We start from the raw sequence: 284,653 nt of genomic DNA on the forward strand, positions 1-284,653 counted from the left end.
GCTCCAAGGAGGATTCATGAGGCTCCCCAGTAGAGCGATTCTCTAACCTCAGCATCGCTGTCACTAAAGGCCACAGTATCAACGACAAGGCATGAGGAGGGGGAGGAAGGCACTGCAGGATTTGAGAGACCTCTGTGTGAAGCAGATTAACCTGTAATCTGGTGTTTTCAGCCAGGGAAATTTTATCCTGTCATCCGAGGATGACTCATCCATGAGTTATTGGTGTATTGTCTATGTGTGCATTGTTGCTTCCACCATCTCAGATTAAACCCTGGCCTCAGCAGAGGACTATAAAAGACAGGAAATGCTCCCATGGAAAAGATGAACAAGCTGAGAGGAGCTTTATGTCTGGGTGCTGCTGTTAATCAAGCTAGTTCACATAAGCAAGCCATTCAAGTGATACTAGGCCCAGCAAGACTAAAGAAAATTAATTAAGGCTTTAGAGAATAAAGATTCCTTGAAATACAGGCCAGATTTCTGATGGCTGCTGTGGGCACATGAGGAGCCAAAAATCCGGAGGAACTGAGGTCCTGGAAGCCCAGGACACACTTGTGGGTCAGAGCATGGAGGATTTGGTGACCACAACAAGCAAGAAAGACCCTTAAGTGGCTGGACCCGGGAAAAAAAGTTTGATGCAATGGTGCATTGAAATGAAGTGGTTCAGCAGGAGACTTCTAAGCACCCTTTTTGTGGTCACTGAAAATTCGCTTGCCTGCATCTGAGGTCAGACAACAGGAATAATTAGGATTCACCATCTTTGTAAGAACCTCCCCTGCAGCCAGCACTGCCACCGCCACCTGGGGCCCCTCCCAGGCATCATCCCCCAGATGTGGGTGCAGAGAGGAGCCACAGTTTCAGACCCTTTCCTCGCTGCTTTTGGGGTGAAAAAACACTCGGTAGATCTTTTGTATCACCCCCCACCAGGGTTAGATGATTGGAGATGAAGCCGAGGGAAAGCAAAGTACAAGAAGTGCTGCTTGAGCCATCTTTGTGACCTCCCTCTGCGCTCTTTGTGTCTTGAAGTGGTGTTTTGTAGAGGTGGAAAAAATAGGAATTACCTCCCCCAGCCACCAAGAGAAGAATTCCCTGCGTGGGCTCCCCATCCTTCATGCAAGGCAGCCTGGCTTCTCCCTGCACTGCTGGGAAGCCTTGACCTCAGCCTTTGACGGGATGAAAACATCCCAGCTGAAGGCAGATGAAGGGAGATATTGAAACCAGCATCAAAACAGCTCATGGCAATGGTGAGCTGAGCAAAGCCTTCCAAAACCTGCGTTTTAAGCTTGATCTGCTCCAAAAGCTGGCTTTACAAAGGCCTGCAGAACTGCATCCCCCCCCCGCCTCTGCACTGCATGCTTCCAGCTTTGAGCAAAAGGCTGTTCTGCTGTTTTCTTACGCTTCTGATAACATTTTGCAGACCACCTCTCCCGTGTTCTGTTTCCAGGTGAGCTTCCCGAGGTCGATAAAAAAATAAGTTATTATCAGGCTAAAAAACAACATCCAGTGGAGCAAATCTGAAGTGCAGATGGGAGAAACACAGATGTGGCCACACATGGGGAAGAGCCCCAGCAGCAGCATCTACACAGGATGTGGAGGAAGGGAGTCACAGAGATAGTGAAATTTCTCACCTTCTCCTGTGTCCCATTTCTTCCCCACTTCTGGGCACAAGCACCTCAAAGCCCTAGTGAACCATTACCAGGAAAAGTGTCCAAACATGCAGAAAAACCCAGAATCACAGAAAATCCAGGTCCTGTGTGCTCAGATAAGGACCCAAATCAAACAGTGCAAACCACTGGTAACTGAACAACGCCGGTGGAAGATTCACTCTCAGCGTAGTGTCCTTGACCACGAGTTAGGTTTGTAATGCTTGGTCCTACAAATGGGGCCACCAAATCCCACGGAGCAAAGTGAGAAGGTAGATTCCTGACAACTTCTGCCAGCAGCATCCCTGTCTGAGGAGACAAGGCAAGGAGAAGAAGGAGAAAAGTGGGGCCTGAGCTCGCACTAAGCAGCCTCCAAGGCCAGGCATTAGGGCAAGAGGTTTTTCTCATCCATGGCTGGATTTAAGCTGGATATTGGGGGAGGTTTTCCTTCTGTTAAGGCGGAAACATCGGGAATTCCTAAGTTGAAGGGGCAAAGGTGAAGCTGAGTGGTTTTAATGTGGAGCTTGACAAGTCAATGAGCAAAAAGCATCACTCCTTGGAAAGGGATTTGCCAGGTGAAAGCTCGGGGGACCATGGGAAGGTGGCAGACAGGGATGAAGCACTTTGTGCTGCAGTCTTAACCATCAGCTCGCAGTGTGGCTGTAGGAGGTACTTCAATGCCCTGACAACTCATCTTTCTTCTGTACAATAGGGATAATACTACTAAGCCATGCTTAGGAACCGCTCCAAACATTATCATTAAGGCATAACCACAAGAGAACCCCTCCTTGTTCACGTTGCAGCACAAAATATTGATAACTTAAGTCAACTGTGGCAATTTGGGGGTGGGAAACGCTGAGGGTCTCGTGCAGGTGCTTGGCAGGGAGCTCAGCTCATCCCAAAGCAGGTAGAAGCCCCATGAGCATGTCACAGGTGATGCAGCAGCCAAAGCATCTCAAAACCTCCAAACCCATCCCAAGGAGGGAAGGAGAGCCACGGAGCCAGGCAGGGATGGAGGAGCCTCGGAGCTGGGTGCCCACCAGCACAGACATCCCTTCAATACTCTTATATTTTATTCATACACCCGGGTCCCACCGCACAGGCTCACTCCTCGCATGGGAGGCTGTTTAAATTTTAATTGGCACGTGCATGTAGGTTCATACCCAACCAGCTCCTGCCTGAGACGTTGCCATGGCACCTCCCAGCCTCTGCCCCAAAGCACCAGCGTTCAGCCCTGCCCGTGGAGCGTGGGGGGGGTTCACAGCTGGGATTCACCAGCTTGGGGCGAAACAGGCTGTTTTTATGTTCATCAGCTTCTAAAGAATCAGTGAAATCGCTGCAGTTCTGCCTAATTACCCACTTCATTATCAGCGGGGGAAAGGAACGGTGAAACTCCAGCCGTTTCCAAATTTCCCAGTTGCCTGGAGGGAAGAAGTGAGGAGCTCAAGTGGAGCTGGTTCACCAGGAGAGCGCTGGCGCTGGGTTTGGGATGTATCCTGTGACAAGACCTTCCAGCAATTCACTGCGGGGTTAACACTTCTGCAGCTGCTCATATACATATTCCCACATCCCATCCTCCTGGGTGCAGCCTCTGGGCAGGTCCGGGGGCTGTTTCCCAGTGGGAAGCAATCCTGAGCCTTTGTCTCCTTAAGCAAACTGAGCGACAACCAGAAGGAAACGCTGCTGCAAATAATAAACACAAAAAAATCAACACATTCCCAGCTTGTAAGAGTCAGCATATTATTTAATTAAAAAACCCTATTAAGATCAATGTGATTTCCCAGAGGGAAAAGATATTTAAATTATTTCAGCAGCTGATGCTCGCTGCTGTTACTGAAAGGCAGGGAGGCAGCTCTGCCCCCAACACCCCCTGCACTTGACAGCAATGAGAAGAGGAATATTTTAATGCCAATTCCCTGTGCAGTCAGGTTACAGGGCCACCTTCACCTTGATGAGTCTTCCCAAGAGGCAGCACAGGCTGAGAATTCACAACCAATTTATTCAGACATGCTTAAACATCGAGCCTTTGCAACCTAAGGTTTTTTGGGTTTAAAAGCTTTCTGACTCCTAGGATATTGCAGGAATACATTACTGGGCACTGCTGAAGAGCTAGAAAATGTAATTTTGATTTAAGCTCATCTGGAGGCAGATAACTACATCATCTGGAAGAGCAGTTTTCCTTACAAGGCACCTGACCCGTGAGGACACACCATCACAAATTATGTATTTTAATAAAATAGACCTGGCTTGTCCACAGTGGGTGTCATCAAATGGTGTGGGTCTTGGGCAAAGTATTACTTAGAAATTAGAAGCTCTCATGGCAGCAGCAGGGAACGAAGGGTCCCATTAGCCTTTTAATTGCATTTATTCCCTCACTCTTTTGCAAGGGTGCAGGATGGGCCCGTCAGGCCCCCGTCCGATCCAGGCTGCCAAGACGACCGGCATAACCACACTCTTCCCAGATGGAAGCAGACAAGAGACAAGCAACAAACCTGCTCTTAATTAAACATTTGTCTCGCAATTACATACTTCTGTGTAATTATCGCCATCAAGGCAAACACCAACTGGATCACACCGAGAAGAGGCAGACGGTAAAGGTTAATGGGTCCTTCTCTCCCTTCGCAATTATTCCCGAGATCTCGCAGAGGGAAGGGCAGGACGTCCAGAATGCTGCTGCCACTACAAAGGAGGAACAAGCCCATTCAAGGAACAATCAGCCTGAACTAGCAGACTCTGAGATCACATGTCTGAGAGGATGGATGATGGCTTCTTCGAGGTCTCGCTCCAGGCTCGAGCACACCCAACTCCAGTGGTTGTGCATCATTCCCAAGCTCCCACGAGGATAAACCTGAACTCACCATTAACAGTTCCACATCTCCTTCTACATTAAGTAACCCAAATTCCTTACTTTTCCCTTTCATCACACCTTTGAAGCCACCCTCACTTCCAGCTTCTGGCTTCTCTTTAATCAGCCCTAACAGGCAACCAGGACCTCACAGAGAAAGGCTCCAAGCTGAGTCCACACGTGGTGTTTGGAGGTTGACTGACTGCTTTCCATTTCTAGGGTAAGAGCTTGGTAAACTCAGTGTTTATATATATTTATTGGCTTACTTTGCAATAGCTTCAAGAATGTATTTCTACTTTAATCTGTGCTTTGCTGTGACCAGCAGGTCTTCTATGACCTGCCACTGCTGGCCAGCTCATTCCCAACCTTCCCCAGTGTCTGCTTCCATGGATATCTCTGCCTGTCATCATCCCAGGACTGGCACGAGGAGAAGGGGAGGCAGCGTTTGGATGCATGAGGTGGGGAAGCAGGGACATCTGGAAATTGGATTTGAACAAAATTCACCAACACAGCATCCTGAACTTCTGGATAATTCATCACATCCAGCTGTAACTGCGAAGAAAGGGACACCCAGATATCATCCATGAGCAACTAGACAGGGATTTAACGCCCTTACGCTGCCATGGTGGGTATTGTAGCAACTCTGTCAGTATTCCTGGCATCCTCACACAGCTGTGCCGTGGCTGAAGGTATCACAAAAGAGCCAGACTATTAAAACAAATAGGAAAATATGGATTATTAAATCAAACATTTGAATAGTTTGAATAAATCTCAGCCTTGCACAACAACCAAGCCACGCTAAGTCACCGCCGTCGCCCCAGAATTAACTCTCCAGAAGCAAGGTTATTCTCTGAATTAATAATTTTGGTGCTTTAAAATCAAAGGTTGCAGGGAGCAGCAACCTCAGAGTGTTCCCAAAGGTTAATCTGACGTGCTGAGCCACAGCTGAATTATTGATGATTAGTGGGGCAGGTTCTATCGAGGAATGAGCCCACAGGTAGGGACCACTATGCCAGAAAAATCCTTCAAGCCAGCACAGCTCACATCTGTGAAGAAGCTCATCCAACTCCTGGCCTGCTCGGGCCACAGGGAAATTTAATAATTTAGGTTTCTCAGCTGCTGCATAAATATCAAACGTAAAACATTAGTTCATAATTGAACAGGGCAAGAGAAGCTGCATCAGCAGGGGGGAGTGAGTTGAGGCTGGCCAGCACAAAGAGGTAGGTGGGAACAAATTCCCCCTGAAATCTGGGAAAAAGGAAAGTGAAAAAGGCAAACCTCGGAACGGATCAATCCACAAAACTTCTACTGATCGTGAAACAGCCTGAAATTAATGCCAGGGGAGCCCATGCAGCTTCAGTTCACAAAGTGACGTAAAGGCCTGGACTCATCATCACTTATTAATCTCACATCAATTAAATAAGATGCACTACTGAACTGGGATAGAAAAAAAATTAAAGCCATTGTGTTGCTATTCCGCCCTATGATATTCCACTGGTTTGTCTCTGTCGAGTAAATCCACGAAGAATTGAGGAAATGCGAAAACCAGTTTTCTAGTGCAGTTCTCCATCTGAGGAAGCTGAGGCTACCACCTGATATATCAAAGTGCAAACACAATTATCTGGTTTCAACCAAATCTTTCCAAAATGCTGAGTTTCGTTCAGCTTTGAAAGCAACACATGTAGGGATAAACTTGTTCCACGTTTCTGTCTGTACATATAAAATGCTTAATTGCCTCTGCCTATAAACAAACCCAACCATTTTTAAAGCTGTTCTGTTGAAACAAGTTTTCCTGCATTTTAATTGCATCCCAATTCCCAGAAAATTCTGTGACAGAAAAAAAAAAATTAAAAAATCAACCTTTTAATTAGCAAGCACCATTGTTTCTGTACTTTGCCATGGAAAAGGGTTAGCATTTAAAGCTAATTATGAGGATATTAAGCTGCTTAAATATATATCATCTTGTTTGTGATACACAAAGACTCCAGATTTCACAGGCTAGGGAAGGCAAGCAGACCTGTGACTGCAATCCCTGCGGTTTGTCTGGATTGTGGATTGTTCAGTCCCATGAGGCACAGCAAGCACCATCCTAGAAAAAAGGTTCTAAGATTTTTAAATTAAGAGAACAATTCAGATGGTCATCTGATAAAATCATGTATGGGAGAGAAACCTTTCTCAGCTGGGAGACTCCTCTGTCAAAGACCTTGACATCAATCACTTTCTTTACCACCCAGTTCCCTTACACAGTTACTCTACAGCCCTGCTCAGTATCAGCTCCCTGTAAGAAAAGACTCGTGAATGACAGGAAATTCTCCTTTTCTCTTCCTCCTCATGGCTACTATGAAAGGGAACATGTGCTCTCACAGATGGAAATCACTGCCTCCTGAAACAACAGCAGCGCTAAATACTCAGGGGTGCCAGCGCTCTGAGCACTGATTTCAACAGATAATTATTTCCATTAGTGCCTCTTCAAAAGAAGAATTAAGGAGAACAAAAAAAATGCCTTTTTCTTTTTGTTTTAATTTTTAACCAACAAACCAGCAAAGCAGGAACAGGAACAAAGAGCATTTTAAAAAAGCAGCTTGGTTTTGGCTCAGTTTTGCAGAGGCGTGGGTCTCTGACAGGCACAGAACCCAGCTCCCCTGGGATGTGTGAGGCCTTTCCTCTCCCAAGCAGCACAGTCCGGTGGCTCATCAGTCCTGCTGCTGCCAGGCTTGTGCAACGTTGCTTTCTCACTGTCAAACAGCATCTCCCCCACTCTCTGACCTCCACACAGTGCACACAAGGCAACAGGAGTCAGTTTGATTTCTGACCACCAAGGCCAAACTTAACAGACACTTCTTTCATCTCTGCCCAAGGCATTTACCACATCAAATTATTGCCGGCATTGGGTTCCCTGTTTCATCTAGACCAGGCCAGGAGGTAACCTTGCTCACTAGATACATATTCATCAACCACTCCTCCTGTTCTTCACAGCTCCTGCTGTCCAGGGGGTGGAGAGCAACAGGGGTGAAATCATGAACTGAGCTGTGTCTCAAGGAGAGTAGATTAAGGCTGTGGGAAGACAATCCCTTTCTTGTGTATGGCATCAGTTCTGTCTCATTTCCAGAAGCCGAAATAGCAGCAAAGATGATGGTTGGCAGAGCTGCCCCAAACACCTACAGGCACCCAGTGGCATTGCCCACTGTCTGATGGTGAACGACACGGGGAGCACTGGCCAGAGAGAAGTGAGTAAACATACATCAGAAAACAGCCCTATTTTGAGGCAACTCCTGGAAGAGAATGTTTTCTCCCCCAGACGCTTTGGAAACACCAAAAAACACATTTCAAGAGAGGAGACAGGAGCTCACTGAGCCCCTGGGATGGCTGGGAATGGCTCTTTCCCAGCTCGCAAGTCAGCACGAACTTTTGGAGGAAGAAAGGTGGAAAGGCACAGTAAGTGACCACAGTCCAGACTTCCTTGGGAGAAGTAAAACAAAAAGAAAACGCACTGTTAGGGTAGGGAATTAAAAATAACGAGCACATTTGCGAGAATATGCCTGAGGGAAAATAGTTTAGAAAATTAAAAACTCCATAGTAACAGACTGAAGGCTGTTAACCAACACCTAGTTAAGCACAAACTGCAATCCCCGCAACAAAACATATGAAGGAGGTAAAAAAAAAGGTCATGCAGCAATTCAGATTACCCAGACCAAAACAAGTACTAGGAAAATAAAACTTAAAAAAAGAAAAAAAACTGTTCAAGCTTACCCAGACCAAAACAAGTACTAGGAAAACAAAAATTAAAAAAAGAAAAAACTGTTCAGAAAAAAAACTTTTGATGAAACTCTCAGGACTTTATCACGAATAGGCAAAACCAAGGTTATGTTGTATACTATAAGGTTTTGGTTTTTAATATCCAACAGAAGGAAAAGGCAATCCCAAGGATCCCAGCCTCCACCTAAGTATAAAAAACCACTGTCAGCGGCAACCACCCATTGGGTGAACACCATCATATAATTTCATCTTGTTTCAGCAAGGAAACAAATGTTTTGAGAACAGCAAGTTTTAATCATTAAGAATAGGTCTCACAGAATCCCAGAATGGCTTGGGTTGGAAGGGACCTTAAAGCCCATCTCATTTCACCCCCTGCCATGGACAGGAACACCTTCCACTAGACCAGGTTGCTCCGAGCCCCGTCCAACATGGCCTTGATCATCTTCCCCAATTATACTACTAATTAAAACATTAGACACCTGTCTCTCAGTCTTGTTTGCCCATCAAGTTCCTTTTCAAGGCTGCCATAACTGTTCCACATGTGGGACCTCTCCTTACAAAGTGCTCACTTTTCACTTGGACGTGGTTCCTCTGGGCCTGGCCGAGGCCCTTCTTGCTTCTTCCCTACAACTTTCAAAGTTAAACCTACATAATCACAAAGTAAATGGCACAGGAAGAAAAGTCAACCTGCTGACGCAGAAAACTCCAAAACATACAGTTAGAATAATAAGAAGAAATATTAAAAAAAGGAAATCTGGAAATTGGTTAGAGGCATTAAGAAAAAAAAACACAAATGCTTCCTTTGAGTAGCCCCAGAGTCTTTATTACAATCTCCAACTCATAAACACAAAAAGAAAATTATTAACATGCAGAGCATTTAACTTTCATGTGCTGACGTGAAAATGTGATTAAAAGCTGCCTGTAACCAGTTGCCTTTCTGGTTTGAATTTGTAACTTACCAAAAGAGAGTAGTTCCCCTCAACTTTTCGAAACAAAACTCAAATAACCTCAAGGCCGTTTGATACGGCCTCTCTTTCCTCACTCCTGCCTTTCAGGAAACAAGAGAGCTGGAAAGGAGTGCACACAGACAGACTGTCTCTCTCTTGGGCCCATGGGAAGCTCGTTAGCAGATGATGTAGCGGACCAGGTTTGAGCCACGAACTTCTCTCACTCTGTGGCAGTGCCTGAGGATGCTCAGGATGCTGTGGAAGCGCTTGTCCAGCTTCAGCTGGGTGAACGTCTTGATATCAGCCTCCACAATAAAAAATTCACCTGGAAAACAAATAATGATTTTGCCAGAGAAAGGACAGGATGCACTTTTAACGTTTCACAAGTTGAGAACGCCACCTTTTCCTAACAATTCCACACCCTGACGGAAAAGCTACCATCAGCAGCAGGAAGGCCTCACGCTATCTCAGGAACTTCGTTCTACTTTATACATTTGTCATCAGAAAGAGAATTACCAGCCTTCCCATGAAGTTCAGACACCCTGTGTCATCCTCAGGCCCCACTCAGTGAGCTCTGTCTCCTGGCAGGAACTCAAGTTCTGGAATTGGCTCCTTGCAAAAAGGAGGACAGAGCCCTGCATACATCAGAGCCATGCAGCCCACCATTCCTTTGACCTCCATCCGATTTGGAAAAGAGCAGTTCTTCATTACTTAAGGAAATGCAAGAAAAAGACTAACCACAGAAACAGCATCCTCCCTGCAGCCTCTAAGAAAATGGCACAGGAGGGTCCTGCATCAGACAGAGCTGGCAGCTCATGCCTTCTTGTAGCTGATTAACTAATTCCATAAGGAAATTCTCATTACAATTCAGGCTGCCCAGGGCAGTGGTGGAGTCACCATCCCTGGAAGTGTTCAAAAAATGTGAGGATGTGGCACTTGAGGACATGTTTTAGTGGTGAACATGGTGCTGGGATGGTGGTTGGAATTTGTGATCTTTTAGAGGCCTGTTCCAGCCTAAATGACTCCACAATTTTAAGCACTCCGTAGCTATATTCCATGGCTGTGATTTCATATTCAGTCTTTTTCTACCGCTCAGATAGGAGATAATTATAGACCTAGTAAAAAGACTGTATATTTAATGCTTCCTGTAACATGGCACAAGGTTTTAACCATGTATCTCCACAAAACTGTAAGAAAGAAAAGCAATCTGAAACCAGGGATGTGCTAATTGAGGTATAAGAAGGAAATGTCCAATTATCTTCAAGGAGGGGAGGTAGAAGGAAGCGACTCCAAGTTTAATGAGAAGGAAGACACAGGAGTAGGGGCGTTTCAGCTTGGAAAAATAAGATAGCATTCTCCCTCCTCAATTTATCCTTTAAGGCAGAGGCAGTGACATCTAAGACAACAGAAAGAAGAGGTGCTCCATTAAAGTTATTACCATTCAAGTTATTAGAAGGTCCTTCTAGTTTAACTGGAGAGAATATAGCTGATCCAAGCTGGAAAGCTGAAGCTGCCAGTAAAGGACTAAGGTCCCAGAGTATTTATAGGCATAATGTTCCCCAAAATATTCTTTAGCCAGAGCAGAAGAATAACAGGTAGTGTTTTCTCACAGACTGGTCCACTTTGAGAGTTGGTGACACATGTCTAATAGAAAGCAGAATCTTTCAGAGACAATAACTGTCCAAATCTAGATCTCTCCCAAACAGGAAACTATGCTGTAATCTCTGAGCTTGTAACACCACTGAATTCCCATACAGATAAGAAGTGTGAAGTTTGTTTACCAGGAAAAGAAGAAAACCTGCATAACTGCTTAAAATACAAGTACCATTGGATAGAGACCATTTACAAGTTCTGGTAATAGGGCATTAAACCCAAAGTGTTAGGAGCCCAGGGATAACCTGCATACTGGTTAGTCTGTTATATCAGGGGAACACCAGAATGTCCTGAATTTCAGCAAGATTTCTTCTTATATTTGCCCAGAATTCAGGGCTGTAACATTCAGCATAGCAGGATCTTTTTAATGAAGAAACCAGAGCTGGATGAAGGGTGGTGGTTTGCTCCATGCACTAAACAACCAGCTAAACTCCCTGAATCAACTTACAGGCTGGAATTTACCCTGACAAATCAGGCAGCATCTTTTCTCATCTTGAAATCAGAGAACAGGTCAGCTGGCAATCAGCCCAGGATGGGAAACTCTGGGAATTCTAAGTAGAGGGTCACTCACAGTAGAGATTTAAGCAAACAAATCAATGAATGCACAACTCATCCTGAAAAATGCAATGGATAAAGACATTTAATCATTTTGTGCTGGCCAGATAAGAACTGCCTGACAGCCTGCCAGACCTTTTCTCTAGACTTTCTGGATGATTAGTCACAAAAAAAAACCTAAACAAAACAACCTACCACACAAACACACACATTCTATCAGATGCTGAATGTCCAACTTTCTAACACAAACAAGAAAATAAGGCTGTCTCTCGGGTGCTTGAAGAAACAAAATACCTCAATCTTTCAGATTTAAAACCTTCAAATTTCTGGCAGAAATTTCTCTCTGACTACCTGTAGCTTTGTCAAGTTGCTAGAAAGGTTTCTTCACTGCTGTCAACGCTCCTGTGGATCATGGAGCAGCATCCCAGGCCTAGGAGGGCCTTCCTAGAGTTTAGCCTGTCCCAGTAACCATGGGCTCAAACTCCTTACTATAGGTCTAAGGACAGAAACAATTAAACAAAAAAAATGCTGTAAATTAAGAGTGATGAAGCAAGTATTTTAAGAAATTCCAGATTAATATAAGCTATTGTTAGACTGAGGCAAAACATGTCTAGAGAAACCAAACCATTGGAGCCCAAATCAGAAGCTAGTCACATGAAGTTATCCAGCTGCATGTGTTTAGTATGATTTCAATAAAGTCCTTTAAACACTGACCTCTGTATGACACGTGAGACCCCACTGGAGTCCTGTGTCCAGCCCATTGGGACCCCAATGTAAGAAAGATACAGAGCTGCTGGAGCAAGTCCAGAGGAGGCCATGGAGATGCTCCGAGGGTTGGAGCCCCTCTGCTCTGGAGCCAGGCTGGGAGAGCTGGAAGGGTTCACCTGGAGAAGAGAAGGATCCAGGGAGAGCTGAGAGCCCCTTCCAGTGCCTAAAGGGGCTCCAAGAGAGCTGGAGGACAAGCTAACAACTTTGGACAAGGGATGGAGGGACAGGGCAAGGGGGAATGGTTTCCTACTGCCAGGGGGCAGGGTTAGATGGGATATTGGGAAGGAATTCCTGAGTGTGAGGGTGGTAAGTCCCTGGCACAGGTTTCCCAGAGAAGCTGTGTCTGCCCCTGGACCCTTGGAAGTGTCCAAGGCCAGGTTGGACGTGGTTTGGAGCAACCTGGTCTAGTGGAAGGTGTCCCTGCCCATGGCAGGGGGGTGGAATGAGACGATCTTGAAGGTCCCTTCCAACCCAAACTAATCCATGATCCTATGCTTATCCTATAGGTCTCAAAATAAAGTGACAGGCAGGTCCATCAGATCACAGTCCTTCCTACAGAAAGGCTGCATTTAGAATCCAGAAGTGAGTGATGTAATCACCATACTGTAACACTGAGAGTCTTGAACAGCAACAAAATCAAAGCAAGAACAAGTTGCAGTTTGTCATAAAGTTCCTCCTGAGTACACAGTGAATGCTCAGGGCAGAATGTTCTCACATTCTGTCCAGGCCAAAAACAGGGAGGTGGGTGCCAAGGTGTTGTCAGAGAAAGTTCTTTTTCTGTGAGACAGAACAGAGTTTGCTCCACTCTTTATGTCTGAAATTGGAAGCATGAGGGCATTCTAAGGACATGGCCAAGCTTGACATGTGCAGTACACCCCTCCAGGAATAATTACATACTTGTTCTCAGAAGGAAAGGAATGTCAAAAAGGGGATTTTAATATCAGAGATTTACCATGCCACATATTTTTTGGAAAAACTAACCTGCAAGCAAAACTTTCTTTTCAATCGAGGGAAAGGTATTTTGGCTGATTTTCACTCCCTCTATGCTTTTAAGAGAAGAAAACTTCTTAAGATTGTCAGATGGACCTGTCTTTCCCACAAAGCCACTGCAGGACAACTGAATTTTAAGTCAGTCAGACTTCCCAGCTTCAGAACAAATTTTCAATGGTGTATGTCCATTCTAGCTTAAAGATTGAAAACACAGTTTATATGTTTTGTTTATCAAACTGGGAGTTTCCAGAACTTGTAGCGATTCCAAACTTAAATCTTTGTGCACTCAAAGTTTCTGCCACGACACGCCATGGAAATGACATGTGAAAACATACAAAAAGTGACCAAATCAGATGTGGGATAATCTTCAGTCACAAATACTGGAAAAAAAGTCCAGTATTATTATACTTGTGCTGCAACGTCCAAGTGTTACGAATTAGGTACTAAAAAAGGGAAAAAAAAAGAAATACCTTTAGTATCTTTAGTTTCTTCTTGTATGAACCTGTTGTAGAGATTTCTGACTGTAGAACACATAGATTTCAAAGGCCGATGCCTGATCTTGTACTTCTCCACGACAGCCTTGTTAATCTCTTGAACAACTGCATTAATCTGATCATACGCTAAACGACCTTTCAGATACCTACAAATAGAAATAAAAATAAAAATCAGTAACCAGAAAGTCGCAAAGTTCCTTGTTTATTTTTCTCTTTCATCAGCCTTAACTGAACAAGCCATTCCCAGTCAGAGGCAGTTTCCTCCGCTTTGTGTTAATGAATAAATGTAGTAGTTAATTCTGTTCATTTCCTTGATTGTTTAACAGTCTTGAAGGTAAAAAAGCCACGACAAATTCTAAACCAGAAAAACGAAATACTAGAAATCTAAATGAAGTAAAATATATCCAGTGTTTAAGCTGTAAAAAGTCTTTCAAAATGGAATAAAAGTTGCTTTTATAGCATGCCACTTAAACTACAAACACAGAAAAATCAAGTGACTTCACAGAAAACATCGCATGAAATGAAATCTGTTTGCCTAAGAGCACAGCTTGGTTCATATCATCACCACAAATAACCTGTGTTTGATCTCACATTCTTTTATTTGGTGGGGTTTTTTGAAGAACTACCAGTTCTGTGTTGTCTTCTATATTTCATTGTGCAGCCTACTGGGCTGTGCAGGCACCGTTCTGCACCAGTAAGGTCCACTTTTGAACTTTCAGAGCATTTCATAAAACCAGTACTAGAAGAATAAGATCTGTTGATAACAGCCTAGAGGTACAGGAAGCACAGAAGATAAAACCAAAGTGATGTGGAAAAACTAGAACACTGGGATAATTTGCAAGTAAGGCTATTCAGTATTTATAGATGTAAAGGCATGCCTTTAAGGAAAAGGAACAGTGCTGCAAACTGAGAAGCCGTTATATAAAAATGAAATCTGAAACTGAAATAACAACACGACCCCCCAGAAAACATGGCAGTAAGAGCCAGGCCAACCTGAATTATCCTGTGACCATCATTCAGTTGCTACAGCAAACCAAAGGTCTTTGGAAAACATACAGAGAATTTAAAGCGGAAGTGGCTAATCAACTACAAGTTCAATACTCCAAACCAGAATGTGGGCAGGGTTTTTTTTTTTACCACTGCCAACTAAAAGTAAGTGTTTGCTGTAGATTTCAATAACAGCCAGTCCCCGCTGCCAGGTCCAAACGAGGTGTGTAAAACCTCCCGAATTCAAAGTAACTGCTCTTAGTTCTGACTGAGTTTGAAACTTAGTGGCCACGAAGTTACTCGCAGCCAGCTTTCAACTTTATTGATACTTCTTCGATTAATCCAAAGTTGGATGTGCAGCCGCTTTGTAATTATAAAAACGATCTGCTTCACACAGAAATAAAAGCAGCACTACCACCCCTGAGATGCAGCCACAGCATAAACAACACATCCTACAACCACGGGAAGGCTTTGCCTGTATGCATTAACTGCTATTTATTGCTCTGTCTGCCTCCCTTAGGCACAGGGGAACGTGCAGAGCTATGAAGGCTAAGCCCAGAGGTATAAAATACCTGAATCTAAATTCCTGTGCTCCCACTATCCATAGACACTCGGTGAACACACTTAATAAAGCCAAGGGAGCACCTCAACCCATTCTGAGGTTGAAACGGACAAGCAGGATTGGGTTGCCTAAACCTAAGAAACAAGGGCTCTGAGAAGGCCCTTGGGCATCCAAGATGCTTTAGTCTGAAATTAAACTCTGTCAAAACCAAGCGGAATTTTTATTCTGTGCATAACTAAGGATCATAAAAACTCCAGCTGTTTCATGGTCCTCTCATTTTGCTACCCAACCATGGCTGGAAAACCTGTAAATGCTGACATTTATTTCAGTCCATACATACACTAACATAAAAATACAAGGTTGAGAAGTTCCAAATCCAGCCATTTAATTTAGATTTAAAAGAACTTTAAAATCTGCATCGCTATTCCAAAACCAGCAAAACTCAGAAATCTTCCTTTAAAAAAAAAAACCAAAACAAAACAAGTGACCCGATTTCTTTTTTTAATCCACAGAAGCCCTTTTTCGAAGTATTTTTTTTTCCATAGGTATGAAAACCAAAGCACAGTGATGTCCTCCTCAGAGAAAAGAAGAGCATCAGTGCATCACATATATACCACACTAAAAGAGATAAACCTCTTAATGGCCACCACCTGCTCCCTTAAAAAATGCTTAGGCTAAGAGAAACATATTCCCTCAAGTTACCATCTTCTGAAACTCAAGAGTTATAATGAATGTGCAGATGCTAAAATATTTTAAGCGGTAAACATTTTAGAAAGCAGCAAGAATTTTAGACACAGAATAAAGAAAGATTCTTCCTTTGCCTTGAACTCAATGTTAACTGAGACTGATACCAAGAAATTTCCTTTCTCTTCCTCAAAAAAATGCCTTTCTGGAACAGATTTGAAGGGTAAGATAATTTGCAAGTCTCTGACCACAGAATAGAATCACACAATTGTTTGGGTTGGAAAGAACCTTTATGATCATCGAGTCCAACCGTGATCCTAGGTCAGAACCAGTGCCGATCTGGAGAACTGGGATCTGAACCCAATCCTTGTTCATCCAAGGGAATATGTTTGGTGCAAGAAAATTTGGGTCACAAATATTTGCTGCTTAGATTTGATCAAACAGTATGTGAAATCACAAGTACTCCCTCAATCTTGTACTACAACATTGCCAGGCAACAGTAATACTGGTAGATTAATAGATCTATGTAAATTCATGTAAATCTTCCTCCACAGAACAAACATGCTTTTCCCAGCTGAATAAAATTATTCCTAGAGCTCCACCAGCACAGTCTAAGATGTAACCTCTCTATAAGCCTGCAATGAGCAGGAAAAGGATCCATCTGGCCTCTGTCCCCATCCTCTCTGTCTGTGAACAGCAGAGGAAAACCTTCTATTCTCAAGGATGATCACAGAATCCTGTAGGCTGGAAAAGCCCTCTGAGAACATCAAGTCCAACCCTTTCCCCACTGCTAAGGCCACCACTAACCCACGTCCCCCAAGTGCCACAACCACCTGTCCTGTGATGTGGAAGACCATAGCTTTAACTGGAAGTTAAAATAATATCTACTGGGAGTGGTCTGTGTCTACTTCTCTTGCCAGAGCAGAGATAAACACCAAAGACTCCCATGCCCCGGCTTTACGCCCCAATAATTTTATCAGGAGAGAACTACCTAAGGGAGTAAATACAAAAAGTACTAGAGGTGATCTGCAGAATAAAAAGTACCAGGTGCATGCTCTTTTAAGAGGTAACCAGAAGTCCTTTATCATTAGCTCAACATTCAGGATAAGAAAGAAAATGGACACGACTCACCTGAAAATTTTGAAAGCTGCAGGAAAAATTACTGGAAAGCCTCAAGCAAAATACAGACTCAAAAACATATTTCATATTGAAACGGGTATTGTCAGGGAACACACTGAATCTAGAGCCTCAATAACAGTTTAGCCTTAGAGAAATTTCTCCTTTTTTGCAGAAATATTTATCCTTGCCCCCAAAAAGCCATTTAAAAAAAAGTTATTCCTACATGACAGACTTCAGACAAGGATATCCATTAATCAGGTCCTGATGTTAGGGAAAAATACCCACAGCTTTCTATTGAAGAAATTTGGGAATTTCAGTGCAAAGCTTTTTCTCCTTGAAACAAGTTTGATTTCCTTTGCTATCTGAAAACAGATTGATAAATCAAGAATTGTGAAGTTCCAGAAACCAATAACTGGGTCAAATAAAACCAGCATTTATGATTATTTTTCCTTCTAGCTATAAACAAACCTTTCATCTTATGAGATCATGGCTCTTTTTTTTTTTCCTGTAAGTTCTCAAAACAAGGAGAGAATTCACCTGTTAGCTAATAAATTTCTGTTCATACAATGACAGTGACTTTTGCAATAAGAAGTTTGGGTTTTAACTGATTAGTTCTGATCTTCCCAATAAAAAGGAAGACTCTATTAATTTCATTTTCAGGCTTGCCAGTGCTGCATTTCAACTATTTGGAGCTATTATCATGATGTTTCACCCTGTGGAATATTTAAAGTTTCAAGCCATCTCTGTCAGTCCCAGTTCTGCAAGAGGTCACTTTCCCAAACCTGTGTTTGCCACCCGAATTGTTGTGGCAGGGTGTAAGGAAAGCCACGCTTACTTACGCAGGAACAGCTTCAAATTCTTCTGCCATTATTAACGGTATTTCTTTAATGACTCTTTTCTCTCTTGCAGGTTTCTTAGCAGGTTCAGGTTCTGCCACTTTTGTTTGTTCTTCGTGTTTCACAGTTGGCACAGTGACGCTGTGAAATGAATGAATATTAAGTGTATAAATAGCAGATAAGTAGTAAGGAGAATTCCATTACATTATGGAGTCTGCTTACTCACAGATGCAAATCCTAATCCATCTGTTAAGCTGGATGAACAGAATTAATGATATTCCGCAAAACAGAAATAAATAAAGCAAGCCTACTCCCATTTCAAACTGCATCCTTCAGGTGACTGCAATACAGCTCTTGGTTTCTCTGCTACAAAGACTGCTAGCAGGTGAGTTGGAAGCAGTCCAAACACAGCACAGCGCAGCTCAGAATTTAATGTACCGTTACATTTCAGAGAACACCAGGCCTGGCTTTTTATCAGATGAACCACAGCACAGAGCTGCAGATTTGAAATACTTCAGAGCTCTCTGAAACAAGTTCAAATCTTGGAAAGCCTGACTCATCCATTAGTCTTTTGAAGTAAAGAAATTCAACAACATCCAGCAGACTGTGATTTTTTTAATATTTTCTTTTTTTTTTTTTTTTTTGCAAGATCCCCAAAGTCAAAGAATTTCCTGCTCTGAGTGGTTAGTAGAGCATTATTTTTCCTCTAAAGGCTTAGCTTAGAGCCTCAAACCCAGAGTGATTTCCCAGCCACCCACCTAGAGGCTCCTTGGCATGAGGACAGCAAAGAGGATGCATCTGGCCGGTGGAGCATATGGACATTATTGGGATGTGCAACAAAACTAACTAAAGCAGTACAGAGCTGACCTGGCACAAGAAACTGATCCTCGACTTTGATCTGACCTTCCCATAAGAGATTCTATTTTGACGTGGGGCCCCACAGCCAGCGAACGGCACAGCAGTGCCCCATCTGCTGACCCGGGGCCGGGATTCCAGGTGTCACTTGATGTGACACACCCAAGCTCAGTGTCCCAATCCCAGGAAAGGCAAGTGCCACGGAGAGGACAGGGAGTGCCACCTGCTGGACTCTCAAACGGCCTGGCCAGTGACAGGGACGGGAGCAGCCCGACACAACCCAGAGCCCCTCTGAAACCCCTGGCACCAACAGCTAAACCTACTCCGATGTAAACATCTGAAAAACATCTGTTTACATCAGAACAACAACAACAAAATGAATCCTGGCATCCTTGGAGGTAGCAGGGAATGTCAACAAAGACGAGGGAAAGGGAAGCAGGGGGGATTCTGGGTGGTATTGGAGGTGGGTTTGGAATGGAAGGATAAAAACAAGGACAAAGGGAAGAGAGTTCACATCTTGAAACTTCATTCCTCCCACGCTCCAGTCTCCTGGCATCCATCCTACTGCAACAATGGTTCTACACGGTTCCTCATCCCCAGGTGCCTTTGCTTTGTGTTTCCACCCAATCCCTTGACCCTGTACTGCTGCAGTGACGTGGTATAGACACAGTTCACCATGACCTGGAGGACGAGAAGAAAGAACTGACGCTTGTTTACAAAATCTAGCCTTGGCACAGTGATAAACTGCTCTCAGTAAACACCTGGGATACAAGGGCTTTGAGAGACTTTGAAGTTGGTTTTTATTTCAGTGAGATTCCTCTGGTAAACAAGAAAAGAAAACCCTGAGAACGCAGGAGTGAAACAGTAGCTAAAGCCATGAATCGTTCAATTCATCTGCGTGGGTGTTTTCATTCTCCTGGGGATTTCAAGGCCTGTCTCACCAGCCTTCAAGTGCTGGCTCTGCTTTCTGCATTATCTCATGACAGTCACTCGACAGTCCATTAGTACCCCCATCTCCACACATGTGGGGACATAAATGAACAGAAATGGAGGAGGTCAGTGGAGGAAGGTTTGGAGAAGAGGACTGAAAACATATCAGCAGTGATATGGTGGATTCTGATCAATTATGTCCTGTCTTGCACTTCCTTGACCCTCCACTGCACAACACGGTGAACATCAAGAACTGACAAGATGAGGACAAAAGGAGAAAGCATGCTTTGACAAATGGCATTAACATAAAATGTGTTATTCCCCAGGAGAAACCAACAACAAACTGACACTGACGGAACAGCAGCTGTGAGCTGGCAGAGCACAGTCTGTAGAAAATTATCAGAAAAGCTTGGTTGGTTTTACATATGTGGTTCTGTCCAGAACAGGAAGGACCGGCTAAAGTCATATCACAATTAACTTCTTGACCACAAGCAGGACAAGACTGGAAGGGAAATCAACATCCCAAAAGAATTTTTTCGATATCAGAGGTGGCACAATCACTAAACAAGCCTCATTTGCATCTAAACAATTTCCAGGAGCTGATACAAACTTAGGACAAAGGGTTTCCTAAATTAAGAAAGCAGGTTATGACAAAAAAGGCAGAACCCCAGCGGTAATTTCTGAAGGACTTTGATTCTCTCACATACACACAAAAAGTAACATTTAAATTGAAAAGGAACAAGACAGCTCTAGACACATTTTGAGAGACTGTTTCCCAAACTGAGGGCTCATGTCTAAAGAACTGCAATCAGAAAAAGCTCCTGCAAAAGTCATCTCTCCACCAGCTAAGACTAATCTAAGTTTCAATAAAAGCAGTACCTACACCAATGAGAATACTGCTACATGCCAACTAAGATTACATCTAACTTTTCTCTTCTGGAACCCTATTTCCACACACTTAACCTTTTGCTTTGCTGAAATACACCTGAAGTTTTTTCAGCCTGAGGCTTGTCTGGTATCAGGAACCAGACCAAGGTACAAAGCTGAGATATTGAGGGCACATTTTGGAAGCACTGAATTCAAACATACTGATAAGGTCACTGAATTCAAACCTTCTGACAAGGTACAAGGCTAGAAACAAGTCCTGGGATCCCCAGATATTAAGACTTTGGAAGAAACCCCCACCTAGCATACACTAACATCGCTCATAAATAAAAAGCAATTCCAAGAGGCCAGAGAAAGAGCTGAGAAACTCAGTCAGAGTTACAATATCTTAGAAGCCTTCTGAATAACAGCTGCTGTCTCACGTACTTGTGTGCCATTCTCACACTTGAGCTACTTGATTCTGAACAGCTTCTTACCACAGCCCCCTCCAAGGCAGAGGATGTCATGGCCACCTGAAATCAATGCCAGGTTGCTGCAGGGAAAGGAGAATAAAAAACCCCTGATGATAATTCAAAGCCCCTCAGAAAGATGATCAAGTTAGAGGATTTTTTTTTAATTATGTTTGGAAGGCCAGTGGTGAACTTCAGTTCTAATGACCTAGCATTGGGATCATTTACCCGCCCTTCAATCCACAGGCACTACAGTTATAAAATCAGTGTGTCTGTGATTTTAAAGCAAGGATTGTTTACATCCATAGAAGCCCTTGCTTTCTACTGCATCACACCTGCCACTGGAAGCTTCCATTGGAACAACTTGCCATTTTATGGTCTTCACCTGGTGGATTTTTTAGGCTGGCAGCACGAGCCTGGACAAGAGCAAAATCCAGAATCGATAGATACAACCTTGGCTCCCAAAATTTCAGAGTCAATATAGAGTGAAAGGAGCAGAGCTCCACAATGCTGCACCTGGACACTGCCAGGAGCAGCCTGACACCCCCATGCTCATGTACCACATACCAGCTCTGAGTTGGCTTAGGCAGGTGGAGAGGAATGTGTTCAAGGAGGTGCTGTGCTTCATTCAGGTCTCTCTCGCCAGCCTGCTGGAGCTCCTGAAATTGATGTGAGACTTCATCAGTAATCTGAACCTACCGACGTCAAGCATGTAAAATTAGGGCAATTTAAGTTAATTTTCAGCTTTATTCAGAGGTGTCCTTTGCTCTCTCCCTGTCGTCTTGCCTCTTTACCCCATCATTTCCCAAAAGAAAGTAGTAAAGCTCAGAGAAACAGAGCAAGGGGTGTCTGCCCTTGCCCTCAAAGTGCCTGAGAAGTTTGAGCAGGCAAATGCAAATCTTTAACAATACACAACTAGCCAGGTCTGGGCAGGGGAATGGTGGTAGTGACGAAGAGATACCACAGCACACTCCCCTACATTCCCCAAAGACTTAACACATGAAGGCACTGCAGACACACACTAGAATAGATAAATATTCCAATTAAACAGTTTTTGTAGCTATTGGAAAGATTTATAAGTTGAACTGCTCTTTAGAACACGGTATCTATTATCATAAAAACATGTTCTCAAGGTCAGTGATAAAGACATGCTTCTAATGGCCTCCAACTGAAGGAGGGAAGGTTTAGATTAAATATTAGGAAGAAATTCCTCCCTGTGAGGGTGGTGAGGCCCTGGCACAGGTTGCCTAGAGCAGCTGTGGCTGCCCCTGGATCCCTGGAAGTATCCAAGGCCAGGTTTTGGATGGGGCTTGGAGCAACCTGGGACAGTAGAACGTGTCCCTGCCCCACGGCAAGGGGGTTGGAAAAAGATAAGCTTTAAGGTTTCTTCCAACCCAAACCATTCCGTGATTCTATGATTCCATGTATAAACCTTGAAAAATAAAATTATTAATGTTCATTAGCTGGAGAACTGCTTAATATGGCATCAGTAAGGCTGTTTCAAGCCCCAGTTTCTCTTCTAAGAACGTGCATCCAAACATATCACTGAGGATCTGGAAAAAACCCAACTACACACTTATCAAAGATTCCTTTGAATCTTTTAGTATTTTATGAACAACAACAAAAAAATATTACTTGTAGTAAATTCTTTAGTTTTTCTTGCTCATTAACTTCAGTTTCCATTTTATCCAGGAGATCATTCAAGAGCATCATGTCTTTTGCTATTTTACGAACATTAAGTTTGAGGCGTTTTTCTTCACCTGTCAAAGAGAGAATGTTAAGCTGCAAAATCTCCAACAAAAAAACCCCACCAAAATCCCATTTCCCTCCCCTCCACAAGCAGTATTACCTACAAACTCTACACTCCCCAGTCACCATATCCTCCCACCCAGGAGAAGCAGCAAGTCAAACTGTCGTGCTCCACACAGCCAACAGAGCTCATGGAATCATTTAATTTGGAAAAGCCCTCTAAGATCACAGAGCCCAAACATTCCCCAGCACTGCCAAGGCCACCACTAATCCATGCCCCAAAGTGCAATATCCACACAGCTTTTAACTCCCTCCTGGGATGGGGACTCCAACACTGCCCCAGCAGCCCGTGCCAGGGCTGGACAACCCTTTCCATGAAGCAATTTTTCCCAATATGCAACCTAAGACCCCCTGGCACAATCTGAGGCCATTTCCCCTTTCCCTGTCCCTTGTTCCCTGGCAGCAGAGCCCAACCCCCACCAGCTCCCCCATCCTGTCAGGGGGTTGCAGAGCCAGAAGGTCACCCCTGAGCCTCCTTTTCTCCAGGATGAGCCCCCCAGCTCCCTCAGCCCCTCCTGCTGCTCCAGCCCCTTCCCAGCTCCGTTCTGTTCTACAGCCCCTCAATGTTTTTCTTGAAGGAGGGTGCAAACCGAACCCCACTGTTAATCTCATTTACCTAATTTTTTTAATTGAAAGGCCTTTTTAATATTTGAAATCTTCGTGTTGATGTGTAAGCAGAGATCTTCCATCATTGCGGATGCCATATCCTCCACCATCACGCTGAAGGGGAACAAAAACAAAGGCAGTAATTTAAGACTACGCACAAAAGCAGAGTTTTCAGAAGGACTCCGATCTGCCAAAGAAGGAAAGGGAACTTCAGTGAAGCAGTAAATGCTGTAATTCCCTTATGTCTTATTGAATTTTGAAGGCAGGAGGGGAAGCACAAAGTGAGTGACATTAGACAATAATATTTCCCTGAACTCTGGAGATCAATGCAGTGTGTGATATCAGTGCTGCAGTTCCCCATAAAACCGGGAATTATATTGAAGTGTCCACTAATCAAGGAGTTGGAAATTTACTGAAATAAACAAGAAATATCTGCTTTATCCAAAGGACTTCTGTAAGTCTCTCTCAGGGAGATTACATCAGTGATTAATATTTAAAGATGTGTTTAAAAAAAAAAAAGTGTTAGCAGAGTATGGAGGCACAAAAAAGAGCATTATATATCGACTACAGTCTGTAGTAATAGAATTGTTAGCCCTATTACAGGCAATAATCAATAAAAAAAGGTTATAAAACGTGACAAAACCTCCGCATTTAAGGCCGCGGCCCTGCACCGAGCGCTCACACAGCTCCCTCCGGCGGCTCACTCAGGGAAACGAAGCTTTTACTTCTCTTTTCGCTTACAACGCTATCGAACCGCCGCGCTTTACTAAACCAGCTGTTAGACACACCCGCCGCTTTCACCACGCTCCATACCTGAGGGAAGCCGCTATACCGGGAAGGATCAAGGACACCCTGAGGGGGGACCGAGGTCAGCGGCAGCGCCCGTTTCTCCTCACGACGCGCGGGACCCAGCGCGAGTCTTCCGCCGGTGCCACCCCCGCTCCCGGCGCCGCGGGGGCCGGAGAGGGAGCAGGGGAGCGGCGGGACGCGGGGAGAGCGGCGGGACGCGGGGAGAGCGGCGGGACGCGGGGAGCGGATCCCGCCGGCGGCCCCGTTCGAATCCGCCCGCGCTCGGGCGGGCGTTGGGCGGGGCGGGGCGGGCGCGTGCGCGGCAGGAGGAGGGAGGAGCGTCCTCCCTGAGGAGGGAGGAGCGCGAAGGGAAGGGCGAGCGCTCTCGAGGGGGGGGAGCGCTTGTTAGGAGCTCTTTAAAGACGCAGTGTGGTTTGGAAAGGGCATAACTGTTTATTCTTGCGCGGGGTGCAAGGCTTCCACAAAAGCCGCCAAAGCGTAAAAAGTTACTTCTATATAGTAAAAAATACATGAACACGCCCTCCTAATACATAGTCTCCGCCTGCCTGATGCATATTTATTTGGATGATGTAATCCTACGCGCTGCTTGAAACACAGAAGTTCTTTCCTTCATTAAGCAACTGCTGTTGCAGAACTTATCTGACACCGTTAGTTACGTTTGCAAAAGGCGAGGAAATTCAGCCTGGGGACAAGACAACTCGATTGGAGCGGGAGGGGAGGGAAAGGGGGGAAGGCGGGAGCTCCGAGCAGGAAAGGGCGGGAGGGCGGGAAGGGATGGGCGGAAGGCTGGAGCGCTGAGGGAGCAGGGAGAGAAGGGCGGAAGGCGGGAGCGCTGAGGGGATCGGGAAAGGCAGGCGGGAGCTCCGAGAGGCGGAGGGAGGGGAGGCGAGATCCCTGAAGGGAGAGGGGAGGGAAGGCGGGAACTCTGAGGGAAGCGAGAAAGGAGGCGGGATCGCTGAGGGAGCAGGGAGAGAAGAGCGGGATCGCTGAGGGAAACGGAAAGGGAGGTGGGAGCTCTGAGAGGAGCAGGGAAGGGAGGCGGGATCGCGGAGGGAAGCAGAGAAGGGAAGCGGGAAGGGAGGCGAGAGGTCTGAGGGGAGCCGGGAGGGAGGCGGGGTCGCTGAAGGGACCAGGAAAGGGAGCGGGATCGCTGAGGGGAGCAGGAAAGGGAGGCGGGATCGCTGAGGGGAGCAGGGAAGGGAGCGGGATCGCTGAGGGGAGCAGGGAAGGGAGCGGGATCGCTGAGGGGAGCAGGGAAGGGAGCGGGATCGCTGAGGGGAGCAGGGAAGGGAGCGGGATCGCTGAGGGGAGCAGGGAAGGGAAGGCAGGATCGCTGAGGGGAACAGGGAAGGGAGGCGGGAGGTCTGAGGGGAGCGGGAAGGAAGGCAGGATCGCTGAGGGGAGCAGGAGGGGAAGGCGGGATCGCTGAGGGGAGCAGGGAAGGGAAGGCAGGATCGCTGAGGGGAACAGGGAAGGGAAGGCGGGATCGCTGAGGGGAGCGGGAAGGGAAGGCGGGATCGCTGAGGGGAGCAGGGAAGGGAAGGCAGGATCGCTGAGGGGAGCAGGAGGGGAAGGCCGGATCGCTGAGGGGAGCGGGAAGGGAAGGCAGGATCGCTGAGGGGAGCGGGAAGGGAAGGCGGGATCGCTGAGGGGAGCGGGAAGGGAAGGCAGGATCGCTGAGGGGAGCAGGGAAGGGAAGGCGGGATCGCTGAGGGGAGCGGGATCGCTGGAGGGGAGCAGGGAGCAGGGAAGGGAGCGGGATCGCTGAGGGGAGCGGGAAGGCAGGATCGCTGAGGGGAGCAGGGAAGGGAAGGCGGGATCGCTGAGGGGAGCAGGGAAGGGAAGGCGGGATCGCTGAGGGGAGCAGGGAAGGGAGGCGGCGTGGCTGAGGCAGCCGTGAGGGGCGCCCGCTCCTGTTGCACCCCAGAGACCTTCTCCCCCCGCCAGGAACCAACAAAAAGCCGCCACGTTTTCTACTTGATTACACAAATTCAGTTTATTTCGGCATTCAACAGAAGAGAGAGCCCTCAATAACAGTTAAGTCAGTTTTCAACATATACATGGTCTGTTTCCCATAGAACAACGTCACCCGTTGCTTTTTTTCTTTCTCGGGGTAGGGATGGAGATAACAGCTTAGACTTACCCCGAACTAATTTTTTCTAATTAGCTACAAATATAAAGGTTTATTGGTAAGGACAGGCTGCTTATCTCTCCAAGGGGAAAAAAAAAAAAGGCAAAAATTGTGTTGCTTTTCCACAATTCCCTGATACAGAACAGATGGTAATTCCCGCCCTCCCCAAATCCTGAAGATCTGATAAACAGATTAACACAGAAACAAGTTAAAGAACTAAAGCAAGGACCATGTTAAATCCACGCAGTGACCGCATCCAGCGGAGTTAAGGAAAAAGGAAAATGTGCGAATGCAGAGCTACAGCAGGTTATTGAAACTGCTCTGTAAAATAATGCATCATTTAAACATTTTCTAGTGGAGAAAGGTGGTCAGAGCTTCCATGGGACAGTGAAAGCAGCACTAACCCCTCCAGTGGTCCCATCTACACAACCACGTGGAGACAACATGTCCTGTAACTCCCATCTTCCGTGCTGGATTCATCCCCTAACTCTGGCAACTCCCACATTAAATGGACTGACACAGTCTGTCTTTGTGTAGGCAAACCATAACAGCATCAGTAAAAGGAGGTAAAAATTTTTTTTAATGTCAATAATTAAGAAATAGATAAAAAATAAGGCAAACAGAGATGTTCTGAGCCCAGAAGCTCAAAACACACATCCCCTCCTAACCTGGGGTTGTTCACATTTGACAGCTGCTTCAAAAAACAACCCAAATGTCTGTTCTAGACTTCAAACACAGGGTTGGTTGTCTTGCACTGACAGCCTCTGCAGGAAACAGCATTACAACAAATGACCATAAGAAAGAGGGGAAAAGAAAAACAAACTGCACAACTGTACAGATATAGAGAAAACACAAATCCCCATGTCTATGAAGCATATTTAAGCCTGGCGTTCTAAAGTTTCTTTTGCTGTTTAAACCTCGCCAGGGGAGTGATCTGAGGTTTGTGCAGATAACTGAAACCCCTCCTGCAGTCTCCACCAGTCTAGTGATTAAAATGTAAAGTTTCTGCTGCACGTTTCTGTTTTCAGGGCAGAGGGAAGAAGGGCAGAAGTACGTTTCTTTCTGGAGTCTGTAACACCATCTGGTGCTATCTGAAGTCACAAATCCAAGCTGTGGTATGGTCACGAGTCTATTTTGTCATCAGGAAGCAAAAGAAAAATTGATCTTTGCCGTTTATTAAGCAAACACCCCTGAGTAAAGAGGCTGGTATCCACTTTCTTCTTTCTTGCAAGTCAGCACACAGACACTCAGCATGCCAAAGAACTGGAAAGAGAGAGTGCCCAAGAGATTTAGTGCTGTGTTTGTTGTTTCAGTCACCAGACTCAACACCTGTATATTAGAGGACTCCATTGTACTGAAAAACCACTTAGAAATACATCTACAGAAAGCGGCATTTTTGCATATCAATTTCCAGTAACAGTTCCAGCTCAACATTTTCCTCCCTGGTTTCCCCCATTAATTTATACATCCACATTAATTCCTAGTTATCTTTCAGTGAAAGCCTGGGGTTATTCTGGACTTAAAAAGTGAGTTCTGCAAAGTATTTAAGCATGCATTTGGACAAGGGCACGGAGTGACAGCACAAAGAGGAATGGCTTCTCACTGCCAGAGGGCAGGGTTAGATGGGATATTGGGAAGGAATTCCTGGCTATGAGGGTGGTGAGGCCCTGGCACAGTTGTGTTGTGCTGCCCTGTCCCTGGAAGTGTTGAAGGCCAGGTTGGATGGGGCTTGGAGCAACCTGGGCTAGTGGAAGGTGTCCCTGACCATGGCAGGGGCTGGAACTGGAAGATCTTTAAGATCTTCCGACCCAAAGCATTCTATGATACTACGATGAAATGGATTCTCCATTGACTTGCCATCCCAAATCCCCTACTATCTTTTTGGATCCCTCCCCTCATTGTTAGGCAGATGGAATGGAGACAATTGGAAACACAAGTGAGGAACAGAGTCTTACTTCAGAGCCAGAAAAAAGGCTGATGGGACATGGCAGAAGAAAAAGCCCCAAGATCAAAGGGCAGGCAGTACTGTTTTCCATGAGGGAGGAGACAGAAACATTTACCTTCACAATGGCGAACCCCAGGATCACGAGCATGGCATAGCTGATAACGCTCTGCAGCCCAGACTCCAGCTCCTCTGCACAGCCCTGCCAGGAAAGAGAGAGGTGAAAACCTATTAAATGATGTTAATTCAGCTGGACTTTTTTTTCTTTTCCTCCCCAACCCCTTAAAGGAAGCAAGGCCTGCCTAATCAACCACTGCAGACCCGAGGGACTCTGTTCTTGTCTTCCAGACCTGATGGCCTGAGGAGAAGCACTGACAAATTGCAATCCACTGACATTTGCTGCTTCCCAATCTCCTCTAGCTCAGGTCACTTAAGGAAGTGCCCAAAACGCAAAGACAGGAAGAGCAGGAATGGTATCTATAAAACTCAACCTAGGGGCTTTTCTCCAGACTGAAAAACCTGCTGTGGAGTTCATGGAATCACAGAATGGTTTGGGTTGGAAGGGACCTTAAAGATCATCCTGTTCTAACCCCCTGCCATGGGCAGGGACACCTTCCACTATTCCAGGTTGCTCCAAGCCCCATCCAACCTGGCCTTGGACACTCCCAGGGATGGGGCAGCCACAGCTTCTCTGGACAAACCTGTGCCAGTGTTTCACCACCCTCATTGTAAAAAACTTCATCCTTATATCTAACCTAAATTGATCCTCTTTTAGTTTAAAACGATCACCCCTTGTCCTATCACAACAGGCCCTGCTAAAATGTTTGATCTCATCTTTACAGGTATTCTCTAGGCATGGGAAGAGGCTCCAAGGTCTCCCTGGAGCCTTCTCTTCTCCAGGCTGAACACCCCCTGCTCTCCCAGCCTGCCTCCACCACGGAAGTGCTCCAGCCCTTGGAGCATCTTCATCCTCCAGATTCAGCACGGTCAATCCTACACGAGTCTCCTCCCCTGGCCCAGACAGCTGTGGGCATATCCCTAAAGCGTGATGTGCTTTCCTCCGTGGCTCCTGCTGGCTGAGAGTGATCATGGCCCAGCAGTGACCCCGAGCCCCTCATCCTCACCCGAGTGTTGAGCTCCTGTGGCTGATCCAGATGCCCTGTGCAGTTCTTCACATCCTGCTGGCAGCAGCTCAGAGGGACACTGTTGTTCCCAGTGGAATTAAACCACTGTGTGGTCGTCCAGTCACTGTAGTTCTTCACCCCACAGCAGTGAAGCTGCCAAATACAGGGCAGTTACAGGGATGTATGAATATATGTATTACATTTATTCATATTGATTATATATATATATATATATATATATATATGAAGGTTCATGTTGAGTTAAGCCTCTCTTAGGCATAGTGGACCAGAGGTGCCCTTCGTATGCAGCAGATTTACAAGCAGCAGTGCTTCAGGAAAACAACCACAAATACAATAAATCAACCTCCTTTCATACATCATTACATCCTTCATGGTTTACTCTTTGTGAAAGCTCCAATATGAAAGCGACAAGTTGCAGGACAGAGTCTTCCGTCACCCTTCTGTTTTGTGGGGCAGTGTTCTCAGCAGCAGTTACTCATTTGTACTGCTTATTTGGTCTGATCCAAATGCCACTCTGTCAACGCAATCATTCACCACGTGAACTTCACACCAGGAGCCTGAAAACATCACCTCTGCAAAGTGGGGAGCACCCTCAGCTGCCTTGGAGAACCAGATGCTAAACACAGAGCCGAGTTCCAGGATACCTCCTTTTCCAGCCTAAATTCCTTCTTTAGGACCCAACTGTTCTTTTCCAAATAACTCCCAGGACAATTTAAATACTTTCTTACCTGTTCCTGCAAGTAATCCACAACTTTAGACTCTGGGTTTTTCCCATCATACTGCTCAAAGACTGAGCGCATCGTGCCTTGCACGTCAGTTTTTACCTATTTAAAGAAAGAAAAAAATATGCAGATGGTTTTAACATGAGCCATAAGAGTTTTATCTGGCAGAAAATGCAAAAGATCTTTGTCCCAACAAAAACAAATACCAAGCTATGTGGATAAAATTCAGGTAACACTGAACTAGAATCATATTTTGTCTCCCCTGCTGGTTCCACTTGCTACGCAGGTTGCAGGATAGGAGATGAAGTACCAGAAAACTGGATATATTAAAAATGATCCAACAATGCAAGATCTTTTCTTTACTTTTAGGTTGAGAGAGAGATGCTAATTCTTTGCTTACCTTTTCCCTGTAAACAAATCCCAGGACAAAAGCGGATACCTCTGCAATAAAGATAACCAGGATAATGGCCAAGAACTGCAAATACAAGAGAGAGACTGTAAGGAAGAATTCCACAGCATTTGAATTCAACTGCACATTACACTTCACATTAATTTATAGCAGTAAGTTATTGTTATCTGTTGTGGCCTCTACAACCAAAGTAGTTTACAGAAAATAATTTAGAACAGAAGAAGCTGTTGCTGCCCTATCCCTGGAAGTGTCCAGGGCCAGGTTGGACAGGGCTTGGAGCAACCCGGTCTAGTGGAAGGTGTCCCTGCCCATGGCAGGAGTGGTGGAACAGCATATTTAAGGTCCCTTCCAACTCAAACCTTCTCAAAACTCAGTGCTTTCCAGACTCCTCTTCATCAGAGGCAGAGCCATGAGACTGTCCACGGCAGGGGGCATTGGTGTCACTAATAATTCAGGCTGTGCCTCACTCACCATCAGCCAGTGTGTCACAGCAGTACACAACTCACGCAAACGAGCAGTGCTTCAGTGGTGTACGTCCCAATAACGTTTCACTTGCTGTTTCGTGCGTCCCAAGGTTTAGCCTAGCACCTCCCACACCGTGCAGCAGCATGAAGAAGAAGATGCTCAAGAACGTGCAACACTCACCAGCCCCAGACCAACTCGAGACTCCCGGAACGTGGCGCAGCAGCCGATGAGCCCAATGACAAACATCACCACAGCCACGCAGATGATGATCACGGCGGGCAGCACGGCGTACTTGTCCTGCAGGAAGTTGTCATAGCTCTTGTAGGTGTTAATGACGTACGCCCCAACATAGCTCAGACCCGCTGCTGCCGCCTGAAACGCAAGGGAAGAAAGTTATTAGCTGTTTTTCTGTTAGGCATCTGCCTAGGAAAGTAAACACACGTCGTTCTGTAATAGTGCAATTAATATTCCAACTCTAGAAGTAGTGACTGCAGCGTGCAGAGAAGAAGGAAAAAAAATGCTGTGTCTGAAACTACTAACCGAACTAGCTACCCATTCAAACTTGAACACAGAGAAGACAAAATTCACTGGATTGCTGCTCTACTTAATAAGGCACCTCTTTAGCCGAGCTGAAATGCTGGAGTCTATCAACATGTATCAGACAGTGTTTCTGCAGAAGGCCAAGCTCAAACTGCCTACCCAAGTGCGGCAAAGGTCCCTCACTCAGCACCCTTTTGGGCGAATGAATCCAGGCAGAGCTCTCTTGTAACTTTATTACTCCATTTTTATACAGAATGAGGGTCCGAGCTATCAAGCCAGGCCAGGTGTTACTTATCTGCACACATTCCACACAGACACTCCCGTGGCTGCCTTCAGCCACAACGAACAATCATGCTTCAAGCAGCTTTCCAGCTTGACCTTGCGATTCTTTTCACACATACACTAATCTTGGCTCTGGCTCACTCAGGACCACAATATTTTTGCTTTAATATTTTCTTCTTCTTCTTCTTCTATCATCCAGGTGGCTGGTGTTGCCTTGGTTAGCTGCTACTACACTCAAGGTCACCCACCCTATGCTGCATTTGCAGGAATCAACTTACAGGATCACAGAATCATTTTGGTTGGAAAAGCCTTCCAAGACCATCGAGTCCAACCTGTGCCCGATCCCCACCCTGTCACCTAGCCCCACTGAGTGCCACGTCCAGGCGTCCCTTGGACGCCTTCAGGGGAATGTGTTGTGGATTTTGGGCTTTTTTTTTTCCCCCCTGAGAAAAATTCATCCTTCTCACTCTGTCAACAGCATTAACCACTAAGGCAAACCACTGGTCTCAGCAAAACATGGTCCCTCCTTTTCCTGCAGGAAACAGATTTCTGCAGCTTCTAAATTAATCTCTCCCTCAGAAGGATGTTTTGCTGATTGAGGCCAATGCACACCAGTGACACCCTGGAGACTGAAGACTTTTATCCACAGTAGAGGCCTGGAAATAACACTGAAAGACTCAGCCATGCCCTGCCAAACCTCGTCAATGGCATAAAAAAAACCTCTCAAGAGTTAGGAAAGCTCATCTACCCTCTATAATCCTGCAGCACAAGTAAAATGAAGCACCATCCATATTCACATTCTGGAAACTTGAGGGAAACCAGTCTGTTTTCAACAGGCCACAGCACGATTTCATCATCTAGCTCTGGAACAGTTCATTACTTCCCCAGCACTGTACCTTTTAATTAAATCAAACACTCCTCATGCTGGAGCTAGGACTAATTCCCTTACCTTGTTTAGCTCTTTCCCCTCCAGCCTAGTCTCTTGCCTGCCCTTCAGTTAATGCCAAGTGCAGGAACATCCTTTGTTTCAGACAGCTCCCATCCCACACTGTCGCATTCCTGTGCGATGCCTGTACCTCAGAATTACTGGGATCATATGCACCAAGTGGTGAAAACAGGATCAAACTAACCCTTAGAGACATTTAGTACATGCCATGCAAGATCCTGCTGTGCTGGGGCTCATGCAGCAGGTCATCTACAAAGAGTATCAGGGAAAGGAATAGGATCACCAGTTCTCAGGGGGTTTTTGTTTTTCTTCTCCACATGCACTGGGTTTTCAAGTGGTGCTAAGGATTAAAAGCAGTTCCTAAAATTTCCTCTCATTTCCCTGTCTGCAGGTGTAGAACAACCCAGGCTTCTTCCTCCCACCCCTTTTCAGGGATGCAGGGAAAGGGTGAGACCACTTTACCTCAAAAGGCACCGCTGCCTTCTCGCTTCACCAGAGGAGCGAGTTGTCCAGGAGGAGCAGCCTCAGCTTCTCCTCCTCCAACACTGTGTTCCTGAACTCAAAAGTGGCAGCAGCACTAAAGTTGGGGGTGGGGACACAGCACCTCCATCCTGCTTGGCCTTAAATTGCACAAAAAGAGCAAAGTATATCCTGTATTTCTGGCCTGAAAGGCTGGATGCACATCCACCTATTCTCTGTTCTGAATTAGCACCGTCTGGGCAAGGACAGCCACAGAGAAGGAAGCAAAGTTGCTTCTCTGGGCAACCTGTGCCAGGGCTTCACCAGCCTCACAGACAACAATTCTTTCCCAATATCCCATCTAACCCTGCCCTCTGCCAGTGGGAAGTCATTCCCTGTGTCCTGTCCCTCCATCCCTTGCCCCAAGTCCCTCTCCAGCTCTCCTGGAGCCCCTTTAGGCACTGGAAGGGGCTCTCAGGTTTCCCTGGATCCTTCTCTTCTCCAGGCTGAACACCCCCAGCTGTCCCAGCCTGGCTCCAGAGCAGAGGGGCTCCAGCCCTGGGAGCATCTCCGTGGCCTCCTCTGGACTCTCTCCAGCAGCTTCACATCCTGGACCCCAGAGCTCCTCCACCATGATCACAGACACAACATGGTGATGCTTCCAGCCACTGTGCTTGTACCCCAAAATCACAGGAGAGGCAGCAAAGACTGAACAGCTACGGTACAAAATGGCATAAACAATGTCTTTGGCAAGTAAATCAGTCATCTGCATTTGGGAGCAATGTCATGTCAAAAGGTGCACAACTAAACTGCCTTGTGACTTAGTGAATGTGTAAACATTAGAGTGTTCATCTTCAGAGAATGGACAGCCCTGTTCTTCTGCAAACCTCTGGTCCCGGCCTCCACAAGTAGTTTTGTACTTATAAAGACAGTTTCCTCCATAATTTAATCTTCCTACAGGGTGTCTGACAGAAGATAATCCCCCAATATTTCCATTATCCATCTGCAATCGATTTAGACAACAGACACATTCTTCATCTCTCACTCATACTCCCCATTTTCTGCCCATTTCCAGGGTGCTCAACACGCAGTGCAAAGGAAGCAGCACAGGAAATACTAAACAGACCAACTGCGGGGAACTAAGAAAAACCGTGTTGCAAGTGAAGGGCTACCACAAATTAAAAAAAAAAAAAATAGATTGTGAAGCCAATTCACAGAAGTCCCCTAAAGCCAGGACTAGCAAAGCTCCATGACAGCAATCAGACATCATGGGGTCCCAGCGTTGAGTTCAAGGACATCAAAATAAAACACTTTCACAGCAGGTTTTTATTGCAGTACTCAGGACTGCCTGGTTTCTGTCCAGAGACAAAACACAGCCAGCAAGAGGTCTATTTTGCTTTCCAAACTTCTGCTTCCAAGCAGAAAAAGGAAATGGGCTCAGGTAAAACCAGAAGACTTTGAGTAAAGATCTGACTTACAGCAAGCTGCCATTTTGCCCCACAAACTGAGGTGTAGCCACGACTTCACCTATGGTTTTTAATTCAAAGTGAAGAACTCCGAAGAGCAGGGTCACTCAGGAGTGGAAGGTATCGCCAATAATGATCTGTTCCCTAACTTATTTTTGCAGATGAGTCCCACAGACAAACTTTGAAAGCAAAGATGAAAAATACATCGGAACGTTAAGTCAGAACTCTCTCCTCAAGCCTTCCCAGTACTTAAGGCAGGTTAAAAATCTGGTGGAGGGTTTTTTCACCTCAACATCACAAAACCTTCAGCCCAATCCTAGAACTAAGAGGAAGCTTCTTTAGAAGAGAAGTACAACAAGAAATGTCCATTGTGCTGCTGAACATAGACCTTGACTGAAAATTGTTAAGCATCTGCCCAGGAAAGTACACCAGAATAAACAGGTTTCTGTTGGATCTCAAGGAAAAAAAAAACCCAAAACAATCTCACAAACACAAAGGCCAGTTTGAGCAGCTACTTTTGAGGAGGAAGAGATCAAATACCTCCTCCTTCATGATTAGTCAAACACATTTTCAAACAAAATTATGTCCAAGGTTGCCATGATTACTCCAAGAAATTCACACTAGAAATTGTTATTGCTCTTCACAATTGTTGTTACTGTCCTGCTTGGAGGCTGTGTTTCGGAGGAGTTCAGTGCAGAGCAGGATCACACAGTGCAGGGCTGAGGCTCAGCCCAGGGCAGCCAAGGAGTGACGCAGGGCGGGTGTGGGAGAACCAGTTCCCCTGGTCCACCAACGGCCAGCAGGACACCCAGACCTGACCCCTTCCTCCCCAGACCGCCCCAGCTGACTCATCAGGGAGCCCGGAAATGCTGCTGGTGCTTGGTTACAACGCTGGCGACTCCCCTGAGACAAGATGAAGAGAGGGGGCGAGTGGAAATTTTGCAAGAAAGCCCCTTTCCACAGCTGAGCAGCAAAGCTGCGGCCGCCCCTGCTGCCTCACCCACCACAGCTCCCCCCCTTCAGCGACCTAATGCCAGAATTTCTGATACTCCATGCCCTTGACAGAAAGCAGAGAAACTATTTCGGTGTGAAAAACGGACTCCTTGGGGCTGAGTGAAAAGAAAGTAAAGCTGTAATGACCACATTTTCCCAGGCTGGCGTTTCGGCAGGACTTGGGCTGGCCACTCTGACTTCGCACACCTTTTCCATACTCAACCCAGCCAGCACACACAGGTATATATACAACAACCACCTAATGCACAAACAGCCCCGAGAATATTCAATCTCCCCCACAAAACAGAATGGGACAGGATGGTTATGAGAAGTCTGGGCTGTCTCACTGACACAGGACAGCCACTGGAAAACAGTAGATTTTATATATTTTTAAAGTACAGCAAGACTTTTACTTTGTGTTCCACTGTTTTTGCATGCTGATGACCATAAGCACCTGCCTTTCTACAGACTTATGGCCATGCAAATACTTCGCAACACCTTATCACTGTCAGAGCCATAGAAGGGCCCCCTTAAAATTCCCTCTGAAATAGAAAAGATATTTATATATATTTAGATATAAAATTTGCATCTCTCAGTCAGGCAGAACAGATACTTTTCCACTTTCCCTTATTTGTTTTAATAAGCCAAACATATGTGATGGTTGAGAACAGAGGTTTGTGTTTGTTTGCAGCTATCAACACAGGTCTCTTCGTCCCCTGCCAAACCCAGATAAAATAAAGCAAAGGGGCCAAACTACTAACCATGAAACTAAAATGCAGTGTCTGTTGGTTGGAGGTTTTGTGGGGTTTTTTTAAAGGTTTCTCCCACCATCTTCCTATTTCAGAGTGTTGATTCTACAACTTGGTCTGCTACTCTGGACCGGCATAAGACTTCCTTTTTAAAAGACTGGTCAGTTAAAAATGCAGAGTAACAAAGCTGTAAGGGTAAAAGGAGAAGCTTAAGAACGGCGTAAATTCCAAATTCACCCTGTGTGTCCAGCAAGATGCAGCCTCTGCACAGTAAAAAACTGAGGCCATGAGACTCTCCCCCAGACATCAAACGGGACTTTCCCAGGGCCAGCACTAGTGTCAGCCCCAGCACAAGACTCGGGCTGGTTTGACTTTGTCACATGTCATTAACTTTTTACAGGCAGAACCAGACAAGATAAATACTACTATTTATCCTGAAACAGTAATACCAGTTGCCTTCTGCCGCAGACTACTACACATACATACTGGGAGAGCTTACAAATATCCACAAAAACCCTTTCCAAACCACTCCCTTCTAATTCTTCACTCCACAGTCAGCTCATGGAGCTGTTTGAGGTAATTTTAAGGCTTGAAAACTGCTTTTTTCAGCAGTGTCTTTGCATAGCAGTGATTTGAGTACGGGCACCTCATCCAATGCAACAACTGATGCTGATGTTTTGCGTTCCCATCCAACACCTACGATGCTATCACCTTTTCAGCAGTTTTTATGTGCCACAGGACAGAATGGGATATCATCTCCAATTATTAGTTTGCCAAGTGTTTCCCTCTACTGTGCTGCTCCCATGCCTACCATATCAAGAACTGAATACCAGCAACACTGGTCCCAGTTACAGCTCCCCATCCCCTCCTTATTGCAGAAGACACTCCGTATCTCTGGGTTTGGGGTTTTCTTTCTGTGTACAGAAAGCGTTTTTTATTTACCTTGACAGGTAAATCCTCTGCTCGAAAGGGTTTGTACATTTCCTCCATAAATAATGTATTTTATTACCCAACAGCCAGGTTGCATGACAAGGGGGATTGCTTTCTGGCTCCCTTGCTGCTTTGTTGTGCTACAAGATTTATTCTCCCCATTCACCACCAGATTTTCAAGTCCTCCCTGGCTGCTGCACTACTCCATTCCCACGGAGGCAACAGGTTTTCTACAGACTGACTTCAGGGGAACACAAAGGTACTGGGCACTCCTGAGAAAACCTTGCTCACTTCAGCCACTTCACAGCTCCTGTTTGAAACTCCTCTTAGCCCATACAGACCATGCAGCTCCCCAGGCCTGGAGGTCTCCCTTGGCCCGAAACAAAGCTGTTTTCTCCCCAGCAATTAGGTCAACCCCAGCTCAGCACTGCCCATTCCACTGGCACAGATTCCTCTCCCTTCTCCCGTTCCGGATTTAACGCCCGGCCAGCTGGAATGCACCTCCTGGCCTCAGCTACCATTTCCTACCCTGCTTATGGTATTCATTTCTCCGAATGATCAATCAGCTATTGCCATACTTGTGTTCTCTGGCCTCACCCAGGACAGCGTCTGACCCTCCCTCCACCTGCACAAGGCAGGCTCTGCAGTGTGTCCATCAGACACTGCCCAGGAGGGGATGACCCACCCCTGCTGCAGCTCCTGGTCATACACCCCTCACGGACACTGCTTGACAGGCAGGACATGCACCAGTGCAGGGCAAGCTCACAGAAGAGCTGGAGTGGCAGAGACCACTGGTGATCAACTGGTCCAAGCCCCTGCTCCAGCAGGGCCATCCAGAGCTGGCTGCTGAGGACCAGGTCCAGATGGCTTCTGGCTATCTCCAAGGATGGAGACTCCACCACCTTTCAGGGCAGCCTGGGTCCCCTGCTCAGGTCACCCTCACAATGGAAAAGGGTTTGCTGATGTCCAGAGGGGTCCTCCCACACTCCAGTTTGTGCCCACTGCCTCTGGTCCTGTCACTGGGCATCAGAGAGAAGAGCTGAAACAGCATCATCTGGGCAAGGACAGCCGTGGAGGAAAGCTTCTCCGGGCAACCTGTGCCAGGGCCTCCCCACCCTCACAGACAGCAATTCCTTACCAATAGCCCATGTAACTCTGTCCTCTGGCAGTGGGAAGCCATTCCCCCTTGTCCTGTCACTCTAGCCCTTATCCCAAGTCCCTCTCCAGCTCTCCTGGAGCCCCTTTAGGCACTGGAAGGGGCTCTCAGGTCTCCCTGGATCCTTCTCTTCTACGGGTGAACCCCCCCAGCTCTTCCAGCCTGGCTCCAGAGCAGAGGGACTCCAGCCCTGGGAACACCTCCATGGCCTCCTCTGGACCTGCTCCAGCAGCTCCACGTTCTTGAGATGTTGGACCCCGGGGCTGGAGGCAGGATGGGGTCTCACAGTAGTACACACACTTGCTGTGTTCCCTCAGACCCCCCAGTTGTGAAAACACTGATTCACAAAACAATGAAAAATACTGCACTTGGCAAGTTGGCTTTGGATTGGAGCAAAGAGCACCAAAGCTACAAGCCCCTCCCAAGCCACCCTCAATCTCCAGCAGCACCAAGAGCCCCGGGAGAGACCTCCCACTGATCCTGCACCAGTCCTTACCCATCAGTTAAAACCTTCAAACCACGGTCTCCTCACATGACATACAGAGGTGGGACATAACCAAGGCAACTGTTCTGAGACACAAAGCCACGGGAGACTCTTCAAAGCATGTTATACCTAAATATTCATCATATGGGACATGTTTCAGCCTTTCTTCAAAACTCACCCCGGGGCTGCTCCGTGGGTTTGGTGGGAAGTGCTTGCTTTTCCCTTCTCTTCCTCAAATGAAAACAATGAGCAGCAGTCAAAATGTCCTGACAACCTGTATCTCCCTTTTCAGGAGAAAAAAACCTCCAAACTTAACCCAACGTTTACTTGCAGTTTTTTATATGCTGCAAACTCACACACTCAAGAGTGGACTTTGGGTTTAATGAGCTTGTTTGCAAGTTATATTAAATAAATGTTCTCCTTAAGAGTTGTCCTAGCACATCTTCCTCTGTTCCCCAAGCCTAATTTCAGGGTTATTTTCCCATCCCAAAAAGCCAGCATGTACCCTACAAAGCATAAAGGGTGGGATGTCCTCATGGAGACACTGCACACCACTACAAAGCAGGGAATCCTGCCCAAAATCCTCCAACTTCTAATGCTTAAATCCCTGCCTTGGGGTCAGGATACTGCTGCTGATCACTATCATGGAGCATCACACACCTCTGAGGACAATAAGACCACAACAAGGAGAAAGCAGCACCACCCTTTTTACCTGTATTCTCCCAAAACACAGTGGGCACAAGCTTGCTGTAACTCCAGTGGAGCATGGATGGATTTATCAGCCAGTGCCAGGCTGGTTTGGATTTGAGTAGCCTGTTTGGACACAGAACACCCTCTAGGTCAATATTTAACCCCAGAACCACCCTAGTTTCTCAACCAGCTGTTCCAGGCTCAGACACCAGATGACTAAACCAAAGGTGCACCTAAGTCACAGTGGAGCTAATCCTGAAGCCCGGGGAAACATCTAGGAGCTGGTGACAGGGAAGATGCCTCTAATCCACCCTGAAATAGTGCCTGTCATCCAGCTAGGAGGGAAGGGATGAGGACAGCAGGGCCATGTGGCTGCTGTGTGCCTCCTCCTGCAAGGACAAGTGCAGGCTGGGATTCTCCTGATGCAAAGGGACCCTGCCAGCTCCACAGTAAAGCTTGACAGTGCTTTCAGGGAAAAGGAAGGAAGTACTCCGTTCATATCATCTGCAGCAGAGCTGCCTTCTGTTCCCCCTCAACAAAGCGTCCTCCAGCAGGTCATTCCACAGCCTCAGGGACCACCGGGGACAGTCTCACTGAGCTTATTCCTCAGAATCCACATCCCCATCCCGACATTTGCCCCGTCCTGACCACACAGCACCAGCTCCTCGTTTTCATTTTCTCCGTGGGGCCCCTATGCGCACAGCAAAGCAGATTTTCCTGGAAGTCAGTGTACTTCCACTTCCTGATTTTGGGCAGAATAGTCTAAAACAAGGAGGAACTTTACCCTTTCAAGGCACACTCAAGAGGATGACCCCAAAGTGCCTAGACCCTGTAAGAAAGCTCTGACATCAGCCCTGTCCTGTGACCACTCTGGATCATGTGGCTGTTCTTTCACCACAGTTCAGCAACGAGGTAGAAATCAGAATGGTTTGTGTTGGAAGGGACCTTAAAGATCACCCTGTTCTAACCATCAATGCTTTCCCCCTCCTACCCAATACTCCTTGAGCTGGGTCAAAACATCCCCCTCAGCCCTGGGGGACTCAGAAGCTCCACCAGAGGAGCAGAAATAAGGAATCTAAAGGGGAAACTTGGTCCTGAGCCCTTTCAGAAGCCAATGAACAAACCAGTTTCACTCGCTGGATGTACTAAAAGGAAACAACCTCATCGCAGTTCTTGGTTAAGCAGCTTTTTCCACCACGGACGCTGCTCCCACAGCTCTCCCACCTCTCTACCAGTATCACAGGGAGTGTTAAAACCCAGCAGAGCTGCCTGTCCCCCACTGTCAGGTACAGAAGGCAGCTCCAGGCAGGATTAAGGATTTGCCTAAGAACAGATGGAAGAAAGGTGAGAAACAGGTCACAGACACCCAAGACCTCTAATGACTCCCTGGAGAACACCCCCACCTCTAACAATGAAGGTGGAGATTATTGGTGCAATAATCTCCAACACAACCTCTGCTTTTCACTACATTTTTCATCTCATTGAGGGATTAAACTTTCCCTTCCCCCTTTTTTTTTTTTTTTTTATTTTTTTTCCTCTCTCTGATTGGGGCTTCAGAGCAAGCATTTCCAAACCACCCATCAATGGCACGAAGTGATTTCAAACCATTTTTGTTATGGGTAAGCTTATCCCCCTCCCCATTACTAAAAATTACTTAAAAGTGATACCACAGCAATATTGCAATTGCTTGAGCAACCTGGTCTAGTGGAAGATGTTCCTACACATGGCAGGGGGGCGGAACTCGATGAGTTTAAGGTCCTTTCCAACCCAAACCATTCCGTGATTCTGTGACGCTACGGAGTCAAATCCCAGCCCAGAAATTGTAGTTCAGATCTCTTGGTGGCAAGGAGGCAAAACCCAGCTGCATCTTCTGAAGAGTCAATAAAGCTCCTGAAGGCCTGTAATCAGCTCAAATGCAACCTAAGGATGTGTGGGTGTGGAGGGAGCTCGAGATGAGCTGGGGAAACAAGAGTCTGGCTTCATTGCTCACAGGTGGAGAGAGCACACCCTGTACAGGATCCAGCTCCTGGGCTGCTTCTCCCTGGGGAGTCCTGTTGCTGTCAACAGACCAAATTCTGCTCTCTCCCCGGTCCTGCTAAACCCACCCAGGTAATAACTTATCTTTACCTTCCTCCCTGCTGCTGGGCAAGTGAAGCAGGACTGGGAATGTGCCCACCCTTGGTTAAAAGTGAATGGGAAACCCGGGCAAACAGGATTTTCACTGCAGGAACAGCTCATGTAGCCTTCTGGTGATGAATCATGGAATATCCTGAGTTGGAAGGGACCCAGAAGGATCATGGAAGTCCACATCCCAGTGCCCAGGACCTCCAGTGGATGCCAAACCCTCTGTGAAGGCAGAGAGGTCTGTTCAGTGACAATGAAGCTGAAGGTGAGCAGGGGCAGGTGCTGGGTTCAGCAGCACAGCTTTAGGGCTGAAGGAGGAGGGTTGAAGGAAAGCACCCTGGGATGGCGTTCAGTTCACATGATACAGAAATTTTGGACCATGAAACTTTCCATCTGGTTTCCAGATTCCCAGCTTGTTTTCTTGGACCAGCAAGCGAACGTCAGCATTTCACCTCTCTCCTTCAAAGAGCATCAACCCATCCCACCCAGCCAAATCCCCTCAAAAGACATTGCCAAGAACACCTGAGTCTCCTCTGGACCCTTCCTCTCCCTCTTTTAGCTAAACCAGCGTTGCCACTCTTCACCTAGGGGAGATAAACACACACCAAAACAACCATGCACTCGGGCCAAATTAGTAGGTGCTAAAAAGCGAAACTGGAGGTCGACAGAACTCCCACAGCTTGAAGCACCACAGTGGCAACTGTGTAGTTAACAAACCTTTCAGTCAATGCCTTGTTTGGGGGTTAGGCACATTTAAAGCCTCTCCACCAACGGAATGACCTGCAAATAGGATGCTGAGCCTCCTGTAAGAGAGAAGCTGATTTTTTCACCTCATTTAGGGAGCTTCTATTTGTCATTCTGGAAGATCTGACTTTCCTCACTCCTGCACAACAATAAAAATCAGAAAGCCAAAAGAGGATTTTTTGCCTTTTTAGGATATTCCTAAGTAATAACTTTTGCCAAAGAACAAGAGCTGCACCAGCTGCTGAATACGCAGGTGGTGAATTATTTTCCATAATCACTTCCAAGCCGGGCAAGATCTGCAGCATACAATGCCTGGACATGAATTACTCCTTAGAGAAGGGCTCCAAGTTCTTTGCAAATCTTGTGTTTTGATAATCATCTGGCGCCTTGTACTTACAGAACTCCAACTGCTAGAAATGTTCTGAAGGAGAATGAAAGAATCAGTCCTTCCCTCTCCACCCTCCTAAAACCTGAATTCCAGGTTCTGCTGTTCTGCTGCTGGAATGTGATTACCACATATAATGGTGGCAGCAGCATCTAAATGCCACAAGCTCTGGGGCTGCCTTGCTCTTCCTTGGATTAAAAAACAACCCAAAGGGCTGGTCTGGGTCACCCCAAGCTCAGATGCTACAGACATGCAGAAGGATAATTGTGATGGTCCAGGGATCCACATGACCTAATAGCTTCAATCATGATTTGAGAGTTCCCCTATAGCAGAAAAAAAAGTACCAGGGGCTTTCCTAGGAGGACATAAGGCTGTTGTTTCATTTTTAAGAAGGCAAACAACAATGCTAACCTGAGTTTCACCTGAGTTGAAGCTCAGGGGCTTTCCACATACAACGAGTGGGATGCTCCAATGTTTCTCCGCGGCTATTAGAAAAACAAAAACCCACACCACAAAACAAATATATGTGGTGAGATCACGTTCCCTGACGTGCAGCAGTAAACACAGCCTGCTATGCTTGTTCGTGTCAGTGGTACAAAAGTTACCTGGAGCACACAGAGCATTAAATGGTGCAGAGCTCCATAAAGGAGGCACAGGACCAAGGGACAAGCTCCTCATGACAGCCAGCACCAAGTCCCATATTTACAACACAGGGCACACCACACCCCATGAGACCTCACGCAGGGTTTCATTCAAGTAGTATTTCCTCTTTTGCCCTTTTTTCCCCCCTTCTTTTCCATGTAGCTTCTCTGTCTGGGAATACTCCGGTTCTTCTCTTTTTTTTTTTTTTTTCTTTAGAAAAAGCCCTCTGCCTTCCCCGTTTCACCCAGAGCCAGGGGGTGCTGCCATGCTGAGCAACTCCCGATCCCTCGCTCCCAGGCTACCACTGGAAGCATCCTTGGCAAAACACCGTTCGGAAAACAATCCGGCGGTACACAGCGGATGCGAACCCCCAAACCACGGCACTGACACGCACACGAGGTTCAACAGGGGTCCCCGCAACAGCAGCACTCAAGTCCCCGGCTGACGGCGGCGGTGGTGCGGGGACTTTCCCAAACTTCCCCACAGAGGGGAAAAGCACAAGGCTCATAACCAGAAAAAAACCCCTATTTTTCTGCACAGCCACCCACCCCAAGCCCCGCTGTCGCTGTCACGAGGTGGCCGCGCCCGGTGCCGAGACCCCCCTAAACCAGCGGGGATTAGGCTACAAAAGTACACAACTGCACCCTCGGTTTTTTAGCCCTGACTGTAAGTAATCATCGAGGAAGTGATTCGGAAAGCTGTAACTGCGCCAGGAACACAGTCGGAACAAAGTTCTCAGCCATTTTCCTGCCCCAAAACGCTCCTCGCTCCAAACGTGGAGCGCAGCCCCTGCATAAATCCCACTGCCCCACACGGTTCCACTTGCTCCCGATCACAAAACGAGCTTGAAGATTGCTTTAATTAAAAACACCAGCAGAAAAAACTACTACAATAAAAACATCTCACAAATAAAAGAAAAAAGAGAAAAAACCCTCCGACACTACTTTTTTTTTTTTTTTTTTTTTTTTTTTAGAAACTTCAACCTCTAAATTTTCCTGTTCTTTAAAAATATGTAAGCGGAGTTTCCTACGGAGAAGTACGAGTCACCTGCACACAGGTAAGCTAAACGCCCGGCTTACTCTGGAAACCCCGGGAACACGGACACGTCCCGCAGCGCCGTCTCCCTCTGGCAGAGCCGCCCCATCGCACCCCCCGCCCGGGACACCCCCGCATCACCCCCGCGGTACCCAGAAGGCGAGGCTGAGCAGCAGCAGCACGGTCTTGGAGGTGATGACTCCGCAGTCCATGTCGGGAGCAGGTCTGGGGCTGTGAGCGGCACCGGCCGTGGGTCCCCCGCGGGGCCGCCCCCAGCCCGTCCCACCGCCCGCCCCAGCCCTGCCCACCCACGGGACGCGTTTCCCCGTGGCCAACAGGGCACATTTCCAAGCAGGGGGTGGGGAGTGCCGGGAACAAATGTCAAAGCAAATTATTGTTGACTTTGGAGTGTTGTTGTCTTGTTTTGTTTGTTTGTTTGTTTAAACTTCTGCGACTTTTCAGCGTGGTTAAACTGAGCTTCGTGAAGCAGCGTGAAGGCTTCCATCAGATCTGCCCTCCAAGATAGCTAACCCACAGCGGAGTGTCTCCCTTCATCCAGCCCTTCCCAGCCTGTCTGGTTTGGCTCTGTTTGAAGCCCATCCTTTCAATCACATGCTCCAGGAACAGAGGGATAAGTGGATAAGTGGTGGGCTTGGCAGTGCTGGGTTAACGACTGGACTCATGCCCTGGGCTGATCTCACAACGTGGGCAGTAGGGGAGGGCAGATTCTGCCCCTCTGCCCCCTCAGGGGAGACCCCCCTGCAGAGCTGCCTCCAGCCCTGGGTAACAACAGCACAGGGACGTGGAGCTGCTGGAGAGAGTCCAGAGGAGGCCACAGAGATGCTCCAAGGGCTGGAGCCCCTCTGCTCTGGAGCCAGGCTGGGAGAGCTGGGGGGGTTCACCTGGAGAACAGAAGGATCCAGGGAGACCTGAGAGCCCCTTCCAGTGCCTAAAGGGGCTCCAGGAGAGCTGGAGAGGCACTGGGGACAAGGGATGGAGGGACAGGACAAGGGGGAATGGCTTCCCACTGCCAGAGGGCAGGGTTAGATGGGATATTGGGAAGAAATTGCTGTCTGTGAGGGTGGAGAGGCCCTGGCACAGGTTGCCCAGAGAAGCTGTGGCTGCCCCTGAATCCCTGGAAGTGTCCAAGGCCAGGTTGGATGGGGCTTGGAGTAACCTGGGTTAGTAGAAGGTGACCCTGCCCCTGGCAGGGGGGTGGAACTGCATGAGCTTTAAGGTCTCTTCCAACCCAAACCATTCTAGTATTCTGTCACTGTCCAGCACTGGTCTGGACACTCCACAGCACATCCCAGCCGCTGGAATGTGAGGATGAATAGCCACAGGGAAAAGGATTTTAATTTAGCGACTGCAGAGGTCTGCTAACGTCACTTTTTTTTCCTCATCAGCCAAGCCTTGTGCTTTTACAAACGAGCTGAAGGTGTAGGACTGGCAGCCAGGGGTTTGTTTTGCAGAGAAGACCTTTGTCAGTGTGAACCGAGCTGAACCCACCTCTCTGCTGGCCTGCAGGATGCCGTGATAACAAATTTCCTGTCATTGCCCCTTCCTGGCAAAAATAGCTGAGAGCCAGTTTCTTTCAGGAGGAGACAAATTTTGGAGGGGATGTGCTGAAGCAGCTCTCCAGCAGGAAATCATGGAAATGGAGATTATGGACAGCCTCTGCCAGCAGCCCATGAATTTAAGCTGCAGCTGATTCAAAAGGCACCAGAACAGCCCGTGTAGCTGCTGAAAACACAGAAATCCCCACACAGAAAATGGGGTGAAGTTGATCTCCAAAATTAAATTCCTTTAAGAGTAAAGATTAGCATAAAGTCAGACTTTAAGGACTGGCTGACATCTCCTCCTGTCCGCAAGCCTGTCTTTGCCATCATGATTTCCATTACAGCACTAAATATTAACAGAGTGTATAGTTGTGGAGTATTTCTTAATTTAAAAAAAAACCCCAGCATTTTCACTTTTCCTGGTGAGGTGTTAATGAAGAAAAAAATCTTCTCGAAACCACTTATCTTCCTAGTTTTGTAGGAGTGATTGGTATTTTGGGGAAAATACTTCGAATGAAAATGAAAGGGCAAATTCTGAGGTTCGATTTAAAATGAAAGGTTATTAAAAAAACCAAAACAAAACCAAACAAAAAACCCCCAAAAAACCCCCTTGCCAAACCCCACCTTTCTTTAATACCCAAATAATGTTTCCACTTTTGTCGCTTGTTAGTTCTCTATTTTAATTTAAAATAAAAGAGTGGCAGTTTCACAGTGAGAAGGAAATGGTGCTCTTTATCAAAATGTTACCACCTGTATGCTGCCTGTTGCAGAACAAAGTGTTATTAAAATCAACGATGGCTGATATTTTATTAAAGCTGATCTAGAAAGAAACTTGCCAGAACAAGGATGTGCCCGCAGACAGCCCTAGTTATGATATTCTGCACCATTCTCCACAAAATTAATATCAAGAGATTCCTGTTGAATGCGGGATTTTAAAACACCATTAAGCTGGAAGTTTCACAGTCAGCTTTGCAAAGATGGGAAATGGGAAAAAAAGGAAATTAAAACTATCTAACCCAATAACAAAGGGATAGCCTCAAGGGAGGCTCTGTTTCCAGAGTTGCTGTCTGCCAAAGGATGTCTTGCCCTGGATAAATTGGTTGGGTTTGCTGGGTTTCAGTCTGAAATCGGTTTAGGAAACACGGTGGAAAAACAACCAGTTTCCCACTGATTTTTTTTATTGCATATTTAGCAACATTTCCATTTATCCACCAGACGTCAACGACGTAAACATAAAATTGCCTTCTGCACATATGACCACGTATCTGAAAACATCTCTCTTTAGTGTTCTTCCTGCTGGACTAAACAACTTGTCAGCTCTGGTACTTTCCAGAACTCGTTCTCTCCCATTACCTTTAACTTTTCTAGAAGTGCCTGAAAACATGGAGCGTGTTCCCTGAGGATTGCTAAAGAGGCCACCACAGCTCTCTGGCTTCTCTGGCACCGCGGTGTTGCTGACTCACTGCCAGCTTGTGATCATCTATTTCTGCCATAGGAACCGCTTCCGAGTCTGCTGTTCCCCTTCTCCCGATTATTCCTGCCTGAGCGGGTGACCTTGCTGGTGTCATGGAATCACAGAACCCTGGAATGCTTTGGATTGGAAAGGGCCATAAAGACCATCTCATTCCAACCCCCCTGTCATGGGCAGGGACACCTTCCACTAGACCAGCTTGCTCCAAGCCCGGTCCAACCTGGCCTTGGACACTTCCAAGGATCCAGGGGCAGCCACAGCTTCTCTGGGCAACCTGTGCCAGGGCCTCTCCACCCTCACAGTGAAGAATTCCTTCCTAATATCCCATCTAACCCTGCCCTCTGGCAGTGGGAGGCCATTCCCCCTTGTCCAGTCACTTCCAAGCCCTTGTCCTTTCTGTGCCACATCCGATTTTTCAGCCCTTTCCTCCAAATCCTTAAGATCATTGGTAAACTCCATCCCTATCCCAGTCCTAGCCCTCACTACTGCCACATGCTCTCTGGATATAAATTCCCTATTGTCTCTTCCAGGTTACTGCTAAAGTTTAAACCCACAAGGGGTGGATGCTCCAGCGCAGGTGACACCAAACCATGGGTAGAGGATCCCGGCATGGGGATTGCTCTGGGAATGAAGCTGCTGTGGGGTGTTTTAAAAGCCTTATCATATGATATTTACTGTCTCTTTCCCCACAAGGCCTGTTACCCCCTACAGAAGGAAATGACATTAATGTGAAACCATTTGCCCTTGACAAATTTACGATGGCTGGTTTTCATCTCCGCATTTTCTTCTCCCTTCCTTACAAATGATTTCCCAGTTACATATTCCATGGTCCCTTTGATGTTGTTTATCAGGAACTGAAGTTAATTGGCTTGTAATTTCTAAGCCCTTCTTTTTTTTTTTTCCCCCCTTTTTTCTTTTCTTTTTTAGTTCTTTAAATGGACTCTGTGTTCCCTCTTTCTCAGCCTGCCCAAAACCTCTGCTGCAAACAGCTCTGAGATGGCTGGAAACACTTTTTTAAGTCCTCTGGGATAAAGCCCATCACACCAAGTTCATTTGAGAACCACCAGTTTATAAGACCTCGTTGTAATCTGTCCTTTCCTCACTCTCCCATTGACTCTAACCCTTTATCCCTGCTTTCTGCGGTGCCAGCTGCTGATTGTGCCGGACGTTTTGGTGACTGGTGCCGCAATGGGGACAGAAAGTCAGCCTCCTGTGATTGGCATATGAGGATGATGCACAGGCATCTTTATAGTACATGACCTTGCTTCTTGGAACCATTTCTGTTGAAAAGACTCACGTAAAAATAACAGGAAGGGAAACTTACAGTCGGCAGGGATAGCTTTCCAGCTAAAAACATCAAATAATCTCCTATTGACATCACAAAATTGGCAAACAGCGAAGTTTGTAAAACTCAAATACTTTCAGTTCCTCTTTAAACATTCCAGCTGGGTTACACGTTAAGTTCTTGTCCCAGGCGTGAAAAAATGTGTTTCCCAGCAACTAATACTCACATGCTCTCATTTTTACCGTAGGGAAATCGTTCCTGCCCGGAGCTGAACCAGGAAGGGAAGGACTCTGCATGGCTCTCTGTCCCACACCAGCAAAGAGCCCACCGCAGCAGCAGTATTCCCTGGAGCGCTCATGGGCAAGGATCTCCTTGCTGTGGCACTCCCACGGAGTTTTGATTTCTGCCACACCTCAGCACCGCGCTGCAGGTCATCCTGCACCGCCCCCCCAGCTGTGCCGGCAGGGATTTGGTGCCTGATGATCCACTCTGCTACACGGACCCTGATTTGCTGGGAGGGCAGTTTAGACCCCACCACTGGTCCCATCCACTCGGTGAGCTGGTGACTGAGAACAGCCAGGCAGGATGTAGGTGGTGAAACCCCAGAATGATACCTGGTGAGCTTTTCTGTGATATCCCCTTGTAGTTACAAGATACAGACAAAGCAACTCAAAGAGGGTTTGCTCTCCAGATCCCAGTGGCAGAAGAGATATATGTCAGCACTTAACATGAGATGAGGCTCTGGGGCTGAATCCAGCACAGGACTGAAACCAGCAGCTCTACAGGACAGCAGTGCTGACAGCACTGGGTACCAGCAAGCCCTGTCAGGTGGAGAGAGTCTTCCCAGAGAAACCTGGAGCACGCAGGGAAGATAAGGAGAAGTTTGCTGAGGAGAGCTGAGGCAGATCAGCTCTTGGGGCAGGAAGGTAGGGAAGGACCACAGGCAGCTTTACAGAAATAAATGCAGTTTTAGTGGCTGGACCCGTTGAACTTTGTAAATCCACCAGTGGGGCAGCCCTGAGATTCCCTGTCCATGATCTCCTCATGCTGGGATTATACACCCCTCCATCACACTGTTCCCTTTTTGTGGTTACTCTCTGTTCTTTCAAGGCAGAGGGAAGGAAGGAAGGATAAAAGCATCTTCTCTACTTGCCCATGGGTGTGGAGAGAGGAGAGCAGCTTATCCTCCCTCTCACCCCCTTCCATTGTGTGGATTTGGGGTATAAAAAGAGCATTTTCCCGGTGGTGCCTGGCTCAGACGTGGTCGGAGAAGGACTCTGACCTTTGCACTTGTACATCTGGACCATAAAAACCCAGCACAACCCGCGCATGCAGCTGACACCACTGCCAGCCCGGGCCAAAGGAGACCTGTCCCACCAGCTGCTGCCTTTATTCACTCTGAAAATCTGCAGAGCTCTTTTCAGCCTCTAACTCAAAATTATCTACCCCCCCGTGAAGCTCAGAGTTGAATAAACATTAGGAATTACCTGAATTTTATGGGCCAATGCTAGAAGTTTGCATTTTTCTGCCATTAAATTCCAAGGAGAGATACATGTGTGCAACAGAAACACGTGCAGTATCACAGACGCCCCAATGAGTGCTGAGAGCGAACGGTGCTTGAAGCTGCACGATAAGACATCTGTTGGACTCTTGGGCTGCGGAATTTAGTACCAGAATGAATTTAAATTAACCACAACAGTGAGAGAGACAAGGTGTGAGGCTGCTTTCTCAGGGGAAACTTCACGAGATGCACAAAAACTGCAGTTATGTTGGGGGCTCCCAGAATCAGAAGCACATGGAGCTGCTGAGCGAGTCCAGAGGAGGCCATGGAGATGCTCCGAGGGCTGGAGCCCCTCTGCTCTGGAGCCAGGCTGGGAGAGCTGGGAGTGTTCAGCCTGGAGAAGAGAAGGATCCAGGGAGACCTGAGAGCCCCTTCCAGTGCCTAAAGGGGCTCCAGGAGAGCTGGAGAGGCACTGGGGACAAGGGATGGAGGGACAGGACAAGGGGGAATGGCTTCCCACTGCCAGAGGGCAGGGTTAGATGGGATATTGGGAAGAAATTGCTGTCTGTGAGGGTGGGGAGGCCCTGGCACAGGTTGCCCAGAGAAGCTGTGTCTGCCCCTGGATCCCTGGGAGTGTCCAAGGCCAGGTTGGACAGGGCTTGGAGCAAGCTGGGCTAGTGGAAGGTGTCACTGCCCCTGGCAGGGGGGTGGAACTGCATGAGCTTTAAGGTCCCTTCCAACCCAAACCATTCCAGGGTTCTATGAGTCGTGCCACAGCTGGGCCTCTGTGGCTCTGCACCAGGACACGGTGCCAGCTGGCAGGTATTTGCTGTGACTCACAGCTGAAGGAAAGGACTTACATTTAACTTGTATTTTTAAAGCATGTTAGTAAAAGTTCTGAGCTCTGCTACTCATGCAAAGCACGTCACTGGAGGCGTACTCCTGTGACTCTCTGCTCCTGTTCCTGACTCAGCCAGTCATGTGGATCTGAGCAAACAGCAAATCCTTCAAAAAAACCTCTCAGAATAAAAGTACCCAAAAGACCTAAAAAACAAGAGTCGTGGTTTCCCTGAGCAAGTACTTTGAAGACTGCCTGGAGGAAGGGTCAGAAGAAAGCATGGCTGGAGGAACCCGACATGAGGGAGTGTGACCAGTGAGGAAACCCCAGGGGAATTCAGAACCGGAGAGGAACTGGCAACTTCTGAGAGCCCCAGCATGGGAAGCCCAGGGCATGTGGGGCAGGAGGATGTTTGATCCTGCAGAAGAAAGGGGCCTTGGTGTGACCAAGCAGACACCACAATCCCACATCAAAGGAATAGGCAGCCACTGCAGGAAAAAAAATGTTTTTTATGAGGGGCGGGAAGGACTTTGGTTCCCTTAAATCAAGTTAATTTTTCTTCTAGAAGAAGAAGTTAAAGGTTTCTTTTGTACAAAGAGTGAATTGTTCATTAGTTGATATCAATCAACTTCTCATACTTCCTTGAAGAGCAGAAAGGCCCTTCTGTCCTTGCAATGTTTTCCCACCACAGACCATATCCTAAATACATCCTATTCCCCCCCCCTCATATATCCTATATCCTATACATATCCCCAGTGAGGAAAGCCAGTGACCAGGATCCCTTCTGGCATCTAAGTTAAGGAGAATCTGAGTTATTTTACATTAATGTTATATGAAACAACAAAGTGACAAGTTGTCAAGTTTCAGAGGACTTGGCGGGAAGCCAGCTCGAAACTTGTACACAAGGCATCCTTAATGTCTTTGGACTAAAACCAGCTTTTTCAGGAGGAAATATTTTCAAAGCTGGTAGAGGGACTTCACAAAAAGCATTACTAGAGGGTTTAGAGGATCCACACAGCCCTGTTTATTTTTAGATTTCAAACAGATGGCAGTGCTGCACATTGGTACACATAAAACTGATCTCTGTTTTTGTATAGATGTTAAGACTAAGGCACCATTTCTCATTAAACATCCCATAAAATACTAGACAAATCAATAATATACCAAGAAAGTCATCCCTTCCTCCACTGAGATACGAGTTTTCAGTGGAAAACTGCTCAAAGTTGTTTCTCTCTCCAAAATCTCAAAGACTTAGTCACAATACAATGACAGCATAACTCTCTACTGAAATAAACTGAAGAGATTCCAGTTCAAGCACTACCGTGGTGGTGTAACACATACTGCAGTGTCTAAATCCCACCTCTCAAACTGCTTTGTTTGATCATACAAGGATCAAACTGACACCTGATGTAACTGCAGTGCAGTTTTCAGCTGGAAGAGAACAAGCTTTACAGCCACGTTAAACATTGACCTTTCCTCCCTGGCATCATTTTTTTCAACTTCTTATCAGCCGAGTCCTGATTATGTGCAAGAAAGCAAAGTTCCTGGGAGTGTGTGTGTGTTCCAGGGCTTCAAAGCTTCGGCAACGGCTTTTCCCTGTGACTTCTTCGTGTGCAATGGGCTTGAAGCAATCACTGATCTACAGCCAGTGTTTTAGTTCCCATTCTCCTCCAGCCCGGGCAGCTCTGGACTCTGTCCATCAGCAGGACATGAATTGCAGGAGGTCTCTGTGACAGCCCTGACCAGGAGCTAAAGCTATGGGTTTACACCCCTCCATCACCTGTCATTAAAATCAGTTTTCATTTAATTGAATCACAGAATGATCTGGGTTTGAAGGGACCTTCAAGACCATCTTGTTCCACCCTCCTGCCATGGGCAGGGACACCTTCCACTAGACCAGGTTGCTCCAAGCCCCATCCAACCTGGTCTTGGACACTTCCAGGAATCCAGGGGCAGCCACAGCTTCTCTGGGCAACCTGTGCCAGGGACTCGCCACCTTCACAGCCAGGTATAAAGCCCTGTCTGTCGGTCCACCCTCTGAGGTAACAACCCCCTTTGTGCCCCCTGGGGTAACAACCCCCTCTGGAACTCAAACACTGCCCAGGCACCAGGTCAGGCTGACAGGCCTGGAGTTTTCCAGGTCTTCCTTCCGGTCCTTCTTGTGGGTGGGCATCACATTGGCCACCTTCCAGTCATCCAGGACCTCTCCGGTGAGCCAGGACTGGTGATAAATGATGGAGAGTGGCTTGGCGAGCTCTTCTCTGCCAGCTCTTCTCTGCCAGCTCCCTCATCACCCCAGGATGGATCTCATCTGGTCCCACAGACTTGTGAGGATACAAGTGGCTCAGCAGGTCACCAGCTGCTTTCTCTTGGATTACAGAGGGGCTGCTCAGTTCCTTGTCCCTGTCCACCAGCTCAGGAAGCCAGTTGTCCTGAGGACAACCTGTCTGTTGTTGAAAACTGAGGCAAAGAAGGTGTTAAGTACCTCAGCCTTTTCCTTGTCTGTCGTAACTATGCTTCCCCCCCACCACCTGTGTCCAACAAAGAATGGAGGTTTTCCTTGCCCTTCCTTTTCCTATTTATATAAACACTTTTTGTTATCCTTAACACAAGTGGCCAGATTAAGTTCAAATTTGCTTTTGTCTCTCTAATTTTCTTTCTACATAACCTAGCAACATTCTTAAATGCTTGGTTAGTGGCCTGCCTTTTTTTCCAAAGGCAATAAACTCTCTTTTTTTCCCTGTAAGTTCTTGCAAAATCTCCCTGTTCAGCCAGGCTGGTCGTTTTCCCTGCTGGCTCACCTTTTGGCACATAGGTGCCAGCCTGCTCCTGGGCCTTCAAGATCTCTTTCTTGAAATATGTCCATCCTTCCTGGACCCCTTTGTTTCTAAGGGCTGTTTCCCAAGGTACTCTCTGAACCAGCCTCCTGAATAGGCTGAAGTCTGCCCTCCAAAAGTCCAGGGTAGAGGTTTTGTTGATACCCTTCCCAGACAGTCTCTGACCACCACATCTCTCACCAGCCCCTCTCTGTTTGTGAACAGCAAGTCTAGCGGGGCCCCACCCCTGGTAAGCTCATTTACCAGCTGGAGCAGGAAATTATCCTCTATACACTCTAGGAATCTCCTAGACTGCCTCTTCTCCGCTGTGTGGAGTTCCCAGCAGACGTCTGGCAGGTTAAAGTCACCCACAAGAACAAGGGCAGGTCTTCAGTTTCACCTTTCCTGCTGGCCCTAACACCTCTTTGCGCTTAAGCAATGAACGTAAGTTAACTTCCCTCCCCTTCTCCCTTGTGTCCACGAGGTCTTATGGCTGAAGCAAAACATTATTTCGTTTCTCACAGCATCATATTTCTCCTGTTTCTCCAACACTAACAAGAAATGGAAGCCAAAACAAGACTTTATCATAACCCAGTCCACAGCACCAGGAAGACTGACGTCCGTAGCGAGGAACACTCTATCTTATCCCTGCAGTGTTGTAATCGACTTATGTTGATGCATCCAGGTGTGGCATACCAGCATCCAGAGAGCCTTGCCATTTACATGAAGCACCGGGACATGGACAGGAATAAGTCCTAAACCCACATAGCTCCTCGTGGTCTGCTTTTTCCATGTGTGGCAAAGTTATCTCGCATCCGGAAGAGGTGTATTTACTTGGGAATAGTACAGAGTTGGCAACCTTCTCCATAGCCATATGTGAAATACTTACTTATCGATGAAACTGAGAGAGGACAAAGTCGCCGAAGCAAAACTATTTATTGATACAAATGAGTCAGCTGAGCTGTGTCCTGGGCCTGGTTGAGAACAAAGGCCGTGCTGCCCTCCGGGAATCCTGCGGGAATCCTGTGGGAAGCCGCCTGTCCCCTGAGCCCCTGGAGACATTGAGGGGCTGGAGAGTGCCCAGAGAAGGGCAACAAGGCTCGTGAAGGCCCTAGAAAACATGTTTTATGAGGGTTGGCAGAGGGAGCCGGGTTTGTTTAGCCTGGAGAAAAGGAAGCTCAGGGGGGACCTTCCCGTTCTCTGCAACTCCCTGACAGGAGGTTGTAGCAAGGTGGAGGTTGGTCCATTCTATTGTGCTAAACAAGCCCTGGACATTTTTGAACTATGCAACTAATCCTGAGAACGCTCACTCATGCAAATTGTTGCTTAGAATGGGAATAAAAGATTATTCTGTCAGGTTTCATATCTAGGATATGTAGGACTTCACATTTTAGATTACAGAAATGTCACTAATCGTCCAGGGGAATGAAACACACTTTAACCTTGCACAAGTACTTCTTTGCTGTCTGTAAGGCAAATAGAATGAATAATAATAGCAGTGTTTGGCCTGTTTAGGATGGAAGGCAGCGTCTGTACCAAAATGCAGCTCATTACACTGAAATTGGCCTACTTGGCTAAAAATCTTTTAAGTGTATTAACATCCCAAACGCTGTGAGGAAGTAATGGGATTTTTTAAAAAGGTATGAGGGTGAATCTTCCTCCAGCATGCAGTACGAGCACAGGAGGAAATGGCCTCAACCTGAGACGGGAGAAATTCAGAGTAGCTATTAGAAAAAGAAACATTTTTCACTGTTAGGGTGGCCATGCGTTATAACAGGCTGCGCAGGGAGGCGGTGGAGTCACCACCCCCCGGAGGCGCTCCAGAGGCGCCTGCACCCACCAGGGGTGACGCGGTTTGGTGTCAGGGGGTTACAGCGGTAGCGCAGGGTTAAAAGGTTGGGCTGGACGATCCCTGAGCTCCCTTCCACCCCCGGCAGTTCTGTGACCCCGCGGTTCCACGGCGCTGCCCTCCCTCCCCTCAGACCCCGCCGCCATGAGGCCACTTCCGCCGCCCGCGCGTCCCCTCGGCAACGGCTGTGGCGGCGCCTCCGTCCGTCCGTCCGTCCGTCCGTCCGTCCGTCCGCCATGGCGGCGCCGGCCCCGCCGCGCTCCCAGCCCTGTTCCCAGCCCCGCTCCCAGCCCTATGCCCAGCCCGCTCCCCAGCCCCAGCCCCGGTCGGATCTCCCGCGACGCCGGGATGTCACCGGCCCCATGCCTCACGTCGTGGCGGTGGTGAGGGGCCGCGCCGGGACCTGCGGGAACTGTGGAGCGGGAGCCCCAGACCGGTGTCGGGTGGGGCGGGACCGTTTGAGAGCAGCCGGGGGGGTCCCGGAGGAGCCCAGTGCAGTGTAGCGGGGTCCCCGGGAGCCCGGTTCTGTGTATGGGGGGACGAGGGAGCCCGATGTTGTGCGGGATGCGGGTCCCGGGGAGTCCGGTGCTGCCTGTGGGGTGTCCTGGGGGAGCCCAGTGCTGTGTGGGATGGGGGTCCCAGAGAGCCCAGTGCTGTGTGTGTGGTGGTCCCTGGGAGCCCAGTGTTGCGTAGGGGTGTCCTCGGGATCCTGGTGCAGTGTAGGGTCCCAGGGAGCCCTGATGTGCAGGATGGGGGTCCCGGGGAGCCTGGTGCTGTGGGGGCTCCTGGGGGATCCCAGTGTTGGGGGGGTGTCCCTGGGAGCCCGGTGCTGGGGGGATGGGGGGGTGTCCCCGGGAGCCTGGTGTTGTGTGGGATGGGGATCCCAGGGACCCTAGTGCTGTGGAGGGGTCCTGGAGGAGCCCAGTACTATGTGGGATGGGGGCCCTGGGGAGCCCGGTGCTGTGAATTCAACTGAAAAACCACTCAGAGTAACTGATTACATTTTCACCACTGACATTTCACAGAGCCATAAAATGCTAAGGATTGGATGGAACCTTTAAGCTGATCTCGTTCCACCCTCTTCCACTATCCCAGGTTGCTCCAAGCCCTGGCCATCCTGGCATTGGATGCTGCCGGGGATCCAGAGGCAGCCACAGCTTCTCTGGGCAACCTGTGCCAGGGCCTCACCACCCTCACAGCCAGGAATTTCTTCCCTGTATCTAGCCTAAATTTTCCCTCTTTCAGTTTGCATCCGTTAACCCTTGTCCTGCCATTGCAGTTCCTGTTGAAGAGTGTCCCCCCCCCCCCCCCCCGCTCCCCTGTAGGCCCCTTTGGATCCTGGAAGGTTGCTGTGAAGCCTCCAGGCTTTCTCTTTCTCCATTTTCTTCCTCTTACAGATATCCAAGCCTTATAAGAAAAACGCCCTTGAAGAGGAGATCTTGGCTGAGAGGGTGAGGGAGGGGGATCGGTGGGAATACGCTCGTGAGTTGCAGGTGTTCCAGCACTACCGAAACGTCTGCGACTGGCAGAAGAGCAGGGAGCACAAATGGGTGCACCGGGCGGCGGAGGAGAAGGCCCGGGCAAAAATGCGGGACTATCTGGAGGAGATCGATGTGAGAAGAGACAGGTAGCAAACAAGTAGCTAATACCAACTGGCTGCCTTGCTATTTTCAACTTCACCGTGTGCTCAGAGGGCGTGGGTGTGCCCCGGGGAGCCAGGCACCAGTGATAGGTGTTCAAACGCAGTAACTGGTGGTGTTTAGGTGGCATTTGGAGCCTCCTTGTCTGCCAAATGCAAGATGAAAGTAGTAGTATAGCACTTTTATTGCTTGATTTTTAGAGAGAATTAAGAGTACCTTGGTATAATCACAGAATGGTTTGAGTTGGAAGGGACCTTAAAGCTCATCTCATTCCACCCCCTGCCATGGGCAGGGACACCTTCCACTAGACCAAGTTGCTCCAAGCCCATCTGACATGGCCTTAAACACTTCCAGGGATGGGGAACAGAATCATAGAATCCCAGGATGGTTTGGGTTGGAAGGGACCTTAAAGATGATCTAGTTCCAACCTACCTGCCATGGACATCCACAGCTTCTCTAGGTAACAGAGAGTCAGAAATTCTATTTTTTGGGTTTAACTGAGGATTTTGTTGCAGTCTCATCAAGCTGATGTTTAGGTCCTACAAGTAACACTTTGCAGCACAGTCAACTGAAAAACTGAAATTTTTCAGAAGTCTTTCAAAAATATTAAAGGTGAGGCATATTACTGCCCTGTAAACAACAAAATTGTGCTGTACTGGTCGTAGGAAAAAATCATACGGTTTAATTTCTCAGTTACTATTTCATGTCAAGTTACTTTGGAGCCATGAAGGTCATCAGCTTGGTGTCCTGGTCTGATGTGTCCCCAGAGGAGTTGTACATGGATTCCACAGAACACTGAGGTTGGATGGAACCTTCTGAGATTATCTGGTCCACCTCCTGCTCAAATAGTCACCTAGAGCAGGTTGTCCAGGAGTGTGTGTCCCTTTGGGTTTTGCTTATCTTCACACATGGAGATTCCACCACCTCTGGGCAACCTGACAAGTATCTGACCACCCTCACAGTAAAAAGGAAAAAAAAAGTGTTTTCATGTGTTCATGTGGCATTCTGCATGTTTAATTCATTCCCCCTGCCTCATGTCCTGTCACTGGGCACTGCTGAGGAGAAGCTGTCTTTTCTGCATTCCCTCCCTTCAGGTATTTATGTACATGGATAAGATCGCCCTGAACCTTCTCTTCTCCAGGCTGAACAGTCGCAGCCCTCTCAGGAGAGAGAAAGAGATTCTCTTTTTAGGAGAGATTCTGCTGTCCCACAGTGTGCCTCCACTGGGCTCCATCCCCTCGGGCTGCGTGTTTCTGGTACTGGGCAGCCAGGACTGGACCCACGCTCCGGATTTGGTCTCAGCAGCACGGAGAGGAAGGATCCCCTCCCTGCTTGCAGAGCTCCTCCTCTCGGAGCCCAAGGTGCCAGTGGCTTTCTTTGCCACAAGGGTGCATTGCCGGCTTGTGCTCAGCTTGTCTGCCGGGACCCCCAAGTCCTTTTCTGTAGAGACACCGTGGCATTTGGGCTGGGATTTGTAATTTCTCGATTCTGTAGCCCCAGGTTTCTCACTGCTGGGTTTAATAGAGAGGTGAATGATGGCGTGTTTAAAAATCACCAGTTTGACATAATTTTCTCATGAAGGATATTTCAGGATGAAGCGGTTTATGGAGTGATGCTAAAATAACAAGAGGTAGTTTGAGAGAAGATACAATTATAGATGCATAGAAAAGGGAGGGATATCAGGAGAAGGCTCTTCCCCCAGAGGGTGGTGGGGCACTGAACAGACTCCCCAGGGCAGTGGGCACAGCCCCAAGGCTGCCAGAGCTCCAGGAGTGTTTGGACAACGCTCTGTGGGACAGGGTGGGATTGGTGGGGTGTCCTGTGCAGGGCCAGGGGTTGGACTTGGTGATCCTTGTGGGTCCCTTCCAACTCAGGAGATTCCATGATTCTGTGCTGAAGGATAACAGTGCTACAAAATCAAATTGTTATTGTAGTCTGAAAATGAGATTTATTTATTTAATGGGGGACTGAAGTTGTAAAGCAACAAAGTAGCTTTGTAAGATAAGGAGTTTAAACTGTGCCTGGACAGAATCCCTTGTGGTGTGCTGTAAGATTCCCTCCATGGACACAACTGGAATGATCCCCAACTTAAAATTTGATGTTCCCTTCTTTGGCATTTGCAAGAAGTGTTGAAAGGGGCCCAGTACCCATTTTTGTGCTAATAACAAATAAACTCAAACTTTATCCTTCAACAGCAGGATTTATTTAGCCTTCATTTAAATGTTTTCATTACAGGCTTCGTGAGCTTCTGGAGGAAGAGGAGATCAGGTACTTGGCTGAGATGGACACACTTGCAGCAATGGAGGCACAGGACAAAGAAGCAAAGATGAAGGAACAAACAAAATTACTGAGAGAGAAGAGGGAAAAAGAAAGACAACAACTGGTGGCTGAAAAACGAGAGCAGCAATTCAGGTATTACCATAAGAATATCTTATGAAAGAGAATTTGCCCAAAGTAAATGTGAAGGGACAATTTAACAAGAACGTGACAATAATAAATTGAGGAAGGGAAAGACGAATGTGATTAAAACAACAAGGCAGAAAAAAATTAAAGTAGTTAATTCTTGCAAGTCTAGTGTGTCCTCCTTGTCCTGTGTGAGCATCCCTGCACTTTCACCTGCCAAGTCAGCTGTTTTTGTAATTCCTATTCCAGCTTTATAGTGTTGGAGTGAACAGGGAGCATGGAAGGTTAATTTGGCCTAAATCACACTTCCTAAGCTAATAGTAGAGTCAAAGATCCTTGAAAAGATTGTCCAAAAAACAAATGTTTTTGTTTATTGCATACTTTTCAAGAGTAGCAGCTGCAGTTCAGGTTTTAGTGTAGCCTGAAATTCTGTGCCAAGTCTTCCTGACTGAAGGCAGCAAGACTTACAGGTGCTTATTAGGCTCTGAGGCCTTGGCATGAAATCTGAAATCTGTCTTGTTCCATTCTTGGAAATCTGGTTTTCCGAGGAAGGGATGAAAGAAATAATAATGTTATTTAATTGTAATCATTTGAAGTGTCTCTTCCCAGTCTCCCACAGTGCTGTGAAATCCACAACACCTGCTTCTCAGTGTGGAGAGGCTGGGGATAAAAGTCAACACTTGCTTTCACTTGTGCATAAACTCTAATTAATTTCACAGGTAAATATCTCTTTAAATGTGGGGTTTGTTGGCTGAGACAGGTGTTAGGCAGTGTATGCACTTCCAAGTTCACATGGTGGCTTGAAAACCTGGCCCTTACCATTTACAGTTCCTGGTTTGTTCTCTACCTATCAGACAAAGGGATTGAAACTCACTTTTAAAATGGTTTAGAGGGGATGCTGCTGGAGTGTCATTTATTTTGTCCTTGCCACTTGTCTTACACCCCAGGGAGATGTGACGTAGACACCTAAAGGTAGGTGGCTGAGTGTTGGTATCTTTATATTCCCTGGGAATCTGAATTCCTGTTCTACTTAAATCTTCACAGAGATCAGGACAGTTACAGGAACCTAATGTCACCCTCAAGGAGGTTTATCCTGCTCTGTCAGTTGAACTGCACCCTAGCCTGCACTGACTGGGATTAAGTTCCCATTGATCAGAGTGAGAATTTAGCACATATGTAGATCCGTGTTTAGATGTCTAATTTTAGATATTTTAATTGCAAAATGAATCCCACCACCACTGGGTTGCATCATTTGGTGTCACATACTTGGATTTTCATGCTGCAGCTGCCTGTCTTAATATCTCAGGTCCTTTGTCTTCCCAGTACAACCCTGTTGATCTATGGTTCACTCAGTCTCATGGGATTATTTTATCCTATTATTATCCCTTTACCTTTGCCATTCTACTCTTGGATCTAAGCAATATTCATACCAAGCAGCATCCCATTAAAAGGTGTTGCTGGAGGTTTACTGGTGGTGTTCTGCTGGCTGCAGTTTTTCAGAGGATTTGGAGGCAGTGAAATCCTCTCTCTTCACAGCTGTTTTGAGTGGCAGTCTTGCAGTATCTCTGCAAATGAATCTTCATCCTACAGGGCACAGAGTCCTTCTCTTTGACTGTCCTGATGTGATGGGAATATATTCCACAGTTAGTTTCTCTAGCTTTGTCCCTTTCTACTTTTAATTAAGGTTCCTATGATAGAGCAGAACTCAAATAAACACCAGCTAACAACAGTTCACTTTGTCTGTAACAGGTATCTCTCTTCATGTGTATTTTCTTAGTTATATTTTAAAGTCTTTTCTTCACTGAAAGGAAGTCTCTGCTGTGGTGATTTATTCTGATTATATTAGTAACTTCTGATATCTCAATCTGCATGTATTTTTCTTTAGGTAGCCCCAAATCTGTTTTTCCCTGGCTGTTAGCTGTTACTCTTCCTCCTAAATCATCCTGGTCCAGCCAGAGATGTGGGAGCAGGCTTTGCTGCTCAGGAGACCAACACTTACTGAAAACCACAAACAGGAATCTGTAATTGTGTCACACTTTGTCTTCTGGAGCAGTGGCCTCCAAACCTCTTTGACTGAACACCCCGAGCTGTAAAAAATTCTAGCACTACTACTACACTATTTACTTATCTATAAATTAAATACCTGTACTACTGTACTGGTATTCTGTGTGCACTATAAAACATATTCAAAAATAGAAATTAAAACAGGGTGGGGTAAAGAAGAAATAAACACTATTTTTTACTTTCTAATGTTATTTATTAGTGGTACAAAACATATTCTCTTCCTGCACGCCCCACTTTGGAGATCATTACTCTAGGGCACACCCAGAGGAGCTCTGGGAAGTCAGTCCAGTAGCAGGTGGATATACACATGATTTTCTGTTCCTCTTTGCCTGTGAATTTACAACTAGTTTGAATGTCTTTCTGAAAACTGATGCAGACTTGTTTGTATTTCCTTTAACTCTAATCAAGGCGCTTCCTCAGACCTGAGGTATAGGAGCACCTTTACTCCCATATGTTATTCCAGAGTCCTAAAAGGTAGCAATTTTAGCAGCCCTGTAGGCTGGTTTGGAGCTGTGGCCTGAGGGTACAGGTTTAGCAGCTTCTCAGCAGTGATGTTAGCCAGGAGGAGTCCTTTGCCATGAGGTGACAGAGGGGACAGTCCTTGGACCACCAGAGTCCTGCTGGAATTCATTTTCATGGAGGGCTACACCTTGTACGAGAGGATATCCAGCCAGTGCTAGCCTGAGGGCTTGTTCATCGCTGGTAACTTTCTTTAAAGTTGCAACAGCTTAAAATTTGCATAAAACACGTATCACATCCTCTTTCTTGTGGTAACATCAGAAGCATCCATATGGGAATGTTGTTATCCCAGGAACTTCATACTGCAGCCATAAAATGAATAAATAACTGGTGTGGGGGGGTTCTGTCTTTGGGAAGTAGCCACATACAGACACAGTTTTAATGTTAAGAAGCTTAGGATAGCAAAGTGAGGAGGAAAACCAGCCATCTGGGGGAGCAGATGTTTATAGGTTGCTGTAAAAGCTGCTTTGAAGGAATTATTTTGATGAAATCAAGCAGTTATGGGGTTATTTTATATTAAAATTCTAGCAATGCCGAACGTAAATAATTAACTTCTCCTCCCCTCTGAGATTCAATTAATATCAGATTATTTTATAATCACAGAAAAGAATAACTAATTCTTTCGTCCTTCACTGCTGAGAGAACTTTTGAACCCATTGCATTAAGGTAATACAGTTTTTGCTAATGGTGAAAGACTTCAAATCTTAATAATGGCATGTGTCCCTCACAACATTTGAGAAATGTGTTTCTCATGAATACTAATTAGTGCTGTAGACTTTAATGACCACTAATTCCTGCCCAGGAGATGGAAGATAGATTCCAGTGGTAAAACATACGAAAACTAGCAGTGCTGTAGTATGTTTGTTGACCTGTCCAACCTGGCCTTGGACACTTACAGGGATCCAGAGGCAGCCACAGCTGCTCTGGGAAACCTGTGCCAGGGCCTCCCTACCCTCACAGACAGCAATTCCTTCCCAATATCCCATCTAACCCTGCCCTCTGGCAGTGGGAAGCCATTCCCCCTTGTGCTGTCCCTTCATCCCTTGTCCCAAGTCCCTCTCCAGCTCTCCTGGAGCCCCTTTAGGCACTGGAAGGGGCTCTCAGGTCTCCCTGGAGCTTCTCTTCTCCAGGTGAACCCCCCCAGCTTACGGATATCAAGGAAAATGGCAATTTTACTTTCACAGCATTGCTCTCCCTATTATTGTTTGTGCATAGTGCCTTTCACCTTTCAGCACAGGCTCCATGGCATTGGGTGCTTTACAGATAGAGGATGAAGAGAGAAATGTCTTTGGCCCCAGAAAGTTACAGCTGAAATGTGAGGCAGCAAATGGTGAATGCCAACAGGGAGAAAATGTGGTGAGACCCCTGCTTCTTAGGCAATGGATTAATTCAGATTTTGTTTCATGAAAATTAAATAAATTCGCTAATATGGAGATTGGTAATAGCATGAGGTCGTTGCCTGATGAAGATTTAATATTTTTGCTACACAGGATTGTCACTAAATGTTGTATAGTATAATAGTATTTCACACTGTGCAGGTAACTACTGCTGCCATGCAGGGCTTCAAGATTCAGACAATGTCTGCCATGAATTCCTAAATAGCTTTGCAATAATCTGTAGAAGATGGTTTCATTCAGCATGAAGTTGTGAGATATCTTTTTACTTCAGAGCATTCATGTGTGTCTATCACACATCCTAAGAGCTTATATACCCTTCACACTTGTGGGTCTTCACCATTGTCTGCCAGTTTCACATTCTGACTTTATCAAAATCTATATCTCAGTTGTAGAACAGAATTAAAATGCTTGCAGATTGCTCAAATTAAATAATGTTTGATAGCACGTGTTGATCTCAATAGTGCTTTGTTTGCAAAAATAAAAGCAGAATCTGCAATTAGTTCAATCTTCAACTGAAGATAAATTACCTCTTTATGTGCAACTCAGTTGCAGAGGGTAATTGAAAATTGAAAACTGCATTACTTGTTGATTTTCTAGCTTCTTCAGGCTTTTATTGCAACTTGTCTGAATTATCCCACAAAACTTCACTTAAAAATTAATAAATTTCTAGTGGTTCCTGTTCAACCATGTAACCTACATTTCCATACTCACAGTATTTTCTGAATATGAATGAGCTTTCAGGTGACTTATAAACCTATTCTAAGTCTTCATTTGAATGAAAGAGCTACCCACATGTTTCCATAAGCATAGTGTGTGTGTATTTTATATGTAAAAAAAAAGGATATATACACAGAAACCTCCCAGAACACATATTCCAGCTACATATATAATACACACTGTATACATGGTGTGTGTATATATTGTGTGTTTAGAATCATAGAATATCCCAAGCTGGAAGGGACCCACAAGGATCATCAGTCCAACTCCTGGCCCTGCCCAGGACATCCCAACAATCCTGCCCTGTCCCTGAGAGTATAATCCAAACACTCCTTGAGCTCTGTCAGCCTTGGTGCTGTGCCCACTGCCCTGGGGAGCCTGGGCAGTGCCCAACCACCCTCTGGGGGAAGAACCTTTTCCTGAGATCCAACCTCACCCTGCCTTGACACAACTCCAGCCATTTCTTCAGCTCCTGTCACTGGTCATGGGAGTGGAAAGATCGGTGCCTGCCACTCCCCTTCCACTTTTGAAGTTGAGGGAGGGTTTTTTTACAAATGCAAATTCTTCAACTCCTTAATGTCAAAATCTCCATCAAGCCAGGCTCCCTGTGGTTCCTTAGGCCTCACCCTCAGATCAGGTGCAGAACTGGGCATTCTGAGTTGTAGTCCTTTGAGTAGTTATGAGCTGGGAGCCTCCATCCATCACACACCTCCAGACTTGCTTATTGTTTTGAGACTTTTTTTTTTTTAAACTTTTCGTGTTGCCTTTCAGAAACCGCTGTGACGAGTTCCGCACGCTGTGCATGAGGAGGAACAAGAAGGAATCGAGTGACAGCCAGCTGGCCCAGCAGGCTCTGAAGGAGGAGCTGAAAAAGGAAGAGAAGATGGAGGAGCGGAGGCTGGAGGAGATCTGTGAAAAGGAACTCTTGGCTAAGGATCACCAAGAGGAGCTGGAGAAGCAGAAAGCGTCGTGGCGGATTCAGGAGATGCTGAATGTGCTCAATGCCCAGGTGGCCCAGCTCAGCGCCCGCAAAGAGGAGGAGGAGCAGCTGAAGAAAGAGGAGGCTGAATGGCTGGTAATTTCCATATCATTCTGTATTCAGGGTTGTGTATAAGGCCCTCCTAATGATAGGCTTACTAGACATTTAGACTAATCCATACCTTATTTGTATCTTCACTGATTCCATTAGTATCTGAGCCTGTCCTATTATGCTAAGCCTCTTTTCCAGAGCTGTGTCAAAGGCATTCCTGTTTACAGAGGGAAATACATCTTTTCAAACCTGGCATTGTAAAGGATTTTGGCCTTCAAAGCCTCTCAGAGTTGTTGTGGGAAATGGAAACATTTTTAAGCTTTTGCCAGACGTCTTTGCAGTTTTCTGATTTCCAGTTTCCTGCAGGATGGCTGGAGAATCTTGTTTCCCAGCTGGTAGGTGTAACAGCAGATCTCAGACTACGATACATATGTTTAATCATCATGGTAAGTGCAGTGGAAGGAAGCAGCACAGAGGGGAAGGTGAGCCAGGAGCTGAAGGTGACGGCAGGGCAGGCAAGTAGTCTGTCCTCCTGTGCAGGAATCCCACAGCACCTGAAGGAACAGAACAGAGCAGGTCTGCTGACAGTAACTGGAGTCATCCAACAGTCCAAACTGCTTGGCAGGTCTGTAGTGATGGAGTCCAAGACAAAGCCAGCAAGTCAAGTCAGCGGGTGTGGATGAGGATTGACCTCAGGCAGAGGTGCACCTGCAGCACGGCTCACGTAGGCACCAAAGGCAAGAGACTGAGCCCAGCTGCAGCTCCTCAGCCCTTTCTCACATGCCCCCTCCCAGCACTGATCCCAGGCTGGTTGGGGCTGGCCGAGGGCACAGGCACCCAGGGCCTTGCAGGGAGGCTGCAGAGCCTGTTGGTGCACTCAGGACCCAGTTACACACACAAGGAGAAACATTTATGTGAAAAATCCCAACTGCTTATGCTCCAGCTGGCTGAATTTCAGCATCCATGTCCTTTTTTTATTTATTTTATTGTTTTTAAAAATTGGCAAGCAGCACCTAAGCTCTCTCACCTATTAATCCTGGCCACTGTTGGGTGTCACATCATGAGAGTCATTTGGCTACTTTGGCCCAGCTGTTTGGCCACTACCCTCTCTTTAGCTCATACTTCCCTGTAAGTCTTGCTGGAGTGGCTTTAGTGGGGCTTGATAGTTCAGTATTCTGTGTTGACTTCGAGCTATGGGAGACTGTTTAGCTCAGACTCAGTCTTCATTTTGCAGCTATTTACATGTAGAGATTGAATGATAACTCAGGATGCCTTTGTTAGACACTGGAAGCTGATGTTGGCAATATATATATATTTCACCGTTATTTAAAAAATGAAGACAATAATGAACCTAAAGCTCTGACAATCCCATCTGTGAAATGGTAGAGGCCTTATTCCAAGCTAGACTGTAATGTTTGGCTTATTTAAAAACATCCAGAATAGAGTTATTTCCTTGTAACGACTTCTAAGGCACTGCCAAACCTCCCAGGCAAAGAACACTGCTACTTAACTGGCCTTTTCAGAAAAATGCTATTAGAATAGAAGACTGTGTAGCCTCCCCTGAAGACAGCTGCTCTGGGCTCTGTCAAGGAGATACATTTCTGGTGAAGTGGTTTATTTTCTGGGAAAAAAGCTTTCTTCAAAGGAGAGTTTCTGTATGGACAATGGGATGTAATCCTTTCTCAGCAGAAGAGGGATGTGGCAGATGGCCTCATTACAAGCTCCTCAGTGCAGAGCTGGTAGCCCCTAGTGATCAGGGGTTTCATCTGGGTGAAGGACACACTGTGAACAGCTAAATGTCTCTGTGTATAAAGGTTTCTCCTGTTTTTTTGCAATGAAAATAGATTATTTAGTGAAGCAAAACTCGCAGCTTCACCATGATAGACCATATGTGTACATCAGGATATCTCAGAGAGGATGAGAAAACAGGGACAGCCATTTTTGCCTTAGCTACATTACCTACATTAGCTACCTTCCTCCTCCTCTGTCCTTCCTCTCCCTTAAAGAATTGTGATTTCTTGAGAAAGTGGTGAAATTCGTGTTATCCTGGCTGTAGTTTCCTGAGTTTCTGCCATAGCTCTTTGGTCCTGGCTTGCAGGTGGGTGCTTGGTAACCATTTCTGTGTATATTTGCAATGTTATGTTACCCCAGTGTGTAAACTTTCATGGCTCCCATCCTTGGCTGCTCTCATACAACTTCACTGAGATCAGAATGCAGCCCAAGACATGTGCCAACTTGCACAGCAGACTGCTGGCTGTTTCCACTTGCTTTCCACCTTTACTGTTCAAAGCTTTTTGGATTACTTATTCTGTTGCTCAAATTATATGTATTGAGTTTCAAAGCTGTTTTACCAGCTTCTGAAAGTGAATTTGACAGTTTGGGCAGATACAGAGTCAGCTTAGGCTCTGAAACGCTGCAAGAATCCGTGGGTGCTTTATGTCCAGCATAAAAAGGGATGCTCCTTAGGGAGTGCAGCTTCTGCTTCCTTATGGGGAAAATTAGCCATGCTGATTATGACAAGCCTGCTGATGCATTTTAGAAGACTTATTCACATTACAAAAGAGACATTTAATTTAAAGACAGGTTAACAAAAAACTGTGTGCCTTCAAGATAGCTGAAGCATGATTTCTGAGAGCTGTAAATAAGCTAATGATGCTTCAATACTGTTTTATAACTATGCTCAAGTGCAGTTGTGCTTGTAGACTTATTCAGATGCAAGAAGTCCAGAAAACATGCTTATAAATTACTTAATGATGCTACTCTGGAATTTTGTTGGGGGCTAAATAACCTTGAATATACAGGTACCTCTTTGATCTTGAATAGTCATTTGCTATTTTTCATTGTTTCTTTCTTATGAACTCAGTTTTACTGTACGTTTTTCTGTTCTTTTCAATATAAAGTGGAATGATTTCAAGCCATGGAAATCCACTAACTGCCCATCAGAACATAAGGATCCAATTACTGACTTGGTGCAACCTTATGTCCAGTAGAGATGCATCCAGTGCAGACACAGGACAGACAACATGCACAGAAACAGGAGGGACACATGGCCCTGTTATTTGTTAGTGCTTGTGGCTGTATGGGAAGACTTGGATGTAGATCACACGTGCTGCAATGATACTGATTTCCCTAAAGAGGCGACTCTGTCTGTCTGCCTGAAACGTTTGGAAAACATCAGGCACACCGGTGTTTTTGTGTTGAAGCACATGTGATAATTACAGAGAAAAATCCTAAGTTCTGGTGAATGATATCTTAAAATATTCATGTTCTAACACCTAGTGGATGACACTAGTTCTGTGTTGTCAGCAAGAAGGGCTTTGCTCTTCAATGCTTCGGTGAAACTAACCCTATAGCCATCATTTAGTCCCAAGTTATGCAGTGATTTTACAAGCTGGCTATTTCTGCCCTTGTAGGAAGAAGAGAAGCACCTGGTCAGGCAAGAGAAAGAAGAGCTTGAGAGGCAGAAACGACACAAACAGAAGGAATGCAGGGAGACGTTGCTCAAAGCAGCAAAGGACAGGAGGGATCGTCTGAATGAAGAAAAAGAAAGCCAACTTGCCCAGGAGAAGATGATCTTGGAGCAAGATTTTCAGGACCCCCAGAGGGACGCTGAGGAGAAAATGAAAAAGAAAGTAAGGGTTTTCATTGTGAAGCTGGGGGGCAATACCTCATCTGGACTACTTTTGAGGCCCTGTGGACTGCACAGAGTAACTGAGAAGAGACACAAGCCCTTTTCCCTAGATGAGCTGATTCTTTTGTTGCACAGCCTGTTGCCTCTCCTCCTGCCAGTGCTCTGCAGCTCTGCAGAAGCCCATTATCTGTTAAAACCACTTTAAAGCATGCTTTGCAATCAGCAAGGCTACCAAGCTGGACAAAAGAAGTGGGGCTCCCGGGAAATCCTGGAATTTTGTCCCTCCATGCTGATTTCATTGTGTATAAATGACCTGAGGCTTTGCATCCTTATGCTGCATGGACGTAATGGAGGTTGGAAGAATGTTTTTTGTTTCATGGACCTGATTTAGTAAACGTTTTTAACTGCAGAAGAAAGTAAATATTTAACTTATTCTAATTAATTAATACTAAGAGACTGTTTTAAATATTTTATATCTATATACGCAAACCCTCATGTTAGATTTCTCAGAGATGCCACGAAATGATGGATATGTCTGTCACTTCCTAAATCTTAAACAAATAGATTGTCCAACTTCAGGGTGCAAATGGGTCTCAATGTAACTTTAAGACAGAGCAGGGACTTGCGTCCATTCCTCTGCTCAAGGTGCTTGGAAGCTTATGTAGGTTAGGCATGTTGTATAAACTCAATGTTAGACCTTGGTGCAGAATTGGAGGAGGTGATATTTATTATTTTTATTGGATCCCACGGCTTCTAATGCAGGTGATGGTGAAGTAGCCTGGTCAGCTGTGGAAAATCTGTCCAGTGTCTTCTGTTGTAGGCAGCAGAGCTGCTATGGGAGAAGGGATCACTCTGTATTTGTTCTGCTCATATGCTGTTGTCTGGCCAGGAAAAAGATTCTGACCAGCTCTATCCCATGGTGGGCTTTGGAATGGAGCTCTAGGCTCCCAGCTCCAACACTGGCTGTTGGAGAACCTCCACTTCTCTTCAGACTTTGAAGGGCATTTTTGAACTAATTTACTCAGATCTGCAAATATCTGTGTGTTTGCAGCGAGAGCTGCTTAAGGACCAACTTACTTACCTGGCACACCTGGCTGAACAGCTGGAGAAGGACAAAGAGCAAGAAGAAATAGATGAGAAGCTTTTCAAGGAAGAGAATGATCAGGTTTGGGCCCAGAGGGTTGAGAAAATGAAACTAGAGAGGGAAGCTCGATTTCAGCTGCTGAGAGATGTCGTGAATACAAGACAAGAGCAGATGAAGGAGAAGTGTAAGTGGTAACACAGGTTGCCTCCTGTGCCCCAAACCTGAACATGTCTGTCCAGCACCTGGCCCAGCGTCCATGGGCTGTATGGTTGAGTGGACAACAGTGTGACCATCCCCAAACCTGCCTCCCAAACTTCACTCCGACCAGCATTCCTTACGCTAATTTCCCACTGTTGTCACCAGAGCAAAGCCTGGTAAAGTAAGGATTGCATGAGCAAGCAGTCATTATTATTAATTATATTATTATGTAGTTCTGAATGTGAAAACTTTCAGATGAAACACAAATAAGCTGAGAATACACTTGCTGTTGTTTGTGTGCCTCTTTGGAAGCAACAAAACTCAGGCTTGCTCTTTAGGCTACTTGGCCTGAATGCTGCCTCACTGTCCCTTCAAGCTTAGCAGAGCTGTTATCTTCTAAAAGTATTTTGGGTTTTGTTTTTCAGTGCAGAAAAAGGCAGAGAAGCAATTAGAAGTTGCTGAAGAGAGGAAGTTATTAGCTGAAACGTTCAGAGAATACAAACGTTTGGAAGAACTAAAACGTGCAAGGTATTTTTCTTTTATGCCATCGGTTCCTTTCATTGCAGATCACTCTTTTAAACTTCTGAGTAAGCTAATTCTTATTTTTTGATAACTCTAAGAGCACTGGGTGGGCTTTCTTCTGTTCAGAGGGGCTCTCCCACCATGCAGCTTATCAGTTCCAAACTGCTTCATACCAGACCTGTAATATTGCAGTTGGTATTAAACCACTAATTCTGATCTCAGCATGGAAATAATGGTACATAGCCTTGTTTTGGTCTTTTTGGATCATCATGTGACTTACATCAATTATGCTTATTAAATACATCCCCTCATACTCTGAGCTGTTGTTACAAGTACCAGAGGTTTGGGGAGGAGGTTTAATGCAGGGTTTGTTTGTTCCTTACCCAAGAGAACTAGTGTGTTCAGGCTTATTGCTAAACTCCACCCACACACATCCCTAAAACAATCATATATAATCAGCCCCCAAAATACCAGACTAGGCCATGTAACGCAGCTGCACAGGGCTCTCCTGCCTTACAGTTCCTCTGGATGAGGGCATCCTTACACGCAGTAGCTGAAATGTTCCTCTGGGTGTCATGCAAAGCCTTGGGCAAAGGGCCTTGTCTCAGTTAATTCCCCTTTTGTACTCCTCCTTCTCCCCTTTTGTCTGTGGGACTGTAACCGAGCAGCTCCTTCCCAAGCTCCTGTTGTGCTCTCTGATGGCTTTGTTGGGAGGAATCTCCTGGCTGTGGCAGAAATGTCACCCTTCTGAAGGAAAACACGCTGGGCTCCAGCTGGGATATGCTCCACTTGGCCAAGATGGCATTCAGCAGTGTCAGGAAGGGTTTGTGCCTCAACTCTTGTTGAGTTCCTGCACAAGTCCTGACTAGACTGTTGGCATTGTGTCTGTGTGACTCCTGCTCCAGAAGGCCTGATCACATGAGACTTCACTGCCTCTCCAGAGGGTAGTGAAAGGAATACATGAGTCCTGAGGAGGGATGGAGGAGTGATTATTCCTTGTGACAGCCGTTTCCAGGAACATCAGTGCAGCAGGAGCCTGGGCCCCACTGGCCCCATGGGCAGGGCCTTGTTCTCCTCAGCAGAGGAGTGGGGAGGGGGGTCAGGCTGCTCAGCACTGAGCCCGAGCCAGGAGAGGACTGAGACCAACACTGGTTGCAAGGAGTTGTCCTTGCTCTCGTGCTTGTCAAGCACCACTTTTTCAGTCTGCTTTATGAGATGCAACAGAACGCAATTAATTATCCGAAGAACGTAAGGTCAGCACGTGGCATTTGGTTAATAGTGGTAGTTATTCTTAACAGCTAAAACGAGTTTTGAATGGTTCTTTAGGCTAAACTCGAATGCTAACAGATATAACAATAACAATATCAATAATAATAATAATAATAATAATAATAATAATAATAATAATAATAATAATAGTAATAACGTTTATTCTTTTTACCCACACTTCTTAAATGACCTGTCCATCTGGCATTTTCAGAAAAGTACAGAAAGCCAACGAGTACCGGGATCAGCTCACGAGTCAGATTTCCTACCGACAGCACCTCCGTGAGGAAGAGGAAAAGGAGAGGAAACGGGAATATGAGGCAGGTCTGGAAGAACAGAGAGAGTATGAAGAAAGGGTGCAGTTCATTCTGTCAGCGCCCCGGGACTCCATACTAAAAACCCACCCTATGAGAAAAGCCCTAATGTCTGACTCATAGGGGGCATTACTCACTGTGGTATTTTAGCTCACTCAGTTGCCTTTGAAAACATTTTCCTAGAGTGTTTATACCTGACTAGAGTTAGCAGAAGTCTCTCCACTGTAATACTCAAAACATTTAATTGGAATTTATAAGAAAGGCAGTATTTTGAAGTTTATTTCTCCCCTGTGGATATTTTTGGGGAAAACGACTGATCCAATTCGAAGCGTTTGACATTTTAATTCAAGAATACTGTATGTTCTCTGCAGTGTAATAGTGTATTATTATGACACTTAAGACACACAGGCATTCTTTAAAATCTGCACGAAGAAAATTTGTGGAAGACTTTCAGCAAACTTTTATTAAAATGCCTTTCAAACTGAAAATATTTGCAGAATCTTTTTTTTCTTTATATCTAGATAAAACGTACTTGGTGACTCAATTTTAGCTGTTAAATATAAAACTATGAATCTCTTTTACTGTGGGATGGACAGTAAAAAGCTGATATTCTTTTCCATAAACTCTGATGGCTGTTGAATGATCTGTGGAATACCAGAGCCCAAAGCTAGTCTGTGAGTCCTCTGCTTGTGCAGAATTAATTGTGCAGGGCTGAAGTTGTTATTTTCTTGTTATTTTCTATCACTTTCATGGCAAGTCTGCCTCTTTGGGTTCCTTGGATTGTCACCAACACCACAGTCTGAACAGATGGAATGGGGGGCCAGAGCACCAACAACACTTTAGGATGGAGCAACAAAAGAAATGGCTGGATGTCAGCAGAGGAGGGTTGGGAGGGTTTTGGCAGTGGGGAGCAGGGACACCTCCTCTCTGCCTTCTCAGCTCCCCATGTCAAAGGCCAGATTGCCCTGTGTGCAGAGGAGCAGGGGGTGACACGAGGAGGATGGGTGGGAGCAATCCATCTTCTCCCCGAGCCATTGCCCTCAACCAGCTCCTTCCTGTGTATTCAATTAGTTTTCTCTCAGTCCTTTGCAGAGGAGGGAGGTGAAGAATCCATTTAAAACTTCATATCCTTTCTTGCTCGTAGACTTTGTGGCATCTGGAAATGTTTCATATTATTTCTTTCATTTTTCCCCTTGTGTCTTTGCTGCTGCTTATCTGCAGCTATTTTTCTCTCCTTCAGCTTTTTGTCTTCTCCTCTCTTTGCTCCAGCCCCTGCTTCTCCACCCTTTTCTTCTTCCATCCATCTCTAACCACTTTCTCTACCCTTTTTGTCCTCCCTACCTTGCTTTTCAGTGTTTGTTTCCCAGTTGGCAAATACCAGGACTTTTGTGTTTTTGTTTTGTGGGAGCATGAATGGTTGCACATTCATCAGAGGAGCTGATAAATGGCTCGGATCAGAGCCCAGGAGCCCCAGCTCCCAGATATCTCAGAACAAATCAGGGGTAAGCAGCCTGCAAAGTTGTCTCATCGTGGTTTAAGGCAGAAACCGAGTTCGCAAATGTTTTTTTTTTTTTTTCTGTGGAGAAAAAGGCCAGGTAGAGATGTATTAATCTGAAACAGTATCAGTGATCTTTGAACAACCCAGCTAATTCTGGGTGTAAATGGTGGAAGAACCTGGCCCTGCTGAGGGGAAAAGGAGTGTGGTGGGATTTTATCCTTGCTTACAGACAAAACATCTCAGAGAGGAGCATCCTGAGTCAGCAGATGGAAGAGGGACAAGTCCACTGGCTGTTACCATCCAGGCAGGTGACCAGACAGAGCAGAGCAAAGCCTCTTCATGTCTTATTCCTTGAATACAGATAGGGTTTGTGTCCTACAGATACTGAGAAAGGAAACCTCCAAGGAAGGGAAACGTTGCAGACTGGGAGAGGTGAGTTGTTAGTCGGGATGCTGAGCCCCTTCACGGTGCTTTTCAACAACCATTTCCAAAACCATACAGGGGATTTCAGAGCTGCTCCTCCTGTTTTGCTGATAGGAAAGGTCATCCCAGATAATGGAAATAGTTTCATCAGCCCAGAGAGCTGAGGTAGTCATAGGTCTGTCCTCTCACTGCTGGGTCAAACTGGCAGAATGATTAAGAGATTAATTTCCTGGTCTGCCGCAGACTCCAGGAGTGGCCCTATGCAAGCAATGTAGATTTTTCTTTACTACTGTGACCTCTCTTTGAAAAATGAAGATAATAGCACATTCAGAATTCCAGGATTAATTAAAGCATGTTATTAAAGGCTGTGACATTTGTTGGGGCCATATGCAATATGAGAGAGAAAAAAAAAATCATATTGTTGAGCTTGGTGAATTTGAACCATCCAGAACCGTAATAAATTTCTTTTTTTAATAAAATAATAACTCAGAAGAGGTGGTCAGAGCTATCAAACATTTATAAAGTGTCTGAGCTCCTGCTCCTGGAGGCAAAATTCCTCTGCAGCGAACATGAGGTCTGCACAAAATTAAAAGATCAGACTGGAAGAAGTTTGCCTTCAGCAGGAGTGAATTCCCATGGGATAACGGGCAGCTAAGCTCTTCTGAGAGAAAACTGGTGGTGGATGAACATGCTGCTGGGGCTGAATCCTTTGCTGCCAAGTGCTTTGTAGAATTCAGGTTGGTGCAGAAGAGCAGGTGAGGCTGGGTGGGTCAGCAGACTCCTTGAGAGGCACCTTCTCGCAGCCCCTGACAGCCAGATGAGCGATGCAGCAAGAATGGTATTCTCTGCCGAGACTGAAGAGTCTCCTCGATCCTATGGATTTCCCTCTTCTTCCAGTTCTTTTGATATCCCTGCAGTAAACTGGGCAAATAGGGCACTGAGTAGCACGTGCTTCAAAGCATGGTCGTGCCTTTGCCTCCCTCGGGCCAGCGCTCACGTTACATTTGTGACTTACAGATCATCGGGCAATAACTGAGCAAAACGGATCTGGAATTGTGGCTCGCAGGTCCCAGGAACCTCAGGAGCGTTACCTACTGCTCATGAATGTGGTATTTCCTGCCTGAGTGAGCAATCCCGAAGCCAAACCATCTATTAAACCGAGAGCGCAGGGACAGCGCTGGTGAGGGAAGCAGCCTGGACCACGGCTGGGTGAGCTCTCCCTCCACCAGGGCTCTGAGCCACGCAGAGACAAAACCACTGGCATTTAAAAACCTGGCAGTTACAGCCTTTTCATTTATGCAGGTACTAGAGCCTTGCAAAATATTCTTCCTTGTATTTTCTAATTAAAGTTTCGACACTGACAGAGGAAGAGCAGCGTGGGTGATTTGCCTGTCCCTGATCCATCATCCCAGACCCACTCCAAGGTCTGAACCTACAGCCCTTGCCAAGGCTGTCAGACTGAGCACCCTTCTGCTCACAAGGGCTTTTATCCTGACCCCAGGGCTCTCCATGGTGATGTTTTTTGCCATGCAGAGACACTGAGCTGTGGAGTGGTTCCTGGTGCCCCATGGCATGGTGCTGGCTTGGTCCCTGCTCCGGGGGCTGGGCTGCAGGGCTTTGGACAGAATCAGTTTTATTTGCAGGAAAATCCCTCCTTGTTAATTATTCATCGCTTTAACACCTGGAATAAGTTTTCATTACTTTCACTCAGGTAGGAGCAGTTGTTGTGGCCATGCCCAGGGTATGGTGACACTGCCAGACCCAGCTCTCTCACATGGTGACTTCTGTGTGGCCCAGGAGGAGGGAAGTCCAGATTTGAGGTCGTTGGGGCAGCTTTGCATGCAAAAATTCAGGACCTGGCATTGTCTTTAGGAACAGTCAACTCTGTCCTGGTGACATTTGGAGCTGTCAGAATTGATGCCCCTCACTGCCCTGTGCTGTCATCTGTCCGTCCATCCATCTGTCCCTGGGGTCTCCATGTGTCATTGCAACACAGAGACAAGGCTGGGACCTTAAAATAAAGTCCAACACCCATCCTGTACTTGCAAGGAACCCACTGGCTCTGCTTAGAGGGGAAAAAACCTAGTATTTGGTTCATTTTCACCTCTAAATGCCTTCAACGTAAATGCCAGAGGGGATACCATAAAATGCTATTTAAGAGCCAGTGCTTCTTAAATATGATCAACACAAGTTTTGATTCCCAAACAAAAATAATCTATCTCCTGGATAAGACAACATCCAGCAACTCAGCATTTAGGATGTACTTCGGGGATTTTGTATGTATTTTGGTGGGTTTAGTTTCTGGCTTTAATTAAAATTTTAGATTAATGGAGAATCACACACGGCACCAGCTGGTATTTCATGGGAACTGCTGTGCTTTGCCTCTGGGCTATCACTGCTACCCCAGCTTCACTGAGCTTCGCTTCTGCTTGCACTGGTGCTCCACGTTTTGTTTCCACAGCTGATTTAGTGAAAGGAGGGGAGCAAGTTTTGTTTGCCTGACAAAGCTCTCTTGGAGGCTTTACAGAGATTACACTGTCAAATTTTCCCAGAGTAATTTCCAGCAGTGGTGCAGCTTTTTCTCCCCCTCTTTCCTCCTTCCCAAACTTCCCCCAGAGCCACCTGCAGTTTATTTGGATTCATCAAAGACATCAGAGCTGGAAAAGAAAGGTATCTGCGATGCCGGCTATCCTCCCACCCAATCGGTGCTGTGCTCTGCCAGGCTCTGGGGTGGAAAAAAGAAAAGCTTCCGAAGGGGGGAATTTCACCCCCCAAGGGATGAGGAGCAGAGGGTAAGATGCCACCAGCAACGTCTTTAAAGAAAGGCTGAGGGTGCTCTGTGAGCAGCACAGCCCGAAACCGCGGGAGGACGGATCCCAGCGACGGAGCAAACAACTGTGACAGAGAACAGGACCCGCGGAGTGTGTTTTCTGCCTGCTTAGTTAATATGCAAAATGCCCTGAATGATAAAGAATGGCAATAGTGATTAATTAGGAACACTCTGCATTTGCATCATCCTTCCCGGGCTCTAAAAGTGCCTTATAAGCACGAACCGAAGCACAGGGTGCTCCCGCGGGATGGAGGGAGGCAGCATGGCCACGGATCGACAGGCTGGGATCAATTTTTGGCTGTTGCTGCCGAAGTAACAATTCCTTCAGCGTAGGAGTGTCACACAAGCAGTGTCCAGGAGCCACGTTGGTGGTGGGACCCCAAACCCACCTCCAGACAGAAGAAGGCAGAGAAAAACCTATATCTGGCACGTTTCTTGAGTGGATTTTCAGTGGGTTCATGAGGACAATGCTCTCCTCCCAGGGAACAGGTGTGTCCTGGCAAAGGACACCCCAGTAACGCCATTCCTCGCACCCCAAAATGTGGGTGATCCCCATGGTTGAGGATGGGAGACCTCCAAACCACCGAGGGGCACCGCACTGGGGCTCAGTTACTCTTCTTCTGTGAGAAAGGAAGATGAATAAAAGGGGGGAAAAAACCCCAAACCCAGCACCAACCCACGGTGCCGGGGGGGTCCCTACCCCTGGCGGGGGACCGGGCCGGGCGGGATGGTGGTGACCGCCAGGGAAAAAAAAAAATTATTAAAAAGGGCTTTAAAAAGATAAATAAATTAATAATAAAACCCGAGGCGAAGCGAACCGAAAGGAGCCGAGCCGAGCCGCCCCATACCTGAGCGGGGCGCGGCGGAGGCGGAGCGGTGCTGCCTCCTCCTTCCTCTCCCCCCCCTCCTACTCCTCCTCCTCCTCCTCCTGCCGCCGCTCCCTTCCCTTCCCGTCCCCGCACCCCGGCCGGCCGCGGCGGGTGTAAAGGTCGGTGCGTCCGTGTGTCCGTCTGTCCGGCTGTCGGTCCGCCCGCCCGCCCGCCGCCCCCATGCTCCGCGCTTAGCGCTGCCGGCCCCAGCCATGTCCACCGTGCAGCTCTACACCAAGGTGAGCGGGGAGGGGTCTCTGTGCACGCCTGTGTTTTCCCGGGATCCCGGGCCGGGGGCTGTTTACCCGGTCCTGGAGGGGCCCCGCAACTTTCCCCGCACCCGCCGGGACGGCGCCCGCACGTGCGCGGGATGCGGAGGGGGCACCCCCCGCACCCCCACGGGGGTCCTCGTCCCCTCCCGGTCCCCTCCCGGTCCCCTCCCGGTCCCCTCGCGGTGCCCTCGCGGTTTCACCCACCCGGGTTCTCTGCAGGAAAGGCTGAACTTCGCCCGTGGGTCGAGGTGGTGGCGGCGGCGGCCTCGCCCTCCGTGCGGTCCGTCACCTGCGCGGATAAAACACTCTCAGGCTCCCCAAATCCTCCTGCCCCTCCCGCCCCCCCAGCCCCCCGTACTCCTAACCACGGGGGGTGGAAGGAGAGGAAGACGCAGTCCGCAGAAGTGTCTTAACTCACCGAAGCGCTCCCGGGGCGCCGGGTTTCCAGAGTCCTTTTTTGTTCCGCAACTCCTGGATGTGATCCCTTGGCAGGGGTGTAAAGGGACGCACCCGCTTCCTCATGGCAGCCGGGGAAGGTGACATGGCCGGTGGCCTGGCTGGGCGCTGTGCTTCAGGGGGACACCCAGAATTGCTCCTAAAAAGCGATCGTTGTGGTTAATGGGAGGCTCAGGTGCTGCTTTTCAAGCAAAGCCTGGGATCTAGAAAAGATATCGCCGGGTTTTTCCGTATTTTTTTTTTTTTTAATTTTGTTTTTATTTTATGCCTGTGGGATACTTGGGTATTCCCTGTCCGTGGCCAAACTGGGCTGTGGATGCATCCCACGCAGTTCGGGGCTTTCCGCCCCTCTTCCCAGCGAGAGGTCTGTGTCTGGAGAGATCTTTGCTGATTGACTTGTCCCGATGAAAGAGCTCCTCGCACGCAGCGGGAGATCTGCCCGGTACGGAGCGAGAGCGGATACGGAGAGAGCCCTCTCCCTGTGCTCTGCATTTTCTCGAGGCTACCCGGGAGTGCTGCGGGCAGCCGGGATCCAGGGAATGTGCTCTGTAAAAGCCATCAATAACATTAGGCAGGGGCTCATCAGGAAAAGTGCTTGGCTTCAGAATGGGTTTTGCTGAAAGACTGTAGAGTGCCAGCATCATGTATTGTAATAATGAGAATTTTAGTGTTTTAAACTCTTCCTGTGACCGTGGTCAGCATGGAGATGCTGCCAGATTGCCACCAACCCTCTCAAGGAAGCACTTTTTGTCTCTGTGCTGGTCTCCTGGGCTTAACTTTGTTGCAGATTTCTGCTTCTCGTAACTCATTTTGCGAACAGCTTTTATGTAACATTGGGGGTTGCCACTTATTTTTTTTTTTTTGGCTGTTGCTATCAAATGGGTGGAGGACGAATTGTGGTTCTGGCGGCTCCTCCTTTGAACCTGTGGGAATCGCAGAAGCCCCGCTGGACTGAGCAGGGCTGTCCGTGAGTGGGCTGGCCTCCATCCTTCTTGGGAGCACTTTAAAAGCGGAGTCTCAGGTTTGGAAAAGCTTTTTCCCTTGGAAAATCCGAAAGGGAGCAGAAGTAAAGCTGTGGCTAAACTGCTCTGACCGCAGCATCTCTTTGGATGAGTGCATGGATGCGATAGAGCCAGCCTCCCTCCTCCCCAGGGATGCTTCCCGAGTGCTGTGGTATCCCTGGTCTGTGAGCTGATTAAAACTACCTGGTTAATTGATTCTTAACTTGATGATCAGCTAATTAACCAGTGTTGTCTTTTTATGCTGTCTTGGTTTGGTTTATATTCCTGTTGGTCTGTTGAACAAGGTGTAAGATGCCTCCTGGGGTATTACTTGGGATCCTCTTACTGTGTAGGGACTTTTCCCCTTGGGAAGTGGTGGGGATTTGGTGACCACCTCTGTGTGTTGTAAATTTTAGATTTATTTTTAACAAAAACAAAGATTCTCGGTGAGAGCAGGTGTTTCAGCACTGGCTGTTCTGCAGGTGCCTGTCTGTTTTGCAGCAACATTTTAGGGATGCAGCTGTTTTGGTAGGTGGTGGGGCCACGGGTGATGCCTTGAACCGACAAAGGGTCATCTGTGCAGCTGAGTCACGGTGAAATTTAGGACTGTCCTGCTGGGTTGTCTGCTGCATGGGGCCTCTGTGCCAGCTCGGGGCTTTGAAGCAGCAGGAAAATGTTTCCTGTGACTTTGAGAACACCGGGAAAAAAAAAAAAAGAGCAAAGAAGGCTTAAAAGTCACAACAAACCCAACAGCCTTGAGATACTGAGCCTGGTGGTGGTTGCTGCCAGAGGTCCCTGAAAAGAGAGGGATCATTAAGGAGGGTCCTGGTTCTTGCTTGCACATCACCTCTGTGCAGAAGGTGACTTTCCAAGTGCTTCAAGAGGTGGGGCCTCCTGGGTTGCCTTGTTGGCAGGGTGGGGATGTGGCGTTTTGAGGGAGGATGCAGAAGGAGGGGAAGGCGGATGCTGTGGCTGGAATCAATAGTATCTTGCTAAGAGCCGATCGATCCGACGTGTGGTGTTGCATTAGCACAGCCACAACACTACCTCCCTTGGAGTTCTTCCTCCTTGAGCTGGAACCAGGATGAGAGAAACTGCTGGAGAGCCACTTTGGAGTGTCCAAGTGGGACTTCTCCGGTTTTCCCACCGCTCCTTCTTACTGGACTGCAATGGGAGCTGATGTGTATTGAGTAGAGAGCCCTTAACTTCCACATGATGCTTGCAGAAGACTTTCTGGGACGTTGTGTGGACATGTAGCAGTGTCTTAGTGAATAAGTTCATCATCATCATGCTGGTGAATTTGGTGTGTCAGACTGGGCACTGCCCTGAGGAACATTTTAAACTGGAGAGCAACCCATCCTTGAAACACCAGCAGCTCCAAGTTGCTGGTGGAGGCCTTCTCCATGTGATATCTCCCCATGCCCCTTTAAGATCAGGGCTGACTGGTGTTTAATAGCCCCCATCAAACAAGATAATTAGTAGCTGTGCCTAATTATGAGCATGAGAGTAGTTCCAAAACTGCATCAACCTTAAAGCACGTAGGACTCCACTTGGGTAAATAGTTATGGAGAGACCATTCGAATACCCTTCTCACTCCCAGTGCTTTATCTGGGGACTTTGGGGTTTATCTGGCTGTGGATTTTGTTTTGTGGCAGAAGCAAACAGGAGTTTAGTGCATGTCCCAGCAGAAGAGGAGCTGTGTGGCAAAGGGTGTGGACCTGGTCCTGGAGCTGCTGGCACCAGCATGTGCAAGAGGAGTAGGGCAGGTAGTGGCATCAAGGATTCCAGCTGGCAAAAACCTGTTCCAGATGGAAAGTGCTGGAGCCTTGCCCAACCGGTGTATTGCCCAGTTCCCCCAAGAAACACCTTTCTAGGGCTGCCTGGGCTGGTCCTGCTCTGCCACATCCCCGAGGTGCCCAGCTGCAGCACTGCAGGCAGACGGTTTGTTTCTGGGCAGGGCAGTTTCTCAAACCCTATTTACCTGCAGCAGGAGGCACAGGCAGCTCCCTACATGCAGGGTTCTTTCCTTCCTCTCCAGCCAGGGCCCTCCAAAGAGACCTAAGCTACAGCCCAGGTAGCTGCAGTCAGTCCAGGTGAGCCTGTGCAGGTGCCAGCATTACCCTGTAATGAGGTAACGGGGATGCTCTGCTCCCTGGGCTGGGTGCTGGGCGGGATGGAGGAAGGACATCACCCAAGGAAGGTGCCATCCCCAGCAAAGGGTTGATTTGCAGCATTAAAGCAGAAATTAGAGTTGTTTGCATGGCTAGCCTTTGTTACATTGTAAGGCGAAGCTCTTCATGTGACTAAAACAACTATAATTGCTTTGGCTTCTGGGTGTTCTGCTCTCTTAAAGGTGCTTCTTAAAATATGTTAATGGTTCTTTTAAGTATAGCCTCTGAACCTCATGCAAAACAGTGCTTCTGCCAGGAGAGGGAATGAGCTGTGCCTTTCTGCTCCCGGGGTGTTGTGCAGCACAAGATACGCTCTTTGCAAGGTTTGCAAGCTGTGGGTAAATAAGAAACCAGGGTATTTATTTTTTATACTTTCTTTTTCCCTCCCATTGTGCAAAGTGGCTGTTACTTGCCAAGTATTTTCGCACAGAGGATAGAACTTAATGCATTAAAAAGTCCTCTTCTAATGGCTAGTGTTGAGTGTAGAAAATGCTCTGGTTTTCACTTAAAGTTGTATTAAATAAAGTAACTGGAATGAATTGGTGGTTTCTGACCCTGGGGAGAAACTTTTCAGAAGTGAATAAATGCTGCCAGTGTGATCACACACTGACTGAGTCAATGAATTGGCATAAACCTTCTGGCATAAAAGCTTCTGAAAATGATTTATCCTTCAAGGCTTGGGGAGGATTCATCCTTAGTGTGTGCCTGTGTGCTGGATTGGGGCTGAGCAGCGGCTGGGAAGTGAGAGATTTTCTGTGGATTGTGATGCCTAAAATCTTCGGGAGAAAAGACTCTCCAGGCAGTATTAGATAAAATAGAGAACAGCTCTTTTAATGAAGGCCTTCTGGCCACAGAGTATGAAAGGTGCTTACACTTTTGTATCTTTTGCTGATTCTCATATTAATTGGGACATCCAATGCTAAGACCCCTTTTGCTCTGGCACTACTCTCAGAACTGTCCCACTGGAGTCCCTCCAATGGTCTTGGGCCTTCTATCTTGTTTTTTCTACCATATCTCCCGCTATTCTGGTCCAGGTGCGCATCCCAGCAGAATCCAATGGAATGCTCTTGCTAAACATTTATTGCCTTGAAAAAAGCTGTTGAAAAGACGGTAAACAGATGGTTAAACGGGAGCTTCAGGAATGTGACACGCAAGCTGTGAGAAAGTGGTGGTCTGAAGTGAAAGAAAACTACAGCTACATGAAAATCTACAAAACCCCTCAAAGTTTTAAAAATTCTAAATTGTGTAGAGCAGACTTCTGGGAATAAGAGTGGGGAACAGGGCAAGTTTGGGGTTCAGCCCCCGCACATCAACAGGACCTCTGCTGCAGAGCTCCTGAACTCCTGCTGCTGCCATTTCAGCTGCTGTTAGGAAAAGCAGGTTATGCTTGAAGGTTTTTGGCTTTTTTTTCCCTCCTGTATTTTGGATTATGAGAACATGTCTGGGTCAGTCCACAAAGGGCAGGGACAGCTTGGAGGCCACACTGGGATTTTTATTTAAGGATGGGGCTGCCTCGCTGAAGGAGCTGAGTCTGTTGGCATCCCCGGGCTCCTCCTGATCCTGCCTCATTATGAGCTGCAGTCGCAGAGAGAAAATCATTGAAATGTAAAATATGATTGCTCCAGCCAGCTCTCTGCAGCTGGGGACCGTGCCAAGGGCACGGCCAGCGCCGCAGCAGCTCGGGGGCCTCCTCGGCTTCCCCGGGATGGCACGGGGGTGATGAAGGGAGAGCCAAACCTGGGGTTTAAAGACCCTCCAGTCCACTGTGTCTGAGGCCTTGAGCATAGGCAAGGAAGGTGGGAGATTGTGGCCTCGGGGGCATTTCCCCCCTTGGTGGGCATGGGATGGCCCGAGTTCACCCTGTGTCTGGCACTGTGTGGGTGCCCTCCTGGCACCACAGGGCACGCTGTTCCAGGGGCTTTGTGCTGCAAAAACAATCCCATTTTCTTTTCTGTTTGTGCAGTTTTTCATTTTGGTTGTGCAGTTAATAGCCCCTGTGCTTGGGTTAGATGAGAGCCACTGAGCCAAGGAACATGGAGCTCAGTGCAGGTGCTGGGGCACAGCCCCAGGAGTGACTCCGGAAGGGATTAATTAGCTTGATTCCAGCTGTATGCCCTCTTGCTGGTTGGTATTAATCAGCCTGCCTATTTAAAAAATTATTTTTAAGAATTCCTGCCCTGATACTGTTTTAATTGATGTGAAATTGGGGTGTGGAAATCCCAGTGCGTGCAAGTCTAAATGGCAGCGATTTGCTGGGTTAACTCCAGGGTGAAGTGTGGAAACCTGGGAGCATCCGTGGGGTCTGGAGCCTCAGGCTTATGCTGGTTCTTATGGGATGGGATGGGATGAATCATTCCTACCCTTTTCTGCACCGAGGAGGGAGTTTAACTGAGGTTATTTGTCACAGGCAGCCTGGCTGCTGTTGAGGAATGTATTTACAAGGGAGGATTTTTGCTTCGTTATTCTTTTCTGATGCCAGTTACCTAGGCATAAAAAATAATGGCCCTGAACATGAATTTATGCATGTCTTCTGGTGACCAGGAAAGAAGTCCATGTATGTTTGTGTCCGTACTTTTATACATTATATTTTTTGTTTTTCTTGAAGCTGATATTAGTTTGCTGTAATGTGGTGCAGTTCTGAGCAGGTTGGACTTCCAATTTACACACCACTTAATTTGTAGCTCTGTTCAGAAAAGGAGTCACATACTCTTTACTGAGACAGTTGTCCAGCAAGGAATCTACAGGAGTAGCCTAACTTGAGCATGAAGGTGGACTTTGGAGCTTCCAAGTTAGCCAGCAGTGCAATGGGTATCAGGTAGCACAGATGAAACCCTGAGTTGGGTGTTTTTGTGTGGTGCTGTTGTCTGATCTTTGACCCTCTGCAAACACAGACACTTTGTGGTGGTTAAAGGAATATCAGCATCAACTACAATTCGGGTCAGGAAGATGACCGCTGTTACTGCAGCAAAACCTCAAGCTGTGGCAGACACCTGAAGTGTTTGCAAAACACTTTAGTGAAGAATTTGCTCTTCAGCAAAGCTGAGAAAAATTCCCTGTGAGCTTTCTGCGTCTCGAGCTGGCTGTAAAGCAGTTGCCCTCATATTCCTCTGGCCTGCTGTAAGACACATCTTGTGGGGCTGGGTTGGGTTCTGGCTTAGCTTGATCCTTTAAATATGAGCAGGGACCTGTCCAGAGATGGTGGCAGGGCTGGGAAGGACTGGATTTGGTGGGTGATGGGCTTCATTTGGCCTTCCTCGTTGGAACACTCCTTAATGTGTTGCCTGGGTCACAGTAAACTCATCAGTTTTACTAATGAGACTTGTTAAGGGTTTGGTATTTCTGCTCTTTGCCCCTCCTGCGGTATCCAGAGGGTTTGGAAAAGAGTGTCCCTACAGGGAAGAGCCTGCATCTCCAGCTGTGCTCTCCTTTCTCCTTGGTTTGTCCATGTCCAAAATCTCTCCAGTTGACTGAAACCTGCGAGTCATGGGAATGGGTTAAACATGTCAAAGTCTGGACTGTAGGACAAGATACAAGCAATTGTAGTCTATAAACCCTTACTATGGGCAGTATAAACCCTTAATTGCAGGTTAGGACTCCAGACTTGTGGCATGATGCAGGATGACCCACATTGCCACTGTCCTCCACGACTTTTGACCAAATCCCATCTGATTTTTTTAAAATCTTATTACTTATTTTCTCCTCCACAAGCAGTTTTTTGTAGTACTGACTTTTAGTCTCCTGTGTTCGTCCATGTGAAGCCAGTGGTGGTGCTGGGACCTTCACACCCTGCTCTGGCACTTTCAGCAGATCAACCACAGCACATGTAAAAGCTTTTGTTGCTGCCCCAACTGTTCATGGTGCAGGGCAGGTTGTAGGATGCCCTGTCCATCTCCTCCTTAATGTACAGGCATTGCCTCTTTCCTTTCATGTTCCCTATGTTGGCATTGGGGGTGATACCAATGGGGTGACTTTGTGTTCTCTGGGTGCTCCAGGTGTTTGGTGCTTACATGGCACCTCAACAGGAGACATGTGCTGTGTCACAGAATCCCAGAATGGTTTGGGTTGGAAGGGACCTTCAAGCTCACCCAGTCCCACGCCCTGCCGTGGGCAGGGACACCTTCCACTAGAACAGGTTGCTCCAAGCCCTGTCCATCCTGGACTTGGACACTTCTAGGGATGGGTCAGCCATAGCTTCTCTGGGCAACTGACTTCTCCAGACAACCTTTGCCCACCTATCCATCCTGATTTTTTTGATGTTCCTCTTGGCTCTCATCCATGAATCTCCATTTGCCACATGCTTCCAGCTTAACTATTACTTGAGAACGTGCCTTTTCCAAGCTTGGGATTGACCAACCCTTTCAGCTCACGACCACTTCCCATCCTGCTGGACTACGGGCTGCCCCGTGGTGAGCGGATTTGTTTCCCTGGGTGACTCCACACCTCAGACCCAGCCAATCCATACCTTCACCCTTCCTGTGAGTCACTGCCCAAGCTCCTTGACGAAAGTGTCACCGAGGTGTGAGGTGCTGGTAGGATGTGCTAACCACCACTTACAGGCAGCAGAATGTGTTGTGGGTGAATCACGGCCACCACTTGTCAAAATGACACGTTGCATGTCGGGGATGTGGCTCAGAGAGTCACCGCTCTTCAAAGGAAAGAGACCCTTAATATATTTAAAGATGGGCTTTTTAAAAATCATGGGAATGTCCGGCTTCTTCTGAAAGCCCCACAGGGATGATGATTTTGGGTGGTTCAGGCAAACCTTCAGCTGCCAAATACCCAAGCGGGCTGGATGTGATCAGGCAGTGGGGGCTGCTGACATGTGTGTTACCAAATGAGGGTTGAAAATTAATTTTTCTGAAGAAATAAAAATAAAAATCTGATCCTTGTGCCTGCTGTGGAGCCAGTCCTTGGTGCAACACCCCAAGCAGAAAGTCGGTGTAAGCACATCCCAGGCAGTGAGTGGCTGCTGAGATGCTGAGATGATAGAAGCTATAATTTTCAATCTAATTAAGCTGAGTAACTCCTTGTGGATTTGTGCTTTTTAATTACTGTGAGCTCTGATAATGTGGCTGCTGTGGGCATTGCTGTTTTTTGGGCAGTGAGGGTGATGTCCCCCTGGGGTGGAGGAGTGGGTACCCACTTTGGGGGTGGTGTGGGGCTCAGCCACGGACACCCAATCTCCTGGTGGGGTGGGGCTGGAGAGCTGGAAGTGGCTTTCACATGGCAGTGCTGGACTACTGTGATCTTGGATTGGTTCCCCACCTCCTCGTGTCCTGTTTGGGGAACAAGTTGTTGGAGAAGGTTCTGCTCCAGAGCTACACAGACCTAGGTGGGAGGTAGATGTGGGAATACTGGTGTGGGAATACTGGTGTGGCTCTCACCAGCCTTTCTGTAGCTGGTGCCTGCTTTCACCACCACGTTTGGTGGTAAGAAATAAAATGCTGAAGGAAGTGGAAGACCAAGTGCCATCATCCAGTGCTTGTGTCACCGTGCTGTCCCCTTGCCTTCCTGCCTCACCTGGCCTGGGAATAAATCACTTCTTTGCTTGGATAGACTGTGGACACCTGCACTCCCATCTTGTAGCTAATGGTACCATTAAGGCATGTTTTGGCTGAAGCAAGACTTTCAACAGCACTAAAAAGCTCTTCTGGAAGCCAGGTTTGCATGAGGTGTGAACATCTCACCCGGGGGCAGGTGGAGAGCTGCCCTCAGGGGTGTCTGCAGGGACTCCCCTACTCTGAATACTGGGGTTTTCTCACGATGGCTTTCAGGGGACAGAGGTCCCACGGTGCTGGACCTGCCCTTGGCTCTCCCATAGCATGTGTTTTATGGCCCTGGGCATTATAAATACACTATCCAGAGAGATAAGAAGCTCGTGTTTTGCTCCTGTAAACCCTCGATATACCAGCTTTCAAATCTGTTGCTCTCCTTTCCTTTCTGCTTATTCTCATTTCTTGCTTTTTCTTTCTAAAACCTTTGTTTTTGTGTTCACCCTGCCTCAGCAAGGAGATAACTTGTTCCTCCCTGTGCAGGGTGGCGAGAGGAATGCTTCTGCTTGGTCTGCCCTGTCGTGGGGGATGGAGGCAGAACTCTTAAATAAAACGCTTCATTTAAAAATAAACAAAAAGGAAGAAGGAAGGAAGGAAGGAGAAAAATCTAGGCGTCTTAGACGTGCAAAATCTCAATTCTAGAAAATACTGATGATCAGTGTTAAAGGGCTGATGCTTTGGGTGCAACCGGTGGCAGGAACGGGGCTGTGGATTTCAGCCTCGGGGCAAGCCGGCCCTGCTCCTGCTCATCGGGAGCTGCTTTGAAGCCTCGTGTGCTCTTGCCATGCCAAAATAAACTCGAGAGTCAGGCTGCCAGGGCTAATCTTCGTCTTTCGCTCTGCCCTCCCTGCTGCTCTTCTGGGGAGCGGTGTCTGTGCTCGCACCCCTTGTTGCAGGAGGTCCCTCCCAGGCGTGGGGACCCTCCCCTGTGATGCCAGCTGGGCAGGGGTAGTGCTTTGAGAAGCCTGAGCTGCCCGTTTGCTTGACTGTCAGGGTGGGTCTGAATCATCTTTAGTCATGAAACCTGCTTGAATTTCCCTTTCAGCACGCAACGCTCCGTGCAGGAGAAGATGGGATGGCTGAGGCAACTCAGGCTGTGCAACTCTTGAGTCCCCAAAAAATGAGCTGCCAGCAGACTTTTCCTCCCCAGGCACTGCTCTGCCCAAAACAGAGGTTTGCATCCCAAAGAAGTCCAGCATCGGGCAGAAAAACCAGTGTTCTCACTCAGATGGAAACCTCCCTTTATCCAAAGGTAGAAAGAGTCTGGTGCAGAAATCCATATTTAAAAAAAAAAAAGGCTATTCATACAGAACAGGCTATTCGTACAGAACAGACTATTCTGTTTGGCAATGCCAGAAAGTCTGTAGACTCTCAAAAAATAATTTTTTTTTAAATGATTTTTTTTTTGTGTGATGCTGTTTCCTGCCAGTCTTTGCTCTGGTACAAAGTTTCAGCCCTGGAAGGTCGCGTGAGGTAAATCAGCAGAATGCAAACCCTGCTGTTACTGACTAAACTTTGTCCGGATCTCATCTAATCACCAACCTGACAAGTATTTAAGAGCTCCAGCTCTTTTCCTGTGAGAAGGGAGTTCAGTCCCAGCTCTAGTCCCTGGAGCAGCACTTGTCCCAGCTGAGCATCCTCACAGAGCCCTGGCATCCTTTTGCCAGGTTGATATGTTTGCCTGAGTGATTCCTTGCTGTTATATCCCAATTTTAAATGGTATTTTCTTTTTTTTTTTTTCAGTAACAGGTTTACTGTTTTTTCCCCTTTTTTAGTTTCAGATTATTCTGCTTTAATATTTAATAACTTACAACATATTACCCAGATTTAGGCTGTCATTAATCTGCAGCAGCGTGGTTTTTTGATTTCCCTGTGTGAAGAGAAGACTGGATGTTGTGGCTGATAGAAAATCCCTGTGATATTAGTGTGCAGAAGTGCTTTAACCATTGGACCACACAGCTCATAACTAGTGAGGTTTCACCCTTCTGGCTCCTCTGAAGGCAGTTTCTTGTTTCTCTGCATTCAGTACCAAAGGCTGAATGTTTCTAAAGGAAAAACCTTCCAACAAAACAATATAATTTTCCTCGGTAATACTTTGGGGACAATCTGTTGGCGGCTATTTTATCCAGCATGCCATCTCTCGGCTTATAACCCTCTTTGATGTGGCTCATTCAGGGGAAAAATGGCATTACACACTACCTCAATCACTCAGATGTCAGAGAGGATATCGCGTTTGACTAATCAGGGGAAATTTGGGAAGATTTAGTAATGCCAGGAGACATGACCCACTTCCAGTTAAACGCTTTTCAGACAATAGAGATTGTGCTAAGTGATGGGGGAGGGAGTAGCATTCACAGGGTAGGAATAATTAATAATTCTTCGTTATTTTACATTCATTGTGCTGACCCCTTCCCAGGTTTCGGATGGGCTTGCTTTCTTTTTCCGTTTCCCTTTTTTTAGAATAAGAAAATACTGGTGCTAACTGGTTTTCAGCAGATGTGTGTTACCTGGAGATGTCCGTCCCTGGGCTGCAAATACCTGTCCTCTTTGGGATGTGGCTGATGGATGCTGGGATGTGGCCTTTTTGGGTGGCTGTTGGGATGGAGGGTGTTGAGAGCTGTGGTGCAGCTGTTGGTGACCAATGTTGGCTGGGGATGGGGAACCTGGTGTGGGAGTTTGCCAGCTCAGAAGGTGCCCACCTGATGATGTGCATCTTAAGTACATAAAGACTAAAGAATATTAACCCATAAAGCCAGCTTTCAGTGCTTTCTTCATACCACAAACCACCTATGTAGCACATTCCTGTTCCTGTGAGCTTCTGGCCAAAACAGCAACAGAAATTGCAGAGGTGTAGCACTGTGATGTTGTAAAAGTGTGAGAAAGCCAAACCTTGATGCTTGAGTTTGTAGTATATAAACCTCTCCTTCAAAGACAACAAAAGAGAATGTTCCTTAAGAGGTAACTCCATAATTTTCAGCGGTGCAAGTTCTGTCAGGCAACTCGTGGCTGTTGCTTTGCGCAAGGTTTTATCTTTGCAGCCATGTGAGCTGAGCAAAAGCAACTTACTCTGCCTAAAGCTTATTAAACCCCTTATTAAAAATAGTTCTGTAATCCTTCCGGAGTACAGCAGCAACACTTCTGCCTTAATTTCATATTGCAGCTAAACTCTGGCAGTCTCTTGCAATTTGCTGTGCTGGTAAGGATGTCCAACGTGATGGGGCAATGTCAGAGCCCACCTGAAAGTGGGAAGGCATGGGCAGCCTTTTGGGGGAAAAACTCCTGTGCTGGAACTGCTCCTGGCTTCTGGAAGGGGGTCCAAGTTTTCAACCATTTGTTGTGATTTTTGAAATCAAGCTTTTGAGCGATCATTCAGGTTTAGGTGGTTTTTAATGCTCTGGTTTTGCCTGCGGCCGTTGGGCTCTGTTGCTCTTTTTCCACAGTATAAGATCAGCTCTTGTTTTCTAAGTAGTTCCCCAAATTCTGTCCTTTGAAGAGCCACGTTACAGTAAGCTTTTAGTATCTTTACCAAGGAAATTAGCACCTTCCTTGGGTTAAAGTCTCGTTTCTTCTGCCTTCGAGCTTGGAAGTCAGTAGGCTGACATTTTTGGCTGCATCTCTGTTGATAAATTCTGCTTTTACATGCAGTTACAGACACAGCTGGAAGATACGTAGCCCTGATGCTTGTCTAGATAGATTAATTTCCTTTGCACACCTCTGGGTGTTTGGTGAATTGGTCACTGGGGGCTCTGAACTCCAAATGGTCCTTGTGTCCCCAGAGTGACTCGAGAGGAGTTTCTGAAGCAGTAGCAGTGGATGTTGAAGCCCTGATGGATTGAAGTCATGTGTGATGCTGAGAGCATATGTGATCTTTGGGTGACTCAGGAGTGATGGTACCTGGCTGGGCAGGAAGGTGGTCTTGCTGACGCCTCTCTTCTCTCTCTCACGTGCTTGGGAAGAGTTAAAATATATCTGGGGTCTGGACAAACCTGTCCTGGAGTCAGGCTAAACTTCAGTGTAGTTAATTTATCTGGAAGGGGAAGGGGGTGTTTTGGAAGGACTTGGCTCCATTCCTCACACAAAACACATGTAATTTTTCAAGTCAGAGCAGAGCAAAATACAGAGGCCAAGGCCTGAGACAGCCAGCCCAGCAGCTCAATGTGCTGCAGATGTGTGCAGATTTGAACCAGGGCTCATAATTGGAAAGATGAAGAGCTTTTGAAGTACCCCAGGCGATGGAAGAGGCCCCGACTGCATCTGCCTCACCTGCTTTAACCCCGCAATGAGCACTGACCCTTGTCTCTCACAGGCTTTGTGCATAATTTATGTCTGATTTGAAAGCTGGCTGCTGTGTTAACACAGTTGTCCATGAGTGAGGCTTGGAGGAGTCCCTTGGGAGCTGCGGCGCCCATCCACAGGGTTCATGTTGGATCGCTGAGATGCATTAAAGATGTTTAAGTTGTTTTATGGAAGCAGACCAGTTAAAAATGGAGACATGGCTTTTTTCACCTTTTGTTTCAAGGCAGAACTTAAAGAAATCTGAAGCCACCAGAGAAGCATGTGTGGATCTTGTGCCCTGGTAATAAACCGGCATGAGGGGGTGGATGGGGCCTCCTTCATCCCACAAACCCTTGACTGCACTAAATGTGGGTGTGAAAATACAGTAGTGGCCTTTAGCCACTAAACAAACCAGCTGTTTGTGGGGCTGAAGTGACACCCGAAATCTAGATGGGTCTCTTCAGGATTCGTGTGTTGCTTCAGTAACCAAGCTGCTGGTGCTGGTGGTGATGCCCTGGAGCTGTGTCCTGTGTTGTCCTTCCCACGAGGCACGAACCTGTGAGGATGCTCTGAGTCCCCCCCAGACTGGAGAGGCCTGAGCTCCCCTGTACAGGGTGAGCAGCTGCTGAACTCTCTGCCTGTGTTGAACATCCCTTCCACATACTCACAAAACTCCCCATTTTGGGGGATTTAAGCCTTTTCTGGGGATGTCTCTCGCACTTTATTTTCTGCAGACTGAGCGTGTGACTCTGGGGATAAATTTACTGTGGTGATAAAGCACCCATTAGGAGGGATAATGATATTAACTGTGGCAGTCTGTCTCACTGCTGGAGCATCCTCTATATTTTTATGTCTTGTGATGAGGAGAGATTTGTGGCTTATTTCCCCCAGTGTCAGTGCAAAACGAGATGTGGGCTTTCTCCCGTGCATGCAAATCCTGGAGGGAGTTCAGAAGTGTTGGAGGGACAGGGAAATCCCAGCTCGTGAGCTTTCCCAGCTGGTGTTTCTGGCTGGAATCAGGCTGTGGGGATGCTGAGGTTTGCTGGCTTCCTTTCAAACAGAGCCCAGACTTTTGACAGTGCTTTGCTGGTAGCTGGACAGAGGGGAAACGTCCTCTGAGAACAGGATAAAATGCCCTTTAAACAGGTTAAACTGCTTTCCTGTGAGAAGGGCTGTTGTGAAAACCAGTCCCCTGGGGTTTCTCATCAGAGCTGGCAGTCTGAACGAGCTCACTTTGTGGACATGCTGTGCCCATCAGTGCTTCTCTAGGCAACCTGTGCCAGGGCCTCACCACCCTCACAGGCAAGAATTTCTTCCCTCTGTCAGTGGGAAGCCACTCCCCCTTGTCCTGTCACTCGAGGCCCTTGTCTGAAGTCCCTCTCTGGTGATTGAAGTGAATGACTTAAAGCATCAAGGAAAATCCAACAGGAGATGAGCGCTGGGCCAGGCTGGATTTGCTCTGCAGGGTTGCTTGGCATGTGGCTTTCCAGCATGATGCAGTCAGTGCTGGAGCCATCCTTTAGCTCTGCAGGTGGAAGTGAGGCTGTTTTGCAAACACAGCACGGGGAGGACAAGGGAGAGGAGCGGAAAGCAAATATTTGCCTTTCGGAGGTTGAACCCACCCCTCTGATGCTCTGATAGACCCTGCTCCTCTCACATTGGAGTCTCTGCCCTTACTAAAGCGGTTCCAAATGTACCATTTGTTTATAGAAAGTGGGTCTTATTCCACTGTGGCTGGGAACTGGGAGGCTGTGCTCTGACACTGCCTTTAATAATGCTCTGATAAGGGCTCCCTGCCGTTCTTGCAGGGAGAAAGAGGCTTATCAGGGAGCAGTGAGCAAGGTGATAGGTGCCACGGGGGGGAGGAGGGAAACTGGAATGATGGCAAAGACTGTTTGGAGTTTGGTAGCCTGCCTGGCTGGTGAGTGAAGAGGGTGGGCATGGTATTAGGTTGGAAGGCACCTGTGCACTGCTCATCCCCACACTCTGGGAGGAACAGAGGTTAGGGCATGACTTCTCTGATCAAGAATCAGCCCCCCAATATCAGAAGGACATGAAGCCAGAGGAGATGATCCAAGGGCTGGAGCCCCTCTGCTCTGGAGCCAGGCTGGGACAGCTGGGGGGGTTCACCTGGAGAAGAGAAGGATCCAGGGAGAGCTGAGAGCCCCTTCCAGTGGCTAAAGGGGCTCCAGGAGAGCTGGAGAGGGACTTTGAACAAGGGCCTGGAGGGACAAGACAAGGGGGAATGGCTTCCCACTGGCAGAGGGCAGGGTTAGATGGGATATGGGGAAGGAATTGCTGTCTGTGAGGATGGTGAGGCCCTGGCACAGGTTTCCCAGAGAAGCTGTAACTGTCCCTGGATCTCTGGAAGTGTCCAAGGCCAGGTTGGACAGGGCTTGGAGCAACCTGGGCTAGTGGAAGGCTTGGAGCAACCTGGGCTAGTTGCCCACTAGTAACCTGGGCTAGTGGATCATTCCAGTGCAGAGGCTGGAATGATCCATAAGGAGATAATCCTTAAGGTCTCTTGCAAACCAAACCATTTGGGGGTTTAGTGATTCTGTGATCATGGAGTGGGATGCTTCTAGAAGCAAGAGGTGCTTGTGGTTTTAGGTCTGAAAAGCTGTCTTTATTTGGGGCAGTAAGTTTGAAAGTGCCTTCAAATGTGCAAGTTGAAGGTTAAAATACCACAGTGTGTGGGCAGCCCCAACACAACCTTCAGTTTGGCATTTCCCAGGACTGACACATTGGTATGTTGTTCCCAGGTTGGAGGGCCATAAATGATGGCCAGATGCACTGATCCAAACAGGGATTTATTTTTTTTCCCTTAAGAAGGCACCTAAAAATACCCGTTTGAAAGTTTGCTGCTGCCCAGAGGCATCTGAAATAAAGAGCAGCTGTGAGGGGGCATGTTGCTTCAGCAACTCTCTGCTTTTTGTAGATCCATCCCCTTCAGAGACAGTCCTAAATCCCTGCTGCATCCATGGATATGTGCGACCCCTAATGCCTCTTCTGATGCATTTGGATTTTAGGGGAAATTTCTTCATGGAAAAGTGTTCTTAAGCCCTGGCAGTGGTGGAGTCCCCATCCCTGGAGGGATTGAAAAGCTGTGTGAGTGTGGCACTTGAGGACATGGGTTGTTGGTGGGCTTGGAGATGCTGTGGGAACACTTGGACTCAATGATCTAAGAGGGTTCTTCCAACCTAAATGATTCTGGGATTCTATGATTCGGAGGTTCTGTGGGACAAACCTATAATGTGAGTAATGCTGTGGGTTATTATGTGTGCTGGTTTGCCCATGGCAGTGGCTGAAAGCATCCACACAAGTTCAGGTGGCCCTATCCAACCACTGGCCCATGGATTTTGAAGGAACTCAGGCTATTGGGACTGACCATTTTGTTAGAAAGGGCAGAAAGAAACTTTGTTTTGGACATTCTGAGCTGGGAACTGGCAGCACAGTTTGCAAAAGCTTCGCTTTTATAACAGAATGAAGTGGGATAATGTAGTGTTTCTTCAATTTATTTTTCTTCCCCTTGTTTTATTCATCTGCCTAACAAAGCAATCCCTAGAGGAAAGTCACTGTGCAATGTTTGGTGGAGATGGATTTGAGTTAGTGTTGGGCTCTAACTTGAGTGAGATGCTCTACATCTCTCCTGAGTTGTCTTCATGCACTCCTAAACTGCTTTAACTTCAGGCTGTATTTTCATGTGTTTTGCTGCCTTTTATTTTATAATTAATAATAATTCCCACACACACACTTTGTGTGGTAAGAGTAGGCGTAACTAAACCTTGAAACAGGTTTAGTCCTCAGCCCGTGCTGATGGGGCTTCAAGGCAAGTGGCATCAGGTGCAGTGTGACCATAGATGCATGTCCTTCCCAAAGGGAAATGGATCCCTTGGATGGGAACTGCATTTCCTGGTCTTGGAGCAAAACTCCTGGGGCCTGAACTGGGGAACAGGTAGTGGGAATAGAAATCTTACAGCTGGAGTGTCCCTGGGATGATGTGGTGCTGGGATGAGCCAGAGCTGAGTCTTTCCTTGATGGAAACTCTGCAGCCACAGCCAATGCCCAGAGGTAGCCTGTAACTTGGGGAAAGGAAGAAATGCTCCTGTAACACAGGGAGGGATGTTTATGTGAGTAAATACATCTCCTGTTGGGATATGAACGTTGCCTTGTGCAAGAGAGGGGCTTTGTTGTGGGGATGGGGAAGGCAGAAGTAGCACCCAATGGCTGAGAGAGCTTTTCCCCCCCCCCCCCCTTTTTTTTTTTTTAAATCTATTTTTATTTTCCCTTTCTGATTGGGCTGTTTTGTTCTACGGACACTTCAGTATTTCATGAGAGCTTGTTGTTTGATCTGTGTGTTCGTGTGCAGCTGGGGCACCCGCCCTTCCGAGGGGAAGAGATAACCTTAGATTTGCCTAATGCACAGGGGATGTTGCCAAGTCAGGGGAGAAATTCAATCCTGAAGGTGAAGGCTAGAAAAGATGCATTTAGTGGTGTGGTAGTGTTTTTTGGTTGTTGTTTTGTGTTTTTTTGTTTGTTTGTTTGTTTGTTGTTTTGCTTTTTTGTTTGTTTTTTTTTTGGTTTTGTTTGTGTGTTTATTTTTATTTTAATTTTTATTTTAATTTTAATTTTTATTTTAATTTTAATTTTTAATTTTAATTTTAATTTTAATTTTAATTTTAATTTTAATTTTTATTTTTTTAAATTTTACTTTAATTTTATTTTAAGTGGGTGCCTGTGCCCTTCTTGCAACCCTTTTGCCACTTGGACAGTCTTCTGCACGTTGATCTCCTTCCCTGAGCCCTTCTTGCAGAACACAAATGCTGTTTTGCTAATGGCATCACCTCCTGAGACTCAGGATTCACCGGGTGATGGAGATGGTTTGTCCTGCATCCCTCCTTACTTAAGCTTTTTTCTCTCCTACATCTGTTAGAGGAGATTGGATGTGGGATTTAGGGGATGGTTTTCCAGGGGGTTGCTGTGTGGTGTAAACAAGAGGCTGCAGGATATCAATGCTGGTAGATCTGGAGAGCCAAAATCTCAGTATTTTAGCTGAACATCTAAAATTATAGGGAAAAAAAGAAAAAAAGTAGGTGACTGTCCAGCCATCCTGTACTTTCCATTTTACAAATTAAAAATATTTATATACTAAAACCTCCTTTCATTTGAGTTTCCTCAGTGATATGTTTTAAGCCAATTTCAGTTTAGTGATTGCAAGATCATACTTATTTTCAATGTCTCACTGGGGAGAAGAGACAAAATCTGTAAATTATTACAAAGTAACTCACCATCCAAGTGTGCATCTGAGGTCTGGCACATGGATGTCCTGGGAGAAGCAGAGCCAGGTACAAATCACATTCCCAAATACCCAGAAATTACTGCAATGAGATAAAAGAGATTGAGGAAGAAATTCTTGGCAGTGAGGGTGGTTCCAAACCAAACCATTCTATCATTGTATGAAAGTGCAGGAGCAGGTTTTCCCTCCAGGAGACCTTTTCTCTGCCCTCCCATTCTTAAGCAACTGGGGGTGTATGAGTGTTTGTTCACTGCTTCAGTTATTTTAATTAAACATATTTATTCCAGCTTTGTGTCTAGCTCACTGGTGCCGTTCTCCAGGTGTCTTAATGTCTCCTTGCTCACAGACCTTATTGCTGGAATTTTTTAATTATAACTGGTAAAATGTTGCCTGTTTAAATCCTCGGCAATCAATTTGTTTTCCTTCGGTTGCTTGGCAATGACAATGATGCAGAGGTGGCCCGGGGGTGTTTTCAGCACACCCCTCTGGTTGGAAAATGCTGGAAAAATGTCCTAGAACTTCAGTTCAACCCCCCTTTGAATTATGTATGCATGAGCGATGTCCCAAGAGGGTTTTTAACGCATGAGTCCTGGAGATGTGAGGGGTAACTACACAGGTTGATTAATCCAATTACTACTTTCTAATAAGGTTAAAAATCCAGTCTGGTGGAGAGCTTGCACTGCAATTAAAGGTGAATTTTGGTGGTGCTGTCTGGGCACAGTAGTGCCCAGTGGGGAGGACGGCTGAGAGTTTGATGTGCTGTGCACCCTGAATTTTGGGAGGTGCTTGTCACACTGTGAATGTCACTGGTGTCACCACAATTACAGCCAAAAATCAGACTCTGTTTTTAGTATTTTTAGCTGAAAGCTCTGGTGTCCCCCTGGCTGCATCCCTGCATCACCAAGCTGGGCTCCTCCCAGGACCATTTTCATATAAAATCATGTAACAGAGGGTGGTCACTGCACTGGGGAGTGAACATGATGATTGATTTCCCTAAAGCATCACAAGGCTGCGTTATAGATAGAGGACTGTGAAAACCCAGGGTGAAAGGCCATTTTGGACTGCTTAATTAAACTCAAAGGCCGTTTTTTAACTATTCATCAACAATCAGGTATACATGGTGTATATAGAGCATGTTTTGGATCCATCTTATGTTCATCAAGGAGCTTACTTGGAGTTTGGATGGAAAACAGGAAGACAAAGACAAGGTTAAACCACAACACTGCTCAAAGTTTTGATTAATTGAGAATTACATGAGAGAAGGGTAATTAATGCCAATCAACAGGGATTTGCAGAAAGTAGCCTGGAAGGATTTCACTTTTTCAATATGACAGGCTGTTTGGTGCAAGTCATGCTACGGAGACACTTGGCCCCTGTGTGGGGTTTTTAATTAAAAAAGAAGAAAAGTCTGTAAAACTCCAGTAACCATTACTGGAATGAAAAAAATTGGCTGCGTGGCTGAGTTAGGACCACGGGGCTCATCCTGGGTCAAGGATTTTTTCATGATCCTGTGCAATGTGCTGATTTTTTTAATCAGTGACTTGTAAGAGGAGGTAAGGAGCGCTGGAGGAGCTGGGTCAGCTGGGTGGTGCTAGAATGTGGCCATGAGCATCCTACGGGTTCTGGAACCAGGGGAGATGCTTGGGAAAGGGGTGTCGAGCCCCCTGCTCCAAATTGCTGCTGCCCTGATGCCCACAGTTCTTGCAGGAGGATCTGCAAGTCAAGTGCATCATTACCTGGGTCAGCTTTGTCACCGGGCTGTTTGTGCTCCTCCAGGGGCTCTGCAGTGATTTAGAGGGGTTTGCAGAGCATCCCTCTTTCTGTCAGTGTGACAGTGGATGGATGGTGATGGTAAGCATCTGGTAGAGCAAATGGTGAGTGCTTTGCAGGGCTGAGCCAGGCCTGATAGAGCTACTCAGTGCTGTCTGTGGGGTGGTGATCTCCTGCTTGAGGAACTTCAGGAACTGGGGAGAGGATTCCCACCAGCAGACTGGTGGCTGGCATCTCGTAGTGCTGCTCTAATACCGGTGAATATTAAGTTTTGCAGGGCCCTTTCCAGGGTTTGCTAAATTTTCCCATGGAGTACATGCATTAAATCCAGGCTTAAATACCCAGAGGAGCAGCCCTGCCTTGTACCCCGTGATTTCATCTGGCTCCTGGCTGTGTCCTCGCTGCCAGCCCTCAGCCTTCCCCAGTGCTGCTTCAGAGCCACCAAAGGCCAAGGGCTCCTGTGCTCAACCTCATCCAAGGCTGGAAAGGACCACAGAGAGACCCCAGGTGCTGCCAGCTCCAATTAACCGGGCACAGCTCTCCTCCTGGAACATCTTGGGCTGCTGTGGGATGATGGCAGTGCAGGTGACAATGCACAGCCCCTGCGGGTGAAGGCTTGCTGACCCTGGCAGAGGGGTTTGGTCTTGTTGTTTTTGAAAGGGTAGAGGGGCAAAGTGAAAATACAAGAGTTGTTGCACTGCCCAGAGCAAATCCCGGTCTTGCAGCCCACGAGTGAGTCGCTCCACAGCCCAGGAGGGACTGCTTTTTATACTCCAAATTAAGACCAAATTGTTTATTTGCACTGTCCCAAAGCACCTGGGTCTTTACCTAGTTTTGCAACATCTAATGACTTACTGCAAGAGGAATTTTGCAGTGAGAGACCAGGGCTGTGTGTGCACTCAAGACCTTGATGCTGAACTTGTCACTCTTAATTAAACCTGCAGTAACGAGCAATGCTGAGATGCCGTGGAAGAAGTGGCAGGGGAGAGGATGGGAATACACGAGCTGGCTGTTAGTTACATGTAAGACTATTGATTAGTCTTGGAAATCATCCTGAAAATCATGCTTAATTAAGTAAAGGGTTCAAGTGTACCCCCAGTATTCCTATCCTGGTGTCAGGGCTTGCCTGCAGCCCCACTCTGCTCAGTGCCAGTTTTCTGTCTGCCTTTGGTGACATGAAGTTTGTGCAGTGATGAACTGAAGCCCTTTAGTGCCCCTTCATTAGAAATGCTGCTAATGAGCCAGTGGATAAATGCTGCAGATGCTGCTTGTCCAAGTACTGCTCAGCTGCTGTGACACGTTATGCAAATCATCATCTGAGTTAATTTGGGCAGGGGAGTAAAATTCCGCAAGGAGAAATAGAGTGAACTTAGTGCTGGTGGGAGACTCGGAGCCATCCATCAGTGTGACATCTCTTCAGGGGCAGAGGATAATATTCCCTGTCCCCAGGAGGCATCAGCAAAGCACATGCTTTGTTAGCTCAAAGCCAGGCACCCGTGTAGCCGTCTGGGATGGGGAGATGCTCCCCAGGATTTGGGAGCCCTGCCCTAAACAGGGCGAGGTCTGAGTGTGCCTTTGTGTGCTTCTCCTGGGACCGTCTATCCAGGCTGATAGCAAGAGGATGGTGAAGAATGTGAGGGATGGTGTAGGTTATGCTCACCTCCCTTGGCTCAGCTGTTCGAGATTGTGTGTTTTTATCAGCCTGGGAAACACAAAGATTGCTCATTCTCATGCTGGAGAATTAGAGACTCTACTGCAGTGTGCACTCTCTTTCCCTTTGCACTGAACACTTTCAGCAGGTTAACACTTGCATTCTGTAGCTCAAAACGATGTTTTTTTGTGCTTTTTAAGAAGTAAAACCCTATTTTTTTTTGCCCTACCCCTTGAGCGTGGTGTTATTGTAGTGTACATCCCTTGTACATTGATTTACCAGTCGTAACCTCTCCTTTCAGTGTTTTCGGGTTTTTAGAGTGAGGAAGAAGTTGATCTTTTCCTAGCAGAGGTCCTTGTTGTGAGTAGATGCCCTCTGGGGTCGTCAGAGCTGCTGGGCTGGTGTGTGTCTTCCCAGCATTGAGTACCGGCACTGGGCAGTGGAGAGATGTGCAACACAGGGACATTCTTGCCCGCTCTGTACCAAGCAGTGAAAGCCTCTGCCATCCCCTCCTGCCCCTTGTGAGGGTTTGCCAGCTGGTGGTACCCAGCAGCAAGTGGAGAAGCCAGATCAGGGTGAGATACAGAGGTCAGGAGGTCCTGGAGTCATGGCACAGCTTAGGGAGCTCTGACCTAAATATGGGCTTTGCTTGTCTGTCAGGCAGGGGAGAAATCATTCCTGGGGTGAAAAATCTCATTCAGAGGATGGGAAAGGGAGGATTATGGCTTGCCATCTGCCTCTATATTCAATATTGTAAATAATAATAAAAAAGGTAATGATCCACAAGTCCCTTAATGGAGAGGTTTTTGCCCTGCTGCCAAAGCACTTCACCTGTGCCTCGCTGCGCCACAGGCAAAGCAGATTTTTCTCCTGAGTCACTGCCAAGTGGGGCAGAAGGGAATTTTAAGGCTGCAGGGCACCCGAGAGAGCCTTGGAGCTGGTGCCTTTCCATGGCCCCCTCCTTCCAGCACCCTTTAAGCAGCTCTTGCCAGCACTGACAGGCGCAGCGGTTTGCACAAACGCATTTACCACTCACCACAGCTACACAACTCCGTAAGCAACCACCTGTAACTTGTAGGGGACGTGGGATCCTGCTGCCTTGGGCATAATGCCAGTGGATGGGCAAAAACACGTGTGCTGGTGACTCCAATTCAGCCCAGGACTGCACCCCCAGTGCAAATTAATGCAGAGAAGTTTGTTTGATCTGGTGCAGAGCTGGAAGGGGATGCCGTAAGCAAGTAAAGTCCTCTGGGTTGGTTTTTTTTTATCTGCAAGATCCTCTTTAAATGATCTCTGTGGAGGGATCTTTAATACTAGTTTAAAGAAAAAGTAAGGGAAAGAAAAATTATATCCAGAGTGTGTGGTATGACAGCGTTTTAATTTAAAGTACAGCTTGTGCTTTCCTCTTACTTGGGAAGAGCACAGTTTGGGGAAACTTTGATCTTAGTAACAGATAGCCTGTGAGAGCTGGGGGGGAGTAGTTATGGGACTGTTTCAGTGTAAGCTGCTTAACCATTCACGTGCTGTATGTGTATTCTTGGGAAGCCAGGGCTGAAGCTCATGCTGGTTTTTCTTTTGTATGCATTTTTTTTTCTCCTCTTCAAAAGCATCCAGCAATACTTGGACCACTGAAACAATACAGAATGAGGTTGGCAATAAGACCACTACAAAGGGATAAAGGTGGAAGAGTGTTTGCTTTACAGAGAAAAATATACAGAGATTTGTCCCAATTTCCACCTCGTTCTAGTTGACATTTCTGTGTTCACCTTCGAGTTTCTGACAAATCACTATCTGTGGTTTCTACTAGAGTCCTTTCATAAGATTTGCTTAACCAGCGTGGAAGTCTTTGTAAGGAGATCCTGTATCTTAATCTGTGTTACTGAATTCCTAATTGTGAGGTGGTTGGTGCTGTTGTATTGCCAGTATTGTGGGTTTTCTGCTGTGCCCTCCCTCTGTCTGCAGCTTGTTGGAAGGATGTCCCCGGCAAAATGCCTTTGACTCAGGAGCAATGAAAACTTCCCAGGGTCAGCTGTGAGCATTGCCATTCCTGAAATAACTCAGGGGATTAAAACCCAATCATAATAAACATGGATTTTGCTGACTTCAAGCTTGCCATAAAGACTTGCAACCACCAAACAGCCCAGACTAAACCGAGATAGCTAATTTTTAATACTTATTGCATAATGAAAGATTATACAATTTTCTTAATGTGATGAAAATTATACTCTGTCCCCACAGTTGTAACTCCTTTTATGCAGACCAACATCCCTTCACGGAGCATCCTCCAAGCACATTGCCTGGAGCTTGCTGGGACTGCCTTTGGCCAGCACCAAGAGCTTCAAAACAGTAAAACAAGACCTGCCTCTTCTAATTTAATGTTGGTTTTAATCTGCATCCGCAGCGGCAGCCTGCTAAAATCTAAATCAAATCAAGAGGTGGGGATTGAATTTATTAAGCTGTTGCTTAAGCTGAGTAGAATAAGGCATGAGGCTTCAATAGCATTGAATGTCTTTAGTTTTATTGGGGATCTGGTTTAAAAAGACCCAAAGCGAACCAGAATTTTTGTTTTGTTTTGTTTTGTTTTGTTGTTGTTTTTCCTTGAGAGGCTGAACGTGCAGAGCTATTTCCAGTTAATTTTAACACATCATGTAAAGGCATCCTCGAAGATTGAAGAAAATATTTTTCTTTAAAGAAAAAGAAGAGAAAATGGATGGAGATACTGGAGTGTTGGGACGTTAAGTGGTTTGCCCAGGGTTGTGTCTGCTGAGCCTAAAGTCAATTAATCCTTTGTTCCCAGTGCTTTGAGATGGATCCACCTGCCTTTTTCCTTTATAACAAGCTCCAGCAGAAGACCAGGAGGCTGTTAAAGCTCACAAAGCCAGCACATGGCATATGGAGATACAGAGTGGTATAATTGTGTTAGAGGTGTGACTATGGAAGCAGGGGTTCACAGGGATGCTCTCCTCCTGCCTGGGTGGATAGCTGCCAGGGTTGCTGGTTTTGGTGACCTGGTGGCTCTCTCTCTATGGATTTAATTGGCAAATATGTGGTGTATATTTGGAGGGACCAGGTTAGAGGCAGGGAATGCAGGAGGGGGATGAGTGTGGTGCTCCAGGTGCCCCCACCATGGGCTGCCTCCAAGCCTCGTCAGGTTTTAATTAAAGCTCTCCTTTGAAAGATGTAACAATGACAAAGTGCTTTTATTCCAGCGCTGTGCTGGACGTATTTCGGATTTATGGGTCAAAGGGAAGGCTTGGGTGGGGGTTTGTAGAGCAGCCTGCCCTGCCTGGAGGGCTGAGCACTTGTGTCTCTGCTGGAGCACAGCAAGGAGGGGAGGACGGTGAAAAAGCACAACAAAACAAATGTAATAAGTCTTCCCCTTCTCGGACGTGTGTGTGTGCACGCGTGAGAGGACAGCATTATAGATGCTTGGGGAAATGCATTCATAGCAGCCTCTTCCAGCAGCCCCTGGCTGTTTAGCAGGATGGGAAGCACTCGGAGCATGAAGACCTTGATCACATTTGGAATCTCACAGCCAGGGACCAAGAGACCCCCGGGGCTCCTGAGACCTGGCAAACATCTCTGTCCTGTTGCCCCCCGTACTGTGTGAGCCATTGCACATGTGTGTATACACAAAGTCCTGGAAAATCAGTTTTTAAAATTCTGTGTTTTTTTTGGTCAGGGTGGCTGATGGGGTATGAGGTCTCCCACCACCAGGTTTTGGGCAGTGGATGCTGAGAGCTGCCACCCTCTACCAGCAGTTCAGAGCCTCCTGTCACACCTGAGTCTTGGGTGGCTCCTGGCCATGGCTGGTGATGAACTGCTGAGGATGACCACTGTGACCTCTTACTGCTGCTGGAGGTGCACCCAGATTTCATTTACCAAAACGTTCACAAGCACCACTGTGGTTTTTGGGTTGCTTTGGGGTCAGCATGTCTCTGTCTGCACCTGCCTGTCCAGGCAGGTCCATGGCTCAGCCCAGCCCTGTGTGCAGGTGGAGAATTTGCAAGGTTGGCAAGACCAGCAACATCTTGTCTTTGAAGCTGCCTTGAACTGGGTACATCCTGATCCTTGGCTATTCTGGGCATTTCTAGAGCATGTCTGAATCACTCTTCTGCCAGGAGAGAGCTGGCACTGGATGAATCCACAGTGGTGGGGATGAAAGAGCAGGCAAAGTGCTTTGCAGAGGGATGAGAGCTGCAGGAATGGTCTGTAAAGCACTTTCTGTAGTCTCGGAGTCTGGAGAAGCAGGTGAGGAAGGATGAGTGATGCATTGTCATCTTGCCAGCTGCACCTACTTCTTCTTTCAAGGGCCAGCCAAAGATGGGGTTCCTGGCCATGCTGCAGGGATGTGTCAGCTCTTTTTGTTTGCTGGAGGAGACAATGGAGATTGGGCTGGGGGTCCTGAACCAACCCCTTCCTGATTGCAGCCTCCCTTCCTCGTGGTGGGGAGAGCACTGAAGGCTCATGGGATCTAGAGGTGGTGTGATGAAGGGGGGGGAGGGAATTATTTATTTATTTATTAATTTGCTTCATGATAAAACTGCTGTTCTGGCAATACAATTGTGTAGCTCCAATAACATCTAAAGGTTCCTGCTGCTGTAGCTATTGAGCAGCTCTAAAAATAATTACAAGTGATACATATAAAAAAATCCATTGCTTTTCAGCTGCAGAGCGGACTGTCAGATGGTTCAGCTGCTGTTTTAGCTCGTGGGTTGCTACAAAATGTTACTTGGCCCTCATGTGCTTGGGTTTGGTTTTAAGATGAAGGCTGAAACTTACCTTTGATGCTCAGGTGCTTTGGATCTTCTGGAATCTCCCCCAACCCCTTGTGTTTGGAGTAAGAATAAGGTTATACGGTTCTTATTTCAATCAACAGGCAGGAGACATGCCCCCCAAATGCCAATAAATTAGTGACAATTGAGGTGTTCCCATTGCCTCCTGTGTTGGGCTGTCTGAGTCCAGCATCAGGCTGGCTTCGTGGGTCCATGGCCAGCAACCAAAGCCTGATTTGTGATGCAAAGACGAAGCAAATTGGGGTTCCTCGTTATCAGGACCTTGCCCTGGCAGCACTGTGTGCAGGAAAACTGCTCTGGCAAAAGAAAGGCGGGTGTAGAGGGTAAGGGGAGACCCGCGGGTGGAGGTGAATGTGTTTCTGGTTGGCCTGCAGGACTTTTGTCCCAGCTCCCAGAAGAAGTCCTGGAGGTCTCAGCACAGCAGTGGCTACTTGCTGAGCACGAGGGGATGTTTTTATGCAGCCTGGGCAGAATCTCTGCATCACAGAAGCAATTAAACCTCGTTAGCAGGAGGTGCGGTGGCCCGGAGTGTGCTGCTCACACTTGGGTTTTATCCCTTCACGCACACTTTGGCTGGGCTGTGCAGGTCTGCCTTGGGGATTTTGGTGGCAAAAGAGGTTAAATGTTGCATTTTCCTGGAGCCCTGAAGCCTGTTTGCAGGTTTGCCTCCAACTGAAGCAGCTGGCATTGGTGTCGTCTTTTGCCTGCTCCATGGCAGTGGGTTTGGGTGGGGGCTTGCTCTGTGGGAACCAAACTGTCCTGTTCTGTGCAAAATAAATACACCCTGGCGTATGGTCTGCTGGGGCTGAATTGTGTTATTTCATAAAAGCTTCTGGAAGGCTGGTTTTTTTCCCAGGGAAATTAAATTCCATGTTTGCCTCGAGGCTCTACCTTGCTTTGTCAGATTAGTAACAAGCCAGCATACACCTCATCCAGGAGAAGCTTGACTGAAAACCAGACTTTTAAGAACTGAAACTGGAATTTATGTGTTTTTTTTTTTACTGAAATCATTGGTTTAGCTGAACTGACTTTACAATGAATGTGGGATTGTATTAATAGAGAATTAATTTATTTCTCATTTAATTTCCTGAGGTTTCCTCATATTTAAACTTTTTCTTTCTTCCCCTCCCTCTACAGTACACTAGGGTTTGGATTCCTGACCCTGATGAAGTTTGGAGATCGGCAGAAATTGTCAAGGATTACAAAGAGGGAGATAAAAGCCTCCAGCTGAAACTTGAAGATGAAACTGTAAGCTTTTGAACGTCGTTATTCTTTTTAGTAATTTAAAGCTTCAAATTAATGTGTGAAGAAGCCTGATCCATCTCATAGTTTCTGTGAAGCAGTTTAAACTGTGTTTTATTGCCTCAACACTTCCAGCTCTTCCCTGCCCGCTCCCTCCCTAGACACTTGTGTTAAAGTAGGTTGTGAGAAAAGCCCTTGACCTCCATCATCTCTTTTCATCCCCTGGCAAACTTGTAATAGTCTGTGATATCAGAATGTATTCTTTTTTTTAGTAGTAGCAGTATGTTAGAAATACCAGTTTATGCTCTTTGCTGCTGAACAAACTGTGAAGAGCACGGCTGGTGGCATCTACTCAACCTTGGGTACCGATGAAAAAATCACACAGAGCACAGAGCTGACTGCTGTGCAACAGCTTTCTCCACGCCTTTGTTTTTCTCTTTAAGTATAATCTTGTGTAAAACTCTCTTTTTCCTCCGTTTTACTTTTAAACAAATGGGTTTTAAAAGGCAAGACCCACAAAACTCATTTAAATGTAGATGTTTTCTAGCAAGCGCTGCTTCCGAACGCACACGCATCCAGCAATAAATCATTCCCAAAGCAGGATGGAGGCTGGGGAAAAGCAGCTGCTTTCTGTTCTGCACAAAAAGCTCATGGAGTGGGACTTTGGGTGACAGCAAGGAATTGCAGATGAAGTTAACCATGGCATTTGCATCAGCTGCAGATTTGGGTGGTTTATGGAAAGGGGGCAGCCGTGCTATGTACCCACCACGAGGTGCCTGGTGTAGCAGGAAGAATAAATACATTTTTCATGAAGAATTTCACCCAAACCAGCTTTCTTCACCGAGCAGGTAGGGTTTACTCAGTAGTCTAGAAGATGATCTGCTCTGTTGCATAAAAGAGCACTTCAAATTGAACCTGCTCCAAGGAGGGCAAGTAATCCACATCCACTGCCAGCCAACCATTTCAACACTTTGGGGAATATCTTGACCATGTTGCTTAATGGGCAGATGGAGAACAGGAATGAGATGTGGTTGATGAGGCTGTTCATCAAAACAGCTTTTCTTTCACAGCAGGGCAAGCACAGGCTGTTGCCAGTGTGTGAATGTGCCAGGTTTGCAAAGAAAGTCAGTGATGCTGGAATCTGCGCCCAGGACTTGGTGCTGTGGCTTTTTCCTGGCTCAGCTGTGTCTGCTTTTGTTGTCCTCCACAGTTCACTCTTCCAGCATAGGGCAGCTTTCTGAGAAGAGTAAAGGATGGATGATCCTACTCTTGGAGGTGCTTTTTTTACCCTCCATGGTGATAAATCTGGATGAGGAGATGCACAGATGCCACCCCACTATTCCTTGGAAGCACCAGGCACCAAGTTGCAAGAGACCTTAAGGTTCAGCCAGTTCCACTGCCACGGGCAGGGACACCTTTCACTATCCCAGGTTGCTCAAAGCCCCGTCCAACCTGGCCTTGGACACTTCCAGGGATCCAGGGGCAGCCACAGCTTCTCTGGACAACCTTTGCCAGGGCCTCACCACCCTCACAGCCAAGAATTTCTTCCTAATATCTAATCTAAACCTACCATCCTTCATCTTAAGGCCATTCCCCCTTGTCCTGTCCCTCCATCCCCTGTCCCAAGTCCATGTCAATCTTTCCTGGAGCCCCTTTAGGCCCTGGAAGGGGCTCTCAGGTCTCCCTGGAACCTTCTCTTCTCCAGGTGAACACCTCCAGCTCTCCCAGCCTGGCTCCACAGCAGAGGGGCTCCAGCCCTCGGAGCATCTCTGTTGCCTCCTCTGTTATCATTCCAGTAGCTCCAGGACCTTCTGATGTTGGGAACCCCAGAGCTGGGCACAGATGGGTGTCTGGGTGCAGATGGGTGCCCATCTCATTCACAGCAGCTCCTTCCTACCACTTCTTGTGCTCAGGCTGCTGAAGTATGTCTGCTCATATTTCTGACTGCTACAGCCTCCATCCTTCTTTTCTGGTTGAGATCTCCAGCAGTTTTAGTGCTTGGGAGGGTTTTTTTTCCCTATTTTTGTTCTGGATATTTCCCTGGAAACCAAAGGGGCTAAGAAATCCTACAAGGTCTACTCAAGAGCTGAGTATCAGCAACATTAAAGTACAAAGAGACTACTAGGTGTTGTAGGTAGTAGCTTAATAAGCATGTCACTGTCATGGTGAGATGTGGAACATCTCATTTAGGGGTTGTGTAAGAGACCCAAGGTCTCTGGGAGCACCCTGTTTGATTCTCTTCTGTATGAAGCCCTGCCTGGATCTGAGTCATGTTGGACTGAAAAGCTTTAGGAAAGGGAGAGAGCACTCCTGTCCATCAGATTGGAGATACCCAGCATACATATCTTCAGGGGATTCAAAGCTGTTGAAAGCCTTTTGTTCCTGACAGCCAACATGCATTACCCAACAGTTTAATGCTTCTCTTTTGTCCTTGTGCTTTAAGTGAATTTTCATGGGTTTTGTGTTTTTCTGGCTCTGCTCTGTATGCAAGAGTACTCCCTCTGAATGAAGAGCTGACTTTTAAATATCACAAGGCATCCCTGGTGTGTTTGCCATTAAGATGTGAGACTGAGTGCAAACTCTTGAAAATTGGCATTGACAACATGGAATTGGAGAATAAAACCAGCCTGAGGTTGTCAGACGTGCTGAGAGACCCTGTCCTCGTGCACTTGGGCCAGCTTTCCTTGTGCTGTTTCCATGGGCAGTGTTCCAGTGCTCTTTTGCTTGCAAACTGGGGTTCTTCCCTTCTGCTGGGACCTGAGCATCAGGACCCCTTTGTGAGGCACCCTGTGGGAACTAACATCACAGGAAAAATTTTTTCCTCCACTGTAAAAAAAAAAAATAAATAAAAAATTACAGTTTTTCTTTAGTTGGTGGCTCTGCTGCTCACTTGGGGATGAGTCAAAAATAGCATAAGGCTGCCCATATGGTAACTTCAGCAGCGTAAACTGGCTCCTCAGACACCGAAGCAGCAGGGACTCCATGATTCTCCATGTCCTCTCTGCCTGAAGAGGTGTCAGGTTTTGGGTATGAAAGTAACTTGAATTAAAAATGAGTTGAGAAATCGTTCTGATGGTAAGAACGTGGTCTAGTTTGGAATGAGGCTGCTTTTCAAAGAGCATGAAGGTGCTTAGATCAGATGAAGCTGTGCTTGTCTGTGTGGTGCCTGTTACTGCTCAGAGCTGGCTAAAGGCTGTTTGCCCCAAGGTTGGCCTGAAAACAACTCAGATATGCTCAGGTTGGTGCTTGTGGAGCATCATGGTACTCCAGGACCTTGGCTGGCCACCTCAAAGCCATTTACCAGAAGGATGACCTGTCACCTGATAGTGCATCATCCAGGTCCCTATAGCATTTAGCATAAAGGGGCTTTTAATTTCATTTAGAGCAGGATGTGTAAGTATTTTATACTATCAGACTGGAGTTATGCTTGGATAAGTTATTAGATATTAAAGGAGCTGTTGTTTGTTGTGTTCTCATGTTCCTCATGTGTTTCTCTTCAGCTCTACGAATATCGTCTTGACCTCCAAGGAAATGAGCTGCCTCTCCTATGCAATCCAGATATCCTGGTCAGAGAGAATGACCTGACAGCCCTCAGCTACCTGCACGAGCCTGCAGTCCTGCACAACCTCAAAGTCAGGTTCCTGGAGAGCAACTTTGTCTACACGTACTGCGGTGAGTGTCCAGGCCACAGGTTCAGCTCCTGGAAAGCTGTGGGTCCACAGAGAAACCCCTTGAGACCACAAGCCAGAGGCTGCAGCACGAGGAAGGTCTGGGGACTGTGATTTTGGGGTGGGTGGGAGACACAAGTGTGTGCCAGCAGGCTTTAGTTTGTAAAACCACAGGTGGTTTTTGAGGGTTGGTGCACTGTGAACTTCCTGAGCTCATGGTCCAGCTGATCCAGTTCCACAGCAGCTGGTGTTTCCTCTAACTCTTGGTGGGAACATCTTGTCAGATGAGTTTGAGGCCAACTTTTTGTGTGGTTGGCAACCCCCCCAGGGAAAAAGTAGGATATAGCAAATCACCAAAGAACAGCAGCATGCCAGAAAGAGTGATCCAACTGAGAAATGTTCATAGACTGCAAAAAACCTTCTTGTGTTCTTATTTCCTTCCTTTTCTTAATGACTTTGGGAGTCATATAGGCCTTGAATTCAAGGTGGAAGGAGGGCAGGTGTGAACTTGGGTTTGTCCTTTTTGGGGCGGGTGGCTTGCCAAAGCTATTCAGGACTGCATTACCTGTGAATAAATAGCAACAAATTGCAACTTAAAAAAAAAAAAAAAAAAAGAAAGAAGGCAGTTCATAAAATCCCAGGATGGTTTGGGTTGGAAGGGACCTCAAAGCTCCTCTCGTTCCAACCCCCTGCCATTGGGGCAGGGACACCTTCCACCAGCCCATGTTGCTCCAAGCCCCATCCAACCTGGCCTTGGACACTTGCAGGGATCCAGGGGCAGCCACAGCTTCTCTGGGCAACCTATACCAGGGCCTCACCACCCTCACAGACAGCAATTCCTTCCCAAAATCCCATCTAACCCTGCTCTGTGTCAGTTTGAAGCTGTTCCCCCTTGTCCTGTGATGAGTTGCAGGATTTCAGCAAAATCCATGGGACCACTTGCATGGCAGGGCCAAGCCTGGTGTGTACAGCTGTGATGAAGTGTTTCAGTTTAGGGTTGTTGAGGAAATGCTTGGCAGGAGGAGGTGACTTTTTAAAATAGCTCCCTTGAAATATGTAGCCTCTGTGGCTGTTGTAGTGGTGACTTTCCTCCCAGTGTTTAATGATGTGTAATGTGGGACTGCTGGCATAACTTGCAGCCTTTTGCAGCTGCACTTGTGCCTTCAGTCAGCTGCAAACCTGCTCCCATCCAAAATCAGTGAGGTTTCATTTGTGCAGCTTCTCGTGAAGGTTTATGATAACCTTGAGCACAGCATCACGTTAATGAAGATAAAGGGGTTTGGGCTTAGCAAGTGTAGGTTTAGCTACAGAGCTCTGCGTGGGTACAAAGTACCCCGTGCTCTGGTTATAAAGTGGTTGAGAAGGGTGGAAAAGTGCTTATCTGGGGTAACAACAGCCCTTCAGCTTGGCTTGCGTGGTGTTTTTTGGTGACTAAGGGAAATTGGGGCACGCCCCCAACAGAACCAGGAAGCAAACAGGCAGGAGGAGGGCACAGGGAGGTGAAGCAGCTGGGTTAATGTCCTGCAGAGGCAGGTGATGTCGCTGACCTTTGCCTCCCACGGCGGGTGAAGTCACGTCTCCTGGTGTTCACTGCCAGCTGAGGGTTCCCGTGCTCCGCTGGGTGCCCAAGCCCTGAATTGGCTGGGGCCCACTCCCACCAGCCACCTGCTCCCCAGAGCCCCTCACAGTAGCAGTTTAAACCTGCAGAACCTGAAGGTGCTTCAGAGGTGGAACTTTGTCAGCGCTTACGTGCAGGGCAGCTCCCTCGAGCACACAGGGAGCGCCACAGGTGGCTCTGCCTCTCATTAATTCCAAGGCTCACTGCCTCCTCTGGGCAGGCACGGCATTCCTAGAGCTGGAGAGGAGGCAGACATTAAAGCTTTAATGCAGGCTCTGGCATTCCTTTCCTATGATTTATGCGTATCAGTTTGATTTCGGGTACATTCTTTGTTATGAGCTTTCACTTGAGATTTAAGCCAGGGGAACCCCCAGCATGTTTGTTTGGGTCTAGCAGAGCTTTGGTTGCTTTTCTGAAGTGATCGCTCAGGCTCTATTTAGCTTTCCTCACTCCTTCTGCAAAGCCTGGCTTCACACAATGTAAGTTATTATAAATTTTTGCTCTTATCACTAGTTTTGTAGGCCTCCTGTGCAGCTGTATGGGAGCTTATTGCCTTGCTATGAAAGCGTAGCCCTTAAAAGGAGATGCTGAGATAAGAATCAGGAGTCCTCCCCCATTCAATTCTCATCTTTTTTTTCCCTTCAAGCATCATATTTAAAAGAAAAAAATGATCAAAACAGCTAATGCACACCCTGAAAAGCCTGAAATATTAACTCCCTGCTTGGTTTGTGATATACCCGCCTATTTATCTGTTCTAAGGTATCGTGCTTGTGGCCATCAACCCATACGAGGAGCTGCCAATCTATGAAGAAGATGCCATCTATGCATACAGTGGCCAAAACATGGGGGACATGGATCCCCATATCTTCGCAGTGGCCGAGGAAGCCTACAAGCAGATGGCCAGGTGAGTGGGTGCTCAAAGTGGGAAAAGATGCAATTAAATGCGGGAATTGTGCAGTGAAAGGGAAGTTGTGGAATTCTGCTTGCTGGCTGGACCCCGTCGTTGCTTTCCAAGGCTGCTGGGCTCATGGGGATCCCTGTGGTCCTCAGGAACTCAGGGGTTTGGTGCAGCCGTGATTCTGATAGGGATCCTTCTCCTGCTGCTGCTTGGGTGAGCTTCCTGGATCAGGTTCAAACCACTCTGCAAATGTCATGTTTAATAGCTTGGAGGAAACCACATTTCAGATAATTTGGTGAGATAATCCAGCTAAACCCAGGAGCTAATGTTAGTTGTTTTTATGGAGACGTTGTGATTTTGAGTCAGGAGGTGACTGGCAGATATTTGGAGGTATTTATGGATCTTTCAAAGCAGTGTCTTCACCAGATGGATGTGGTGGGAGTTCTACTTCATTTGTTTCTGTGTTTGTTGTGTTGCTGAAGACAGATGTAGGATTTTGTTCTTAGCAGATAAGTCACGATCTAAAAGAGAATTTGGGAGGCAGCTGAAAGTTGTTGCACCAGGGATCATTTTATTATAGTCAGGACTCTCACAGTGTGTTTATGTTTGCTTGTGGATTAGCTGAGATTTTCGTACAGCCCCGGCTTTTAATAGCAAGAGGAAGCACTGAACCACTTTCCAAGGGTTGCAACCTGTTTTCTGGGCTTTAGTGGTGAGTTAGGATGCATTTCTAATCAATGGTGTGCCAGAGTTCAATCCAGAAATGCATCTGGAGGAGCAGTGCCATGAGTGGAGATCAGAGGGATTGTGTCCAAACTGAGTGCAGTTCACTCCCGTGAGTGCTTGTGCTTCGAAAGGATCTGCTTTGAGAAGAGTTCAGGAATTTGGGAAGCTGTCTAAAGGGAAGAGGAAGGCTTAGAATTTTGTCCTTGTGTGAGTCCAGGGTGAGCAGCGAGCTGCACGGGTTTTTTTAGAAGATATCAGAGCTTTGCTGACCAACGTGGACAGGACCCATGGATTTTCCTGGGCAGGTGTCTAAAATATAAGGCTTTTCTGAAACTGAAGTTTGTGTATTTTTGCAGGCAGTGGGCTAACAGTAAGCTCTAGCCAAAGATGCTTGACTCTGCTTTCCTTCTTGTCAGAATAAAGCTACTTTTGACAAGCAACTCATAATTGATAACTGCTGCCTCTGGGTGGTTAAGACTGCTCTGTTTTCAAGGGGACAGGAAAATAACCACCTTCAAAGCTCTTAAATAAGATCCTCACTGTTCAATGCTCCTCTAGTGCTTGCTGTTTGGGGCTGTTATTATGGTAATTGCGGGTTTGGGTACAAAAGAGTGTTTCAAACGGGGCTGAGAGGAGATTGGGATGTGGATTACAGGAATCTACCTGTTTATTTGAAATGTGCCTTAAAATGTAGCACACTGTATTTTAAATCTGAAAGCTTCTGGGTGGAAGTTGTGTTTTCCACAGTTTGATCCGAGCTTTTCCCTCTGCAGTGCTCCAGGGAGAGGGGGTGGAGCTGCTTGAACAGGGTGTGTGGATGGCACGGCTCATGAGTGATGGATGAAGTGCATTGAACAGGACTTCTTTTTGCCTTTTTTAAAACTGAAATACTGACTCTGTGGGATGCCTTCTGCCTGCAGCTCAGCTTTAGGCAATTGGGGTACACGTGAGGTGGGCCATGGGTGCTTGGGCAGCTCAGCCATCAGGGTGGAGGTTTGTGAGCATGTTAAACCTGAACTGGTGCAAAAACCTCACTTCCTTTGCAGTGTCTGAGCTTTTAGACAATTGGATTATATCTGGTGCATCCTATAGACCAGGAATAAAATTCAAACTCTCCATCTCAGAAGGTCAAACTTGCAATGTGATTGAGAGGAGAAGAAGAGTCTTCTGGATTCTTCTGAATATTTTAGCTTCATTAGTGGCCCAGAACACACTGGAAAGGCACAGTGGAGGTGACTGAATGGGATTGAGTAGATGGCAAGGGAAAAGGGCACAAAATCTAAGACTCTCTGTAAAATGAGAAAAATTGAGGTAATTAGATTATTAATTCTCTGAGCTTCTAGTATACCATGGCCATTTAGAGACAGGATGCCAGGGCAGAGCTTAAGATACTGGTGGTGCACAAGTGTTAGTGAAGTGGTCCTGTGCCTTCTCCCCTGCCTCAAGCCAATAGTGTCCATGAGATGGGACTGGGGACTCTGCTGGATCCTGTGTTTGGTTTTGTCCTGTCATGAGAAAATGCCAATTTAAAAGGAAACAAAAAAAAAAGGAAGGAAAAAAAGATGTGGGTGAGCGGGATAAAGGGGCTGCAGAGAGTGTACAGCAACATCTGATCCCTTTTTTGAGTCTAAGTAGTTTACAAAGCATCTGAACACTTACAGTTATTTCAGCACGTGTTAAAACTCCCCTTTAAATATGAGCTTTTCCCCGAGGGGGATGTTTTGTAGAGAGTTGCTTTGTAGCACCTGCATGTAAAACAGCTTAAACAAAAAGAAAGGCAAGTGATTAAAATTCATATGTGACAGCCTCTAATTTTTGCACTGACCAGCTCTTTAGAAACTCCCTGCATACCCAGCGTGAGACTAAATGCACTCAATTCACTGAAAGAATGTTGTTTTAAGCAAAATACACAGCACTGAGTTAATTTGCAGCAAGTCTGCTACTGGAGGTGGTGGAGTCAAGCGTTGGGAGGGTGGAGGGAGGGATCATTTGGTGATTTTTAATAGCTGAGGCTGTGAGTTCAGAGCAGTGAGTGCTTTGGGTCACACATTACCTGCAGGGCAACGCAGCCACCTCCTCCCCTGGTCACGATCTCTGTCCTGGTGAGGTGCAGTGGGTGTTGCTGCCTTTTACACCTTCGGGGGTGCCAGGGGTGTTTGCAGTCCTGAAAGCAGACTGAAAGCTCTGCCGTGGTCACAGGGAGAGCCAGCACAGCCGCTGGTGCCTTGGCTGATTGGTTCTTGCTTTTCTCACAGAGGAACAAAAGATCCCTTGTGTGCCCAAATCCTGGTGGCAGCTCTGGTTTCCTTGTGTGTCACTGTTCTGGGCAGAAGCAAAATTTCCCTTTGAAACTTTCCCTTTTGTCTGAAGTCAGCCTGACCAGCAGCTTTCCACACATGGGCAAGGGTTGTTCCACACTTCTCTGTGCTGGGCACTGGTGAGGCCACACCTCAAGTCCTTTGTCCAGTTCTGGGCCCCTCAATTCAGGAAGGACCTTGAGGGGCTGGAGCGTGTGCAGGGAAGGGAACGGAACTGGGGAAGGGTCTGGAGCAGCAGGAGCAGCTGAGGGAGCTGGGGGGGCTCATCCTGGAGAAAAGGAGGCTCAGGGGGGACCTTCTGGCTCTGCAACTCCCTGACGGGAGGGGTGAGCCAGGGCAGGGTCAGGCTCTGCTGCCAGAGATCAAGGGAGAGGAGGAGAGGAAACGGCCTCAAGCTGTGCCAGGAGAGGTTTAGGTTGGACATCAGGAGGAATTTCTTAGTGAAGAGGGTTGTTAAATGTTGAAATAGGCTGCTCAGGGAGGTAGTGGAGTCCCCATCCCTGGAGGTGTTCAAGGAGTGACTGGATGTGGCACTCAGTGCTCTGGGCTGGATGACAAGGTGAGGATCAGTCACAAGTTGGACTTGATGACCTTGGAGCTCTATTCCAACCTTAAAGATTCCATTATTCTCACCCTGACCTGTGTCCCTCTCCATGAAAATGTACCGTCAGTTATTTCCAGCTCCATGGAGGTGACCAAAGTTTGGATGGTGACGGTGCAACACCAACTTCCCCTTCCCAGCCTTTGGGAGCTTTAGTTAGATGTTTAGTTAGATATTCCCCTTTGTGTCTGCAGCTCCGTTTTTCTTCTTCCCAGCTTTTCTCAGCCAGCTTGAGTTGTTGGTGTGGTCACTATGTTGTCTCCTGATGCTGAGCTGAGTCTATTAGGAAAATCACTGCAGTGTGCTTCAGCAGTGAATATATTTGTGTGACTTTGCTCTCTTTGGCCCCTGTCCCTTCATTTTGTCCCACCTGGCTTCACTCTGGGCACTGGTTTGGGAGCTGCTAGTCCAAGTAAGGTTTCATAATGCTTTGGGGTTTGTGGTTGTTTGTTTTTTTTTTTTTTTTTTTTTTTTTTTTTTTTTTTGAGTGTGTGCTTTTTGTTTGTTTTTAAATAAAAATAATGCATTTTACTTAATAAAATACAGAATTGAACAGCACCAGGTGAGAGAGGTATGTGGTATGAATAGCGCTGCTGTGGGCAATGGAGCAGAAGAATGGGCCCTCCAAAGGTTGTCAAACGTCTTTCAAAAGCAGGGAGCAGGTAGTAAAGGCGATCTTTGCTCAAATCATAAATCAAATATTGGAGGTATTGTAACCCCCTTGCTGTATATTCTGTGTATTTTCCCGTTAGCACATCTGGATCTTGTGGTAATAGGAACATTACCTCAGTTTTGTGGGCCTCCTAACAGGTGTGACGTGGCAGCAGCCTGTGACAGATAATAACACAAAATAATTTCAGTGTTCAGGTCTTACCCTGGGAAAGACCTGGGGTACTTAAGGAGTTGTGAAAGCCTCCTAAGAGCATGGGCTGGGTGAAGTGCCATGGCCTTTATTCCCTTGTGCATCTATCAGGCTGATGCTTTCACAGATGCATGGTGTCTGCAGAGCTGTTTCATGTGGCCAGGCACAAATATCTTGATCTGATTCACATATAACTCTGCTAAACTGGAAATGTAGAATATTTTAATGTTTTTCCAGGGGTGTGAAAGGGCTTTGCAGAGCTTACCTGACCCTTGCAACGTCAGTGGGAAAGCAAGTGTTTTTGTAACCTGTTGGTTAGACTGGATCTTCCTCCCTCTCAGTGTGAGGATCCCCTCACGGTGTAGTGTTGTTGATAGTTCTTACAGAACAAATAAAAAAAAATAATTCAGGAGTGATTTGATGAGTGAGTTCAGCTTCTGCATATCTGGTCTAAACTGCAGCTCTCTGGGTACCAGATAATTAATCCCCTGTCTCTGCAGTTCAAATCAGGGTCAGCATCTACTGTGTGATTCCTAAATTAGAAGTTATATGGAAATAGAATGTCTCCCCTGTTCAGCCCCACTGCCCACATGCTGTTTCTGGCACTAACTGCCCAAACACTTGGACTGCAGACAGGTTACTCTGTTTAGTAGTGGCTTTCCATTTTTATTGGAAGTTAGTGTACCCAGGCTTTGCATTGCACTGTCAAAAGCATATGTCAAAGTGTGAGAATCACTGCTTGCCTGCAGCAACAGACAAAATACCTGTGTCTTGCAGAGATACAGGTGCCAGTGGGCTGTGTGTGTGGTGACAACTGCTCTCTTTCCTGCTGTGGGGTGCAATGCTGGAGCTGGAAAAGAGCAGGAATTGCAGCATCCACCCTGCACACAAGCAAACAGACTCAGGGAGGGATGTGGGCACGGTGGGGGATGTCCTTTGATAGCACTTCAAATGTCAAGCTTTACAGGAGGATTTAAAGCTGTACAATGAGAGAGCAGATAGGAGTTAAAAGAGAGATTAACCCCCAACGGAGATGCAAGAGGAATCAGACTGGCACAATAAATAAGGCTGAATCCTGCATTATATTAAAAGCAGGGAAGGGTTTAGGTCTCCTGATGAATGAGACTATGTTGGGGGTTTTCAGGGAGCTGTGGGGCTGAGCTGTGCTGGAGCTTAGCAGGGCCTTGTAGCAGGTACCATCTCAAAACTAAAGCTTTGGTCTAAGAAAGGGATCAGAGCAAAAAGCAATGTATAGCCTTGAATTTAGGAGTGAGTAAAACTGAGGGATTTCTCTTCTGTTTAGGTTTAAAAGTGGGGTAGGGATGAGGGGAGAAGGTTTTGGAAGAGTGTTGCCATAAACATGCTGGTGCTGGTGTTACACCTCAGGGTTTCCTTTTCTTCTCCAGAGGTGATATACAGAAGAAAAAAATTAAGCTGGGAGGGACTCCAGATGTTTCCAAAGGATTGGAGGAGTGACCCTCTGGTCTTTCTTGCCTAGTTATGGGAGAGCTCAGAGAGATGCTCTGAGGATAAGTAACCAACTATTTAGTCCATTATTTTATTTTATTTTATTTTATTTTATTTTATTTTATTTTATTTTATTTTATTTTATTTTATTTTATTTTATTTTATTTTATTTTATTTATTTTATTTTATTTTATTTTATTTTATTTTATTTTATTTTATTTTATTTTATTTTATTTTTATTTTATTTTATTTTATTTTATTTTATTTTATTTTATTTTATTTTATTTTATTTTATTTTATTTTATTTTATTTTATTTTATTTTTATTTTATTTTATTTTTATTTTATTTTATTTTATTATTTTATTATTATTTTATTATTTTATTTTATTTTATTTATTTTATTTTATTTATTTTATATTAATTTTATTTTATTTTATTTTATCCTATTTTATTTTTTATTTAATTTTAATTTTTATTCTATTTTTTCTTTTTTTTTTTTTCTTTTTGACAGTTCAGAATGAGAACTGTGCTACTTGCTAGCAGACTTAATAATGAATGAAACATCCCTTACAGAGAGATCATAAATACTCATAAATGGGACAGAACTGGCATGAGAGAGCTTAAGGTAGAGAAAGGTCAGTGCTTGAGTGAGAGTAATGATTGTGCGTATATGAAATATCACCATCTGGGAAGGAGTGATAATAACCTACATCAGATGTGTAATCGCTGCTGTGACGCAGGAGAACTGTTGGAGCTCTGAGGTGAGAAGTCTGTAACACCGAATACAATTAAACATTCAAAACAGTGTTTATGAGCATCATAATTACGTCAGAGCTCAAAGACTTGTGATTGGCCTCGCCCACCTCCCAGTCAGTGTTTGCCATCCCACATCCTCAGTTCTGGAGGCCTCAGGATGGAGAACCCAGAGCACACACCCAAAAGCCAACCGGTTTCTGAAAAAATCTCTTTCCGGAGTTTTCCCACTCTTTCCCGATTTAATTAATCAGATGGCAGTGTAGGATTTCTCCAGCCATGAGTGGGTGGCTGATGATAGTGGAGGCGATGAAGTCCATCAGAAGGACCATCTTTCTGGGACTGCCATGGGGTGGAAGAAAACTGACTTGCCCTCCTGGCGCCCCCAGGGCTGATCTGCTGGGGTAGCATCCCACATGATTCTTGCCCCTGTGTGGTTATTTTTGGGACGGTGCTGTACCAAACCTCCTCCCTCTGCAGTGCTCCACAGGGGCCAGCGGCTTGCAGGCTGTTGGGTCGGAGCCAGGGGTTCTCTGTGGTGCGATCCCAGCTCAGAAAAGAGCATCAGGGTGCCAGAGAGCTGAGAAAACCGGCCAGGTGTGTGTTTTGTGCTCTCCCTAGAGACAGCGCACAAAAGAGCTGCCGACCCCGTTTCCGTGTGGCCGAGGAGCTTGTGTTCTTCCCCGACGCGGTGTGCAAAGCGTAAATCCTGGGAGAAGGTCATCCCGCCTGCCCCCAGGAATTGGTGGGAAGACTGGAGACAGCTCAGCATCTTGCAGAAACTTGGAGCTCTTGGGATTTTCTTTGCCGTTGCAGGAGCATTTCCAGCCGGCTGCACAAAGAACTGGGGGGGAGAAAGTACCTTAATGAGCCGGGACCGGCGGGACTCCCGCGGCTCCCGCGGGAGGGGGGACTGGTCTGCTGGGGCGTCGCATGAAAGAGCTCTGACTTCTGCAAAGACATCTTAATTTGCACCGGGATGTTTGATCTCTGCGCTGGAAACGTCACATTGATGTGTGTTAAACAGCGTTGCACAGAGGGAGTAGCACTGCACAGCGGGGCTGGTGGTGACCACTGCAGAGGATGAGGTTAATTTGCACCGTACCTGCTCCTTGAGCATCGTGCTTTGTGCTCATCCTTTCCCATCCAGGGCCAGACTGGTACTTTTAGGCTTTTTCCCAGCAACTGAGAAATTCAAGTCCATATTTTCTCTCTACCTTTTTGCTAAAACCCAAGGGGCTGTGTGTGAGCAAATCTGCTCCAAAACTGCTCAGGACGGACCCTGGGGGATACAGTATCCGTGATGCACCTTCTTGAGTAAGACCTTGCATGATCTAACATCCCCCAGGGACACCTGCAGCAGATGAGTGATGTTACACCAGGCTTAGGCCTTGCCGAGGTGGGATATTGCTGTTTTCTTTCTCTGATTTCTCTGTGTTCCAGTGTAATGTTATCCTTACAGTTGTAATGGTACCAGGATGGGGAAGGGCTGCAGCAGTTCTGTGGCCAAAATGAATTTTGAAGCTCTGATGTGGCCCATGTGGGTGTAGGTTATTGGTGAAAACAGTATTATTTTCCCCCATCAGTATAAGCCACTGTATGAAAAGTTATCTCTATATAAAAGAAGTTATCAATATTTAAAAAATTATCTACATAAAGAAAGGACAAAAAAAAGCTTGTATAGGATAATCCATGCTGTTTGTGAAAGATACAGTGTAAAAAAAGACTCAAATGAATATATAACACTCAAAAATCTGTCCTTATGGTACTGCTGGCTCCAGCAGCTGCAGCATAAAATGTGCATTTGCAGCTGATGTTTGATAATGCAAACAGAAAACATGTCCTTAGGCACTCTTGTTCGACTGGATGCTGAATAACATCTTCTTGGGTTTCTCCGAGGGAAAAGTCTAACTACCCCAAAGTTGTGGGTTTTTATTTGCTTTGACTGACAATACCAAGTGTGGTACTCTAAAAACCCAAATTAAAGCAAACAAGTAAAACAAGTTCCTGCCACTCTTGACAGTGATGCTGCTCCAAATTCCAGTTATCCTGCTGAAATGGGAACAATTCCTGGCTTGGAAATTTCGGAGATGGCTTTTCTCTGTGTTACAATGCTGCAACACTCTGAGTTTTACCTTCACGGTGTGCAACTTTTGTTTATTAATTTGAAGGCAAAGTTAGACCATCTCGGTTTTTCACCACTTTTGGGATGCAGTGAGGGATGCACTTGAGGGATGCAGTCTAGCGGTAATTAAATTATTGCATTTTTTTGTATCACTAACAACACAATGCAGTATTTATGCTCATCTTTAGCCTGTGCAGCACTGTCAGTAGAGAAGTGTGTTAGAGCCTGTTGTGTGTCTGGGCTTTACGGGTGTTCTTGTTATGGTCAGGCTCAATTCAAACTGCAGTACTTAAAGGATTTTTAATCTTCAGATTGCTTTATGAACACTAATCCTCCCGGCATCCTGAAAGAAGTAGGTTAAATATGATTTCCATGGTGGAGAGACTTACTGACTCGTTCCACGACGTGGAGAATTAGTGTCAGATCTGGGATTAAAGCTGGAGTGACCCCTGACAATTGTTCACAGGGTCTGGCTATGCTGTCATTTGCATCAGATATTTTTCCCTCCTGGAAGAGCTGTGTTTTTAGTGCAACTGGTTTTGCTCCCACTACAGAAATCATCCCTGGAAGTGTCCAAGGCCAGGCTGGGCAGGCCTTGGAGCAACCTGGGATACTGGAAGGCCTGTGACCTTTAAAGGTTACTCCCAGCCCTGGCAATTCTGTGATTCCATGACATTTTTCATGTATTGTAAAAACACCAGTGACTCTCTACTTAGTTTTGCTGGGCTGGGCACCTCACCCATCTCTTACTCTGTGTGTGGGTTAGAGTCTTGATGTGTTTTGCTCCTAAGATGTCTGCAAAATTGACTGTATTACTCACCTCCATAGCACGTTTGGAGGTGCTGTTTCCTCTTGCTTTGAGGAAACAATTCTGGATTTTGTTCTGCTTGGAATTCTGCTCCCTGATGGTTTTGTTTGCATCTCTGATGGATGGAGGCTGTTGCACAGATCCTGGTGTTAGTTTTCCAGGCTTTGAATCAACTTGTAAAGCTGCTGTAAGTGAAGAAATGAAAGTACTGGAGACCTGTGGGGGTGAAGGTCGTCGTGGAGTTGCATCTTTAAGTGCCTCATACCTAGTTTTGAGCTGCAGCTGAGGTGTGTGGTGGGAACAGCATCTTTGGCCATCGTTGAAGCCTAATCCCAAAGGCAGTCCCTGAGTAGCCCCCCGCAGGAGATGTGACAGTATTGCCATGCTGCAGCAGAGACGGTATTCACCCTTAACATTTCACTTTATTCAGGCTTTTTTCCCCTAAAAATTTTCTTCCGTGCTGGTGCTGCTAAAATTGACTGTATTTCAAGCAGCTGTGTTGCACACTGTGCCTGCAAGGTGGCCAAACATTTCAGTATGTTTTATTCCATGCTGGATACAAACAACCCCCCGCCTGGTTTTAACCATTTCTTCTCTCTGAGCATCCTGTTTGCTACCAACTGCTCCGTGAGGTTCATCGATTTTTCCCTGCTGGCACCAGCAGTTGGTTAACTTTTACACTGAAGAAGGGAAAGTCTCTGTAGCCTTTGTTCCTGAAGGCTTTTATTCCTGAAGTTGGAAAAGAAATGTCTGAACATGCATTACATCCAACAACAAAAAAAAAAACAACAGAAGAGACACATTACTGCAAATGCAGGAGATGGAGTGGCCTGCTAAAAAGCATCTTTCTTTTTATTTTATGTTATTAATATAATCTGGAAGTTTTTTGTGCCATGGAGAGCCCACCTGGGCCATTTCACGTTGCAGCACATCAGCCATTAGGGCAAACTAATGAGAAACTCTGGGAAAATGTGACCTGTCAGAGTGGCTGCAACAGGAGCAAATGGTGTTGGCCACGGTTTTATCACTGTGTTCAGGGTCTTTTGGAGAATGATGGTTCTTTTAAAAAGAGACAAGGCAGAGGGAGGAATAACCACTCAGAATGCCACTTAAGGTAATTTTTTGGTGGGATCTGGACCCCGTGGGGACTGTGGGTCTGGGTTGCTCCTTGGCTGGGCTCCCACCTGGATTGGTCTCTGCCTTCTGCATCCAGGCGAAATCCATTAGCTGATAGGGGGAAGTTATGAGAGAGGTCAGATTTGGTATCAAGAAGTCTTGATGTGAATCTTAATGGTAAACAGAAAAAAGTAGGCTACCAAATATTACGTTGTAGCGGTGCTGTGTGCATGCCAAGTAATGAGATTTTGAGATTTTTGAGATTTTGGCTTCACTCCTTGAAGAACGGTGGAGTTTTCATCTTCAGGATTAAGGAGAAGAGTGGTAGGGAAATGCTTTTTGAAATGTGCTGCCAGGGCTGTACCTGTCACGGAGAGAAGGATAAGAAACAATAATTCTCAAGTAACTTTCAGGCAAGTGTGGCTCTAGGCCAGGCCAGCTGTGCATTTGCAGAGTTCCAGGGATTTTGGTTGTCACCTCTTTCTCCTGCTTCTCCCTTACCTCTGATGAAGGATAATCTGTTCATCCACCCTTGCAGCCCATGACAAAGCCTCTGTCTGCCACTTCCTTGTAGCTGATGTGAATTTTTTCCGTTGCATCCTACTGATGGCCAACATGGGAGCTAAGTGAGTGGTTGTCCATGAATCATAGAATCATGGAATCATTAAGGCTGGAAAAAGCCTCTAAGATCGACTACAACCATCAACCCAATACCACCACCGTGTCTACCATTAAACCATGTCCTCAGTTGCCATATCCACGTATTTATTTAATGCTTCCAGGGCTGGGGACTCCACCACTTCCCTGGGCAGCCTGTGCCAGGGCTGGACAGCCCTTTCCCTGAAGAAATTTTCCCTCATACCTATTGTAAAGCTTCCCTGGCACAACTTGAAGTTGTTTCCTCTTGTCCTTTCACTTGTTACCCGGGAGGAGAGACTGACAGGGCACCTCGCTGAAGATCATCAAAGCATGTGGGAGTTGATGACCACGAAAAAGAACAGTATCAGAGATGGAAGAAAGCATTACAAGAATCCATGGAGGAAGAAGAGGACCTTTAAACATAGTGGACTTTCATCGAAGACAATGGACTGTTGTATGAATGCGCGGGTTATAGTGTTTGTTACACTTTTCTATTTTGTACCCTTGTATTTCTATAGAAATCCCCCGAGGTTGTTTGTTCCTTCTACCCCTGTGTTCTGATTGGTTGTGTAGCTGCCACAGTGCAGATGTTCCACACAAGGTTATGCCTCTCCCCTTTATCCCTTACAGAGATGTAACCCCTCCTTGTTTTTCCTGTTAAGGCGAGTTCCCTCCTTCTCTTTCCCTATATGTCATGTTCACACTTCCAGTTCCAGAATGTTCCTTTCCTCCCCTATACAAAGGGGAAGCCATGTTAATAAAGTGCTTACTTGCTTACCTTTTCACTGACCTACAAACCTGTAACAAACCCTGAGTAAGCATCCCTTATTTCCCTGCTGGGCCATAACAAAAAGCAGAGGTGAAACTTGTCATCTACTTTAACCAGAGATAAACCATGCCAAATCACTGCCATCAGCTGTCCCAGGAAACCACTGCTATGGATGTTTTCCAGTGTACTTCTGGGTTTGGTGCTTAGTTTTCCTTTCTCACCATGAAGTTGGCCCTGGTTTTCCTCTGTTGGGTTCATGTGTCTGACGGCTCATGCTACAAAAAGAGTTTTATTGCACACCTGTGGAAGGCCAAAGGTGTGAGACTGCTGCATTGGCAGCCTTGTGCCTGGATCCTTCCAGCTGGCTGTGGGACAGTCGTGGTGGCTTTGCCAAGCCCTGGGGAGGGCACGACACCATGACTTAGCAAGACCAGGCTGTTCCCACCCAGGATGAGTCACCGGGAACACCGGCTCCAGGATGTTGAGTGCCTGGGTGAGGTTTTGCTCAACTCCCAGCCTCTATTTCTGCGTTAACTCCCTGATAGCTGGTGGTTCCTCTTGCCCTCCTGCCGGTCCATGCCCAAGACAACAGTGTAACTGGCCAGAGGATGGACTAAGATACACTTCACGAATCGGTGCTCTGAAAAATATAGAGCTGGAAATCATCTTGTCCTTCTTCTCCTGCTGAAAGTGTCACAAAGTTGTGGTTTGCACTAAAATGTTACGTGGGATTTGGCTGAGGTTTTTTTTCTCAAACCAATTACCTTGAGCCTGGAAGGAATTAAGATGTATGTGCCTGACAGTGAAGGACAGTAATGGTGTGATGTGTTTCGGTTGGAAGTGTAGAAGTGGTATATGGCAATCATTTAGCCTCTCTTCTCATCTCCTGCTGGTATAAACTTGAACTGAGTATCTTAAATTGAAATGTGTTTTTATGGTGTTTCCTGATGTCAAGAGAACTGCAAGGTTGTTGTAGTTGTATATAGGATTTTCTGTGCCTGCTTTCAGCTCTGATTCATGAAAGCCGGGCAGAGTCTGGGAAGATTAATTTGATCTTATTTAAAAACATACCCAATTACGTTCTTACAGATTACCCAATGGCTTGGGCATTTGGGGATCTTACAGCAAATCCTGCCGTGAAAACTCTCTCCTTCCCAAAATCCACGGCCAAGTTGCAGAGGTGCTGTTTTTGCAGTGTCCTGACAATACCCTGGGGAGTGAATCCCACTGCAGCAGAGCTACTTGGTCCTGGAGCCAGCAAATCTTTGCCTAGAGGGATGTAGTTCTGAAAATGAGCTCCTATTACTGTCTTGGCCCTTTCTGTGCCTTTCAGCTCAAGCACAATAAACTGATTAATTGTTGGGATGTATCTAGTGGCTACCATGCTGTGCACCCATGCTGGGAAGGGCTGGGTGTTTAATGATGACTTGTGCAGGGTTTTTTGATGTAAAGGATTGATTTTGAAAGTAGAGGAAAGCATTTGGGTGTCTGTGCTCTGTGCAAGGCTCAAAAGCTACATAAGATGATGCACCCGCCGCTTCCCCATGCAATGTCCTGTGCCTGGGGGTACCTGGTGGTTTGCCCTGGAGGTACCTGGTGATCTGTCTTGGAGGTACCTGGTGGTTTACCCTGGCTCTGAGGACATCAGAAGCCTGGAGGTTCAGAGCTGCTCCCACTACCCAGCACCAGCCCAGGGATGGGACAGTGGCATCTGCTCTCATCATGGCTGGAGAAGGGTATGCATCAGCCCCTCGGTGCCAGGATAACACTTCCACCCCTGCAAAGCATTTTCATATGTGCAGATCAAAAGTTCTGGTGTGTATTTGCTTGAATATTTTTATCCTGGAGCTGGGACACCTGTATCTTTTTGTAAGGAAACTTGTTCTGTGCTTGGAGAGTGTCAGGCTGCTTGATCCTTCTGTTAATGGGCTAGTCCTTCTAAAAAACTTTTCTGTTCTCCAGAGCTTCAGGAGCTGAACAAACTTGACTTAGTGATGTCTGCCATGGATTGTTTTTAGACTACTTATCCTCTTTTTGTTACCCCTTGGTCCTAGAAGTACCCCTGCACTTCAGATCAATGACTTAACATTGACAGGATTTAGAGATGAGTAGCTGCTGTGGGCCTGATGTCAGAGACATGCTTTGTATTATTGTTGTCAATGATTTAGCCAGATGTTGGGAGCTGTGTGAAAATATTGATATTCATGTAATTGCTTAGGGAATCAAATTATTTCTTCTGTGCCCTAATTGTGGGGTGCTATATTTTGCAACTTCAATATTTTTAACACGTTTTGAGCATAGAGGAAGCTTTTTGGGTATCTGTGTTTATAAGGCTACTTGAGCAAGATTCACAATGAATTGCTCATGTTTTATTGGGCAAAAATCTCAAATTCTTGAGTGAAGGTGTTGGAGGGAAAACTTAAATGTATGATATTAGAAGCTGATATTCAGCCAATGCCTGTTAATAGTTTTCCAGACAGATTTCAAGCAGCAGGGGTTTGGGATTGTGGCATGTAAGGAATGGGCTTCCCAGCACTGGGGTACTCGGTTTAGGTGTGAAGAAGGCAGCAGTGCTTCATACAGGGGTTCATCTCCCACTGTCTCTGCGGGCCTCTGGAGGTGTTCTGGAGATGTCCAGTGTCCTTTGTGTTTTTGGTGAGATATGTCACAGTTGTGTGTTATTCACTGCTGCTTCTGTAAACCCAGAGAAAATCCAGCGTCCGTAACGTAGGTGGCAACAAGGTGAGGGACCAACCACATGTGAAGGTGGAAGACTGTTGCGTGGTGCAAACAGTGAACAAGAAAATGGATTGGCTTACAAAGGTTTGACTCCTCTGCCTCAACAGGGATGAGAAGAACCAGTCCATCATTGTGAGCGGGGAGTCGGGCGCTGGGAAGACGGTCTCTGCCAAATACGCCATGCGCTTCTTCACCACCGTCGGGGGCTCTGCCAGCAAGACTAACATCGAGGCCAAAGTCCTCGCATCGAACCCAATTATGGAGGTAAAATCTACGCAACTTCCTTTGCCCTGCTTGCAGTGGTCACTGTGTGACTCCAGAAGTCACAAAACCGGTGAGAACCGTTGGGGGTTGTGAGCCAGATCTGATTTACGGCGTCACAGCATCCTTGAGCTGGATTGAAAACGCAGAAATACAGTGACAGTCTTGATTTAACCCACCCTGATTGCTCCTGTATTTGATGGTCTTAAAGCTGAGCCTGTGTAACCCCAGCACAGCTCCAGGAGCCGGGCTTTGATGGGCCTCCAGAGAGGGGAGCCTGAGCGGTGCTGCTGGCACCATTAGTATTTTGCCATCTTCCTCCTCCTTTTGTCACTGCATGGTACCTCCTAATCTTCTTTAATTGTGTAGACGTGGTATAGAAAAGAAAGGGATTAATCTATTTGAGATACTTTAATACGGTTTTATTTTTTGTTAATTTTCTGTTGCTATCAATCATATGGGGGAATGAAAAGTCCTATTATAGGGAAATCCCTGCTTTGAAGGAAAATAATTCCTTTTATAAATATAAATTAAAGGGAAAAAGCAGCTTTGTTTTCCTTGCACTGTGGCCAGCTGCTGAAAATAGATGTTTGGGTGCCTAAATCCTGTTTTCCAAACAGATTTTGGAGTCAGGGTGCAAAATTTTGGAGGCATTTGTAAAATACTCAAGTCAGTGTGAAGACAAGATTTGGGCTTTTCCAAAGTCAGCTGAGGACTTCAGACTCATGATTTTTTTTTTTTTTTTAAAGGCAGGAACTAGGGAGTACAGCATTGTCCTGCACTTAACCTTAGGCTTGGCTTAACCTTCAGGGAGGCTTCCCACTGAAAGTGGTGCCTGATGGCCAAACTGTCTCACAGACATGGAGGTTGTGGCTGATCCAGGATAAAAACCAAGCCTGAGAGGCAGCACGTGTGATCTAACACTGTGCTGCCTGAAGTGGGGTGTGAGCTGGAATGTTGAAAGAAGTGATGGTGCAGGTGATCAGTAAGAAAAGCCACACAGGTGTACAGCTGGCAGGGGACACGATGCTTTTCTGTAGTTAGTTTTCTTCATGCTGGTTTACTCCTTTCCTCACCCATCTCCTCTGCCTCTGTGAAAAGTAGCTGCAATACCAGGGGACACCTAAAACAATGCAGGGAAAAAAATTCACAGTGCATGCTATTCTTCTATATGACCCCAGAATTTTATTGCTCTAATTTTCTTGCCTGTGTTCTGTTCTGGCTGTAATTTCTAAGTGCTGGGGCCAAGCAATGTGCCTGTCTTTATTGGAAATTGATGAGAACATTGCCTATGCAGGAAAAAAACCATAAAAATAACCTGCTGGGTTTGCAGAAAAATCTGAAGTTAAATGGGCTTGGGGGAAAGAAGGTGCCTTAGCTAGAAGAGGAGTTGTGTGGGTGGATGGATAGGGCAGGTAGCAGGCAGGGCTTGCTCTGGGTGTGATGCTGAGGCCATCAGGCCATGGAGCCCTCAGCCCTGGATGGAAAGGTGGAGCAGCTGAGGGGTCAGGCAGCTTTGCACGTGCAACAGTCTCTTTGTTGGTTGTACTGCACAGAGTACAATCCCTGGGGATTTCCATCACGTGCAACTGGAGGCGTCAAGTCCTGTGATCAAAAGTTTTGGGTGGTGCTGTAGGTAGTGCTGTGATTCTTGGTGAGTGTGCATGCTTGCTGTGTTCCCCAGGAGCTGCATGCAGGTAAGGGTGATCGGCAAGGATTGCCTGGGAAAGGCAGACGGCCTTCTAGAGGGGCCTGAGGGATCTTCCCTGTACGTGTCCCTTCCCTTCCATCACTTTTTCTGTGCTTGCTTGAAGCTCATCATCTCAGGACAGGGGAATGTTGGTAAAAAGTAAGTTGCTGTATCCATGAAGGGGAATGTTGCCTTTCTCTGGCCGTCTTGCATCACCATGAGTCGCTCCTTCATGGATTTCCCTGTTTGCAGTGCTGCACCCCTGATGTTTGTACTTTGGGCTGGATTCTCTCCTCTCCCTTCTGCCCCAGTGTGGAAAACTGGGGAGGCACAGGGAGACTCTGTCATGTCATCAGATCCATGTGCCAGAGCCTGAACGTCTGGAAATGGACTGCATCTTGTTCCCTTCCTCTTGCAAGGCTTCATTGCTTATGACTCCTCCAGGAAAGCTGCCAGTGTTGACTATGGACAAAGGTGGGGGCATCCTGTAAAACAAAACAGGAGTGTTAAGGCTGTTGGGATGTAGGTGATTTAATTACTGTACAGACAGTCATTTCTGTTCATATGCATTTTTCTTCTATAAAAATCCTGGAGACACCACATTTTCAGTGAAGAGCCCTCCCCAAAGTCACATTGTTGCTCTGCCTTCTGCATCTGGGAAGGGGTTTTCCTTAAATCCCCCTGTGACTGTTTATATAACACCTGATTACAAATTTAAATGCTTAAAACATTTCAAAAATTAAATTAAAAATTAATGTTTGATTTACTTTTATGCAGGCCATTGGAAATGCTAGAACAACAAGGAATGACAACAGCAGTCGATTTGGGAAATACATTGAGATTGGTTTTGATAAAAGATACCACATCATTGGTGCCAACATGAGGACATATCTGTTGGAAAAATCTCGGGTTGTATTTCAGGTGAGCAGCTGCAGGGTTTTTTCCTTCTTTTGTTCCTTTTGGGCGCTGTACTCTGGGAATTCAATGCTCTGGGACTTTTCTATGAATTAAAAAGAATCTCTTCAAAAAGTGGAATCACAGAATCATTTAGGTTGGAAAAGACCCCTAAGATCATTGAGTCCAACTGTACCCCAGCACTGCCAAGGCCACCACTAACCCCATGTCCCCAGGTGCCACATCCACATGGCTTTTAAATCCCTCCAGGGATGGGGACTCCAGCACTGCCCTAGGAAGCTGTGCCAGGGCTGGACAACCTCTTTGGTGAAAATATCATTCCTAGTATCCAATCTAAATCTTCCTTGGCACAACCTGAGGTTGTTTCCTTTCGTCCATCGCTTTCCTGGTAGACACAGCTCCCAGACGTGTCTTTCAGACTCAATCTTTTGCAGTTGTTCTTCATGATCCCAACGTGATGACCCTCATTCTGAGATAATTTGTACTTGGGAGGCTCATTAGTTGGCCTTGGGTTGTTCCCTCTGAGCCTGAGGCTGGAGCCTGGAGGAGGGATCACTGCTGCTGGTGTGGCTGCTGGGCAGGGATGGAAAACCTTTCTCTGGGCAACTGCTTTGTTTTTGCTGAGCCTTTTAAAGAGCTAGGGAGCACAAATTGCAGGCAACTGTCTTCAGTTTTGAAGATGGAGGGGAGGCAGGAGAAGGGCTGAGGAGGCTGATGTCTCTGCTGTGACACATCCCTTGGGTTTTTTGTGCAGGGCTCAGGACAAGCTTTCTTGGTTCGTGCTCAGAAGCACCTGCAAAACTTTTGTCCTTAAACACAAAAAAAGAAAAAAAAAAAAAAAAGAAAAGGACCAAATACAAAAATCCTAAAAAAATTTACAACTTTGGGAAGCCATGAGAATAAGCCACTTTTTTTTTTATATTGCTATTGTTTTGCACCACAGTGCTTGCTGGCTAACTGAGCTGGGTTATCCCAGAGAGGGATAAGATGTGGAAGGTAATACAGAGCTATTTGTTTTCTTTGCAAGAGGGCCAGTGTGTGTTGGTCAGGGCAAACCTTGGCACCTCCTTTCTCTCTGGTGGCAAGAAAATGTCCCTGTCCTGGTGGCACTGAGGGGGTGTCAACAGTGGGAAGCAAGGAATGGGATCAGTGTAGCCCTGGGCTCAGTGGGCACCAGGCTAAGGGTGGGAGCACCACTGTAACCTCCTCGTGCCTCTGGTAACTCAGAACTTTCCCCATAGGCAGAGCATGAGCGCAACTACCACATCTTCTATCAGCTCTGTGCCTCCTCAAGCCTTCCAGAATTCAAAGATCTTGGACTCAGTAAGTACTGGAACCTCCCTGTGCGCTGGTGGCTGTTGCCTAGATCTGATGGCAACAGGACAACGTGGTGAGGTCAGAAATTCAGGTCGTTGGTGAGGTCACATGTGCCTGTTCAGTGGGAAGAGGTGAAGGGAGATGAGCTTGAAGGGCTTCTCCCCGTGGTGCACAGGTTTGCTTGTGCCATCACCAGGGATGTGGCACCTGGGATGAGGGTGGTGAGGCCCTGGCACAGGTTCCCCAGAGAAGCTGTGGCTGCCCCTGGATCCCTGGATGTGTCCAAGGCCAGGGTGGACAAGGCTTGGAGCAACCTGGGATAGTGGAAAGTGTCCTGACTGTGGCAGCGGTTGGAACAGGATGATCTTTAAGGTCCCTTCCAACCCAAACCATTCCAGGATTTTATAAAAATTTACAGCAGAGCTGCAGTGAAACTATGTGCCCTGGTAGATGCCAGCTGATGCAGGGAGATCACGTGTTAATATTGTACCAAGCTTGCATAAAGATGTGAGTAGGGGTTGATCTGGCCAAAGCCGTGGCAGGAGCGGTTGTGTGCTTTGAATTCATTGTTATTTTTTTCAATGGTTAACTCCTGAAATGGGTTAGAGTTCTTTTCCCAGAATTTGCGGCAAAACCTCTGTAGAACACCTGATTCAGAGGGTTTGCACTTGCAGCAGGGGGTGCAGAAATGTACTTTAGTTTATTCTTTTATCTTGGATATTTGCTATTGCTTAGAAAAAGTAGCAAGGCTTAAAATAGGCTTTTTCAGTATTTAAAACAGTGAGCAAGGCAGGCTGTGATCCCAACACAAAGGCTTGCAGAGGTTTTCATCCTGGCTACAGAGGAATGGCAGATCCAAGAGAGAGTTTTCAGTTTCTGGGTAATTCTGGGCTTGTCTTTCTGACTTTTTGTGTCACTGTAGGCATATTGCCCACACAGAGCACATCACTTTGAGCACTTTCAAGAGTTGCTGCCATGTGGTTATGTGCTTCATTTTTGCAAAGATACCCTGAGTAATAGCTGTGTCTGCTGGCATCTTAAAATTCAGACACAAATGCTTTCAGCTCAGACTGGGATATGAGCTGATGTGTGAGAGCTCCAGCTGTGCAACCACCCCCCTCATCCTGGGAACATGTGGATCAGAGGAAACACCAGTCTTACTCATCACAGCTCTCTAAAAGCATCATCTGTATTGGTGGTGACTGGTAACAGTGTAGGCTGAGAGGTCTCTGCTCTGCTGGTGGATCATCCAAGATGCAAAAATAGGCTTTTTGTGCTGTTGTGACTGTGGCTCTCAACTTCTCAATTCAATAGCAACAGCTGGTGGTGTAGGAGGCAGTGGGTGCCAGGGCAGCTAGCCTCCAAGGGAGCCTTCTTGGGTCATTTTTAATCAAAATTTGGTGTTGTCAATGCACATCAGTCTCCAGCTGCACTTTTCAGTGGTGCTTGTGCACAGGTATCCACCAGGTGAAACGCAAAACTGGAAAAGGAGGTAATTCTTTCCAAAGTTGAAGGTGTGTGTCCTTGGTGTTTCCTCCACTATCACCTTGCAATAGCTTAAAAATGACTCTTCAAAGTGTTTTGGTAGCTGGCAGATGTGGGGCTGCTCACACAGTCTGTGGGGACAGACATGTGGGTGCCGTGAGCTGCTCTTGTTGGCCCGATGGAGGCTCTGCCTTGACCTGTGGAATAGCTAGTGCTGGGCAGTGTTCTGTGAGTGCAGATGTGCACAGTTCACTTATTTTTCTTTCTCTTGAGTGATTTTTTTTTTCATTTCATTTTTTCCATTTTCCTCAGGTTCACTAGCCTGTATTTGAAGATGACTAGTCGAAACTCAAATTTGTTTCCTTGTGTGAGGTGTACTTACCTTACGTGTCAGCCTTTTCTCCCCAGGACTTATACAAAACAAGGGGTATCTTGCTGTGAAAATCCACCATTTATTAGACATGGAGGAGGATGTATATTTTTCCATATAAAAAATAAGAGCTTTTGCTTCTCCTTTGGCCCTTGCACGTACAAAGAGTTGTCGTTACTCTCTTGTATGTTGCAAAATGCTCAAAAACAGAAAGAGTCTCTAAACACAGGTGAGCCCAGCAGAGCAAACCAGTGTTGCTCAGTCAGAGTGATCCTAAAGGCTTAATCTGAAACTAGAAGGTAAATATTTGATTTAAAATGTCAGTGTGCAGTGCAAGTGTCTTTTGAGGTGTGGTGTCTAATTTTATGATGCCTCGGCAGTGGTGCAAAGCAGGAATGTGTTTTAGTTGTTTGCAGTGAATCAAAGGGTTTATGTGGTTGTTAAAATAATTATACATATATTGAAATGTAAAGATTGGAGTCAGTTATACCAGAGATGACTTGAGGCAGAAACAGATCTCAGTGTGGATGTTTAAAATTGGAAGCTGGTGTTGTGGTCCCATCAACCACCACCAGCCCTGGGTGCATCTTGCAAGGTGCAAGATGTGCAGAAACAGCAAGTTGTTAACGTGATGTGCTCCATCAGGGGCTGGGTGAGCTCCTGTTGTGCTGGGGGACCAGGATGGACATAGTCTGCCTGACCCCAATCAAGGTTTTCTGCCTCTTACTCCTGATGCTCCATCAATGAGCAGAATTACCAAAACCTCTGTGTCCCTGGGCTTTCTGTGTCAAAAAGACTTAAATGTTTTCTTTACAGCTTGAAAGTACTGCTAATGCAAAAGCCTACGGGAGGGCAGGGAAGGGATGGGGAGCTTCTGGTGGCAATTTGAGTCAAAAATTGCAGATTGCAGTGGTTTTAAAGGTTACCAGTAGGCTGATGTGGAACACACAGTAGGCTTTTTCTCTTTACATTCATGATGCTTGGGAAATACGTTTTAAGGTGGAGTGATTGCATGTGCAGCTTTTTAAAGTGGATATAAGCCCTGCGATCTCTTTTTGTTGTATTTGCATTTGAAATGCCTCTCTGTCTCCACTCAATTTACTGGTGTTGTCCTGAAATAGCTTTGGTAAAGCACAGATGTTTACATGGTGTAATGCTGGCACTGCAAGCCATTCTCCACTCCCTCTGCTCCCAAGGTTTAAGGCTTTATGTGGGAAAGGTGTTAAAAGTATCTCAATCAGTCATGGGTGTGTTAAACAGGATGAAAAATTATTGAAAGCAGTAACCTCAGTATCTGAAATAATCTTCACCGCTGTGATGGAGCAGTTGTTAGAATACCAAATATACCATAGCACTGGCCTGACTGAGCTTGTTTTGAATGGGGAAGAGGTTTCATCATTGCAAGAAGTAGTTACAGTCACCTATCAAGGTTCTACTTCATCCATTTCTGAGTAACTGGGGTTTGAAGGGGACAGGTGCCCTTTGGGGAGCATCCCAGTCCATGTTCCAGGGGGTGGCTGCGGGGGATGAGTACTGTTTGGTGATGTATTGCTCCTCTTCCTTCTTTCCTAGCCTGTGCAGAAGACTTTTTCTACATTTCTCAGGGAGGTGACACGTCCATCAGTGGTGTGGATGATGCTGATGACTTTGAGAAAACGAGGCATGCCTTCACCCTGCTTGGTAAGGGTTTGCTCTGCTTGGAGCCTGCCCAGCAGAAGTCTCTTGCAATTGTTTTCAGTGTTTTGCCTGAATTTTAATGTTCCTGTTGACCCAGTTGGCTTTACTTTGTTCTTCAGTATGAGCTGCAGAAGTGTTTCTTACAGCAGCCTGCAAAGCAGCAGTGAAATGGAGAAGGACACGGAATTTAAGAGCAACTTAAATAAACCATTCTGAAGGCAAAGCTGTGCTGCAGCTATTTTTTACACTTGTTTACAAGCAGGAAAAGAGCAATTACTCTGCAGTTCAATCTGTGCTGGGGCTGAGGGTGATGTCACTTCTCGGACCATCACAGTATTGTACCAAGTAGCTGATTTCCTGGAAATAATGAGCTGAGTACATCCCTGCTGTGCAGAGTCCATGTCTGCGTGGCAGCTGCAAAATCCGTGGCATGCTGCAGTGGAGCAGTGCTGCAGCCTGCCTGCAGCACTGGCTGTTGGAAAGGAAAAACAATTTTTGCTGGGAAAAACTTCCCTGGTTTATTAATATTTATCTGAAACCATGTTTTTAAATCCTGTTCAGTCTCGGTGCCTCTCAGATGCATTTCATATGTTGTGAGAGGAGTTCATGATGTTCACAGTTGGCTGTGAAATTCCCTGACCAGCTGTGCCAACAATGAGCATGGGCACTCATTTCAAGTGTTGGAACTGCAAGCGTTTCCCAAAAATTTGCCCTATTTGTGTTCAGATAGGCTCAATCTCTTTTTTTTGGGGGGGATAGTGGGGTCTTGTCATCACCTTCTTCTTGTACAGCTTGTGTGACTTCTAACTGTTAACTACTCAAAAAATAAGGCTTCTGTTTGCTCCAGATTTGCCCACAGGACTGTAATACTCAGGAAACTCTCTTTCCATCCCCTTGGCATGTCTCTTTGTTCCCCTTCTCCACCTCCCCAAGCAGCCCCCCTGTCTCCTTGCTGATCCCTGGGAAGAACTGTGAGAGCATCTTCCTCTGCTGCCAGTTTGATGATGTTTTCCTTCTCTTCACATGCTTCCTCTGGCTCTGCCTTTCCTCATTTTTCCTTCAGTGTTTCTCAGCTCTGTTTCTGTTCAGGGCCTGGTGATACTGCTACTACACTTTTCAGCCTTTCCTTTCTGTGTGTAACTAGAAGAAGTCAGATTTATCTGCAAATCCCCACCCTAGCCAGGCTTAACTCCAATTAAGAGTTCCAAGTCACAGCAGAGCATTGCTCCTTTTAGTAACCTTGAAACCTTTCTCACTGTGCTGATAACAGAAAAGTCCCAAGAGAGAGAAAGGGAAGCTCTGGGTAATTCAGAAACCAGCAGGTGATGTCTTGGACCTTGGGTGGATAATTAGGACACCAGCCCTGAACACAAAAGGGACGCAGAAACCCAGCTGGAATGGAAAAAGAATGCAGGATACAGCGAGAAGGCCGTGTGCAGGCTGCTGCTGAGCAAAGCTCCTGCTGGGAATGCCTGTAAATCCTGCCAGAAAAAAATATATAAAGCAATAACATCTTACACCCCCAATAAAGACTCACCAACACGTAGCTCTTTTTGAGGCACTGGGGACAGTGAGACAGAGTTCTGCATCACCTCCCTGGTGCCTTGCTGTATCCAGCTGTAGCACCAGTGTGGAAGCGTTTGTGCATCATGTGCAGGCCTTTAATTTTCTCTTCTGTTTGTGGGACACTGGCAATATGTTGTAATTTCTGTGCTTCAGTTGTCAGCCGACTACGATCACACAAAACAACCCCTTGTTCTGTAAAAGCCACAAGAGCTCTTATACAGCTCTGACCCTGTTTGATCATAATGGAGCAGCATCCTTGGTTTTGTGTGTGTTAAACCCGTCTGTGTTAAAATTGACTGTTTACGGTGTGTTGATTGGAAGAAGTCTCATAATTCTGAAAACCAGCAGCCTGGGAAGGAAATCAAACACCTTGAGCATCTTCAAACAAACTGAAAATTGCTGTTTGTTTTCTGGTGTGACAATCAGCTATCAATTGTTCACGCAGGAGTGAAGGAGTCTCATCAGATGACCATTTTTAGGATAATTGCGGCCATTCTGCACCTTGGGAACTTGGAAATCCAAGTGGAACGAGGAAGTGAAGCCTGTAGTCTGTCGGTAGGTCACCAGCTGGAGTGGGGCATGTGGGGAGTTTGCTATGCTCATAAATCAGGACACGCTGGATGTGTTGAGCTTCACAGCAGTATGCTTTAGTAGAAAGCCCTTTTCCTCCTGATTTTCTTTGTCTTTTTTTTTTGGAAACACATTATAATTTCCTAGTCGCTTTGTTTTTTCCTTGGAGACAGTGAATTGCTCCTCCTCTCTGGCCAGCCTGTAGGCAAGATAAATCAAAGATTATCGTCTTACATCCCAACACATCTTTAACTCTTCCTGCTTCCTTAGGACACCTAGTGCACAGTGTTGGGGAACGGTGACTCCACCAGCAGAAGGTGTGATGCTCTAAAACCACTTTCCTGCAGGCAAAGCCATGGAGCTGCTGCTTGTGATGCAGCCAATCCAGCATCCAAAGGAGCACTGCACAGTAAATTAGCAAGAATAAATAATACAAAACATGCCCTAGCGGCAATTTTTCTGTTTCTGTTTGTTCAGAGGTAGGGGGGAAAAAAAGCAATTATTTGGAAAATACTGTCCTGTAAATTATCATTGCATCTCGGGCTGGGTAGTTTCTTCCTAGTAAAAGTATTAAAATGGGTTCTGCACACAGTTTTAGCGTTACCCTTGAGATACCTTGGTGTTCGATGCATTAGCTGCTGGGGTAATTTACTTGATATTTGGCAACATGGATATGTTGAAAGAGGTCTGCTTTGACAATGTTGAGTTCTGCTAATGAAGTTCATATTGTTTAATTACCTACAGATGTAACTGCAAGGTATTAAATCAGTTCTGTTATGCCTTTGAATCTGTAGTCAAAAGGGTATGATAGCAATAAAGCATTCTAGAATTCTCGTAAAGTGCACTTTTATTCTCCATCCCCAAACCCATTCAGCATTTGTACGTGCACATATCTATCTGGAAACAATTTACTGCCTTTGCATATATATTATTACATGGAAAAAAAAGGAAACTGTTTTCTCCTTGTCCAAAAGGCAGTGCCCACTGTCTTAGCACAACAGGGACTCAGAACTGCCTTGCCTTAGTTTGATGGGGGGGGGGAAATACATTGCACTGGGGAAAATGAAGTTCATATATAATTTTATTAATTGTTCAAAGCCCAGGCCCTTCTTGTAACGCACAATTTATAACTTTGTTATTCAAAATGGAGTTAGTTTGTAAAAAGTGTCATGGCAAAGCCTGAACTTTAGCTTACGAGCTTAATTCAGGTTGCTCTGAAGGAGCGTGTGGTTGCAGCTCAAGGAGTAGTAAAGTGGAGGTTGCTCTGTCCTCTGGAAATCTGCTCTTAGTGAAAACTGAGACCTCAAGGATAACCAGAGCAGAGCCGAGCTGTGGTGCCACTGATTGGAGCTCTGTGTGAGCTGTTCCACTCATGTCCATGAAGACTGGCACAACTGGATGAGTGTCATTGCTTCTCCATTCCTACCAACCACAGAGGGACACAGTCTCTCCCTTGGTAGTTATGGAACGCCGCTAATTCCTTGCAAAGGTCTTGGGGGTTAAAGCTCCAGTTTGGGGTGTCACCAGCCTGCTGACTTTGCTTCTCATCCCCCTCTCCCAGAGCGAGGACGAGCACTTGAAGAACTTCTGTGGCTTGCTGGGCGTGGAGCTCAGCCAGATGCAGCACTGGCTTTGCAACCGCAAGCTCGTCACCACGGCTGAGACCTACGTCAAGAACATGTCCCTGCACCAGGTGGTGAACGCCAGGAACGCCCTGGCCAAGCACATCTACGCCCAGCTCTTCAACTGGATCGTGCAGCACATCAACAAGGCCCTGCACACCACTGTCAAGCAGCACTCCTTCATCGGTGTGCTCGATATCTATGGGTAGGCACGGTTTCTGCTTTTTAGGGCAGTTTAATTTGCCCTTGTTTTGCCCTTTGTAATTTGTCTCGCCCTTTGTAATTTGCCTTGCACATCATAATTTGCCTTGGCCTTCTTGCAAGGCACTCTTGGCCCTGGCTTATGCAGGTGATGGGAATGATGGGAAAGAAGCACAAAAAAGCACCATCATGTGTGGTTTGCAGTTTGGATCCTCCTTTAGATTGTCCAGTCCGACCCCAAAACCGTTCTGTTTGAGTGCTGGCTTTTGGGATTTACATCCAGTGCTGTTCTCATTTGGGATTTCTGTCTCATGTGCATCGAGCTCATGGTAAAGGTGCCAGTGTGGAGACCAAAGACTGCACTTGGCTCTGCCTGAGATTGCTCTGAGATTTGAGGAAAGTACTTTGCTTCTTCAGCTGTGAAACCACTGTTGCAGGCCCTTGTGCCAGTGAGAGCTTTTGGAGGAGTTTGTGAACCTGTAGCATAAGGGCCATAAGATGCAAAAAACTCTTACAAGGCTTGCAGCCTCAGGGGCAATGAGCTTCTTCAAATTTGGGCTGGGTAACAGGCACTGCCTGGTCTGTCCTCCCAGCACTTGAGTGCTGGTAGATGAGGGATGTGAGAGTTGTTTGCGAAGAGTTCATTTTAGCTGAAGTGCTGCAAGGTAGGAGAAGGTGGAGGAGAAAAAAAGGGATTCTGTCATTTATGGGGTGGAAAAGGAAAGAGATCTTGTGGGTTTGGATTTTACCCTTCACTCTTTCAACACTGTCCTTTTTCTGTCTCTCTGGGGAGCAAGGATAAGGGGAGAAGTCCGAGGTTTCCCAGAGAGGTGGTGTCCAAGGCCAGGTTGGAGGGGGCTTGGAGCAACCTGGTATAGGGGAAGGTGTCCCTGCCTATGGCAGGGGGGCTGGACTAGATGACCTTCAAAGAACCCTTTCAACCCAAATCATTTGATGGTTCTGTGGTTCTAAATGGGACAGCAGTGGCCTGCTGTGTTGCCTTAATATCTTAAAATGCTGAGCTGCTCCTGTTTTGGAGGGGGAGGTGGAATGCATAAGCTGTAGCTGCTCCAGGAACCAGTCCCTAAGCCAGTGCAGTCGCTGTGCTTGCTCAGTCCCAAATCTCCTCTCATACCAGGCTCCTCGCAAGGTCTGTCAGATCTAAATGAACCTGGAGTTCAGAATGAAACCCTGCCAAAGCAGTGCTGGGTCAGAACAAAAAGACAGAAAGCTTTTATGGCTGTAATGCCCATACAATTGCCTGAGTTGGATCTTGTGTATAAACCCTCCCATGAGGTTTCTGCAGCTACTGGTGTTTGGGATGTTGATTTTCACATCTGCTGGACAAACACAGCAGCAGAAAGGAAGATAGAAAGTGCTGGAGCATCAGTTCAGCCTGCTCTGCTCATCTCCATCAGCAACTGCTGCCATATGGCAAGACTTACAGGAACACTTCTATCAAGAATGATAAGAATACTGTTCTGTTTGTTTGGGAATTTCAGTGGGATAGCTTGAGATGGTGAGGTGGCTCTTACAGGTTTGCAAGTTTCTGGGCTCTCCTCAGTAGGTAGCACAGGACCTGGAAGATCTTAAATAACTAAATGGGAATGGCACAGTCTTATTCAAAGATTGTATGAGGTAGAGAAGCTGTTTCCCATAAGTGTCTCCACAGATGAAAATTTCTGCAGGCTGGGATGTGATAAATAAAGCTCTGACACGGAGCCGGGTGGGCGGTAGTGGGTCAATACAGAAAATTGGATGCCTGAGTTAGGAAATCAGGCTTTCAGAAATCTGAATGAAAAGAGACTTGAGGATAATGCTCATGAAAGATTAAGCTGGGCTTGAAAACCTGTTAGTGTGGAAGAAAAGCCTCCTTTAGCTGCAGGTCTGTGCATCACATCCAGCGCGTGGGCAAACTGATGCTTTTACAGCACTGCTGTCACCATGGGGTGCAGCAGGGTTTTTTCCCACAAGGATCTGCAGGTCCTGTTGAAAGAGGCAGATTTGCAGGGGAAGGATGTCTGTGTTCTGCCTGTAGTGCTTGTGAGAATCTGGTGTCCTAAAAATCCCTTTTGGAAATGGGTGTTGCTGTCTAAATGCTGAGTGATTAACAATGCAGGGAATCTGGGTGATGATAACCTGACTCTGCAGTCCTTAAAAGCGGTTTGGTTCCCCAGACTTGGGTTTTTAGGGAGTTTTAATGCGTTTTGCCAAATATTAGAAGTTTTCTTCCAAATGTCTGTTGTTTTTTCTTTTCCTCTGGGAGAGGGATTGAGCTCTGAGAGAAAATGCAGAGGCCGTAGGATTTGTCTCCTAATTTTCTAATGCTCGACTTTGCACCCCTAATTCTCTATTAACATTGAGGTGACAGGGTGCAGCATTGAAAGCCTTCCTGTGTTTATTGAAAGCCATAGCAGCAGTACTGCAGTCTGTCTGAGGAGTGGGTTCACGTGGCTTTCCTGGACTTGGCTGGGATGGCTTGTTTTTGCCATGTGAAGGGAAGTGTGAACACCCAGGTGGCCAGCTGTATGCTGGACTTATTTATGAACTTTAAATATTTTAGTATACACCCTGGTGCTACAGCGGATTTAGGAGATACAAGGCACTCAGCAGAATAGGGAGCAGTAGAAAAACCAAAATATAGTGTTTGCCCCCTGAAGTCTACTGCCTCCAAGCTGAACGTGCCTCCTGGGGAGTCACAGGGATGGGCTGGAGCGGTGAATATGCTTATTTTTTGCATCCAGATCTAGTGCACTAAAATGAATAGAAACCAAACAGGCTCTGGTTTGCTTTTCGTATTAGGATGTTGCCTTGGTGCAGTCACTCTGAGCAGGTGGAACCTCCTGGCCAGCACACATGTAGAGCTGGTGACTGATCTGCTCTGTCAATCAGAAAATTGAGCTGGTAGAGTCCCTTAATAAGCAATTTAGTGAGATCTCCCTTGGAGCTGATGTTGTACAGCTGCTCTGCCCCTGGCTGGCACTCACTGAGAAGGTTCATAAACCTCATCTGGTGTCTCTGAAGTGGATATAAAGTTTCTACTCCGATTTCTTTTCCTCTTGCAGTCCCGCTCTTGTGTTTTTCTACCCAGCTCATCATCCCTCTTCATCTGTGTTTTAATTAAATATTTTCTTGCCCTGTTGCTGTGATCATGAACCTGCAGGAGTTGTGTTTCCAAGGAATCTTGGGCAAGTCGCATCCCTTTAGCTGCAAGAGCTGAAGGTACCAACCTGCTCGGCACGATGGCTGTGCAACCAAGATCAAACACAGTGGGAGTTCTTCAAGGACGTGCTCATCACTGAGGCTCAGGCCACGTGTTTAATATAAATATTTGTTGTCCCAGAGACCAGATTTCATTGTGTTAAAGACTGTAAGGGAAAGGATTGAGCCTTCTCTGCTTAGCACAGGCTGCACCAACTGCGAGGGCAATGCCAGCCCTGGACAGGCAGAGGGGAAGCAGTCCCAGGTTTCCTCAAGGGCTGTGGGACTGATAAAAGCACAAAAGCAGCTCGTTTCTCCCATTATCGTTTCTCTTTTGCCTTTTTGTGTTGTATTTCCCCAAGGTCTCAAGCATTTTATGTGGTGAGGTCACCTGGTAGTACCTGGGGAATAACTGCATGACCTGGGTGACGTGCAGATAGTCCTCAGAAAGCAGCAGAAATACTGATTATTTTGGGGAGGGGTGATGGGAAAAAAAAGGGCTTCGTTTATTTAGTGTTTTAAGATTGTTCTGCTGGCTCCTACAGTGCCTATTACCTGAACAATTATTTAGCCACATATTTATCCTTACAGCAGCTTACTCATTAAACACAGGGAGCCTTCCCACTTCTCCCCTTATTTTAATCCTTACAGTCACGTGTCAAAGATTTCCTTCCCTCCTCCCCCTTCCAACTGTGCCTTAAAAATAGAAATAAATAAAATATAATTCCCTGTGTAGCTGAAAAGGTCTTCTTTGTTTTTTTTAAGAGCAGGCCTGGCTCCCTGTGCCTGTCCCTGGATGTCACGTTCTTCAGCCCCAGGGGCTCTGCTGGCTCTCTGCTGCTTACCTGTAGTTCACGTTACTAAAACTGCATATTTTTTTCCCTTCTAATTGTGACTGGGAAGCCAGTTTTGAGCTTGGTTTGGAGTCAATATGTGGAAAGGTGGGATAATGATTTGGTGAGTGGAGTTTTGGAAGCTGGTGAAGAGAGGGACCGGTGAGTCCAGCTCCAAACTTCCTCTAAGGAACATAGAATTGGAGCTGAAATCATCATTTTTCCCCTCTGCCTTCCAGAAGTTGCTTGCTCACGTGTGCCCAGGTTTTGTGCTAACAGGGATGCAGTACAGAAGCTATAATTACAAATTCAATTCCTTCTTTTTCTGCTCTCTTGAATTCCATTAGAAATAGCTCCTTGGGTCTTTTAGGACAGCGGCTCCTGTTTCTTCATTGCCTTTGCAGTGAATATATTTGGACTTAATATTTCATAATATTTTTCCCCAAGAGAGGCTGTTACATTTCTTGTCTCAGACAGCGCTTCTGCCTGACGGGCAGGAAGCTGCAGTTGTGCCAAGTATCTCATTCGTGCATAGCAGGAGAGACCTCTTGAATCCCTTGAGTTGTGCCAAGGAGAGAGAGATGTTTTGAGGAATAAAGTGTAGATCTGGGATAGAAGGAATGCAAGGAGACAGCTGAATACCTGCCGTTCCCCATCACACAGATGACACCGTTGCGGGGGAGGGGGGAAAAAAGTAGGTTTTGAGACAAAGCAACATTTAATGCTGATTTATTCATTGCTTTGCAGGTTTGAAACTTTTGAAGTGAATAGCTTTGAACAGTTCTGTATCAACTACGCCAACGAAAAGCTCCAGCAGCAGTTCAACTTGGTAAGGTCAGCTTGGAAATGTTCCACAGAACTTAGCAGAAAATGTAACAAGGCAAGATTGTTGTATGTCTGGCTTCTGTTCAATGGCATTCACCTGCAGTGTGGACAGATCGTGTGGTCAGTAGGAATGCAGTCCCTGGGATACCTCTCTCCCAAGCATTGCACTGAAATGGCACTTAATATTCCCATCAGGTTGAAAAATGTTGCTCTGTTGATGTATAAGCTTGATACTGGAAATAGGTTTTATGTTTTATGCAAAGGTTCACTAGGGTTTTGAGTAAGCATATAATTTGCCTTTTTCTTGGTGTAGTTTCAGTCCTAAAGCAAAATCTGGATCGTCTTGTGCCAGGTCCTGATTTCCAGTGTAAGTTAAAGTATGGGTGTGGAAACCTGCCCATTAAGTGTTGCTTAAATCTGTGAAATGAAAACTCTGTATTAAATAGCAGGATTGGACACACTCCCCGCTTTTCACTTGGACATGCCTCACAAAACCCGGAGATTTTCCTACTTTATTAGAAACAAGTGGTTGCCTGCACTGGAAATGAAACCAGTAAGGGGGTTGTCTTCTGCTTTGATTGTAAGCAGGGGAGAAATTACTATCAGTTTCAGGATGCAAGGGAAAACTTGTTAAATTTGAGCAGCTAAGTACTGCAGATTAGTTTGGCCCTTTGAAACCATATCATATGCATGGCCATGAACATTTGCAGTCTATCTAAGGCATCAGATAGATCACTGCTGCTAAAAATGAAAAGTAAATTATGGATTGTATTTGCACTATTCATATCTTACTTGATATGTCTAACTATCACTTCTGAAGCTTATAAATCCAAACTCCGAGATGACATGTTTGAAGAGATTTTAAAGAGCTATCTTTGAGGGAAAAAAGTGCATTTGAAAAATCATTTTTAATATGCTTTGGAGTATCTCAGAAATGGCCAGAGACAATTTATCTGCTTGGGCAGAGTTCTGAGATACGTAAGCCACACAGAGGCTTTTTTTTTTTTTTTTTTTTATTATCCGTTTTTTTGAATAAGAGGCTGCAATAGAGGTGTCCCTGATTTAGTCAGATGCTGCTGCTGATATCCATTCTAGGATGATGGGTGCTCTTTGTGAAGCAGATGGGGGGATGCACTCTTAGCCCTGGCTGAGCTCCTGCTGCAGGTTGTTGCTTTAATCAGCAGAGCAATAAAGCAGAGGGGGATTTTTGTCAGCCCAAGAGATATATGTGTCATTGCCACTTCAATATATGGCTTCCACCTCAATGTAGTGACAGCTTCAGTCATTTTCTAGTGAAAGTCATTTAAAGCCTTATTTTCCCCTGCCCCGTGGCAGGGAGTGGTTTCCGAGTGTAATGCTTTTATTTTCCTTGCCAGAAGCTAAATTGTGTAGATGGCAGAGCCTGCATAGGCTGAATGTGAGGGCACCTAAAGCCTCTACGGCTTCTGGATGTTCTCGTGGAATACTGCACTCCAGAGGGGACAGGGGGGTGGATGTGGAAGGGGCTGGCTGGGGTCACGGCCAGTAACTCCGCTGTTCTTCCACTCTCAGCACGTGTTTAAACTGGAGCAAGAAGAGTACATGAAGGAGGGAATCCCTTGGACTCTCATAGATTTCTACGATAACCAGCCCTGCATAGACCTTATAGAGGCCAAACTTGGGATCCTGGACCTGCTGGATGAAGAGTGCAAGGTAAAAGGTGTTTTTCTAAAAGGTTAAATAATAGGCTTTAACCTGAGGCATCTTGCAAGAGGGTAAAAACCTCCTTCATGTGTGTTGCTGGGGTGCCTGTGGCAAGGGTAGGCTGTTGGCATTTGCTTTGCTTTAGAACACTCCAGAGCCTCCTTGGCAGGTGTTTGCTACCAGCCTGGTGCCTGATCTCACCATGTGCTGCCAGTGCTGATGTTTCTGGCCTGGCTGTAGTTAGGAATAGCCATTGCTCCAGACTTGATTGCTTTGGTGTTATCCAGGAGCTGGAGTTCCTCCTTGCCTCAAGCCTTATTTTGTCTCAAGGGAAATCTGAGTCCTCTTGCAGTAGCTATTTGGGGGTGAAGCTGATTGCATTCAGTGCGCAGACTTCAGAGACTTGCAGTGTTGGAGAGGAGTTTGCTCTCTTTTGCACTCTCTCTATCTCTGTCTCTCATACTGGCCAAAACTAAATCTTGTTTAAAAGTTAAGAAAGGCCAGAATGGCAGACCTTCATGAGAATCCATAAGAAAGGTTGGACTTCTTATTCACTCCTTGTTCAGTCATGAATTACCAAATATACCTAGGAACAAGAAGGGTCAGATGGGAGATTTTCTTGAGAAGCTGGGATGCCTGTTTTGAAGGTCTTTTTTTTTTTTGGAAGGGGATGGGAACAGCCTTCCTGCTGGATGTACCTGCCCTGAGGAGCCTCAGACTGGTTTTGCTATGGTGTGATCCAGCAAGTTGTCCTTTGGGAGGAGTTTCCATTGAGACTTGGATATATTCTGTGACTGGAAACGTTGTACTGGTTGTGGAAGATCTTTGAGCATTTTTGAACAAAGGCAGGGAGGGATGAGACAAAGGGTGGTGAGAGAGCTGAAGTAGGGAAGGGGCCCTGGCCAGGATAGCCAAGGTGATAAGGACACAAGGAATTCCTGTTGGCTCTGTGGGATCCATGAGTAGAGGACAGATCTGGTGGCCCGAGAACAGGAATATCATGTTGCATCAGAAAGAAAGGTTTTGGATCCATTATTTAGACTAATGCCCCTGCTGGGATGGATTTAAGGAGGTGTGTGACCTGTCCTTGTCTGGGAAGAGGGTGACCTGTCAAGCGTTTGCCTTCCCAGGCACGATGGGGCTGTCCCAGCCTGCACATCCCCAGCTCAGCTGGGGTACAGACACTCCATCTGTCTCCTTGTGATGAGCCAGAGTTGGGACTTTGACTTTTCAAATCTTCTCTCAGGAATACTCCTTAAAAATGAGAACAAATTAAACTTAATTTGATGTCCTTAAAAATAGCACCTCAGCCAGAGCTGGCTCGGAAGGAGGTCAGAGTGTTTGCTTGATATTCAGTACCATTTCTTCTGGTGTCTGTGCTATTAGGCCTGCTAAATTTTTCAGTCTCAAACTGTCTCCTGGATAACTTTGAGGATCTTAAATGAAATTACCCTTGTGTCTTGTTGGGAGTAACACCCTAGGCTCCTCTCTGGGGCACGTGGCACTGGTTGCTGCTGGTGACATTGCATTAGACAGAGCAACTCCCATGCACCACTACTAATGTGGGCAACTTTGCTGCAGATCTGCCTGGTACTATTGTTTTTTGTCTGTGCTTATTTTTTTACCAAAAAAACCCCCAAAAACGAATCATGAGATCTATTCTCCCCCCACATAAAATGTCAATTCTCTGATTATTTACCTGTCAGTGGGGGATGCTGTCATTAGTCAGAGGCCCTTATTATAGGCCCTGTAATCACCTCTTTTATAATAACATGGAAGTGTTCTTCAGTTTTATGAAAATTTCAGCAAAACCTGTCAACTGAAAGCACCAGTTTATGGATGAAAACCTTTACCCCCATGGAAGTGTTTCACCTCTCAGGGTGGGACCACAATAGGGTAATTGCACATCACCTCGTTAGGACACAGGGTGGTGGATAAATGTACTCTGGGACTTGAAAGGGCATCGAGGGGATCCTGGCTACATAATGACTCACTAGCACAAATGCAGAGGGTTTGTCACTAATGTTCTTGTTTCACAGTATGGATTTTTTTTTTTTTTTAATCTTTAGTGTGTGGATGGGGAGGAGGTGGCTGGGAACGTGCTGAAGCAGTTCAGCTAGTGAAGGTCATATGAGAGTCTTGTCCCTGTTCAGAGAAAAATTGAAACAGGAATCAGCAATGAAAGAGAGGACTCTTGAACTGAGATTGGAGTGTTAAGGACTAAACTTGTCTCATGAAAGCAAATGAGAAAAGCCTTAGTTCTTAAAAAAGATTTTAAGATATAGAATCATAGAATGGTTTGAGTTGGAAGGGACCTTAGAGCTCATCCAGTTCTACCACCCTGCCGTGGGCAGGGACATCTTCCACCAGCCCAGGTTGCTCCAAGCCCCATCCAACCTGGCCTTGGACACTTCCAGGGATGGGGCAGCCACAGCTTCTTTGGGCAACCTGTGCCAGGGCCTCACAGGGAAGACTTTCTTCCCAATATCCCATCTAAGCCTGCCCTCTGGCAGTGTGGAGCCATTCCCCCTTGTTCTGTCACTTCATGCCTTCGTGAAAAATCCCTCTCCAGGAGGTAGATATTTATGTTTGGGGTTTTTTTTTAAACAGCTTTGAAATCTTAGGATTTGGAAGCTGTTGTAGAATCGTTAAGGTTGGAGGTGGCCTCTGGAGCTCATTTGTTCCTACCTCCAGTTACACCCTTGGTCTGCCCAGGAATCCTTATAATCTCCATGGACTGTGACCTGTGTCCTCTGCTGAGTGACTGTGGAGTTCTTGAAGTGCCTTTTCCATGTTTCCTGCACTGGAGTTTTGTCTCCCTGGAGCTTTTGGAATCTCTTGGTTTTGCTTTGGCCTAAAAAAGTGTCAGAGGAACAGCAAGAGTTCATGTCCCATGCACCACGATGGCATGATGTTGAAGCGCTCAAGCACAGACTGATGACCCTGAAGAGATGGGAAAGGGCAGAAGGGCATCCAGGAGAACCTCCCTGTGGAGGGATGTGAAGTGTGCGTGGAGTCACCGCGGGACAAAGTGAGGTGGTGGGAAATAATTTGGGATGAGAGCAAAGTCCTTGAGGGGAGCAAGGAGATGAACGTAGAGCCTGTCAGAAGAAATGCACATGAAAGAGGGAGTCTGTCTTCTGAAAATCCAGCTGTGAGAGGGTTACTTGGATGTCTGGAATGCATTTAGGTTATGGTCGCACTAGTTGTGAAGGAAATTACTTTGGTGGAGGGGGCAACACTCTTCTTAGGAAGACTTCAAAGGTTTGGAGGTTTGAGGGGATGTGTGAAGAGTGACTTGCACTCTCTGGAGAGGTGCAGCCAGCTGGGGTTGGTTTTTCAAGAGACCTTAATTATCTTCAGAGGAAACGGAAAGCTCTCTGAGAAATGCAGTGAAGTCTCTGAGTCAAAGTTGGATAAGCTGTCCTGCTTTTTGGGGCTGAAACTGCTTGCCCAGTGGGAGTGCTGCTTGTCTTCCACATGCTTCCCAAGTGCCTTGGACATGGCTTTCAGGGACGTGGGGTGATTCTTGGGTGGTCCTGGGCAGGGCCAGGAGTTGGAGTTGATGATCCTTGTCGGTCCATTCCAGCTCAGGACACTCTGTGATTATGTGATTTGGGAGTACAGTCAGAGATTGCTCTGAATGCCCAAGTTTCTCTGTAAGGTGTCCTGCAGCCTCACTGCTTTCATGCTTTTGCCTGTGCTGTTGGGATGGTAGTGGGAATGAAAAGTTAATGAAAAAAAAACCCTGTCTGTTAGCATGGAATGCATTGAAAAGGGTTCTGTCAAGAACAGGCTGGTTGGAAGGGTTCATGTGTCAATTGCAGAACAAGATTTTGCAGAACAATTGTCCAAGATTTGTTAGGGATCTTGGTGAAATCCTTTCTGCTGAGGAGCAGCCTGACCCCGAGGCTGCCAAAGGGGGATGTTTCTCACCAAACCCACAGACTCCCTCACGTTCTTGAGCTCTTCTTTTGTGGCTCTGTTTTGTGTTTTATGGCACGTTGCCATTGTGTTATGCTGTTAATGTGCCAAATGCATTTTCTAGTGTTGTTCAAAAGATGCTCTTTAACCTTTCCCATGTCCTTCTGTCAAGTGCCAGAAACTCTGAAGTCTGTTTCTGGCTGACTGGTTTTCGATCCTGCTTGTCTCCGCGCGTCGCTGTGAACTCGGGTATCTGAGCAAATGTGTTTTCCTTGTCTGGACTCGTTAGTTTTTTGAGCATCAGAAATGAGCACATTGCCTTCCTGTGCTGCCCTGTCCTGTCCAGGGGGATTTCTGCTCCACGGGCAGAGGTTGGACCTCTGGGCTTTCCTTTCGGGCGGGCCGCCCGATCCGATGGCAGAACAACCTCCCCCATGTCATGCTGTCAGCTTTGATGACTTTAAAGTCAGGCACATCACTTGCACTGGAACGTGGCTCTGGAGTGCAGAGGAAGCCCAGGCTTTTTTCAGGCTTTAACTTGTACTGGAGCTAAGGACAAAAGAAATAATATGTAAATGACTTTCAGGGGGTTCACTTTTAGATCATTAGGTTTGAATTTTAGAATCTCAGAATGGTTTGGGTTGGGACCTTAAAGACCACCTCTTTCCAATCCCCTGCCATGGAGGGGCATGACCTCCCACTATCCCAGGTTGCAAAATGGGCAGACTTGAGCCTGTGGGGTGACCCTGTCCGTGCTGGGTGGGTTTGATTTCAGTTGCAGTAGCTCCTGACAGCTCAGAGGACAGTGTATGGAGGGATTACACACTGTCCCACCCATTTTGTGAGGAGTGACAGAGGCACGACAAGGAGGATGAGCAGAAGAGCTGACCTTGTGTGCTGTTCCTGGTGTAAGTTTTACCTTGTTTAAAGATTCCATGCAAAACTTGCAAGGCAGTCGCTTTTCGTCTTCCCCAGCCCCTAAAAAAGAGATGAGATAGTCTCTAAATAACTTTCTCCGTGGCTCTAAAGGCCTTAAACTGCCAAGCTAATACCAAAAGCTGTTATAACAGTGCAGATAATGGCCCTGTTAGTTTTTATCTCTGGAACTTGGTCCCAGTCAGGTGCTCCTCAGGCAGCTAAAAATACTCTGGCTGCAGGACAGTGAGCAGGGTAGGGCAAAACCCTCTTTCTGGGAGGCAGGAGCGAGGCCTTTGAAGTTCAGCTCTGAGATAAGCAGGTTTTTCAGCAAAGTGGATGGCCTAGAAGAGAGCTGGTGCAGGGTAAATCTGCTCTCTGCAGCATCCCACGGCTCAGGTGCTCCTGCTCTGCACCTGTGGCTTAGTCCTGAGCAGGAGGCACCTAATGATAGCTCCAGAAAGAATGTCTTTTACATATAAATATTAAATATAACTGATGAAAAGAAACCCATCTGCATTTATATAACCCTGTAGTTTAAACATGCAAGCCTATCTGGCATAAATAAAACATGTATATAATTGCATAACTAAGTGCCATTTTAATATTTATATATGCTCTCTGTTATTTCTATGCGTGTCCATAATTGGCTACACTTAAAACCTGTGAAATATAAATAAATCTGGGGTAGCATGGCATGCATGAGTGGCTGCTGCATTTAATTCACCCCCCTTACTGGGGGATAGGCAGGAGATGCTTATCCCAGTGTCCAGAGCCCTTCTGGTGTGTTTTGGTTTGCTGTCATGAAATCAAAGGCTGAGAAGCGTTCCTCAACTGTCTTGAGGTTTCCTTCTCACTGTTTGCTGCCCCTATTTCCTCTGTCATTTTTCATATAAAGATCTATGTAAAGTCCTGATGGATGATCCAGAGCTCTGCCTGATGCTGCACAGTTATTCTGTGGTTTCTAGGCTTTTGTCCCATCCAATTTTAAATATTGCCTAACACTTCTCTTCCAGCTCTTCTCTTTTTCTAACCTAAATTATCCAGTCAGTCATTTTCTGTTAAAACTTGTGTGTGTATATGTGCCCTACTGGCAGTGATCCATGGGATGAACCCATCAGCTGTGGCTCTTCAGCCCTCAAGAGCAACAATTTCACTCCTTGTTTCCTTTGATTTTCAAGAATTTTGTTTTGTGTCGAGCTCGTTGGGCTAGAAAAGTACAAAATAAAATACATTTACAGCTAGGTGCTTTCCTCGAACGCCCTTATGTTTTTCTGTAAAGTTTTTGGGCTTTTGGCTGGTTAGCAGAGAAGGACCTAAATATATCCTGGAAGAATGAGTCTGTATGGGAAGTGTAATGATGTATTTAATATTAGAAATCACAGCATATTTTTATATGCTGCTATACAGCTGTATGTGCTTAGAAAATAACAAAACAAAACAAAATTTCCCTGATCTTGACAGTATATTGCATTAACTTAATTTTACCATTATTTAGTGGGTAAAAACTGCAGATGCTGGGGAGGATGGTAAGCTCAAGCATTCTTTAACTGTTAATGTGTGAACAGTAGCCCAGGTAGTGCTGTGAGGTGTTCTTTTAAGTCATTGCAGTTTTTTAGGATTTCTCCATTCTCTGCCCTATTCTACCAAAGCAATTTCTTGGGCAACACCTGATATCTTGCTGTACCGTGGCCAAATTTTTTCAAATTTTGCGTCCTGATTTCAGTCTAAATAGAAGGCAGAGGGAGGGTTTGGTATCCAGGACATCCGTGGCTCAGGAGATTTGGATGTGTGGGAAGGGGACATGGCAATCATTCGGCTGTAGCAGGACAGGTATGTGGGTCTGAAGTCCCAGCCCTGTGTGTAACTGGGGTTAAAACATCATGGGATTGGAATCCAAGTGATCCCAAAAAGGCAGAGATTTCTTAAGAGTTACGATTTTAGTATTATTTAATTTTAGTATCTAAGAATTGTTATTGTACTGCTATTATTATTTTAAATGAGATAAACCAGAACTTCCCGGATGTTTTCTCAGGTGGCAGTTTCTGGAAGTATTCATTCACCAAAAACAGCACTAAAAAAATAATGCTGGTTCCTGAGTAACTAATGTAACTTAAGTGTAAAAATACTCCCTTAATCTTTGGGGTTTTTTTTCCTGCAAGAGCAGCTCTGGCTGTTGGAACAGAACCAGTATTTGGGTGTTTTTTCACTGGCAGTGAAATTTTAGTGCGTTTGTCAGGAGTATACAGGAAAATAGAGTAGCACACGCTCCTAGAACTGGTGCATCTTCCCACCTTGCAGGTTCCCAGGGGCACTGACCAGAACTGGGCACAGAAGCTGTACGACCGCCACGGCTCCAGCCAGCACTTCCAGAAGCCCCGCATGTCCAACACCTCCTTCATCATCCTGCACTTCGCTGATAAGGTACCCAGGGCTGGAAACGGGAAGTGCACGGAAGGGAAATAAACAGCCACATGAGGGAATATTGGTTCACAGCCCCAGCGAGCTGCTTTTCGGTGACAGGGGTGCCTGGGTGGCAGATATCTCGGCTCGGTGCTCGAGTCTAGGTCAGCTCCGAGGACTTCAGCCTCAGAACTGTTGCTATAAGCTGTAAATTGTCGTGGTTTCTAGAGGAGAGTAAAATCCTCTTTTTCAAAGCTGCGGCGAAATGAATTTCTGTAAGGGCAGCTTGACACAAAATGTGTTGGAAAAGGGAATTACTTCTGAAGGGCAGGAGCTGCGAGTGTCAGTGAGGCACAGTGTGGGGAGGAGGTGAGAGGTGATCCTCTCTGATCCCACCTTTCTGAGGGAGAAGATGCCAGCTGTGGGACTAAACTAAACCAAATCCCAGTGTCTGGAGCTGTAGGGGCATCTCCATGGGCTCCAACTTCATCAAAACCCTGATGTGACAGGTGTCACTCACAGCAAATGACAATCTCAAAAGCCTGCAGTTATCCCAAAGACCCATTTGTTGGGAAAAAGAAAAAAAAGACCAGGGATGTGTCTGAGGAGCCAGACAACAAGCAGGTGCTTTGCTGCCATACAGGTGCTTCTCCTAACCAGATTTGCCCTGGATGTGAGAGGCACTTTTCATGGCAAAGGTTGGTACTCACCTTTCCTTAGGCATTTGGTTTTGCACTTGTATCCCTCACAATCAATATCTCTCTGCAAGTTTTCCCCCCCCTTTTTTTTTTGTGGTCAGTTATTTCAGCCAACTTCAAATGTAAAAAATGAAATTTTCTTCTGTCCTCTCTAAAGTATGCTTTAAAGAATGTTTTTCTAAGTTCCTTTGCATCCCAACCCTCTGCAATGTCAAAAACTAAGAGACCTACAAGAGCCATAGCCAAGACATCTTTTGAGGTTTATTGATTAGCTTGCAAGAAGATGAGGAATGAACAAAAGAGCTTGTAGAGTTACTGATGAACTTTGCATTTTTTTTTCCTTCTGGTTTCCATACAGAGCAATTCAATGACTAAGAAACAGTCTGCGTTTGCAGCAAGGGTTTTGCTTTTATTCAGATTCACGTCTTCTGATTTAAAAGTGACCTTTAAATTCCAGTTGTTCTCCCCTTTCCCTCTCTCAGGTTTTTCGGGTGAACTCTGGATAGCAGGGGAGCGGTGGGAGCACCTTGTCCCTCTGTGGTTTGACTTTACCCTCTGAGCTTCCTTTTGTCTCCTGCTAGGTGGAATACCAGAGTGAGGGATTTCTGGAGAAGAACAGGGACACCGTGTATGAGGAGCAGATCAGCATCCTGAAAGCCAGCAAGGTAAAAGCAGTAAATCATGGCAGTGGTCCTGGTTGGAGCTAAATTGTGTGTTCCTGTGCCATGCCACAGCATGTTGGGTATGTGAACATGTAACAGCAGCAAAAGAGGCAAATACATGGGATGTGGAGGAGGGAGGAAGGGGGTAGAGGAGAGTGCTGGGGGCTATAGTCACACCCATGTGTGGGTACGTGTGGTTATACATGTTCTTTCACCCTGGTGTTGGTATCCTGTCATCACAAAAATCGTTTCCAAACCTGCTGATCCTCTTCTTTTTTGGTCACCAAGAACCAAAATTAGGAACAGCTAGTTACTGGGCATTGTATATCCCACTTAACTCTTGCTTGGAGCTCCCCACTCATCAGCTGGCACTGAAGGTGTTATCATAGAATCACAGAACGGTTTTGATTGGAAGGCACCTTAGAGATCATCTTGTTCCAACCCCCTGCCATGGGCAAGTATACCTTCCACTGGACTAGGTTGCTCAAAAGTAAGGTGATCCTGGGGTTAAAAGCCATGGTCAGCAGTGTAGTCTGTATATTGTGGGTAGCTTTGATGACCCTATCACCCTTCCATATGAAAATCGCTGTTTGTCTTAGCTGTAGTCTATCATACATGTCCCTGTGTCTTCTAATTAAATAATTAGTATGCAAAAGATAGGGTTAATACACAACACTGGAAATGTTACCCAAACTCTGAGGCATCCCAGCTGCTGTGGAGCTGTTTTACACCACTGCCAGTACACAGTTTTAACAAATCAACTCATATTCGTGATCATGCTGCCACTCCTGTGTCGCAAGATTTCGTGCCTTGTGCCTTTCTTCTCTTGAGTGTTGTACAAACAACTTGTCAACATCTCATTGCTTCAAGTGCCAGCAGGGGTGTATTGACTGACTTTGAATACCAGGTCTCCTGCTAAAGAGCATTTTGGCTCTCAGTGTTAAAAATCTCTGGTATTTCTGTGGGCTGGGGGTTTGGTGGGATGTTGGAAGCAGAAGAGCAGTAGCTGTGGGGCTCTGCAGGCTTTGGTGTGGGTCCTGTCTGCAGTGAAAGGGCATTTGGCAATGGGCTTCAGGTTGGACACTTCACAGCTCTATGTATAAATTGAGCAGATTTTACACTGACTTCCAGTACCACACGCTTGTCTCCGTGAGCACTTGGGGGGATTGGGTTAAAGGTGTCAATAGCACGGACATCTAAGGAATTTCAAATACTTGCTGTTTTAAAACCAGACCAAAAGTTCTTCCCTGCAGCCTTGAGTCTTTCATTGTCAATTAATGAGCTGAAACTTCATAGACAGCCTCATCCCTTCCAGGGGCAGCTTTTATTAAAGAGTTAGAATGAAAACCCAGCCCTGCAAAGTCCAACACCTGCATCCTGCATCCAAAATAAAGGCTGCATGACTTTGGGGCACTGCTGTCCCACCAAACCTTGTGCATGGTTTAGGGAAGGAATGTATCTGCTTTTCTACAAAACTTTTCAAAGCCTGCCACAGCATGGGCCAGTATGTTAAATTGGTTTTGGGGTTTTTTTGCATTACAGATTCTGGACCCCCCTGCATATTGCAAGCAAATGTGTCACGTATCCAGACCTCTCTTTGTGCCACCCTCCCTTGGGTTTACTTCTGGCTGTCACCTTCCAAAGGCACCCTAAAGAAGGAGTGGGGTGAGGGGAAGTGGAGGAAATAGTGGTTTTAGAAGCATTTTAAGCAGGAGCTTTTTCCTGTCAAAGTTCTGAGATGAGGATGGGAAACTATTTGACTGTTGTCAGTGGCTTGCCCTGTGTCCCCACCAGGAATTCATATGAAGATGAGAGAATGAGCAAATTTCTCATCCGTGGGGGTAGTTGTGAGACTAATAACTGTGAAGCTGGACGTTAATAATGCCCAAATCAAGATCTCTGCATGTTCAGGAAGCTTCTCAGGGCAAAATCTGGGCATGATTAGAGCTTATTAGAAATGCCGGGTAGCCTCCAGGAATAATTGATGCTGTATGATGAATTATTTAGCCAGTGCTGAACTTGCTGTTGAAATCAGTGCTGCAGAACTGGCAGTGTCTGGTAGGGATTTCTGTTTGACTTGGTTGCAGAGGAGAGATGTGATCTATTGTTGTAGAGTGTTGGGGACCCTGGAACTCCCTCTGTGAAAATAAGAGATTTTTAAAAAATGGTGAAATAGGTCTCTCTGTCCTATACAGGGACTATGATATAATACCAGAGCAGGCTGGACTTTCATTTAATAGCTGAAAAAACCACCAAACCCTGCTCCTTGCAACTAGTTTGCTTGACCTAAAAAAACCCCAAACAAATCAAACCGTAAAAAATGAATGTGAATGTCTTGGGACCCAAGATTTGAGTTTACCCGTCCTGCAAACTAGGGGTCCTTGGGGTCAGGTGTTAGGACCTTGTGGCTTCACAGTGGCAGCTTTGTAGGCGACACCAACATTGCATTTGTGATCATGGAATCACAGAATGGTTTGGGTTGGAATGGACCTTAATCACCATCTCGTTCCAAACCCCTGCCATGGGCAGGGACACCTTCCACTAGACCTGGTTGCTCCAAGCCCTCTCCAGCCTGGCCTTGGACATTCCCAGGGATGGGTCAGCCACAGCTTCTCTGATCCAGCACAAAACACTCTCAAGTGCACTTGGCTCTGAGAACATTTGGGAGATAGTTTGAAGAATTTCTGCCTTTAAGCCATTTCTTTAGTGACATGGGGGCAGTGACTGTTATCAGCCTGTGCTTATGCTGTGCTGTCCCAGGAAAAAGAACAGCAGGAGCATCCTCACCTTCCTCCTGAAAAGCCTCTAAAAGCTGATGATCTGCTCTTGGTTTCCCTAACCCCTGTTTGCCAGCAGATTGTGTTATCCTGTTTTTTTGTTTGATTTTTTTTTTTTTTGCCTCTTGACTGCCATGTGCCTCCCAGGGCTATAAACAAATAAAACCAATTTTCTTTTGCTGCAAAAAGCAACCTGGTCTCTCTGAACCGAAGAGAGTAGCAGTGGCAGTGCTGAGTCTGCTGCTTATATGTGCTAGTTTGATTAAAACTTAAATTTGTGCGGCAAAAGGCTGTGCTGTGAGGACTTTGTCCTGTCCTCAGGACCAGGCCTGCATACAGTATTCACTGCTTTCTTGTTTGTATTCCCACCAAATCTATGTGGAGGGCAAGGGGGAACACTCAGTTTAACACAGCAAGGACCTAAACACCTCTCCATCAACAACCACATCTCTGGTGAAGCACTCCCACCAAGGCAGAACTGCCTTCTGCTAATTAGAATGCAATTAATGCCATCAACAGGACAGTGAAAGAAACTTTATAGAGCAGCTAATTAGTTCTGTTAGTGCTGGTCAGCTAAAACAGTTGAGAGTTGATGTTCTTTGAATTAGGGAAACTGATTTGACTACTGATGGAGAGGAGAGCATACAGGTATGCTGCATTGGTATTGTACTCCAGTTCCTTTGTAATTATGAATAATGCACTGATGGTTTTGGCTCTGCCAGTTGGGAAGGAGGGATCTGTCCTTCTTGCTTATCCCCCAGCACCTGTGGAATAGATCCTGGGCTGCTAAGGATGATCCCAGCGTTGCATTAGGTGAGCTGAAAGCTCAGCTCTGAGATCCTTCTCCAGGAATAAGCAATGCTGTTACTGATTAGCAAGTGGATGGCACTTCCAGCTATGTGTTCAGAGGATATTTAAAAATCCAAAATTACAGACAGGGGTTTTACCAAATTGTGAAGTGTGAGATAGTGATGCAGAGCCCGTGTTGGATATCTTACAGTATCAAGCCTATGCCATCCAGACATCCCAAGTTTCCAGGAGTCAAAGCATGCAAGGCAGTGACGTGTCATCCAAGTACAACAGCTGTCAGGATGTCTCTTTTTTGGGGATAGAGGGTCAGGCAAAGAAGGTGAGAGCCTTTGTTCTGGTAGGAGTTGAGTGAGCCCCAGAGATCAAAATAAAAACTGAGTATGAAGCAGATCCTTAGCAGGCACTGTCCTGGAGTCCAAGATGTGAAAATTTAACAGCCCTGCTAACCATGCCAGATTTAAGGTGGCTTGCTTAATATTCAAGTTCCCCAATCTAATGCAAATTTGAATATCCTACTCCTTAAATAATAATAATTAAAAAAAAGAAATTAAGTGCATTTGCCAGCTCACCTGTTCTCCTGTTTATGAAGTGGAAATATTGCTGCTGGCTTGCCAGAAATCCCAGACTTTAGAGATCTGAGGAGCCAAATGTGGTGCATCCAGGGCTGTGGAATGGTGTTCCTTGCTTGTTCAGCTGATAGGCAGGTAATTAGTGAGGAAGTGCTGGTGTATCTTTAATTGTTAGAGAAGCAAGGGTGCCTCTGAGGCCATGATGGGACCTTCTCACATGGAGACCCCATTACTGGGGTGTGTGATGTTCAGGCAGCATCCTTGATGAGGCCAGGGCTGGATGAGTATTCTGAAAACAAGCCCACAAAACTCAGGGGGTTTTGTGTCTTGACAAGACTTCAGCCTCTTTTTTTTGCACATTCAGAGTCTGATGAACTATGAGACAGAATGCCCAATGGTCCTGATGTAGGTTGTGTAGACAATGCTTCTTGCTTTCACTTTTCTTGCCCTTTTTCCCCTTCCAGGTTTAAGATGGGTGAAAAATGACCTGACCAACATGACTTGGGTGGGTTCATTCCCCAGTGAGCACATCCAGAGTTGCTCAAGTGTTGTTGTTTGTTTTAGTATCCAATGGTGGCAGACTTATTCCACGAAGAGAAGGGTGGTGTGCCTGTCAATCCCGTGGGAAAGGGAACATCCAAAATCAGCGTCCGTTCTGCCAGGCCAGCCATCAAAGCTGCCAACAAGGAGCACAAGAAAACAGTGGGACACCAGGTAATGTATGATTTGAGTGAGTCAGTCAACAACAGGGGAATCCAGTTAAGATCTTGTTGCCTCAGTTTGAGTCAGAGATAAATGAAAAGCTGTTGGGGATGTAAAGGCACTTTCCCACGACCCATGTTCGGCTGTTGCATTTTGGGTGACTTGTAGCAGTGTCTCTGGAAGAGGAGGCTTGAATAGTCATGACTGGAAGTAGTTGAGAGGTTTAAGGAGGGTGGAACCACTCTGTGATTCACTAGAATGTGTCCCACTGTACTATGGAACTCATAAATTGAAACAATTTCAGAAAAAGAGCGTTTTTCCCCTTGTGTGGACAGTCAGATGGTGCAACAAGGGCCCAGAGAGGTTGTGCTGTCTCCACCCTTGGAGATATTTCAGAGACCCAACTGTGTAGAGTCCTGAGCAAACACTTGTTACTCGTGAACCTTAAGCTGGAAGTTCTCAACCCACCAGTTGCTGAATGCGCTGGGCAGGCGGGGAGGTTCACGCTGGGTCACATCCAGGGGCTGGTGCCCTGTGGCACCTGCCAGCTTGGGCTGCAGGGGTGCATCACCTTCCTCCCTCCTCAAAATGAGTGGCTTTTTCTTCCAGTTCCGCAATTCGCTGCATTTGCTGATGGAGACCCTGAATGCCACCACCCCACACTACGTGCGCTGCATCAAACCCAACGACGAGAAGCTGCCCTTTAAGTAAGTGGGCTTTCACACGAGAAGATATGTTCAGCTTTAGAGCAACAGAGTGTGCTTTGGGACCTTCCCCTTGCTAGGGACATTGCCCCCTCCTTGTAACGTTGTTCCTGTAACTGGAAGGTTGCAGGAGTATTTTGCTGGAGTCACTTTTTTGGGTTTCGTTATGTGCGTTTTGTGCCTGTGAAATGAAGACTAATTCAGGTTATAGTAATTCATAGATATACTCTGCTAATAATACTGAGCATCCTTGCTTTGCAGTAATAGGGTCTTTGTACAATTTCTTCTTAGACTTGCTTTGATTTAAATAGTTACGGTTCTAAGCAGTGAAAAGATGAAGAAATTAAAATGCAGAGAAAAGTAGTGGGCTTGCAAAATGAACAAAAACGTCTTGGTGCTTCCAAAATAAATGCGGAAAAAGTAAAGACGTGACTTGTATCAACTTCAGGCAGGTTTCCAGGTGAGTGAACAGCTGAAACAAAAAGCCAGTCTTGATCTTCCTCTGTAGTTCAGAGACGTATCGTGAGCGGCAAGCGCTGTGAGCAGAGAGCTTTTAGCCTTGCTTGACCTCTTGGTCGTGTCTTTGTACCCAGTTTTGTTCCCTTCAGCTCCAAAACCCTTGTCTGTTAGCATGTAGGAGCCTCATAGATCATGTTGTGATGTCCTTTAAGGGCATAAACTGCAGGTGGTGACCTTTAAGAAAGCAGCTTATGATTGTAACCCATCAGCAGGGAGGCATTTCCCTCCAGCTGATCCAACGCAGGCTGAGGGCTCCCAGTGAGCACAGTGCAACCTCAGGGTGCAGAGACAGCTCCAACAGTGTCCTGAGAGGAGGGTGAAGCACCTGTAAACAGGCTCACCTTTGGTCACAATGTGCTGGTGGAGATGTATCCACCAGGAAGCTTCCTGGCTTGACTCTTCTTCCCCTGCAAACAGCAAAGTGAAGGGTATTAATGGTTAGAAGATGTTCAGACATGGGTTTATATTTAGCTGATTCCTTAGATGATTAGTTATCAGCTCTGGGGAAGGCTCTGTTGGCTGCCTGTGCTTGGATGGCAGCTCCTGTACTCTGTTGTATCTGTTTCATGTACCTTTTTGTAGGTACTGGAGATGCTTAGGGCCACACCTCAGTCTCCTGTTGCCTATTGCAGTGTTTTTCTATTTAAATGAAATTCAGGAGTAGCACTTTGTGATTGATTGTTTTCTTTAGCTAAAACACAGAAGTATTTTCTGAACTGCTGTAGTGAAAGTGTCAAGGATGTTCTGCGTGGTGAAATGTCTTCACCTTTCCAAAGGGTGTTTCCAATACTCCATGTCCATACTCTGCTATACTTTCAGCCCATCCATCTTCACTTCTTTACCTTTTAACTTTTCATCGGTTTTTCATGTGATGCTCAGGATACAGTTAATATAATTTCACAAATGTGTAAGCTCCTGATGGGGAAGGTGCAGTAATTGTCTGAATTAACTCAGTTGTACTTCTAAGCTGTTATGTGTAGCAAATAATAAGAGGATAATTCTGCCAGTGTCTGCTGGCAGTTTAAGTGATGGCTTGGTCTGATGTGATGTTCCCTGTCTGGTGAATGTCAGAGTTGTCCAAGCTCAGGGTTTTGAGAACAAAGGATAAACTAAAATAACACACAAAAATGGTTCTGGTTCAGGTGTCTCCTACTGGGGGGTTCTGCAAGAGATGATTTCCCTCCTCACCTGCCATGGATTGCTTAATTGACATGAGAATCTTGGTCAATATTGGTCTTGCTGCCACCAGCTTGAGGAATTTGTATCCTGAGCTTGGCTTGAAGGAAGTCACAGAATCATTAAGGTTGGAAAAGCCCCTCCCAGACCATCGAGTCCAATCTGTGCCTGACCCCCACCTTGTCCCCCAGCGCCATGTCCAGTTGTTCCTTGGACACCTCCAGGAGTGGGGACTCCACCACCTCCCTGGGCAGCCCCTTCCAAGGCCTGACCACTCTTTCCATGAAGAAATTCCTTCTGATGACCAACCTGAACCTCCCCTGGCACAGCTTGAGGATGCTTCCCCTTGTCTTGTCCCTTGTTCCCTGGGAGCAGAGCCTGACTTCCCCAGCTCCCCCCTCCTGTCAGGGAGTTGCAGAGCCAGAAGGTCCCCCCTGAGCCTCCTTTTCTCCAGGCTGAGCCCCCCCAGCTCCCTCAGCTGCTCCTCATCAGATTTACCCTCTAAAGTCTATTTGCTTATAGTAAAACTTGAGTCTGGAGAATACTGGGATGGCTGTAAAGGACTGTGTGTTTCAGAGCCACATACTCAAAAATACACAGTGCTGGGAGGCATCTGTGAGGTGAAACACCAGTGGCACTGCTCCAGGTTAGCACTGAAGTGATATCTTGTAGCATGCAGAACACTCAGCATTATGTTTGTTGTTCAATGAGAAAACAAGTCTTCTCTTCCTAAAACATAACATTTTTCAACTCACAGGAGAATTACATTTTTTTGCTAAAATGAGGTGTTTGTCCTGGAGAAGAGAAAGGACCTGATAGCAGCCTTTTAGTACTTACAGGGGCTACCAAGAAGACAAACCCATGCTCTTAACAGTGGTGTGCAGTGGGAGGACAGGAGTCAATGGCCCCAAATTGACACGAGAGATTCAGAATGGGGATGGGTAAACATGTTTTTTTTCTCCCTGAGGACAGTCTATCGATGAAACAATCTGCCCAGAGGGATTGTGCAACTTCCATCTTCGGAGGTTTTCAGCTTCTGATGGGTTAAAGCCCTGAGCTATGGGTCTGCCCCCATAGCTGTCCCAGCTTTTAAACACAGGAGGTTGATTTCCTCAGGTTTCTTGCACCCTGCATTACTTCCATCCCTACTTTACAGCTTGGTGAAAACGTAAGATCTATAATGAGGGTGAGGGGTGTTAGACTTCCGTCCTGGAGGAAACGTTGGCACCATGCAGTGATATTTGCTGCATCTGGCTGCAGGCTGTGTCTGAGGTTAATCCCTAATGGAGAAGACCGCAAAAGGCAGATGTGCAAGGGGAATGCCTGACTTCAGGTTGTTTCTTTGTCAATTTTCCTTTTAAATTCTGTTTCGGGCAGGGTTTGTGATCTTTTACTTGGGTTTCCAGGCCAAAAGCAACCTTCTGCCAGTTGCTTCTAGCTGCCATGGCAAGGAAAAGAAGTTTTTAATAGTGCATATGGTCCCACTTTGAAGCTCTTTATTTCAGTGTTAGCCCATAGCTGGAGTTTTTGCAGATAGACAACTGCAGCCTCTCTGGTTACTGCATTTCACCTTCTCTGAGCAGGGCTTGTCTGCTTTGGAGAGAGTTTCCCTTGTGTACGACGTAGATTGCCCTGGGATCTTCCAGGTCTGAAGCTTCCCCGTCGATCTGCCAGTCCTGTTTATTATTTATTGTTATGGAAATTGTACCCTTGTGGTTTCTTCCTTGAAGTGAGTAACAGCCCAGACTTGATTTTTCACCCTACGCAGTGTTTGTGGCGTTGCAGCGAATAACTTGCTGGTAGTCTTGACAGGTCCAGGGAATTTAAAAAAGCACAGAGAAGAAGAGAAGTGTTTTCCATTCTGCTTTTGTACTGCAGAGACCAGGCAGAATTATTCATGTAGTCTTGACTTGTGGGTGTAAATATTTTGGGCTTTCAGGGAGAGACAAGCAGATACCTGAGAAGCTTTTGCTTCTCACCCTTGCTGTGGAAACCTCACACAGCTGTGTACATCTGCACTGTATGAGTCCAAGCTTGATCCAAGGAACTCTTCCAGGATCTTCCAGGACTGAAGAGCTGGGACCTCGTTGTGCATTCTGTGTTGGGGTGGAAGGAGGGAGCAGCAATGGAGGACACTGGTACCTGGACTCACTCTGTGCAAAGATAGACTGATCTGGGAGTGGGCTCATGCCAGGAACCAGAGAGAGCACAGCCCAGGTATTCAGCTGGAAGTTGTCATGAAGTTTTTTGGCACAAATTGCTGATGGAAATGAGATGCCAGTGGTAAGGGATGATGCCAGCTAAAAAGAGGAGGGCACAAACCCCTTGCATTAATCAGGAACCCCTCGATGTTAGTCAGGAGCATGAGCACCACTGTTCTTGGTAAATGTAGTCTGTAAATCCATGGGACCTGGTTTTGGTATGGAGTTGAATATATCAGACTTATTTTGCTGTTGAATTTGATTTCTGGACCTTATAACTGCAGAAGTAGTACTGTCTGGTTCATCAGGCAGCTTGAGGTGGGGTAGCCTGTTCCCTTCTGTATTGTAATTGTTTTGCTTTACAAAGCTGGGTAGATTATGGCTGTAGGGACTAATTAATTGCAGCAGACTGTCATCTTATCCCAAGAAAACCCCTAGAGATTGATAGCAGGGTGGTAGCAAAGCCTGTTATACTTGAAAAGTACAGCAACTTGTGACATGGAGAGGAAATGTGTGACATCTGTGCAGTGTGTTCCCAAAGCAAGGCATGAGTTATACTGGGACTTGTGAGGGAATGGCTCTGGACTAAAAAGTACAGAAGATGGTTTTATCCAACCCCTACTCTAATGATGAGAGCTGAAGACAATTCCTGTCTCTGCAAGAGTCGCTATCAGGTGGGTTGAAAGTGTGGGTTCCTTTTCGCTGTGTTAATCTCTGTCCTAAATATAATTGCAGATTTGATCCAAAGAGGGCAGTGCAGCAGCTGAGAGCCTGTGGAGTGCTGGAGACCGTCCGGATCAGTGCAGCTGGATTCCCATCCAGGTACTGGGCTGGGAGTTTGCTGGGGTGTTGTGCTGCTGGTGTGATTTACTCAGCAAGTTCCTTATCCCGCATCCTTGGAAGTGTTGAAGGCCAGGTTGGGCAAGGCTTGGAGCAACCTGGGTTAGTGGAAGGTGTCTGCCCGTGGCAGGGGAGTGGAACAAGATGAGCTTTAAGGTCCCTTCCAAACCATTCTGTGATTACCTGAGGCGAGAGAGAGAAGGACACACTGGTGTTTTCAGGAAAAATAGTATTTAGATTGGTTTGTATCCAGGGTAGATTTTCTCCTTTTTATATTTTTTTTTGTTTTACAGTTTGCCAAACTCCCATTAGGTCCTGAGTTCCTCAGATCTAAGAGATTCATTATCAGGCAAAGAGCTGCAAAGTGAGGCTGACAGAGGGTGTGTTGTGCTGTGCCCAGCGTTTCAGCTGGTGCTTTCAGTTTGGTCCTGAGATGTAATTTGATGTGGTGAAATACCTGAAAAAGCTGATGCCTGGCAGATAAAGGAATCCAGCTCTGATCCCAAATGGAGGTGGACATCAGGTAGCAAAACAACAGCTTTGTATCCTCTGCACCCATCTTGCCTGGAAGCAAGCGTTGCCCTAGAGGACTTCTTCCCTGCTTGCCTGAAGCTCCTTCCACTGTACAATTTACTTTCCTTTGTGGTTTTTTTTTTCTTCCTGGCATCAGACAGCTGTTGCAATTGTCATTTCAGAAAAAAAAAATTGATTGTACTTGCAGAGAAAGAAAATAAGGGTTGTAAATTATTACTATAGACTTCCACACTGCACATCCAAAGCATGCGAGGCTTCAAAATCTTGCATCATAAAAAGGAAGGGTTATGGGTGGTGTGGCTCTTGCTGATTGTGTGACATAAAATTCAAAAGAGGTTTTTAAGGCATAATAAATCAGGAAACATAAACTATAAATAAGCCCTGAAGATGACAAGGGCAAATAATTCTAAAAATGCATCAATTGCATTTTAGTGCCAAGCAGCTTTGTGTTCATGTCAGCAAAGCCATCAGCCTTTTTATATGGGACAAAGAAGTTATAAATATGCTTAGTGAAGAGTTGGCTGAGCGTGGTGATGTGCACCATGAGAAACTCCCTGCCCTGGACTCTGGGGAGGACTCTGCTACTCTCATCTCCTGCAAAGCTGCAAAGACTTTCTGGCAATTGATGGCACTTGTCTGCATGTTGAGATCAGGTTGCTCTGCTGCACTTCTCCTGTGTTGGCCAGTGACCTCTATGGACAGGCAAAAACTGGTGATGGGCTTCTTCTTGACCAGCTGAGCCCAAATACTTAAGGAGGAAAAAAGGAAAAAAGAAGAAGAAATTTTTCATAGAAACCAATTCCTCTCTTTCCTCTGCCAATGTGGAAGGGCAGCAGAGGTACGTGGAGATTTAGGTCCTCATTGTGGAGGTCTGACCCTGTTAGAAAACCCAGAATCACCTTTGGGGCTTATCTCAGACGTCTCGAAGGTACTTGTGGAAGTAACTAATAAAAAGTTGCTCCTAAATTTCATGATCTCTAAGCCACAGCGAGGAAATAAAAACCAGCCCATGGGTCATCTTTTATTATTATTTTTGTTGCAGGGCCAAATCTGTCTGTCCTCTTGCAGTGAAAGCCCTTAAGTAATGAAAAAGCTGGTTTTTTTTACGGAAGAGGCCACTGGAAGGCAGCTCTGTGCTAAGCAAGCAGTCACACTCCCCAGTGCAGATTTGGGGAGCTGTAACTTGAGGGTTGTCCATGAGTTTTGCTACTGGTCTTGTCACGGCTTCAGGGATACCCTGTTCCTCTCCATTCATAACTATACTACAGACTTTTATCCTTTTTCTACTCATCTAGCTGCAGTTTGGACCCTACAGCATTAAAATCAATGTATAATTAGTAACTGTGGAGGGGGAAAGGAGGGGAGAAACCACTGCAGATCCTGGAGACCAGCCAGGATCTATTTACAGCAAATAATTGATTGTTGCAAAGACCCCTCCACCCTGAAAACCTCAAAAGTGATGCTCTCAGCTCTGCTTGCGTGCTTTTGGTTATGAGGTCTTTTCCCAGGACACTGAGAATACATAACTCTTCAATCACTGCAACTTGTCACCTCTTGTTCTTCTTGGGGGGGGGGGGAAGTGTAAATTCCTATTTCAGCATTTTAGAGTGCCCTTCTCCAGTGTTTGTGATGCTTCAAGGACAGATTTTTTCGTGTATTTTAATGTTTCTAGAAGATCATTTTATATAGGAACAGCTCTGCACTAAATAAAATACTCACTTTGGGCTTTGGTAGCTCTTCACCCTCATTGGTCATAAAATTCCAGTCTTGAAAATCCAGACCCAGGAGCTGGACAACATCCTTGAAGGACTGTGAATGATCTGTGTATTTGAATTGGCTTTATAAACCAGCTTGGGAAAAGGTGCTTCAACAGGATCCTATTTTGTGGGAAATAGTTGCTTCTGCATTTCTATGTGCCATCTGTAAGTGAGCATTGATTATTCCTCTGTATTTCCTTATATTTTGAGATAAGTCGATTTATATTGGTTGATTAATGATAAAACCAAAAAGGAGAGTCATTGCTTTAAATTTAAATCCCATGTGAAGGCTCTAAATTTAAACCACTTTAAAATAATAAGAGAAAACTTGATCTTTGTGAGTTTTGTTTCACTTCGGTGTAAGCAATTTACCTTTAAAGCAATAGGGAATTTTCAAATTTGTTTATCTCAATCTAAGTTTTATTACAGAAGCTGTAGAAAATGTTTACTTTCATCCTGTAGTGTTTACATCTGAATATTTTCCATCATACAAGAGTAGCTTTTGAGAGTGATGTGGCTTTGGGTCAGAGATCTCTGGATAAAGACACCTTCTGCTCCAATTTCACATCAGCTCCTTCATGGGTTGAAGAATTCAGTGTTTTGAGTCTTTAATAATTTATTTTTTTTTTTTACCTTTAGGAAAATAAATAATTTTTTAATGTAGGTTGTAGTTCCTCAGCCCATGTGAGTCACTGGAAGATGAAGCCATGTGCTCCCCACTTCGGTTGCACCTGGTTTTATTTTATCATTTCCATGGTGCACTGCACTTTGCCTCTGTCTCAAGTAAATTGAAAATGTATCATTTGGTTTGAAATGCTGCGCAGCAGTTAAGAAATTTATTTGTTAGCATGTACATAAATGGCTGTGATGAATGGGCTGTCTGAGGTGTGCAGATAGTAAATCTATCATCAGCTTCCCAGGGTAAAGCGTGGAAGATGTCTCTATGCTATACAACCATTCATCTTCTTTATAGAAACTGGCTGCATAAAGATGAGTCTGTAGAGAATTAATTGGTGTGGATCTCCATGAATCACAAAATGCTCTCTAAAATAAGTTTTTAACTTGCGTTTTATCAAAACTCTACATTTTTCTTCTTGCTGGTTCTGGTGGTTTCCAGTCAGTGCTCCAACAGTGACAGTCTCCCACTGTGCCATCACTCTGAATAACCTCACCACTGCAGCCTCTCTGAAATACTGTTGTTGTAATTGTTATGTATTTATAGTTTAAGTATTCTTGGCATTTGTCTGCTTCCCCTGGTCCCTGAATCTGACTGTCAGATGCAGCATTTTTGGATCAATTCAGTGTGAAATCCCAGCTGCTAAACTCCATAAACATTAAACATTTATAATTGTAATCTATCATGGGCATCCTTGGATATAGAGGTTTTTTTTTAATATAATTTGCCTTTAGCTGTCATTTCAAAGTAACAAAACCCATAAATGACTGTGGCTACCAGCAGTTCTGTTTGCCCACTCCCAAAAAAAGGTGTAATGTGTAAATGGAGGGGGTTTTCCCCTCCTTGTTCTTCTCTTTGAATATGTTCCAGCTAATTTCAAGCCAGGCCAGCCTGCATGTTTTAGAGCTAATTGAAAGGCAAATCTGTTCTGCTGCAGTAAACAAGACAAGCGAAATTTTCTCCCTGAACCACAGTTTTAAAAATAATTTCATGTCAAATCTTGGCTGAGAGATTCAGCCTGCATCCCCCTAAACAGGCTTTGGATCCCATGGAAAGATCACTGTAGTCCAGCTCCTCACTGCTTAAAATTTTGGCCCATTCAGTGGAAGGTACCACGTGGTGCTGGCAGGATTTCTTACACAAAAGGGATTGCTCAGCACATGGGATGGTCTTGGGTGATGGGGTTAATTAATTTAGTTACCCTGAATGGAAACATTTTACATTTAGTTATTTTAGGCTACCAAAAGAAAACCATAATATGGTCAAGAGTTTGAAGCTTTGCTGACTTATTATACTCCTTTCAGCTCTTAATTCAGCACACAGCTGACATAACACTGCTGTAATCACCCTGAAACAATGAGTTGGAGATATTTTGGGCAGTTGCTGACTGCTTGGAGAGATGCTTTTCAGAGGCTTCCTTAGAATGTCACCCCCGGTTTCTTACACAAGCCCTGCCTTTAATTTGAGGTTGTAATAAACCCAGCTTGGCTTTGCAGCAGAGGGGCTGTGCTTGGGTTCATAACCCCTTGATTTGGGGCAGGAGCAGCCCCTTTGCTCTGTACCTTGTAGTTTTCTATAAAACATCCCAATCTTGTTCTTTAAAATACAGAAAAAAGAATAAATTTATTTAATAAAAATTAAAATAAATAAAAACAAAAATTAATACAAATAAAATTAATTTGTGATGTGTGTTATGGCTTATTCCTTCTTTATAATTCCTGTAAAATGACAAAGAAATTGCTGGGATGACCAAGCTTCCTGCTCCTGGCCAAGCCCTTGAGCATCCTCCTTGCTGCTGGAGCCCAGGGAGGACTTTTTTCCACAGGCATAAGCTATTTTCCTGTATCCTTCCATTCCTTTTATTGCCTTTTCCCCTTAGTGACCTGTGCTAACTTCAAAGCAAAACGTAGATGTTTGAGGTTTGGTTGTGCTTGATCTCAGTCCCAAAATTATTCTTTTTTTACCTTGGGAAAGTTTGAGAAGCATCTGTCCAGTTCTTCATGTCTCCTTCTTCGTCTTTCTCAGCTGTGCAGGTATAAAAATCCTCCTAATTCCAGCTCTTTCTCTACACCACCTATCTGGATCTTACAACTTGACAACTATATGGAATCGTATTTATTCAGTGGCCCTTGGTGGTTTCCAGGTCCCAGCACTGAGCCATGCCCATGCTGTGTGTTGCGTGGCAGCATCCTGAAAACCTGTGATCTGCATTTTTTTATTTAATACCTGTCAGCAAGTTGAACTGAAGTGTAACCTTCCCATAATGCTAAACTGAAGTGTAACCTCCCAACCTGCTAAGCTGTGGGGTGACATGGCACATCCTTTGTCCCTGACTGGGAATTCAGTGTGTGGGAGACAAGTTTTCTTCTTTTTCTTTTTTTTCTGAAAATGAAAGTGTCGAACCTAAAGAAGAGGCATATATATGTGCAGAAGAATAATTTAAAGTGAGCTTCAGTATTTCTGCACCGGTGAGCTCTCCCTTGCAGGGGTGGGGGATCATGTTTGCTTCTCCTGAAGCACGTTGTTGTAAGGAAATTTTATACAGCTTTGAGCCTCAAGAGGTTCAGTGAGGCATGTTACATTAAACCTGAGTGTTTTAATTGTTCCTTTCTCCGGGGAGGATCCTGTAACAGCACCTATGAGCCCCTGCAGCTTTCTTTTGCTTGTGAACTGGGATGGCAAATATTCCAGCGAAACTCCTGATGGACCAGCTGAGCCCCAGCCAGGCAGGGATTTTGTGTTGATACTCCATGGACAATAGCACAAGCAGTGTTATCTCAGGGCTGTCATCTCCTGCTGAATCAGCAAGGATGGTGAGAGCGTGAGTTCTGTGCTGTGGATGTGCAGCACTGGGCTGGGAACCTCTGGGAGATGTGAATAGAGGACTGTGGACGCCACCAGCCCAGATAAACACCTGGGCAGCAATCACTGAGTGTATTCCCTGCCACTTCCAATATCTCATGTGAGACTTACTCCTAAAACGTGAGTCATTTATGTTCAAGATGGACTCAAATGGAAACACGTGGAAAATCAATTTTTGCCACGTTGTGAAATGAGAGCAACGGGCTCCGAAGAAAGACCCATTGTGTAGTGACTTATGATCTATTTTTAAGGAATTCCTGCAGGTGCCTGACTCCTGCTTGAGAGTGGCTGCGGGGTCTCCCTCTCTTTCTCAATGCTGGAAGATGATGGATTTTGCTTTCTGCCCAGCTTGGACCTGTGCCCTCAGTTTCTGGTGTTGCCTCTTCACCATCTGCTCTTACTGGAGGAGCCTGGGTGGCACCTGTAGGATGATTTTTTTCGGCAAATAGTAGCAGTTCATAATATCAGCACCTAAACTGACTCTGTTTTCCCCCTGATCAAGCTCTCCCTGGCTCGAGCAATACCTCAGCCAGGCAGGATGTCTCCAGCATCGTGTGCTTGGCTGGGTGCCTCGGGCACTGCATGCTCTGCTTCTCCTCTCAGGTTTGATTTGGAGCTGTGTAAACCTCAGACGTGCTTAAAATGAAAATGGGTTTTATTTGCACAAAGCAAAGTGGGAAATGTAATTATAAAACCGAGGCACTGGGAAAGCAAAGAGAAAGCGAGTTCAGGCTTAAACCCTACAGGACACAAAGCTCATAGTCTTGCATAATCTTTGTGTTCAGTTTTCATCCCAGAGAGAGCTCCTCATAGCTGGTATCTTAGTTTTTTTGTTGACAATGCAATACTTTTGGTCATTTGAAGGTGGGATGGGGATTAAATCAGCGCTAAATCTGGATGCTCCAGAACTAATCTGAGCAATCCGAGTATTGGAAATCCTCTCACGACAATTCCCCTCATTCTTCTGTCTCCAGGAGCTCTCCACCTTACCTTTGGCTTCAGGTGCAGTACGGAGCATTCCCTAGTTTTTGCCAGTCCCATATTCTTTGCCAGTTGTGTCCATGCAGGAGTTGCATGTCGCTTCCCAATCCTTATCAGTCCATTTTTTCCCCTTTTTCTCCATTCTGTTTGCAAACACTTTCTTCTGCTGTACTCTTTCAATTAGACTATCGCTTTTAATCAGACTGGCTTTCCTCCCCCGACTGCATTTTCTGAAGTGACGTGAAACCGTGTTGGTCGTGTATCTTGAAATAAGCAATATGCCTGTCTAAGTAATTACCCCATCTTCCAATGTTCAAGATGTTTCATGAGCGGTATCTGCAGCTGATAGCTGATGATTGTGCAGGTCCTTTGTTTTGTGGAGTGTTTTATAGAGCTGGCAGCCTTGGCTGCTCGGGTGGTGTGGTGTCTCGCCCAGCCCCACCACTGCAGACTAGCCAAGGATAAGGACCTACCACGAGCATCACTCTGGGCATTTACAATTTATTTTTCCTTTCCGCCCGCTCCTCTCTTAATCTCTAGAAGTGGAAGATTAGGAAGAATTTAGTGTAATGACACAAAAAATACAGGCGTTTATGGGGCTGCTGGGTGCAGGAGGTGTTTATAGCAGCTCTTCATGCAGTGTGTTCTCATCCTGGCTGCCACAGCATCCATGGGGGTGAGGATCAGGCTCACAGGTGGTTGAGTAAGGGCAGGAACCAAATTCTCTGCAATTCTTTCCAGTCTCCCTTTGATGTTTGTTATTTTTTTAAAATAACGATGACCACTCTGGACATCACTGGAAAAGCCTGATATTTTAATTAAAAACTCAGGTTTTGAGGGCATTTATAACTCACTATGTTAAATTACAGAAGACTGAAACTTGGCAGATGCTGAAGCAATTTCAGGATCCCAGTCTGCAGGCTCTACATCTAACAGGAGCAGCAGGAGATGTTATTTCCTAGCAGTAGGATGCAGTGCTCTAATTCCTTCAATTAGTGTTGCCTGTTTGGAAGCTTTGCTGCTGGTGTCAGTGAGGCATCTTCCAAGGGGCTGGCTTTGTCTTTTCAGCATCAAAAAATTTTATGTTTGTTTCCAGGACCTATATCACAGACCTCAAGGTGGAGCAGTTAATGAATTAATTTGTTGTAATCAATATTCAGCAAAATTTGGAAACACAAAATAAAAAAGCATATCTTTTTAATTCATTCTCCGTGACTATCAAGAGTGCTTTTTTTCGGCCAGTCAGAACATACATGATTTCTTCCAAGTTATCATCTCCTTCCTGAAGGGAACGGAGTTGTTGCGTTTGAGTGGTAAAGTGCAGCAGACTGGGAAGCACATCAGGAGGACTGAAAACAAGGTGATCCATGGCCTTTCTGTTCCAGGCTAGAAAGGCCCTGATAAGGTCATTCAGTGGCTGAGAGTGAGGGTCAGGTTGAGGGGGAACAAGCTCCTTTCAGGTGTCTTTGATCCATTCTGTGGGTAGTGGTGAGAGATCCCCCAAAATATGGGTTTCATGTTTTGACTCACCTATGACTCCAAACGCTTTATTTTAAGGAAATATTGCCAAGCATGCAGACTAATCCAGTGCATGCTTTGCTTTCAGGTGGTCCTACCACGACTTTTTAAAGAGGTATCGTGTGCTTATGAAGAAGTCAGACCTTGCTAAGAACGACAAGAAGCAGATCTGTAAGACCCTGTTGGAAGACCTCATTAAGGTGAGCTGGGACCAGATCTTTGGCAATGATTTTAACAGCGCAGAAGTTGGTGGCCTTCGTGTGATCTGAAGTTGCTGCTCCTGCTCCAGCTTCACCTGCTGCTTGTGCAGGTGCTTCTTCATCCCGGGCAGCCTGGGGATTTTTTCCAAAACGAGATAGTCTTGCAAGGAGGCAGAGGGAGCAAGCGTGACATGGGATCTCATGATTGTGGTCAAGATGCACGTACCATTCCAGTGCTGGTGAAGCCCTGAGTTTGCTGTCACTGGCTGGACATGATCAACTGGCCACTTTTTAAAAATGTGACATCCCAACCCCTCCTTCTGTTTTTGGCTAGCCATAGCTGGAGCATGTGTTAGAGCTTCAGCTTGGGACAACATCATGAACCTTAATGAATCATTAAATTACTCTTTGCCTTAACGAGTAAGAGAAAAGTGCAATAAATGCCTTATCTTGATGTATGGGAGACTTGTAATAGCCCTATGTGGAAAAAGCATCCCATAGATTGGGATTCTTTTCCCATAAGCAAATTGGAAGTTTTTGCCCCCTCTCCTTGCCAAAACTTTGCTGCTCCTCTGTGCTTTATTTTTAAATAGCAAATGTGCATGCAGAGGTTTCTTGCTGTTGGGTAGCCCCGAATTTGCACAACACCTTAGCCAGGTTTTAATGTTTGATCTCGTTTTCCTGTGATTTTTGAGGAGTGTACCTAACTGGGTTCCTCTCTGCAAAAGCTGTTTTCCTTATGCACCAAGTGTTTCCCTTGGCTGCAGCACCTTTTGAATGACTTTGCAGATGAAAACATTAATCTTTTTTAGAAACAAATCCTTTCTTTAAGTGCTCTGATGTTGCATTTTTGGTTTAGAATGTGTCCCTGCCCATGACGGGGGCACTGGAACTAGATGATCTTTAAGGTCCCTTCCAACCCAAACCATTCTAGGATTCCATGATTTCTCTATTCAGCTTTAAAGAAACCCAATAAAAAAACCAAACAAACCAAATACAAACCAAACCAAACCGAAAACTTCCCAAGCCATTCAAAATCTGTGTAAATACATGGAATTTAAGACCGAATTGTAGTGCTTGAGTAGCTCGGGGTCTTAATAATATCTTCATCACCCGATTAAGAAGGGATGTGAGCTGACAAATTTTGTTCAAAGGGGGGGTTTTTACTCTGTGTCTTACTGAGCAACACAGACTGAAAATAAATAAATAAATAAATAAATAATGTTTACGTTAATTAAATGTCGTTTCCCTTGTGCTTTTGAAAAGGATCCAGACAAGTTCCAGTTTGGACATACCAAGATCTTCTTCCGCGCGGGCCAGGTGGCGTACCTGGAGAAACTGCGGGCAGACAAGTTCAGAGCTGCCATCATCATGATTGAGAAGACGGTGCGGGGGTGGCTGCAGAGGGTCAAGTACCAGAGGCTGAGACGAGCCACAGTCGTCCTCCAGCGCTACACACGCGGGCACCTGGCACGGAGGTGGGTCGTGGGGAGCCCTCCGAGGAAAGGGCTGGCTGGGAACTCGAGGGTAAAAAAACGCCTCTGCCCGCTCGTGTTTTCGATTTTCCGTCTTGTAGGTCTTCAACTTGAGGTTTTCGTACAAAAAAGCCCTTTGAAAACGCCCTGCGTGGGGTGTTGCCTTTTAACCCCTTGAATGTAAGACACGTACTGTGCATGTGGATAACAGTGTGGTGAAAGTTTCTGTGCTGAAGTCAGGACTCGTTCCTGGTCCCTCTCTTCAGCTTTACTTAGGGGCAAGAGATAAAAATTCTTTGCCTCAAACTGGTTTCATGTCTACACTAGTTTAACTTCTAGGTGCTGGGCCAAGGTCATAGCATAGGCAACTGGGTTATAATCGGATGACTAAAGTACTCTGAAGTATTTAGGTGAAGGTATTTCACAGAACTAATATTTTCCTGGGACTACCTGTGGTAAAGGGCATTTGGATCAGCCAGGGAGCAGTTGGCTAGTTGATATGCACTGTCTTCTGCAGGGACCAGCTTTGTGCCTCCTTAATGTCCAAGGGGAGCTCTCAGGATTGACTGGCTGTATCCTTTTTAATGAGAAAAATCACTCCGAATCACTGGCAGTGGGGCTGTTTGCAGTACAGAATAACAGAGCTCAGCGTTTAACTCTTCGTGTGAAGGAACCTCAAGCTCCCTCGTGCCAGTGGCTTGCTGGGGTTTCTGTAGATAACACTGTGCTGGGCTGCTGGTGTCAGATGTGTGGTGAATGTGAGGGAGCAAAAAAGCAAAGGAATAGTGTCCCAACACAGCAATTACTTTCCATCTTTTGCCCCTTATTCAAGTCTGACACTGCTGTGTACAGTCACACTGTGTTTTGGAAGAGCATCAGAGGTACTGGCTGAATTTGTGGTGTTACTTGTGATTGTGAAAGGGATCGGTGTCATGGAGAATCCAGGGATGAGAAGGTCTAGGAGAAGCAAAGATGGGCAGTTTGGTGACTTTTATTTAAAACTGAGCGTGGGTTTTTCTTGTATTCATAAGTCCACATTACTTCTCTAGAAGTCCACGTACTTCTCTTTGCCAGCCTTGCAGCCTTGGACAAGGCAAATGAGACCTAAGCAATAAGAGAAAGGTTAAGGAAAAGGGAGAGTTGGAAGTGTTCAAGGCCAGGTTGGGCAGAGCTTGGAGCAACCTGGTCTAGTGGAAGGTGTCCCTGCCCATGGCAGGGGGGTGGATGGAGCTGAGCTTTAAGGTCCCTTCCAACCCAAACCATTGTGAGGTTAACTTGAGCCTCTCAGACGGGCTCTCCATACACACCTACAGACTTGGACTTTACATCTCACTTTGCATCAGTCAACCATTCCTCTAGGGAGAGGAGGAGGGATGCCTGCTGATGTCAAAGTGATGGGATATGAGCTAAAAGAGAGGCTGGAAGCAGACATGTAAAAACCATCTACTGCAGTGTTTCTTCTTTATGATTTTTCAGTTCCCCTCTTCATGCAGGTTTCATAAGGAATGGATGGCATCTGAATAACTGCTGTCTCCTCTTTTTGGAGACAGACCATCCCTTATCCTCTTTAGTAAGCCCTGGTTCAGCAGGTCCTAATGAGAAGCTATTGACCTTGATCAAGTGAATATATAAACCAATACGATGTGGCTCTTAGTTTTGATGAGCTTTTCACAAAATAGAAGTGGATCTGTATAGTGCTTCATGCTGAGAGCAATAAATGAATCATAAATTCAGCAAAACAAGCTACTTATCAAATGAAATGGAGGTCTTATGGGCATTTATTAACTGGTGTAACAACAAATTGAGCATGAGTTCAGTTGGGGAGTGGGAGCAACGTGGTGGAGAGTTGACCACATCCCTTATTATTTACTCTCCGTGAATTGCTTGAGGCTCTGCTCATAAATGCTGCCAAACCAGTGCACACCAGTTGAAATGTCAAATCTGTTTGCTGCTGTTTTCACTGAGTCAGTAGGTACCCCATACAAAATGGGCTTTTTATAGTTAGGGAAGTGATGGAGCCAACCGTGACATTGATTGGCTCGGGTAAATAAGGCAGAGAGATCAAACCAGGAAAAACCTGGGGAAATACTTGTTTTCAATGCTGTTTGGGAACAATGAGGGGTGTTGATTTGTGGCTCCAGTGCTCCTGGGTTCCATAGATGCTGCCTGATAGCATGGAGATTTCCTTAGCCCTACTGTTGGGGTGCTCTTTCCCGAATGCCATCAAGCTACTTTTGGATGAACAGTTTTTATCTCTGTCCAGTTTAAAACTTATTAGACAGAAAGAAGGGGAGTTTGTTTTTCCTGCTAAGCTTTCTCCCGTGCTTTGCAGGCTTGCTGAGCACCTGAGGAGGACGAGAGCTGCCATCATCTTGCAGAAGCAGTTCCGAATGCTGCGGATCCGCCGAGCTTTCCTGAGGGTCCGCAACTCCACCATCACCATCCAGGCTTTTGCTCGGGGAATGTTCGCCAGGAGGACTTACCACCAGGTACAGCACCTCCACGGACTGTCTTTGTGTTACGAAAGAGTGGGAAGAGCCTCTATGTTTACCTTTGCTGCCACAGCACTGTGATGTGTTTATTGTGGCTGTTTTGATGTTTACGAAGCCGACAGCCTCTGGTGTTTCTGGGGAGCAGGCAGTGACAGTGAGCATTGCTGTTTAAAGCTGTGTAAGGAGAAAAAAAAGATTTTGGCAGCAGCACCTCAGTGGAGCAGTTAAATGAAGTCAGTCATTCAGGTGCTGGAAGGCACTGTGGAAATCTGGAAATGTCGTTTGATCTAACCTGTTCTCTGCTAAAACCTCCCTGACCAACTGAATCTGTGCCTGAGCTGTGCTGCAGCTGCTGTTTCCAGGAGAGCAGGAAGACAAGAAGGGTCTGTCAGGGAAGGCAACAAGTAGTTTATTGATAGAAATCTCCCTTTAATTAGTTCTCTTCCCTAGCTTTCTGTGTTAAACTGGGACCTGAATGCAAAGAACTGAAAGTTTCATGACAGCAGTGATACAGTGAGAAACCATAGAGTCCTAGAGAGGTTTGGGTGGGAAGGGACCTTCAAGTTCATCTCTTTCCATTGCTCTGCCGTGGGCAGGGACACCTTCCACTAGACCAGGTTGCTCCAAGCCCTGTCCAAACTGACCTTGGACACTTCCAGGGACAGGGCAGCCAGGCAGCCACAGCTTCTCTGGGCAACCTGTGCCAGGGCCTCACCACCCTCACAGCCAGGAATTTCTCTACAATCTCTGATCTAACCCTGCCCCCTGTCAGTGTGAAGCCATTTCCCCTTGTCAAAATTCCTTCTCCAGCTATTGTCTGTCTGGAAACTGAGAACAGCTCTGGGGGAATCTTTTGTCCACTCCTCAGATCCAGCACTGTTTTGGTGGTCCCTAAACTTATGCCTAACTGGGCCATGGGCCTACTTGAAGAATTGAGAAGAATGATGAGACAGGAGGGGAAAGCCTTCTCCTGGGGATGGTGGAGGTTACCTGGACACCTGGTGACCTACCAGAGAGATCAGGGTTGTCCTCTGAGACAGACCAGCTGGGTGCTGGTGATAGGGAATTTGTGCTGCCACTGCTTTTTCAGCATCTGTTTTTCAAATTGGAAGCCTCTGCAGGGGTGGCAGCTGGTTGAGAAGTTAAACCCTCTGAGGTTAAAGGTAGCCCAAATCTTAACAAGGTGTAGAAGTTGGCTGAAGTCCAGGCCTCACAAATCTGAACGTCCTTAATCTCTGGAGCACCTGGGTGTAGGTGCTGGATATAGTTATTGGTTCAAGTGCATGTTCAACAACAGGTGCAGAGTGGTGGGGGATGCTGCTTGGGGTCAGGGCATGCCCAGTGCCCACCAAAACTTTGCTTTAAGGCTGGAATAGGTCCCCAAGACGGTGCAGTGGGGTTTCTTGTATTTCTTTGGGCACCCCCAGTTTCTCCATCTATGAATGCCAGGGCTGGAGACATACAAAGTTCATTTCCCAGTAACTCCTGCTGCATCCTAAGTTCACACAATCCCTTTATTCTGAATTAAAATTTGCAATTGCAAAGAAAGCCTTAGGGTGAAACAAAATATTTGTAAGAGAACCTGAGAGGGTACCTGTTCTGAGACAAGTTATCCCAAACTAATAACAGCAGTGTCTTGTAATCTTCAAAATTCTCCTGCTATTTATTTCCTTATCAGACTGAAACATAGATGAGCATAAGGAAGTTATTAACAACATGCTGGTTGTATCTCTAATATGTCAGCATTCAGTTGCAGAGGAAGGAATTGAATTGCCACCTACTGAAAAGATTGTAATAAATTTTGGGGAAGAAATTCAATGCACAAGCACCAGAAATTTCACAAAACCCTAGATAAAGGTTCCTAGAAGTTTAATTGTGTGACTGCAGACTGTAGTGAAAGGAGCCAGGGTTTTATTTGAAGGTTATTCACATGATAAGAAATCCCACCAGGACAGCATTTATCTGCAGTAAAAATTATCATAATGCGGGGGTGGAACACAGAAAAAAAATCTACAGACCTGTTCTGGTGTGAGTTATATCTGATGCTGAAGGGCCAGTAAGTTTGTTGCTAAGTGTTTGTGTGTCTGTTAATGGCTGTTTATTCTGCTGGCTGTGGATCTCATAGTATTCTGAGGTGGTCCATGAAGCCTCCCTTGAACCCAGATACCCCCTGTTCCCGTCAAGTTCTCTACTCACTAACCAGGATCATACACCCTCACATCACTGGCCAAGCAGATCTTGATTTGTTTTAGAGAGCCAGGCTCCTAAGAGAGGTCTGGATGTGTCAAGCACAGTATCTGGAAAAACCTTTCTTGGCGGGGGGGGATTGAAGTCCTGTCTGTGACAGAAGATGCCTTTATCTCCAGCCATCACCCCATGCACCTACCAGGACACTCCTTGGAGGAGAAGCCCTTCCAAAGGCAGTTGTTTGGGAAGCGTTGAGTGCTGTGTTGCAGCCAAACCAGGGCTGCTGCTACCTGTACAGGTGTCTTCCCATGAACGGCCATAACCTGAAGGGAGCTAGATTTAGATGGGATATTAGGAGGGATTTCTTTGCCGTGAGGGTGGCGAGATGGTCTCTAAGGTCCCTTCCAACGCAAGCCATTTCATGGTTCTATGATTCTGTGACTTTCCTCCTTCTGATTGTCCTGCTCCTGCCCATGTTGTGCAGATCCTGGCGGAGCACAAAGCCACCATCCTGCAGAAATACGCCCGGGGCTGGCTGGCCCGCACACGCTTCCACAGGGTGCAGGCTGCCACCATCGTCCTGCAGTGCTACTACCGGCGCATGAAGGCCAGGCAGCAGCTGAAGGCACTCAGGATCGAGGCCCGCTCAGCTCAGCACCTGAAGAAGCTCAACGTTGGCATGGAGAACAAGGTGGTCCAGCTCCAAAGGAAGATTGATGAGCAGGTACGTCCCGAGCTGTGTTGCGGCGAGTGTGGTCATGCTGCCGCTTTGCCTCTGTTTTGTTGCCCTTCCCAGGAAGGGTTTTATCTTTCCATGTTGTCTGGTAAGGGTGTCGTGTTGGTGGCAGCCTTCGCTGCTTCTGGCCTGGCATTTGTAAGGGTGGGACACCACCATGGGAGTGCAGATGTGCTTGGATCTTGGGTCTCCCCCTTGCTCAGGGAGCTGCAAAAGCTGTGATGAAATTGTCATGAGAACTGCCCAGAAGGGCTCAGAGGAGGAAGGTAAAATGGCAGTTTCAAAAGCTGTTGCTTGAAAACCCAAGCCAGCTCCATGTGAGATCCCGATGTCAAAGGGGTTTGGGGCTGGGTTGTTCTCCTGTGCTTCCCGCTTTACAAGCACCGAGGGTGCAGAGTCTCTGCCACAGCTAATTGTATGAACTGTGTGTCTTATGAGTCACCTTCCCTAGAAGGTAAACTGTAATTTGAGTAAATACTTCGCAAAGTAATTTGAGCGTGTTTGTGTTACTAGACATAGCAACTCTTCAGAAGTAAGAGCCATGGTGAGGGGTGGGATGGTGGGGTGGAGATGCCTGTGTGGGTGACTTGATGGTCTTACTGTGACTCCTTGATGGCAGGGAGGCCTTCAGCAATTGCCACTTGTTATTAATGAGCTGCAGAATAATGGTTTGATTACACACTTAGGAGAAGGGTTTTCCAACTGTTAATGTAAGCAAGTTACTCTGATAAATACCCTCTATGTTGCTGTACGAGGACTTCAGGGTGAGCATAAGAAACGCTGAGTGGGACCTGCATATCAACAGGTAATTTCATATCTACTTGTGTCCTCCAACAGACCTTTTACAGGCAGAAGAACATTCCCTCTGAGTCAGGATAACGAGTGCCAGTTAGTAGTAATTGTGGGTTTTCATTCTGGGATGTTGTCAGGGACCCTTATACATCATACCTGGCTTCCTCGCCACCTTAAATCTCTCCATCCCTGAATGACATGAGCAGTCCTGTGATGGAGATGATGAGGAGTGACTCTGCGTTGGCTCGGATACTGCAGAGTCAGGATACCCTGGGATTTGCATTACTGCTGGCAGCCTTCATTGCAGTATTAATTGGCTGCAAAGTGTGCACTGCAGCCGAGTCTGACTTTCAGACCCTGGTGTTTAATTTTAAAATGCCTGTTTGCATACTTATATTTTGCAAACAGTAGCTTTGGAATGGAAAACCTTAAGCATAATGTTTGATATGACCCTTTATCTGGAGGGTATTCAGTGGAATGAAATAGGATGAGTCATTTGAGGTCCAGATATTTGGGCTGAACTTGTGCAATGAGTGTGAACGTCAGTGTTAGGCCTGCTGAGCTGCTGGGTTTGGCCCTGGAGCAGCAGTATTAATTTTTAGTTTACATTCTTCCCCAGTTCATTACCAATTTACTGCTAGGAAAAGTGCGTGAATAGAACAGTAAAGAAAAAAACCCAATATTTGGTTAACATTGGCTTCCTGTCATGGATTATGAAAGCAGCAGAAGGGTTTGCTTTAGGGAAGGAGTCATGGAGAGCTTTTAACTAGGCAGAAATAATGGTCTGGACCTCATCTTGCTCTCTCTTGGTCTCTGCACAGGCCATTTTGAAGCGGTTTCTTTGATGCTTTCTGTGTAACTTTTGCAGGGAAGGATTGCTACTTTGTTTTACTCATGTTAGTCTGTCCAGTGAGCTGATTTTAACCATCCTTCCAGTACTGTCAGGTTTCCCTGGGATGCTTTGGAAGTGCTAATGAGCACCATTACAGTGGACTTTCTTTTCAGTACGTTTAATTTATTTTTTTTCTGGCACAGTGAGTTTGCTGCATGGTAGTTTCCCTGAAGGATCTTGCTAATCTATAAACACAACCTTTGGAAATACCAATTAGCTTTCTAAGAAAAAAAGAGTATACCAGGTAACCTGGAGAGCTGCAGTTGTATCATTTTCTAAATAGCTGTGGACGAAAATGTTTCTATTTCTGCTGCTTTAGCTCATGCATGAGTAGAGATGCAATACTCCATGTGCCCCCGAGGAAGAGAAGGTCTTTGAAAACATTAAAACCTTTTCTTGTATGTCAGCCTCGGCTCACATGCTCTGGCATCCGTCACTGGAATGCTTTAATTCAGTTTTTGAATCAGGTGAAGGATTTTTTTGCACACACAAGAAAGGTTTAAATCTATTTTGCTGCTAAACATCCTCACTGGACTACTTTTTTTTTCTAATTACCTTAGACCAATTTTTGCTTTTTCTTCCCAGGGTTTTTTTTTTTCAGTTGAGTTTCTTTAAATCTACGTGTTGTACCTGCCTGAGATACTTTCAAGGCTGGTACCTAATTTAGTGTTACATGTTCATGCAGCTAATAATTAGATTCACAGTGTGGTCTCCATGCTATCTCTACAAGCAGTAGTATCTCCATGAGCATTTATTGAATAAAACTAGTTTGGGTAGGAATAGTGATGAATTTGTTGCCTCTGCCATTGTAGCAAAATTAACTAAAATTACTAAAAAAACCCGAACTACTAGGTTGGGTTGAAACCAGGACTCTCACAGCTCTGCAGGGCTGGATAATGATGGAAAATAAAGCAAGTTTAAGTTTAACAAGGTCTGTTGAGCAATCTCTGATTGCAGTGGGGAGCACCCCAGTAAACGCTGTGTCATGTCTCTGGTAGCTAATAACAAGAAAAAGCAATTCCTGTGCATTTATCTGGTTTCTGCATGGAAATCTCCATTGGCTGGTACGTAAAACCATATACAGAAACCTTGGCACAGAAGGTTCTGCAAATGGATCTCTTTGGAAATATCTTTGGAACTCTCCTATGGAGCCAGGCTGGGAGGGCTGGGGGTGTTCACCTGGAGAAGAGAAGGATCCAGGGAGACCTGAGAGCCCCTTCCTAAAAGAGGCTTCAGGAGATCTGGAGAGGGACTTGGGACAAGGGCCTGGAGGAACAGGACAAGGGGGAATGGCTTCCCACTGCCAGAGGGCAGGGTCAGATGGGATACTGGGAAGGAATTCATGTCTGTGAGGGTGGTGAGGCCCTGGCACAGGTTGCCCAGAGAAGCTGTGGCTGCCTCTGAATCCCTGTAAGTGTCCAAGACCAGTTTGGACAAGTCTTGGAGCAACCTGGTCTAGTGGAAGGTGTCCCTGCCCATGGTAAGGGAGTGGAAGTGGATGATCTTTAAAGTCCCTTCCAACCTCAACTATTCTAAGATTCTATGAAATGCCTTTGGTCACGCAGAAATTATAATTTCCTACGTGCAGAATTTTGATGTTCATTAATAATTCATTAGAAGGGAGCAAAGGAAAAAATGTTAATATCTCTCATTTACTTGTTTTTCCATTTTAGATGTGTGTTAATCTTGCTTCAGTTCGCTGAGACTCTACATTGAGAGGGGGGTGCTTTGGGAGGTCACCTAAAGAGGGGCCAAAAGTATGATCACAGCAAACTTCAAAAACCTACATTTTAAGTTTCAAAATGGTTCTTTTGCTGCCGTGGTTATCTACCTAATGTTAGCAAAGTTTACGTGGTAGGGTCTTAACAAAGCTCTTGGTGTGTTGTGAATTAGCTGATGTTTCTGGGGCTGACTAATAATGATGGTGTTTATTAGTCACAATGTCATTGACTTCGATTTGAAGCACAGAAAAGCAAATGAGGCTACTGAATTTTTGAGTCTGAAAGCTTCGGGGGCAAATCACTGCTAAGTGCTTTAAAAGAGAAAACCTGAGCAAATGAGAAGATGACTGAGCAGGCACATGACTTAAAAGTAGGGAGCTCGAGTATGCAGTTCTTCATTGTCACCTCAGGTTTCTGCGGGCATAGGAGCCAGGAGTAAAAGAGTAAATTGCAAAAAAAATATTACAGATTAAAAAAAAAAAAAAAGAAGCAAACCAATCGCATTAAGCAACAGTGTTTGGAAGCTGTAACAGGAGCGTGGTCTTTTGGTTTGGTTGCCAGTGCTACCAAGCATTGTTTGCCTTTGAGTGGTATCAGTGCAATACCCATTTAACAAATGCTTCTGTAATTGTTGCCAAAACATTATTGAGCTTTCAGCACAGTTTAGACATAGCTTTTAGCTTTATGAGCTTTATTAGCACGTGCATGGAAATGTTTGTTGTCGTGAGCTTGTTTCCCGCCACACTCGAGGATTCTGAGCGGTTACTTTTGCAGTGCATCAAGGCAGCGCATGCATTCCTGTCACTTATGCTCTTATGTCCTTCTCTTTGGGCTGCAGAACAAGGAATACAAACTCCTGAACGAGCAGCTCTCCACGCTGACGTCAGCCCACTCCTCCGAGGTGGAGAAGCTGAAGAAGGAGCTGCTGCAGTACCAGCAGAGCCAGCGGGGCGATGGCAACCAGCTTCTCAGCCTGCAGGAGGAGATGGAGCACCTCAGGCTGGAGCTGGAGAGGGCTCATGGGGAGAGGAAGGTGGTGGAGGACAGCTACATGCAGGAGAAAGACCTGCTGAGAAAGGTACGTCTGTCTGTCGCATCTCGGGTTGTGCAGGTGGTTATACTGGTGAAAGCTCACTCTTCACGGGTCTCAAGGGGAGAGAGTTTCTGTTCTTTGATTAATATTTTTGCTGGTTTTGTTTTTGCTGCTGAATGCCTCTAGAATTTGTCTTTAACCAGCTCATGGGGCAGCAAGGGCAGGTGAATGTCCCTGCAGGGGCAGTGACTACCTTGTGTCAGAAGGATGTCCCATCTTGATGCCTTTTGCACTGCCAACCACAAAGAAACTCCCCAAACCCAAACCCGTCTGGAAAACAGGACATTTAATAACCATGGATACCACAGAATCATTAAGGTTGGAAAAGGCCTGTAAGATTGCCAAGTCCAACCATCAACCCAGTCCCAGCACTGTATTCACCACTAAACCATGTCCTCAAGTGCCACATCCACGTGGTTTTTGAATACTTTCTAGGGATGAAGACTCCACCACTTTCCTGAGCAGTCTGCTCCAATGCTTTACAATCCTTTATGTGAAAAAAAATTCCCTATTACCAAACCTAAACCTCCCCTGGCACAACTGGAGCTTTGTTTCTTCTCATCCTGAGCTTCAGGTGTATGCCAGAGCTTCATGTTTATACAGTGATTCATCATGACATGTCGTGCAAAGTATTGGAGAGGGCTGTCATAGATGCTGTAAATATTAGGAAGATGTCCTTCCTCATCCCAGCCCAGGATGGGACACGAGGGTTCAGTTTTTGCCATGGCTGTTGCATCTGGTTGTAGTGGTGTTGACGGTACACAGAGCTGTGATCTGTGTGAAGATCAACTTCTCTCTTCCCAGGCAGAGGCACTGCTCCAGCACCACCTAGGCTGGTTGTTATGAGCCTTTATAGGGTTTGGAGCTGGGATATACACTAAATATATTTTTTTTTCTACTCCTTCATGCAAACTCATAGAATATCCTGAGTAGAAAGGATCCCACAAGGATAATCAACTTCTGTGCTTTATCTCTTGAGGTGGATGTGGTCCAACACTGCCACCATTGTACAAGAAAGAATTCTAGTGGAGGAAGAGACTTCAGAATGGAGAGTTTGTTTTGCAAAGAGTAAAAGTGGCCCTTTTGCCCTGAATTTCTTTGCTGGTCAGATTAATTCTGAATAACAACCATTCTCATAACCTGAAGCTCTAAGATGTGGGTTTGGTTTCCTTCTGCGAATGCTTGTGGCTTCTCAGGTTAAATCCATGATATTTCTTGTGTACCAGCATTTGAATTGAATCTTTGATCTTGCTGTTGGAAAGAATTTAGGGCTTTCTTACTCAATATATTGCAAAGAAAAAGCTGTTTTGCAGCTGTTACTCTGGAACAGCACTTTGAGTGTGACGACCTGAAGATGAGTCACTTTAGGAAATTAAAAAAAAAAAAAAAAAAGAAAAAAGAAAAAAAGAACCTGGAATTAGCTGTGTTTTTATTATGGTGAAAGAGTGCCCACATGGGGCTCTTCCAGGGCACTTCATGGAGCATCACCTGCCCTGGCCAACCTTCACTTGCTGCTGAGCACTCGGGTTTGGCTGAGAAGCTGCAGGAACTGTGGTCAGGATTACTTAATCTGAACCATCAGCACAACTGAGATGCATTTGTGGGTGTACATCTCAGAAAGGTGAGCACCCTGTATACTTGTTGTGTCTTGGCTGGACCAAGAGGTGTCAGGTAATCAGCTACTCCACTCTTTGCGTGTGTGTTTCACCCACGCAGGGAACGTGTGAAATCAGTGATTTTCTTTTATCCACCACAAAATTAGAAGATCCGTTTTGGCACAGGACTCCATTCATTATCTGGCTGCAGCATAGGCTTTTAGAGCCAGAAAAGATGCTTTGTTTTGAAGGTGATGCAGGGGGATAAACTGCTTCTCTTTGTACTTGATTGCAAATCCCCTTTGAGCACTCGGAAGGCAGGTTGGTTTAATCACCGAAGAAATGCTTTTAAAAAGCATGAAAACAAAGCAGAAGCTTTCCCTTGCTGTAGAAGTGCCTACAGCAGAGCAAATACTGTGCATTTTACCATGACAGTAAATGGTTTAATTATAAAACATTTCTAATGAGCAGTGCAGGCTCCCACTTCTGGCATTAGCTTTCCATTACTCCTTTTGGTTCCTTGTCAGTGGGAAGACAGAGAAGACTTGTTTCCTTCCTGAAAACATTAATTTAGCCAAAACATTTCTCAGGAAAAATTCTGGTAAGACATATTTTGAGCAATTCTAACAAATACCAGAAGCTGGGGAGTGTCTAGAAACTGAACTCAGGTGAGAAGCACTTTTCACCTTCAAGATGAGGATTACACCATGGCCATGGTTGTAGTGGAACACATTTACTCTGGGGATGATTCCCACAGTCATCTCACCTCTGAGCGAGACTGAGATGAGCCTTAATTCTGTAATTTGAGCTGAGGCTGCAGATTCTGCAAATCCCTATCAGTTATGATTTTGTTACTTTAAAAAAGCCTTTTAATCTGTTCCTCATAGCTATTCTCTCTGAGCCCTTAATTTTGGAATAGCTCTTTTTACTTAATTTTGTGATTAAGTTTAAAACATCAGGCCTGGGTAAGTACCAACAGCTCTTTGTAGGGCTTTTTGTAGCATCGAGTTTCCTCACCTGATGAGACAGGATAATTTCAAAGCCTGCCCAGGAATTTCATTAGGAAAATGCTAAATGCCATCATTCTTCCCTCACAAGATTAGGGGAGGACGGGAGGCAGGTCTCCTGAGCTGGTTGTTCCAGCATAACACCTACATAAGGGCTGAAGCCATCACAAGTGCTCCCTCCTCAGCATCTTCCATATAAATCCTTCAAAGCAGGTGCTGTTGCTTCGAAGCATCTTCAGAGGTCTGTTTCCTTTAGAAAGATGAGCAGGAGGTACAAAAGATGCCAGTAGGTACCAGAGATGGAGTTTGTGCTGCTTGGCCATTGTGTAACCTGCTCCTCTTGCCTCCACCTGTGTGTAATGGACCGTTCTCATCTTCAGGGGGCTTGGTTAAACACAGGTTTTGAACTTTGAGCTCATTCCTGTTTCATGTAGAAACAGGAATTCCATAAGCAAGTTGAATGGCTTAAGATCACATCTTAAAAATAGCTGTACCCAATCCGGATTAGAAATTTTAAAACCTCTGAATAATTGTTGTGGATCCTATTGAGCCTTTCAGTTCTAAGTATCCCTCCATCATTGTTGAAAATACTCCAGATCTGGGCCTGGTTTTGTTTTCTAACCATCATGAATTTTTCTGGGCAGAGGGCTCCTTATGAGTACCCATTAAAGAGCACTAGTAAAATAATCATGTTGCCTTTAATCTTTTCCCTGATGGGATAAATGACTCAAATTCCTTGCTGTCCCACTGCAGTACAGGTTTTCATTGCTTCCTATAACTCCTGTAGCTCTTTCCCATTTTTTTAAGAGTTCTTTCTACCTTGAAGACACTGGTGCTGATCTAATGGCAGATGTGATGGATGGAAGAAGAAAAGTAGCTGGTTTTGGTACAGAATATTAAAATCTTGTCTCATTTCAGAGCATTTAAAACACTAATAGCTCTGCATGCCTAAATTGTGGAGTTTTTAACTTTCTAGTTTTATCTCCAGACTCTGACTTTCATATTAATAGAGAGAGAGATGCAGGAGGTAATAGTGTCATGCAAGTAGCTGGAGTAAATGAACAAGGAGAGTAAGGGGTGGTGATGTTTTCCAATTTGTGCACAGAATATGACTGATTCAGTCACGACTTACAATAAAATATTCATTTTGCTTTTATTCTCACCATTAGTATGTATCTGGCATATGCAGTGTTTGATAAAATACCTTAATTTGAACATGCTTGTGTGGAAGACTGAAATCTGTGCTAGGGATGCATGCCAGCTGGGCTGCCTATAAATTTAATCTAATGGCGACAGCAAAATTATTACTCTTGGGCATGTTTACAGTGTTTTTTAGTGTTGGCATCGTGAGATTCTTCTGCTATGTGTAGCTGCTTCCTAAGTGGTGGCTATAGGGTGTGAGGGAGCAGGCACAGGGAAATGACATTATGCTGGGGTGATGTGTGTTCTCCTGCCTGACAGCAACAGAATTGTCCTGCTTAACTGTAGCAGCATATGTCACTTGATAATATGATGGTTTAGTGTTTTGAGGTAGTGCTGTTGAATGAATCAAAGTTCCTGAGGATGAATAGTATTATGGGATCAGTAGCTGTCAGAATCAGACCAGCCTTGGAGTTGTGACAATGCAAAATAGCATTTTGCAGGATTTAGTTTCTGTTCTCATTAATTTTTACGAGGCAGTCATTGGTGTTAATTGCTAGATATGCTCCTGTTGTGTTACCAAAGGCCCTGGTACCTGCCATTCCTCGCTGTACTGGTGGTTCTGCAGTCATAGGAAGCATTAATGTGACTAATCACACTAAACGAATTGTGTACAATAAAGTCAAAAAAGCCCGAACTATTTACTCAGCTCATATTCGCTGTGTCCATCTCAACTCCTTAAGTGCTACATGACTGGGAACAATCAGCAGGTTTGTTTTCCCAACAGCACTCAGTGCTGTGACTTGAAGAAAACGATGAAGCCCATTGAGATGTAAAAATGAACCTCAGATCTCATGACCTGATCTCTTGCAGGAGTTTCACTCCTGCAGATTGTGCTCACCAAGTCCAGCTGTCCAGTATTTTGTAAGATTCTGCCAAAAACATTAATTTAAGGGAGCAGTTCACTCAGGAAGGGGGAAAGTTAGTCTCTGGGGTAGCAGTGCAGTTCTCCTGCGCTCCAGCTCCTGATGTACAAAGGGCCACTGGCAAAGCACGGTGGGATGGATCTCTTAAACAGCAAAGAGAGCCCAAACAAAGCTCCCTGTCTCTCGTCAGGTGAAATGTAATCCCTCTGCAGAGGCCCTGACCTGCAGCAAGCAGTAATTCTTTGCCTTGCTCCATAGCGTATCTCCGATTTGGAAGAAGAAAACGCTCTCCTGAAGCAGGAAAAAGAGGAGCTTAACAGCAGGATTCTCTGTCAGTCTGAAGGTAAGAAAAGATGCTTATAGCATTGTAATGCTAAGTGAGGAGCTTAATTGGTGTGTCCCCCCAAAATCTCGCTTTTCCTGTGTGTTTTTCCTGCCTTGAAAAGTGCTCTTCCCGCGACCCTTTCCTGGTGGTTTTTGTCACTGTTTTGTTGTGCAGGTAGTTCTATTCATGCAGGCCTACTGGTGGATGGTAAGCCAGAGACCAGTTTAATTGCTGAAACATGGAATAAAGTACCTGAAAGGGCTTTTTAGTTCAGTTACGTGGCAGCGTTTCCTGCAGGTGATGTGGGAGGGGTAGGGAAAAACAGCATCCCAAGAATGATGAATAAAGGATCCAAGGAACAGCACAGTTTACATTATTGAGCTATGGCAAAGGATTTCTCCAGTGTGACACAAGTCTGTGAGCATTTTTTAGAAGCAGAGACTTAGATGGCAAGACATGCAAAGGGGAAAGCAATCTGGGAAAATCCCATGTCACAAAAGAAACTGCGCGTATTGAGCTTTTCAGTTTTTTATCATCCTTTTCAGCTTTGATTTTCTAGCAGGATTTACAAAGAGCATCGTGCTGTGGATGTATCTACCACTGCTCCGTGGTACTTGTGAAGTACCTTTTGCCCTCAGCCTGACACAAAATAAAGGAATTAAAGTAACATGTTAAAAAGAAACCTCCCGCAAATATTTATTTATCTCTTATGGGATGTTTCTGGAGCATCTGAGATGGGAGAGAGCAAGTGAAAGGGGTTTGTTTGTTGTTCTCCCATTTAAAAGGACACATGGGTTATATTTGTCTGGTTCTTCAGGAAGAGGAGGGACCAGATTTGTTTCCAAAAGGGAGTCTTTAACAAAGAAATCAATTTATTTGGATATAAAATACTTTGAACCCCCTGAGTCTTACCATGGTAAATGGTTGATGGCACGAGAAAAAGCTGCTGCAGTTCATTTGCTCCTGTGCCAAATATGGTGGTGGGAAGCAGGCAGGGAAGTTTTTAAATGCAGCATGTACCACTTTTTCAACATGACTGTATTTCCATACTGTGCTGGTGTTTTCTTGAATGGGTTTGTGGCTGACCCATGGGAGCTGGAGCTGGCACAGTTGAGTTAAGCATAATAGATCTGATGGTTTGTAGGTGCTGGAGATTTTTCTTTGACTCAAATTCAAATGTCATGGAGACAACTCTAGATTATAAAAGTATCTAAGTATTAGAGAATGCTCACATGTATTCTAAAGGCTCCTGGCAGAGACAGTATTTTTTTCATTAGTCATTGTAATTGGACATATTAACCAGAAGCTCGTTTCAGAGATGAAGTTCATAATTTCTTTTCTCTTTCCCTTTTTTTTTTTTTCCTTCTTATTTTAAAGATGAATTTGCACGAAATGCAGTTGAGGAAAATATCCAGATGAAGAAAGAGCTGGAAGAAGAGAGGTCTCGTTATCAGAACCTGGTAAAAGAGTATTCAAGTCTGGAGCAGAGATATGACAACTTGAGGGATGAAATGACGATTATAAAGGTAATGAAACTGGAATTATCCCTGTTCTGTTGTACCCTGAACCTGTTGCTGGTGAACAACATGACTCACTTATCCGCAAAACATTTAATAGAACTGACATTATTGTGCAGTTTGCGCTTGATATTTCTGAGAATACACTTCTAGCAAACCATCTGTGTGCCTTGAGAAAGGAGCTTGGTCTTTCATGCATCTCTGTGAACTACTTAGAAATCTCTGTGAATCTCAGCAAAAGCTGGATTGTGCTCCTTGTTCTTGTTTTGTGTTGGTGATGTTCAGGTGTAGGTGTTGGGTTAAAAGCAAACAAACCAAAAAACCCCTGCAACGTGACTGCAGAATTTCAAAAGCCAGAGTTTTTAGGTTCAGCTTTGCTAAAGTGTTAGAAAAACTGTTGAAAATCAGATAATAGAGTGCTGCTGGATTTGAGTTCAGCATAATAGATCTGATGGTTTGTAGGTGCTGGAGATTTTTCTTTGACTCAAATTCAAGTGTCATGGAGTCAGCTCTAGATTATAAAAGTATCTAAATATTAGAGAATGCTTACATATATTCTAAAGGTTGAGTGCTTGAAGGGAGTTCCAGAGGGTTCTGTCAACAGCATAATCTTGAGCTCAGATTTGCATGTTCACACTTACCAGGCATCTGGTGTCATGATGTGCCTTTAATTCATGCAGAATTTTTAAACTGAGCTTCTATATCCCTTCACATTTTAAGGTATTCCTTTGTGTTAATATGAATTTCATGGTTAGGGCATAAAAACTCAAAAATGGAATCTGCTATAAGGTGAAAGTCAAGCCTTTTGTAAAGGTAACTTTGGTATACAGTAAAATATTTGCTCTTGATAAACAGCACTTAGTGAGGAATCCTTAAATGCTGAATGCTTTATGTATCTGCATCACTTCTTGGCAGCAGGCACCGGGGCACAGAAGAAACCCATCCAACCAAAGCAGTCTGGAGTCTGATTCCAATAATCCATCCATATCCTCCTCTGACATAGGAGACACCGATGATGTGATTCAACAAGTGGAGGTACAGGAAACTGGGCAGGAGAGGAGTGGGGAGGAGAGCCCTGCTCTGCAGGGGTGATGGGTGTGGGGTTTGGAGCACAGAGGTTAGGCGAGAAGGTTTGGCAGATAAAATTGACTTCGGGCTAAAGAAACACATCATTAATTGTGTAAGAGGGGTTGCAGGGTTGTGGTGCTATGGCAAATGCTTACTTGTTTGCAGCATCGGGCTTAAATAGGGCTCTAAAAATAATAAAGTGCTGTCTTTGGGCCACACCAGCTTTAAAGACTGATGAAAATTCATCAAAGCAGTTATAGCCAGCACTGATGGTGATGACTGTATCATGATCCTTCTCTGCAAGGATAGCAGAATTCATTACCCTCTTGCCCTGAGTGTTTTCGCTCCCATGCATCTTCACGGATGCTTTGCTGGCCAGCACGGCCCCTGTAATCAAATCAACAGCCTCTTAATGCAGAAAAGAGCAGCACAAATTAATCCCTGGCTTTCAAGAATCCTGTGGAAAAGAGAAATGTGTTTTTTACTCACATTTGCTAGAACAGGCTGCTTTTTAAATTCCACTTCTGTGACTCAAGAGCACGTGTGGGTGGTGAACGTTCCTGGGATCTGCCAACCCGTTGGCAGGACCTTATTTTGTGTCCCACATACATACCATGCCTGCAGAAGCCCTCACTGCCCTTAGGTGGCTGCTGTGTTATGTTTAGTATTTCTGAACTACTCTGAGAGCATTTTCTGAAGTCAAACAGTAGTGGCCATGCTCTGATGTAAAATATTCCAGGTGAAGCCAGTTAAAAAAAACAATTAATAAATACTTGGCTAGAAGTGACTCAACAGGGCATTTTTGATGTTCTTAGCTGCAGCCCAAATCAGACCCAGTTTATCTCTTGGGCTGTTAAGCATTCTGTGATTTATTAAAAAGAGTCAACTGTTCTACTGACATTAAAAATAGGTGCTTAAAATGTAGATTTGGTCTTTGAAAGTGCATGTCTTTCTTGAGATCCTCCTGTTACTGGCTGTGGCTGGGGTCAGTGCTGATGTACAAGTCAGGCCATGTCTGGCACTGGGTGTGGTTATAGAATTTAGCACTGAGATCTTTTTTTTTCCTACTCTCCTGTTCTTCTCTAGGAGATTGGGATGGAAAAAGCAGCCATGGACATGACCCTCTTCCTAAAGCTGCAGAAGAGAGTGAGGGAGCTCGAGCTGGCGAGGAAGAAGCTGCAAACCCAACTGGAGAAGAAGGAGCAAGAGAGCAAGAAATCCCAGGTAAGAGGTGGCTTTTCATTGATACTAATATTTCCTGTTGGTAACTGGCTTTCCTTGATTGCCTGAAGGACACATGATGTAGGAATTGAGGTTTTGAGGGTGACAAGTTCAAAATAAGAGGCAACAAATCCATCTGGAAAACAGAGATAAACTTTTTTTGTTAGCTAAGGACAGTCTCACAGGGGAAGTGCTTTATTTATTTGTATAAACAAACTGGTTATGAAATATTTAGGACAGTCCTTGGTTTGGTATTGTTATCATCTGTGTGGTTTGGTTGGTTTTTCTTCCAAAGTGATGACCATATAGGAATAGAGCTTAAAAATAGTGTAGTAAATCAGAAATAACAAGATGGCTGTTAGAAGAATGAATTCTTTATTCCTGTTGCATATTCCTATGCTGTATTCTTTCTTCCTTATGAAAAGAAAATCTTCCTACAGTTTGAGTTGTTTCCTTGAAAACAATTAAAAATATATATTAATATTAATGGGTATTTATCTCTTATCCTATATAAAATGTATAATATAATTATATTATATATAATGTGTTTATTTTATATATAATATAAATATTAATATATAATATAAATATTAATATATAGTAACATATTTTTAAAATCAACATTATTGACATCCCAGTAACTTAAGGGACAGGAGTCCATCCAGGCTAACAACTGAAGTCTGAAAATGTAGCTCTGTATGTTCTGGCGAGCCAACTTCTGGGATTGGGGGCTTTCAATAGCAGATCTCTTGTATACATTTTCCCTGCCATCTGTAACCAAGCCTTTGTGACTTGTCAGAGGCCACAGAGGGGATGATGTGTGCCATGAAACAGCAGTGCTGTGTGCATGGTGTTGTGAAGCAGTGAAGATGCTCTTTTACAAGTTGCTGAGTAAATGCCATCACTCTTGGTTTCATATTTGAAATTTCTGGGGCTTCTGTTGCTTCGTTTGGGAATTATTTTCTTTATTACTCTCCAGTGTGAGATCAGTGTAACTTTGGACAAACGCAGTGAGAGACTCAACAAAATCATCAACAGTAATTATTTACTTGCTTCACTACATATTCTTATTGACCACCTCTAGTAATTTGCAGGGGACACATGAAATTGGAGACTTCCCCAGCCTCTCCTCCTTGCTGCAGAGGTGGATTAAAAACCTGTTTTCCGACTGCTGTGTTGAAGATTGTTCCCTTAATGACTGTCACTGTTTGAAGGCTGCAGTGAGCCACAGTTGTCAGGATATTAATGAGAGATTAAACCATTTTCTCTTGAAGTGTCCTCTGCCCCACTAGGTGTTGCTGGGATGCTGTCTGATGGCAATTAATAACATTATTATGGTTGAGCTGGCCGGACGTGCCCAGCCATCTTGTGCTGTGTGCCAGCTCCTCTGGCTGCTTTTAAATATTAATCTGTCTCTTTAATCCATGCAGGTTATTGAAACAAACACCATGACTTCAGAACAGGAAGATTTTGCATACAACAGCCTGAAGGTGAGTGAGAGTGCTGTAACCTATTCCATGGCTCCAGGAGCCCAGAGAAGTGGCATGAACGTGGTAACAACACAAAACCTCCTGTGACTGGCTCTGTTAGAGGGGGCAGTTGCAGCTGTAGCTGTCCATCAGCTCTGGGGTCTGGGATGGGCTCACAGATGTTTCCCTCTGGGGCAATGTCTGTTCTGCACTGGTCTACCTGTTTCTGAGTCATCCACAGAGGCGAAAAGCCCACTTATGGTGAAGAGTGCTTTTTCCACTGCACCTGTTCCCACTGGGACTTTATTGGGTTTCCTCTGTTGGCACATCGGGTCTCAGCAGTTTGCTTTGCTATAGGTATAAATCTCACAGCTGAAGCCCAGTGTGCTTCTTGTTCCAGGCTTCAGCTCTGCTTTTTGTCCACTTTCTGTGCATCCCCGAGGTGCCACTCTGGTCAAAACCAAATAAATCTGTGGATATTCTGTCTCCATCGTTTTCTCCCTGTGACACACAGAGCAACCGAAACCTCCTGGGCTCCTATTGCAGCTTCTGTGGGTTCTCCCCTCCTGCTCTAACAGTACTCAAATACTCTGTTAGACCAATTCCCACGTCTTGCTTATCCTCAGAAATCCAGTTTCCAGGTTAGGGTTAGTAAGGGAATTTTTTTTTATTTTTTTTTTTTTCAGCACAGACCTACCTTTCAGAGGCTCCTTCTCTCCTTGTCTCCATGACAAATGTGTTATCCAGAATAACATGATACTAAACCATCTGTCAGTAGTAATACCATTTTTGCTTCTGTATCATCTCCTCTGAAGGACACAAAGAAACCAGAAATTAGAGATGGAAAGGATGGATGTTCAACCCTCACTAAGCACATACCTCTAGCAGAAGCTTTTTCTGGCACTTAATCCATCCAATTTTTATTTTCTGAGCACGATATTCATGTTGCACTGGCTGGATGTGCTTTTAGTGGCAGAGGGAAACCCCACTGAGTTTCATTAGTACCTCTGCACAGCTCCTAGGAGAAGAAGGATGGCACCTTCTTAAATAGCTTCTATGGAGTTCTGACTTCAGCATGAGTTCAAAAAGTGCGTTTCCTTCAAGCTTTGACCCAGGAAGTTCAGAGTGCAAATAGTTATTTTGGATTTTCTTACTTTCTACATTCCTAACGTACTAACATACGTAGTCCTAAATATCTAAGAAACCTTAAAAACTCTATGTTAATACCATTTCATATGAATAGGTAGCCTATGTTGTTAAAAATGAAGGATTCTTTAGCCTAAAACAGGTGGAAAATGAACCTGCAGGGTTGTTGGTTATTGCTTTCTTTCCTGGTCTCCCTGGCTTCGTTTCTAACCAGAGCTGAACTTTATATGACCAGTCCTTGGAGTCAGCAGTGTGGCTTACCCACTGAAAAAACGAAGAGGGGGAGAAAGGGATAGAAAGGAGGAGGACAGTAAAGAAAAAGGATAGCAGGGGTCTTAAGCAGCAAATAACAAAACTCACAGGAGAGCCATTTGTGTAGAAAAGCAGGTAATTGCTTTCATCTTTACCTGTCTGTGAGCATGATCAGTAGAGAGTGAATGATCAGTAAAAGAGTGAAGGTGATGCTTTAGCCACGTAGCAGGAACAGTTAAACCCAGTTTGGTATCAGTTCCCACCACGTGCACAACTCCTGCTTTAAAAACCAGTACAGAAAAGCCCATGTCTCATATGCTCCCTCTGCTGAGCTGTGCTTAACGTGGAAGAATTGCTGGATATCATGCATTTCTTATCCTGTCTTTTTTTAATGACAGATGGTATCAAGTACCTGAATATGCTCCATTACTGATGTTGTTTGTTCAGCTAGGAGCATGCTGTCCAGATGCCAGATCAGCTATTCTGTTCACACCTCTGCTGTGATAAGCCTTGCCATTTATAATTTGTAAGGGTTTATAATTACAACACCCGTTTCCTATGGAAACGAGGTTTACACAGCTGTGCTAGCTACACACTGTATAAATTTTATAAATTGCCTCCATCCCCCCCTCCCCCCCAAGCGATTTTTGGATTCATCAGCTCGCCTCAGCCCACGATGATAATGAAGCAGATATCCCAGAGATAAGAGGGATTGTGGAAGAAAGCTGTGGAAAGGCTCAAAAGGTGGTGGGGAGAGGGAAGCACCTAGATCTCAGTGGGGACAGATCTTGTGCTGTTGTAGAGGATCCACATTGATGGGGTTTGTCCCTAAGAAAGAGGGACAAATCACTCCGACAGCAGACTTTGTCAGCTCACTGGCAGATGTCTTGGTTTGTGCCGTGCTGGATAAGGGTCCTGTTGGGTTTTGACATTGTCTGGGTGCATGGGGACAGGAGGGAGCAGTCCTGGGTGCCACCCTGAAGCAGCTGGGGGTGGAGGATCAGTGCAATGAGGAGGTGGGTAGTTGGATTCTGTCTGTGAGCAGGACCCCAGGAGTCTGGCTCCCCCCCTGTCTGTGACTTATAGCAAAGACTAACAGATTTAACTGAAAAAGGGTAAATTTAGATTGGATATTGGGAAGGAATTCCTGGCTGTGAGGGTGGCGAGTCCCTGGCACAGGTTGCCCAGAGAAGCTGTGACTGCCCCTGGATCCCTGGGGGTGTCCAAGGCCAGGTTGGACAGGGCTTGGAGCAACCTGAGCCTGGGGAAGGTGTCTCTGCTCATGGCAGGGGGTTGGAATGAGATGAGTTTTAAGGGTCCTTTTCAACCCAAACCATTCTGTGATTCTATGATTGCACTGCTGCAGGAGTAAAGCTGCTCTTGGCCCAGCTGGGATGCTCCAGGTGGGGTTTGGGTGCTTGCAAAGAGCTGCCAAATGTTGTGTTGCCACCTGCAAAGTTTCAGGGGTGACATGCTAAAATGAAGGCTGTCTTAGCTGCAGGATTTTCGTTCTTCTGTCTTCTACTGTCATGCAAAAGCAAATGAGCCCTTCAGTTGTCTCAGCAAACACATTGTTATTCAGGAGAAGCAGCCACAGTCAAACTTGTACAGTATTGCCCCTGCCTGTCAAATGCCAGCATTTGATGAGATGTCAGGGCAAGAAAATCCTCCAGCTGCAAACACTGCACCAGGGTGAGGGAATTACAAAATGTATGAAAAAAGAAGCTGTAGTGGGAATTCACAGACCCGTGGCTCACCTAATGGGATGCCTGCCATGATGATGGGTCATGTAAATCAGCACCTTCCAGCTTACCTAATGAATTTGAAAGACAAGCTGAACATAGTGGGGTTGTGGTGATTTCTTGATAGAGAAGGAAAAGAGGTTGAGAAGAAAAGAATGTGTTTATCTTCTTTAACAGCTTGCTTTTGTGTTTAAAAATAGTGTCAACAAATTAAAAATCTCCCTGTGTCCCCTGTTAGTGTTTTTAATAAACAGCAACAGGCTACTGATAAAAGCAAAACCCTTTTCTGAATTGCACGTGGCTGGACTGGCAGAAAAATCCAGATCCTGTCTTTAATTGGTCGGTCAGCCATAATCATCACTAATTGAGTCACCTTAGAGGCGTCTCAGAAGAGGATGAGGGACCACAAGGCAGCTTATCCAAACTGGTTAACGGCTCGATATTTTCCAGAGGCAAGAGCTGGAGTCGGAGAACAAGAAGCTGAAAAATGAACTTAACGAGCTGAGGAAGGCTATTGCAGACCGAGCAACCCAGAACAACTCGTCCAACGATGTCCAGGACAGTTACAACCTCTTGCTGAACCACCTGAAAGCGGCCAACGAGGAGCTGGAAGTGCGGAAGGAAGAGGTGCTCATCCTGAGGTCACAGATCATGAAGGCAGCCCAGCAAAAAGAGATGGGGAAAAACATGCTAAAGGAGAGGGTAATGGCTTTTCTTCTCTGTTTTCCCTTCTCTTGGTGGAAATTCAGTGGTTGCCTGAGTGATGCTATCTGTGCTTTGGTAGGCTCTGAGTGCAGGATGGCCTGGGCTGGTTATAGGGGGCTGTACAGGGATATAGGAGGTTCTGCCTATGGATGAGTTGTAGTCCATGACATTTCAGACAGCCCAGGACTATATGTCCCATGGTACTGCTGTAGGGTGCTTAACCCCATACCTGATGAGGCCTAGCCAGCCCACACCAAGGAACAACTTCTCCAGTCCTGTACCAAGGTGTGGTGGTCTGAGATGTTCCTGGTGATGTTTCCTGACAACGCTATTATTCTGCAGGAAAATGGGATGGGGAGAAAGAGCTTCTGGATCAGACTCTGCTCACTCGAGTCTGATGCAGCTGTAATGTGTTTCTACTGGTGTGTAGACAAGAGGACTCTCAAACAGCTGTGATGTGCTTTTGTTTTTCGAGCCCATTCCAGTGGGAGGGTTTATTTTCTGAAAACTCTAACTTGGGCTTTTTTTATTCGCTGTCTTACCATTCCTCAAGGTTTTGGTACGTTTTGTATTTCAGACCAAGCACCTCACTTATCCCTCTCTCATATTCACTGCTTCACTTCCACCTCCTCTCTCTCCTGCTGTCTGTTTGCATGTGTGTGAGTTCGTAGAAACTCTCTGGTGTGACGGATGCCCCGAGGGCGCTCTCAATAGAAACTTCTAACAGCTCTTAATATAAAATGGTTGGGAGCAGTTTGGCATCGGGGACTTTCAAAGACAGGAAGAGGTGTGCAGGATGTCATCATGCTGCTGTTTTGCATGTTGGATTTAGGAGAGCATCCCCAGCAATGCCAGCTGGCCCAACAGTGACAGGCACGTTGACCAGGAGGACGCGATCGAAGCCTACCAGGGGATGTGTGAGACCAACCGGTAAGTGTGGCCCGAATTCTTCCAGCAGCAGGAGGGGCTGACCAAAGGGAAAGAGGTGGAATCCGGACCAAAGCGTGAGACGTGGGATCCAGACCAAAATCAACAACGTGTTTTTCGAAGAGTTACCAGATTCTGGATTGTGTTTTGGGCCTTGGGTCAAGGATGGGCCACAAAGATGGAATCAAAAACGCGTGTCTTACGGAACCGTAGAACCCTGGAATGTTTTGGGTCAGAAGGGACCTTAAAGATCATCTAGTTCCAACTAGTTCTAATGGGTGAGGAGCCCTCATTGTTAGGGCTGTGTGTGTCTGCAAGAGAGGGGAGATACTGAGCAGGTGGAAAAGCAAACATGAAAGCAAGCAAAACTGGATTTTGACTTTGCTTCCAGTACATAAATAGCAGCAAGACTAAGATTTGGGATATGTGAGTTACTTACTGCAAGTGTCTCATACTGTGCTGAGAAGACAGCACGGTCCCCTTCTCATTTTCCTGGAGGCAAAAGCCTGTTGTGGTTAACTGAGCTAACAAACATGCTGTATTCCCTGGAAACACTCACATTATTGCTTTTCTTGCATTCAAACCGAGTGTTGGGGACATCTGTTTGATTACAGGTTTACCACGGTGGGGGTTAATTCTGTGAACATGTGTCTGTCCTTACAGTAACAATGGGCTGATATTGCTAAGCGTCGAATCATCCTTGCAGTTATCCAGGAGGATATCAAATAATAAAGTAGTGCCTTGCAAGAAGACAAAATTACATGGATTTAACAGCGAGATAGTATGAAAAGTAAATTTTTATTTCACTCCAAGGAAATTGAATGTTTATCTCTTTTATTTTCTCTCAACAAATACAGATGTTTGAGACTATTTTCCCCTAAATAATTTCTATTCGTCAAGATAGAAGACAAAGCCATTGTGGATTAATGGCTTTTAATAATAACACAATATACTTTGCCACTTTTTAGAGGGGTTGCAGAAGGTTGCTAACAGTCCAGGATGTGACAGACCATGACTTAATGAGGATTTTATTCGTACCTTTATGAATATGAGGAAAAGCACATGATCAAGGCCAGGTTGGATGGGGCTCTGAACAACTTGGTCTAGTGGAAGGTGTCCCTGCCCATGGCAGGGGGGTGGAATGAGAGGGGCTTTAAGGTCCCTTCCAACCTAAACCAGTCTGTGATTCAATATTTCACTGAAATATAAAAAAAAATTCTGAAAAGTTGCTTAATGCTTTTAGAACTGGATGGCCAAAAAGGTGCGATGGGAAAAAGAGATTTCTGGGCAAAAATTCAGTGTATATATAGCTGTGTGGTGAACTTTGGTCATCACGTCTGTGCTGTATTTCCTCCAAATTCCTGCCATAGAATGGGCTGGATTTTCTGAGTTTGCGTCCATTTTCCTTCTTGTGAAAGCCCTGGGAGAATCTATGGAGATCTCCTGGTGTGTGAGTACAGAGGTGGACTTGCTTGAAGGGCACATGCATCCCATTTAAACAGAGTTTAAAACCCTGATGGCTGTGCTGAGGCTCTGCCCAGGCTAGTTCTGCCAGCTTTCGTCTTGGCCCAGGGACCTGGAGGAGTGAGGATTGTTGGGGTCCACGACTCTGGTTACACTGGTTTCTCACCTGAGCATCATGTCTGGCTGGATCAGGACCAGTGTTTGTGGTTTTTTTTCAATTGCCATTGAATATTTGCTTTCTTGAACTGAACTTGCTGATGAAATTTCTGCCCCTCCTGTGATAGAGATGATAAAATTAATTTGAACACCGCATTCATTCTTGTCAGTAAATCAGCGGGGCTCAGTGTGCTTCCAGCAGCAAGGCGTGTTTTTTGGTCACTTAATGAATTCTGTGAATTTTCTCTTTTTTCCTTCCAACGTTCTCCTGGAGCTGTGAGCACTGATGAAATCCCACTGTCAGGCACAGCTTGAATTACTCCCCAGGTTTTCCAGTGTGCCTGCATAGGGATGGTTGGTTTGTGTTCAGAGGTTGGTGAAAGAGTCAAAATAAGAGTTGGTGCTTTTATAAGACGTGTCTGACCAGGTTGTATCACTAGTCCCGAGTATTAATTGATATCTGGCCATAGTGGTGTACATGTTGTCTGCTGTAGCCTTCCAGGAGACTCCAGCCCTCCTTCAGATGCTCTGGTTTCCAGACTTAACTCCTGCAGAGAGAATTGAATCATTTGGGTTTGAAAGTATGCCTCATGTCCAACTGTTCCCCCAGCACTGCCAAGCCCAGCACTAACCCATGTGCCCAAGTGCCACATCTGCACAGCTTTTAAATCCCACCCAGGGTATATAATTTTCCAGGGTCTGATTTTCCACAAGAGCACAGATCCCTTTCCCTGCAATTGCACAGGTGAGCTGCAATTCTAGGAAGTTCACGTGGCCCAGCCTTGGTGGGTTTTGGCCTCTTGAGTTTTGGGAAGGGAAATCTGCTGTCTCCAGGCTCAGTTTCCTATTACCTCTCTCATCTCTCTCTCATATGAAGCTTGCCTGGAGCTTGGCTCTTGTAAGACAGCAGCAGTAGCTCTATATACTCTTACCCTGATTTTCTGTGTTGGTTTATCCAGTGGCTCATTAACCACCACCAGCTTTCCCATCATATGGTTCCCTGTGCATTTGCTTGGGTATGGGGTTGATTTATAAAATGTAGGCTGGTGTCACTGGCAGTAAATCAGGTGAAAACAAATGCTTAGGAAGCATGGATTATTGTGTTTGTGGATATAAATTAACATTCCCTCCCCCCAGCACGAATTTGCATTTGTACTTAGGCAGCTCTATACCCGAGGGTGTCAGCATGAGAAATAGAGCTGCTTTCCCTTTCTGATCTTGGTCAATAAATATTTTAATGGGAAGCTTTTCTGGTGGAGTTGCAATTCTGAAGTGGGATTAATAAGCAAGAGACACTTCTCCCACCTGCTCTGCAAGAATCACTCCCATTTCCCTTTCATAAAATCCTAAAATGGTTTGGGTTGGAAGGGACCTTAAGGCTCATGCAGTCCCACCCCCTACCATGGGCAGGGACACCTTCCACTAGCCCAGGTTGCTCCAAGCCCCATCCAACCTGGCCTTGGACACTTTCAGGGATCCAGGGGCAGCCACAGCTTCTCTGGGAAAGCTGTGCCAGGGCCTCACTACCCTCACAGCCAGGAATTCCTTCCCAATATCCCATCTAATCCTGCCCTCTGGCAGTGGGAAGCCATTCCCCCTTGTTCTGTCCCTCCATCCCTCGTCCCAAGTCCCTCTCCAGCTCTCCTGGAGCCCCTTTAGGCACTGGAAGGGGCTCTCAGGTCTCCCTGGAGCTTCTCTTCTCCAGGTGAACCCCCCCAGCTCTCCCAGCCTGCCTCCAGAGCAGAGGGGCTCCAGCCCTTGGAGCATCTCCGTGGCCTCCTCTGGACTCTCTCCAGCAGCTCCATGTCCCTGTGCTGTTGCTCCCAGCTCTGCAGGGGGGTCTCACCTGAGCTATTTAGGTTGGAGTCAGAGCATGGCTTTACTTTGATGGGAGATCGACCTTGTGTTGTCTCCATGTCCATGTAATGCAGGACTTCTAAATACAACAGCACGAAAACAGAAAAAACTCTGCCAGGTGCTGCTGATCTTGCCCACATAGTGATTCTGTCTCCACAAAGCTTTCAGAGGAAAGCCCTTTGATTCCAGGCCAAGGGCAAGTTTGAATCAAAAGCAGCTCTTTATAAATTAAATAAACTCAGCTTGCCTTTTTTTTTTTTTTTTTTTTTTTTGTTCCTTCTTACTTTTAGCTGCTAAAGGGGAAATCATCAAGTTAGTTCCCAGATAATTTTCTGCTTCAATAACTGAGTGTAAAGCTAAGTAGGCTTTTTGTTCCCTGTTTTAATTCTTGGGATCATTCTTTGGAGCCTGTTTGATCTTGGTAGAAACATAGAGCCAAGAGAGACCAGGTGATGATGTTAGAACTAATAACCTGGCAGCTCAAAGTAAATCAGGCTGTGTCTTTGAAATTAGCTTCTGTGATAACTTCCCAAGTGATTTCTGTTGAGTACATGGATTTTATCTTTTATTTTTTTTCTGCTGTGTAAGTCCCACCTGCAAATGCAGTGCAAAGTGAAGGGCTGATGCTGGCTTCACATGGAGGGTGCTTTTGCAGCTGAAAGAGGCCATCACATGGAAAGGGTTGCTATCTCTGCTTGCCACTCTCCCATGGGTCTCTTCCCACTCTGCCATTTTGGGAAGGGAGGTGTTTGGGCGGGAATTTCTCACTTTTGATGAGGGCTGTTTGTCCCAGCTGCTCTCCAGACCTGCACCTCCAAGATAAGGAAAAAGGAGAAAGGCTTTGTGAGTCAAGCACTTTCAGCTCCTCTCGGCCTTGTTTGAGAAAAGGATTTAGCCAGCATTCTAGGAAATTATGTTGTCACATACTAATTAATGTAATTAGCTTGAAAGGGCCTGTGTTTGATGGCTAATGTCTTGGTCAATCTGAACTTCTGGCAGAAAGGGGAGCTCAGTGATTTCTGAGTCAGTGCTGTGTTGATGGAGATGAACTAAATGCTTATTTCCCAGGGCAGGTGTATCTTATATCGGCACTGTATATATTTATTTTATATAAATAAAGCAGCTCCTCCTTGAGCTGCTCTCCTCATTTACCACAATGCCTATGGTTTGAAAAAAGGAAGACATCTGTTTTTCAAAGGAGGTTACCCAGGAAAATGCATCTCTTCAAAATGCTGCTCACTGTGTGAGATTTCACAGGTTAGTGACATGCAGTAAATCGTGATGATCCTTCCTGCTTTTTTCCTTGGTTTTCAGTGCCTGAGGATATGTCCTGTTAAGATTATATGAACCAAAAAAAGAAAGACTTTACTAAGAAATAATGCAAATCAGACCAATAAACCTCCTAGTTTCTGTCAGCCTACAAACCCTTTTGGAAACCTGCTGTGTATACGGTAGCAGCAAGGTTTTAATTTAAATTCATGCATGTGGCCTTAACAGATGAACTTTGCAAATGTCAGTGCCTGAAACGTTTGCTGGTTTTGAGAAGTGCTGTACACCAGCATGGAAGGGATGTATAAACTGCCTGTGGCAGTGAGACACCTCCTGAGTCCTTTCATGGCAGTGCTGCAACACCGTGTTTCTCACTGCTTTCCTCCCGTGAAAATTTGCTGTAGAAAGTTTGTGTGTTGTGCATTTCCAGTGAAATATGCAGAGATTTCCTTGCCAGGGAATGGCTTCTGCTGCAGCTCTTTCCAAAATAGAAGATGCATGTTGGCTGAGTTCCCTTTTTTTTTTTTTTTTTTTTTTTTTTTTTTTTTTTTTTTGGTGTGTGTCTGAAATATAATGATATATTAAGTTTGGTGGTCGCTTTGTTTACTTTTTAAATTGTTATGTCCAAAAAGAAAAGCTGTTTTCTAACTGACATCGAAGCCAAGTATAATCTTGTTATAACAAGTGTTTCTGGTCAAATTGACCAGCTTACATCACTCATTTGTAATGTGTTCAGCACCTCATTAAGGGAGATAAATGAGTTTCTTGCCTCATATAACTTGAAAAAAAACCAAACAAACAACAAAAAATGAACATTCTGCTAAATGGAGACTTCTAGTATGAAGGTGAGATGAGACTTTTCTGGGCATTTTTCTGCCTGGATGGATATAGAGGAGATTTGATCTTGTAGGGATGTAAGTGGTGTTTGGACCAGGGGTTGCTCTGAGGAAAGACTTTATATATTTGACTCAATATTTGAGGAAACCCTCAACTGAAGTAGAAGGAGAATAATTTATTTTAGACAGTGGGAGTTGCTGCAGAAGGAAAGAAATGGAGAAACTTGTCTTAAAAATTCCATGTTAGGGAGATATAAAAACAGCAGTTGGGAATTATGATAACCTGCCAGGAGGTTGGACTGGATGATCTGTGATGATCCCTTCTGACCTGAAGGATTTTGGGTTTCTGTTGGCAAGATCACTTGCCCAGGTGGGCAGGGAAGAGAAGTTCCACTAGCTAGGAATGTTTTACAGGGCACAACCAGGGCATGGTTCTCCTTCAGTGTGGTGGAAAAAGAAATACAGTGTAATGAAAGCGTGTTCTATAAAATAGTATTAAATAAAATTAATAAGGGTTCTGCTGCACCTTTTCTCCTTCTCTTGCAATTGACCTTTTGTCTTTCTTCTGTCCTCTTGTTTCCTTTTTCTGTCCTTTATTTCTAGCAAGACTGAGGACTGGGGGTATCTCAATGAAGATGGAGAGCTCGGCTTGGCTTATCAAGGTTTAAAGCAAGTTGCCAGGTCAAACACTTTCTTTGTTTCCTCGCTGCTGCTTCTCCCTTCTCCTCCCTTTTGCCACCCTTTTGTTTCTTTCTCTTGCTCTGCTCTTACCCTCTGGTCCTCTACAGGACCTGTTGTCTTCTCTGGGAGCAGCTGAAGGTGGGGTTTCCAAACCAGGAGAATTGAGACCCTTCTCTAATTTTCAGGGGAATTGTTGTGTTTCTGGCTGGGCATTGCTGATGATGGCTGTTGCCACTAATACCTGAGCTGTGATTCATTAAGGATTATGTTAAGTTAATGGGAAATTGGGTGATAAAGGTGTTGGGAAGCTGTGACCTCCAAGAAACCAAAAAACCCCTCTCATTTTAGATACATATATTTTTTTAGTGAAATTGCACTAATATACAGCAGCTCCCTAAAGTGTTTTCTCCCAGTCCTTGACTTGTAAGAAGCAGAGTCCCTGTGCTTGTATTCCAATGCTGTCACCTTTGCTTGCTCCTGGGGACTGTGTGCTCCCATCCATGAGTTGTCCACAGGTGTAAGGAGGAAGGCACGTGGTGGAAATACAGTGCCATCCTTCCACAGCTCTCCCCACATCCTGGTCTGCTGGGCAAATATCCCACAGGGACACACTGGGGGACTCCTGGATTCTTATCCTGTTTCAGCCTAGTCTTTGGTGGTTATGGGGCTCCAATATTTTTATAAGAGATTTAAGGGCATTATAGAGATGAAAACCTGAAATATTTTGTATAAAGTAGTCTAAAGTGGTCACGTGTAGAGGTATCAGGGTAAAACCAGACAATAACAGGAAAAAAATAACAGGGATGATTAATGTGTTTTTCCAAGCAATGTAGGAACCCAAGTTCATAAGAAGGAGTGTGTTCTTCTGAGGGTGTCTCACGGTTAATCCAGACTGAATCCAAACTAATCTCAATATGAAGAAATAAAATGGAAATTAAGTGCTTAATACTTATTTCATGGTGGGTCTGTATTTTCCAAGCCTCTTAAGAATATAACTCCTGACAGGATTATGAGGCTGAGTGCATTATTGCCCGTGTTTCTATAGGTGGAAAACATGCTTTTCTGTCCTTTGCTGCAAAATGGGAGTAGAGATTGCGTTGTTTAATCTTCTAAAGACATTAACAACAACAACAACAACAAAACACCATGGGGAATAATTACTACTTTTCACCCAGAAATCTTTCCTAGAAAGCATATTTTTTTTATACAGGCTGTGAAAGAAAAAACACAAAACAACAACAAAAAAAAATCCCATGCCTAATTGTTCCTGCAGGGAAACAGTTCATGGTGAACCTGAAAGAGCTGTAGCTTCTTCCCCCCTGGCCCAGCTCTGTGTCTGTGCTTGTCCTGGGTAAATGAAAAGCTATTGACACTGCAATCTTCCTCATCTTTGGGGACTACTGTTTGCATCTGATATCAGAAGAGAAGCCTGTGACCTGGGTGTGTGGTGATCCATAGCTCTGCCTAGGAGATCACATCCTTGAGCTACAGCAGGGACATGGGCTTGATTATCTCCTTGGGTCATTCTTCCTCTTTGCCACCATCACCCTCTGTAATCTGGGATTAATACTTTGCAGTTCTTGGCCTGATGGCCCTTCCTCAGAGCCCTCATACCTTTTGGAGTCACTTATTTTAGTTTTCTGAAAGAGCTGGTGGACTAAGAGGAGGTTTCTATTTAGCAGAGGGTGGGGACACCCCCAAAGAATCAGTTACTATGTCACCTGCTGAGTTTGTCATCACACCCACCAGCACAGGCGTCTACACTTAACATCTCGGTGATGACTCCTTCTTCCACTGGATTTAAAAAGGCATTCTGGCACTGCCACCCACATCACATCCCTTTGCCACAGCTCTCCTTGTGCAGAGGCTCAGGGCAGGGCTGAAAGGTGACCTGGAAGGTGTAGGTGAAAGGTTGGTAGGAAGGGTTGGCAGGACAAATTATTAGAGGAAAATGTTGAATGCACACCTAAAAGTGGAAGAAGGGAGTGGTTTTGGTGACTTTTCTCAGCTGTGTATCATGGTGTTAGTGTTTGTATGTCCTGGGCTAGTAGGAAACAAGTCTGTCCCCCTGCTTGAAGAGTCTTGGTGAGGTCAGCAGCAATGATGAAAGCAGGAACACCTCAAGGGGAAGGAAAATTGCCTTGTGCGTGGTATTCTGCAGGTAGTTTGTAAATGAAAATTGAAATACCTGTGAATATACTTCTTTTTAAACAAAGATGAATAGCAGCTCTACAAAGAACTCTAAGGAATGAGGGCTTCTGCCTTTCTCGACATTCCCAGCAGTAGTGAAAGAAGCCAATGGCATTCCAATGGAATGGAACCCTTTGCAAGAAATACAGTTCAGTTTTCAGAAGTAAGAAATGGTGCTTGACAGGAAATTAGGGCAGGAACAAATGTCCTTCAAGCTGGGCTTTTGAAAACAAAACCTGCATGTGTTGGTCTGTGCTGCTTTCTTGCCATGTGTTTGCTTTTTGCAAGTGAAGGAACCCAAACTCGTGATACAGTTAAATGAAAAATGGCAGCTCTTGGATTTTTTTTTTCTCTTTTATTTAAAAAACCCCCACCCAGCGTTTGATGTCTTTAAGTTTCAGAAGTATTTCAGACCAACTCAAATATTGGTTACTACCTCAATGCTGAAATCACAGGCTGATCAGTGTGGTCCTGTCCTCAGGCTGCTGGAAGCACAGCTCCAGGATCAGAGAAGGAAGCACGAGGAGGAGATGGAAGGTCTGAGAAACCAGCTGGATGCAATGCAAGAAGAGCTGCAGAAACAGCAGCAGGCCTCCCTGCAGACCCTGCAGCTCTCTCCGGAGGTCCAGGTGGAGTTGGGACTTCAGCAAGAAATTACACGTCTCACCAATGAAAACCTGGTAAGAGGTTGTGCTGAAAGCACAGGAAGAGGGGAAAGAAAAAGGTTGAGAGAAAGGAGATAGGAAACATGACGGGGAGGGGAGGGCAGGGCACAGGGATCTCTTCCACTCCTGCAGAACCATCAGCATCTCCCTGGTCCATTTGGGAACACTGGTGCCTGACCTCAAGCTGATGTTCTGTTGCTGTATGACTTTTGTGACTACATAGGTACTTTTTTTTTTTTAAAGATTTTTTTTTAAGCCCATCTACTTTGTGGCCCTGCCTACCAAATTATATCACTGAGGGTGCCTCTACTCTGTCATTACACACAAAGACCACACAATCCTTTCATCTTTCTTGCGTTTTCTGGAAGTTTGGAGGGGCAGTTGCCACTCCAAAAAGTTGGCCTGCCTGATCATAAATTTTCCCTTTCTCACCTTCTGTGTCTTATTGCAAGGTCTGGAGGGAATGTTGGCACCTCCTGAGTTCAGGTGAGGGCTTCTTGCCTTTGCCAAAAACCCTAGTATCTAAATGGTGTTTGAACTGTTTAATCGTGATTAACAGCCAGGATTAAACACTGTGGGTGGTCAGTATTACTTGCTGTAGAAAGCAGGTGCCCAGCATTCACAGTCTTTGTGGTGTAGGTAAGGGTCTTTCTTAGCAGTGCAGAAACAACACAGCTCTTCTTCTACCAACATACTCCCACCATGCTACAGTGATTCTTAGACCAGACTTCAGCCTTAAATTCACCCCAGATGAGTTGTTCTTGGGCTTAATGTTGGGGGTAGTTTTTAAAAAATGCATCTTACTTTTTTCAGGATCTGAAAGAATTGGTAGAAAAGTTGGAAAAGAATGAAAAGAAGCTGAAGAAACAGCTGAAGATTTACATGAAGAAGGTCCAAGATTTTGAAGGTGACTTTGCTGTTGGAAGGCACTGGGATGGGGGAATTGTATTTGTGATTTGCTTCTTTAACCAGCCTTGGAGAGCTGCAAGGGGGTTTTTTTTTTCTCTTTCTATGAAAGTAAGATTTTGCTCATTCTGGTACCAAACTAGCAGCAGGCACTGAGCCGACACTGACCTTGTACTGAGGTTTGGAGGGTGTTTAGAGACCTTTTTGCTTTCGTTGCATTCAATGCAGTGATCCAGGCAGAGGTACAGAGAGGAGACTAGTGGCTATCAGGCAAATGCTCTGATCTGTCAATTTTGAGGAGAGATTGCAACCCTTTAGGAATGAAAATATATATTTATATTCTGCTTGATGAGAAAACACCTCAAATGTGACATCTGTGTTGTGCAGAAAGAGCTTCCCGTTCTCTGGAGAAGCCGTGATTAATCAGAGGGCCCCATTCTCATGAGCTAATTCCTGGAAACGAGGCATTAAGTGAAATTAAGCTGAATAACTGGAGGGTTTCCATGGCTCACCCAGCTGGTCTCTGTCAGTGTGATTTGCATGCTGTTTGCTGCAGTATTTGCATGCTGGTCTCTTCTGCTTCATTAAACTTGAGCGGTGCCACCGTGGCTCTGCAGCTTTGCAGTCAGACAGAAGATGTGATGCTTAGGGATTTATCAATGCCTGCCTATTTTTTTCCCCCCTCTCTGCGAAAACCATACACTAAAGAGCTTCCCACAGGATTACCACCTTCTAGCCTGTGGTCTCTTGGAAAATAAAAATGGCTTCATTTTTTCCTCTCGTAAGTTCAACTTTTGCACTTTTTCTTTCATTCAGAGTCTGAAAACTCTGACTGGTAATTCAAGGCCCGGTTGTTTATATTTTTTTGTAGGTCTGTCAAAGCTGATGGCATTATTGGGAATTTATTATATAACTCTTTGACTTGGTGTCTGCACTTAGGCCGTTGCAGGACGTGAATAGTTCTTGATTTCCAGGCACCACCGTTCATGCTCTTCTCTCCTCACAGCATCCCAAACCACGCTGCCAGCAGACAGGAGGCCACACGACAGTAACATGCAAGCTGCTGTCCAGAGGAAGGAGAAAGATTTTCAGGGCATGTTGGAGTATTACAAAGAAGATGAGCCACTCCTCATCCGAAACCTCATTACAGGTGAGGAATTTCCTCTGCTCCTCTGCCTGACTCGTGCTTCTTTTGCCTGGGAGTGTTTGTGAACTTGTGAGATCAAGGCAGACAAATAGATCATCTCAAATTAATCCCTTCTGGGGCTGCATGTTTGTGGTGATGGCAATTGGGGTAGGTAAAGTAGCTGCACTAAGCAGGTAGACCAGCATGGATGCAATCCTTAGGGATAGCAAAAAATTGGAAATGCAAAACAAGGCTGCAGTTTTTAGAGCAGGCAGTAAGTTGCTGATGTAGTAATAGATGGGGAGGGGGTAGCAGAAGGATAGACCCTGGGGATTTGGAACAGCAGTGGAACAAAGGCAGTTTGGTTTATGAGGTAATAACAGATAACAGATAATGAACCTGTGAGCTCTTCTCTGCTGCACAGACTGATCAGAATTGCTGCAGCATCCCCCTGTTCTGTGCTGTTTGAGAACCCTTGTGAGGATCCAAAAAGTGTTCAAAGAGAAGTGCTACTCATTGCTGTGGTCTTTGAACTTCCCCTAATCAGACAGGCTTGTTCTGTAGAGGCTACAAGTGCCTTTCAGCTACCATTAGGATTCCGTATCTTGATGGAAGGAGAGATTTACTATGTCATCAGTTCAGAAGAGGGGGGGGTTATAAACTGTGGCAGGTACACCTGAAAGCTTCAGGGGGCTTTTCTGAGGTGATTTGTGTCCTGCTGGGGTAGGCTTTTACATGGTGAAGAAGCTCTAACCCTACCTGTGCATCCATCAGGTGTAGTGGGATGCTGTCACACACCTCAGTGCAGACAGTGCTGCCCTCCCAAGCCCCAGTGCTGTGGCTCCTCAGCAGATCCATCTGTCCTGCAGCTGGACCTCTGGTTTTGTGTCCATGCTGCAGAGAGGGATGCAAGTTGCAGAGCCAAAATATCATTTTCCCCAGGGCTGGGGAAAGAAGGTTTTGCCTGGGTGCAAAGGTCTCCAGGTCTGGTGTTCTCTGCTTTACTTGTCGGTTGGTAAAATTTTAAGTTTGCTTTTTGTGGGGTTTGTTTGCTTGTTTCGTTGGTTGGTTTTTTAATTGTCAAATCTTCTAGATCTCAAGCCCCAGGCAGTGTCTGCTACTGTTCCCTGCCTTCCTGCCTACATCCTCTTCATGTGCCTCAGGCATGCAGATTACATCAATGATGACCAGAAGGTGCACTCCTTGCTTACCTCCACCATCAATGGCATTAAGAAAGTGCTGAAGGCAGGTGTCCCTTTGCTCTTGTCTTGGGGTTGAGATGTTGTAAAATGGTAATAACCATGTCCAAGTCTGTGATATTCAGCTCTTACGGTGATTTGCAAGCCAAATCACTCTTAGAGCTTCCCTTTTTAGAACAACAAGGAGAATTATGATCTAAGAAATAGAACTGTTTGCATTTATGGATTCTTTTTAAAAAAAAGTTTGTAGGGAGGAAGTGGCTAATACCGCCCATCTGCAGAGAGAAAGCTGCCTGATTCTAGGTGGAGAAACTCAAAATTGCCTTGTCTTGCTATGCCAACATCCCCCAAGGAAGGGGAGGGGGGATCTCACAGGTTTTAATATCGTTTCTCCAGAAACACCACGATGACTTTGAGATGACGTCGTTTTGGCTGGCGAACGTGTGTCGCCTCCTGCACTGCCTGAAGCAGTACAGTGGAGACGAGGTAAGAAACCATCACTGGCCTGGAGCGTGTTAAAGATTCCTCCAGGGAGGCTCCTTGAATCTCCTGGGTGCAGTGGCTTCCCTCTAACCCTCCCTGGGGTGATCTCTGACTTCCCTCCTTTGTTAATCCAGTTGTAACATGAGGCAGCTCCTGGAATTTTAAAATCCCAGAATGTTTTGGGTTGGAAGGGACCTAAAACCCCATCTTGTTCCAAACCCCTGCCATGGGCAGGGACACCTTCCACTAGACCAGGTTGCTCCAAGCCCTGTCCAGCCTGGCCTTCAACACTTCCAGGGATCCAGGGGCAGCCACAGCTTCTTTGGGCAACCTGTGCCAGGGCCTCACCACCCTCACAGCCAAGAATTCCTTCCCACTATCCCATCTAACCCTGCCCTCTGGCAGTGGGAGGCCATTCCCCCTTGTCTTGTCACTAACAGATAATCATAACATGAGATTTCAGAAGGAAATTCTGTCATTTCTTCCCATCTCAGTAATATTTCCTAAGTTGAAGTAAGTTCTGTTATAGCTGATCCCCTCCAACAAAATGAGATTATCACAGTCCTTCCATGACAATGCATGCTGCCATCCTTGTAGCTATCTATTCTGCATATTGTATTTTTTAACAGAGCCAGAGACTGAGGTTTTTTGTTTAGTCTTGATTTTTCTTAGATATATTCAGCATTCAAACTCTAAGAATAAATAAAAAACAATTTCAGGCAATGTAATTAACTATTTAGGTAATTCAAAAGATAATGATTTGTGTGTAAAACCACAGTCCTGGACTTGGAATATTTAAAATTAAAATTTAAATTAAAAAGGAAAATAATTTAGAGAATAGTTACTAGGAGTTAGGCTCCCATTTGCCCTCTTCTGTCGGGATAATAATATTACATTTAAAGAAAATCTTCCCCAGAAAACCAGCAGGATAAAAAGAAACCAGCCCAAACTTAAATTTCACGTTCTTGCCATGATTTACTGTGTTCAATGAATCAGCTGTTTGCAAATTCCATCGATAACTGGGCGCAAAAAAAAAGAGAGGAAAAATAATTCTGAGCAGTTTCAAAAATACTGTTCTCTTTAGTTTGAATTCAACCTATTTTTAAGAAAAGACTTAAAAGAAAATCCCAAACTATGTGCAGTCTTTTCACGTGAAGAGCGTGCTCTTTGATTAGTCAGGAAAATGGGGAAATTGTGACATCAACTCAAATATCCACATGTTGTATTTTTGCATTTTGCTTGTCAGCAACCAACGAAAACAGCTGCATAGTTCTCACTTTGACACCAAATAAGACCATATGAACAGGCAATTAAAGCATCTGTGTTAATTGCAAAATTACTGTACATCACATTTGCTTCTGCCTCTAAAACTGGTATTAATGTTCGAGCCCAGACCTCAGGGCTTACGGCATCCGCACACAGCATCAGAGATCAGCTGCTTCTTCAGCAAAAGGCAGGCAACAAATTTGGCTGTTTGGAGAGATTTATAAACCTCAGATCAGTTTGAATGTTGTCAAAGCACATAGCACGCGGTCATAACTTTTTCTTCAATTTTCTGAAACCTTAATTTCTAAATACTTGGTTTCCCATGAACAACTGCAGTTCAAAAAAGGGGTAAGCACATAGCTAAGGAGTAATTTCTCTAGGACTGAAATGTCATTTTCTAGTTTCTGTGTGTTGCAATTAATAGAAACGTTGCTCCTTGCTAAAGCTAAAATGAAAAACTGATAGTCTAATGATTTTCTTCAAAAAGTAGTCCTCTAGTAATAATTTATGAACAAATGCCTGAGTAAATCAAAGGTGATTTATGAGTCTCGAGCTTTTCTATAATAGAGTAAAAAATGTACTTTGGGTATATTGTACTCCGAGGGTGTGAGGGTTTATTTTTTTAACGCAGTGATTTTGATGGACTGTAAATGGGTGGAATAACGAACCTGGGTGTTTTGCTCTCCTCCTGCTCAGGGTTTCATGACACAAAACACGCCGAAGCAGAACGAGCACTGTCTGAAGAACTTTGACCTGACTGAGTACCGCCAGGTGCTGAGCCACCTCTCCATCCAGATCTACCAGCAGCTCATTAACATAGCACAGGGCATCCTCCAGCCCATGACTGGTGAGTTCACAGCCTCTCAGACGGGTGTTTCCCGTCTGAGATTGTCTGCTCTGACTGTTTTCCAGACCTCTGCACAGTGCTAACATGACCTGGGAGAGTTTTTATTTGCCCCCGTGACAGAAACCAATAAGGGTGAGGGGGGTTTTTTTGCACCTTGATTGAAGGTATCCCTTTCCTTTCTGTTGGGGAGGTAGTGACAGAGGTGAGGTGGTGCTGGTGGGTTCCCCTCCACACCAGGTTCATGGTTAACCTCTTCATGGGTGGAAATGTGCGGAGGAGAAAACTGGGAAGAGGAAAAAGACTATAAAGACCTTGTTTTGCAAGGATGAGAGAACTATGAGGAGAGTTACCTCCTTGGCCAAATCCCTGAATCTGAGGAGTGCCCCATCCCTGGAAGTGTTCAAGGCCAGGTTGGAGGGGGCTTGGAGCAACCTGGTCTAGTGGAAGGTGTCCTTGTTCATGGCATAATGTGCTAGGATTCTGTGATATTTGTGTACTTTTTAACTGTTTCATATTATCAGAGCAAACCATCAATTCATGGATCTGCCCTGCTCTCAGACCTCGCAGCACCCACCACTTGCATCACTGAGACTCATACGTTTGTTACAGCTCACAGAGGAATCTGTTCTTCCCTCTAGCGACTAATAAGTAGGTGGATACAGGCTTTTTTAGCTCATTTTCCCCCTTTTTTCAGTGTCTGCGGTGTTGGAAAATGAGAGTATCCAAGGGCTTTCTGGTGTCCAGCCAATGGGCTACAGGAAATACATCTCCAACTCACCAGAAGCTGACACGTCCTACAGCCTGGACAACATGATCCGCCAGCTGAACACATTCCACAGCATCATGTGTGACCAGGGTCTGGACCCAGAGATCGTCCAGCAGGTGTTCAAGCAGATCTTCTACATGATCAACGCGGTCACCCTGAACAACCTCCTGCTGAGGAAGGATGTCTGCTCGTGGAGCACGGGCATGCAGCTGAGGTGGGGCTGGGGCTTGGGGCAGGGATGGGCCTGCTTGAGGAAGTCCTGTTAATTAAGTGCACTTCTCAGAGGAAATGATTTAAATCTTCCTTTTGCTACCCGCTCCCCTTTCCGCATTGGAGCTTTGTGTGCTCCCCTTGAGCTGGAGGGTGGGAACAGCAAAAGCTTTTATGGAGATATTTTCAAAGGTGCCTGGGTGCCCTGCAGGATTTTGTTAGCTTTTAAAAGCTGGTTAAAAGCTTCATTTTAATTGACTGTTGAAACTTGGAGGAATCTGAATGCACCTCCCTTGTGCTCTTCAGCTGTTACATGGCTCATCTATTTGTAAGGTACGTAGAGTATAAATTTTTCTCTGAGTTGTTGAGTATTAAGCGTTGTTCTGGTAGTCTCTTGTATCACAACTATGCATCACAAAAAGCCACATATACCAGCACTGCAACATATCTCGAGCCTCATGGAGGATTTTTGAGCTGCTGCACCTTCTCTCTGAGCTTGCATGTTGTCTCGGCTGCTTACTCAGGTTTAACATAAGCCAGCTGGAGGAATGGCTGCATGGGAAGAATCTGCAGCAGAGTGGAGCAGCACAAACTTTGGTGCCCTTGATCCAGGCAGCACAGCTTCTGCAGCTGAAGAAGAAAACCTCGGAGGACGCCGAGGCCATCTGTTCCCTGTGCACATCACTCACGACCCAGCAGGTAGGCAGCAGGGCAGAGGTTTACACCACAGGGTATGGATGATTAAAGGAGTGGGAAAGGGGGGTCCCCTGGTGCCAGTTCTTCACTGTCCAGCCTCAGTCTGCCATTCCCTCAGCGGGGGCAATCTGTCCTTTTCAGGAGTGACTCCTCTCAGAGGTGGTCACTGTGGTGGCTCCTCTCTTACAGTGCCACAGATGGCACTGGAGCTCCAGAAGTGTGCTGAAATGAAACCCACCCCTGAGGAGTTCAAGGTGTAAGTCAGACTCTTGGGATTTTAACCCACCTGTTGTCTTCTGCCAGGTCTAACCTGGCTAGGTCTGCAGGATGCCCACCAAGGATTCCTATTTGGAGCAGGAGAAGTGCCCACCTAGGCTGGATGGATCTGACCTTAAACTTTGAGACTCCATCCCAGGAGGATATAAACTCATGTTTTTTGCTGCTGGATTGCCCGGTCTAAATTTGATGATGACTTAAGAAGTGAGAGGTGTGAGCTGATCTCCAGTGATTCTTGGAGAGCCTTTCTAATGTATCTCCATCTCTCTGTCTTGAACAAGTGTTTTTGAGACAAGCTGAAGGGTAGTAGGGGAGGAGCAGGAGTAAGGGAGCATCAAGAGAAGCATTGTAGAGGTGACATCTGAAGTCACCCATAACACCATGTGCCAACTAAGTGGTATCCCTGTACAAACCTGTTGTCCAAGTCTATTCCCAGTTTACAAACGTTGCAATAAGAAGTGACTTTGAGAGGTCCATTGCATTAACTTACAGGAGGCAAAGGAAAACACCAGGACAAGATTAGTGCTGCTTCTGCTTCTCATTTGTGTCACAGGAGACTTATTATGGCCTTATCATGACAAACTGTTAGTGATGCTTTGCATTCTGGAGAGGTTTGGCATCTTATGACTCTCTGTAATCCTATTTTTTTTTTTTCCACAGATCGTAAAGATACTTAATCTCTACACTCCTGTGAATGAGTTTGAAGAACGTGTGACAGTAGCTTTCATACGAAACATACAGGTAAATTTAAATGGCTGTAAACTGGAGGGCACGAATGGCATCTGTGTAATTCCAGTGACATTTGTATTAAATCATTGCTAACTCGGGCATTTTGTAATAGGCATGCTGCTGCATGTTGTCCTGAGTTCAGGACACACCTACAACACACAGCTGCAGGGTTAACCAGGCTGTTAATCACAAAATGAAATAAGCACCCAAATTCCCAACTCAGCTAGTTCAGCTGTTTAGTAAGAACACAAGGTTGCAGGAGTCAGCAAAGCATTGGGGAAATGGAGCTCCTTCTAAGAAACGAGGTAGAAATTTGGAACTAAAGGAAAAATAAAACACTTTTTAATGCTCAGAAGGAGGAGGCAGGGAAAAGAAATGTGTTCAGCTACCCACAGAATATGTTTCTGTCGCTGAGCAGCTGAATCAGAGAGAGACTGCTGGTATTGTGCAGTGCTAGTTTTTCTGTGCAAGGGGGTCATGTTGCTTTTAGGTTCCTGTATCTTGCTTTGTGCTCATCTGGAAAACATAGCCAGGTTCTCCTGAAGCAGTGTTTTCTACAGTCTGTGTAGAAGTTCCTTGCTCAGAGGAAAGCTGCTGCAATAGAGAACAAAGTAGTTCTCACTTTTCTGCACTGTCTATAAAATTATGTACATTCTCACCACACAGGCAAAGAAAAGGCAACAAGGGATGCTAAATTTGTTTTCTTCTCCCACACCTCATAGATGCACTTGCAGGAACGGAATGACCCTCCACAGCTGCTGTTAGACTTCAAGCACGTGTTCCCAGTTTCGTTCCCGTTCAACCCATCCTCCATCACCATGGACTCTATTCATCTCCCTGCTTCTCTCAACTTGGATTTTCTCAATAAAGTCTGAAGAAAGTAGAATTAAGCTCACCTCTCATACCCAGAGACCTCCAGCAATGAAAGAAAAAATCATTAAAGGAATTTAAGGAGCTCTTTAAATATGGACCAAACAGGCTTGTGGAAGAACCAGTGCACAGTAATATACGGATGTTGAAATGTAGAGTGAAAAGAGGGACTGGTCCATATGTTTTTGGGTTGGTGGTTTTTGTTTGTTTTTTTGTTTTTTTTTTTTTGTAATTTGCGGCTCAGAAATAAGGATACTTGAAAAGCAGATTTATTTTTTACTGCTTGATTTGATGTTGACATAGTTCAAAACCCATAATCATCTCCAAACGCCACTAACAAAAAGGAACAGGAAGTGGGAGACAGCAACGGCCTGGGATGCTGCTTGTTTCCACTGATGTGGAATTTGTCACAAATTCTATGTTTGAGAAATGCTGTTGTTCCTCCTAACTACATCCAGTGCTTCTGCTTCATGGGAATTTAAATAAATTGGCAGCGTGGACTTTCCTCCATTACCAAATTTACATTAGCAAAGGTTTTGTCGTAGCGAGATAACCATGATACAAGAAACTGCCTTAAGCCTTCTGCTTGTAGAATAGCATCATCCTGATCCCTACTGTTGGCTTTCCCTGTGCTCCTAAGTGTCAAAAGCTTTCATCCAGTGGCTATCAAGGTTCTTGGACCTCTTACATGGCATGTATCAGAATCTCATGCATAGATCACGCTAAGGCAGCCCAGTTTAATTACAGGGTCCCCAGCACTAATTAGTTCCGTGTGTAAGTCCTAGCTGTAGCTGTCCGTGGAAAAACTCTGTGTTCATGCCAGTAGCCCCCCCAAAATGCTACCAGTTGTGCATATACAGGGCTTAGAGAAATGAAGAGAATACTTTAAAAAAAAAAAAAAGGTTTAAAAAAAAAAAGAAATGAAAGGTTCTAACACAAAAAAAAGTTGTCAGATGGTGTGTTGGTAATGTGAGCCATTTCTTTAAGAATGAACACGAACTCTTTGTCTACAACGACCTTAAATAAATAACTGCAATCAGTGCAACCTCTGTTAGGATTTTTTTTACTAAATTTATTAGCTTCAGTTTGGAAACAAACCAACCTTCTGGCCTCACCACACTGATGTTGGAGAGCACCAGCTGCTCACAAAGACAGTCACTGTTTTTTCTTGGTACTTCCACAACACATTGAATTTTCAGTGGCTGCCGAGCAGGGAAAGAGGTGGGTTCCCATGGTTGAGTGGTGCTGCTCAGAGTGGTGATGCTCCTGCCACAGCACAGTGTGCCAAATTGCAACCAGGATGTTTGGCGACCAGCATTCTGCCCTTTCCACTTCCACAAGGATCTTGTCTAAATAGATCTTAACCTACCTGCTTTTGTGGTCCTGGTTTCTTTTGTGGCCTGCAATTTCACGATGGTTAAAAAGCTTTCAAAGAAAAACCCAATCTCTCCATCTGACTACTTTTATTTGGTGTAAATCGTATCCAAACACTGCTACACTGTCTGCTCAGAGGTTTAAAGAAGAATGTGAAGTGTCTTGAAGGTACACTAACTCCTGTCTGCTGCAATTAACCCTTTTAGGCTAAAAGTGTGTTTTGATTTAAACATCATGTATATAATCTATGTATATACAAACTGTAATAGTCCTGTATGTACTAGATAGCTGTATATAGTACACTTCTAAAGGAAAGCACATTTTTAAAGGAAAAGCTGAGTGCTGTGAAGAATTGTATTGGTCTATGCCAGTGGATAAATACCTTGTTTCAAATGGAGACTTGTTTAGACCGGCTGTTACCACTGAAGGACAGACTTAAGGCTAAGAAAATATTTCTTCCCCCCTAACCATCACCCAGCTAATCACAGAAGATGTTTTGCTTGTATAGAGCCAGCACTACCTCCAAACTACAGTCCTTGAGCGCTCAGATCTGCTGTGTATTCAGTAGTGCCTTCATCTCCCCTTTATATTCAATGAGGGTAGTGCCACCAGTTTGCTGTCTGTGCCCAGCAAGCCCACACTCCTGTCACCCACTCATCTACACCACCTTTATTTATTTGTACCTACCTCTTTTCACAAATGAATGTCTTTGCAGTGCTCTGAATTTTTTTTCATTGTCTCCCATCCCTTCCTTCCAAACTCTACCGGTCATCACGGTTCAAGAACAGATAATTCGAAGTGGAATTCGCCCTTTCTGTAAGGTGGTTTTAACACAGAGCTATTGCTCAGGATTCATAGTAGGTCAGCAGTTTCCTCTCAGGCACCTCAGGTCTCTACCTCTCACTGAAGTAAATTATTTGCAGTACAATTCCCACGAGATTGATTAAACTAATGCTTATCACTCAGACTAATGACAGGTTGCTGCAGAATCCTCTTCTGCAACAATTTTGTTCCTGATCACAATTATAAAATGGGCTTAATGGTCTTCTAGGGGATAATGGTCCTTCCACGTTCAGGATCATAATTTATATGTACTTTCTTAAAAACTCTTGGTATGTATAGATGGGAACTGGGATTTAACGTCTTGATCTGTGATCATGTAGTTTATCCAGTAAGATCCATCTCAAAGAGGACACTGTATGAAATATCTTTAATATATGTTATCTTTTCTGTTAGAAATTTTTAAAATTTGTATTTAAATGTTAGTTAAATTGCTATGTTTGGGCATGCCTTTCCTCAGATTAGCACTTGTTTATTTAAAAAGCTAATAGAACACAAAGCATGGCTTTGAGAACGCTGGCTCTTCTCCAGTTCTGTCTTTATTTTTAAATATTGATTATTCAGTTGAGTATTTTCCCACTCTGTGCCTTTAGCTTAACCACTGTTTATCTGAAAAAAGCATTAAAAGAGGGGAATATTTTTATTATTTGGTCATAGAAAAAGTTGTCTGTGGATTTAAAACCCTACTTTGACAAGGTCTGCAAAAACACTTTGAATTTCCCAGGAAAAAAAAACCAATACTGACCCATGCTGACTGTTGCATGTATGACATATCTCAGAAAAGCACTATTGGGAACAAAATAAAATAAAATAAACGTTCTAAACCCCCCAAATCACATAAATCAGCAGCATTTCAAACCCAACACTTCAAACATGAGTTCAGGCATGTGCTGGCTGACCTACAAGAAACATCCAGGACAATGTCCGTGTTTCATTTTCACCAGAAACTTCCTTTGCTATTTTTCTTTTCCTTTTATTGGCATTTTGTAGCTGGGGTTGCTTATCTTGTCTGGTAAAGCTGCTGTAGAACATTGGACCTTAAGACTGATTTGATGCAATCCTACATCACTATCATTTTTTGCTCATGCAATTTATCCCACCGGATCTAAAAGAATTTCTTTGTAGGAGCGAAACAGTAACAAAATGTGGGCACGTTTTAAGCAGAGTTGCTGCCTTTAATCATCCTGCAGCTTGCTCACTGAAATCTTTGTCGGACCTGACCTTTTATTTGCGTGATTTGCAAAAGATACAAATGAAACAGCTGCACTTGAAACAACAGGTTGTTTTCCTCCCTTTTCAATGGTAAATGCATAAAATTGTTCAAACTTATTCTTTCAGACCATTAACTGAAAAATTAGCATTTTATCATTGCATATAAATAGAACCTAATTAAAATAAATTGCATGAACACCCATGAACCTTTTTCCTCTGACTTTGTTGATTCACATATATATAACAGTCATAAATGGATTATTTTTTTTCTGAAAGAAATTCGAGCAAGGTAGATGATGAGTAAAACAATCCAGAGGACATATTCCCCGATGAGTATCCAAATTATTTCAAGGTGTGAATGCCAGTGGACAAAGACTTTCAAATGAATTTGAAATTAGAAGAAAAAAATTATGTATTTAAAAAAAAAAAAGTGCTACTGTATTGCAATGTCTATTTTATTTGTTTGGGGATTTTATTTTATTTTTTCTTTGGTGTGAAGCGTCTACCTTAACGAGCAGAAGGTATAGCTGCTGTCAAAGTTGAATGATATACATGAGTGAATACTGTAGATGAAATACTACTGCTTATAGAATATTTTTTCATTTTGAACAAATCTGTAAACTACACCTTTGTTTATAAGAAAATGCTTGTAATAGTCACTGTGCTATTCAGATGGGGATAAAAACAAAATTTGTGAAATAAACACTTTTGAAGAAGTTGTGACTTGTGGTCAAAAATGGAAATGTAAAAAAATAACCTCTATCAATATTTACTTCTATCTCTTGGAAACGCTTCTATTTTAACATTACAAAGTAGCTTCATAAACATTACAAAGTACTTTATGAAAAAATTAACAGTATCAAAGCTTTTACTCAAGATATTGAAAGGTTTAGAAATTATAACTTCATTTCAGAGATGCTGAAATAATCTGAGCAAATTAGAAATGAATTGAGTGCGGAATCTTAAGGCCTTGAAAGCCACTGTAAATGAATGAGGAAGAGGGGATGCACTGCCAGCCCTTGTGCATGTGCTTAAATCACAGAATCAGAATCACAGAACGGTTTGGGTTGGAAGGGACCTTAAAGTTCATCCAGTTCCACCCCCTGCCATGGGCAGGGACACCTTCCACTAGACATGGCTGCTCCAAGCCCCATCCAACCTGGCCTTGAACACTTTCAGGGATCCAGGAGCAGCCACAGCTGCTCTGGGAAACCTGGGCCAGGGCCTCACCACCCTCACAGACAGCAATTCCTTCCCAATATCCCATCTAACCCTGCCCTCTGGCAGTGGGAAGCCATTCCCCCTTGTTCTGTCCCTTCATCCCTTGTCCCAGGTCCCTCTCCAACTCTCCTGGAGCCCCTTTAGGCACAGGAAGAGGCTCTCAGGTCTCCCTGGATCCTTCTCTTCTGCAGATGAACCCCCCCAGCTCCCCCAGCCTGGCTCCAGAGCAGAGGGGCTCCAGCCCTCGGAGCATCTCCATGACCTCCTCTGGACTCTCTCCAGCAGCTCCACGTCCCTGTGCTGTTGCTCCCCAGGGCTGGAGGCAGCTCTGCAGGTGGAGTCTCACCTGAGTGGGGCACAGGGGCAGAATCACCTCCTTCAGCTTCAAATGAGACTTAAATAAGTCAGTGGCAGAGAGAGAAAATATGGGAAAACCCTCAGGTCTTTTAAAAGACAAAGTTGCATGTTGCTGTGCATTCACTGATTTATAGATTCATTAAATCATTGGAATTATGTAGCAAAACCAGTTGAAAGATTCTTGTAAATAAAAAAATGAAAATCTCCACAGGAAAACATTTTTTCTTCTAGAAAATTTATAGAACTTAAATTTTGTTCATGAAGACGTGCGGCAATTTTTGTTTGTACACGAAATATCTTCACCAATCTTCTCAGCTTCAGCCTGACAGTCTGGACGGTTCCACTGAAGCATTTATGCACATAAATCAGGGTACATATTACATACTTCAAGGTGCATTTTCAACCACCAGAACTGTGGAAAGTGAGTTTTGTGGATCCCCCGGTGCAGCTGAGAGCTTGCTTATTCTTGGCCACAAGAGTCATGAGGCACAGGCTTTTTTAGCTCATTTTCCCCCTATTTTTTCAATGTCTGCAATGTTGGAAAATGAGAGCGTCCAAGGGCTTTCTGGTGTCAAACTGATGGGCTACAGGCAGCTCCTACTCTCCTCCATCCATGTCCAGGAAAGCAGGGCTGCAACCCTCCACCAAACCCCTTCAGCAAGTTTATGGTCAGAAGTTGCGCCAGGAGAGGTTTAGGTTGGACATGAGGAGGAATTTCGTCATGGAAGGGGTGGTCAGGCCTTGGCAGGGGTTGCCCAGGGAGGTGGTGGATCCCCATCCCTGGAGGTGTCCAAGGAACCACTCGACGTGGCACTCAGCGCTCTGGGCTGGGGGACAAGGTGGGGATCGAGCACAGGTTGGACTCGATGGTCTTGGCGATCTTCTCCAACCTCCATGACTCTGTGATTAACTGTAATTAACAGTAATTACTGTGAGGCGATCGGGGATGGCTGTGGGCGCTCAGCTCGCCCTCACGGATCGCGGGCCGCCCTCGCCTTCGCCCGCCGCCGATTCGCCAAAGCCACCACTGGAAAATCGAACCGAACAGAGGCGGAATTCAAAAAAAAAAAAAAACAAACAACGAAAGAAAACCAGCACAACAACACATTCTTAATAAGTAAAATAATAAATTAAAATTACAGATAGGTTAACCCATCAGACGAGTCGCCTCCCGCGCGTTCCTTGCCCCGCCCCCGGCGTGGCGAATGTGCGGGGCGGGCGCGGCGCTCGGCCGGGGCGCGGAGCGGGGCAGGAGCGGAGCGGGGCGGCCATGGCGCTCCTGAGGGGTGAGGATCCCGCGGATCCCGGCACCGGGAGGGATCCCTGAGGGCCAGGCGTCAGGGCTCTGGGGCGGACGGAGCCGGTTGTAGGGGCCCCTTACGCGGGGCGGGGGGGGGGAAAGTGGGGGGGCTGCTCGTGTTGCCCTCAGAAATTGCAAAATAGAGTCCCCGAAGCTGTTCCTGTCCCTCCCCTGGGATTTACCCCCTCCAGCTGTCCCGTCCGTGCCGTGTCAGCGCGGCCGAACAGCTGGGAGTAATTGGGAACTTCCAAAAGACAGCGTGGGGTCAGAGGGTGGGAACGGGGGTGAGAGCGTGGAGAAGGAATAGGGGGTGGGAATAGGGGTCAGAGATTGAGGAGGGGGTGCAGAGAGCGGGAAGGGGGTACAGAGGGTGGGAAAGGATCACAGAGTGGGAATGGGGGTCAGACATTGAGGAGGGGGTGCAGAGAGCGGGAAGGGGGTACAGAGGGTGGGAAAGGGTCACAGGGTGGGAATGGGGGTCAGAGATTGAGGAGGGGGTGCAGAGAGCGGGAAGGGGGTACAGAGGGTGGGAGGGGGTCACAGGGTGGAAATGGGGGTCAGAGATTGGGAAGGGGGTCAGAGGGTGGGAATCGGGATCAGAGACTGGGAAGAGGGTGCGGGGGGGTTTCAGTCGGTGGGAAGGTGGTCAGAAGGTGAGGAGGGGGTGCAAAGGGTGGGAAGGGGATTCAAAGGGTGGAAAGGGGGTGCAGAGGGTGGGAAGGGCGGGATCAAAGTCTGGGAATGGGGGTCAGAGGGTGGGGAAGGGGTACGTGGTGTCAGGTCACAGCCTCTTTGTTTTTAGCACTGCTTAGAATATAGGGTTTGACTTTCAGCAGTGCTCAAACCACTCGTGCTACAAACCTATAGCAAAGGGTACATTTGACTGTCCAGTAACTGGCCATTCGAGTTGGATATTAGGGAAAATTGCTTCATGGAAAGGGTTGTCTAGCCCTGGCACAGCTGCTCAGGGCAGTGGTGGAGTCCCCGTCCCTGCAGGGATTTAAAAGCCATGTGGATGTGGCACCTGGGAACATGGGTTAGTGGTGGCTTTGGCAGTGCTGGGGAACAGTTGGACCTGATGATCATAGAGGGCTTTTCCAACCTAAATGATTCCATAATTCTGTCATTCTTTGTTTACATGTAGCGACTAGAAGTCACTGGAAGTGACACTTGAAATGTCCATGACTGAAGGTTTCTGTTGTCACATCCAGCCCCTGCCTGTGTTAACACTGGCATTGCAGAATAGACTCTTCAAGTCGCAACAGCTCTTGAAAGTGTTTAGTGTAAAGTACTAATTCATGCTCTGCATGGTTTCACTTTTGCATCTCTTAAAAATGAGGCAAATACGCCCTTTCTCATCTGCTCTGATTTGAAAACAAAATTGAAATTTATTGCAATAGGGCTTTTTATCTATTCGACAGCATTTTGCTACTTGACAGACCATACCTAAATAATAACATGTGTGTCAGTCATGGTGTGAGGTTTCAGTGGTAAAGCCTGTCTGGTAATTCTTGCAGTAATTTTGATGGCTCTACTGAGCTGGATAATACAGAGAGCACCTTGCCTATACTTGTTTGATGTTAGTTTTCTGTGCCTGTTGCAGGATCTTCTCTCATCTTTAGCCACAATATTTTTGTACACTGTTTTTGCTTCTTAATTTTTTTTTATGTTATTCATTGTTTTTTAGTCTTTCAAAATAGGGTCTGATGAACAATTATTTTTGTACCAAGCGTGTTTGAGAAGTGTTGGAGGGTTAGGGAATGTTTCAGATCCACATTTGGCAGCAAGTGGTTAACAAAACCAGGTTAAAAGATGTCTTGAATATAGTGTTTGGTAAGGATTCAAAGTGACCTCTGCTTTCTAGCCCAAAAAGTTTACAGGTCTCTATGCATCTGATACTATTCTGCTCTTACCCAGTGTTTATCACCTTGGAAAATTAGAGACACTCTGGAAGTCTTGCCATGATAATGTAGGACAGTGCTAATTAATGGAGACTTAGAGAGAGCTGTCAAAAGACACAGAGTCCATTCTTACTCAGAACTTCAGCCACCCCTTGTTACCCCTCCTGAAATTCTGTGGAGGGAGTAGCATTTGTAGATGTCTCTCCAATCAAACAAAATTCGGCAGGCTCTGGAGTACATTCCCTTAGGGCATGGCTCTGTGTCCAGTTTAATTCAGCATGACAGCTTGTGCTGCTGCTGCCTCATCATCTTCTCTTGCTGGTTCAGTCCAGCCTTCTCTCTTAGTCTCGAATTACTGTTTTATTGAGCAACCAGAAGGTGAACTCGGCACGGAGCTGATCCAAATGAAAATTAGCCCCTCGTTTTCTGCTGACTCTGGGTTACTCTTCAGCTGCCTCGGTTGTGTGACCTGCCCTGGTTTATTGGCCCCACGGTGCTGTTGGGAAGTGGGCAGCAGTGAGCAGCCTCCATGAAAAGAGAGAGAGGTGTTGTTATTGTGAAAGGAATGTTTAAGGGCAAAGTTCCATCCTCGCCCTGGACTTTTTGCGAGGCAATGCCACAGTGTGCGCGATTGAACAAATAATGTGGATAACAGACAACCTGAACAAAAGGGAGGAGGACGAGTTCTTTTAGCTTGGTCAGGTCCCTGAGCTGGTCTGCAGCAAAGCTTTGTAATCAGTTATTGTTGGCACAACTCGGAGGAGGCAGAGGGATGGGAATCAGTGGACAGGAGGAGCGGTGAAGGATGAATGTCAAGGCCTGTTTTGCTGCAGGGAAGACAAGCTTAGGAGAGCAGGGTTAGGTTGGATATTGGGAAGAAATTCTTTTCTGTGAGGCTGGTGAGGCCCTGACACAGGTTGCCCAGAAAAGCTGTGGCTGCCCCATCCTTGGAAGTGTTGAAGGTCAGATTCATGGGTCTTGAAGCAACCTGGTCTAGTGGAAGGTGTCCCTGCTCATGGCAAGGGGTTGGAACAAGATGAGCTTTGAGATCCCTTCCAAACCAAACCATTCTGTGATATGATTCTATGATTCTAAGCATGCTCCCTGCATATTTCAGATCCCAGTGTTGTGTTCAAGTCCTTGTCAGTGGGGCAGCCTTGATATTCACCAGTTTGGAAAGTCCTTTTCTAGCAATCATTCAGCCTGGGATCCAGATACATGAGAGTTGGAGGAACACCCTCTCTAACAAAACAGCTAAGTAATATGGATCTGACAGCCTGAAATCAGTGTTCATGAGCAGCTTAATGAACAGGAAATTTCATTCTTACATATATATATGTCCTTGCAGTGTTACTTAAAATAGCTGGGTTTTCCATGACGGCTGTAGAAACAGAGTATGTGAGTGCTGTTGTTCAACTGGGGAAAAGTTCACAACCTGCCTCCCACTTGTTTTTCTGCACGTGGAAGCAGAAAAGGACTGTGACAGGCAGCCAGCAGATGTTTGCTTTGGTTCAGAGGTGGCTTCTCCCTGGCTGGAATTCATGTGAGCTACTCCATGTCCCAGTGCCTTTGTACACTTGTGCTGGCACACACTCTCCTGCCTATTGAAAACTGGCTTTTCTTCTCAGAACCTGGAAGATTGATGCTAAAGCAGTTTAGATGACTTAAATAATTCTGGCAGAAGTGTAAAATTCCTGATTAGAGAGCGTTTTTCCTCTTCAGCTGAAGGAATCAAAGTTAAAATTTTATTTTGCTTTATTGTCTGGGTTTTATTTTCCTTTGTGGAAACTCTTTCAGAATATAAGCCAAAAATCTGCTGTTTTTTCTAGGATGAGGGAATGGCCTCTTTGTTTGTTAAAAGCACCATTTCACAGGTGCTTTCACAGGTGTCCACTAGGGAATTTCTTGGATGTTACTATCATGGTTTCAGTACACTAATGCCACTAATATCTGATGTGTGTGGCAGCCTCCTTCGCCTGCCTGGTATCCAAATGCAATCTTCCCTCTTTTTGTCAAACCTCTTTGTGGAAAGGGAGTATTTCTGGAATCTTCCCTGCTTTTCTTTCTGACCATTAACTCACAGAACCACGGAACGTGCTGAGCTGGAAGGGACCCACAGGGATCATCGAGTCCAACCCTCAGCCCTGTGCAGGACCATCCCCAAGAGTCACACCCTGTGCCCCAGAGGATCATCCAACCCTCCTTGGGCTCTGTCAGGAATGGTGCTGTGCCCACTGCCCTGGGGAGCCTGTTCAGTGCCCAACCACCCTCTAGGGGAAGAACCTTCTCCTGAAATCCAACCTAACCCTGCCCTGACACAACTTCAGGCCATTCCTTGGGGTCCTGTCACTGGTCACCACAGGGAAGAGCTCAGTGCCTGCCCCTCCTCTTCCCCTCACGAGGAAGTTCTTCCTGCCTTCCCTGTCTAAACCACCATTATATCATTTATCCCGCACTGCGGGGGGTTGGTGCTGCCTGTATCTACCAATATTCACGTGAATTTAGGGTGTTATCCGCCTGAGGCTGACTTGGCGGTGTTGTTTGTCGGACCCCTGTACGTGTGGGTGATTCCTGCCTGCGTTTCAGGTGTATTCATCGTGGCAGCAAAGCGCACTCCCTTCGGGACCTACGGGGGTTTGCTGAAGGACTTCTCGGCCACCGACCTGACGGAACACGCCGCCCGCGCCGCGCTGGCCGCGGGCAAGGTCTCCCCCGAGATCATCGACAGCGTCGTCGTGGGCAATGTCATGCAGGTTGGTACCCTGGAAAATCTGCTGGTCGGGGGTTTCTCAGTGTTGTCTCCCCCGGAGTGGTCCTGTGGGCAGCTTTGCGGCCAAGAGTGAAGTGACGGTGTGGGAGTGAAGTGCGTGAGCAGTGTTTGTGGTGTGGTGCTTCCTGTTCGCGTTTGAGGGACATACCCTCCTGATTTGTGGTGCTGTTGGGAGCAAGGCTTAGCTTTCTTTTTATGGTACCAGGGGTAGTGTAAACTAGGACAAGCTAATCTCCTAAAAATATATATTCATTAACTGGTCAGTTGCTAATCCCTGGTACATCTTCCCTGTTTTGAAGGCTTGAGCTGTGTAACTCAGTGATCAGGTTTCCACTGTATTATATAAATCCACTTTTATCTTTGATTGATTTGAATCTATTTCCCTTGAGTTTTGTGTAGGATTTTTTTTTGGAGTAAATATGAGTTTCCTTTGAACTGGAAGGATTCATGACTTGATTGAAAGAGGCATTTGGACAACCATTTCTTTTCCAAAGAGTTTGTGAAGAGGATGGTGGTGTATGCAGGGCACCACTTTGCAAAACTGCAGTTATCCACATATCTAGATGAGTGTCTTTGTTTTAGGCAAGACAGCAAAGAACATTTCTGGCTTTCTTTTTTTATTTATTTATTTTTTGTATTCTGACTTCACCATTATGAAGTGTAGGGACTTTTCTTCTGCACTATTTCAAGGATGCAGAAGAAGCAAGTAACAAAACTTTCACTATATGTGAAGAAACATGCAGTATTCCTTGTTAAGAATTTTCAGCCAAGAGTAACCTTAGATTGTTCTGTCTCCTACAGATACCACCTCAGCTTCTTTTATTCAGCTTTTTAATTTTGTAAGAACTGCCTCTGACCTAGAAAATAATTGCTGTAATGCTTTTACATAAGAAATAGCATTCTGCTAATAAAGTTACTTTTCATGTTTAAAGTACATTTCTTTTCCTTTGCATCATACTTCCCCATCCCAATAGATTTTCTTTTTTTTTTAGCCCTGGATTCCTTTTAGGTATTATTTGATTAAGTTTAAATAACTATGAGTGTATGACCATTTTAAACTCCCCTTCTGCAGCAGAAGTGGCTTCATTAATTCATTTTTTTTGTCTGAACTTGCATTGGCACACAGCACTGTGCACAGAACTTTGTCTTTATAATACACAGTAGCTTAGGGCATGATACCCAAGAGCATAAGTGTTCTCTGGGGTTTTGGGGGGCCTTCCTCTGTTAGTCTGAGCAATATTAATTTACCTTAAAGTAATTGCTGCTCACCAGTCAGGATCTGTCCTTATATCAGTCTGCTGTGTGAATACTGTTTTAAAAATAAAGGATAAAGAAAAACATTAAGACTTACTAAGTTGTTGACTTAAATCTTAGCATCTATAGTCCCATTTTGGCCTGATGTCTGGCTTTTACAACACACACTTCATTTAAAATGCACATTAAGACACTGACACTTTCAGATAATGTAGAACAGTATCTTCTTTGAAGTGAATCAGGGTGCTTCTTAGGTTGTATTTCTGCTGAACATACACTGTCTTCTGCCAGATGCAATTGCACCATCCTGACTTTTCATCAAGACTTTTGCTTTCCAGTGGCAAAACCCGCTGTTTGTTCTGTCTGCAGAGCTCGCCAGATGCGATTTACATCGCGAGACACGTTGGTTTACGTGTGGGAGTTCCCATCTCCGTGCCAGCGCTCACTGTCAACAGGCTCTGTGGCTCTGGTTTCCAGTCCATTGCCAATGGATGCCAGGTACAAAGCTCTGTACTTCTGTGTTGGTTGTAATCTTTATCAGGCTGTTAATGTGAGAGAAGAGGCGCGTGTAGAAACACGTCCTTTGTGTTTGGGATGAGTCTTAACGTGGATTTTTAGCTACCACTGGTAGAGACTTCTATTGTCCTGCATGCTTTTGGTTTTTTGCAGGAGTTCAGCCTCCACGGTGCCACATTTTGTGGTTGGTTTTTAAAATCAGCACTGTAGCTATTTTTAGTTTAGTATAAGGAATGCAGCAAGTGTTAGCTGGTGAAATGGATCTCAGCTGTGCCGTAGTTGAATCCCGTGATCCTGTTTGTCTGGATTGGAATTACTGGGCTTCAGGACCACAACAGGAGGCTTTCATCTCTTGATCATTGTTTATATTCTCACCTGGTTAGCTGTGTAAGCAGCAGCTTGGGCTTTTTAAGTGCTTTTGCTCAAAGATCCAAACCTCTCATGGGTTAGGTAATTTATAGTGTCACTTCTTTTAAAACAGAAGAGAATCAACTTCTCTTTGAGCGGGTGCCCAAAACCACTGAGTAAGATGGTACAGTGGTACAGGGGGGTTTTATTTCATTCGTTCCTACATTTATTTTACAAATACTTGAGCAACGAGATAGTTGGTTTTGTGGTTTTTTTTTTTGTTTTTCTTGGCCAGAGGATTATTTTAGGTCTGATCCTCTAGAGGAAAAAAAATGTGAAAGACGATGTAGAGTTAAGGTTACATGTTTACAGTAATATCCATCTGACCGCTTTTTCTGGTGCTTTCTGCAAAGGCCATACACACACTTGTCCACACTGAATAAAAGTGCTGGAGAATTTGACCACTTTTATTGAAAGTAAAGGTTGTGAGGTCCTTTCTGAAGATGGCATTCGATCAATGCAGCCAATGGCTCCGTATTTCCCTGGCACACAACAAAGCTGCAGCTTCTGTGCTGAGCTGCTAGTAAACGTTCACAATTTTTTAGTCACTATAGAAAACATCTCAGCACATATTAGTAAAATCAGTGGCTTTTAGGGATGGGGCAGCCACAACTTCTTTGGGATAATTTCATCTGCTTCCATTCCAGTACAGAAATAACCTTAATGGTCCAACTCAGTGAATTGTTTTAGGGAAGCACAATTTTTCAGTGGTTTGATGGTGTGTTTAAGAATTAGGATTCTAGGTTCTATGTGCTTTGCCAGTGATGAATTAGCATGGTTTGGGTACTTTTGGCAGCTTACCTAGCTAATGTCTTCTAAAATTATGTCCCATTTTTTCCAATCATTCAGGCTTTGAGATTTAATTTGTGTTTCTTTTGAGAAGATTGGGAGCTTAAAAACACCCAGCTCAACCATCTGTGAACCTAACCACACAAGCATGCAGAGGCTTAATGTCTTTGTTCCTCTGTCCTCTCATGTGTGCACACCCATAGTCTCTTCCCTCATGGATATAATCGTTCCTTGCTGAAAGGAGAAAGAAGGAGAGTGCCATGAAGGAGACAGACCCCAACCTTAATAAACCTTTCATAAATACACACATGATTAAGTTTGAATTCATTCTCATTTTGTGGCTTCGTAGGTGACAAGCTCTTTTTTTAAAACCGTTGTTGTTTTTCTTACTCAGACACCAAACACTTAATTTTTCTTACTCAAACACTAAATCCTGGATCTGTTTTGTTTTTCTGTTAACAGGAAATTTGCCTAAATGAGTCAGAAGTTGTTCTGTGTGGTGGAGCTGAAAGTATGAGCCAGGCTCCTTATGCAGTTCGAAAGGTTCGATTTGGAACCAGATTAGGAGCAGAACTCAAGGTCTGGTACTTTTTTTTTGGACTCTTTTTTATTCTCTGAACTAAGTAATGTTCACAGAGCAATGTAAGTATCAGGCCTGTAGACACTAAATTCTTGGGAATGGAAATATTGGAGATAAGATCCAGATGTAGTTGTTCAAAGCATTTAACCAGTATTCATACATTATCAAAATAGTAGGTTCAGGCAATTCTGCTAAGCATACCAGTTTTTCTAGCTTTTCCAAAACCATATTTTAATTCCTGTTCCGTGATAAACGTATCAATAAATTCTTAGACACAAAATTTAGTTCACTTGGTACATCCCATGCAAGTACTATGTGTTAAAAACTTGTCAGAGGCTGTGAAACAGAGGCATATACAATTTAGGCAAGGCTTCTAATGCTGGCAGTAGATGGGCAGACTGGTGAAGAACATGTATACCTCCAAGCTGTAAGCATCTCTCCATTCCAGAAGTGGAAACTTAAAAAAATTAAATCCATTGGTAGGTAAGTTATTTTTACATTTTCTTCTGAAGATAAATCCCAGGTGAATACTGTGAGAAATGTGCAGCAGGATCAATTGATAACGTGCTCTGATAATTACCACTTGCTCAGTGGGTCATAACTGATATCAGAATGCAAAATTTGGATATTTCAGTGTTTCAGCTCTTTTGGGTTTTTTCCTGTGCTGTGGTTCCATTGTGAAGATGGTGCATACGAATTAGGCTTGGCTCTGTTCTTGTGTGGCACTGTGTCTAAACCTCAGTTCCTACGGATAACACCTTCACAAAGCTGCTGATACACTGAGTAGGTTCTGCTGGGTTCTTATCATGAAGATAATTGAATTATCAGGTGAATGGGTGATTTATCTTGCAGAACTTTACTGGTGACAGAGATAACAAAACCCATCTGAACAGACTGGGCTTGCCTTTATCAGGTTAAGTGAAGTTAGGCTTGGGTATTTTCTCACCAGAGATGTTACACCTGCATAAACCTTTTACTCTTGTAAAGTCATTTTACCTGGCAGTAGAGAAAGAGCTAAAGAATCAGTGGGCTGCTGTGTCTTTTCACAGTTCCTCACCTTTCATTCTTGGCAACCAGACAGGTGTGTTTTCTCATAGGTCTCCAATAAATAATTCATACACAAGTAAAATGTGCTGAAATACCAAAAATCATAGGCTTTTCCCAAGCTTCCTGGGGCCATGTGGGAGTGGAAAAAACCATACAAGAGCACAGCATAGATTAGCTAAAGTAGCACACAGGAAGTTTCACACTGCTTTGCAGTGTGTTCATTCTGATAAATAAATTACCTGTGGGTAACCTGAATTAATTTTACAAAGAGCCATTAGGTTCCAAGAGGCTGCTGAACAGTTAGGAACTGTCAATAATAAATGTCAGTGTTGCTGTGTTTTCTGATTTTCTTCTCATAATGTGCCGTGCAGTTGGAAGACACGTTGTGGGAAGCTCTAACAGATACACACGTTAAAATACCTATGGCAGTGACAGCTGAAAACCTGGCAGCAAAATACAACATCTCACGGGAGGCCTGTGATGGATACGCACTGAAAACGCAACAGAGGTGCAAAGCTGGTTAGTACATGCAGGAATGGAAGGGTTTATATGGCACTAACCTCAAATCTATTCAGTTTTAAGCATTGATTCAAAGCATCTTCAAGCTCTGTGTAGCTTGTGGTGTAATTTGTCCTTTGATTTGCACACTGTAGTTCATGATTTTGTTGGCCCTGTGGTACAAGTAGCCCACTCCCAAGGGGTTTGACTTTGAGCCTGCTGAGTCAGGTGTTGTGCCCACCAGCAGGTTAAGTAAGGAGCCCCCTTTCCACCTGCCTTCCTGTGCCTTCCTCATGGACATTCTGTAGCTGTTCAGGTAGCAAATGCTTTTTAACACCCTGTCACGTGTCACCTAACTGAACTGGATTCGTGTTCGTAAATGTGGCTTGTTGGCGACCCTTTGGTGGGATGCAGCATTGTCCCAGGCATGCCTGACTGCCCTCCTTTCTTTCTTCTGCACTGCAGAACATCCACAGTGACCCACATCATCCTCACGTGTCAGTGTGTGCTGTCATTGATCTAAATCCTTTTTCTTTCTTTTGCAAATCCAGTGCTGTTCTAAAACCCTTGAGCAGTTAGAGCAGATGGAATCTGAAGAGAGGATATTTTTTCAGGAATTGTGTTTAAAATGTTCTCTGGCTGGTTTACATGGGCAAAGCCATATCAGAGGCATTCAGCTCTGGGGCCCTCAATATAAGAAGGATGTGGAGCTGCTGGAGGGAGACCAGAGGAGGCCATGGAGATGCTCCGAGGGCTGGAGCCCCTCTGCTCTGGAGCCAGGCTGGGAGAGCTGGGGGGGTTCACCTGGAGAAGAGAAGGATCCAGGGAGACCTGAGAGCCCCTTCCAGTGCCTAAAGGGGCTCCAGGAGAGCTGGAGAGGGACTGGGGATGAGGGATGGAGGGACAGGACAAGGGGGAATGGCTTCCCACCGGCAGAGGGCAGGGTTAGATGGGATATTGGGAAGGAATTGCTGTCTGTGAGGGTGGGGAGGCCCTGGCCCAGGTTTCCCAGAGCAGCTGTGGCTGCTCCTGGATCCCTGAAAGTGTTGAAGGCCAGGTTGGATGGGGCTTGGAGCAGCCATGTCTAGTGGAAGGTGTCCCTGCCCATGGCAGGGGGTTGGAATGAGATGGGCTTTAAGGTCCATTCCAACCAAAACCACTCAGATTCTATGATTGGATTAATGTGAAGTTTAGGCCAAAAGCCAGTTGTAGGGGTTGTCCTGGGGCTTTACATACATTGCAATCCAAAGGCAAAGGGTAGGAAGCAAAGATCCAGGCATTCTTTTAGATTCTAATGATGGTGCATTTTAACAGCTGCACTGTTGGAAGAAGAGTCTGTGTCTTTTCCAGTTGGTGTAGCAGTGCTTTTTATAATTTTTCTCCATCATTTATTACCTTTCCTGCTGATCTTGTTAGCTAACTCCTGCTATTCCTGGACTCTTTGCTAGAAACTGTGCTTCTTTCTTGTTTTCTAGGATTTTGGCTTGCTGTTTTTATTTCTGCGTGTAGGACCAGTTCGTCTTATTCCACAGTAAAGAGAGAGTCCTGTGTCTAATCAGGAAAGTAAAAGGTTTTGAGGAATTTATTGAGAAGTCCAGAGGTAGCTAAACAACATCAGATATGACAGTTTCTGTGTCTTAGTTTTAAATCCCTATCTAATGCTACATTAGTTATTGTGGCCAGATGCTTTTATGGGCATCTTAGATACCTGCAATGTCTTGAATTGACTCAGATGGTTTAGGCAGCTGAATCCCATTCTGAGATCCTCCCTTGAGTGTGATACCTGTAGAGGAGTACCTTGGACAGAATTTTAATTGGTATATAATACCTTATCAACAGAGAAAATGTGGCTTAGGAGTTTTTTCCACATTCCTCTCTGAGATTTACATCTTCTTGGCTACCTGATAAACAACAGAGCTGTAGAATAAAGCAGCAGTAGATTTATTTTCGTACCAGAAATAAACCCAATGTTTTAAACCAAAAATAGAACAAAAGGGAGTTCCGTTATTTAAAACTGAAATAAAATTTTAATATTTTAGAAGAGACTTTTTTTGGAGAAGTTTGAGAGTTTACTTGTACAGTTTTTGCCCAAATTCTTAAAAAAAAAACCCCAAAACAAAACACAATAAAACACCAACCAGCTTATTTAAGCAAAATGAAGCATAAACATTGCTGCCCTTGAACTTTTGGTTAAAATAGAGCAAAAGTTGTGTGCACATGAAAATATGATTATTGGTCATGCTGCGCAATCATCTTGATGTTTTTATCAGAGTCCTTTTATTTTCCCTTTTGTGGTTGCAGCTAATGATGCTGGCTACTTTAATGCTGAGATGGCACCAATTGAAGTGAAAACCAAAAAGGGGAAGGAAAGCATGCAAAAGGACGAGCACCCCAAACCCCAGACCACTATGGAACAGTTGGCAAAGCTCCCGTGTGTCTTTAAAAAGGATGGAACGGTCACGGCTGGGAATGCTTCAGTGAGTATGTCAGAGCCCTGGGTTGTGAAAGTGTCTCCTCTGTGGTTCTCCAGATTTATCGCCACTGTTTTTGTGTCTCACTGAGTCACCTTTGGCTGTCAGTGGTGTCTCCTGATGAAAGTGACTTCTAATTCTGCAGCTCGATGCCCCTGGTTGACTTTTCCAGCCCCAAGATCTCAGGGGATCCTTCAGTCTGCTCCTAAGTCCTAAAATTTGGTTCTGTGGGTTGTCACTGATCTTTTAGTGAGGCATTGGCACTTTTCATCAGCCTTGAATTGTGCAGTTGGTACCTGCAGTGGCTGTGTAGAATTAGCCATCCTACTTTCTTTTGGGGGCAATGCCTACTGAACATTTGCTTTACAAACCAGGCATTACATTAGTGGGCAAACTGCTGCTGCTCATCTTTGTGCCACAGTTAATATCCTCTGTCACCCAAACCACATTTTGCTCTTACCCAGAGTAGACTGAGTGCTTAGCAGCATGTCATTATGGACTGTTCCTCTTACAGTCAGTATCTTAATTAGTTGATTAATGTTCTTTGGGCCAGAAGGACCACTGTGGTCATATAGCCTGAGTTCCTGCCTAAAATAGATCATCATAGCCACAGTAAGTGTGGGTGTCTGTAAAGTATCTTTTATAATTAATAGCACATACATTATCCATTATTAATCGTGTTCTTGCAAGTCTGCAGAATCATGTTTCCAATGCAAAGGAGACTTTAGGAGTAAAAAATGTATTTTACTTTGCTAAAACATTGGAATTAATTAAACATCTATATTTAAATTCCTTTCCCAGTCCTCAGAATAGTGACAGATTGTCATTTGTTGTTTTGAATAAAAATTGTCTGTTAAATGTTAATTATGGTGTTTTGGGCTCAAGTCTTTTTTGAGAGTTTAGTTAAAAGAGTGTGGGGATTTTTTGTTTCTTTGTGTTTTCTCACTAAGAATGCTTTTCTCTCTTATTGCAAGGGGGTGTGTGATGGAGCTGGTGCAGTCATCCTCGCCAGTGAATCAGCACTTAAAAAGCACAGTCTTACTCCTCTGGCAAGAGTGGTAGCATATCACTCATCTGGCTGTGACCCTTCCATCATGGGCATTGGTAAGTTGCAATAAAGCACATTATTTTTTAGCATCAAGTGGCATTAAAATATTCTTTTCCTGGGCATTCTAAAGGAAAGAAAGGGAGGCTGCAGTGTACTCAGTCTGGTAGCTCTGAGGATGTTTGTGTGTCCTACTGTCCATTCCACTGTGTCAGTCCATCCCTCTCATGCAGAGGAACAGATTTACTCCTCACTTTGGCTGGAAGGGTACGTGCACTGTCCGACCTATAGTGATAACACTAAGCTATAATTCCCCCCGGCACCTTTTTTCTTTCCCTTTTTACTCTCTCTGTTAGTAAGTCAAGAAGACAAACACTCTTTTTTAAAGCATTTTTCTCCTGAAATTCAGTTTCCTGTAAGCTTCAAAATCCCATTATAAAATGCATAACTATGAGTTGTCTTCCTCACCTCTTGCTGAGGAAGTGTTGGCTATGTGCACACCTTTGAGCAGTTACTCAGTGGCTCAAGCTGAGTTTGGATTCCAGGATACACATCTGTTCAGGTATTATTTGGCAAACCAAATACTTTCTTGATTGTTTTATCCCATATTTTGTTTCCTCATCAAGTAGCTTGTAATGCAAACAATTCCTCAAATCCAATCCAGACACCCCAGGATTTTTCCCTTCTGTTTAGTTTGTAGACAGCATTGTATCCCAGAATTGCTTCTCCTCTCTGTCCTTCTGTTCAGAGAAACCATTGTTGACTGGTTCCATGTGTCAGTGGAAATGCAAATGAAGCATTGTCAGGTTTGTTTCCCTGATCAGACTATCTAACTGACACAACCTTCAAAGCAAATGTGGAGGGAGGGTTTATTTCGCCAGGCTTCATGCTGTCATTGTGCTTCCTAAACCAGCCCATTCTTCCTAGGTCAGGCAACCCTTTTAGCTTGTTTAAAAACTTCATAAATCATAGAGAGAAACAGTATCTCAACTCCTTCACACCACAGCTTATCCCCAGCAACTCAAAGAGACCAGAGGAGATTCATGGACATGACAGCAACAGATCTGAGAACAGGACCTCAGTCTGCACAACTGCCCTTTCACATACTGATAGTGACAGGGAGTCCTGCCCCACAGTGTTTAGTGAGATAATTCATTATTTAAAAAAAGAGGAGGGGAAGAGGGAAGTTTACTTGGCTGTCATTGGTGGTCTTTGTATTGTCCACACGAGACCCTGCCGTTACTCTCAGGCATAACAGGCATACTAAAACCCTTCCTTAATGAGATGCATTTAGAATCTAGTATTAAGCTGCCCGAGGCTCTCTGATACTTCACTGAGCTCTGAACTGGGCCCTTCCTTCTTTTAATTTTTCTGTGTCTTTGGTAATTTACCTATTTTTGTGATTTTTTATTCTTTGAGCTCGGATTTTTCTATACCCTTTTTTTAGTTGTGTGAGAGATTTAGAATTGTTAGTGTTTTAGAATTGAGGGGTTTTTTGGATAATGATCAGCCACCCTATAACATCTTGGTATCTTTGTCCCACAAGCACATACCCAATTAACCCTTTGAAATTCTCTTTGAGTGTGTCTTTCCTTAGGTAGCTGTGCTTTGAGATTAATTTCCCTTAGTGGATTATAATAGCTTGTAGATGTCAACTTTCTTCCAGAGAACAGTTTTGTTGACAAACTGTAATAGTCTCAAAAGAAAAATCTTACTGTCTTCAGCTGGCCAAGACCTGGCTCTGAGGGAGCATTTAATTGTTCAGAATAAACTAATTAAATTTTAGGGTTTTTACTAGAAGATTTTCTGATATATTAAGAACATCAAAACAACAATACCCATAACCACACCCATGACCAGCAACTCTGGAGCATCCTGGTGTTCTTCTCTTTTGTTTACCTTGAGGCTGCAAGTTGTGAGTAAAGAATAAACTGATCCAAGAGTACTGGGAAGCAGAATGCCTCACGTCTATTGTGAAGTTGTTCTGTTTGTATGGGGACTGTCCCTTCTCTGGACTTGGGAGCTCTGTGTGTGTTTACCACCACAGCAGCACAGCAGTAGTGACCCTCTTAACTTTCCCTGGTTGTGTGTTGAGAAAGTGACTGGTAGTTTTGAGATTGAGGAGTTCTCTTACCACCTAATAAAGCAGGTGAGTGGCACATCCAGAATTCATTGGCTGTTCAGAGGCTCAGTGGAAGGGAACTGGTGAGGCTTTAGGAAGCTATCCTATTTATAACATGGTTAGAACACTTTATTTATTGATTTTTTTTTTTAATTTAACTAACTGCATATAATTTCCAAACAGGCCCTGTACCTGCAATTACTGAGGTTTTGAAGAAAGCAGGATTGACCCTGAAGGATATGGATTTGGTAGAGGTGAGAGGTTTTTACATGAACAGTGATTTTACCCCCAGATCTTTTTAGCAGAAACATTCCACTCATCCATGTAGGTGTTCCTACATGTCAGGAGCTGCCTGACCTCTGTCCATCTCATTTCTGCCGTGCAGTTGCACAGTCATTACAAAAATCTCAGGCATGTGGAAAATGAAAATGGCGTGATAGCATTCCATGGAATAAAAATACCCTCATGTGACATGACGTGTTACTCTGCTGGCTGGACTGTTCATGTTTTTAGTTAGTCACACTTCTCCATTTGTGAACAGGGCCTCTTCTTGTGAGAGGAACAAGCTCTTCCTGGGCACACTGCATCAGAATATACCTTTTTTATAATGTATACGTCATACTTGCTTAGTATTTTAATTTTAATTGGATTGGATTGACATTTTGTAAGTTGACTTAAGTGTGCTTTTATGAACAATGTTTAATATTTTTCTCAAAGTGACCCGGTGGAGAAGTTCACCTCTTTTAGTCTTGTGTGCTGAAAGCTCATGTAAAAATTGCATCGTTTCTCCTGGTGCTTTAGGTAAATGAGGCATTTGCACCTCAGTATCTGGCTGTCGAAAAAGTTTTGGGCCTTGACCCTGAGAAGACCAACGTCAACGGAGGTGCCATCGCTATCGGTCATCCTTTGGGTGCCTCGGGGGCACGGATCACAGCTCATCTGGTTCATGAGCTGAGGTATGCACACAGCTGAGAGAATGCAGTGCTGAGGTATTTCTGCCTACAGAAGGTTTTTAGCCTGGATTCAGCGTGACTAAACTCTTCCAGTCGATCAGCTTAAAACTCTCTTCACTGGAATGTACCGCTTTCTGTATGAATTTGCCACCTTTGTGCTGCAGTCCAGCTCCTGCACCTGCCTCATATTCCATTCCGTTGTCATTACAGGGTTTTTTGCTTCATCTAGATCTGATCCAAGCTCACAGGAGTCAGTGGGAAGGTTTCCTTTTTTGAAATGGCCTTTGAGCAAAGTGTGTTCTTTTCTTAACATGGTGCATTTGGTAGAATCACAGAACTGTTTGTGATGGAAGGGAGCTTAAAGATCATCTTATTCTAACCTCCTGCCATGGGCAGGGACACTTTTCCCCATCCCAGGTTGCTCCAAGCCCTGTCCAACCTGGCCTTTGACACTTCCAGGGACAGGGCAGCCAGGCAGCCACAGCTTCTCTGGGCAACCTGTGCCAGGGCCTCACCACCCTCACAGCCAAGAATTCCTTCCCCATATCCCATCTAACCCTGCCTTCTGGCAGTGGGAAGCCATTTCCCGTTGTCCTGTCCCTCTAGGCCCTTTTTCAAAATCCCTTTTTAGTCCTCTTTGGGTACTGGAAGGGGGTACTTTAAAAGGCTTTAAAATCACCCTCTTTCTTCTTTCATTTCTCTCTTTATTTACAGAAATTCTGACTCTTTTGGCTTGTGCTTAGCACCATTTTAATTTGAATTTTCCTTTTCTAATATTTCCCCTCAGGGCAGAGATTGCTGTATCTCTTTGCTTGTACTTGCAGCTCTGTCTTAGTGTTCAACCATAAAGCCCCAGAAAACTTGCACCTTCTAGAAAACTGTTTCTTGGAGTGTGGCTGTGGGAAACTTAGGTTTTAAAAATTACCTTGGCGGTGTTCAGGAAGTTTAAAAACTACCCGGGAAGTGTCCAGGGCCGGGTTGGACAGGACTTAGAGCAACCTGGGATAGAGGAAGGTGTCGCTGCCCATGGCAGGGAGGTGGAATGAGATGACCTTTAAAGTCATTGGTTTCCTACAGAAATATTTCAACATCAGTTCTGGCTTCACGATATTTTTCTAGAGAAAGAACAACATACACATTCTAAAACGTCATCTTTAGTAATATCCAGCTGATGGCTACTTTCTTTTCATAAAATCAGGATGGGAGCTACTGTGGTTTCTTAAATGTGAGTGATTTTCACTGTTGGTTTCTGTGTGCAGGCGTCGTGGTGGGAAATACGCGGTTGGCTCGGCCTGCATCGGCGGTGGACAAGGTATTGCTGTTGTCATTGAGAACACAGCCTGAGTGATCCTGGGGACTCAGCCTGGCCCGAATTACTAATGCCCTGAGAAACCCCTGCCTTCTGTGACAGTAGACCATCACTGCTTGCCTTTCCTGCAAGGTAAAGGAAGAGCTGAGAAGTCAGAATTCCGAACAAAAAAAGATTTGTCGATGTCTTTCTAACTAAAGGAAGTGCAACATCAATATAATTACACACTGATGAAGTATTTCCTAAAAGCCTTTATTCCAATCAAAGTTAATGTGTTTCTATAGGAAAAGTTATTTTCATTTCACGGGGATATTGCTTGTCAAACTTTCACCAAACCTGCCTTAAAATAGCAGTCAGTGCAGCTTTTTAAGCAAGTATTGCTTAAATCATTTTTATTTTAGCTACTGGCACATGTGCCTCTTTTATTATCAGGAAATGTGAAAATGTGATCAGAGACCTTCTGAAATATTGATTGTAGACTGATGACTATTAACCTGTACCCTGGTGCTTCGCAAGGGAGGAGAAAATGAACAAAAGCTGAAATTTCCATTGTGCCTCCTAGAATATCAATAAATATAACAGGAGAAAAAATAAAGGGCTTGGTATTCTCTTTATGTGTTTATTTTAAATGTAAAAAAACCACCTTAAAAATTGTTACTTTTGGGAAATCAGTGTTGGCTTTTGGAGAGACTGTTTTTCCTGGCTGAGGAATAACTGGTGTTTACTAGGTAGTTTCTAGAAATCTCTAGCAAATCTCCCAGCCCTCTGAGAAGGGGGGCTAGCTGCATCTGTGTTGCTGCATGATAACAGCAACTCATTTCTTCACTTCTCTGATAGTGTCATCCATATTTCTTGGGTCACTTCATGTGGGGCTGTTCTTAGCCAGTTTGGGAAGTGCACCTCTGAGGAAGCTGTCTGGCCTCTCAGAGGCATTGGAGTTCAAGTTACGAATCGTTTGACGGAATGGACACGACATTTGGATGAAATGAGGTCTTTGTGCTCACTGCAGCCCTTTAGGCTCACTGCACCTTGCAGCTTGCTCTGATGTGGATGTCTACGTGAGACATTCACAGCTGGAGAGATCCCTGTCAGAGATAGCACGCACCTCTCCACAAAACTGAAACAGTAGCAAAGACTTCAGCCTTTACTCTTCTTCATCCTCTGTCCGCTGTCAAAGTATTCCTTATGTACAACAACTTTGCCACTCCACTGGTGTGACATGACTATGAAAGCTGGGAGGTTCAAAACTCCAAAACTGACTGCCTAGCCTATCCAGAAATTCAGGTCAAGGCAAGTGTTGTTACAACTGGTGGATAAGGGTTGAAGGATTTTGGTTACCATTCCAGGGGTTTTTATGCATGCAGTGTGTTTAACAACTGTAGAGATATTTGGTGCTGTTTATATGGATTAAAAAAAAAAAACCAACCCAGCTGCCATAAGGCAACAAACCAGATGTTCATTTAATACAGTATCTGATTTCCTCTTTCTGCTCTTAGTAAATTAGGGGTACTGGGGTTTCACTGTTCAAAATACAGTTGCCATGTGGATTTTGCCACATACTTTTGCAGGAGGATTTCTATTCTTAGTTCCTTCCATAATAACCAATAACTAATTCCCTCTACCTTCTTGTCTGTGGATATCATCATTGAATTCTCATCTTCAGAGAACTGGGCATGGGTTTTTCCAAGTTCTCATCCCTGTGTAATAAAAGTTCTTTCTGAGCTCATCACTGTGTATGTACAGTAAAGAATAATTCCCTTCATGCACATATTTCATTTCTCCCTTTTATCACTCAGATCTTTGAGATCCATGTGTAATTCTAGCTGTGAGAGCTGTATTTGGTTGTCCTGAATAATTGTGTATTTCTTGCAAAATGCATCATGATGTCCACCTCATTTTCCAGATAACTTTTATAAATAAGCTACACCTTCCAAATATCTCGACAAGCATGTTATCAGCACAAATGATTGTACATGTTGCTAGTAACCTTTCTTTGCTGTGTAAGCCAGCTGCTTATTCCCATATCATTCCATTTTTATCCTGTTCATTTCCTGTAAGAGCTTTGCCACACTGAAGTGAAAGAGTGAAATCCTTTCCCATGAAGTCACGGGGACAGTTCTAATACATACAACTTCTTCCACAACATCCAGCTGAGGTCACCAAGCTCAGAGTGTTGTGTTCTTAAAAGTGTGGATGATTTGTGTTGGAAGGGGCCTTAAAGCCCATCCCATCCCACCCCTTGCCATGGACAGGGACACCTTCCACTATCCCAGGTTGCTCAGAGCCCCCTCCAGCCTGGCCTTGGACACTCCCAGGGATGGAGCAGCCACAGCTTCTCTGGGCAACCTGTGCCAGGGCCTCACCACCTTCACAGCCAGGAATTTCTTCCTAATTTCTAGTTTAAATCTACTTTGTGCCAGTTAAACCATGGCTGAGACCACTGACAACCCCTCTGCACAAGCTACCAGTTCCTGAGTTGTCAATGACTTTGTATCCTGAGGGGAGTCCTTCTTCTGAAAGGTGCATGGATGCTCTGGGTTTGGGGGGAGTATGCTGCATTCTTCTTCTGTAGGTCCTGACTTCACTTTTAAGCCTAGAGTATGGTATTCCCAGAAGGGCAAAGCCAGGTCCTGTGCTGGGCCATGCACAAACACAGTTTATTGTGCATTAGAATATAGAGTCATACAACCATAGAATATTTTGGGTTGGAATGGACCCTAAAGAGTATATTGGGCAGGGATACAAAATATTGGCTTTTTCTTACCAAGTTATTACTAAAGGTGAGCACAAGCATTGATATTTGATTCCTGAGCCGATATTTCACAATACATAGGGGAGGTGCCAAGGCTTGAGGTTTTGGTCTGAGCTTGTCTTTACTAGCAAGTCCAATCATTTATTACAGAATAACAGCAGTAATACCTGATTCCTGGAGATAATTCCCAGCTATGTTCTCTGATTTCCCTGATGTAACAATGGTAGGACTGTGTTTCTGCCTTTGGGAAATGAAGACATCTCTGCTGTGAGCAATCAGAATTCGGGGAATTTAATAGTGTCCTGGGAGGAGCAGAAGATAAGAAAGAAATGTGTTAGATTTTAGAGGGATAATCACATATTTTGATTGTACCAAGTGCATACTTTTTTTCCTTTTAGGCTCAGTTGTACTGTTTATGTGTGTGGTCTCTATTATGCAATGTAATGGGAATTTTAATTGTTTTTCTTCTTTTTTTTTTGAAAAATGTGCATGGGGGAAAAAAAAGCATGTGTGAAAAGCCTTTATTGCCCGTGTAAAACTGTGCAGGATTTATTCATACAGGTAGGTGTAGCTTCCTGCCACTGGGTGGAGCGTTTTAAACACCCTATGTATCTCCCTGCCTTACAAAGGCATCTGTACTCCTTGTGGTGGCACGGCCTTCCTCCCAAGTGCTGGCTGGGTTAAACTTGAAACTGAAACACTTGAAAGTTCAGGTCCCATTTCTCCTTTTATGTGTTTTAAGCAGGCAGATGCCACGGTACCAACATGCCTTTGCTGCTCTGCTCCCCGGAGTGTGTGGTGCTGCTGGATTCCAAGTGCATTAGAAATCATTTGTTGTTTTGCAGAGTTTGAGAGGATGATGTCTGGAGGGCTGTATCTGACAGAAGGTGAGGAAGAGATTAGACTTTGTGATTCCTTTTTGCACAAGAAAAGCTATTAAACCTTAATCCTGAACAACTGTACGTGAGAGAGATGGAGAAGGTACAGAGGCTAGACAGAGATAGATTTACCTGTTGCATTCCCTTCTGGATTATATATAAGCAGTTCTGTTATGCTGCTAGTGGAGCTCCAGTAATTAAGATGGGGTGTTGTGGAGAATTCTATATATAAAAAAATTACATCTTGAACCTCCTAAAGTTGCACATTTTCAGGGAAGTCTCACCTCATTGTGAGAGCATTTCTATTAAGCCCTTCCTCCATCTGTAAATCCAGACGTTTTCCATCTGGTGTGATGCTGTTAAGCTGGGCAGGGCTCTGTCTCGCCTCTCCACCTGCCAAAGTCTGTGAGATTGTCTGACTGGATGCTTCACAGGGATGCTGAGGGGGATCAGAGGGGAATTGAATCCTTTTGAGAACTCCCCAGCTAAGGGTTTAGTAACGGAGGTGCAGTTCTCCTCTTTTGAAAACAGTTACAAGGCACTCAATGCTGGTGATGTCTTTGCTGACTTCAGGACATTTACATGAAAAATTAAGTTGAACAGGTAGATTGGAGCATGAGTTAAGTAGGAATTACACTTGTGATTGTTGGTTTTTGGCTTTATAATGGGTAAGTAGTTCTCATGGAAGGTGAACCAAGATCAAAACCAAGAGCAAAAGGTAACATTTTTTAACTTATTCAAGGCTGCTGTTTGAGAACAACTCCATTTGTAGACCTAGTGATGCTTGGTCAAAACACTGGAGCCATAGGAATGGCAGGGCAGATCAGGTGTAATCTCAGGCTGTTAATCCACAGCTATTTGAAATTGTCAGCATGATAAATTCCTGGTGGCAGGTGTTAAGCCAGAGCAGCTATTGTTTTCCCCCTGGTGGTCATGCTCTTGCTCTGAATCAGCAGAAGCAGGGCTGTGTGTTCACACCCTACCTGGGCTGAGTGTGTTTTCTCTGAGACTAGGAATTGCCCAAATGTGCCATTAATGATTGTGAAACCAGGGCTTTAATCTCTTTGAAAATCAGTGAGGCAGGGAGCTGTTGCACAGAAGCTCAAGGCAGTAAGCTCAGTAGAGTTAAGGAGCCAGTCTGGAGAGATTGTGGTGCCCAACCTGGACACCAAGAGCAAGGCAGAACAAATTCCTGACCATGGGAGTGGAGTGGGGCACAGGCTGGCCTTGCTGGGTAGTTCCTTGCTGTCCCAAAACAGACATCACACCAGGTCCTCTGCAGTACCAGGGTACTTGGAATAAATTTTGTTTTGAGAAAAAAAGTATCTGTGAGTCAAAACCTATGAAGTATAGGGTTGCAGGAGGCAAAAGAGGGGAAAATTTTGTGCCTTCATTTCTGTGTTGCTGCCTGATAACCTATGTGAAATGTTTATCATTCCTGTTACCAACTAATCGGTTAGTGGAGCTTGTAAACTCCATCTGACCACATCCCAAAGGAAAACTCACTCAAGTTCTGCTTTGAGAGATCTTGGCACAGACAACAAGCTGAAAGCTCAGAGTTTTTATGGTGTTAGATACTTCTGCAAGTTCCTGTGCTATATCCAAACATGTTCCTTCAGTTTTGAGTGCATGTCTTCTATTTCACATATTTTCTCTAACGGTGTATTTATTATAACTGTTGCCAGGGAGAAAAAAAAAATTAATCCCTCTTTATAAACATTTAGCTCTAGTGTAAGATACACATGATATAATCATTGGGCTTTTTGTTTTGCTTGAAAGAGTACTTTACACTACAATGTTTTCCTCTCTGCTGTGGTCATTTATAAATAGAGATTTTTTTTCAGGTCTTAAAAAGGGATTTGCAAAATCTAGAGTGTGAAGCAGAAGACAACATAATTTAAACACAGAAGGGAGAACTGAAGGAATGGCAGAGCATTGAGAAGTTCTATTTACTGGAACTATAATTGTTGAATTGACCATGAAACAGCTAATTTTCAGGAGGTTTTTCTCACGCTCACTAGGCTGAAGTTTCTCACCTACACAAGACTAAAGTTATGCTCGTTTTAGTAAAAGTACATTCAACAGGGTCCAGAAACTTCTAAATCACCAAAAGAGTGATAATGAAACTTTGAGGTTCAGCAAATCTGCAGTTGGTAGAATGATAAAAAAAATATGACTGATTTAGAGAAAAGCCTGTGAGGCTGAAGTAAGCAAGAAACAGAATATTTATGACTATTCCTCTAACAGTGGCAAGTGTCAGTCTGCAAATAACTGCAAATTCAGGAGACAGTAAGGAAGTAGAACATGGAGTAGACTGAGTATGGAGTAGGGTATGGGGTAGATATTGAGTATGGAGTAGGTTGAAGTTGAGAGAAAGGGCAAGGATGGATATGAATCAAGAACTGACTGTGGCAGGTGTTGGACACAGAACAAAACTACCCTACACAGACACTACTATTTATTCATTAATCCTATTTCTAAAAAAAAGGTGAGGTTCAGGTGCTGTGTGCCAGGACTAGGGATGTCCTGCCTCTGGCATTACCCTGGAGGTAATTGTGCCCTGGAGGCTGGGAGCCCTGAGCCCTGGTGCTCTGGGCAGAAGTGTGTGCTTCAGGGCTCTGTGCTTCTGCTTTCTCTTAAAACAGCTTCCAGATACCTCAGTGGAGGCCTGTGACTCTTGTACTTCAGAGCAGGTGTGCTCCTTGCTCAGGTCTGTTTGTCTCTTGTGCTGGAGGACTGGTCTCTGTCTTTAGCCTATCCCAGGACTGAGGTGGGAGGCAGGGTGATGGAGGGCCATGGAAAAATGCAATTGCAGGCCTAAAAATAGGTTCCCTGAGAATCACTCGAGAACCAATCAAACCCAAAGAATTTGTGGTATGTCGCTGCCACCTGTGTGATTCCAGTCTAAATCACTTCGGAGACCTTTTACTGGCTCTCCTGGGAGGGAAGGGGGAGTGTCAGTGACTCCCATCAGTGTGATGGAGGATAAGTAGCTTGGATGCTCTAACCGTACAGGAGTGTTCTCTTATTCCTTTGCATCCCTGTTCTCCCCTTGCTCACAGTATGTGTGGGTTGGACATTTGTGCAGTTAGTGGGGACAGTGTTTGGGGACAATGAGGCAGCCAGAGAGATAGATGTGCCTCTGCTGGACTGGGCCTCTCCATGAGATTGCTGTAGGTGTGGTGAGCTTACTGTTATCCCTCAGCCTGCTTCTTAAGGACAGCAGAAGCATGTGTGTCAGGAGATTCTCTGGTTTGGTATGACATTGCAGGTGGTCCCCTGTCGTGGAATGGTTTGGTTTGGAAGGGACCTTAAAACCCATCTTGTCCAACCCCCTGCCGTGGGCAGGGACACCTTCCACTAGACGAGGTTGTTGTCTCCCATCCATGGATCTGGGGAACATACTGCATGAGTACAAGAGATATTTGGAAATCAGATGCAAAACTGTGGAGCACAGCACAGGCACCCAAAGGCTGGATTGCCACACTCCTCACTATCCCCCTTCCTAATGCTTTCCTCAACATACTCCCTTGTGCAAAGTTTGAGCTCAAGTCAGTAGATTGTCTTTAGGTCAAGCCCTGAGCAGAATTTGAGAGCAGAGCTATTAGGCTGGGTAGAAGTTGAGCATTAGGAAATTGCTTTTCCAGGAAATAAAGCGCATTAAAATTCTGAAATGCCTTCCTGTGTGAGTTACCTTGTTAAACCATTGTCTACCACTGATAGTGCTGGGATTGGCCATAGAATCATAGAATGGTTTGGATTGACAGGGACCTTTAAAGGGCATCTAATCCAACCTCCCTGCAATGAGCAGGGACATTTTCCAATAGATCAGGTTGTTCAGAGTCTCACCCAACCTGGCCTTGTATGTCTCCAGATTTGGGGCACGGGGGTGGTACCAAATGCCTGGTACAAAGGCTGTAGCACACTGCACACAGTGGGTGTCAGAATCTGGTACGTTGCAAACAATTAGTCAAAACCTGGCCTTCAAATTCACGGCCCTCATCCCATTTTCCATTCCAACCCTCGAGCTTATTCCAGCGCCACCCTCGCTAGATGGGCCTTTCCCAAGGTGCAGTGGAGCAACTGAGGTCTCCTGCTGGGCTTGGCCAATGCCAGGCTGCAGGTGGGGAGCTCCGTGGTGTGACCTGATATTCAAATCAGTCACCTGCAGCAGTGACAGCTGAAGCAGCTCCTGACCTGCATCTGATAATGGGGCCCAGGCCACCAGAGGAAGTATTTGGAGCCCAGCTTCCTCAGCTGCCAGAAATGTGGCCGTGGCTGTGCCCTGCAGGTTTAGGGGTGCGTGTGGGTCCTCACTGCTCTGTGCAGCTGTTTGATTCACCCTGACCTGGCACTTGAGGCCCCGCTGAGCTTCCCCAGTGGCACAACTGCTGTGTGAGCACATAGTCTGAATCCCAGATGAGGTGAGATAAGGTTAAGTTGGTGTGTGCCTCGTTCACAAAGTCTGATTAGGAAATGAGTGTTCTCAGCAGTTGCTAAACGAAATCATTTTACAGTCTGTTGTTTGTCCTCGGGGAAGTTTTTATTTATTACGTAAATTTGTGATTTGTGAGCCCCTTTGAGGCCAGTACAGGGGTCAGCTTGACATGTTTTGGAGTGACTATCAGCTGTTTAAAGCATGTATTTGATATAAATAAAATCCTTTAGGACATCAACCACCAGAAATATGCTGAAGTTCATCAAGGTATTTGTTAATCTGATTGAAAACTTGCAACTGGAGCTCCCCATGCCCCTTTCTACCATGAGTTTGTGATAGAAAAACAGAGAGGACTCTTCACAGGGTAATTTCACAACTGTATTTCTAAAAGTGTTTAATGTAATTTATGGAGCTGCTTGTTGGAGGTGTGTGTACAGTGATAGTTTGGTGGCCATGTAGCACATGAACTGAGGTATCTCTGGCTTTTGCAGGCTTCTTGGTAGTGTTGTCCCAGCTCTCCTTGTGCTGAGAAGTAGTAAAAGAGAGCCCTCTCTTCCCATTTCAGATTTCAATGCCTGGATGGTAAAAATTTTTGCAACTACTATTGCACAGTTATGCACCTATATGAATAGTGCACCTATGCACCTATATGAATAGGTGCTAAGTGTGGTGGGACTTCTCCAATCTCAACCCTAAGGTTGTATGGTAGATGTACAGTCCAGTGCTAGAATAATGAAAAATTACATATGATTTTAAAGGACAGTTTAAACTGAGCACCCCGTCTTGTTCTTGCCCTTCAGGGAGGTGTCAGAGGTGGTGATTTTACAGCTTACAGTGTGCCTTACTGTACAAGCCCACTGCTTGCCCATGGGGCAGGGTTAAACCTGCTCATCTTCCTGCAGGATAGACAAAAAACCACAGGTACTAAAGCTCGTAACCTTCCTGGGGAACGAGGAGGGAAAAACTTGAACCCCTCTTTCTTGTGAGATGTAGAATTATGCCACTGCCAGTACCCAGGGCTGGATTTGTGGCAGTCTCTCCTCCCCTACGTGTGAATATAGAATCACAGAATATGCTGAGTTGGAAGGGACCCACGAGGATCACCGAGTCCAGCTCTTAGCCCTGCACAGGCCAATCCCCAAGAGTCACCCCATGTGCCTAAAGACCATACTAAAATACACAAATACTAAAGACAGTGGGAGCAAATATGCAGCACTCGAGATCAGCCTGTGGCACAAGGCATGGCCATTCTCCTGGATTTGCCCTCTTTATTCCATTTCCCAGGTGTGCTCCAAGCCCAGGAGTGTGCAGCCTCCAAAACAGCAGAGGTGCCTGTCAGGATGGGGCTGCTCTGCTGTAATGAGGTTTCAACAGCATGGACAGACTGTTCCTTGGAGAAGTGGTTTCTCCTGTTGTTTATTTTGGACTGGGTCTTTGGTCTTACTCAGCACCAGCTCTCTGGCAGGTGGTGTGCACTGGTTCTACCTGCTCCATCTCCACCCACAGCTCCTCCACTTCCCACCTGGCATGAGACGGATGGACGGTATTCATCCAAGTCTCAGCGCTCTGGGGCTGCTGCCTTCGGCCAAGCAGAGCATCAGAAGAAGATCAGGGTGACCTGTAGCACTTTCACAGCTAGCAGAGGTTCTTTAGGATGATCTGGGAGAGGTGAGACCCCGCTTTTCCCCTCAAGATGCCCTGAGTTTCCCATGTAGCTGCTCTTACGGCGCTATTGATGTGGCACCTGGGGCTGGGCTGTTCATACCCATATTTGTCCACATTAGCACTCTCAAAGCGGCTTCTGGAAAGGCCCAGCTGGTATTTGCAGAGGAGATGAGTATCTTGGGTGTACTTTGTGCTCAGGAACGTGCCAGATCTTGCATGGACTGTGACAACCTGCTGCACACATGAAACCTGTGTATCCCTGCAGTCACATCACAGGGCTTATCACGCAGATCACAGGGCTGTCAGGCAGACACAATGTGGCCCTGTTTAGGAGGGCCTCAGCATCTTCTCTGTTAAATAGATGGCTCTGTGCCAGGCTGAGCTTTGCCTGAGGTCTTGGCCAGCCAGGTGCCATGGAGAAAACCAACCTTGGACAAGGTCATCCACCTCCTGAAGGCAAGGGATGGGGATAGGTGGCAAATAAAGTTTACAAACCATGTCTTTACAGTGTTCTGCAGCACTTGTGGTCTGGAGTTCATTTTTTTTTTCCCAGACTCATTTCAGTGGGCCTGGGGTCAGAGTCCTTATACAACTTTTGGGGTGAGTGGATGCCTGTTGGGACTTCAGGGTTCATAGAGGCTTATTGTCATCCAAGAGATGTATTTACATTGGTTCCTAACTTCTTTTGAGCAAGTTATGCAATGAATTCTGCAAATTTCATTGCCACTCATTGGAGGGCTCAAGAAGTGGAAGCGAGGGTGACAAGTGAGCCCTGTTAGGAGCTGGGAGACTGTGTGACAATGTTGCAAGGAACAGTCGTGAAAATAAGGAGGCGATAAGGGATTTTTACTCATTGGAAAACTGTGTAGTACAAATCTGTTTTAAATTTTGTAGACGAGGATTGTAGTACTTGCATCAGGAAGAGGTAATGCTTTAAGAACCCTGACTTATAATGGCACCTATTTTAGTGTTCATTATTATTTACCCTGCAGTTCCCCTGTGTTTGTCCTTGCTTGTAGTTAAAGCACAATTTTGGGGTGGGAAGGAGGAGGACAAAAGACAAAGACACAGAAATGCAAAGCTCAAAGGATTTTGTAGATCTTGCCAGTACCACAAAATGTCTCTACCAAATCATACTTAATGCTTTAGGCATCAAAGGCAGTCATGTCAGCTCTTTCCAGCTGGCTTGCTGTGCTTGGGCAGTGACACATCCACCCAGAGACGGATTTTTTGTGGATTACACCTCCCAGAAGACTGGACTGTGGTATTGTTGTCTGGCTTGGACTCTCTCCATCCGGAGAGGACATGTCTGAGTTGTGGATTCAGCTCACAACCTCCTTGCAAAACGCAGCCAGCTCTCTGCAAGCCTGTCACTTTTGGTACGATTTCAATTTGCGCGGATTTATTCTGAAACTCTGGCTGACAGAAAGGATTTCCCTTTATGCCGCTGGTTGTGTTGCACCAAGCTCAACCGGGGTTGGGAAATCGAGTGCTGTTCTTGTCAAACGGCTTCCACTTGCCTCCGATTACAACAGAAGACACGCGGCAACAGGAAACACAAAACTCCCGGAACTGGGGGGAGAGATGCAAAAATAAGTCACTAAGAATTGAGGGAGGGGGAGGAGGGCTGGGGGTGGGGGGGGGTGGAACGCGGAATTTGCAGCCGAACAGCATCCGCAGAATGTCCAGGAGGACTGGGCAGTGGTGCCACGGCTCCGGTGCAGCTGAGGTCAGGCTCGCTGGACCCGCGCTTACGCAGTGCCGGGCTTTGCCGTTCGGGATGTGCGCGTGGTTCCCTCCGGCACCATCCGCAGCCTCCGACCGAGATTGGCTGCGCCGGAGTCAGCCCATATCTTACTAGAGGGAAACTTGAGACCCACCAAGCCCAAATGTCAAATGCTGCTTAGTCAGATGAATAGCTGCAGTCACCGGGAGCCAGCCCGGGCTCTTTCCACGTTTCGTCAGGGGCAGCGTTTTGCGTCGAGCCTTTGTTTCTCAGAGGAACGTGTTAGAAAAATAAAACTCCGTGTGGAGCTGGCAGCCTGCGTGGAAAACCAGCATCTGCCATGCAAAAAAACCCCCAAAAAGCAGATGAGCTTCCTCTCCTCCCTGCTCCCACCCTGCTCCCCACACACCTTCCCCTGATAGCTGGATGCTAAATATGCGACCCACAAAGGGCAAAGCCCTCACTGGGGAACCCTGTGTTGGGTTTGCAGTGCAAGACTTCAGCAATAAAAGTGGGGGCTTCTTTCCAGGACTCCTCCTTCCCACCCCTTAGATCTCCAAATGTCTCATGGATGTGCTTTTATGGCAGGTGGGGGCTTGTAGTGCTGCTCTCACATTCCCCAGAGCACCCTGCACACACCTACACTACCACACCGTAGCCTGGGGATGCTGTTCATGGGACACCCTTTGCCTCAGGCACCCAAATACAGCCCCAAGGGTCGTGTGGTGTGCTGCTCTCAGGAGGAGAAGCTGGTTTGGTCAGGCCCTGTTCTCTCCTGGTTCTGTGCATGTACACATGCATGCACAAGCTCGCTTGCTTGTGTGGTTGTTACAGTGCAATGAAAAATAGAAGTCGTGGACACATTTAAACTCTTTTTTTTTTTTTCCCACCCTTGTTGGACCTTTTTGGTGGGTTTTACTGTAGTTCCTGCCTTTGAACTGCAGTATTGCTCATTCAAGTGCTTTCAGAGCTATGCTGCCCTCACAGGGGTCAGCAATATCTAACAGTAAAAATATCCCAAGTGATTAATCTCAGCAGAGAGGGTGGGAGCACAAGCACCTTGTTTGCTTCCACGTTTGCCTTTCCGTTTGAACCAAAGGAAAAAGGCACTGGTGTGCTCTCCTGGAAGATGCTGGATGCAGGTCTCTCCAATGGGCTGCCAGGTCATCCTGACCTCCCTAAATCCCTGGGCAGCAGCAGCAGAGGACTAAAACACCCTTCCAGAATTACAGCTGTGATTTTTCCAGGGATTCCAGTACGCTTTGGATACAGACCATGCATTCAGGAGCTGTGCTGAGGGTGGGATACCTTTGGTTTAGTTTCAGCCCCCTGTTTAAGTTTGGCACTTGAGTGCTTTCTGTAATCTCTGGGGAGAGAGGCAGGGCGGACCTGCACATAGCAGCTATTTTAATCTGTGTTTAAAAAGAATCCAAGATGACTATCAGCCATTTAATTTTTAGATGGCTTATGTTAGGGGAAATGAATCCCTTCCTTTGCATCTGCCACTTGCAGAATATAGATGCAAATGTCTGCTAAATACCTCCAGCTTCTCCTCCCCCCTCTGCAGGGGTGGGAATGCGGGGCGAGCTGTGCCTTTTGGAAATGTGAAATTCTAGAGCTAAAAATGAGCCTTCTGGAGGTTTTTCTGTGTCTTATTTCTACAGTTATACATACCAGGAGGGTGGTTTTTTTCTTTTTTTCCCCTACGTATTCCAATGGGGTTAGTTTACTGCAAGCTCTTGTTTTGTTTCTAAAGACTTGTAAATGTGGAATATGGACTCTTAATTCAGCAACCGTGTGGCATTTCCCATTTAATAATGCCTGGCTTCCCTGAAGAAAAATGAGCATGGATGTTCACAGACTCCAGTAAGTGTTTCCAGGGATAACTTTTCCCTAAAACTGTGGCTCCCGTTGGAAAGGAGCTGGAAAGGGGTGAATGTTCTGGCAGAGCTGATGCCTGTGATGAGAGCAGTGTTTGAGTGGGAGCAGAAAAGAAATGTGGGGTCTGTGATTTTGTATTTGAGCACTGGTGTCGTTCCATCATTGCAATTCACCTTCCCTACTACAACTTTACGCTTGGCCAGTTCTCCTCCCCAACCACCTCCTTGGGAAATCCTCCAAGACTTTCACAGGGCAGGAGAACAGTAGTGAGAAGTTCATTTTCTACAAACTGAGGGCTAATCAACACATTTTCCAGGGGGAAATACCATATGAAAAGACAGATATAACCTTGTGCATCAACACTGTCCCTTGGAAGATGAAATTTTGGGGCTGCTTCTTGAAATCCCAGCAAATTTATCAACCTAAGCCAGCAGTGAGTGTGGAATTTGTGTTTAACCTCCAGCTCTAAGAGGAGCCCAACTATTTTCCTTTCCTGCAGTGTTCTTCTTGCCTTCAGGGTCTGTTTATTCAGAAAAAAAAAAAAAAAGGCAAAGATTGGTGAAATCTAAGGGAGCTTTTACACAGTAAAATGTTTTGCAACTGGCAATGTAAATAACACGCTGTGTTTCTGGAAATTCAAGTACAAACTGCTTGCACAGAGCTGCCAAATGATGTATGAAGTCTCCTTGTTTCAAGAAATCAAGAGAAAATAAGAATATTTCTGGTTTATGGGAAGAAAGAATTATTGGGATGTGATAGAAAGAAGTTGCAAAAATTATTCAGCTCTATAATCTTTAAAAATGAGGCATTTAGTGTGCTTTAAGTATAGACACAAAGTTGCATTCACAACTTTTTTAGTATGGAAATACCTTCTGCATCCCTTCAGGGAAATGACAGATCCTTTAGCACAACTACAGTAAACTTTATCAGCAGGTTCAGAAATGTGGACCAAGCTTTCCAAAATGGATTACACCTTCCCCCAAAAAGTTTTAAAGTTCTTAAATAAGTAAAAAGATATTTTTTTTTAAAGCACTTAGTAGCTACATTTAATATTGGGAGGTTTGGGAGTTTTTTAGATAATATACAAGTGCTTACAAAGGGGTGTGAGTTCTGGTAACTGGTAGATGTGACTTCTGGAGTGTACTGGGATTCATTTACTCAAGGCAAAGTTTTCTAAATAGTTTCTGAAATCTGACTCTTTCTGTTGGTAGCAAATTAAGTGGTCTTCAAGAAACTCTGAAATAATCTAAATAAATTTTTTATTTAATAAATAAAAATATTGAGATCACCTGAGATCGCTTCTTGGAGGATGGGGAGAATTACTCATGATGAAAATAGTACAACTGCAACCTATTTGATCCCAGAAAACGTCCATGGGCATCACTACCTTGATGGGATATGACTGTCTTGTGTCTTTTTTTAAAGAGGGTTTTGGATACAGCAAATGCAGTTTCTGCCGAGACAGGAAACACCAGGGAGTGTTCAGCTTGAATAAATGGGAGCACAAGAAGGAAAAAATAAGTTGTTCCTTTTCCATAGGTGCTGCAACAGGAAATCTCCAAGTTTCTTGGCATCGCAGCCATCCAGTGCTTGTCCCTGTGGTTTGGCTTCCCCTGATGTCTCCACTACCAGGGCGTGTGGAGCCCGACACTGCTGGGAGGGGGAGACACTTGTGTGGCTCTGAGTGGCTCTTGGAGGGAGAGTGATGAAGTCTGAGACATCACTGAGAAATTTAATTTTAAATTGGGAGGGAAGACAGAGGGAAAAGTGAGCTCTGGGTACTGACACTCAGGGATGGCTGAGTAGGACCGAAGACCCAAGAAGCCAAGACTGGGCTTGTGGCATTCTTCAGTGTGAGCTCTTGGAGATGAAACAGACAGTGAAGGATAAAGGGGAAGCAGAATCTACATTGTAAAGGCCAGGAGGGCTGTGGGTTTTCAGCCTGGAGAAGAAAAGGCCACAGGGAGACCTGAGAGCCCCTTCCAGTGCCTAAAGGGGCTCCAGGAGAGCTGGAGAGGGACTTGGGACAAGGGATGGAGGGACAGACAAGGGGAATGGCTTCCCACTGCGAGAGGACAGAGTTACATGGGATATTGGGAAGGAATTGCTGTCCATGAGGGTGGTGAGGCCCTGGCACAGGTTGTCCAGAGAAGTTGTGTCTGCCCCTGGATCCCTGGAAGTGTTGAAGTCCAGGTTGGATGTGGCTTGGGGCAACCATGTCTAGTGGAAGATGTCCCTGCCCATGGCAGGGGGTGGAACTGGATGATCTTTAAGGTCCCTTCCAACCCAAATTATGCTATGATTCAGTGGTTCTATGATTTCAGTTCTGAGCCCCCTTCCTAGGGGCATCACAATTCTTATTCCACAGAGGAAGAATCTCCACCAGCCCAGTGAATGAGGGAGAGAGGGTCTGGGAGATGCTGAGTGTGAAAATGGGATGGGTAAACTTTCATTTACCATCTCTGAGGTGTGGTACACCTGAAAAACACCTGAATCAGCAACTCTGTCACGGGCGCTTTCGTAACTCTGGTATGAAGAAGAGTCTTGCAATACAGTCTAGAGCAAGTACAAAATCAGGTGATTCAGATGCCTTGTGCTGAGGTAGCTGTCACCAGGGCCATGTTTTTGTGTGAAGGAAAGGATTAGAGAGTTGCAGGTAGGGGGAAATGATATAAAGACCCATACTAGTGTTGTGCTTGTTACCTTACTCTGGTCCCACTGAGATGTGCCAGTGCTCTAACAGTGACAACTCAGGAATTGACATAAAAGGTGAGCTTAAACAAGAGTTCCCAACTACAACAAATTCAAATCACAGATAAATAAGTAGTTATTTTGAGCAACAATCCCTGAAACTTGGTCTGGAAACCAAGAGTCATTCTGTGCTCCTTCCTGTTCACTCATTAACAAGAATAATCCCATGGATGGGTTTTCATTGCTGCCTCTGGCAAGGTATGAACCACAGAGGTAAAGGAGTTCATGAATAAAAGAGGAGTGAAAATTAGCACCGATTCCTTCTCACCTGTGTGGTTACATGTTACAGTTGTATCTTTGCAGTAAAAAACTTCTGCTTGTACCAAGCCACCTTCTTTTACTAATCCTATCAAAATTTTAGCACCTGGGCTTCTTCCAACACTGGGGCAGAGCTGAACCTCGCCATTAGTTTCAGAAACTGCTTTGAGACAGCCAAACTCAGGGCTGCAATAACAGTGTGGTTGCAGCTTTTTCCATTTTGGATCAGGATCTAAACTGTTCTGTTCCTGCTTTCTCTACCTCACTGCATAAAGTGCGCGTCAAGTTGTTGGAAACGGGCTCTATTCATGCAGGAAAGTAGGGAATAAGTATGTAAATATGTATGTCAGGTAGGTGATATTATGCAAATATACCTGAACTGGGAAAACCTTGTGGCCTCATCTGTGTTGGGCTGTAACCTCATCTACCTGCATTTATGGACCCATCCAGCTGTTTCCTACCTGGAGTTAGGGACCAAGGTTGTCTGGATCTAGTAACCACTCTTTAGATGCATTTGGTTTTGCCAGAGACCTTTTAGGGCTTGACGGTATCCTGGGAAGGCAGGAGATGTGATGTAAGCCTCACCCATCACACCTTACACCAGCTGGACCTGCTCGTGCACCCCTCCTCCCCGGGGCCAGTCGGAGGCAGATTCCCACATAAGGCAACACGGATCGCTGGAGCGCTGTTATTGCGACGGAGCAGCTCCAGGCTATGCCAGGAATCCTCCTCTTCGGCGGCTGAAAATACCCAGGTTGCTTTCCCAATGACAGCTGATTTCCGAGTTTAAATTTAGGGGTTGAGATCACCGTGGGCAATGGGTGGGTTTTCCTTGATGCAGCTGCAGGGAAAGGGGCTGTGCTCTGCGCTTTCCCCGGAGAACTTCACTTTGCAGAGATGTTTTTAATTAATGTCCGTTTTATTCCGGGCTGTGCCGAAGCTGTTGGTCCTTCTGGTGTTAATAAGTGTTGATAAGATGAGGAACCCCAAGAGAGAATGAGCCGGCGCTCTCTGGCTGTGATATTTCTGTGATTCCCCTGCCATCAACTGAGACCTTTTTGTCCGTGAGCATCACAGCTTAGGGATCTGTGGGAGAAGTCTGCCCAGGGAGCTTGTAACCTCCATCCTTGGAGACTTGCGTGACTCAGCTGGATCAAGCCCCAAGCAACCTGGTGTGACTCCACAGCTGACCTTGCTCGGAGCAAGGGTTTGGGCTGCAGACTTCCCCCGAGGCCCATTCCAACCTGAATCATCCTGTGAGCCTAACGTGGAGGTTGCTGGACGAGCTCGGTAATTAGCTCTGGGTCCTTCCCTGGTGAAACAGCTGCTCACTTCAAATTTGTATGGTTTGGAAACTAGCTTTTTGTTTCTTGTATGCTGTCCAAAAGAAAGGGAAAAAACCCACACTCCTGTGAGCATTGCAGCTAGGATTTACTATGATTTACTATGAGTTTGTGTCTTGATCTTGATTAACTTTGGTGTTTAAGGAAGTATGAGCTCTGATTGAAAGCTCTCTGATGGTCAAGGTATTTAAAGGGGTCTCTGGTGTGTGTGTTTCTCCAGTATTTAATAGGGCATGAACCCACAGATCGATTCTTGTTCTCAATGGATACACTTATAGGGTTTTTTTTCTCTCTGTTCTACTTAACATAAACTTCCAGAAACTTTGTAATAAAGCTAATTCTTTGAGATCTCTTCTTCTTTGCCTAATTTGCTTAAAAACTTGCCAACATGGAGCATGGTGGAGGGAGTGGGATCCTAAACTGCTCATCTACATTCACACAGGAAGCAGAGCTGCAGATCTTTTGGGCTCTCAGTTTAGGATATAATAGATACTGACCTCTTTGGAAATGTGACCCTTATTCAGGTTTGTGCGTGAGAGACGATATCTACAAATTTCTGGTGTTGTATTTCTTTCTGTCAAGAAAACAAACCATAATATGACATGTGACTGTGTAGAAGTGGGATGGACCTTAATGATCAAGGACAAGATCAAAAGCAAAGTGCTTTGTACAAGGCTCTGGGTGCCCTTTAACCTCTGATCCTCCTCCCCCTCTGTCTCCTCCTCTTCCTTTTTTTCTTCTCTTTGCTTTCTTTGTTGCCTGGTCGCCCTAGTCTTTGCTACCAAAAGCAAAAATATAGTGTTGTGCAGTGAACTGGGGACACATAGAACAAAATCCTACCTTGCTTTTCCTTGTGGTGGTTCCTCTCCATTGCATTCTGCCATGGAGTAGACAATTGGTGACTAAAATACCATGGCAGGAAAGCCTGGGGTCTGTCTTGGGGCTCCCTTCATGCTTGTGTGGAAGATTTCTGTATCCTCTCGGTCAAACCTTAATTTTTTCTGTTTATTGACTAAGTGAACTGAGACACTGGACAAGTCCTGTGCTTCAAGAGACAATTCTGTGAATGAGGGCCCTAATTCCCTGTTCCTGCATCCAGGAAGCTCCAGCATGAACCTGATAGTAGCAGTTAAGTGTCTGGAAGGAGTATTTTACCTCCTATCTTAGACAACAGGAGATATCTAAACATCACTTTCATGCCTCTAAGCATGATGAGGTAATGAAGTCCCGTGAGAATGAAGGTTTCCAATCCATTGTCATCCAGGACAAGAAGTGTCACCACACTGAAGGTAAAGGACAAAAGAATATCAGAAAAACGAGGGCAATCATCAGGGTCTGTTGGGGTTTGGAGGTTACTGCCAGCTCTCACTGTGGGATGTTGTGTCCTGTTTGAGACCCCTAAGCCAGCTGAGAGGCAGTAATCTGACAGCAAGAAGAGATGGCATGAAAACCTTGGGCCTCTTAAAGAGGATAAAGTGCATTCTTTTCCCCACAAAATATCGCATGTTTCATTGCCTTATCTTGTGTGGTCATGTTTCTCCGCTGGGAAGGCCGGGAAGGAGGAATGCAGCTTGTGTTTCACACAGAAACGTGGGCTTGGTTACGCTCTGGCTTCTGCCACTCGAGGAAAGTCCATACCTGGTGGGTGTAGGGGTTGGAACAACAACCTGCCCCATTTACATATATTAAAAGAAGTATTTTAACAAAGAGTGCTGTGTTCTGGCTAATTCTCCATTCAGTGCCCTGGTCAGCTCTGAAATGCCATCAAGAAGATTGGCCTCGCCAGGGAGAGGTCACGACTACAAAGGGGCAGAGCAAGGGAGCAGGAGCGAGCGCGACGGGATTTGTCTGAGTGCTGCAGATCAATGGCTCGGTCCCCCCGCGCTTCCCACGCTCTGTGTGTTGCGCTCCCGAAAGAAATATGGTGCAGAAGGGTGGTGTGAGCCAAATGACGTGGCCTGAAGCAGCAGTGGTGTCAGCAGGGCTCCCGTTGTTGCTCTCCTGCAAGCCAGCAGAGAAAGCTCTCAGCGGAGAAGGAAAAGACGTAGTTAATAAGGGAATTATAATTACGTTGCAATGGCACTTAGGTCTTACAGGTGGCATTAGTTTCACTGTGACAGACTTCAAAGCACTGCTGGTAAAGTGCTGCTGGGCTCCTGTAGCAGGGAGGGAAGCTGAGGCACACGGGTTTGGCCCTCACTGGAGGTGAGGAAACAGCTCAGTGCTAGAGATGGAGACAGATTTTGCTGCTTTGTCAGCCCTAGAGAGCAGTCCAGGCACTGCGAGAGCCAAATCAGTTGTTCCCACTCTGAAGTGTGACCCACTGCAAAGCTCAAGTGCCTGAGATCAGATATAGGTGGAGTTCAGACCTGAACTTTAAATAACGCTGCTGCCCAATTTCTACCCAGTACAGGGATCCTGACAGGGTCCTTGATAGAGTACACAGGGATTCATGGAGCCCCTTCAGAGATATTCCCAACACATTTGCCACAGCAAAGCTCTGTCTCCAGACTGGGTTTGCAGGAAGCCTTTTTTTGCCTGGCAGCAAGCCCGGGCTGAGATCTGAGCACCCCAAGCTAAATCCAGTGAAACTCTTGCTTCTTCCAGGGCTGTACCTGGACTCAGGCTGAATTTTTCCTTTGGTTTTATGGGCCTGCTTGAGCTTTATTACCAACATAATGCACAAGGGCAGTCACCAAGGTCTCTTGGAGCAGGTGGTGGCTCTCCCATGAGGCTGGGAATCAGCCCCACCTTCAGAACAAATAAATGTACTGATCACAGGGTGCAGGTGATGAAAAGGGAGGTAAAGGGACATATCTGGCATCTCCTACCTGGGGTGGGTTTGACTCTTTCAGCCTGAATCCCATCAAAACTTGCTAAGTTTTTTCCTAGGAAAGTGGGTGACCAGTCTGAGTCAACAGGGAGACCTGAGGCCAGACAGGATCAGTCCTCTGAGCTGGAAGATCTCAACCTGCTGCTTTCCTGACAAAGAAACCATCTGTGTGCCTTGCTGCTAGCTTGATCACTGCTTCTAAATTTGATCCTGGAGTATGGAAAAACTTGTCAACTCATAAAGCAGCTGGCTGGAGAAGCTCATTGGCAGGCTGCAGCAGGGAGCAGTGTCCAGTGTGCATCATGTTCTGGCACGTCCATGTCTCTTTCTAGCCACCTTGGAAGATTTCCCAAGATATTACTTCTTTATGGAAAAAAAAAAAAAAAAAGAGAAAGGGGGGCAAGAAAGCAAAACCCAATGATGTGCTGTATTGCAGCACATCACTCCATGGCCATCTCCCTGCAGTTCACTGGAGCAGGAGAACAGCTACGGCACCGCGCTGTGACGCTGCACACTCGCTCTGGATTTCATCCAGCCCGTGCTTTCCTGCTTCAGCGATGATTATCCCTGTCTTCCACAAACACCCTTGAAAACAAATGCTCTGACAACAAAATCACTGAGGCAGGCTTCTAGGAAAGTCTGCCTTGCACGCTGCCTTGGGGAACCCCAGAGCCCTGAGGGGCCCACAGCCTCGAGCGCTGGAAAGCCTGACTCAGTCAACGTATCTGTGCGTGCCAGGTTTTCTAAAAACCATACAGTGATCTATTTTTCTACCTTATAGCTGATGCAGATGATTGAACACTTTATCTCACAGGTGAATTGCAGGAAATCAAAGCCATGGCTTGGATTCAGTGAATCCAGATGTTGGCGCTGGCAGTCGCTGATTAGAGTTTTGGGTTTTTTGAGGCTTGTATAACCAGCTGGAGGCTGACCACACTGTCAGGTTGGGTTTGCACCTCTTGCTTCTTGTGTCAATTCCTAAGAAAGCAGCTAGAGAGTTTCAGGATCTGCCTTGCAGCATCTCCCACTGGTCACGGGATGACGGCAACTCGTGGACGTTGGCTGGGGTTTAAGGCTCTGAAACGTGTGGTGGATGTAGCACAGGGATGTCTCCCAGCATTGCCCAACTGCTGACCACACACAGATGACAGCAATCTGTAGGCACGTTTGACTTCTGTAAGGTTGGATGACAAAGATCTTGACGGGAGAACAGGACTGACCTTGGTGTCACGGTGACCAAACAAGTATGTTTGTTTCTATTTAAGGCTGCACTTCTTTTAGTCTTCTAAGAGATGAGGTCTGCTATTCTGTGGTAATTAAGGATTTTCTCCAGTCCATGAGTAGGTGGTAAAATATCCATGTGTGTACTATTATTCGCTCTGCTGACACCTCAAATATTTTAATGTGGTTTTTAATGCCATTTGTTGAATGGAGCGGGCGTTTGCAAAAGATGTCAACACTGGATTGGAGTTTGCCAACGTTGACGTGGTCACTGGGAAGCCAAATATGTTGTGCAAATACAGAATGAAAAAGTGGTGATGTCAGTGACCCTTCCTATGTGATAGGAATTCTGTAGCACTGCTGAGTGGGCTGTCACATCCAAAGTGGCTGGAGAAGAGACATCCATCTGTCTGTCCATCCATCCATCCATCCATCCTTGGGACTTCCCACTCCTCTCTGACCTCTAGAACCAGCTTTCTTGTGTAAAAGGGAGGAAAATACTTGACAGAGATGTTTGCTCTGGGAAAAGGCGTGTTCCTGACTTGAGTAATCAGCAAGGATACAATAGGATACTGAAGGCTTTTGAGAAACATGCAAAACAAAAAACCCTATGTTTTAAAATTAAAATTTAACATTTAAATTGAATTTGAAATTAAAATGGGCATCAGAGTTCAATTTTTTTTTTTTTGTTCAACCCTCTGGTGTGTCTGGAATAAATTGGGAGAGGGGAAATAACTGCCTGTCAAGAAAAGGAGGGTTACTGAATATAATCAACAGTCTTATTTAGGGAACACCCTGGGGACGTGTAATTGGAAGGTAAGATAGCCCTGTATATAATGTTATGGTAGGCTGTCAGCAAGTGGCTGTGTTCCAGACAGACATCCAAGATATTTTCTTTAATGTGTGAGCCAGTGCTCAGTTTGGGGAGGACAAGCCATGGTGATGTTAGCTTTTTATTATGTCCTGCTCTGCAGAGAAATCAGTGCCTTGGAGAAGCAGTTTATGAACGCATTTACTTCTTGCTTGTCTGCTTTGCTCTGAATTTTTCTAGCAAGGCACTTTGTTTAGTTGGTGTAAATGTGTCAGGGTAATGAGCAGGTCCAGATTTTGGGGCTGGTTTCTGATCCACTGGAAAGGCAACCTGGGAGGTTACCTGATGAGCAGCCCTGGGTGGGAGATATTCTGTGTCTGCTAAGAATGCAGATGTACAAATAAGCACGTACAAGGCAGATGCCCCTCTGGGCTCGTGTAAATGATGAACTTGATAAACAGATGCTTGTTAAGGGGGTCAGATCTGTTGATCTCTATGTGCCCCCCTTGTGAATAGTTTCCTCTTTAGCAGCTGAGCCTGTCACCTGCGTTAAGGGTTTGAATTTCACACCTCTACCAAGCTGGACATTTCCTGTAAGCAGGAAGTCTCTCCTTTCCGTTTTCCTGCAGAGATATGTGATGATGTGCACGAGCCTCTAATTGGCTCCGTGGATTATGTGTGCAACACACAGCCCATGAGCCTGATCTGGGATCCTCCCTCTCAGAGGAACAGCAGCTTGAGAGATCTTTGTACAACGCAGCAATTCAGTGGGTTTTAATATTACAGGAACCCCAGCTCACCTTAAACTGCCAGTGCTGGACGGTACAGCATCCACGTGTATCAGCTTTCTTTTTTATGAATCACTTGCAAAGCTTGCATTTGGCTCAAAAAATGTTTCTAGAATTCATTCATCTCTGGCTGTGCTGCGTTCCTCTGCAGGTCGAACACCAGCTCCTAAGTGGGATCTGATATTGATTCAAAACACATTGAGGCTTTTCATCAAAATCCTTCTCTTTAAGTGCACCGTGGCAAATCTGGATGTTTAATACATTTGAGGAGAAAAATAATTTTTTTTCCCTCCTTTTTCAGTCTTGCAGATAGTCTTACCCTGTAAAACGTGGTGGCTGCAAAAGTAGAAAGTCTGTCTGCACAAAGGGGAATTTCTGCTGGAGGGGTCACTGTTTATTGTGAGGCTGCTCGAGGATGAATGAAGGAGTATAAAATCATGTGATACAAGTATCTGGGGTTACTGCGAGTCACTGAACTTCAATTGCAGCATAGGTAACACCTCAGGCCCTGTCTTCCAATAGGAAAAGGACTTTTACAGGGAGAAATCAGGAGAGTTTGTCGACCAATGAACGTGTTCTCCGGGAGTGAGTCACATTCATAAAGAGTTTCAAGTCTGTGGTCTGGCAGATCCTGAGAGATGATTAAACCCACATAAAAGACCTTTATTAATAAAGTTTCTATGGCTCTGCAGCCGTGTTAGTTTATGCAGATGGAGCAAGAGAAGAGCTATAGAGGGGGTGGGGGGAAATTACTTACCCATGCTGGCAGCATGAGTCATTGCTGGGTGAAATACAATCCCTAAATTCTCTGTGGGCTCTGCATACCTGCTGGCACTCTTATCACAAAATTCCTATCTGGGACAAATACAGAAGCTATGGTAGTTGCAGAGCAATTGGCCCAGAGGAGTTTTAGCCCTGGTGTTTATCCAAGGTTGCTTTGAAGCAGATTTTCACCTCCTGGTCTCTGGTAGACCGCCTGCTGTCCCAGCAGTGCTGCCTGGCTGGGATGGTGACCCTGGGACCCCATCACTATTCAGCACTGGGGCAAACCAGAGGGGCAGGTCAGCCCCAACACCTTAGCCAGGGTTTTCCTGGAGTGGTACCCACCTCTGAATGGCATCCTGGCAAGATGCTTGTTGTCTCTCTCTTCCCACCACCGGGAACAATTCACAGATTTATAGAATCCGTGTCCTGTGTCGGAATAATTTGTCTTGATTTTTTAACATTAAGATGATTTCTTAATGTTTCTATCCCTGGAAGTCTTCTGTTAGAGGAAATGTTTCTCATTATCGGCTACGAGGTTGCCAGGTCTGGGAAGTATTTCTGGTTTATATTACTGTCTGTGTTTCTCCTGGTGTACATGAGACATCCCAGGACCAAAGACGATGAGATCCGTATTTTATCCATAGGAAAAAGATGATACAGATTACAGGGGGCTGCAGCCCCATCCGTAAATCCCATAGTCTGTAATCAGACCTTCATCCCCCTGGGAGAGCCAGTGTGGGGATGCCTCAGGATGGCTGTCTCTGCAGCCCCCATTCTACCACCCTCCTGACCTGCCCTCCTCACTGGAGGAGAGAAACAGGTTTCATTCTGATACATCTTTGGTACCACTGCACCAGCTGCCAGGGAAAGTGCTAAAATAATGATGGGAAGGATGGGAAAAAGGTAAATTACAGAGTGACAATCTCTCAACATCAGATCAGAAGCGGCTTTAAACCCATGCTGTGTTTGCCTGCAGCAGGTGACTTCTGGGGTGGGATCTGCCTCCCTTGTCTTGGGGAAACTGCTTGAGAAAACTTTGCCATAGAATTTGACCAAAACTTTGTCAGGGACTGAAAGTTTTAGCAAAGTCTGTCCTGGTCCGCCTGTGTTTTTAAGAGGCTGTAAAACAGATTTGATCTACAGCTGCTGTTTAGGACTTCAGGTGGACTCTTCTCCACCTACTGCACGTATCCATAAGGCAGGAGATGTCTGTGGCCCTTATGCACTCCTGTTAGATCTGTGAGCAGGACAATGAGTTTTCTCTTCCATAGCCTTTGATCTACTAACAACTCTTGCCACCTCTTACCTGAAATCACTGCTTTTCCCTAATCCCACCCATCCCACCATAGATGAGTAACACAGGGGGTTGTCACAGGGAATTCTGTTCTTCTCACCCTGCTCAGGGGCTCATTGAGGAGATGAAACAGCTTCCACATTTCATCCTCCTTCAGGGCAAGGAGGGAAGGGGACCTCTTTATCACCTGGCCCCACGGGCTGCTCTGACCAGATCAGATCCCAGCTGAGGTCACACTATTCTTACCTGATTATACCCTGTAATTTTCTGCCTAGATAAATAATCCCACACCAGCTTCAGGAAGGGCAGTTCCATACTGAACTAAATATTTCTACAAGCAGACACTGTTCTAGTATTTTTGGAATGAAACTTAATAAATAAATAATTTTGCTGTTCCTCAGGATCACTTCCACCTCTGTTCTGCAGCTGTGCCAGGCTGGATGTTATCAACACTGGACTAAGTAATTTTTTTACCAACACCGAACTAAGTAATTTTCCATCCAATATATATGTGTTGGGAATGCTGTTCTCATCCTTTTGTCTTCCTGATGAGGAATCAAAGTGCAGTTGGTCTCAGCTATACCTGCCGTCTCATTCACATTCTCAGGGCTTTTCATGTGGAAAGGAGCTAAGAAATAATTTTCTCAGGTCTGCCTAAATGGGAAGAGCTGGTAGCAGTGATTGTTTGTGGCTGTGCTCCAAAAAATGTTACAGTCTTGCTCATCCCATGCCCAAGTGGAGCTCTGAGCTGGTATCCTTCAAGGTACGTGATCTCCTCCCTGGAATGGGGGTCTCCTGGATAAATATCTCCTTGGACAGGGCCAAATCGGTTGCTGTGGCTCAGCATCAAAGCAAATGATGCAGCCAACTCTGCTGCACAGTGCCTGGGTGGAGAAAGCCCTCTCTAATTGCAGTTTGTGAGTAGCAAGGGCAAGATTTGTGCTGAGCACGCTCTGCTCTGAAGGTGTTGCTGTGGATGGGGCAGCTTTGGCTCAAGTGCTGGAGAGAGATGAAAAGGGACTCAACTCGACTTGTGACAGCTTCCCTGGGTGGTGAGGGAGCTGGGACCTCTTGTCCAGACACGGTTCAGCCAGTAGATTTAGTATCACTCTTCACATTAGATAGTAAAGGCTCGGGGCAAGGACTCAACTGTTACCTGCAGGATTATGGGGACAGAGCCTCGGCTGGAAATGACAACCAGACATGTCACCATCAGGATATCTCCAAGGAAAGTCTCATACTGTGGTCCATGGACAAATAACTCCCTGTGGCTAAAAATCACACGTAAGTGTGCTGCATGTCTTCAAGGGAAGAAATGGATTGGCCAGAGAGGTGGTGGATGTCCCAAACCTGGAAAAAGAATCACAGAATCATTTAGGTAGGAAAATCCCTCCAAGGCCATTGAGTCCAACCTGTGCCTGACCTCCACCTTCTCCCCCAGCCCAGAGCACTGAGTGCCACGTCCAGTCGTTTCTTGGACACCTCCAGGGATGGGGACTCCACCACCTCCCTGGGCAGCCCCTGCCAAGGCCTGACCAGCCTTTGCAGGAAGAAATTCCTCCTGATGTCCAACCTGAACTTCCCCTGTTGCAGCTTGAGACTATGAAACATTCAAGGCCGGGTTGGACTGTCCCTGCTCCCTCTCTAGATTTTGACTGGAGAAGGGAAAGCCTAACATTGCACAAGTGTTTAAAAGAAAACCCCACTAGGAAGGCTTTCCCTAAGTAAAATCTGCTAAGCTATTTAATCTTTTTTTTTTTCTGGTGAATTTACGCTTCTAATGGACAGAGAGAAACTTTTCACTGCAGAGAAGTTTGTGGGGTTTCATCTTCTGAGAAAGTTTCAGAGCCTTCACTTGAAAGGGGGATTTTGGTGGAGTGAGTTCGTCGGATATGCTCACGCTGCACAGTGACAGAAGAGGCTTTCAGAAAGGTCTGAGGCACTTCCCATTTCCTTGAAATGTTAGCTGGGGAATTTGCTTTGCTGCCATCAGCTGCTGCTTTTCAAAGGAAATCCCCAGTGCAATCCCATATCAGTAAAGTATAAAAAAAGTCTCTGCTGAGCCCTAGTACCATGCCTGGATGGCTTGCAGTAAGCCTGGGAGGTATGGCTTTTGGGAGAAACAGATGCATCAGTCTTGCATGTGAGTGTGTTCAGGAAAAACGTTTTTTTTAAAACCTATTAGTGTCAGTTAATTTTGCTGGTTGAAGGCCATTAATGCACGGCTTTGGTTTTGCCATTCTGAAGAAATTCACATCCTCAATCACGATTTTTCCTCCATTTTTTTTTTCCTTTCTTATTTTCTCCTCAAGCCAGTCTTTACAGACAGACTGTGTTCCTGGGTAGATGGTCTTTGCTTTTCAGCTGTAGCTGATGTTCATGGTTTGATAGTAACAAAATAATCCCTTAAAATTTTTCCATTGTCTGATCAGTACCTCTGTATTCTGATCTTCAATTAACAAAGCATCAGGAGCTAATACTTTTTCTGAAACAGACGCTTTGCAAGTATTTTCCCCCCCAAAAAAACCCAAAATTGATTTATTTTGATACTTTACAGAGGCAGAACCATTTGCTGGTTGCTGGTGCAAAATATTCTCTCATATTTGGTAGCTAGGAGGATTTAGTCTTCAAATAAATAAATAAATAAATAAATCCCTGGAAAAAACCTCGATGGTTTAATCCCCATTTGTTGGCCAGTTATTTCCTGGGGAAGTAACTGTTGCATGGTAGAGTTCGAAAGAGAAACTGAAAATTTTCCTTTCCTGCTGTTCATCCCGGTTTTATATGGCCATAGCGTGGAAAAATACAGTAGGAGGGGTAATACAGAATGCAACTTCTTGTAGCAGTGCTTAGGGATCTTGAACTTGACCAGGACTCCAGCTCCAGACACGAAGGTGTCACCTGGAATGGCCCTTCCTCCCCTCTCTCTTGTTGAGGCATTTGATTTCTGTGTCAGCTTCAGCCCTGGGTCCCTCACTTATTAAGTTAATTAAAAGTTAATCACTTGCCTATCTCTTCTTCCCAGCACAGAAAGCTGTTTGAAGTCACAGAGGCTTGTTTGAAATAGTGGGTTCAGGGAGGTTTGTTTACCTTTTCACCTTTGAGCTTTTTGGTCCTGTTTCCCCAGCATCCACAAGAAAGAGCTTTTGGGTTTATGTTGGTGACAGCTAGACTTTTCCTGTAAGAGCAGAAGCCCAGGAGCTAAATCCTTAAAGAAACCACTGAACATCATGAACCTGAGGGAGCAGTAAGAGTGAAGAAGAGGGAAGCAACTCTCATTTAATTAATTGTGAAAGGTACCCATGTGCTTTGGACATGCAAGGTTCACCTTGTATGTAATTCCACTACCTGCCTATGTTTTTCAGTTTATAAAAGCATACGATGTAAGCAATTTTCTTACAGTTTGATGCCTGCTAAGTGACTGTGAGTGTTCTTTGGGCTGGTTTCCTACTCTGCAAAGGGATATGATGGTGCTGGTGATTTTTAGTGTGAGAAACTGTAACCTGTGGTTTCCCTGTAGAATGGGAAGGTCGTGCTGACATCCTCCCCAGGAGAGGAAAACTTCAGCCCCACGGAGAGCAGCTACTCAGAGGTCTTGTACCACCTTTGTTGAAAAAGCATGGAAGTGTTTTGGGTTTTAGCATATTTTATTGGTTTTTAATGGGAGTCCCCAGCACCAGAAGGACGTGGAGCTGCTGGAACGAGTCCAGAGGAGGCCACAGCGATGCTCCAAGGGCTGGAGCCCCTCTGCTCTGGAGCCAGGCTGGGAGAGCTGGGGGGGTTCACCTGGAGAAGAGAAGGCTCCAGGGAGATCTGAGAGCCCCTTCCCGTGCCTAAAGGGGCTCCAGGAGAGCTGGAGAGGGACTTGGGACAGGGGATGGAGGGACAGGACAAGGGGGAATGGCTTCCCACTGGCAGAGGGCAGGGTTAGATGGGATATTGGGAAGGAATTGTTGTCTGTGAGGGTGGTGAGGCCCTGGCACAGATTTCTCAGAAAAGCTGTGGCTGTCTCTGGATCCCTGGAAGTGTCCAAGGCCAGGTTGGATGGGATTTGGAGCAACAATGTCTAGTGGAAGGTGTCCCTGCCTGTGGCAGGGGAGCTGGAAAAAAATGATCTTTAAGGTCCCTTCCAACTTAAAGCATTCTGGGATTCTCTGATAAAGTGTCCTGGACTATTATTGAGCTATCATTTGGCTTCCAGGCAGTATGGAAAAGATTGACATATAAAACCACTTTTTACCCAGCCAGTACTCAAGGAATAATGCTATTCTCTCACAACTCACTGATTCATGCAGCTTCAACCCAGCTGTTGAAAAAGGAGAGAGCAAGGGATGAGAGTATCTGAGAGGGGGTGACCTATGCCCTCTGGAGGACATGGAGCAATTTGGAAATGGACCCTTGACATCTCCCTGTGCTCGGCTGCTTTCTGTGCTCTTGAGCCCAACAGATAAACAGGAATGATGAGAGGTAGGTCACTGCCCTGAGCTGCAGCTGTTGGCTGAAGGATTTCTCTGGGCAGGAAATGGGGAATAGACCCATCAGCCTAAGAGATGCTGCGTCATAAAGTTGGATGTGAAAATGCAGTGTTTTCTTGACTGTATGATAAATTAGGGATTTCTGCATAAAGTTGTCTGTTGTGGCCTGGTGGAGCTGAAAGGCCTTTTGTGAGGTAGATGGTTCACATGAAGACAGATGGCCGTGGGGTGCTAAAGGAAGAATAGTGTTTAAAACCTGAAGAACAACTCTGAAGAGCATCAGCTGGTGCCAACACAACATAAGCTGTTACTTCACTTAGACTCAAACATTTCAGGGAGGTACTTTGGCCTAGGAGCGTGTTGAGCCATAGGTGGGCCATGATGATGTTCTTTCTGAGTAATATGCAGGTATTATGTGGGAAGCACTGAATGTTTCTTAGGGATTATGAGTTCACATGTGTGTTCAACAATCTTGCTGCAGGTCAGAGAACTTCCTTGAGTTTTTTGGTCACTGGAGGCACCTTTTCCCCTCCCTTACCTGATCAGCAGCAGCTCATGACCCAGGTAGTATCTGACATGAACCACAGAACATCCTGAGTTTGAAAGGACCCACAGGGATCATCAAGTCCAACCCCTGGCCCTGCAAAGGACACCCCAACAATCCCACCTTGTCCCTGAGAGCATTGTCCAAACCCTCCTGGAGCTCTGGCAGCTTTGGGGCCATGACCACTGCCCTGGGGAGCCTGTTCAGTGCCCAGCCACCCTCTGGGGGAAGAAACTTTTCCTGAGATCCAACCTAAACCTCCCCTGACACAGTTCCAGCTGTTACCTTGGGTCCTGTCACTGGTCACAGGGAACAGAGATCAGAGCTGCCCCTCGTGAGGAATTTGTAGACCTTGTTGAAGCAAACCTCAATGCCCATTGACGCAGTATTTTGGGGAAGTAGCACAGGGAAATCATGTCCCCATATCCCAGTTTGAAGAGTCTCCAACCCCAGGGGAGGAGAACTCCTTGTTGTGTCTCAGCTCACGCTCACCCAGCCAAGAACCTTGACACAAGAGTCACCGTCTTGTAGTGCTAGACAAGACAGTCATAAGGCTGAAAAAGTAGATTTTCAGTAAAGAAACAAAGATGAAAGAAGATAAAGCAAGAAAATATCTTATTAATGTTATGCTTAATTACAGAGATGGTGCTTAGATGATTCAGCCCTTTGACTGACACGTGTTGTTCTTTTGACTGGAAAGAAGCTGGAATCACCCTCTTTTTTCCTCCAGTTACTAAGACAGGTCCCACATCTTTGTTTCCTCTCTTCTGAAAGAAGAAAAAGGTCCCGAGGAAAATGTGTGAGACCCTTCCAATTAACAAGCCCAGGCTCAAGTACCCCTGGTTGTGTGTGTTTGTTGAAGCAAGCTTCACACCTCATTCTCTGTGACAGGTTGGTGGAACAGTGCATGGACTTGGAAGAGGTGAAATCCTATCTTCTTCAAAGCTTTCTGCGAGTGTTTGCACCCTTGTTAGCACTTCAGTGGCCTCTGGCTGCTTTCTTCCTCTTTAGCTATGTAAAGATGTGCCAGTAAAACTCTTTACATCTTGAGAATATCCTAACTTTTCTAGCTGAGTTATAATTCTTTTTGACTAGAAGCAGTGTATGATGAAGTCCACGGGTGCTTTGCTGGGGGTCTGTGCAAGGGAAAGGAAATGTGCTGCCAAGAGGTTTTCCTGTACGTGAGGCCAAGCCTTCCATGGGAAATAGTCAGAGGCTCAGGAAATCATGAGGGTTGAAAATTCTGGCCATAGGGTTCAGCCCCATTAGGCTAAAAATTAACAGAGACATGTGAAAACCTCAGCCCACATCTGTGGTAAGTGAAGGTTTACAGCTGAACAAATTGCTGCTGAAGGCTGGTGGCTCCATGGATTTGCTGGTGCTCTGGTGGGTCTGTCAGAGGCTGAGTTTTGCTTTTCAGCACTTCTCCACATTATGTCAGACAAGCAACAACACCAGTGTTCTGTGGAAATCCAGCCTTGTCCTCTCCTGACATCCTCATGGTAAGCAAAGCACACGATGCACCCAGCCAGATAGCCAAGGCATGGGCTGCGAGTGCAAACTGCTTTTGTCAAAGAGAGTTTAAGATGGAAAACAAGCCCTGGTTATGCGGGTAAACACCAGCACCAAAATCAAAGTGGCTGGGACAGCCTCCTGGTAATTGCTGTATGCATCTGCTGGCATTTACTTTGCACCCCAAAGTAAGTGCTCAGTGAGTGCTCAGTGGCTGCCTGCTGAGCGCCACGTATTCCCAGGGGATGGCCACTCAGCTGTCAGGTGGATGTGCTGTGAAAACATGTGGGCTTGTTTATAAGGCCTCATTCGAAGTTTTTTTCAGCAGAGTAAACGCAGACAGGATGTCCTCAAAAGTCTTGACGCAGCCATCTCGAAGGGCTGTGCCCTTGGGGTGGCTGAACCGGAGGTCCCTGCGCTGAAAGAGGCGGTGGTAGGGCTGATTCGGGGAGGACTGTGGCACTAGGACAGATTTTGTTTCCAGCCAAGAGGGAACGTTTCAACCTTCCAACCTTTTGGTCATTAAGCTGAAGAGGAATTTTTTTTGTACCACCCGAGATTCTAGGGAATTCCCAAGGGCATTCCAGTTTGCTGGAATCTGCCTAGCACCCAGGGCCGTTCTCACGTCATGCCTGCTTCATTCTTTCCTCCTGCCATCCATTATCCTGTACGTGCCTTGCTGCCTTCATGCTTTGCCTCCCAACATCATTTACATAAGAGGAAAATTAGCAGCTTGAGTAATTATGAATAACTCACATTAGACAAAGAGGCCTTCAGGCTGAATGTGTGCAGCTGAGATGTCTGGCACTGCAGACCTTCCACGCACCCAACGGCCAGGAAAGGATCTTCCTCAGGAAAAATGACTTTCTTTTGGGGTTTCCCAGAAATGCCAAGGCGTTTAGGAATCCAAATCCCATGGATGCTCAGTGGGAGGCTGGTGAAAACCTGGGGAATGCTCAGTGTGCTAATCTGAGGTGAGCAAGCAAAGCTGACCTAGCTGGAGTTTGGTCTCGCTCAGCTTTGTAAACCCTGCTCATCCCCGGCCGAGGTCTGGACAGTCCTTGATTTAAAAGGAAAAAGATCACAGTCTGTGTTGGTGTTTTCCAGTTGAAGGGTTACCAGCCGCATCTAATGAGGAGGATGGATGCTGCTGAGCTGAGTCCAGGACAACAGCTGCTGCTAGTAAAAATAATGATTGTTTTTACTAGGGAAAAACTATTCTGCTGACAGCAGAAAAGGAGTTCTACTTGAGCAGAAACTGCAGAGCCTGCCTCCTGATACCCAAATATACACATACATCTTGAAAGGACAGCTTGTAAACAGCTAATGGTATTGTCTGCAAGGCCTGGTGAATAAAAAGGAATCTATTTCAGTTTTTGCATGTATTTTCACACTTACTTGCATAAAAAGCAGTTTGCTGTTGCTTATAAAATATTAAAGTAGGTGTAAAAAAGTTTAGGCTCATTGATATTTTTCTACAGGGTATAACCACAATCTCCAAGGAGTGACCATACCTGCCCCATGGTAAATTTCTGTGCTGAAAATCCCCAAGTGTTGGAGCTAATATTTAATTTTTTTTTTTTAGGTGGTTCCCATTTGAAATGCAAATCCCAGAGCTCACATCAGGGCGCTCATGCTGGCCCATACAGAGGCATCGTGAGGGGTCCCAGCAGAGCCAGGCTGATATGAACATACATCTGACCAGCAGATTCTAATTGCAGCCCAAGATAGTCTCAATAGTCTTTTTTTTTTTTTTTTTTTTTCCATGCCATAAAAAGGATGAAGTGCTTCTCCCACCATTTATATATGGAAAAGGTCTGGTTCTGAAATAGTGCACTTCCCACTTGGAAAGCGATGACTGCTTCACAGCCTGCTGATCTTCAGTGTTACTCCCCCAAAATGTGTCATGGGATGACACATTTCAAGAGCATGATTTTTTTATTTTCTCTCCTGCACCACAGGACCTATTTGCAATTCATTTTTTCCAATTCTGGCCTCTGATTGTTTCCTGTTTCCTCAAAACTTTTTTTTCCTGCTATTGTTTTGTATCCTTTTGGTGTACTTCAAGACCAGGTTGGATGGGGCTTGGAGCAACCTGGTCCAGTGGAAGCTGTCCCTGCTCATGGCAGCAGATGGAATGAAATGAGTTTTAAGGTCCCTTCCAAGCCAAACCATTCTGGGATTCTGTCTGACAGGATTTCTATTTTATTCCAGCTGTCATATTTATTTGGGATTTCGGTCAGCCTGGCTGACTACAACATGTATAGGCCAGAATAAAAGCTTTGTTTGGCAGAGGTGTTGAATAGCTTCTCAGTGAGCACAGTTTACTGTACACAAAGACATCAGGGAGGAGAAATTTCCTTCTGTTTTTCTCCCTCTTTTTCTTTCCCCCCCCCTGCAATTAAGCCTCTTTCTTCTCGATCTTGTACCCCAGTGCTGCTGCTTAATGTGAATTTTCTTCAAGATTCATTTTATCATCTTCAATCCACCGACTCTTCCAACCTTTTATGGGCTTGCCTCCTAATAGAAGAGGTTTTAAACTTTTTTTTCCTGAGGTTTTTTTTATGGCATCTAAGGAAATGAAGGGGGTCACAGTCTTTCGTCACTGTTGCTTCATTTTTACCTGCTCATTTGAGACAATATCACAGGGCAGAGAGTTCACCAGGTTATGTTTCACGTTGTACGAAATCACAGCTGAACCCTTTGACTCACTTTTATTTTGCTTTTCAATATTCCCACTTGATCCCCGCGAGTTTTGGTCGCCTCATACCACCTGCATAAAGACACCAAAAATCTCCTTCTGTAATATTTTGGCTTCTTAACAAGTAGTCATTTGTTTGCTATAAATCCTTTGGTGTATTTTACATTGTTTTCCATGCAAAGATAATTTTAAGAAAAGTTGCAGTATTGCAGATACTGAAAGGTCATGGGAACCTCTTGCTAAGATTAGTCCAACTTCTTCCTATCAATAGCCGTAAGTGGCATTGGCATTGTAAAAGGAGTACTGTGTGAGCATTAAAAGACATTTTTTTCTCCCCCAAGTACACATTGAAAAGCACTTTTATCCCATGTCTAGGGCTGGGCACTAACTGGAGCTCTATCACTATGGGCTGATGTTTTCTATTCAGGGGCTCACAGAGAATGCATTGTTCGAAGAGGAGCTGAGCTGCAGAGGTTGGAACAATTTCATAAGCACAAAATTACTGCAAGGTGTCTATGAGGAGCCTTCAGATGGAAGAGAAACCCAAGAATACAGGTCGTTAAGCAGATGAGCTCTGCACTGTACAGCTCTCAGTATGGAAAAAATAAAAACCAACACAGTGTTGTCACTTCCCTTCTCTTTGCTTGGTTTATCATCACCAGGAGTTGGACAGAAAACACCATGTTGTGCAGAACATCTCTGATGAGGAGCAGCTGAGGGAGCTGGGGGGGCTCAGCCTGGAGAAAAGGAGGCTCAGGGGGGACCTTCTGGCTCTGCAACTCCCTGACAGGAGGGGGGAGCCGGGGAGGTCGGGCTCTGCTTCCAAGGAATAAGGGACAGGTCGAGAGGAAACGTCCTCAAGCTGTGCCAGGGGAGGTTCAGGTTGAACATCAGGAGGAATTTATTCATGGAAAGGGTTGTTAAACATTGGCACACCTGCCCAGGGCAGTGGTGGAGTCCCCATCCCCAGAGGGGTTCAAAAGCCTTGTGGATGTGGCACTTGGGGGGAGGGGTTGGTGGTGGCCTTGGCAGTGCTGGGGGAATAGCTGGGCTCAATGATCTTAGAAGGCTTTTGATTCTAAAACCAAAATGATCTATTCTAATAATAGAATCATCTAAAATCATTCTATTATTCTGTGAATTTCTCCAAGGATTTACCAACAAACATTATTCAACACAAAGCATCCCTCTCCGGCGTGCTGGCCCTTAGGAGCCAGCACAGTGGTGATGCTGTAAGAACATGGACACATGTTTTTCTAAACCTTGACAGATACAACTCTAATTTGTTCACTCTACCCAGATGGATTAAATTTCTCAGATGAATGCTTCTGGTTCTCCTTCATGGCATCTGGAGTCTTTACAGAGAGGGAGTTGTAGGCTGGGAGACTTTATCTCCAGGGGCTGCACCCAGGGGTGGCTGGAGGCCACCTTTTTAGAAACTGCATGGATTGTCCTGGGGAAAGAGACTCTGTGCTGATTACCTGAGCACCCCTGGCAGATTATTTCAGTTATGTGCATTTCTGCAAATACTGAGGGCCGAATGTGTTGCTTGGTGGCTTTTCTGCTCCCTCCAGGTCACTGTTGGCAGCGTGGACCACAGGCTGCTCTCGTGCTTGCTCAGCCCTTGTAAAGAGGCGGAGAAACCAGCTTGGAAGGGCACTGAATTCCGCAGGGGAAGAACTAAAACATGAGGCAACTACTGAAAACTCTAACGTGCAGTGACAACAAATATCACAATGCAACAGGAGAAAGACAAAGATGTCCCTCGAGTAGGATCGGGGCTGGCTTGTGTAGCAGGAGGAACAAGTTGTGCTTTTGGGGAGTTTTCTCTCCCATAAAGAACAGATCATTCTTCAGAGAATTCTTCTTGTACTGCTTACCAAGTGGTGCTTCCCACTGAAAGGCTGATTCATAATGCCAAAGGCTCCTTCAGCAGATGAAAAGCATCCAGTTCCTCCTTGTTTCCCCCCCCCATTGCAATGCAAGTACAATACCTTGTATTTGGGTAAAGCACACTATTGAGAAAGGTGATGTCTGGAGCTGAAGGTACCAAGAAATGCAGATCTATCACCTCCTATGACAGTTATCCCATGTGACTAATCAAACCCTTGGAAAAGGGAACTTTATTCTTCATTTGCAGTTGTCTGGCTTCAGCAGCTGAGAGTCCATCAGTGGCCATTTATTTTTTTCCCAGCCCGGGCTCTCATATGCAGTGATCAAGACAATCTTCAACCCTCCTTTGGCTAAACCAGAGAGAACAGTGCTCTCAGTCCCCAAGATGGATGGAATTTTCTATGACATCTCCCAGTAGCAAGGATCCCAGCTGGCCAATGCCCTCACTCAATGCAATATCTGAAAATCTTGCCAGCCTCTCTGCTGTGGGGACACCACAGCCCGAGCCAGAGCGATGAACTCCAAATGAATATGGTGGTTTGAATATATTTTTTTTGTCCTTCCATTTGACACAGAGATCTGAAAGTATTTTTTCTACCTTAAAACAGCTTTTCCAATGCCTTCATTTTTTTTGGCACTGCTACCAACTTCTTCAATATCATTGCAGTTGCATCATCAGTGTAATATCGTCGCATCTGAATTTTTTTCAGCTGAAACCTTCCAGGACACATTTTCCCACCACGTGAACAACAGCTCCAGGTCCAGCTTTCTGTACAGCTCAGTAAAAATAGGATTTGTTGGAATAGGTTTGGCTGGCTGAAGGATCCCTGTCATCCTGTGCAGCTGCCCTGCCCCCAGCGATAGCTGCCATCCTGCCAATGCTAATACTGCCCACAGATTTTATCAGCAGTGTCATGTAGGTGTTTTTCAGGATCGTTGATTAAAAAGGTCAATTAACGTTGTAATATTTCCCACCTAAAAAAAAAAAACAACTAAAGGATCAGAGTTGATTCCAAATTCCTGAGATTCCAAAGCTCTGAGAGTCTTTAAAAAGAGTGGGGAGATGATGCTGCATGAAGGAAATTGCCTTTCAAGCTGGAAATTTTTATAATTTCCGCCCACTCATTGTGCCTACTGGTATATTCTCTCTCATCACAATTTCTGTGGTGCAGAAGTAGCCAGGGACGGGAATGTTTTGGTTGTGGGGTTTCCTTTCTGGAAGATTGTTTTATTTCCTGGGAAAAACCTGCCAGCCTCTGTAAGCGCTCTTCAGTGGGAGCTCAAAAGCCTTGCTGGTTTTGAGAGTGTGTCAAAGGGCAAGAACAGAAAAATTCGTGATGTAACACAGATACAAAAGCCCTGTGAAATTTGAAGGCAGGTCGATGTGAGGTTCTGCCCCAGGTCCACTCCTAAATCCTAGCAGTCCATCCAACAGCACCACGGCTTCTCTTTGGAAACTCTTCTGCTCCATCAACCAAAGTGTGCCTGGGTGCTCTCACAGGGGTTGTCAGTAGTAATATTTTCCACCCTGGGAGTCCAGTGTTGGCACTGGGATATCTTTTGGCTGAGGCTGATAAGAAGTTACAAGTCAGAGCAAATATTTTATTTATATCTAATACACACCCTCAGCGAAACTGTTGTGGGGTGTGTGACTGCTTGAAATGTAAACATAAATTTTACTCTTCATTAATTTCATGCAAAGAAATTAGGAAACCATTTGCAATATGACATGTGTGGCAAAAACTTGGCCCAGAACAGGGTTGATACAGAATGATATTCTGCAATGTTATTTTTTTTTTTTCCATTTACTTTAGGGAGTGGACAGTACACAGTTTTGGCAGTTTCATTAGGAACCACCACTGAAACACTACTGGAATTGGTCTGGAGAACTTCTCATAAGTGTTTCTTAAATGGGTTCCAACAGCTTAAATAAATTCATTCGTAGTTATCAATAAAAACAACTTAATGGCAACAATGGACAATCGGACTTTGTCTCAAGCTTTTATGCAGTTCCTTTTTGAGGTTAGTGAGAGGATGAGGTCGTTCTTATGGGACACATAGTGGATGAGGTTGGATGAGATGAAATGAACTCTCTCTATATGAAGAGTAGGATACAGAAATTACTGCATTGCTTTCTCTAAGCCAGCGTTCTACTTGATTTTCTTTGCTTGTCCAGAGTGGATGAGACAACTATGGCAAAATTGTGTAATTTTTCTGGCTGTGGTAGCATGATGAGAGTTCTTGCTGAAGCGGCTGATAGTAAATCAGTGGTCATACCCAATCTGTTAAACTTATCACAGGATACCAGGACAATCCCACTTGAGCACCTCCTCAGTGCCCTAGAGAAATGTCCGGGGAGCAGGGTGGGAAAAGGCCAGCTCCGAGGCACGGGTGTGGTCCAGCCTTTGGGAACACCAGCCCCAAGGGTAGCTTATGGTTTTCTGCGACATCCTGGATGGTTTGGGAGCTACAAATCCCAACAAACCCTGAACGGCAGTGCAAATTCTGGTTTGGTTGATGTGCACCTGAGTTGTGTCATTCCAGGCGTGGCCATGGTCCCTCGGGTGAACAATGAGACCTGTTGTTTCAAGGACAAAGGCTGCGTTCCCCAGAAAATAAAGCTGTGATTGCTTTTAATGAAGTATGAGGAGCAAACAGGATCCTTGTGTCTCCCATGTGGCTGTGTAACATCATTCCTGAATGCCCCGTGCTGGATGCAGGGCCTTGTTTCAGTCTGAGGGGTCCAGAAAATGCCAGTGGCCATCTGAGTTTAAGGCTTTGGCATAGCCAAAGGGTAAGAAACTTGCTGGTCCTGACCAAACAAAAAAATCTAGTAGCAGAGAGTTTGGCTTTTATTTTTTTCCTGTGTGGACTTACACTGGATATTAGGACAAATTCCTTCATGGAAAGGGCTGTCCAGCCCTGGCACAGCTGCCCAGGGCAGTGCTGGAGTCCCCATCCCTGGTGGGATTTAAAAGCCCCGTGGATGTGGCACCTGGGGACATGGGTTAGTGGTGGGATTGGCAGTGCTGGGGGAAGGGTTGAACTCGATGATCTTAGAGGGCTTTTCCCACATAAATGATTCTATGATTCAATAATCTATAAATGAATCCTATTATTTTATTGCCTTTCAGACCTTTCAATCCAAATATTACATGTTTGAACACTTTAAGGGCTCCCAGGATGCAGAGGCTGCAAGGTTATAACACTTATTCAACCTCCAGGTTGGGTTTAAGCTGGATGGCATCAGTTCTGTGAACCTGGAGCCTGAAGGGTGGAGGGACCTTTCAGAGGCAGACCCCAGAAGCATCCTCCTGGGTGAAAATGAAGCTCTGACATGGCCCAAGGGCCAAGCTGTGGTTTATGGACACAGATCAATTGTGGGTGCTCTGGTTGCCCCAGGTACTTGTCCTCCCCCTCACCCAGGATCCCCATCTCTGCCACACGGGTGGTTAAGCTCCCACGGAGCAGCTGCTCAACAGCTGCATGTTACACTTCATATATGAAAGAAACCCTAAATCTGTGTGAAATTTCCAGTGGTTTAACAGCTGTTGCCTGAGCCAGGCTGTCTGTGTCACATATACAGTGACACTGGAGGGGAAGGAGGCAGGACAGACAGCTGGGAGCAGTCACTCCTCCAGGCGCTTAGTTTTAATATGCTTTTGCTCATGTCAGAGCCCTTGGAGTGAAAATTTGAGAATGGAGAACCCTTTGGATTTATTTTCTCCCTTTTCTCACCCCTTACCCCACGATCGCAGTGAGTTTAGCCTGAGCCAAACTCTGTCATTAAGGGATTTTTTTTCCCAGAGGGACTTTTTAGTGGCATTCATTGCAACTTTAAATATTTGAGCAAGTCAAATGCTCATTCTTGGGAATGGAGAGGAGTAGTTTCTCTATCTAGGAATGAATGGTTCAGCTTTGGTTTTAGGCAAAGACAATTTGCTTTGAGTCTTCTCTAAGTCTAAAGTTACTTTCTTTTTTTGGGCAGCAGTGCTAGTTGTGGATCCCAGAATGTGCTGGATCTTCTGGGAAGGCAAAGATGTTCTGGACAAATGAGAAATTGTTGAGGGAGTGCCACTGAAAGTCAGGAAACTGATTGTGTGCTTTGAAAAACCCATGTGGAGCAATTTGCCAGAGGATCTGGAGGGTGTTTAAAATATCCACACATTAATAGGTTGCAGTGTGACCAAGTGACTAACCTTGTTTGCCTGTGGAGAGGGAAGGTTTTATGCCTAGGACATAGCAGGGAAAAGTCTGGGTCACCAAAAGGGCTTTGTTCACCTCAGTCAGCAATAAAGTGCAGGATAAAATCTGTGGTGTTGCTGGGATTTATTTTAAAAAAACCCTGGTGCAAACAGTTGATTTTATTTCCTGACATTTTATGCTCTCTCTGCATTTATAAAAATAAAACGACCCATTAATTCATAATCAAAACCAGTTCTTAAATCTAGTTTTTACTGAAACTGTATTTATGCCAGGAATCCCTTGTTTGCTCTTAAAAGTGGATTCAGGTTAACCAAAAATGATGTGATTTTTCAGCTGTGGGAAGCACTGCTCTCAGCAGAGACGGTGCTGCAAAGGTAAAGCCCACATAGCACCCTCTGAGGAGCTCACGTCTTCCCGGCACTGCTAGCTTGGATTTCTGCTGGATTTCCCTGCTTTGTTCCTTGCCCCAAGAGTCTCCTGTAACGTCACACCAGTCTTTGTTCAGAAAATAACAACATCAAGGAATTACCTCTGGCTGGAACGAGGTCTTCTGCCAACGAGGCAGTGGACAGGTCACTTCAGACTTAGTTGGTCTGGTTGAAATTGTGATTTTAGTTGAAGTTTTGGTGCGAGATCAAAATGGTTTGGGTCTGAGTGTCCCAAAACCCCTTGGCCATGCAGGGTGCTGTTACTGCACCCCGGTCCTACCTGCAGATCTCATGGCTACAAAGGAACGGGACATCAGGAAGGGAGAAGGGATGGAGAGGCAGAGGGAGACCTTGGATATCACAGAATGGTTTGGGTTGGACGAGACCTTATGGATCAGGTCCCCCAAAGACTTGGAGATTCTTGTGGGTGAGAAGCTGGACACGAGTCAACAGTGTGCACTCAAAGCCTGGAAGACCAAACACATCCTGAGCTGCATCAAACAGGTATGGGCAGCAGGTCAAGGAAGGGGATTCTACCCCTCTACTCTGCCCCTTGAGAACACGCTTGGAGCCTTGTGTCCAGCTCTGGGGTCCTCAGCACAAGGAAGATGTGGCCCTGTTAAAGCAGGTCTGGAGATGCTCTGAGAGCTGGAGGTCCTCTGCTCTGGAACCAGTCTGGGAGAGCTGGGGGTGTTCACCCGGAGAAGAGAAGGATCCAGGGAGATCTGAGAGCCCCTTCCAGTGCCTAAAGGGGCTCCAGGAGAGCTGGACAAGGATGGAGGGACAGGACAAGGGGGAATGGCTTCCCACTGTCAGAGGGCAGGGTTAGATGGGATATTGAGAAGGAATTCCTGACGGTGAGGGTGGGGAGGCCCCGGTCCAAGTTTCCCAGAGAAGCTGTGGCTGCCCCTGGATCCCTGAAAGTGCTGAAGTCCAGGTTGGACGTGGCTTGGAGCAACCTGTTGTAGTGGCAGAGAAGCTGGAACAAGATGATCTTTAAGGTCCCTTCCACCCTAAACCATCCCA

General features: G+C 45.6%; 5 protein-coding genes and 1 long non-coding RNA gene across 10 annotated transcripts; 3 read left to right on the forward strand and 3 right to left on the reverse strand.

Annotated features, from left to right (window-relative positions):
- Positions 1-9,038: 9,038 nt before the first annotated feature.
- Positions 9,039-24,443, reverse strand: SKA1 (spindle and kinetochore associated complex subunit 1). The gene is made up of 7 exons (XM_064641022.1): positions 24,184-24,443; positions 23,381-23,484; positions 22,591-22,715; positions 21,523-21,614; positions 17,840-17,977; positions 13,625-13,794; positions 9,039-9,513 (listed from the first exon to the last, which is right to left on the reverse strand). The coding sequence occupies exons 2-7, from the start codon at positions 23,478-23,480 to the stop codon at positions 9,365-9,367; spliced, it is 774 nt and encodes a 257-aa protein (XP_064497092.1). The 5' UTR covers positions 23,481-23,484; positions 24,184-24,443; the 3' UTR covers positions 9,039-9,364.
- A 1,706-nt stretch (positions 24,444-26,149) lies between these two features.
- Positions 26,150-44,907, reverse strand: LOC135407623 (tetraspanin-36-like). The gene is made up of 7 exons (XM_064642825.1): positions 44,772-44,907; positions 31,175-31,366; positions 30,521-30,595; positions 30,127-30,222; positions 29,378-29,530; positions 28,372-28,455; positions 26,150-27,574 (listed from the first exon to the last, which is right to left on the reverse strand). Exons 1-7 carry the CDS (start codon positions 44,829-44,831, stop codon positions 27,488-27,490), a joined length of 747 nt encoding a protein of 248 aa, XP_064498895.1. The 5' UTR covers positions 44,832-44,907; the 3' UTR covers positions 26,150-27,487.
- An 11,217-nt stretch (positions 44,908-56,124) lies between these two features.
- Positions 56,125-73,211, forward strand: CFAP53 (cilia and flagella associated protein 53). Its single transcript, XM_064642287.1, has 8 exons — positions 56,125-56,321; positions 57,336-57,565; positions 59,814-59,990; positions 65,450-65,753; positions 69,122-69,340; positions 70,391-70,607; positions 71,047-71,149; positions 72,624-73,211. The coding sequence occupies exons 1-8, from the start codon at positions 56,175-56,177 to the stop codon at positions 72,844-72,846; spliced, it is 1,620 nt and encodes a 539-aa protein (XP_064498357.1). The 5' UTR covers positions 56,125-56,174; the 3' UTR covers positions 72,847-73,211.
- LOC135407335 (uncharacterized) lies at positions 65,748-79,998 on the reverse strand. 2 transcript variants are annotated; one of them, XR_010426822.1, is made up of 3 exons: positions 79,034-79,982; positions 78,820-78,904; positions 65,748-66,262 (listed from the first exon to the last, which is right to left on the reverse strand). It is a non-coding gene; the product is annotated as an uncharacterized LOC135407335 (long non-coding RNA). The 2 variants fall into 2 exon arrangements; XR_010426821.1 differs by lacking the exon at positions 65,748-66,262 and having other exon boundaries at positions 72,557-78,904; positions 79,034-79,998.
- On the forward strand, positions 78,421-222,639 carry MYO5B (myosin VB). Of its 4 annotated transcripts, none has more exons than XM_064642283.1 (40): positions 78,421-78,582; positions 106,721-106,831; positions 110,326-110,497; positions 112,871-113,015; positions 128,041-128,197; positions 130,662-130,805; positions 132,041-132,122; positions 135,544-135,651; positions 137,660-137,769; positions 139,346-139,611; positions 144,389-144,470; positions 146,018-146,158; positions 153,290-153,412; positions 154,671-154,754; positions 159,472-159,621; positions 160,219-160,316; positions 164,945-165,031; positions 173,466-173,577; positions 174,844-175,055; positions 177,385-177,541; positions 180,216-180,455; positions 184,711-184,950; positions 189,892-189,976; positions 191,336-191,484; positions 192,391-192,510; positions 193,630-193,767; positions 195,195-195,254; positions 198,824-199,075; positions 199,911-200,008; positions 206,191-206,268; positions 208,940-209,138; positions 209,937-210,030; positions 211,036-211,179; positions 212,249-212,400; positions 212,751-212,840; positions 214,800-214,950; positions 215,645-215,930; positions 216,451-216,625; positions 217,559-217,639; positions 218,350-222,639. In XM_064642283.1, the coding sequence occupies exons 1-40, from the start codon at positions 78,556-78,558 to the stop codon at positions 218,500-218,502; spliced, it is 5,553 nt and encodes a 1,850-aa protein (XP_064498353.1). In that variant the 5' UTR covers positions 78,421-78,555; the 3' UTR covers positions 218,503-222,639. The 4 variants fall into 4 exon arrangements, with proteins under 4 accessions (XP_064498353.1, XP_064498354.1, XP_064498355.1 ...); XM_064642284.1 differs by having other exon boundaries at positions 192,394-192,510; XM_064642285.1 differs by lacking the exon at positions 206,191-206,268.
- Positions 222,640-224,665: 2,026 nt separating this feature from the next.
- ACAA2 (acetyl-CoA acyltransferase 2) lies at positions 224,666-243,059 on the forward strand. Its single transcript, XM_064642877.1, has 10 exons — positions 224,666-224,787; positions 229,289-229,455; positions 231,096-231,224; positions 232,902-233,018; positions 234,438-234,585; positions 236,866-237,041; positions 238,010-238,139; positions 240,386-240,456; positions 241,004-241,158; positions 242,415-243,059. The coding sequence occupies exons 1-10, from the start codon at positions 224,772-224,774 to the stop codon at positions 242,497-242,499; spliced, it is 1,194 nt and encodes a 397-aa protein (XP_064498947.1). The 5' UTR covers positions 224,666-224,771; the 3' UTR covers positions 242,500-243,059.
- Positions 243,060-284,653: the final 41,594 nt, after the last annotated feature.

The sequence above is a fragment of the Pseudopipra pipra genome, chromosome Z, assembly GCF_036250125.1.
Source record: "Pseudopipra pipra isolate bDixPip1 chromosome Z, bDixPip1.hap1, whole genome shotgun sequence".
NCBI lineage: Eukaryota > Metazoa > Chordata > Aves > Passeriformes > Pipridae > Pseudopipra > Pseudopipra pipra.

Excerpts from the sequence above, each read along its gene's own strand:
- MYO5B (XM_064642283.1), top strand. The coding sequence starts at position 78,556 with ATGTCCACCGTGCAGCTCTACACCAAG. Across the intron at positions 159,622-160,218 it reads AGAAAACAGTGGGACACCAG|TTCCGCAATTCGCTGCATTT; the intron begins GTAATGTATGAT and ends TTTTTCTTCCAG. Across the intron at positions 195,255-198,823 it reads TTGCATACAACAGCCTGAAG|AGGCAAGAGCTGGAGTCGGA; the intron begins GTGAGTGAGAGT and ends GATATTTTCCAG.
- SKA1 (XM_064641022.1), bottom strand. The coding sequence starts at position 23,480 with ATGGTGGAGGATATGGCATCCGCAATGATGGAAGATCTCTGCTTACAC. Across the intron at positions 17,978-21,522 it reads CCTAAGCCAACTCAGAGCTG|CGTCACTGTGCCAACTGTGA; the intron begins GTATGTGGTACA and ends TTCATTTCACAG. Across the intron at positions 13,795-17,839 it reads GAATTTGAAGCTGTTCCTGC|GTATCTGAAAGGTCGTTTAG; the intron begins GTAAGTAAGCGT and ends TTCTATTTGTAG.
- CFAP53 (XM_064642287.1), top strand. The coding sequence starts at position 56,175 with ATGGCGGCGCCGGCCCCGCCGCGCTCCCAGCCCTGTTCCCAGCCCCGC. Across the intron at positions 56,322-57,335 it reads TGCCTCACGTCGTGGCGGTG|ATATCCAAGCCTTATAAGAA; the intron begins GTGAGGGGCCGC and ends TTCCTCTTACAG. Across the intron at positions 57,566-59,813 it reads ATCGATGTGAGAAGAGACAG|GCTTCGTGAGCTTCTGGAGG; the intron begins GTAGCAAACAAG and ends TTTTCATTACAG.
- LOC135407623 (XM_064642825.1), bottom strand. The coding sequence starts at position 44,831 with ATGGACTGCGGAGTCATCACCTCCAAGACCGTGCTGCTGCTGCTCAGC. Across the intron at positions 31,367-44,771 it reads TGCTCAGCCTCGCCTTCTGG|GCGGCAGCAGCGGGTCTGAG; the intron begins GTACCGCGGGGG and ends CTTGCGTTTCAG. Across the intron at positions 30,223-30,520 it reads GATTTGTTTACAGGGAAAAG|GTAAAAACTGACGTGCAAGG; the intron begins GTAAGCAAAGAA and ends TTCTTTAAATAG.
- ACAA2 (XM_064642877.1), top strand. Across the intron at positions 237,042-238,009 it reads TCACGGCTGGGAATGCTTCA|GGGGTGTGTGATGGAGCTGG; the intron begins GTGAGTATGTCA and ends TCTTATTGCAAG. Across the intron at positions 240,457-241,003 it reads AGGATATGGATTTGGTAGAG|GTAAATGAGGCATTTGCACC; the intron begins GTGAGAGGTTTT and ends CTGGTGCTTTAG.